Raw genomic sequence first — 232,000 nt, forward strand, 5'->3', positions numbered from 1 at the left:
GCGCAATACCACTTCAGTTGCGCCACTTATGTGACAGACAAGAAGAGTATGTGACAGACAAGAATAGTCAATTCTAATGTCTAACACTTAATGTGGAGAAATAGATGTCCTGTATGGGTTGATTGTGCGTTGATCTGTTGGTAATGCCTCGGGGTTTCGGTGGGCATGTAAACAAATGCATAATGCTGCGCTATACTTTGTGGCCTCACCCAGTTGCATAGCGACACTTATTGTTTAGGTGTCTTTTAATAAGCAGGTAGTCATATCATTAGCTAGAACTAGCTGGATCTGATCGATATGGACATAAACGTGAGTGAAGTCTAATCTGACGGGAGAGAGAGATCAGCTGCTGCTGACGAGTCGACACGCAGCTCTGCATGATCACATGCAGCGGTGAGCGGACAAAACACACACTTCAGGTTAGAATATCACACGTAGCTATTTTAATTACCTCTCAAACTACCTAAACTAGTTATAGATATGTTTAGTTTTACTGTCGGGTCACTCATTACTGGATCTGCGAGCTGCATGATACTGGCATAATAGATTGCCCGATCGGGCAACCAGCAGGTGAGGCTTCATTGCCTGAGCTAAATACTAGATGGCCCCGGGCAGTCGTTAATGTCGAGCCCTGTAGGCCTAGACAACAAATATTTCCAAGTCACTCCTTTATAATTATTGGGATAAATAGGTTTGAAATCATTTCAATATATACTATAGGACAGTAATCCAAAAATATCGTTTAAAACTGGAGAGATAAAAAAATATGCATAAATAAATGTTAACTAGGTAAAATAAGATATGAATGAACAACAAAATTAAATAGGCCTAAGTTACATTTATTTGTTATTGGCTATGGTAGGTTATTGGTTATGTTCACATACTTATTTGATTATTAAAATGTAAACCGATCTTTTTCATATGGGTATTTTTAAATTTGTACCCCCAAGATCTAGGCTGCCTTTACACAGGAACGTTTGCGTTTACGCACCGTATGCGTTTTCCAAAAAGTATTCCGTTCACACGCATTCAATTCATTTAACGTGTCCGTTCACACGAGACCGCTGGAAACGCTGTAGTACATATGCCAGGCCTGTAAGTGGCGCTGCTGCTGCCACAAAATACACCAAAAGCAGAAGAAGACCCCGCCCCTGGAGCATTGTTGCCATGGTTGCCCTTCTGTTTATTCTCCGCGGTGGACGGCGTGTGGAGTCCACCGGTGTTTTTCATCTGCTGGTGGACTAACCAGTCCACCAGCAGATGAAAAACACCCACCTCTCCGCCTCTTCCAAGGGACAAGGCGACCATGCGGCAGAGTTTCCGATAACATTTTTTTCCGCTGGTCAACATGTCCGTTAAAGTTTAAATCTGAGCAGGAGACGTGGGGAGAGGGAGGCGGGGCTATTTCATCGTTAACAGAAAATGATCGTATAGAGGCGATTACACGGACCCGTTTGACCCCCCAGAGCGTTCCGTTTGCAGATCTATCCACCTTGGAACCCGTTATCGTTTGCGGGGTCTGTTTCTATCGTTTTGTTACGGCCTTGTGTAAATGAAAGGGCTATACGCAAGATAAACTATGCAGATACAACCCGTTTCGTTCCTGTGTAAATGGGGTCCTAGTCTCTAGTAATTGTGTCCTCAAAGTGCACCAGATTGAAGCAATTTACTTTAAAATGTTCAAAAAATTCTTCCCGGGGGGGCATACCCCTGGACCCTCCTAGAGGATGTGATGTCCACCCCCCAAATCAAACATGTGCATACAATACTGAATACATTTGAAGCCTTTTTGATGTATATAAACTATGTCAATACGTTTCTGTTTTTGTAGTGTATTTGTCTTTTGTAGAGATTTTTCATTTATTCTTTATATATTCTATTGTGTATTCCTTGGATACTCTATTGATCTTTATCTTTTCTACTGTACGATTCTCTGGCTGGGGGGTGGGCGCCAGCTAAAATCTCGCCTAGGGAATCAAATTGGCTAGAACCGGCCCTGAATCTGCATAATGAGTGTTTTAACTTTTGATACTTTAAGTATATTTAGATGCCAAAACGTGTTGTTCTTTTACTTGAGTAACATTTTGCAATACACAGGACTTTGACTTGTAGAAGTATTCTTACACTTTGGTATTTCTACTTTTACTTAGGAACAAAATCTGCGTACTTCTTCCACCTCTGCCTGCATGCAAGATTTTCTTGTTCCTTCTAACATTAGTAGACCAATCGCTGATGGATTCATGCTAATGAATCAATTATTTGTATCCAGTATTATAATGTTTTGATTTTAATAAGTACTGTAACTTGGAGTACTTTTGAGTATATGTTGTTGCCTATACTTTAGTTCTTTACATTTTGAATTCAGGGTTCCAACTTGTAACAGTGTTTCTAAATTGTAATTGTACAACTTTTACAAAATAAATAATTATGAATACTTATTTCACCACGGTTAAACATGTTTTTAAATGTTTTTTTCATCCATGGTAGCACTGTACCAGAAGAGTCTTGTTGCTGTCTGGAGGATGACCACATAGGAAGCAGACATTCAGTGTGGGCTAGAAAACTTGGAAGAGCTTTTATTCAAGATGAATGTCTTGCAAGGTATGTAGCAAGATGACATCTATATACATTTACTGCAATAGCATTGTGTTTTTTGAAAAGTTGGTATTCATTTAGTGTACAAGAAAATGTCCCTCATAGTCAAAAAATGTATGGTAGTAGAATACATTTAATTAAAATATGACATACTATTAAAATATCTGCAATATGTCCAAAATATTCAAATGTAAATGAGCTGCAGTTATAAGATGAATCAAAAATACATTAGCCACTAAAGCGTCTTTGGGTTCAAGAAAAGCGCTATAGAAATAAAATATATTATATTATTATTAAACATGCTGCTTGGCAAATCACTTTTATCTAAAGAAAGAAAAGAAAAGAAATGGTCATTATGTCAAAGATATTGCCTAATGCCTATCACAAGTAACCAGAGTACTTTGAGAAACTAAGGGTCTAAGTGTCAGATATCTGGTATTTTAGTCTGATAAATATTATATAATTAATACATTGGTTAAAAAATAGTGTGATTCATTTGTATATAATTTCATTCTCTTTTCTAACTAAATACAGGAAAAGAAAACATACAAGGCAAAGAAGAACAGTAGGTGAATTCACTGCAGATGGAAAACAAGGACAACTGCTGTCTGAAGAACAAAACAAAAAGATGGATACCAACAAAGTATGGCAGTGGCGCATTATGTGTGTCGACAAATATTCAAGACATCCAGAACCTTTCCATTGCAGCAATAGGATTGGATTGGATTTTAATGTAGCATCCAACAACCATCAAAAACTGGATATAGGTTTAGTGACAAATGGGGTCATACTTGAGGTCTGTGACTTTGCTAAAACAGTAAACAAGAGTAAAAGGCATTTTTTCACAAACATTTTAGAGAACAATTTCGATCTTGATTTGGAAAATGATCAACAGCGGATTGATTTTACATCTCGAATTATGCACAAAGTTAAAAACTTGATTAGGAAACCTCCTAAAGATAAACATGAAGTTTTCACTCTCTTTGACACACCATGTAATCCAGAATGCTCGAGCAGCAATGAACCGAACATGGCATCCACAAAGCACAAGACTGAAAGTATCCTGGTGGAGACGGATAACACTGATGATTGGGAACATGAAGAGGAATTACAGTGTTCACACGCAACATCCAAAGATTGCATTAAGGCAGAAAGTCTCTTGGAAGAGATGGATAGGGCACAAAGTGATGACAGTGACTATGAAGATGAATTCAAGTTTTCAGAAGCACAGTCAGCAGAGAAACAAAAAGATGATGATTTTTCCAAGTTGTTTCCCTTTTGTGAGAAAATTGGTCTGAACCTTGATTTTGGGTCAAAACAAAGTCTAGAGCCAGGTTTGTTGACAAAGGGCATAATGTTAGAGTTAATTCACTTCACCAGAATTCTCACTGCATCCTACAGCCCTATTGTTCTGGATGTTTTGGAGCACAATTTTGAACTTGATCTAAAAAGTCAACAAGAAAAAAATCGAGCTTGGTTCAAGATATCGCACTTGCTGAAGAAAAGAACGAGATTTCTCAACATTGGTACCAAAATAAGCCCAGAGTTTAAAACTGAGCCGTTTTCATTCCAGACAAATCCCTTCAAAAGACACAGAGAAACAGCTCTGTCTGATATGGAAGCTCCGCAATATCAGTTTAAGGAAGTGACAAAAAGAAGGCAGTCTGATTTAAAAAGTAAACAGGCAATCAAAAGGCGCAAAAGAGACATGGAAACAAACACACTCTCTCATCACACTCATTTGTATAGCAGTAGAACAGCAGAGGGAGATCATTGTCACACTTGTCCTGTAGGAAAGTCTGATTCAGACTCAGACTCTGGCAACAAATGTGACATGGAACAAGAAGTAATGGGAACAGAGGGAAACTGTTCTTATCCCCTGGGATCATCTCAACTAATCTTGGGCAAAGCCACAGATTCAGGAAACGTTTGCAAACAGAATCAGTCACAAAACCCCAAAAGTTCTCTGGGCTACGACATTCCTAGAAAACCAGAATCAAACTGTCTTCATGTGCCTTTCCTCAACACCAATTACATTGTATCCACTTTACCAACCGATAACTTAAATGTGATTCCACCACTTGCGAGTCAACATAATGAAGGAGGGCATTGTGGAGTTGAGGAGAAATGTCAGACTCCAATAAATGTTCCAAACAAGTCAGACGTGGAACAAGAAGAAATGGAAACAGAGCACGACATGTGGAAGTTGCGTGCTAACCGTGTAAGAAAAATCCTCTCAACATTCGTGTTTAGTCCATACTACAACACAAGGAAATTTGCCCTTGAATTCAATGTTGGATTTAGTGCAAAGAAGAACATCAGTGTTGACAACTTGCGTGACAAGCATCTGCTCGAAGTTGCTAAATTTTCCATAGCAATTAATTCATCCAAGCAGGATTTCATCATGGAGATTCTTGAGCACAACTTTGACTTCGGCCTGCAAAGTGAATACCAGCAAAATGTATTCACATTGGAAATTATGAATCGAGTGAGAGAGCTGGAAAATTGTGAAGATGCAATTAAATTCTCAAATGAGGTTTTTGAGCTTCCTGGTCGTCCTGGTATGGGCAATGTAAAACCTCAACTCTGCAACATAATGAAAATAGAAGAGTGTGAGTTTTCTCCGCTGCTCCCACCTCATTCTCAAGCTAACACTTCAGAACATATTTCACAGAAAAGTTTAGAACTTTATCCCTTCTGCCAGGAAATAGGTCTGAAACTAAATGTGTACAATCCACAGCAAAATAAAAAACTGGATATTGACAAACTCACCAATGGATCAATGACTGAGGTGACAAACTTTGCAGAAAAGTTGTGTGGAAAATTTGCCCAGATATGTCTTGACATCCTCAAACACAACTTTTGCTTTGATTTCCAAAGTGGAGATTCTGACCTGGCCGGAGATATTCTTGCACGGATTCCTTTTATAGTGGATAAGCAGAATCTATCAAATTGTGCAATTCATATAACTGGAAAGGACACCACAAAAGACTCTACAACAATGGTAAAACTTGATTGCCAGAGGAACCCACATTTAGATGCATGTGGTGATGGATCTTCTCAGTCTGTGGAAATAGTCCGACCGGTAGGCAGATCTACTGACTTTGTACAGCAAGATGAGCTACATTTAAAGTTGTGGAAATGTCGAGCTAATCACATTAAGCAAATCCTCTCAGTACCCCATGAAGAACATTGCCCACTTTATTCTTTTTCTCGATGTCAGAAACTAGGCATTGATTTCAATGTAGGATCTGGAATAAAACAAAATCTTGATCCCAAATTGTTGACCAATGCTATCATGGCTGAAATAAACTCCTTTGCTGCAGCAATGCTATCAGCTCAAAAGCACTTCATCACAGAGATACTGGAGTATAATTTGAATCTTGATTTTAAAAATGAACTGTATCGCAGTGCCTTTACACAGCAACTATGGACTACACAAATGAATATCAAGAGATTTTCCAAACCTTGGTTGGTGAATAATCTTTTTGAACTGCCTTCAAGTCTGCCTGACTTGATGTGCCTACCAAATCCTTCAAAATATTGCCCCAAATGCTTTCAAGAAAGAACTCCTAAGCTTTGTCAGAATGACTTTGACCCTAGTCATATACATCGTCCTCCTACTCATACCATGGCGGGTGCTGTCTCTGATGATGCAAACTACACAGGACAAAAGACTGTAAGTGATCGATCTTCTACCTTCTATGGAAGAGAGGAAACGATAATGGACAGCTACCGTTGTTGCCAAAAAAACGGTTTTATGCTGTTTGCAGACGAACACCAACCAAAATCTAAAAAGGATCGACCTGTATTGACATGTGGGATTATGAATGAAGTTGCCAGATTCACCAAAAAACTGTGTGGGACTAAACTTAGCATCATTAAAGATGTCCTTGAACACAACTTCAACATTGGCATGCAGGGGAAAATTTTTTCTCCAACGATGTATTTTCACAGAGCGACACCAGACTGGTTCAATGAAGTTTATGTTATTCGTCAGTATGCCCGCAAACAGGAAACTACTCACAAGAAAAGAAAGCTTGCACTGCAAACAAAGAAAACAAGAGCAAAAAACTACACTTGTCCTCTAGAAGAGTCTGATCTAGACTCAGTCGAAATGACAGATTCAGAAAACCTAGGCATTCAGAATCACTTGAAAAAAACAAATGGTTGTTTTCTAAGCTCAGACATCCCAGGACAATTAGAATCAAGTTGTCTGGGTAATCCCATGCCTTCCCTCACCTCTGATGACATCTCATCCAGTTTACCAAATGTAAACTCAAACGTAAACAAACCCTTTGCTAATGAAGGAGAGCGTTGCGGAGTTGATCAGCTGACACAAACTTCAAAAAATGAACCAAAAAAAGGTGATATGAAACTAGAAGAAATGGAAACAGAGAACTCAAACCTTAACCCACCCTTTGCTAATCAACCAATGGAAAGAGGGTGTTTTGGAGTTGAAGCGCAAACACAAACTTCAAGAAATACACCAAACAAATGTGACGTCAAACAAGAAGAAATGGAAACAGAGAACAACTTGTGGAAGTTGCGTGCTAACCGTGCAAGAAAAATCCTCTCAACATTCGAGTTTGGTCCATTCTACAACTCAAAGAAATTAGGTCTTGAATTCCATGTTGGATTTGGTGCAAAGCTAAAAATTAGGGTTGACAATTTGCAAGACAATCATCTGCTTGAAATTGCAACATTTGCCTTAGCAATGAATTCTTCCAAGCAGGATTTCATCATGGAGATTCTTGAACACAACTTTAATTTCGGCTTGCAGAGTGAATACCAGCGAAACATATTCACATTGGAAATTATGAATCGAGTGAGAATGCTGGAAAACTCTAAAGATGCGATCAAATTCTCAAATGAGATTTGTGTACTTCCTATTCTCCCTGGTATGGGCGATGTAAAACCTCAACTCAGCAACATATTGAAAATGGAAGAGTGTGATGTTGCTCCCGGGTTCCCAACTCATTCACAAGCTAAAACTTCAGAACATTTTTCACAGAAGGATGTAGATCTCTATCCCTTCTGCCAGGAAATAGGTCTGAAGCTAAATGTTAACAATCGTCAACCAAATAAACTGGACATCAACAAACTGACAAATGGATCAGTGGCTGAAGTGACAAACTTTGCAGAAAAGTTGTGTGGGACTTTTGAGCAGATTTGTCTTGACATTCTTACACACAACTTTGATTTTCATTTGCAAAGTGGATATCCTGACCTTGCCAGAAGCATTGTTGCCCGAATTCATGCTACAGTGGAGCAAAGGAATCTAAAACGCTATGTGAAACCCTTCAAGAGACGACAGGACCTAGGAAAAGAACATCTATGGGGGAAACTGAAATTAAAGAACAACCTTAATACAGATGGATGTAGTGCTGGTTCGTCCCATACTGCCATCACAAACCAAGAAGTAGGCAGTTCTGCGGTTGAACAGAAAAATGAACTAGATTTAAAGCTGTGGAAAGTGCGGGAAAATCGTATACAGCAAATTCTCTCAACACCTCATACTGAACATTGTCCATTATATTCTTACTCTAGATGCAGGACATTAGGCATTGATTTCAATGTAGGATCTGGAGAAAAACTAAATCTCGACCCAAAATCGCTGACCAATGGCATCATGGTTGAATTGAATACGTTTGCCACAGCACTGATATCAGACCAAAAGCACTTCGTCACAGAGATATTGGAGTATAATTTTCCTCTTGATTTAAAAAATGAACTGTATCGCGAGGCCTATAAAAAGCAACTATTGACAAAAATAAAGACCCAAGTAATTGGGATGAAAATGGACTCTGTGAATAAGCCTTTTGAACTGCCTGACTTGATATGCCTACAAAATCCTACAAAATATTGCCCCAAATGCTTTCAAGAAAGAAGTCATAAGACTTGTCAGGTTGACTCTGACCCTAGTCACATGCATCATCCACCTACACATACCATGGCGGACGCTGTCTCTGGGGATGCAAACTGCACAGCACCAAAGCCTGAAAAGGTTCAGTCCTCTTCCTTCTCTGCAATAGAGGAGATGATAGTGGAATACTTTCCTGCTTGCAAGAACACAGGTTTGAACCTGTTTGTTGACAAAGACCAAGCAAGAGATAAACTTGACACCAATGTACTGACTCGCGAAATTATGTTGGAAGTGGTTGGTTTTGCCAGATCATTGTGTGGAACAAAGGGTGACATCATTGGTGATATCCTTGAACACAACTTTAACATTGACTTGCAGGGGACAAGTCCTGCAAGTTTGTTCTACTCTTTAGCCCCAAAGAAAGTTGGGCCTGACTGGTTTAATGAGGGCTTTAAAATTCCATTTCAGTCTTCTCAGAGACAACTTCCAACTCGTAAATCGACTCGCCGAGATCGGATTCAGGATGCTGGATGGAGGGAGGTTATTGAAAAAAGAAAGCTGGCACTGCAAACAAAGGAGGAAAAAGACACGGTGACAAGTGATAATCCTTACAAGATACAATACAAGAGTAAAAAAACAAATGCAATGTGGTGCAGTAAGGTGATCAGTTATCCCAATTGCACGGAGATAGGTTTGGATTTGGATGTAACAAACTGCGGAGAGAAAGAAAAACTGCACTTGAGGCTATTGACCCACACTGTAGTGTGGGAGATAAATAAATATAAAAAAGAAAAAAAAGGACGCTATTTGCCAAGCACTTGGTATGACATCCTTGACTATAACTTTGATATTAGCTCCCAACATAAAAGAAGCTGGGAGTTTTCAATAGCTGTAACGACCAAAGTCCAATCCATGCTCAGAGGTTATGACAGATTCAGTAAGGTACAAGCAAACAAGATCTTCGAATTGCCATTTCTATTTGCTTCCGATGCTTCACCAAGTCATCTAGAGAAGAGCCAAAATAAGCAATGTCGGCCCTTTGGTCATTTTGTGCGCCAAATGAAGTACCATTCAGGTGTTAGTTGTGTCCATTTTCTCGAAGGCTACAAAACGAAACAAAAATATTGGATCCTTCGTGATGGCACAAAGGTACAAAGAGATCCTAGGAAGATTGTCCAAAACAATGGGAACCAAGTGGGTGATGGTTGTGGCAGTCCTCTCCAAGGAAACTTGCAAATCAAAGAGGAGGATTGGCATCCATGTTATGGAAATATAAAACCAGAACCGGACACAGAGGAAAAATATTGTCCTCTTCATGATGATGTCAAAACGGAGTCAAACCCTGAGGACGTTGCACATTTTGTCCCAGGTGAACCTACAGGAGCCTTTGGATATACGTTAATGACTGCATTGCCAGATTCTGAAATACAGAAAACAGAACCAGAAAATGAGAATGTCCAGTATTACATCCTGGGTGCACCACAAGGGATCCGTTACACATCCGAACACAGCTTGTAACTTAAATACAGAATGGGACTTTGAAAATGTTGAGTATTCAGTCCCAGTGGAAACAGAAGAATCCCAGGAATACTCCATGGTTATAATAGGTCATGGCAATGAGAGCACATTAATCAAAGAAGAGGAAGATAATGTGCCTGTTGACTTATACCATTATGGTGGTCAATGAAAGTGCAGCAGGCATCTACCAGGGTTAACATAAGTGGTATGTGTGTTTTGCATTACAAATGCCATTAGCTGCCTTATTGTAATGCAAATGTATTAATTGTTGGTGTAGAATGAACTTGATGATCTTGCAGTAATGTGTTGCTGTAATGTATACTTTAAATATCTCAATGTAAATACAAAGACTCAAAGTGTCCACAAATATTGATGTATGATTAATGTGTTTAAATGCATAGGGCTATTACATATTATATGTTGAAGCATGAACAATTGTTCTTTATTTTTATTTTATTTTTCTGCCAGTGGCCCACTTTTGGTAATTTCCAAATGTGTAAAAATGTGAACTTGGATATCCTGACGCTTAACTTTACTTGGCGGAAAGAAGATTATTGTGCTTTATTCTTAAACATTCTAGTCTTGTTTTCCTTCATTTGGGCATTTTGTTCATATGTCCATATTTTTTGTTTCTATTTTTATGTTTTCTCTATTTTTCAAAAAGATTTGATTAGTGACATTTTCAAGATTTTGTATAATTACTTTTTTAGTGGTGGTGTGCATTGGTGAAGATGAGTGTTAGTACTGAATAAATCTGCTAATACAACAACAATATAGAAAGTAAAAAATACCTGTATCGTGATGGATTAGTTTGTTTTTCATTTTGATTTCACCACACATGTTTGATATAAAGAATGTTCATGCATCCTGTCTACTTCTTTGTTCTTTTCAAATACAATGAACATGTACTATAGGTTTATGACTTATTTGCTTAGTGTCCATTTCTCTGATCTTTCATATTTGAGCATCACTGCTTTTAATAGTATTTAACACACAATGTCTAATTTTAGATAATATCATATCCTGAACTCAAGTAATACAAGTGTTAGGTTGAATGAGGTTCTGACAGTTAACTTGTTGATGTAAAACATAAAATAGGCTGAAGCTGGTGCCCTACACCAGCAGCATTCTTTTAGTTTCCTTTAGGGGCAGTGTAAGGGAAACTTCTGTGTAGCAATGCAGTGGGATTCACCGACTCAGGAAAGAGACACGGGAAGAGCAGGAGCTTTGATGTCAAACACTGATGGTTTATTTGGAGCTTCAGCCGGAGAATTCCCAGACCCATGTATTTAGCTAGTTCCGAGAGCATCATCAACATGCTGCATAACAAGATAAAATCATAACACCTCTATCAGTTGACGTCAACAGGCAGGAACATAGAATCATAACACCTCTATCAGCTGACGCCAACAGGCAGGAACAGGGAGACAGAACACTGAGAGCATAGCAGCCAAGGTTATGAGGTGTGTGTGCTCAGTCAGAACAGTTTGAACTGATAAACTGGGTCTAAGTTATGGGCCTTGGAAAATAGTTTCTCTCTTTTTATCAATTTTGATAATCTAAAAACCTTAGTCTAATAATATTTTTGTTCAATACTTAAATCAATGGGAATTTTCAGATTTGAGTGTGGACTTACACAACATCAATAACAATCACATTAAGAACAACATAATAAGATTGAAACATTCAATCACAATGATTGATACAGCCAATCATAATAGAAAAATCATCTCTCATCAGTGTTTGGATCATCTTTTGTCAAAAGCATAATAATGAACACACATAAAACACAGGTGCACAATAGCAAAAATATTTGTTTTGAACTAATATCTTTTATCATTTAACCATTAGTTAATCTCATTTATCAAACTATAAAATCAAAACCAGCTTGCAGCTTAAAGATTTACTTCAAGGCAATCACTAGTCAAAAGCATTTAAAACTTAGGATCCTAAGAGATCCAGCTAAGGTATACAATTCACAGTTGTGATTTTATCAATCTGTAATCTGCAAAAGTGCAGTGTCCTCAATTTTAGGATTACTTTTACGTTTACTTAAATACGCTTTAGTCAAGAGTAAGGCACTTAGTCAAATCAATACATTAATTTTAGTCAAGTACATTGTTCAAAATCTGAAAAGGAAAAGTTAGGCAAATATTCAAAGACTTTTGTAAAAACCTGGAAAGGAAGGATTAAACATTCTTAAAACTTGAATTATTACATTTGTAAATGCTACCACTGATCTGTACCAAATTAAGTCTATCAATTATTCCTATTAGCCATACTTACCTGAGCATCTACTTATGGTACTTGGAAAGGATTCTTCTGTGTTTATCTAATGTTGAATATAGAATATCAATTTCTTTAAATTATACTTCTCTAATTTGAGGATCAAATATGCTACATAATTGTTGAAATTAATCCAGTACTTGAAACATCATTTTAGGTCTGTCTGTGCATGGATAATACATTAAAGAGTAGTGTTGTTAAGCCTGATTGCTGGACGATTAAGGATATTAACATTATCTGTGATAATAGTAGAAATATCTTATTATTCAATACTTTATAATCTGAAAATATTAATTAATTAATTTTGTTTAGTGCGAAAGTGTAATCTGATCCGGCAAAGATATATTAATCACCACTATTCAACACATGTCTGGTCATTGGAAATATAAAAACAGTCATTAATTGTACATCTGTAAACATCCAAGATATAAAATCAATTCAAAGTTCATCTTTGTACGAGAGCTGGAAGAACATGTCCTTCAGTCTTTCTGACTCGTTCTCCTCCTCTCTTTATGACAACGAGTCTCTGGTGTGTAAAGGCATCCTGATACTGTAGATTAGCACTGAGCTGCTGATTGGCTCAAACTCTTGTTCATCAGAGCGCCATATTTCAACCCCCCAATTGCTCTGCTTTTGTGTGGCTCATTCAGTGAGCACTGTAGTTGATCCCCCAGTGAAACGGAGGCTCATCTGCCTGCATTCCTTCTGCTATCTGCTTGAGAGCAGTGCAACTGCGTATTCCATGTGGCGCATCCAGGTCTCCCCCCGTGATGGGAGAGGTTAGGAAGACATCAAACTCCTCCAAGAAACAAGGAACCTTGTATGAAGCCTCTGAAGCCCTCGCTCGTCCTGCAGGGTTGTCTGCTTGAGCCCACTGAGCAGAAAGTTGAAGATTAGAATCCTCTCATCTCGAACGACTTCGTGCCTCCTTGCCCGTGGCTGGGGGTGCCCTCTGCAGCCGGAGAGTGTGACCCTCTCTGTCTGACCCTTGGCCTTCAGAGCTGTCCTAGTTATTGGGTTAACACCTGATAGGGATGTTTTCCTGAGTGCAGACAACTCAAAGTAATGGATTAGCACATTACCATTTAATTACAAAAATAGGATAGGCCCCTCAGAATTATTTGGGAGACTTCCTGACACATGCATATGCATAAATGTATGGTTTGTGTTAGTCATTTAACATGCAAGAATCATATACTCATCAGTCCAAAGCAGAGACATGTTATTTTAAGTTAAAGGCGAGCTAGTCCCTGTGGATATAACCCCTTCTCAATGATTCTAAATGTTATATTAATTCACCATTTGATAAAATATTAGTTTATCAGAAATATATATTTTTTTCTCTTCCATAAAATAGGTTTGAGAAATAAATTACCCAATATAAAATCAATTACTCAATATAATTGACTCTTTCCTCCCTTTTCTTACATATGAAATAATAACTTAGGAGTCTATTGTATAGTCATGGTGTAGTTTATAATCTATTACTCGAGAACACTCAGTATCACCTGTGTGCAGCTTACAAAAAAACAATTGTGAGAAACATATATTATGCAGGAAATGTATACATTTGTTGAAAAACAAAGCATATCTGATTTGGGAGGAAAATCTTCATCCCCCTTAACATCTGAGTCACTACTGATGGCATAGCATGAATGATAGTGGGTGTCTGAGGGTGTCACTACTGAGAAATGTCAAACAAATTCAAAACCTTACATTTGAAAACAGGTTTGCATTCCTCCACTTAAAGTGACGTTATCATTGGAAACAATAAAAGCTAATTGTTTTGACGTAGAATTTATACATTGAATCGTTAGAGCAGAACAGAATGGTTGTATTGTAGCCTGAGTTTCGTGCAGCCTCTAGTTTCACCAGGTGGAAACATGGTCCATATAATGTGAATACATGTAGAACTAAGAGGCCCCTGACATTAGGCCTATTTTAAAAATAGTAGGGGCTTTTAACAGCTTGTCAACTTACAGGCATCCTCTGCATAGCAGTATGAATAGCCTTAAAAAAACAACCCACTCTGCGGTAACGAGAGTCATGTATCTGAACCAAATGCCCTAAGTGAAGCCGTTAGTCTCATCTGACTGACCCAAGGGTTGGTGCTGGTGTAACAGGGAGGCTTCCAGGTGTTCAAAGCAGATGTCAAGCTTTCAGTTCATGGCTCGGTGGGGGGGAGCAGACCCATGTGAGACAGTATCAACGGCTGTAATGTTCAGTTTGAGGAGCGTCATTCTCTCTGGGAGCAAGAAATGGTGTCCATTCTCGGACCAGACCATTAATGTCATTTCATGTAGAGCAGCCATAGCATCTCTGTGACTGCACTCAGCCGGACTGTAGCAGGGTAGAACTGCGTGACTCTTAGTGAAGCCATCCAAGGCCATAGACAAAATGGAACCACGTACCAACAAAAGGGACACAAGGTCATCAATGTCTCTCTTTACCTGTGGCCTAATTGCACAACAAATTAGTGGGAAAAAATGTGGAACACTAATCCATCATCATGTGAAATGTTGAGTTAATCTAAATAATTACTTATGGGTTGAAATCAAATTAACATTAACATTAGAACTAAAGTCAGTCAAAATTGGACTTGCACGGATCAGAATCTAATCAATACACCATTTTCCCAGCTCTGTAATGAAAAGGATAACAAGATTAGGTACATTACAGGAGTGTTAAAACACCCAAACATGCACGTATCTTATTCTAGTAGAGATTAGAGGACAAGGTCTAATGTTGTGAACAAAATTATCAAGTCAAAGTTATTTTGTTTATTCTATGTTATGTACCACATTTAATTTAATAATTAATCTTGAATTACTAATAACTTTAAAGAAGGCAACAATTTACAATTTGGATAAGGTGAATACTTATCCAAAGTGTGTGTGTGTGTGTGTGTGTGTGTGTGTGTGTGTGTGTGTGTGTGTGTGTGTGTGTGTGTGTGTGTGTGTGTGTGTGTGTGTGTGTGTGTGTGTGTGTGTGTGTGTGTGTGTGTGTGTGTGTGTGTGTGTGTGTGTGTGTGTGTGTGTGTGTGTGTGCCCAAGGTTTAAAACATTTGGGACAGCAGTGAGAATGTTATGAGAACCAATATGTTGCTTAGACTAAACTCGAAGGAAGCTAGACTGGAACATTTTAAATAAATCAAAACACTTGCACATTAATTAAATACATTTGACATTTAGCTCGAGCTGGGTTCAATACTTTTCTTTATGGTATTTAAAATTGGGCTCGAGTAGAACCCCTGGATTTGGCTTGCAACACAAAAGTGATACTGATCTCTGTAGGACTTGGAAGTGTCATGATTCAAAGTGTGGGCCTGTGAAAGAGAGGCCCTTGGAAAACAGCATCTATTTTTTAACTGTAATTACTTATTTTAAAGAGATTGCAACATTATACTTTTTAAAGAATTGCTAAATTAATTTAACACATTTATTATGCACACAATAAAAACTTCAACAAATATATTGATCCTGGCTTAACCAGCGACCTTTATTCTGTTGTTCATAAGCTCGGTTTCAGAAAACTTGTCAGTAGTTTAACAACTATTTTAATTTTAGTAATGTCTATGGAGACCAATTGGTTGATACGAGAAATAATTTAAAGCAGTTTAATAAAGAATGTTAAACTATTTTTAAAACTGTAATTGAACTTCAACTTATATTAATTATCTGATTCCAGTGGCCAGTTGGAATAGATAATCAACAAAGTTTCCATTGTGCAGCAACAGCGCAAAAGGTTTCAACAACAATTAGTATTATGTATGAGTCTAGTTCTGTCTTATCTGCTTTGTTTCGGAATGTGTTCAATACATTACGTTTTTATTCATTATTACCATACAATACATAGATTTAAGAATAAATTAAACAAATAATACAACATTGACCTAAAAAAAACAGATTTTGCAACCCTGATCTCCTCAGGCAGGTCTTTACGACCAGCAGTGATGCCTCTGAGGGTCTCGGGGCGCAGGACGGGGCATAGGGTTTATACAAGGTCACACACATAACATACCAGCAATACCATTTAAGAATGGATTCTTAAAGCAATATAATCTTCTTTTCTTTTTACACCTACAGCGCACACCCTGAACAGTGGGCTTCTTGTTTACATTTTCCTCTGCACACTCAGATGCAGGACATAAAAACACTCTTTTGCTATTTATTTTCATTTTGCAGCACATTTATACTACCAGAATTTTGCTTTACATCTTTATATTATTTATTTTTCTCAAGTCATTTACTTTTGGTGAGATGACTAAAGTTTAGTTCATTTTACCCTGGCTATGGACTGATTCATTATTAGTTGTTACAAAACATACACAAGACGGCGGGACAAACCAATATAGACCCCCCATACAAACATTCAGACAAACAAAACATGAACTCGTAATAAACACCAGCGTGACAGCAAAGTTCATCCAGCTCAATTTAGTCCGAATTAAGAGGTTTCAGAGGGGGTGGGGAATTATCTCTGGTGGGGCGCCTTGACTCACGCGTCCACCCTTGTATACAAGTCCTAGATAGGTGCCTGAAAGCCGTCCAAGAGCGATAACTAGCTTATCCTCTTGCGACACCACTACTCTTTTCTAGTGGCGCTGTGCCCCCCCCGATCAGGAGCGCACAGACTTTTCCTCTACCCTTTCTCTCCAACAACAGCCCAGTTTACTGTAGTCCGACACGACCAGCCTATACACTTGCTATCGAGTTCATCACAACGATGAAACACAGTTTTGTTCTACACTTGCTTGCCACTACCCACCCGTGATCAATTAGCCTATAATTCAACCCAGTCTCACGGCATTTCGTGTTCACCAACACGATTTTTAATCTATTGATTCGTGTTCACCAACACGATTTCCCCCTTTTTTTCATGTTGCACAGCACGATTTTAAAAGCAATGTATTTCTACTGGTGATTTTCACCTTTTTTTCGTGTTGCACAGCACGATTTTAAAAGCAATGTATTTCTACTGGTAATGACGCTCATGGAAGCACGGCATTCGTTTGTGTCGGCTGCCCTTAAAGGCAATGTGAGCGTCCATTCTCATTGGATAACGGAGAATTGTACACCCGGAAGTAAGTATTCCCCTTACTGTCGATTGATTTTACAGTGATATCTGCACTACTCATCGACTAAAAAACACCAGATTATCCTTGTTAATTACACAACATTGATTGGTTTAAATTGTGTGCAATGCTTTTGTATTTTTCCCCTTCGATTCGGAGAAACAAATATTTTTTCGGAGTAAAGGATGGCAGAAGACACTACACTACCCAGAATCCCCAGCTATCGTTTGGACTACACCATGTGCTCTGTTTGACAAACCCCGTTTTTTTTCACCATTCATTCCAATGGCTGGCGTCTATGTCACGTGATCTTCATATTTCTCCCTGCAGAAAAAGAAAACATGGCCGAACTTCGTTTTATTCTCGGTGGAAAATGCCTATTTTAAAGTTAGTTTGGCCATTAAAATGCGTTTTGATGTAATTTGATGCGAGAAATATGAGTTGTTATTTCAGATTATGTGTGCAGTGGATGTACATGATCTTTAGTTTGCTAGTTATTACGAAGATTACTTCAGGAAATTGCGTCCATAGAACGTTTTCATTGTTACCAAGGTGGTTGCTAGGGACGCTGCTATCGATATTATTTCTGTTATGTTGTGTAACTGTTTAATGGTGTTATCTTTATTGCTACCCCCTTCCCCGTTAATGTATAGTGTTGGTCCACAGCGCAAACATATTAGTTTAACAAAATCCGCATCTAAAGATAGCCTACGTTATTTCCCCCTGTGCAATTCCAGTCTCACATCTCACAGCACATCGTCATTAACAAATACCGGAAACAGACCGAAAACATTTTTAAAAAATTTAAAAAATACTTTATTCCGAGTGTGCTTGCTTTTCTCTTTGAAAGTCATCACATAACGGCATTGTAATACACGGTTCGGCTGCATTAAATATTACATATCTGCCGTAGTTCTGTATTTATAGAGCCCTGATGAGAAGACTTCTAGACAAACATGAGGAACTGAAAACGTGACATGGATCATAAATATATCAGCCATTAAACAACATCTTACATTTATTTTTCACACAATACGTCTCCTTGCAGTATCAACACTAATTCGGCTGACTTTTATATTTGATCCAATTGGTAGATAGGCTGTATTTACACCATAAAGGTGCACATCTGATATAAAGGGACACCTAGTGGTTAAAGCATGTTATTGAATTTCATTATTTTTATTATTAGATATTAATAGGATGGATCCCTATAAAGTATATTCATTACTCGTTATTCTCTACTAATAGTTCATTAAAGACTGTATATAATGACTATTTTGCACATCCTTTTCAAGATTTCAAGATTTTCTAAGGTTTATTGACATATCATATAGGCCTACACAACTATAGTGTAGTTATGCATTGAATGAAAAACTTGGGTCGCAGGTTCCTCAATAGTGCATTACAAGACATCTATCAATATTTGTGCATACCTCCAGCAATATTAACTATGTTGAAGCACTTATTTTAACTGATATTATACATCATGTATTATACTCTTATAAGATGTATGAAGATATTTCATCTCCGGCCTTGTAAGGTATTGAACAATCAATAAATAAAGAACACAGAATTGTTCAATATAAAACACAGAATTTGTATGATTATACTAAATGATTTACAAATAAACACCACTGCATATTTACAATTGTTACACATGCTGATGTAACGCAAATGTTCCAACTTGGGATCAATAAAGTATATCTTATCTTAAGCTGATCGATGGCTACTGCCATATTTGCAAAATGTGCCTCTGAACCTTGACAAGTGCATGTTTCAGGCTTATCAATTAATGTAATGTTATCAATTAACAACAGGGGTCACAAACATAAAACCAGCTGTTAAATAAAGCTCTTCTGACCTTAGCTGGCATGTGTGTATATATATTAATGCTGCCCATTATGGGCACAAGCAATTTTCACCCATTTATTAATTATATGTTTTAAATGTGAGTGTTTCCTATCCCCTAAACCTCCAGGGATGTACACAGTTTAATACTGGCAACTTCTTATTATGGGAAATACGAAAACGTCTTTTAAAACTATACAATTACCAGTAGAGACGTGCCATAGATAGAGAACATGTTGCGAAACAGAATAGCCAGCATGTGTAGTTCTGGGGACGGGGTGGGGGAGGGGGGACGCGGTGGACCCGTTCAAATCCAGTTTTGGACACTCTGCCGTGGTTCCATCCCATTTCAAGTGCTGTTCGAGGCTCGGCGTAACCCTCGGAGCACACTCTCCAATCACAGAGCTTGAGGACTATCACGGGGTTTGTCAAACAGAGCACATGGTGTAGTCCAAACGATAGCTGGGGATTCTGGGTAGTGTAGTGTCTTCTGCTATCCTTTACTCCGAAAAAATATTTGTTTCTCCGAATCGAAGGGGAAAAATACAAAAGCATTGCACACAATTTAAACCAATCAATGTTGTGTAATTAAGTAAGGGGAATACTTACTTCCGGGTGTACAATTCTCCGTTATCCAATGAGAATGGACGCTCACATTGCCTTTAAGGGCAGCCAACACAAACGAATGCCGTGCTTCCATGAGCGTCATTACCAGTAGAAATACATTGCTTTTAAAATCGTGCTGTGCAACACGAAAAAAGGGGAAAATCGTGTTGGTGAACACGAATCAATAGATTAAAAATCGTGTTGGTGAACACGAAATGCCATGAGACTGGGTTGTATAATTTTATATATGCACCCCGGACCGCCACCAGCTCCTCTAGCAATGTGTAGGGAACTGTGGCGCATCGGATGATGCACGCACCTCGCGCTGCCACGTCTTACCATGCACGTAGAAAACGTTCACAAACAACGAGTGCTTTTAGACCATCTCGTTTTCATCTCGAGACGGCGGTGGTGTGAGTTAAAGCTGTAGACAAAAAGCTGTGACTTTCTCCCTCTCAGCTGCACTTCTCCAGCCCCACAAACACGGGGAGGTTTTACACACACACCCGCGGCTGCAGCTGGAGCCGTGTTTTACAGAGAGGCGATAGCAGTAATATCTCCGGCTGCTTATTTTCAACTGCTGTGTTGGCCGCTGAAACCCCCAGAATTCGGCGATTTGTCCAATACAAATTTTACATTGCTTTCATACAGAAGCTCCACTTTACTGATGCCTTTCTTTAAGGTTTCTCTAAACATGAGCTGTGCATGCTTGTATGGCACTTTCGTCCCGAGCAGCTACACAGAGGAAATCAGCCAGGACTGAGTCCCCAGACACTGATCCCCTGGGTTTATTATCCCCAAATGTTCATTAACCAAAAACGAAACACAGCCGCTCAGTTTCAAAGGTAATTTTAGGATACCGTCAATCACAGATTCTGGTAAGGCAATGGCCAAATGTAGATTTGAAATTACACTTACCAGTTCTGAAGATTTGTTGGTATCCTGCCGACAACGCCAATTTGTAATGGAAACTTCTGTGTAGCAGCAATGCAGTGGGAGTCACCGACTCAGGAAAGAGACACGGGAAGAGCAGGAGCTTTGATGTCAAACACTGATGGTTTATTTGGAGCTTCGGCCGGAGAATTCACATCACAAATCACAGCAGCCACGATCTGACTGCACGGTAGAGTTGCCACGTCAATTCTGAAGAACTCTACCCCAGACCCATGTATTTAGCTAGTTCCGAGAGCATCATCAACATGCTGCATAACAAGATAAAATCATAACACCTCTATCAGCTGACGCCAACAGGCAGGAACAGGGAGACAGAACACTGAGAGCACAGCAGCCAAGGTTACGAGGTGCGTGTGCTCAGTCAGGACAGTTTGAACTGATAAACTGGGTCTAAGTTATGGGCCTTGGAAAATATTCCCCAACAGGCAGCAAAGGCCTTCCACACTCTACACAGCTTATAAACCAGAACGATACCAACTACAGATATCTGCATCTCATTCCATTGGATTCACTCATCACATAGGCCAAATGGGGAAAAAACGAAATGATGGAAAGGGTTAGTTTACAACATATTGTACAACTTTAGCCAAAGCCATTTTAAAACACTTTGCATATCAGTAATACGTGTGAATAAAGCACATACAATGTTCAACAGTAATTTTTCTTTGACGAAGACTGACCATTGAAATGATCTTCAAACAGCCGGAACACTGAGGTCAAGGGGTTGTGCCTTCAAAGTTAAAGTCGTTAATTGTTACTTGGAACTGACAAATGATTAGATGAGATGATTGTGGCAGTAGTTGGTCAGAAATAACAGCAGTCATATCAGTATGACCCGCTGTGCCGATGTAATTATCTTCTGTGGTTCAAGAACAATGTATACCTCGTTTAAAAGGATTTTTCAATATATAATCTAGTAATGATAATGTATAATATATACACTCATTTGCAAGCATTCAATCAAACATGCTTAAATAAACTACAGATGACATATATTTGTCTTAAGTCTGTCCAGGAGAGGTAGAGCTTTTAGATCTTGTACCGTACACAACCATCTAAAATGGTCAAGATAAAGATGAATATAGTAATGGAATAAATGGAGAGAGATGGATTACCAATTATTAAACAATTAGTGTTAATCACCTATTTTGGTTTTTAAAAAATAACATTTACTACAATAACGTTTATTTATAGAAAAATGTAGATGGTTATACTTTGGTAAAGTATGTAATTTAATCCCAGGTGTATTTTTTCAAGTTAAAGATGAAAGAAAGTAAAATCCTAATTTCACCGGTTTCATCTTTTAGGGTTTTTTGTTGTTTAAATGTTCCTGTATTTAAAATATTGTATTGGTTTTAACATAAATAACATACAATGCCATAAACATCCAATATGCAGAGGGGAAATATCATATTGAATAGGGATGCAGAGGTGGAAGAAGTACTCAGATCTTGTACTTTAGTTAAAGTAGAAGTACCAGAGTAAAAGTTCTGCATTCAAAATGTTACTCAAGTAAAAATATTGGCATCAAAATATTAAAGTACCAACAGTAAAAGTACTTATTATGCAAATTGGTCCATTTCCGAATCATATTATATCAATCAATGTTTATTTATACAGTTACATTTGTCTCAGTGGACTTCACAGTTTGTACAGAATATCAACGACACCCTCTGTCCTTAGACCCTCACATCGTACAAGGAAAAACTTCCGGAGAAAACCCACAGTTTAAAGGGAAAAATGGGAGAAACCTCAGGGAGAGCAACAGAGGAGGGATCCCTGCAGAGCACGAGTCAGTTTAATAGACCAACAAACAAAACAGTGTCCAGTGTGAGCTACATGTTATCCTCTCCTGGTTCCTGCTGATTTACCTGTTGCGGTAGAATATCTGCGGTGATCCGGCATCCAGGCTGGTAAATCTGGCTGCAGGAGAGGGAGGAACTAATCCAGCAGCCGGGGCGGGGTGGACTTGAAATGGGTGTCTCAAGATTCAATCAATCCACACAGCGTTATGTTTCAGACTTCCAGATGTGATTTTCACAATAAAACCCCTTGTCGCTCCTCATATGGCAGTCTTCAGGTTTTGATAAACGCACATAACAAACAATAAAAAACGTATACGCAGAGGTGGGAAGTCACTAAGTACATTTACTCAAGTACTGTACTTAAGTGCAATTGTACTTTACTTGAATATTTCCAGTTTATGCTACTTTGTTCTACTCCAGTAGAATTCAGAGGAAAATCATGTACTTTTCCTCCCATACATTTATTTTGAACCTTTAGTTACTATTTAGACTTAGATTAATTATGGGAAATATAATCAGCACTTAAACAAGACTTTAGTTTCACCTGAAGTACATTCACAAACTACCCTGCAGACAGTGTACAAAGTGATTAAAACTTTTGATTACACTTGAATGCATCAATAATTATCATCGAAACATAATCAAGGCTGGATTATTGTAACTCCTTATTATCAGGGTGTACCAAGAAGTCAGTCAAGTCGCTTCAGCTGATTCAAAATGCTGCAGCTCGTGTACTAACCAGAGTTAGGAAAAGGGACCACATTACTCCTGTTCTGGCTCCCTTACACTGGCTCCCTATAGAACACAGGATATAATTTAAAATTCTTCTTCTCGCCTACAAAGCCCTTAATGGGCAGGCGCCATCTTACCTTAAAGAACTCATTATACCCTACTGTCCTACTAGGGCATTGCGTTCCAAGAATGCAGGGTTGTTGGTTGTTCCTAGAGTCTCTAAAAGTACAATGGGAGCCAGAGCCTTTTCTTATCAAGCTCCACATTTGTGGAATCAGCTTCCAGTTTGTGTTCGGGCGGCAGACACCCTATCCGTTTTTAAGAGTGCGCTTAAGACCTTCCTTTTTGATAAAGCTTATAGTTAGGGCTGATTAGATTCAGCCCCTAGTTTTGCTGATATAGGCTTAGTTTGTCGGGGGACATCTTACTTCTTCCTTCTCTCTGTCTATACCTGTGTACTCTCATGTTCCGATTAACCCAGCTTCCCCAAATGTCTTTCTTTTTGGTGTCTATATACGCTGGGATCCGGAGTCATGGATGATCCTGCACTCCTGTGTCCTGCATCGCGAGCCCTGGATCTTGAGTCGTGGCTGTGGTCCTGGATCATAGGTCCTGGATGGATATCCTCGTGGATTCATCTTCCTATTATACACACATGCATTTCCAAACATTTGGACTACCTATGTTGCAAATTTATTATCTTTTCAATTTACACACGGCATCTATTGCACGTCTGTCCGTCCACAGAGAAATCTCCTCAGGTGGGCTGGTGACAACAGTGGATGCAGACTGCAGTCAATACACTCATAGGAAATGATTTATTGTGTGGCGTGTGCAGTGCAGATACATTGTGGGCAAGCTCCTCTCATTTTTATTAAAACAAATGTGTCCAATAATACATGTTTTTATTCTAATCAGTTCCTTATAAGTCAAACATTCATATATCACCAATACAAACACAATATTTGTATTCTTGTTGAGAACAATGTTTGTATTCTTATGAATATTACATACCATTTATATGTCTGGCAGTGGCTAAGTCGGTAGGGGCTTGGACTGTGAGCCGTAGGGTCGCCAGTTCAAGTCCCCGACTTGAATGGAGTGTGGTCTGCTACTTGGAGAGGTCCCAGTTCACCTCCTGCCCTGCCGTGGTGCCCTTGAGCAAGGCACCGGACATCCCCCTTCCCTCCCATTGCTCCCCGGGCACTGTACAATAGCTTCTCACTGCTCCCAGTACTAGACTCCTCCTGGTAGTAGGATGGGTTAAAAGCAGAGAACAAATGTCGCTGTGTGCTCTGCATGTGTGACAATTAAAGAGGGTTTCATCCCTCTGATTCTATTCTATTATCTATTCTATGTTCCTGAGATAAATATGACCTATTAATAAGACAAATATTAATGTTATATTAGTAGAAATGCAATACAAATCTGTATATTCCTGATAAAAGCTATTTATATGAATCCTACAATAAGTATTTATATTCCTAATGGGAGCCTAATTTAGTGGGGATTTTCCAGCAAGCCAATCGACAGACATGTTAAAAACACATGTCTGTTGAACAGAGATTATCAAGTGAGAAAAAATAAAGCACTTATTTTTACCAAAATCTAGGACCTGAGAGCCTACAGTGATAGATGCTGCTATCCTCTCAGACCACCGTCATTTTTTACCTCCTCTGTACCCCTAAAGTGTCTGTCTTGTCTACTACTCCCTGGTGGTATCTCTGCTCTTCCCTCTTTTCTGCTCATCCTCTCCTCTTTAAAAGCCCTGAAGGCCAAGGTCTATGATGTACTTGGCCCGAAGAATCTACGAAACAAATTATCTAAGGATATACTAACTATGGATGGCATTAATTTGGCCTCCAGTGAGACTGTAAGGAATCTTGGTGTTATATTTGATCAGGATTTATCCTTTAACGCCCACATAAAATCAATTTCAAGGACCGCCTACTTCCATCTACGTAACATTGCAAAAATCAGGCATATCTTGCCTCAAAACGATGCAGAGAAACTAGTCCATGCATTTGCTACTTCAAGGCTGGATTATTGTAACTCTTTATTATCAGGGTGTACCAAGAAATCAGTCAAGTCGCTTCAGCTGATTCAAAATGCTGCAGCTCGTGTACTAACCAGAGTTAGGAAAAGGGACCACATTACTCCTGTTCTGGCTCCCTTACACTGGCTCCCTATAGAACACAGGATAGAATTTAAAATTCTTCTTCTCGCCTACAAAGCCCTTAATGGGCAGGTGCCATCTTACCTTAAAGAACTCATTATACCCTACTGTCCTACTAGGGCATTGCGTTCCAAGAATGCAGGGTTGTTGGTTGTTCCTAGATTCTCTAAAAGTACAATGGGAGCCAGAGCCTTTTCTTATCAAGCTCCACATTTGTGGAATCAGCTTCCAGTTTGTGTTCGGGCGGCAGACACCCTATCCGTTTTTAAAAGTGCGCTTAAGACCTTCCTTTTTGATAAAGCTTATAGTTAGGTCTGATTAGATTCAGCCCCTAGTTTTGCTGATATAGGCTTAGTTTGTCGGGGGACATCTTACTTCTTCCTTCTCTCTGTCTATACCTGTGTACTCTCATGTTCCGATTAACCCAGCTTCCCCAAATGTCTTTCTTTTTGGTGTCTATATACGCCGGGATCCGGAGTCATGGATGATCCTGCGGTCCTGTGTCCTCCAGCCCTGGATCTTGAATCGTGGCTGTGGTCCTGGATCATAGGTCCTGGATGGATATTTGGTTTTGGCGCAGTGGTTAGAGCGTTGGTCATCAGATCAAGGGGCGTTGGTGAACTCCAGTTCAAATCCCGCCTCGGCCGCCACTGCGTCAGGCCATTGTGTCCTTGGGCAAGACACTTTACCCGATTTGCTCCTGTGGGTAATGTCCGCAGTAATGACTCTTACATGTCTAATATGTGTAATATGTACTTGTAAAGCGCTTTGAGCACCTGTAAAAGCGCTCTAATAAAAAATGTAATGCATTATTATTATTATTATATCCTCGTGGATTCATCTTCCTATTATACACACATGCATTTCCAAACATTTGGACTACCTATGTTGCAAATGTATTATCTTTTCAATTTACACACGGCATCTATTGCACGTCTGTCCGTCCTGGGAGAGGGATCCCTCCTCTGTTGCTCTCCCTGAGGTTTCTCCCATTTTTCCCTTTAAAACTGTGGGTTTTCTTCTGAAGTTTTTCCTTGTACGATGTGAGGGTCTAAGGACAGAGGGTGTCGTATTGTCATACTGATATTCCGTACACACTGTGAAGTCCACTGAGACAAATGTAACATTTGTGATATTGGGCTATATAAATAAACATTGATTGATTGATTGATGTATGATGCTAACATGAGTCTCACATGCCATTCTATTAACATGCAAACCCCCTTATATGTTTACTTAACCACACATGCAAACCGCTTTCTGAACACGTACCTCCAGGCTGAGGAAGCCCACTTCGTGTGCCGCCGTGACTCGAGGATTTCCCCAGGAGGTTGCGCAGCGTCCTGACTGAGGACACGGTGACTGAGCCGGAGCAGCGAGCCAGAATCAGCACCACGTCGCTCCACCAGCTCACATCCTCCAGCGGGTAGTACTGCTCCTTATCTAGGACAGGAAACATAAGTTTTACAAATGTGCACCAGGGAAATGTGGTCAAACTTGTATTTGACATTGTTTTGTGCACTTTTGAGATTCTATTTTGTGTTCTACATTAACATTTTAGAATTGGCTTCCTTCGCTGAGACATATTTACACATGTGGGCATATTCATCACTTGTCATCCATGAGATGAAGACTCGCACAGATTATTGCATACACAAGCTGTCACTGCTGTCATTACAACTGGCCCAAAACTGTCAAAAAAAGGGACCGTAAATCTGCCTAAAGAGGCGTACAAAGCACAGACACACACTCACAAGCTTGGACACTTTGAAGAAGGAAAATATTTTCTGGCTTTGGATGTGTGTCTAAATAACTGTATAATTCAGAGAATAGTGCATGTCAAAGATCATTCAATTGTATCCACAGTGTGTCAGCAACAAAGTCGGCTTTCTTTAGCCCTTCAGGCCAAAGTACCTTTTATTTTCTTCCTTCTCTCCAGCGATGTCTTCCACTCTCGTCAAATCCTGGCTGCGGGAAGGACCGAAGGATGGTGGGACCAAAGAGGAAGAGAGGAAAATAAAAAGAAGAAGAAGGAGGAGGAGGTGGGGTGAAATTAATCTTCTAACCCTGTTTACACGTGAAGCACGCACACGCAACAGCTCTGCAGGCTCAGACCAGGCGATAAAGAGGAACACACATACATCGGCAATACATTGTGCAAATATAAGTTATGTCTAAGCCACCTCACTTAATATCTAATGGGCGTGCACACAATCCCTCTCTACCCACTCAGACTTGGGCCAGAGAGAGATTACATTAATACATTTAGTACACTTTTAGTGTCACTAGTACGGTCAGACGAAAAAAAGCTTACAAGTTGGGACTTTGGTGCTACTAGTGCCGCTCCTTGCGTCACTAGTAGCACCAAAGATAGTAGCCCATGATATAAGCCTTTTTATGTACAGTATACTAATACTAAGGTTTTCTTCAGACAGATGTTCGATCACTTGTCACATCCCTTGGCACATCTGCAGACACATGAGTATATAACCTCTGATAAGGAAAAGATCACAGTGTTTAAATGCACATCTGGAAACATTTATGAGTATTTATAATGCCATCTGTGCATCACGGAATTTAAAACTGTCACTGTTGTATAGCTACTGCTTGAGCCTTAACAAGGTATATATTTATTATTATTCAGTATTCAGCTGTTGAAATCATTTTTTCATATTATTTTTCAGCTTCTCATCTCGCCTTTCCCTTACTTCTATCCTATTCTCTCTGTTGCTGACCCAGTTTTTACGCAGGGATCATTAAAGTTTCATCTCATCTATCAGCTGGCAAACACTTGACAATAGCTGCCAAAATCTATTAAGCTGCCAAACCAAGCTTCACCGGCCAAACTAAATCTGGTTAGTGCAAACCGGGAGAGCGCTGTGAAAACAGTGAGGTCGCGGGTGTGAGTAATTAACCCGAAACTTTGAATGCTACGTGGATTGGAGGGCCAAGGGAATTTTAGACGGCTATAGTTGATTCCTGCAGGTATTGCATTAAAGTGATTGGCTCATTTATTCTTGAGTAAGCCAATTGGCACTATTCCATAATGTAACATCTTATGCCTGGGCAATAATGTCTGCATAAGATCCTTGTATTTCTTCTTCCTTTTCCGATGTTACAAACTGATATTCAGAGTACATATTTCATTATGTGTTGCTGTTAGTTTTAATTGCACAAGCAACTTTTTTTATAGAAAAAATAAAGCTTCAGTAAAAAGTTAACTGCAATGGAGTAAAATCCCGCTAAGTTGTAGCACGGCGATCAATATACTACATATTTACGAGCATTTTTAAGATTTATCATCATCTGCAACGGGTTTAAGGAATGAGTGTTGATTCAAAGGATTTATAAGGATATCTGCAGATGCTTGAACGTAAATGTATGAACAACACTCTTGATGAAACACTGTTGTAATAGATGTGGGCTCCAAATGAGGAGGCCACAATAGAAAATAATATATATATTTTTTTTTTAAAGGGGCTCATTTTCAGATGTCATATTAGCATGTTGTGCTTCTACTGTCACATGTTTTCATGCTTTAATGTTAAAAAAGCGTTTTATTTTTTTCGCAAGATGCAGCACCTCTTTTCACCCTTTGTTTGAAACCAGAGCCATGTCTGCTCGGATTGGTTAGTTGGCCGGCTCTGTTGTGATTGGTCAACCGCTTAGGGATGTCCTGCCCCTTAGCCTATCATGTACAATGTATTGGAGCGCTAGCCAGTAGAAGCCCAAGTGATACATAGCGATGTCACCATGAAGTAAACAAAGAAGTCCAATCGAGGCGTTACAGGAAGGGGGAAGGGGAAGGGGAAAGGGGGGAAGGAAGGGGGAGGGGGGAAGGAAGGGGGGGGGGGGGTGTGTTGAGCTGCGTAACAGAAGAATCTACAGAAATTAGATGGTAATAAAGAAGTATTTTTGGTGTTTTAATCTAAAATAATCTGGAAAAGTGAAATTCATTTATTTTTCTTTAGTTAGGATAATGTAACGAAGAAGGTGATTTGAGAACTCTGTTATTTTAAGGTGTATGAGTGAAGCAGTTTTGTCTCTCACCTGACCAGGTAACTCTTGAGCCCGCCCCCGTACGTGATAACGAGCAGCTCGGCCGACCAATGGGCGCTGTCTGTGTACTCCAGGAAGATCAGGCCTGCCACTGCACAACTGAAATCTCCGGGAAAACTCACCGACTGACAAGGAGATTAAAAAAAAGGAGAGTCAACAACAGTGTGAAAGTTACCGATGTAAATTATAGAGAAAATCAAAAAAGTAAAGAAATGTGTCTTTACTTACTAATTATCTATCAGTTTGTGCCCTCACACATTTTTTACAAGGACACACAACAAAGATGTGTCACATCAACGGCAATTGTTAAAGAACATAAAAAAGGCAGGGGAAAAATAAGATTAAGAAAGAAAATGATGCGACAGGGAAGGCAGGAGCTCATGGGGGGAGTGTCAGCGCTCATCATCTCTGACAGGGTGGATAGAGGAGCAGAAAAAATGATGGATAGAAATGGAGGAACGATAATATTCAGCACACAGAGGACATTCAAGTAAGAGGGGATGGCAGAGCTACTCACAGACAGACATGTGAGAATAAGACAAATGCTCGAGGAGGATAGGAGAGGAGGATCTAGGGAAGAAGAATTAAAGAGAGAAGTTGATGAAGATGGAGAATAAAAGATTGGGACAGTATGAGCAAAGAAGAAGAAAGAGATGAGAAGAAGCATCAGACACATGAAAGAAAAAAGCAGGTGTGACAGACAAAGAGGACACAGAGAGACATTTTCTTTTAAGAAAGGTGACAGGCAGCTCAAAGTGCCCAGTGAAAGTGTGCTTCAGTGAGAACAGAACACGGCCCGACCGCTCTCTGGAGCCCAGACTATAGATGTGTGAGAGCGCATAACTATGTCACTGTAGAGTTAAATATGATGGTAGGATATCAAGCTGCATTTAACCAATTTATAATCTGATTATGCATTTTTTGAAAGAACCAGAACCAGGTCAGTCATTGTTTTTCCAAAGAACAAATAAGTGGTAAATCTGGACTGAAACTAATGTTATTTTTTCAATTATGGATTAATGGGACAATTATTTTCTAGATACATTTAGATTTAGATGAAATTATATAGTAGTACATGAGTATTTGCCTGCTGCATTTCATTTGCTGACAATAAAGTTTTATCTCACAAAATAAATGGATTCGTTGTTCTATAACAATTCTATAAATTGTCTGAAATTAGTGAAAAATCTCCATTCCAATTTCTCATGTTTTTTCCGTTCATAACCCAAAGATATTCAGTTTAATATGATATAAAGCATGAATAAGCATTCAATATGTTGGGGGCATTTTCCAATAAAACATTACTTAAATGATTATAAAAATGGTCAGAATTATAACAATCATCATTATCAACAGCAATTACCTTTTTGTTAATTGATTAATCTAGTCATCCCAGCTCTTAGCTCTAATAAACATTATATTTAATCATCTGAGAAGAATACGATAATACTGACAAGAAATCAAGGTAATGCTGAGTTTCCATATGCTCCACCTGCCTGGTCAATTAGAATGAGCATCAATAGAGAACCGCAGTGACGCATCCTAAAACCCGGAAGTAAGTTAGCATTTTTAGCACTTCCGGTTCCTTCGTCAAAAAGCAATGCATTTTCTCCATAGGGTTTTGGAAAATAGCTCGAAATAAGGTCTGTGGTTGACACAAATTTAAGAGATAAATCACGTTTTGTTCTACGACATTAAATACATCAGCAGTGACCCCACTGGTGATTTTTGAAGAGTTTACGTGTCTGAAAAACGATGGTTGTTACCAGTGGTGTAGTGGGCGTTGGACGCGGGGGTACGCCGTACCCCCACTTATTTGGAGCATGATCTTTTTTTTAATAGTCTAATGAATATAAAATCATTGCCAGTCTTATCAGTTGCAAGTGTGTATTTGTTGTAATAATGACAAAAACATAATACATTTCACAGTAATGGCCTATAATAAAAAATAAAAACGATTTCCTTCAAAAATGATGATTCGTCATCACGCTGGTGACCCCGCAGCGAGCTGGGGGTGTGGCAGCTCTTTCCCTCAAGAACGCTAACGAAAAAGCTCTATAATGGAAGGTAAACGTTTTTTTACTTGACTTTTCTAAAAAGAATATAATTCACAAGAAGAAAGAAGCTAGCAGCATCGAAGCTACAAGTGAAGCTGCTACTAGTACTACATCATCAGAAGAGCCGCCTAAAGACATGGATAATGCTAGCTAACGTGCACGTTAGCTGCGCTAGCAACTTTCCCCTGGCTAGCTCAAGCTCACCTTTCCCAGAGGTATGGACGGAGGACATGTGGCAGAGGAAACAAGAGGCTACCCGTGAATAGACTGCAAAGCTGGGAAACTGGGCTGCTGTTCATCCATTTCGGATTGACCAGTCTTCAAAACGCAAGGTGTGTGTGTGTGTGTGTGTGTGTGTGTGTGTGTGTGTGTGTGTGTGTGTGTGTGTGTGTGTGTGTGGTGTGTGTGTGTGTGTGTGTGTGTGTGTGTGTGTGTGTGTGTGTGTGTGTGTGTGTGTGTGTGTGTGTGTGTGTGTGTGTGTGTGTGTGTGTGTGTGTGTGTGTGTGTGTGTGTGTGTGTGTGTGTGTGTGTGTGGCTAGGCCTAATCAGAATAATTTCAAATCCAGATTCAATGTTGTTGGCATAAGTAGGCTATATTTTTCGTTTACTGCCCGTTTTGTGAGTGCACTGCGCGCGTGCGCACTTGTGTGGCATTGTTTGGGATGACCTAATTAAAATAGCGTCCCCCCAGTAAAAAAATCCCCACTACACCACTGGTTTGTTACCCGAAATTGTCGAGGCCGTTGTACGTCATTACGCCGAACACGTAAACACTCCCGCTACATTTGTTTTCCCCCGTGTTCTGCTTGAAAGCAAGTACCTGCCTATCTTTAGTATCTGTAGTATCTTTAGTATATCTATATCTGCAGTGTTCGAATTACCCATTTGCTTTCGGGGGAGCCCTATTTTTGTGTGCACATCCTGCTACTAAATATGTCACACGCACGCTCTGTTGACTGGCGGAGCAGCGCGGATGCGATCAATTGCTATAAAAACACTCTGCTACTACTATAGACGGTATTACTGCCAAGGCACAATAACATTTCAGAGAGAATAAATAACAACATGAGGCTACTGTTTCAAAACCAATTGATAGCCATTAGCCAACATTTATTCAATTGCAACAAACAAAACAAAGTAACGACATCAGCTGCTGTTGGGGACACATGGCAGCGTTTTTTCAGTGTAAAGGCTATATAACATAGGCACGGCGGCCTCAGAATTTAAATTAGTTGAACTTTTTTTCAGCTGAAGGGGAAGGAATTGGGGCTTCTTTAGGACCCGCCTGGAATAGGCCTACAGTATTGTCCCTATCGCTTCTTCCCTGTCACTCCCCTGTGGGTGGATTGCTATGGAGGGAAAACGGACGAGAAGTTACAAACGTGTGTGTGTGTGTGTGTGTGTGTGTGTGTGTGGTGTGTGTGTGTGTGTGTGTGTGTGTGTGTGTGTGTGTGTGTGTGTGTGTGTGTGTGTGTGTGTTGTGTGTGTGTGTGTGTGTGTGTGTGTGTGTGTGTGTGTGTGTGTGTGTGTGTGTGTGTGTGTGTGTGTGGTGTGATGTGTGTGTGTGTGTGTGTGTGTGTGTGTGTGTGTGTGTGTGTGTGTGTGTGTGTGTGTGTGTGTGTGGTGTGTGTGTGTGTGTGTGTGTGTGTGTGTGTGTGTGTGTGTGTGTGTGTGTGTGTGTGTGCTGTGTGTGTGTGTGTGTGTGTGTGTGTGTGTGTGTGTGTGTGTGTGTGTGTGTGTGTGTGTGTGTGTGTGTGTGTGTGTGTGTGTGTGTGTGTTTGCTGCTGCTGCTGAAAGAGCAACGCCTATAGATTGATTAGACTATACGCAAGTCAATCAGTCTGATAAAAACCTAATAAATCCCACAACCAAAAATGATATCAACAGTAGGACTGGGGCCAGTCCAAACAAACAAAAAGCTCAAACAGTAAAATATACTCTCTTACCTTACTGTAAAAGCGACCACAGGGACCTGGGCGGCTTCTTCTTCGCTTTCGGTCCCGGAACCCAGGATGTGGAGGGTTTGTGGCCAGCTTTGATCCAAGACCGTACAAATGGCTGAGGGTCGAATTGCTCCAGGGGGGGGCCATTGATGTCTACGAAGAGAAGTGAGAAGAGGCTCTTCTCCCGCAACTTGTTGCGTTTGTCGGTGTCGGTCGAATTGACGGCAGAAAATCCCCTCTCACACTCAGCTGATGTAGGCAAAAAGGTCTTGCTCGCTGTCTGCAGTTTTTGCAGGGCTTTCCCTGGAGATTTATTCTCTAATTTGTAGTCCCGAAACTCCTCAATGGCCTCTCGGGCCAGTTCCCCCAGTACTTTTACCAGTGCGCGTACTTCATTCTCCCCATAGAGGATCAGGGCGCTCCGTTGTTCGGGCCAAAAGCGCTTGTCCAGTGGTTCAGGCAGTCGCTTCTTCAAACTGTCTATTATAGACTGGTAAAACTGCAGACGGTTTATCTTGGGCCTGCTCTCTGAGAGCTCAACATCCTTGAACATGCCAGTAGCAATGCCTTCTTCCACTTTTTGTGTGGACTTTCCGCCACTGGTTTTCATAGCTGTCAACACATCGATGGTCTGCTGAATGTAGCAACTTGCATCTACCAAAGATGTTTCTCTGCGTTGCAGTTTTAGCGACAGGCTTTTAAGTTCTCGAAGAACATCCTTCATTGTTGCCAAATCAGCCAGAAATCCAGTGCTCGTGAGGAGTTTGTGCAGTCCCCTGAATTTCTGTCTCTCTGTGTAACTGCGAGATGATGTGTTGTCTGTTGCTGTTTTGAATTGGCGTGCCAGTGCGGGATAATCTTTCCAGACAGCTTTCACAGTCTGAAAACTACTAGCCACCCAACGAATAGTGAAGATTTGGCCTATTTTCAATATTTGCACGTTTAATTCTGCTGCTGCTTCTTGGAGCAAACGGGCATTTTTTGTTGACTGGTGATAGAGAGCATATAGTTTTGCAACAAAAAACTCAAATTGATTACACCCAGCTACTTCTTTAAGGCAATCCTTGACAGCCAATTCTAGTCGGTGGGATAGACAGTGAATAGACTGCACTTTGGGGAAATCCTGTTTGAGTTTTGTCACAAGTCCCCCAACTCTGCCTGTGAGTACTGCTGCTCTATGAGGGGCCGTGTAGGCCAAAATTCAAACTCACCTCACACACACACTACTGAAAACATCTGGCCTTGCACACACACTACTGAAATACTGTCACATTCACTACTGAACACCTCACACACACACTACTGAACACATCTGGCCTTGCACACACACTACTGAAATACTGTCACATTCACTACTGAACACCTCACACACACACTACTGAAAATATCTGGCCTTGCACACACACTACTGAAATACTGTCACATTCACTACTGAACACCTCACACACACACTACTGAACACATCTGGCCTTGCACACACACTATTGAAATCCTCTCACATTCACTACTGAACACCTCACACACACTACTGAAAATTAAGCCTCACACACACACTACTGAAAACATCTGGCCTTGCACACACACTACTGAAATCCTCTCGCATTCACTACTGAACACCTCACACACACACTACTGAAAATTAAGCCTCACACACACACTACTAAAATCCTCTCACATTCACTACTGAACACCTCACACACACAATACTGAAAAATAACCTCACACACACACTCCTGAAAAACATTTTACTGAAAGGTTCTCAGTAGGGAATGTGCATGTGTTTCACCTATGTGTGTATGAGGGGATTCTTGCTGTAACGGAAGTCATTCTTGCTGTAACGGAAGTCATTCTAATGTAACGGAAGTCATCTGCTAGTGGTCTCTTTGCTAGCCCCGTTAGCTTCATTAGCTCCAGGCTGCTACTCGGACGTGTTTGTTGTGTTGATGCCTGGTGGAGTATTCGTCATTGAAATATCGCACTTATCTTAAGGCTCTGCGGTTCAAACAGACCGTCCATGAATGCAGTTTATTCGGTAAGTGAAATTCAAGCACTTTATTTCTTACTTGTCTTTTTATTCAGCTAACAAGCGAGACGAAGCTACATCTGTGCTAACGATGCTATCCGTAGCATACAAGTTAAAACATAATGGAGAAGTGTAAAACATTAAGAAGGATTATACTGTAGAACATAAGGCTTCTCGGTGAGGTTGGTAAAATAAGGTCATGCTTGTACATTAGTTAGTTTGCTAGTTAGGTAAAATAAAATAAAAGTTTTAAATGTTTCAATAAAAACACCAGGTCCAGTAAACATGATGTTTTACCAAATCAGGTGCATTACAATATCTCAGTTAACAAAAGGATAAAACTCCTTGATGCATTGTTATTGTTAATTTAAAATAGCTATGCTCGACGATGCAGACAGCTAGCGTCACATTAGTGTTGAAGAGCAGAGTATGAGATTAACCTCACTATAAGATCTGTGTATCTGAAAAATATGAATCTCACATTTCCAGTTGGTTCCAGAAATAACGTTGACGTAGATATTGCAATATGGTTTGTTGAGCTGGAGTTGATTGTTGAAGCTTACTGGTTAACGTTCATCATATTAAACGAACGAACCCAAACGTTGTTGTTTTTATTAATATTATTACCAATACTTACTTAGCATTTTATTATCATTACACTGGAGAAACCGACTTATTGTGGCAGCAGAACGTGAACATGTAACTTAATACCTGCATTTGAGGACGAAAAATAGCTCAGTCAATGTTTTAGGGACAAGGAAATGATTTGTTTAAATATTAGATATGACGTTATGTGTGCTTCTGTGACAATGAAGCTTATTCATTGCATTACATTTGTTGAAGTTGTTTGTCTTTTACCCTTACGTGTGTGTTACAAATGAATGTGAATATGGCATAGTACAAATATTTAAATTGACTGTCTCATGAAAAACGATTCTAAAATAAAAAGGACCCCAAAGTGAGTCAGCAAAACTTTCAATAATAATCTAAGGTATTGAGTTTTGGGATGTTACTTGCATAGAAATCTATAAATGCCTTAAGGTTTCTAAAACATACAATATGTGGTCAATTCAACAGTGGACCCAGCAAAGATTCACATTTTTGCATGATTTTTGTTATTGATTTGTTGCTGTTACTTAATTTTAATAAATTCAAGTCAAGCTTAGTTACATGTGATGGTAGCTATATGCTCTTACCTGTGTGCCTCCTCCGCAACCAGACTGTATTCAAACTCTTAAGTACCAGTTCTATCTACTTTAAACAATTAAAAAGACAAAATCAACTACATTTATTGATATACCAATCTTTATTTTTGGGGCCTCTTCTTCTTTTAAATTAAACTTTCAGACGTGAGATATTGAAATACAGTAAAAGTTTGGTCTATTTAAAAAAGAATGAGCCATTCCTTACAGTTAACTTCATATTTCTTATTGTCTAAAGCATTTATGACACACATTTCCCCCTCATATTCACAGTGTGGATCAATTGAGACAGCGTGCAGAGACTTTGGGAGAAACCTCAGCATGACGGATGTCCTGTCTGTGGGTTTGGCTGGAGAGGACTGAGGTGGAGAGGTCTTTCTCTGGGAGGAGGCCCAGGCCTGATGAAGAAACCCCCTAACTGCATCTGTGAGCACATACTGGGCTCAGCTGTCACAAACAAATGATGGTCCTGTTTGACTTTGTGTTCACAATAAAAGTGTAGTTTCTTAGTGAATGTCCTGTATTGGTCTTTAATCTGAAATCAGCTTTTCATTTTCTTCTTGCCCCTCTGAGAAAACGGTGAGGCAGTTGTGTCCTTCAGGTATGTCCTTTCCTAACAGAAATGACAAGAAACATATGACATTATTGCAGAGCAAGTGTGTTATTTATGAAAGGTTTGTTTATTTAACGGCTGTAGAAATAATGTATTTTTTTAATTTTAATGTGTTTTTTTAATTCATCACTTTGTACTACAAAGATAATCAGATTATGAATGAACAGTCTGCAGTTAATCAACATTAAAATATCTTATTAAATAATATTCAACTGCTCGGTTGTCTCACTGCAAGAACCACTTTTACCATGTCTTTTACAGACAATATGTAGAGACAAATGGTAGCAATTCTCACAATGTAAAATAATAATTGCCTTAAATACATTGAAATGTGAAAGCTGATTATAGTTGTTACTTTATTTAAACCAGAACGTTTCTCGATTCTTTGTACAGTATGAAAGGAGTCTTTGTACCTTTGAGTCCATGCTGAAGTTCACTGATGTTAGGAATAGGTCTGTCTCTCGTGGTCAGCATCCTCTGGTCTGTCTGCATCACCTGGAAACTTTAAACAAACAGATGTATATGTAAAGTAACAATGTGTTGGTCACAGACTTGTTTTTACATGCAAATGTCATGTGATCATCTTTTTGTTATCCTTAAAAAAAAGTGCTGGATATCAAAGCCCACACACACGTAAGGGTAACAGACAAACATCTTCAACAAATGTAATGCAATGAATAAGCTTCATTGTCACAGAAGCACACATAACGTCATATCTAATATTTAAACAAATCATTTCCTTGTCCCTAAAACATTGACTGAGCTATTTTTCGTCCTCAAATGCAGGCATTAAGTTACATGTTCACGTTCTGCTGCCACAATAAATCGGTTTCTCCAGTGTTATGATAATAAAATGCTAAGTAAGTATTGGTAATAATATTATTAAAAACAACAACGTTTGGGTTCGTTCGTTTAATATGATGAACGTTAACCAGTAAGCTTCAACAATCAACTCCAGCTCAACAAACCATATTGCAATATCTACGTCAACGTTATTTCTGGAACCAACTGGAAATGTGAGATTCATATTTTTCAGATACACAGATTTTATAGTGAGGTTAATCTCATACCGTACTCTGCTCTTCAACACTAATGTGACGCTAGCTGTCTGCATCGTCGAGCATAGCTATTTTAAATTAACAATAACAATGCATACAGTTACCTAACTAGCAAACTAACTAATGTACAAGCATGACCTTATTTTACCAACCTCACCGAGAAGCCTTATGTTTTACAGTATAATCCTTCTTAATGTTTTACACTTCTCCATTATGTTTTAACTTGTATGCTACGGATAGCATCGCTAGCACAGATGTAGCTTCGTCTCGCTTGTTAGCTGAATAAAAAGACAAGTAAGAAATAAAGTGCTTGAATTTCACTTACCGAATAAACTGCATTCATGTACGGTCTGTTTGAACTGCAGAGCCATAAGATAAGTGCGATATTTCAATGAAGAATACTCCACCAGGCATCAACACAACAAACACGTCCGAGTAGCAGCCTGGAACTAATGAAGCTAACGGGGCTAGCAAAGAGACCACTAGCAGATGACTTCCGTTACATTAGAATGACTTCCGTTACATTAGAATGACTTCCGTTACAGCAAGAATCCCCTCACACACACATAGGTGAAACACATGCACATTCCCTACTGAGAACCTTTCAGTAAAATGTTTTTCAGGAGTGTGTGTGTGAGGTTAATTTTCAGTAGTGTGTGTGTGAGGTGTTCAGTAATGAATGTGAGAGGATTTCAATAGTGTGTGTATGACGTTAATTTTCAGTAGCGTGTGTGTGAGTTGTTCAGTAGTGAATGTGAGAGTATTTCAGTAGTATGTGTGCAAGGCCAGATGTTTTCAGTAGTGTGTGTGTGAGGATTTCAGTAGTATGTGTGCAAGGCCAGATATTTTCAGTAGTGTGTGTGTGAGGTGTTCAGTAGTGAATGTGAGAGGATTTCAGTAGTGTGTGTGCAAGGCCAGATGTTTTCAGTAGTGTGTGTGTGTGAGGTGTTCAGTAGTGAATGTGAGAGGATTTGAGTAGTGTGTGTGCAAGGCCAGATGTTTTCAGTAGTGTGTGTGTGAGGTGTTCAGTAGTGAATGTGAGAGTATTTCAGTAGTGTGTGTGCAAGGCGAGATGTTTTAAGTAGTGTGTGTGCGAGGTGAGTTTGAATTTTGGCCTACACGGCCCTTCATACTGCTCCATCCGTTGCTATTGAGATGAGATTTTTCCCCAAGAACTCGTCATCCAATCCAGCTTGTTTTAAGCTTTTCCTCAAACTGCTGTACAGCGAGTTAGCATCCGTACCTTCTGAAAGCTCAACAATATTCAAAAAAACATTGTCCACTTCCCCTTTTATGTCACATCGCACGTAAATAATCATGTAGGCCCGCCCATGAACTGTGCTCTCATCTATTGTGATACTAATTAGTGAGCCCATGTCTTTTATGTTGGAAACGAATTTAGCTCTCATTTCCTCTGCGATATGCCTGATTATTTCAGCACAGGCATGGTCCGATTTGTGCACAGTCCCTACCGTAGCACCATTGAGTTGTTGTAGGAACATTACAGCAGGTAGCTTTCTGTATGACATTTCTTCTTTGGCAATCATATACGCAGATCTGAACGATGTATATGTCTCCTGCATTAGATCAGCATTGATTGCTAATACCTTGTTTGGCAGGACATCTTTCTTTCTCATCTCCGAAATTGCGATTGCCTTTTCATGTGCCTGGCTCTTATCGTGCTTATAAATCTTTTTTCGCAGGTTATTTTGTTGATCACAGCTGACCTGTCCCTGAATCCATTCTGGTGAAAGGTGCACTCCGGTGGATTTCTTTCCGAGCGGCAAGGAGATCAATATTGTTTTTGCGTCTTTGCAAATCTCACATCCAAATTTTAAATTTTTTATGAAAAGCCATGGATACTTTTCTTTCCACTCACTACATCTTTTCAGTGTCCAGTTAAAAGGCAGGCCATCATGGGCATCGTCAGCATCAGGTTCGCTAGTGCAGGTCGAACCGGCGGCTGTGGCCGTTGTTGAAGCCTCTTCTGAAGCCTCTTCTGGCTCCGCATCGGCAGGCCTTTCCCTCTGAATGGAGCTGTCAAAATCGACCCTACAGCCGCTAACAGCTGGCGAACTAAAAGTTGTCCGGTTGACATCTTCATTTTTCGACTCCTTTGCTTCTTTAGTCGTGAAACCAAAAGCTGCGAGGCTTGGCTGTTTTCGTTTCGCCATTTTCTTTATTATTTAGTAAACAACATCAATATGAACATTTCAAATCCCGCGCCACCGTAACCATAGCAACGTAAGTAGCGTAAACAATGCAGCACCGCCACGTACAGAGCAACACACAGAAATATTCACAAATGTAAAACGAATATTCAGAAACTGTAATGAACAATGCCTATAATTTATTTCAAGAACTTTTATTTACAGAAACTCACCATTTCTAATCTGTGTGACACAAATATGCACGATTTTTTTGGGCTCCCCCTATTTATCTCAAAGTCGGCCTTCGGGGGAGCTCCCTCCCTCTTCGGGGGAGCCAAGCTCCCCCTGGCTCCCCCCCATTTCGAACACTGTATATCTGACCATTAGAATCTGTATTTTTGAAATTGTCGTTTGTAACACCGTAGTTTTACAAATTATAGAACAATTAATTACCAGTGTTTTCCAATCTTACTCGGCAGTTCTTTTCGTTGGCTAACGTTAGCTAAAGCTAGCGCTGCTTTGCTCCGGGTTGCAGCCACAGGTCTTTGCATGAAACTTGCTCGTTCTATCGTTTCCCGGCCAAAGGAGAGTCTGGATTCGTGCTATGAGGTAAACTACGACGCTGAAGTTGGCTTCCGATTCAGATCATCCGATTATGCAGTTAAGGGGAAAGTTAAGGGACATTTAATTTACAGCGCTGAGCGAACAATCCTCCGTGTTTGAACCTCTTAAATCGCTGCATAGCCGATTTATTTGGATTGGATTATCCCAGAAAGTCTAAAGATTCTTTATAACCCAGTTTGAGATTTGTGAAACCTTTATTCTATTTGTGAAAATTAAAAAAAGGGAGATTTCAGTGCTTTTTTCGCATCTTCACCACATTAGACCAGGTCCTGATCTAAAACCACTAGACCTACACTCATCAAATCCTGACTGGATTATCCCAGAGGGTCTAAAGACTATTTATAACACAGTTTCAGATTTGTGAAACCTTTATTCTATTTGTGAAAATACAAAAAGTGAGATTTCAGTGCTTTTTTTTTACATGTAGACCACATTAGACCATGTCCTGATCTAAAACCACTAGACCTACACTCATCAAATCTGGACTGGATTATCCCAGAGGGTCTAAACATTCTTTATAACACAGTTTGAGATTTGTGAAACCTTTATTCTATTTGTGAAAATACAAACAAGGGAGATTTCAGTGCTTTTTCCGCATCCTGACCACATTAGACCAGGTCCTGATCTAAAACCGCTAGACCTAGACTCATCAAATCTGGACTGGATTATCCCAGAGAGGCTAAAGATTCTTTATAACACAGTTTCAGATTTGTGAAACCTTAATTCTATTTGTGAAAATACAAAAAATGAGATTTCAGTGCTTTTTTTTTAACATGTAGACTACATTAGACCAGGTCCTCATCTAAAACCACTAGACCTACACTCATCAAATCTGGACTGGATTATCCCAGAGGGTCTAAACATTCTTTATAACACAGTTTGAGATTTGTGAAACCTTTATTCTATTTGTGAAAATACAAAAAGTGAGATTTCAGTGCTTTTTTTACATGTAGACTACATTAGACCAGGTCCTGATCTGAAACCACTAGACCTACACTCATCAAATCTGGACTGGATTATCCCAGAGAGGCTAAAGATTCTTTATAACACAGTTTCAGATTTGTGAAACCTTTATTCTATTTGTGAAAATACAAAAAGTGAGATTTCAGTGCTTTTTTTTTTTTACATGTAGACCACATTAGACCAGGTCCTGATCTAAAACCGCTAGACCTAGACTCATCAAATCTGGACTGGATTATCCCAGAGAGGCTAAAGATTCTTTATAACACAGTTTCAGATTTGTGAAATCTTTATTCTATTTGTGAAAATACAAAAAGTGAGATTTCAGTGCTTTTTTTTTTTTACATGTAGACCACATTAGACCAGGTCCTGATCTAAAACCACTAGACCTACACTCATCAAATCTGGACTGGATTATCCCAGAGGGTCTAAACATTCTTTATAACACAGTTTGAGATTTGTGAAACCTTTATTCTATTTGTGAAAATACAAAAAGTGAGATTTCAGTGCTTTTTTTACATGTAGACTACATTAGACCATGTCCTGATCTGAAACCACTAGACCTACACTCATCAAATCTGGACTGGATTATCCCAGAGGGTCTAAAGATTCTTTATAACACAGTTTCAGATTTGTGAAACCTTTATTCTATTTGTGAAAATACAAAAAGTGAGATTTCAGTGCTTTTTTTACATGTAGACTACATTAGACCATGTCCTGATCTGAAACCACTAGACCTACACTCATCAAATCTGGACTGGATTATCCCAGAGGGTCTAAAGATTCTTTATAACACAGTTTCAGATTTGTGAAACCTTTATTCTATTTGTGAAAATTACTGCTGTAGCGACGCGTCGACTTCAAAATATCGTCGACGACATATTTCCGCGTCGACGCGTCGACACCATAGACTGTATGACGCCACACACACGTGGGTCACCCAAAGCAACAAGCAGTTCGCAATCGCACTTCTAACACAATGGAAACTGAAACGGCTACCAACTCCTCCTCACAGGATTGCGCACGAAGCCCTCAAACGAAAACATCTCGCCCTAGGTCTTCAAAAGCATGGGAATATTTTAAAGTTAGTCCAAAACGCAAAGATATTTATATATTTATATCTCACTGAGACTGCTGCTTGACCGGAAGCAGCAGCTAGCTGTGGTGGCAACCATTAGCAGCTAGCATTTGCTCTCCGATTTAAAATGGAATTATGGATTATAAATTCAATAATTTGTTTATACATAGACGTTAAAAACCTATGGATTAACCGATTCAGCCGCGTTTTTTCTCATTTGAATGCCATTGAACACGTATTTTGATCAGATTGACAGCTACGGCGGTGAGACGATCTCCCTAGAAGCTCTGTGAAGGTACGTGTTGTGATGACTGTATTTGCTTCCCCTGTCGCGAGTCCGGATCACTCAGTGATGATACTATGTACCTACATAATCTGTGGAGTCTCAGCTTTAATCGGATATCTTGTATGTGCAGCTACGATAAGTAATAAGGGTACTTTTATCTTGAGATCTATGCCAATGTCCGTTAGCATTTTTCGCTCAGGGGTCATTTAGATGCTTCTTATGAGACTTGTGTTTTGTTTTGGTAAACATGGTTTGTATCGTCAGTTAGCTGAGATTATTTCCGTTAATCTGGTATAACACATTAATAGGTTCTTAAATATTAAGATCCCCTGAGACACAGTATCGTGAAAAAAAAATGTTTTACATTACGTTTTTTTTACATTACGTTTTTTATGAATTGAACAACAGAAAAATAATCGTTCGATTAGTCGACTAATCGATCAAATAATCGCCCGATTAATCGTTTTCAAAATAATCGTTTCCCCCCAGCACTAGTGAAAATACAAACAAGGGAGATTTCAGTGCTCTTTTTTTTTTACATGTAGACCACATTAGACCAGGTCCTGATCTAAAACCGCTAGACCTAGACTCATCAAATCTGGACTGGATTATCCCAGAGAGGCTAAAGATTCTTTATAACACAGTTTCAGATTTGTGAAATCTTTATTCTATTTGTGAAAATACAAAAAGTGAGATTTCAGTGCTTTTTTTTTTTTACATGTAGACTACATTAGACCAGGTCCTGATCTGAAACCACTAGACCTACACTCATCAAATCTGGACTGGATTATCCCAGAGGGTCTAAACATTCTTTATAACACAGTTTCAGATTTGTGAAACCTTAATTCTATTTGTGAAAATACAAACAAGGGAGATTTCAGTGCTTTTTTCGCATCCTGACCACATTAGACCAGGTCCTGATCTAAAACCACTAGACCTAGACTCATCAAATCTGGACTGGATTATCCCAGAGAGTCTAAAGATTCTTTATAACACAGTTTCAGATTTGTGAAATCTTTATTCTATTTGTGAAAATACAAACAAGCGAGATTTCAGTGCTTTTTTTTTTTACATGTAGACCACATTAGACCAGGTCCTGATCTAAAACCACTAGACCTAGACTCATCAAATCTGGACTGGATTATCCCAGAGAGGCTAAAGATTCTTTATAACACAGTTTCAGATTTGTGAAACCTTAATTCTATTTGTGAAAATACAAAAAGTGAGATTTCAGTGCTTTTTTTTACCATGTAGACTACATTAGACCAGGTCCTGATCTAAAACCACTAGACCTACACTCATCAAATCTGGACTGGATTATCCCAGAGAGTCTAAACATTCTTTATAACACAGTTTGAGATTTGTGAAACCTTTATTCTATTTGTGAAAATACAAAAAGTGAGATTTCAGTGCTTTTTTTTTACATGTAGACTACATTAGACCAGGTCCTGATCTGAAACCACTAGACCTACACTCATCAAATCTGGACTGGATTATCCCAGAGGGTCTAAAGATTCTTTATAACACAGTTTCAGATTTGTGAAACCTTGATTCTATTTGTAAAAATTACTGCTGTAGCGACGCGTCGACTTCAAAATATTGTCGACGACATATTTCCGCGTCGACGCGTCGCCACCATAGACTGTATGACGCCACACACACGTGGGTCACCCAAAGCAACAAGCAGTTCGCAATCGCACTTCTAACACAATGGAAACTGAAACGGCTACCAACTCCTCCTCACAGGATTGCGCACGAAGCCCTCAAACGAAAACATCTCGCCCCAGGTCTTCAAAAGCATGGGAATATTTTAAAGTTAGTCCAAAATGCAAAGATATTTATATATTTATATCTCACTGAGACTGCTGCTTGACCGGAAGCAGCAGCTAGCTGTGGTGGCAACCATTAGCAGCTAGCATTTGCTCTCCGATTTAAAATGGAATTATGGATTATAAATTCAATAATTTTTTTATACATAGACGTTAAAAACCTATGGATTAACCGATTCAGCTGCGTTTTTTCTCATTTGAATGCCATTGAACACGTATTTTGATCAGATTGACAGCTACGGCGGTGAGACGATCTCCCTAGAAGCTCTGTGAAGGTACGTGTTGTGATGACTGTATTTGCTTCCCCTGTCGCGAGTCCGGATCACTCAGTGATGATACTATGTACCTACATAATCTGTGGAGTCTCAGCTTTAATCGGATATCTTGTATGTGCAGCTACGATAAGTAATAAGGGTACTTTTATCTTGAGATCTATGCCAATGTCCGTTAGCATTTTTCGCTCAGGGGTCATTTAGATGCTTCTTATGAGACTTGTGTTTTGTTTTGGTAAACATGGTTTGTATCGTCAGTTAGCTGAGATTATTTCCGTTAATCTGGTATAACACATTAATAGGTTCTTAAATATTAAGATCCCCTGAGACACAGTATCGTGAAAAAAAAATGTTTTACATTACGTTTTTTTTACATTACGTTTTTTATGAATTGAACAACAGAAAAATAATCGTTCGATTAGTCGACTAATCGATCAAATAATCGCCCGATTAATCGTTTTCAAAATAATCGTTTCCCCCCAGCACTAGTGAAAATACAAACAAGGGAGATTTCAGTGCTCTTTTTTTTTACATGTAGACCACATTAGACCAGGTCCTGATCTAAAACCGCTAGACCTAGACTCATCAAATCTGGACTGGATTATCCCAGAGAGGCTAAAGATTCTTTATAACACAGTTTCAGATTTGTGAAATCTTTATTCTATTTGTGAAAATACAAAAAGTGAGATTTCAGTGCTTTTTTTTTTTACATGTAGACTACATTAGACCAGGTCCTGATCTGAAACCACTAGACCTACACTCATCAAATCTGGACTGGATTATCCCAGAGGGTCTAAACATTCTTTATAACACAGTTTGAGATTTGTGAAACCTTAATTCTATTTGTGAAAATACAAACAAGGGAGATTTCAGTGCTTTTTTCGCATCCTGACCACATTAGACCAGGTCCTGATCTAAAACCACTAGACCTACACTCATCAAATCTGGACTGGATTATCCCAGAGAGTCTAAACATTCTTTATAACACAGTTTCAGATTTGTGAAACCTTTATTCTATTTGTGAAAATACAAAAAGTGAGATTTCAGTGCTTTTTTTTTTACATGTAGACCACATTAGACCAGGTCCTGATCTAAAACCACTAGACCTACACTCATCAAATCTGGACTGGATTATCCCAGAGGGTCTAAAGATTCTTTATAACACAGTTTCAGATTTGTGAAACCTTTATTCTATTTGTGAAAATACAAACAAGGGAGATTTCAGTGCTTTTTTTACATGTAGACCACATTAGACCAGGTCCTGATCTGAAACCACTAGACCTACACTCATCAAATCTGGACTGGATTATCCCAGAGAGGCTAAAGATTCTTTATAACACAGTTTCAGATTTGTGAAACCTTAATTCTATTTGTGAAAATACAAACAAGGGAGATTTCAGTGCTTTTTTCGCATCCTGACCACATTAGACCAGGTCCTGATCTAAAACTACTAGACCTACACTCATCAAATCTGGACTGGATTATCCCAGAGAGTCTAAAGATTCTTTATAACACAGTTTCAGATTTGTGAAATCTTTATTCTATTTGTGAAAATACAAACACAGGTAGAAGGCTGAGGTTGCTGCAGCAGGCCAGGATCAGAAAGTGAACCTCCCAGCTGGGCAAGCCTTTATGCCTTCTTGAGGCTCCGCCTCTAGATGGGCGGGCACAAAAAGGACGACACTCCCAGTACCTGCCAGAGGACAGCAAGGCAGGGAGCACAGACAGGCAGAAGGGGGGAGGGGTCGTCACAACATGTTATTTTGTTTTATTGTTCTGTCTTTTTATTTATTTAAGTATTCCAGTAATGTATGTTGCATGTTTTAATTTGATTGTATTTACTTGTTTAAATGAAATTTGTTTTAGGTTCACTTATAAAATCTGTCCAGGGACAACTACGGTGGCCCTGAGAGGCCAGGGTGCTGCAAATAAAAGAACGCTGCAAATTAAAAAACCGCTGCAAATAAAAAGAAACAGAAACGCCGTGCAAATAAAAACGCCGCGATGCAAATAAAAAAGCCACAACGGAAGTGAATTACCGGGGACTATTATTGCTGATGCACATGCGGTTTTTTATGCGAGAGAAGAAGAAGTCTGGGGGATCTCCAGGAAACATCTCTTGGGTAAGTTTATAATGTTAAAGTTACACAGGATGTAGATAATATCTGTCGCTGCCGTATTTATGACTTTAAATGACGTTATTTTGTGTGTGGGAGCAGATTATGTGTGTAGTGTATAATGTTAGTAGAACATAGCTTTGATCAAAACTGCAGAAAGCTATTTTGAAGTTGTTTACTTGTCTATGAAAACTGATTCTGATTCTGCTCGATTTATCCGTGCAGCTTGAACCGTTTTAAATCTAGACTACCACACACACACACACACACACACACACACACACACACACACACACAGTATTATTGCATGTTTAACTGCCTGAGGCTTGTCTTGCCCTTGTCAGTGGGGAATGTCGTGATTAAGACACACTTGCAATCCATGTTGGGATATTCCTTGTATTAAGCCAGCGTTGAAAGTAGTACTGATTAGTCTTTCCAAATGTGTTCGTGTTATTTACGTGTTATTCAGAGCTTGTGCCCGTACTAAACGGACCGATTGTTTGGCTCCCATAATTGCTGCTTGCAATGTTGTCCGGGGGGCGTACCCGATCGGAGCGCGTAGATTCGTTAAAAATAAAGGTTTAGAAAAATTAATCCCAAAAAATTCTAAATGAAGGATGCACATCATCGTGCAATCCGCAAGCCATATACGAAAGTTTAGATCGATCTGACAAACAGTCAGAGAGATATGCGAGACACAGACACACACAGACATTTCTTGCTTTATAGATAGATAGATAGATAGATAGATGTTCATGCAATTGAAGCGCAAAGCAACCTAATGATACTTTATTTATTTTGTTGCAGGTCATAATGTATTGTCCTTTTTGTGGACAGCAGCAGGCTTCTAAATCAGCCTTTTGCTGTTCATGTGGCAAGGACATCAAATTCCTGTGTGATGTTGATAAAACAGGCACAAGTGGAGGTAATTTTTTTTAATTTTTTTTTTTTATTAGGCTTAGGTCCTAATTTTCTGTCAGAGGATCTGGTCAGCTACATCTCAGGGCAGAGCAGTTTCAAGGCATCTGTCGGAGACATTACAGATGAGGAGATAGGGAAAGTCCTACAAGAGGTATGAGAAGGGTGTGAAATTCTAGAATAGGTAAAGAGATAGTTTTGTCCACTTAAACCATTCTTTCAAGATATACTTCTGGCATTACCATTTTTTATAATTACGTGTCATATTTGAAATGTGTGGGACTCTGTTATCTCTTCTTTTAGATTCAGAATTCACCCTCAGTGGAGATCCTTCAGGACTTGATGATACGGAACAGTGCCATGTTGCAGACTGCTGGGTGCTTCAGACATGTCAGGTCATGTGAAGAAAAAAAATGATTGTAGAGGATTACCTGAAGTGGTACATAATCCACAGGAACAACACTGCAATCGAAAGGTAGGTTTTTGTATTTCATTGTTATTGCTAAAATAATTATGAAAAACGTGTTGCTGTTGTCCCATTTTCTTGCTTACTTACTGATGCACATGTATCTTTGCATGCATCTTTTAATTGTATTTTAGATTCAAGGCTGGACTTGAAAGTTTGCCGTTTCTGACAGCTCTGCAGCAGCATCCGACGGTTCTGACCCCTGCTCTCTGTCATGCCGATATGAAGCTGTCTGCTGCAGAGATGGAAAATCTGTTCCAGCCTGAATTTAGTCAACAGGGAAGCAACAGAAGGGCTCAGGAAGAGAAAGCTATGAGTTACTGGGCAGACTATCTTCTCGATTGTGAAGGTTAGTCAATTTGCTCTTGTCTGATTTTTATACACACAGATTATAAAAAGTTCCGGTGTTGATGTAGATAGTATTTACTGTCAATTGATTCCAATGTTCTCTACTTTTTAGAAAATGACAGCTCAGTGACCTTGGAGGAGGTGTTAATGTTCGCTACAGGTGTGCCATGTGTGCCTCCTGCTGGTATGAGTCCTCTGCCACGCCTTCAATTCCTATGTTCTACAACGTCAACATTCCCAATGGCAAATACCTGTGCCAACATTTTAAAGCTTCCTCTTTTGGACACTTATGGTGCCTTCAAAGCCAACATGAACTTTGGCATTAATAATTCCCCCGGCTTTGGGTGCCTTTAAACAATTAAATAACTTGTGGTAAAAGTTAATGTTGCCACACACAGTCCGTTGTTTTAATGTTGCGGTCTGTCCGACCAAAATGTTGTGACGTAGGAGAGATGAGTATTTTTCATGGCAGATTTGTCCTATTTCATATCTAACATGTGAACAACACCACACATTTGTATTGTATTGTATTCTCGTTAGGTAGGTAAGGTAGACCGTGGTTAAATCAAGAGTTCAGAACATGTGTTAAGATGTTTTACAAATATTTACATAAACAGTAAATAAAGACTGCAAAAGGCACCTTGTCGTGCAAATGTGCCAATTTTGTTTTGGCCATTTTATCATGTTTTTACATGGACTTTGTGAAAGAGTAAAGCTGAATGACTCTTCATTAAATGGTTTAAAAGTGTTTCATTTTAACGTAAGGACTTGTTTTCTACGTATAGCATATGTTACACACTCGCTACAAAGATGACACGGCTGTAGCTGGTTCACAAGATTTTATTCTCAGATCCACTGTGAAAACAGAAATAACAGTAGCATATGTGACTGATGCAATGAATGAATGTTATTGTTGATTCATCAATTTGTTATGGGCTGTGTCTGAAATCACTCACTACTCACTATATAGAATTCCCTATAGTGTGAATGAGAGTGATTTCGGACACGCCTTGGTCTTTAAAATGTCAGAAAGTTAAGCCTCACAGAGAACAAATTAATCCAGCAAATATTCACATTTTAGAGGCTGGAACCTGCTTATATTCAAAACAAAATTAAAATCAATTACCAAAATATTAGGTGTATAATTTTCTGACGATCGACCATTCAACTGATAACACGGATGTAACACTAAACATGTTTTACAAAATACATGAATATGCTGTATGTTTATTTAAACAAAGAAAGGTTTCAGTCTAATGACTTATGCAAAGATACAAGCTGAATATTTCACTGGACTTATCTACTCAGAATTGCAGCATTCTAAATAATATTCAACCTACATTGGAAACTTGTACACACAAAAAAGGTTCTGGGGGGCTGGTGGGGCAATGTATTCTACACTCCAGACATGTTTTTCATGGAAATGTAATTCTGAACAGCAGCTGTCCAGTTCACTGGTGGAGCCAACCCACTCCGTCTTTGCAAGTCCACAAAATGCATCTCCAGATTCTCATCACCACACAAATTGTACTGGGATGATGCTTGCATGATGCCATCAAAGTGGTGTAGGGCTTCCCAGGACACTGGAAATCCACACTCCCTTCCGCCAAACCTAAGACCAGTCATAAATTGAAACATAATGAGTCAAGTGATTACAAATGGATCATTTAACCCCCCCAAACATGCTAGATAAGCATTATAACTAAAACTCCATTGAGTCAGTTCTTCGTTAATTAAATCCTAAACAAAGAGCTTTGACTTGAGAAGTTAATCTCAGGTTGACAGCAGCTCTTTCAGTCAAATATGGTCATTCTACTCACTTTCTAACACAAGGTACTTTTTGGAATTGAGTAAGATAAATCGACAGAATAGCTTTGGACATTTTCTGATTTATCAGAATCCATTTTTAGTCGTTTAAGACTTGAAATCATTTTTGAAATAATGAGTTTTCAGACTAAATGAATCACGTTATTTATCAAGTGACAAACTTGTCATATTGGGCTGATACACCAAATTATATGAAGTCAGATATATTTTAAAGTAATATTACCAAACAATTTCAATACAAACCTGTGAGGCAGGTGGTACATGGCATCAGGTTTACCTGATGGACACTGAGACAGGCGAACAGGTCGGATGGTGTGGTTGTTCCACAGCTGTCTGTACTCATCGAGGTCTTTTTGTAAGATGCCCAAAAACACATATCGCAGCAGACACTTGTGCTCATGGCTCCCATTGAAGAGGTGCCTCTCTCTAAGGTCACTGAAGAGCTCGATCCAGAACTGAGTCCTAATGGTGGAATTCAAAACTTTTGTATTTCATGAAAAAAAGACAACAAATATTTCTAGAAATGTTGTACATTTCTTGGTGCGCTCCTACATTATTTCATTTGGGAGCACATAAACTCCCTTGGGAAAATGTTAGTGTACAGCTCTAATGTAATTTCACAATTTTTTCAATTGTTTTCATCCAGATAGATTTAAAGTATTTGGGCACCTCTGTACTATATACACACACACATACATTCTTGGACCTGACCTTAAAAGGCTATACCTTTGCTTTCTGAAGAAAGACCACCAACTCTCGATGCGCTGGTTTGCAGTTGAGGTACCATACATGTGACTGAGGGCTCCTGCAAAATCATGTGTGTTGAGATCGTAATGTGCAGTTAATGGCTGCCATAGTGCCGTTTTCAGTTCCACAGTCAGTGCGAAGGCGGGCTGGAAGTAGTCCAAACTCCGATACACACTGCAGGTAATACTGCGCAATGATGCCCGGATCGTTGTTAGTGCTGCCACTCCTGAGCCACATAACTTTCCTTGAAAAGCCGTCGATGCAGCCACTGATGGCAATACCAAAGGGTTTAAGTTTATCATATCCATCAGCGTGCCACACTTGGTTTGGTCCTGCTGTGACGTATCCCCTTCGGACAAACCTTCGCCTGGAACGAAGTTGAACACCAGATGGATCCAGTCTGGAAATCGTCTGTCTAACATCCTCCCTTTTTACTGTCAGGTGATACTTTTGTTGCAATGTCTGCCACATAGCTCTGTAACCCAACAGCCGACCCGAGCCTCTCAGTTCATGTGCAACAGTTTGGTGTACTGTGCCAATGGGAGTGTAGTCTGTCCTTCTTGTTAAGCCAGCGTTCTGTAGCCTCCTCTTTAAGGTCCTCAGACTAAGAACAATGTTGTGTCTTTTTTCTAGAAAATCAAGTATCACTTCATAAGCGTGTCCCTCTGTGAAGTACTTGTGGATGAGGCCTGCCTCGATTCCTTCATCATTCGATTCTGTGACTGAAGGGAAAAGACAACAGTGTCATTAGGAATGAAACTTAATAAGAAAAAAATGAAAATGTATCAGTAATGAGGAAAATACCTGAACTGTTTGATGCATAAGTGTATGTTTTCAGTATGTTCAATGCGTGAACAATTCCAGACATGGAGCAAAAAATAAGAGAAATAAACAGGCAAAGGACAAAATATTGGGATACTTACATAATTGGTAAGGATAAAAATACATATCAATCTAGAGGTAGCGAACAAAAAGGTACCCTTTTAATGCCTGTATTTGTGCATAAACGCATCAGAAGGCTCAACCCTCACATGAAGGAGCACATAATTGGTCAACTTTGGTATTTCACCTGATTTTTTTAGTTGTTGGCATTTTTTTTTATCAGTAGTTCTAAATCATGTTGAAATTGCCATGACTGACAATAATATGTGTATAGCATATATTAAAATGGCAACAAATCATATACAAATAAGATATTATCACTGTACTGGTGAAATTCTTGACTTTTAAGGAGGAGCTTACCATCTTCGAGAAAGGGAGCCAAACATTCAATGTTGCTAATGTTACCTGCAAACAGCTGACACTAATTTAACAGCAGATATCAGCTGCAATCACTTAATATCTGAACCATGCATCCATCTACAATGTCAAAATACATAAAAAAAAAAAAAAGAAGAAAGATTTAAAGCCAGTAAACTTCCCAAAGGAAGCACGTCTTGGACAGGATAGAGACCCTTCTCTATCTCTAAGCAGGATAAGAGACCATCATTTATCTCTAGACAGGCACATTTAGATGACATGTTGATAGAGTCAAGATTGACTACAGGATGTTAGTGAAGATCTAATATGTATTCAATATAGGGCTGGGCAACGATTAAAAGTTTTAATCGCGTTTCCTGCGATTAACGCGCTAATAACGCGTTAACTTGCCCAGCCCTAATTCAGTAAAAGTTGTTCCTTCAGAGCATGTTGAGGAGAGGACCCGAGCTCGTCTGTTGAATAAAGGCATATTCAACTTACTTTGTGTGTCTTAGCATCATCTTTAAGTCCCGGTCGGCTCAGATCCGTTTGTTTAGAAAACAGCTAACGTTAGCAGATAAAAGTAGCTATGTTCTACTAACATTATACACTACACACATAATCTGCTCCCACACACAAAATAACGTAATTTAAAGTCATAAATACGGCAGCGACAGATATTATCTACATCCTGTGTAACTTTAACATTATAAACTTACCCAAGAGATGTTTCCTGGAGATCCCCCAGACTTCTTCTTCTCTCACATAAAAAAACCGCATGTGCATCAGCAATAATAGTCCCCGGTAATTCACTTCCGTTGTGGCTTTTTTATTTGCATCGCGGCGTTTTTATTTCTTTTTATTTGCAGCGTTTTTTAAATTTGCAGCACCCTGGCCTCTCAGGGCCACCGTAGCCAACAGATGAAAAATAGCCTCTTGGCTAACTCTGGCATATTGACAGGAATGTTAATTAATGTGCACTGTCCCTATTAAACAAATGAATACATAAATAAAAATAAGTGTATGCTCCTCATTTAGGTGATAATTCTTTATCTACAAAGTGTTTGTATCTTAAATACTGTTTCATAGCAAACAAAAAAATGAAAGAGATGTTAAAGGAATTCAGGTTCATGAGATAAAGAAAAAGGCTAACCTTCAGTCTTTCATCCACTTTGAACAGCTTCTGCTGCTTTGTCCTAAAGCAAAATATGAATAGCAATTATTTTTACCAAAGTGTTATTTTCTAATCTTGTAATGTTTTTCACATTCCAAGCAATCCTAGTACTCAAGATGACATACTGTAATTAGGCAAAGCTTGTTGCTTAAAGTAAACTTGAACAATGCTAGTTATAGACTATATTTAATTTCCTGTTGAAATGTTTTGCCTGCAACTGTAAATAAATTAAGTTTATATAAGTATACTACTACTTATCTGTTGAATTGTTATTTGCAACACAAAATTATAATACATTTGAGAAGTAAAGACTTTATTCTTCCTTAATTAGCTGTCCATACTTACCAGATTTGATGAGTCTAGGTCTAGTGGTTTTAGATCAGGACCTGGTCTAATGTGGTCTACATGTAAAAAAAGCACTGAAATCTCACTTTTTGTATTTTCACAAATAGAATAAAGGTTTCACAAATCTCAAACTGTGTTATAAAGAATCTTTAGACCCTCTGGGAAAATCCAGTCCAAATAAATCGGCTATGCAGCGATTTAAGAGGTTCAAACACGGAGGATTGTTCGCTCATCGCTGTAAATTAAATGTCCCTTAACTTTCCCCTTAACTGCCGAATCGGATGCTCTGAATCGGAAGCCAACTTCAGCGTCGTAGGTAAGCTGATGTTACATTTTTGTCCATGTCACGGTGAAATTTAAATGATGGGTAGTGACTGTATCGCCGTTTTAGAGATGGCGCTGCTGAAAAGACTGCAACATAAGTAAAGATAATGAATAAATCCTATTAAAACCTGTGTCGCTTATATGATATGATATGATAAGTCTAATTAGTACAAGCAGCATAACGTTTCACCATGTAACTAAAGATTGTAGTCAGGGAAATCAGTTTGACATATTGAACTAATAACAAATCACCTCTGGCTGGCAGAGAACTCTCTGCTCCATAGCTTCTCTTGGATGTAAAATCACATGTACATTTTACATTTATATTCAATTTAATATTCCATCCCTCACATACTTTTGTATATATAATAACTTATATTTTGTTTTTCTTGTTATGCTGCTGCAACACAAACATTTCCCAAATTGGGATCAATACAGTAATATCTTAATTAATTAAGAAATATAACTATTATAATTAGTGTAGCAGCTGACACCTATTTTCAATATGGATTAATCTACCATTTATTTCTTTAGTTCAATTTTGATCTATAAAAATAGTGAAAATGTTCACAAGACTTATCAAAGTGCAAGATTATATCTAGATGTTTTGTTTTAGCCTATGTACTGTATGTCTTAAAGCTCTTATATGTGACGGTGTGACTTCCATGAAACTAATATTTTATATCTTCCCAACAGACGAGCTGACAGGAAACCTAACACTCTAACAACAACAACATTGCAAAGGCGAGTAAATGTAAATTCAAAACAATTCACAATTTCTTAATTTCTTCTTCTTTCTTGCAGTGAGGTGAAGTTGACCTTGCACTTGGTGCCAGTAAGGATGCTCCTCACGCAGGCTGAATGTTTCTCCTTCCTTACTGACACAGAAGCCCTTGATTTGCAATGCTTCACTAATTGTCATTTCCCTGGCTCCGTAGGGACACTTTACCTCCAGCACAGCGGAAGACCCTACCAGACCATCTGGAGATGCCCCCAACACTCCTGATTGGGAGAGCCACAAACCTGACTCATGGACCTGCATCTGGGTTGCAGTGGTGAATGCCCTGACGCCCTCACATTCATTCATAGTCCCCCACTGTACAGACAAAACACCATCAAGGGCTTGTTGTTGCCCTAGCACCCTGGCAATAAGGGAAGCAGTCACACGCTTTGACCTCAGGACAGCTCCAAAGTTGCTGGCAGTCAACCTTCCTTTCCTGAACAAATGCCAGTTTGGGTTGGTTTGCTGACCAGTGGTAGCCACCTGAATTGCCCTCTGTAGCTCCTCAGACAATGCCATGCTTGCCACAATTGCCTCAGGTCCCTGATGCCCAACAGATTTGATAATTTCAGGAACAGTAAGTGTTTCCAAGCTGTAGTGTTCCTCTTCTGGCTCGGGGGAGAGAAGCCAAGAAATTCCTGAAAACCTGCCCCCGAGTCTGTCCCTCAGCCAGTCACGATCTTCGGAGGTGGGCTCTCTTGTCAGCGGGTTCAATTAGTTATTGGTTGGAGGAAATAGCTCCTCCACTGAATGCGTATGTTTAGCTGCCTTTGGCTTCTTCCACTGATAGGGGGTGTCAGTGCAGCTGAAATTGTAGATGGCGAATGCAGCCGCATGACTGCATTTCCATTCTCCACGTGGGCATTCACATTTTGTGGAGAGAATTCCCTCTTCTCCTGTAGATACCTGTGGTGGTGGGATTGTTTTATTATTTAAAATATGTTTACATTTGTAATGCCTTCCCCATTATCCCTTTAATTGTTTATAGCCTATAATGTTTATTTCATGGATATGTCTGTGTTTTCTGGTGTGTAATATTTGTAATAAAGATTTCATGTGACACTCTACACCAGGGGTGCCCAACCAGTCGATCGCGAGGAGATTCCCAGTCGATCGCGAGATGTGTCTAAAAATAGAACAACAACATTCTGTTTTATCGTTAATGTCCTGTAACATAATGTTCCTGTGATAGAATAATGCACTTGAACGCATCAAAGCTTTGTGATTGGCCGGCGTGACCCCATGTGTCGGGGCGTGGCTCGTGGGCAGTGGGCACTATTTCGCTGACGTTGTTGTTCGACCGTGTCAACAGGAGTGACAGTCCACACACACACACACACAAGACCGCAATTATGGCAGAAGCAAAAAAGCCCGAGTGGGAGGATGATTATTTTTGTATCTATTCCAATTCAAAGTCCATCTGTCTCATCTGCAATGCGAGCATGGCTTTATCGAAGAAAGGTAATTTAGGAGCGACATTTCAAAACAGTGCACAAACGCTACGAGACGGAATTCCCTCCTAATTCTGCCCTACGCTCCCAAAAGGGGAGGGGCCTGAAAGGACAGCTAAATGCACGGCAGTCCATTTTCACCAGGCCCAACAACAAGAGCAAGGCTGCTACCAGAGCATCTTATCGTGTCAGTCACGTTCTTGAGAAACACATGAAGTCTTTCAAAGACGGCAAAGTTGTGAAAGAAGCATTCCTGGAGGCTGCTGACGCGCTTTTTGGGGACAGTAAAAATAACAGTAGCATTTCAACAGGTTTTTGATATAATAAATACTCAAGTTAGATACCGTTATTAATCAGCTGTAAGTTTTAGTTTGTTAGAACTTATTATTATAATTATTGTACAAAATGGTATAAGAATGCAAACATTAAGATCTGTTCTGTTTAAATTGATTATAGTCTATTATTAATTCAGGTTAAGAAGCTAGTGTTGCTTGCATCCTATTTTAAAGGCATTTATTTTTATATTCTACTAAAATGCAACAAAAAAATTGTTTGATTCTATTAATTTTGTCTTTTTTATTGCACTTTGGCAGCAGATTCCTGTGTAGCTTCAGATCTGAGTTGTCTTATTAGTAAGCCGAATGTATACTTTTGTAGCAACACTATTTTTATATAATGGCAAAGAAAGGGTTCAGATTATTTTCTTTTTTCCCTGTGTCATATGTGGCAACACTGTTCAATGTTTCTTGAAAACATTACCCACTGTAGTGACGTGTGAATAAACTCCAACTCTGTATCAACAACACTGTTGTGTAACTTCAGTTAAATACTTGTATGTGTGTAGATTAGAAAGAGGTAAGATAAAGGATCTGCAGTATTTTATGAAGTATTAATCGTACAAAGGTCAGTTTTATACAAGTAGAAGTGTGTATTTACCTGGTAGTAGGCTGTCAGTAATGGCTACGCCTCTCTATTTGGACTGGTAGATCTCGGCAGACTGGCAACTTTAAAAGTAGCTCTCGGGTCAAAAAAGGTTGGGCACCCCTGCTCTACACTCTTCTTGTCATCTTAGTAAAACGATATCAGACTGGTAATTGACACAGCCATGACTTCTAGTTAAATTCAGTGTGGCTCAATGAAAAGCTTTGTTAAAATATGCAAGCGCGCAAAAGTCAAAGTCAGCTTTATTGTAAAAAATTCTACATGTGTTATACATCCAGAAATATCGAAATATCGTTTCCCACAGTGTGACATGTATACATAAAACAAAACAAAAAGGGCCTAGATAAACGTGGTACACATTAAACAAAACAAAAAAGGGCCTAGATAACCGGGGTATACAGTTTAAAATGTTAAAGTATTCAAAGTGCAGTTTCAGTGCAAGTCAGTTGAAACGATCTTAAATTGGCGTGACGTTGAAGTTGTGCGACCCTGCTGCTGTACTGGCTTGTAGTTCGTTTATAGCATAACGTTAGCATTTTGCTTCTGGCGACTAGATTTATGATTCAAAAATGATAAAAGTAGGGTTGACTAGTGCTGGGGGGAAACGATTATTTTGAAAACGATTAATCGGGCGATTATTTGATCGATTAGTCGACTAATCGAACGATTATTTTTCTGTTGTTCAATTCATAAAAAACGTAATGTAAAAAAAAGTAATGTAAAAAAAATTTTTTTCACGATACTGTGTCTCAGGGGATCTTAATATTTAAGAACCTATTAATGTGTTATACCAGATTAACGGAAATAATCTCAGCTAATTGACGATACAAACCATGTTTACCAACACAAAACAAAACACAAGTCTCATAAGAAGCAAACTAAAATGCTATCTAAATGACCCCTGAGCGAAAAATGCTAACGGACATTGGCACAGAACTCAAGATAACCCTTATTACTTATCGTAGCTGCACATACAAGATATCCGATTAAAGCTGAGACTCCACAGATTATGTAGGTACATAGTATCATCACTGAGTGATCCGGACTCGCGACAGGGGAAGCAAATACAGTCATCACAACACGTACCTTCACAGAGCTTCTAGGGAGATCGTCTCACCGCCGTAGCTGTCAATCTGATCAAAATACGTGTTCAATGGCATTAAAATGAGAAAAAACGCGGCTGAATCGATTAATCCATAGGTTTTTAACGTCTATGTATAAAAAAATTATTGAATTTATAATCCATAATTCCATTTTTATGTAAACATCGGAGAGCAAATGCTAGCTGCTAATGGTTGCCACCACAGCTAGCTGCTGCTTCCGGTCAAGCAGCAGTCTCAGTGAGATATAAATATATAAATATCTTTGCGTTTTGGACTAACTTTAAAATATTCCCATGCTTTTGAAGACCTAGGGCGAGATGTTTTCGTTTGAGGGCTTCGTGCGCAATCCTGTGAGGTTTCAGTCTCCATTGTGTTAGAAGTGCGATTGCGAACTGCTTGTTGCTTTGGGTGACCCACGTGTGTGTGGCGACCATATATACAGTCTATGGTGGCGACGCGTCGACGCGGAAATATGTCATCGACGATATTTTGAAGTCGACGCGTCGCTACAGCACTAGGGTTGACATGTGGATATTATCCGGCTAAACAAAACGTGATCCTTCTCTTAAATGTGTGTCAACCACAGACCTTATTTCGAGCTATTTTCCAAAATCCTATGGAGAAATTGCATTGTGTTTTTGACGAAGGAACCGGAAGAAGTTTACTTCCGGGTTTTAGGACGCGTCACTGCGGTCCTCTATGCATGCAAAATAAAAGTAAAAGGCATTTCAGAAACAGGGCCAGCTTGAAAGGGGACTCTGGGGGTTTGATGACATCAAAGAGGAGGGACAGGCACGGTTACCGGAGGGATGACGAAGAGTTCGCTGCCTATGAGGTCGAAGAGGCGCACGGTGCCAGTGCTGTCGGCGTAGCCCAGCAGGGTGCAGTCGTGGCTCCATGCCGCCTTTCACCACTGGGGGTTTGGGTCCTTCGGCACTGTGGCAGGAGAAAGAAGAAAAAAGACTTGAAAGCTCAAACAAACGGAGAAAGGGTGAAGAGAGATTCAGGGAGCCAGGGATTTGTTATTAAACTATACTCTCTGTGAATAATCCCTGGTGTTTTGAGGAGTGCCAATGATGGATACAGATGGGAGAAGAAGGATGAAGCTAATGCCATACATCAACACCGTGGGTCTCAGGACCTATCCAATTCATGTGTGAAGGATAGTTAGACTAATACATCTCAATAAATGTCTCTCAAAGACGCACAGTTTCCCAGGCGCGCTATCAGGACAGAAAGAGGGAATCTTTTTTCCTGAAACGTTCAGAATCTCTTTACACAGAGGGGACACAGTAATGAATAAAAGACATGAAAAAGTGGATTTTACACAATAGGTGACCTTTAAGACACAATGAGTAGGATTTTCAGTATAAAATCATGGCCCACTATGACTTTTGAGTAAACCAACGGAAAAAAAAAAAAATCCTACTCCTTGTCCCTTTTAAATATAAAAAATCCCAATACTAAAAAAGAAATGACTTCCTAACATCAAAGTGTATTTACTTTCAGAAAGTTTGGGCCTCCCCATGTTTCACGTAATTAATACCAACGCAGCAGGCCATTTTAATTAAATAGCTAATCAAACAATAAAGGAGATTTATTTTATCAGCTGCTTCTAATGAGTGGCAGTGTATGGGATGAGAGTGATTATCTGTGTCCCTCTTACACAATCCAATTAGCCACCGTGGTTGATATTTCGCTTTGAAACAAACTCCAAGTAGTGTTCGAACACAGGCTTTGGACACTGTTAATGAAGAATACAAGTTAAAAACGTGTTGTGAGCTCAAATTAAACGGCGGAGAGGGACTTACCCTGGCACTTCCCAATGATCGAGCCAAAGTCATCTCTCACAGACCTGAGGAGCAAACACACCAGTGAAAAAGCAGCGACATGACAAGGATACACACACCCAAGGGTGCAACTGTACACACTTTTAGCCTTAGATGACCTCATATAACGTGGGTTATAATTGCCACTTATGGCCTCCGAGCTGTAGTAGCTCAATGGATCGAGCAGACAGGGTCTTGAGAGTAGGCAGTGTTTAGACAGACTCTTAAACAAAGCTCAATGGATAAGGCCTTGAGCCGACAAAACACCCACTCACACCGACAAATGCCATAAAGCAAGTCTATCACACACTCTGTGATTTAACAACAGGGGTGTGTACAAAGGAGTACGGAGAAACCCAGTACATCAATCTGAGGCATAAGAGGAGATTGGTCTCGATTACATCGGGTCAACTGAGTCAGAGTGAACAACAGATACTTTCTTTATTTTTACGTATTGATATGTGAAAATGACTTTCAATTACGCAGAGGGTCAAGAGGAAGGCAGCCCTTTGAGACAAATCAGTCGCAGAGAGAGCAAGACATGTTTGTATACCTGCTTTATTGCTATTGATTTTCATTTCAATTTTGCTCCATTTAAAGCACTACATTGTGTCAATGGAGCACAGTGCTGAGCAGGCACATTTTTCCCTTGTAAGGGGGAAAATTGGATTTGTGTCGGAAAATAATTACAACGGCTCAAAATGAGCACAAACACGCTCATGTGCATGTATGCTTTGGTCGATGATGGAAACATTTAGGCAGCACTTGGGTTTTCAATTTGCTTTCATTTATTTTATGTAGCCCGAAGTGCCACACATGTTTTGCTAGGATTGCTAAATTGACTCAAATGTTTTCTACTATGACTGATTGAGTTGTCTTTGATTGTATTGATGCTTTAATAAAGCATCAATACAATCAAAGACAACTCAATCAGTCATAGAAAAACGAGCTGCAGTCTAAGCTTGTATCTGAAGAATAAAGTTTATTCTTCAGATACAAGCTTAGACTGCAGCTCGTTTTTTTTAAAGGGAGATGTGATTAGCCATCTTGTTAATTAAAACTCTCTATCACTCGCACACACAAAGACAGGGAGCTTCAAACAGCGGGAGAGAGTTCAATAATTACCTAATCTCCACACACTGGTCCTGAACCACCGCCAACAGTTTGCCATTACTGTGGAGAGAACAAGAGGATGGTCAGGAATGATCAAGAGAGAGAGAAAGAAAAGAGAGCAGTGGCTGAGAGGAGGTCAATATAACCAACATTTTAAAAAGTGGAGGTGAAATGAATCCATGGTGATTAATAAGAGTGTGTGTCTGGAGGACCAGGGAGATAAAGACTGTAATAAGAGCCAATGGTGGATGGCTTGAAGAGAGGATCTGGGATCGATTGCCAATTAAAAAAACGGCCTTTCTGTTAGGTGTGTTTGCTGCAGTGAGTAGAATGAAATGATTGGTCAAGGGGATAAGCAAAAGGGAGAGGAAACCAAAAGGGAGAGGAAACCAAACGAGAGGGAGGCTTAGAACAGCAAGTCAGCAAGAAAATTGTCTGCTTTCAGGTGTGTGTGTGTGTGTGTGTTTTTATAGCACCTTTGCAAGCACCTGCTTATGGGCGAGGCGCACAAGACCCAGAGGTAGACAGGAGCTGGAGGGGCTGATGTTTACAGGAACAGACAAACAAATCAAGGATTTACATGTTAATGAATTAGAACAAGAAACAGCTAAACAGTTATAACTTAACTTAGAAGTATTTTTAATGAGGGGTAAAAGTTCCCAGTAAACTTTCACAAGGCTGATGTGAGCAACTTTTACTGAGGGACTGATCTCCAGGGAAAAGAGAAGCAACGGGTGCAACGGCTGGATGACATCATTCTTAATCACTGTGTCTAGAGTGCTGGGTTGAAAAGTCAGTGAATCTGATGTAAAACATTGATCACTACATTAAAGTGTGAGCGGGAGATATATTAGCATAGATGAGACCATTTTTTATTAAAATTAATTATGATTTAAATGTGTTTAAGTCAAAATAAAGAAGATATCACTTAAAGGTGGTGTAGGTAATTTTGGAGAAACCCGCTCGAGTGGGTAGGTCATCCAGTTATTTTAGCCAAGCCGGCTAAAATGATTGGTCGTGCTTTTTACAGTACTACGGCTTCCACAGATGACATTTTTGTATGGATTATTTGTCAAAGCACTTAAGATATTCATTGCTATCGGGATGTTAAGAGCATTCCATGGAATATAACAAAAAGTGTATCTCGAGCCGGTTTCTCAAACTTACCTACCCCACCTTTTAACTTGAACACATTCAGTAACATTACAAATACAATACCCAAAATGTAGACAAATTAAATTACACTCACTTGAATGAAATAAATGTAATTAAATAATGTATATTTTTTTTTATTTCATTGAAATTAAATAAACTTTAGAAATGTTGTTCCTAAATTAAATAAAAATACGCAATACAATCATCATCATAAAAGTACTAGCCATGAAATCAGCTTTATTTATTTATTGAATTGAGGGGTTATTTAATGTAAACATTATGAACTGTGCATTTTTGTTTTGAGTTTTATCAGTCCTGTAAACTGCCTTTCTTAGTGTGCAAGTAGTGGAAAATGTTGCCACCGCTGGTGTTATTGGATTGATTTGATTTGCTGTGCAGTTTAGGATTTGGTGAAATTAATTCTTCCAATCTTGTTTTGCAACAAAATATGCATTTGAACGTTCATCATCATTGCATGTTTGTACTGTACTACGACACATGGAAGGAATTCAGCCCACTCTGCTGGGTCATTTGTACTGTAATCAAATCCCTGATTTCTCATCCACAAAAAGAGAAGGGAAGCTAAGAGACAAGCATGACTAGAGGAGGTCTTAAATATTTAATGAGTTTATTGATGGTGCAAGCTAACCACCTGCTGATGAGATAAGCAGGCCTTGGTGATACAGCACTACAGAATCCACTGCAGGCCAGATAGATAAAGCCATCTGTTAAAGAGGTTTCAACAGATACTGTGCGATAAGAGCAAGGTAAAAAATGATGCATCTTGAATAAAGGATTGTGTCGACTTTTGTGAAGTAGTTTTCAGGAGGTACAGATAAACCAGTAGGGTTCCAGTTGTGTTGGATTATTTATAAATTATTTAATTCCAGGTTAAAGTAAAAAGCACAGGCCTATTTTGGTCAAATAATAGAACTAGTAAAATGGCTCTAGGTGAATTGGTAACAGGTAACACAAATCCTATTTTCCTTTTTAAGTAGTTCAGTGTTAGTGCGGCTATTATGGTCATTTTTAAATAACCATAAAAATATAAAAGACTGCCACCATGATAGGAAACATTCGGAGCAAAGCTATATTATTATAATTGTATTGTTATTCTGAAGACCCATATTTGTGTAGCTTTTTTGAAGTACCAAACCAAAAAAAGATGTCATGGTCAGTGCTTAAAAAATGCACACCCTTTTTTGCATTCATAAAGATAGCTGATTACAAGCTGTCTACAGACATTACAAGTAATACCTGTGTTTTAAATGTAATGTAGTCAAACACAGCCACATAACTCAGTTCTAAAAGTCACACTATTCATAAGCACCATGAATCACAGTTGTATGTGGCATGTCAGCCATTACATTGTGGAAATAATTATAAAATAAGTCATGTAAACCTGCTAGCATAATATTGATAAACATACCTGTACCACAAGTAGTGCAAGACTAAACGCAGGGCCGCCCCTGGCCAACTTGGGGCCCCAATCGACATTGTGAGATGAGGCCCACCCCCTCCCGACAGGAGTAAAACATTTTTTTTGGGAAACAAAGTAGGCTACTTTGCAAATATAATTCCTGTTTATTATTATTATCAACACAGTTACTTTTTTATACAGTGAGGTAAATGGTAAATGTGCTTGTATGTCGTTCAGTATGCGTTTACAGGTGAATACGTCTGCATTTCCTGCCAAATACTAGCCTCAAAAAGATTACAATATAATTAATGCAAATAAACTACTTCTACTAATAATAATCATAATCAATTCAATAATATAAATACTATATTATTGTATTGTAATATTGTTGTAATAGTCAAGACAAAACATGCTTATGACATGCTCAAAAACTGATATTTCTTAAATCTGTATTCAAATGTAGTTCCCTCTGTCAGCAATGTATCAACAACTACACATGCATTTCTATCAGTATTTCTCTGTGTTGAGGTTGACATGATGATGACTGTTAGGAGTTAAGGGGAGAGGCTGAGTATCACCATGAAATGTGCAAATTGACATAAAAATGAATAAAAGGGGGAAAAATGCTCCATGTTTTTTAGGCTGTAAACTTTAACTGTTATGTAAGCCAACTAGACAGACAGTTTATCACTCTTCCTCCTGTACATTAGCAGATAAAAGGCATAACATACTTAAATGAATGTTAAATAAAAAATGCTGGAAAAAACTGCATCTCCATTAGCCTATATGCTATGCAGAGACTGCCTTCTTCATGTCGTGAATTGCAGCTGATTTTTTAATATGGCAATTGGCAATTTGACTTATACAACATTCGCAAGTTGTACATTTGACTCATACAATAACCCACCTTCGAGTGATGCTCTAGTTTCTTCATGTTTTGTTTTTTCCCCCTCTTGCTTGCGCTGGACTGAAACTGTCTTTTCACCGACATCTCTTCATCTGCACTAGTGGCCGTATCAAAGCCGTGATTGGTCAGATGTTGATTAATTGCAACGGTGTCGGGTTACAGACGTGCTCCCCTTGTCACCTCTCACTCTTGCGGGGGTGTGTGGAGAACTGCACACAGCAGCTGAGGCCCTCTGGGCGGGGCCCCCTGCAGCCTGCGTGATTGGCCTGTAGGGAGGGGCGGCCCTGACTAAACGGAATGGCCCTGTAAGAAATATATCACAGTTAGTAAGCATCACAATAGGCGCATTCACACCGCAGTACTTTTCCCACAAAGGTTCATGAGAACTTAGTTCATGAGAACTCTTTAGTTCTCATGAGAACTCTTTAGTTCTCATGAACTAAGTACAGATCGCGTTCACACCGGAATAAGTCCCTGGGGGTGGATCATGGATGTATAATAAGAACTGGATACAGCGTGGGAGGCGGGGCCTCATTAATTCCTATGAGAGTTGCTCAATGGCGCATGATGACAAAATGGCCCAACTTTTGAGAGAGCGAAACGTCACAGATTACCTGGCATGCCTGAGAAGTACCCGTATGTGCACTCATAGAGCATGAGCAACTTTAACCACGCCGCCCAAAAGGCTCGTTCACATTAAGCACATGCATTTGCGTACACGTAACAGCTCATGACAGCATGGTACTGGATTTATATTAACGAGGCGGCAGTTAGCAGCTAGCGGCTAGCTAGTAAATTATGCTAAATTACACATCAATCGTTATGTACTTTTATATTACGCTGACATCAGGATCTAGTGATATCCAAGCAACAGAGCTTCATTTAGCATGATACTTGTGTGGGTTGTACATGAAACCACTTGGTAATATATAAAAATGTATATGTTGAAGCCTGTTATGATCAATTGTGAGTTAAAACTTTATCTAAAAAGTAAAGCTGATGATGGATTACTGTGGTGGAGTTAAAATAACAATAGCCTATTTCTTTTTGAAATGTGATGGAGTAAAAGGATAGTAACTGTGATTATTCATGTTAAGTAGTCCACAAGTAACTAAAACAATTGCAAGTGCAATAAGAAGCTACAGGAACGTTAATCTACGTCGGTAATATTAACTTTATTTAATACAACATTTACGGTACAAGATTTACATCATACAGCCCATGTAGTATAATATTTTACAAATGATGAATTACAGCAAACATGTGCAATATATCCATTATTACAGCTCCGTGGGATGGCAGTAAGGCGATATGGTCCGTTGTTATTGTGCATCCATGGATAAAGAGAAACTCATGTAGTGCTGAACACGTGACATGAACGTGCAGGGCGGCGCGGTCCCGTGGGTTAGATGCCGTTCATAATGCCGAGGGAAATACCTCTCAGAATAACGTTATTAGCACATTTTTACAACTTGAGGAACGAATGTTTTTAATAAGGGCTATACAAGTGTTCATACTGGGTAGTTTATTTAGTTTAAAAAAAATTATCCAACGAGTTACAGACCACTCTTTCCCAATGTAAGTCAATGGGAAAAAGTGTTTCCGGGCCCAGCAACCAAAAGGAAGTGTAGTACCGCCGTTTGACCAGCACGAATATTTTCATCTGAGTCCGGCGCACTTCCTGGGGGCTTGGGTGGATTAGGCAAATGAAGCCGCTGACGTCACTTCTTCTTCTTCTGCTTTGGGTTTACTGGCAGGCCGCAAACCACTTCACGGCGTATACTGCCGCCCAAAGTCCCCGGCCGGAAGTCCCCGGAGTTGGGGACTGGCTTCAGTAGAAACTGCTGGGACTCCCAGCAGCTTCTACTGAAGCCTTCCGAGTAAATCGCCAAAACGCCGACACCTCCTCATCTCCACCACTCCCATGTTTTATTTTGTGTTGCCATAAGTTAGTCTCTCTGCGTTTCTGCGCTGGGCTAATGCTAATAATGCTAATGCGAGGATAATAAAATGGCGGCTTCACAACACTTTTTGGGAGTTTTACGGGGCGTGGTTTTCAATCCGCCCAGCCAATCAGAAATATAGCTCTTTTCTCACAAGAGAGCCGCTCGAAAGGGACTTTCGTGGGGGTAAAAAGGTTCTCATGAACTAATTTTAGTACCGGCTCTTTTTGGTGTGAACGCGACAAAAGAGTTCTCATGAACTAAGTTCTCATGAACCTTTGTGGGAAAAGTACTGCGGTGTGAATGCGCCTAATGGTAACCCTGTGGTCAGGGTCGGCGTCATGGGGGGTCATTCGCGGGCCATGCCCCCCCAAATGAGTCACTGTGCCCCTCCAACGACCCTTATTGCCAATTTGCCATTTTAAAAAAAAAATCATATAAGTTAAAACGTTTCCACCAAAAGTTTTTTGTGTGAAATACATCAGAAATAAAGAATACACATTTGTATTCTTTATTTATTCTTTATATGAAACACAGCCTGAGGTGTGCTCACTGCTGCTCTCTGATTGGTGTGTTGCTTGACCAATGACCCCGACTTTTGTTTTGTTATCATTACGTAGCTGTGTGTTTAGATGAAAGCCCAGTGGCGATCTGTCCATCTGTTATACTGATTATACAGTAAAGCCATCGAAAATAATATGATATACAGTACAGTACAAGTACATGGGTCTCTGTGTTTCATTCAAGCTCGGCTCTCTGTGTGTGGCACGAGCGCATTTTGTCAGTGCGCGAGCGGTAACGTGGAATATTGTTGTTAGCATCTGGTTAGCTAGCTATGCTAACGGATATAAAGAGCTGTTTCTACACCAAGGTGGAGGAGAGTCCTCTCCTGTCAGACTGAGAGGATCTTATAACGTTAGCTCAGTGGGGTAAGGACTCTCAGTGTTTAGATAGTTCACTTTAGTGTAAGTTATCTCAGTGGGTCTCAAACGGTTTGGTCACCATTTATGTAAACAAGTATTTGCGAGGAATAGGCTACCTTTATATGATCATTATAGTTATTAAAGAATAAGAGAATAAATGAAAAACGGGTATGAAATACTATAGGACAATAACACAAGAATACCATTTAAAAGGGGAGTGATTAGTAAAATATCCATAAAGAAAAAGTAAATCTGTTTACAGTTGTGTTTCATATGGATGTTGAGAGATGTATCCATAGATCTCTTCATTTTGCTCTCAAAGTGCACCAGATTGATGCTTTTAACTTCAATATTTTAAAAATAATCTTCCCGGGGGAGCATGCCCCCAGACCCTCCTAGAGGAGGTTAGGTCCACCCCCCACCTAAAACATGTTCACATGGATAGGATACTAAATACATTTGCACACTTTTCATATGGTGGCCTATGTCCATATGTTTCTGTTTTGGTGATCGTGCCACAACCGTGCATGTATGCACAGGTCATAGGTGCGCTATACAATAGCACTACACCCCTGCAATGTGTGTGAAAGACAATAGACTTTACAGCATGTTTTTTTTAATTGAAGTTGTGTTGGTGTTTGTGTGTTGGTTGTTGACGGCAGTGTGTGCCCCCCCTTGGTAAATGATTTCCCCCCCATTTGATTTGTTCTAGAGCCGACCCTGCCTGTGGTAATGACATATTTGATGGACCATCTGTCTCTTGTCACATTCTATATTAAAGATTAGGCACTGTAGACAAGGACATATAGGACATACAAATCAGTCTTTTTACCCCAATAATGCATAGGATGTCATGAAAGACACTAATATAGCACTTTCCAGGTCTGATGATCATGATTCTGTCACCTCCTACAGTAAGATTAGGGAAAATGTGTTTCCCTGGTTATAAAGCTAGGAAGGAAACTTATGTTTCCTATTTTACTTATTTAGATCTAGCATATTGATAGGCTACAATTCGAGTGAACAGACTGATTTTGTGATGAAGTAAAGCGCCCCGTTTCGCTGTGCAGAGTATCACAATTAGGCAACAAAAAAAGAAATGCTTACCTGTCACTGCTTTGGCAATAACTGATATGTTGTGCTCCTCGCAACTGTAAATTGACATGAAAGTGACATGTGAGCTCAGCAGTAGCATCGGGGTCATCATTTTGATTCGATAATTTTAATTAACGTGTGACAGCGCCAAAGTTAGGCTAGCATCCACATACTTGCGAGGCTATGGCTCGCTTAGTGGCGCGGAATATCAATGTTACCGAATGAATGGAACTTAACTGCTGATTGCAAAAATAATCATGATGAAAAATGAAAGCTACACTATAGGTCAATGTGCAAGGAGAATGTGAGGATTTGGCTAGCAATGTGTTGTGCTACGTGGCTTTGAGCGGCTGAACCAGGGGCGGACTGGGACTACAATTCAGCCCTGGAAACTGACCCAGTCCGGCCACATGAAATGTCAAATGTTAGAAATCCGCTGTTTATTATATAAAGTTTTACGTCCGATTCACTCCTTTTTTCCTCTACACAGCTCCAGTTTGGGCATTGGCCTGTCATCAGATTTCATTTTTAGTTGCTGCTGTAGCGGAAGTTTAGTAAAATGATGTTTGATGAACTACTCCAAATCTCCACCCTCCATAATTGCACTTGCTTCAGTTGCTTGCTACTTTTTAAGGGTGGTGATGACAGTTCCAGTATGAACCATAGACTGTATATATAAATGGACGTAGTGTCCGTGACGTCACCCATAGGATTCTGCAGAGTTGCCGTGAAGCCCTTAGTAGGCGGAGTCGGCCACTAACGACTCGACTGTGACGTCAGAGTCTAATCCCGCCTGCTCCAAATAAGGGCAAAGAGGCGGGACCTGCTGCCTCCGAACTGGAAGTAAACAGAGCTAGCTCAGGCTAAGAAGCTAAGCTAACATGAAATACATGCATACCAAGTTACTGCTAACAGTGTAGTTCCCCTATATAAACGTTACATTCATAATCAAATGAGACAATCTGCAAGAGAATTAGCTATATTTTGTTATTCTTAATGCTTGTCATTCACACGTTGATAAAAGACGGACTCCACCGCCCGGACCTAACGGAGCCGCAGTGGGCTAGCTCCGGGACGCCGGCTGGAGCTAGCCCCCTGCGGCTCCGGTGGCCACCACTGGGATAATTGGGTCCCCTATTAACATTTGCTCCCGTTTAGCATTATGGGCGTCATAGCCATAGACTATAACATTCTTACCCAAGGCTGAATCATAAACTAAAATGTATATGTATGCATAAAGGGTTACGTCCTTAGCTGGCTAATAAGTAACAAGCTAAGCTACCAAGCACACAAACACCTGCGAACGGGGTTAACATGTATAATATTATCATTTTAGACTTCTTGGAAGTTCCGTTAGTACATTCAAGCGCACAGCACGACATTTTAATTGTCTGGTATTTGTAACAATATTCCCTAAAAGGCACAATCACCACGAACACGACTAAAGCTAAAGGGTCAAGTACAGTAGGCTACTATGACTAACGTTGTAGCCTCTATGGTTGTAGCCTAGCAGAGTGGACAAGTTGCTGTTAGCTGACAGTGAGGCATGTACGTGTCCATCAACGTGACCACGCCCTAATTTATGCAAACACTTTAAGACCTAATATAAATAAAAGGGTCGTGTTAGAAAACAATTCACTCACAGATTCATAATCATGAAGGTGGAATCTAACTATATCGATAATAATATTTATTGCATCCATGGGTAGAAACATGTCTTTTTCTGCTGTAAAGTTGGGCATTTTAACATGGGGGTCTATGGAAATTGCTCCTTTCTGCAGCCAGTCCCTAGCGGCCCATGTATGAACTGCAGTGTGTGGCACTTCCGTATTGGCTTCCCGGCTGTTCCCCAGAGTTTGCCGCTTGGTATGAACTGAAGTTGATGTGATTTGATTGGATTGTGAGGCATGACGTGAGCCTCATCTGATTGGTCAATCCCTTGATTTTTTTCACCAAGGGAAGCCAATTTCGGCTGGCCTCCTCTCGCAACAGAGTGCAATCTACTGTTTCACCATAACATCTAGAGGAGCGCTGTTTCACTCTTTGTAAAATACTCAATGAGAATGGAGGAGAGATGGGCCGGCAGAATAATTACCGAAACTAAACTAAGTGTTTTTATTTATTTATTAAAATGATAACTACAATCCAAAAAAACAGGGGAAGCCTGGATTCCCTTGGCCTCCAGGAGAAAACGCCACTGAGTTCAAGGGATAATTCTCACCCACCTCTTGCTCGTGCCCTGCACTTGTAGCCTATGTGCCAGTTGAGCTGGTTCTTCCAACAGCTCAACTCTGTCCCTCATCATGAACGCAGGAGGCTGGCTGTATATCTGAACTCGCGCCCTCATCATTCTCTTCATCATCTTGCACTTGTTCTAAGCTGCTGCTGATAGTGCTTGTAGCAGCGCTGCTGCCAAAAAGGTCTGTCAATTTGCGACATTTATATGCTTCAACTGCGAGTGACTTCACCTTTTTTTCTCTTGCCTTCTCGGCCCCACCTTTTTCTTTTTCTTTTCTTTGATTTGTATCCATGTTTTTTCATTCTCCCTGTCTGCCGCGGCGTCTAATCCCTTCTCTTCGTGTGGCCGGTCTTTTTTCTTCTTCGTGTGTGATTATTTGACAGATAAGAACCACACAACTGCATTAGCGGCCGCTGTCGCCCTCTGTCGGCCGGCAGCGCAACTTAAATGATGACGTTATACAATTATTTTTAAAGGGCCGGCCGGCCGTCAACGGCCCTTGACGACCGGCCGCTCTGTGGTTCTCCAGATTCTACAGATGGCCAGTCCGCCCCTGGGCTGAACCCATGCAACTTATTGACTCGGAGGGTGATCTTTACAGATAAATGTTCAACAAAATAACCACGTACCTAACTAAAAACACGGGAATAAAGAAGTCTGACCAACCTGAGTGTCTGTCTCTGCCGGCCATTCGTTAATAACAAGTAAATCGTACACAAATGTTTTCATCTTCGCCTTCTATCAGGCTTTCCTCAGCCATGAACAGCCTGTCAAAAAAAGTCTACGGGGAGCAGCACTGGACAATATTTATCAGGGAACCGCTTTTGGAAAATGTAGTTTACGGCCCAAGTTAAGTAATCTCATGGCTTGATAATAACTTAAATGCTATGATGTTTAAACATATACATATATGCTGTCGTAGCCCTCCTTTTATATTTAGCAATGATATATTTAACGTATTTAACGAACTAATTCACCAACCGGAACCAATTATACAAGGCTTATTTGCAGGACCACTAAGGGAGTTGCACCGAGCCGAACACGTTAACATCCGTATAAGTTACATTCGTAGCAGCAATAATGGCAGCGTTTTCGGGTAAGAATGTCTATCAATCTAATCGTGTTCATGTTGCATGAATTCAATATTACTTTAATTTTAAAAACCACGTGAGTGAAGTGAAACCTTAAATATGTATTTTGTTCAACAGAAATGGGTGTTATGGCTGAAATAGCGCAGGCTGTGGAAGAGTTAGACTGGCTGTAAGTCATTCAGGCTTATTTGGCATAATAATTGTCTGTTTTCTGATATCTGTGCATATTATTTTGACGTGTTGGACATTGCTATGAGCTTAACAGTTAACACTAAACTGATGTATTTCAATCATTGCATTTCAGACTACCTACTGATATCCAGGCGGAGTCTATTCCACTTATTCTTGGTGGAGGAGATGTGCTTATGGTAGGCCTCCTTTATTTCTTATTCCAAATGTGAACATTGCAAGTTTCCGTCTCATTTTCCTCTTTTATTCCCTTTTTAGGCAGCAGAAACTGGTAGTGGTAAAACAGGGGTAAGTACTTGACAGCCACTCAGATTATAATACAATTAACATATAAAGTTTGCATTTAAACATCAGACCAAATTGGAAACATTACAAAATGTATGTGTAATCATTTCTAATCCACAGGCCTTCAGTATGCCAGTGATCCAGATTGTGTATGAGACCCTGAAGGATGAGCAGGAGGGCAAGACTGGCAGAGCTTCCATCAAGACTGGAGGAACTAGTGAGACCCCCTAATATGAATTATGTTTTTGTTTGCACTCTGTATGTCTAACCTGCCAGCTAAAAACTGTTCAAAACATTACACAGCACTTTCTAGACTTAAAGCTCTCAAAAGACCAGTTTCATATTGACGATCCATTATATTACAAAGTATGAAAGTGGTGTTCTGTGCCGTATCTAACCTGCTTGTTTCTTTGTTTTGACTCAGTTTTCAACAACTGGCAGATGAATCCTTATGACCGCAGCCCAGCCTTTGGTAAGCAGAGACAAAATAGCATGTAATATCACATTCACTTAAGGACATTCTAACCTAAAGCTCTGCTCTTTTTGCTTTTTACTCGTACAGCAATTGGTCCAGATGGACTGTGCTGCCAGAGCAGGGAGTTCAAAGAGTGGCATGGCTGTCGCTCAACAAAAGGGGTTACCAAAGGTACAACATTCGCATTTCACAGGGGAACTAACCATTTCTTCGATTGTCTTACAACAATGAACAAGCATTTATTTATTTGCAACTGTTGCCGGTTCTTATGTATGTCTTTATTTGTCCAGGGAAGTACTACTATGAGGTGACCTGCCATGACCAGGGTCTATGTCGCATTGGGTGGTCCACCAGTCAGGCAGCCTTGGACTTGGGTATGCCCCCTTAATGCTGTACATACAAGATACTCAGTATATAATAAACTGTCTGACTAGAAAACATATTTAATCTTGTAATCTTTCTTTCTTTCCAGGAACTGATAAGTATGGTTTTGGCTTTGGTGGGACTGGAAAGAAATCCAACAACAAGCAGTTTGACAGCTATGGAGAGGTAGCTATTACTTATAGAATATTTAGATATGTAAACAGTTCTGAGATCCTTTTTCAAACTTGTTTTCATTTTCTTATTTTGTCCCTTTGCAGGAGTTTACCATGCATGATACCATTGGATGCTACTTGGATGTAGACAAGGGCCAAATGTCCTTCTCTAAAAATGGTGCGGTCCTAGTAGTTATCATTCATATTATTATCATTAACTAATTGGGGCACTATAGCAATGTTTCTTGTCTTCTTCTCTTCAGGTAATGACCTGGGTGTGGCTTTTGAGATCCCTCAACAATTGAAGAGTCAGCCCTTCTTTGCCTCCTGCGTTCTAAAGGTATCACATCAAAGTAATGCTGGATTAAAAAAACTTAACAGGTGCCAGGTTTACACCATACAAATGGCTCTCTTTCTTATCTGTGCTCAAGAATGCAGAACTGAAGTTCAACTTTGGAGGAGAAGACTTTAAAAATGCCCCCAAGAGTGGGTTTGTTGCCATGGACCAGGCGTCAGAGGGCCACGCAGTCAAATCTACTCAGACAGGTGTGTGGATACCACCTTATTTCATATGCAAAAAGAACCGATGCCGAATGTATCTGAGATGACTATCATACACCTTAACCAGAGACAATTTAGATACAACAATAGTAGGGCTGTACCCGAATATCCGAATATTCGTTCGTTGGAGTACTATTCGGGTTTCAATTTCGTTATTCGTTTTGTTTGTTTTTTCCAAGTTTTTTTTTTCAAATTGAATGTATTGAAATCTCCAATATCAACGTAAGAGCTTGTTCGGGGGGTGCTAACACTTAACCATAAACGTTATCGTTTACTTTCTCCGTCTTTATATGTAGATATTACTTTTCTCCGTTAATCTCCGTCACGTTGTTTCCAAAGCAACAACTTCCTGTCAACAGCGCTACCTCTCCTTCAAAATAAAAGTCCATAAATAAATAGGAAGCCAAGCCAAATTACACTTAAGACATATACAACTGCAAAGAAAGTAACAAACACAATGCGATATCCTTTTCCCACAAATGGAGTTGTATACATTAACAAATAACTATAAAACAACAATACTGTAGAATAACAAAATGAATGCCGTGAATACACCAAAATACACGTGTTGAAGCGGTTCGCTGCTGATTACTACCGAATATCCGGAGCCCGAAAAATGGTACTCGGGACAGCCCTAAACAATAGTTAGTTTCACAATAAAAGCCTTCTTTCGTTAGACATTTTTAAATCATATTACCAGAGCGGTCATTTTACCATTGCTAATGTGACTGATATATTCCTGCATTGACTAGCCCTCTTTTCTCTGTTTGTGCAGGCAGTGCCAAAGTGAGTCAGGTGAAAGCAGCATCCAATTCACCCAAAGCCCTGATCATCGAGCCATCTAAAGAGTTGGCCGAACAAACCCTCAACAATGTCATTCAATGTGCGAAATACGTGGATAACCCCAAACTCAGGTATGACTTTAGTGAGGTATTAACAACACTGGATTTGACAAACATCGGAAAACCATTTCCTGTGTAGTACTTATTCTGAGCCATATCTAAAAATATATATTCTGCACATTTAACCGTTATACTTTTTATATTTCCCTGCATTATCTTTTATAGATGACATTTTTGTTTTATACCAGCAGATGGAGCCAGTGATCAATTTTAAATGTTGATATCAGTAATGCAGTAATGTTTTGATGTGGCTTACAGGAACCTGTTGGTGATTGGTGGTGTGCCTGCCAAGGACCAGATGGCTGCTCTGGAACATGGGGTATGTGACATGTACCGTCTCCAAACAAACTGAGTTTACACTTTAAGTAGTTTTAACTAACAGATCTTTTTTGCCTTGTTTGCCTCTTCTGTTTCTGATTTTTGTGTCAAATTTTAATAAGGTTGACATTGTCGTGGGAACACCCGGAAGACTGGATGACCTCATATCCACCGGGAAGCTCAGTCTGTCCCAAGTCCGCTTTCTCGTCCTGGATGAGTGTGTATGTACAACACATCTTGAGTATTTCCCTTTTTAAAATCAGAAGCATTCATTTTTGCATCCAACAAAGTACAGTTAATGTTTAATCAGTGTTCCCTGTATCCCTCAGGATGGCCTTCTGTCCGCAGGCTATACAGACTTTATCAACAGGATTCATAACCAAATCCCTCAGGTCACTTCTGATGGCAAGAGACTGCAGGTAACACTTCAGATAAATCACATATGTGACAAAAAATCAGTTGTATGCTTCTTTTTTTTTTCAGACCATTTTAAACAGTAAAGTAAGCACAAAACAACACACTGGATGACTGTCAAAGCAATTTTGGGGTATTTTCTGAAAACTTTTTATATCATATGTGAGGTGCAGATTAATTAAAAGAATATGTTAACGATGCTTGTTTGTGCTCACCAGCTAGCAAAACAAGGAAACATTTGATAGCCGTAAGCAGGGGGAAGCCCAAGTGAACTATCTCAGTTGATATCTTTTCTTCCAGGTGATTGTCTGTTCAGCCACGCTGCATTCGTTCGACGTGAAGAAGCTGTCTGAGCGTATCATGCACTTTCCCACATGGGTGGATCTGAAGGGGGAGGACTCTGTGCCTGAGAGTGTGCACCATGTGGTTGTGCCTGTCAATCCCAAGAACGACCGCCTCTGGGAGCGCCTGGGCAAGAACCACGTCCGGGTGAGTCCCTCATGTTGGCCTAAAGAAACACTTCATACTGATATGGTTTGAGTTATAATGCTGGAAATTGTTTATCTCGGTTTAGATTATGTTAACAGTTTTTTTCTTGTTTTGAATAGACTGATGAGGTCCATGCCAAAGATAACACCAGACCAGGAGCAAACTCTGCGGGTAAGGGCTGATCTGTTAAGACCATTTAAAATCGAACTCTCTTGTTTTATTTGTTAAATATAATCTAAGACGAGCAATGTGCTTTACATAAACAACAACAGGGATGGTATAGCGTTTTTTCCTTCAGGGAAAATTCATGGTGAAGAACAAATGAGTGTTTGTCTGTGTTTTTAGAAATGTGGTCAGAAGCCATCAAGATGCTAAAGGGTGAGTACACAGTGAGGGCCATCAAAGAGCACAAGATGGACCAGGCCATAATCTTCTGTCGCACCAAGATCGACTGCGACAACATGGAACAGTTCTTCATTCAGCAAGGAGGAGGTATGAGTACTACTGAGAATTTCAGCCATCACTAGACATACACACACACATATAAAGTAATAAGGAATTAATTGATGTTTGACTAATTTTCTATGAAAACAAATCTGAATAAACACTCAGTTTTGGTGTCTTTTCTTTAGGTCCGGACAGTAAAAGCCACCAGTTGTCCTGCGTTTGTCTCCATGGTGATCGTAAGCCCAATGAGCGTAAGACTAACTTGGAGCGTTTCAAGGTAAAACAACAAGAACTTAATGATACCTTTTTTTTATGGATGACAACCAGTCTATTTATGTTGTAAGATCTTCTTGTGTTCACAGAAAAAAGAAGTGAGGCTGTTGATCTGCACAGATGTAGCTGCCAGAGGAATTGATGTCCACGGAGTTCCGTATGGTGAATATTTCAGATCTTCAAAATAAAACGGACCAACGGTCATCACAAAATCATAAATGTTTTTATATAAGACCGCTCTCTTCATCTTTCTCCAGTGATTAATGTCACCCTGCCAGATGAGAAGCAGAACTACGTCCATCGTATCGGCAGAGTCGGAAGAGCCGAGAAGTAAGCGCTGATAACCTGAGACTAACTGAGTTTGTGTATTTTGGCTGAAGAGGAGATACAATTATTATTTTCCTCTGTCACCATATTAGTTTTGTTTGTAAATTCACACAATATACCTTTTTTCAATGTTTGCTTTGCTTTTAACTTGCAGAATGGGACTGGCCATTTCTTTGGTTGCTATGGAAAAGGAGAAGGTAGCAGAGATACAGAAATATGCTAATTCATTTTAATTACAGATAACTTTTAAAAGAAGTTCAAATTAAATGTTTTCTTCATATGTGCAGGTGTGGTACCACGTTTGTGCGAACAGAGGCAGAGGCTGCTACAACACGCGACTGAAGGAGGACGGAGGTTGCACCATCTGGTACAAAGAGAAAGAGGTGAACAAAGATGCAGAAACAAACTAAATCAAGCTAGGAAAATCTGTAATTTGATATACAACCGATTCAGCAGGGGCTGAATCGGAAAAGGGCTTTTTAGTGATTTGATAGGAAGCAGATGCAAACATTCAATGTAAAACGCCTGTAGCGGCAATAACTCCCTATGAGTTAGCTGCTGAGAGGCTAAAAAGTGCTCTTTGCTGTGACGCATTCCATGTAAGAGTCCGTAGTCATTTGTAGTCCATGGTGTTTAATAAAACGAAAACAAACAATATACAACTCCAGACCTGACGGTCAACAGAAAGTATCGGAGCGCCATTCACCCTTTTCCTACATCAAATCCTCCAAACCGTCATCCAACAACAGGTGACCTAAATACCAATAAACCACACCCACGTGACCATTGCCGGAAGTGATAAACAATAAGAATTAAACGCGATGCAAACAGAAATACAAGATAATAATACAAATAATAAGTAAGTCAAAAACAAGCATTTTGGCTCCTACAATGCCTATGAGCAGAAAGGTTTTGCTATAATTTGGAAGCAATGAAAGCTTGACCCACTAACTAACACTAACCATTGTGGATTCTCTATTCTACTTGTCTTTTATTCCCTTTCCTCTTTCCACAGCTCCTGTCAGATATTGAGGAGCATCTGAAGTGCACCATCACACAGTGCGAGCCAGACATCAAAGTACCTTTGGATGACTTTGATGGAAAGGTCACCTATGGTCAGCGTAAGGCTTTGGGAGGTATGTTTTAAACTGCTTACTAATTGGTAGTTTTTTTGTATCAGAATCATTGCATAGATTTTCTGGTAACTTTGCTAAAGATACATCCACTGCAGTTGTGTTGAGCATGACTAACAAACCTGTTGCCCTTGCCTAGGTGGTAACTACAAGGGTCACGTGGATGCTCTGGCACCAACGGTCCTGGAACTGGCTAACCTTGAGAGGGAAGCCCAATCTTCCTTCCTCCACCTGGGATACATGCCAAACCAGCTTTTCAGAGCCTTCTGAACACGCCCCAACTAGCACTAAAACTGTACAGATTAAAGAAATGCTCCAACAGGAAACAGAACCTTAATGATACAACGCAGTAGTGTGCAGTTATTTAAGTTGTTTTCCCACCCAGAATTATGAACATAACATAATAAAATTAAAAAAATTCTACTATTTCACTCTGTATGCCAAACTTGTCTCTGGCATCTGATACATACACTAATCACAAAATAATTTGTTGGATTATGTTTTATTTTCTGATTGATGTGGTTGAATGAAATATTTAAGTTTCTTTATAGAGTAATTGGCTAAGAAGTCAATGTATTGAAGTGTCGGGTGTATTTTTTTTTTTTTTTAAATAAACTAATAGCCTGCTCAGTTTGAGTTCAAAAGCAGGCAAGTATCTCCAACAATTATGAATGTCTCCTGTTTATTTGATTGAGTCTGTTAATAATTTCTGATAAATTCATGAGAATAAATAATCTTCACAGAGCAATGTTTATTTTCTGTCTGTTACTGGATTGTTTTACAGCTTTGAGTCAGGCCTCCTCCACAAAGATTGAACAGGCATTTTTAAAACAAAGCACCGTTTCTTGGCTCACCAATCTGCAGCCATATTAGGAAGTAAGAATAAAGAGAGATGTAGAGTTAGACCATACTACTTCTACAATATGAGGTTCTGACCTTTACTGGTAGAACATTTGAGTATCTGGACCTCTTTGAATTATTATTGAATACCCTTGAATTATTGTTTAAAGAATTTAAGGTTGTGACATTTAAAAGGGCAGTAGTATTACCACCGGAAATGAGTTACTTAAACTTACATATAAATGTCATGATTTAAAGCATATACAAGTACTGCAAGATCAAACAATGTGTGGGGAAATAACGAATGATTACATTGATTCTTAATATGTAATCATTTAATTGTGCACATTGACAAATCCCGTTTTGATCGCCTATGGTGACACTTTTATTTTGAAATGTCCGCTCAAATCTTTGTTCTTCGCTTCCTGTGAAAGCTGTGCATCGACTGTTCTGCATTTAAGAGATTTTTTGGCTGGATTTCATATAAGAAGACATCTTTTGGGACAACTTACGTGATGTTAACAAGGAAGGATAAAGTCTCAGAGAGTGTTCATCCTACCTTTGGTACGTGTACAACCATTTGTTTCGCTGTTATTCGATCATGGCGGTTCGGTTGTGATTAACGTCGTCACAATGAAAGCATGGCGGCTGGAATTTGGTTGAGATGTTATCGTGTATGAGATCATAAACAATGAAAGTCGAAAATGTGAGTTGCGTGTTCTTCGTCAACCGTCAAAGGTTGGCATTGTGATGACAAAAAGCTTCATAGCTATCACCATTACAGTAAACCTATGCTGTGGTGGTAAGAAACTCAGTTCTAAAGTACTGAATGTAAGTACTTTACTCCAGTACAATTCAGAGGTAAATAGTGTACTTTTGCTCCACAGCATTTGTGTAATCCCTTCATTACATTTGCAGATGTAGATTAATGATAGCCTACAAACTTAAATAGGACTTTAGTTGCACCAGGATTAAATTAAATTGCTGGCCACTGGCCAACAGTAAATTAAAGGTGGGGTAGGTAATTTTGGAGAAACCAGCTCGAGTGGGCTAGAATTAGTGCAACCTTAACCAGCTTGATAAACGCATCATTAATTATAATCAAAACGATTAGGAGTGTGATGTTGGCCGATTGGCCAAACGGCATAATGAGTGTTTTTACTTTTGATACTTTAAGTTTATTTAGATGCCAAAATGTGTTATTCTTTTACTTGAGTAACATTTTGCAATACACAGGACTTTGACTTGTAGAAGTATTCTTACACTTTGGTATTTCTACTTTTACTTAGGAACAAGATCTGAGTACTTCTTCCACCTCTGCCTACTTGCAAGATTGTTTTGTTGTTCCTTCTAACATTAGTAGACCGATCGCTGATGGATTCATGCTAATGAATCAATTATTTGTATCCAGTATTATAATGTTTTGATTTTAATAAGTACTGTAACTTGGAGTACGTTTGAGTATATGTTGTTGCCTATACTTTAGTTCTTTACATTTTGAATTTAGGGTTTCAACTTGTAACAGTGTTTCTAAATTGTAATTGTACAACTTTTACAAAATAAATAATTATGAATACTTAATTTCACCACTGTTAAACATGTTTTTAAATGGTTTTTTCATCCATGGAAGCACTGTACCAGAAGAGTCTCGTTGCTGTCTGGAGGATGACCACATAGGAAGCAGTCATTCAGTGTGGGCTAGAAAACTTGGAAGAGCTTTTATTCAAGATGAATGTCTTACAAGGTATGTAGCAAGATGACATCTATATACATTTACTGCAAGTAGAATTGTGTTTTTTGAAAATGTGGTATTAATTTAGTGTACAAGAAAATGCCCCTCATAGTCAAAATGTATGGTATTAGAAAGAAATAAAATAAAATAAATGGTCATTATCTCAAAGATATTGCCTAATGCCTATCACAAGTAACCAGAGTACTTTGAGAAACTAAGGGTCTAAGTGTCAGATATCTGGTATTTTAGTCTGATAAATATTATATAATTAATACTTTGGTTAAAAAATAGTGTGATTCATTTTTATATAATTTCATTCTTTTTTCTAACTAAATACAGGAAAAGAAAACATACAAGGCAAAGAAGAACAGTAGGTGAATTCACTGCAGATGGAAAACAAGGACAACTGCTGTCTGAAGAACAAAACAAAAAGATGGATACCAACAAAGTATGGCAGTGGCGCATTATGTGTGTCGACAAATATTCGAGACATCCAGAACCTTTCCATTGCAGCAATAGGATTGGATTGGATTTTAATGTAGCATCCAACAACCATCAAAAACTGGATATAGGTTTAGTGACAAATGGGGTCATACTTGAGGTCTGTGACTTTGCTAAAACAGTAAACAAGAGTAAAAGGCATTTTTTCACAAACATTTTTGAGAACAATTTCAATCTTGATTTGGAAAATGATCAACAGCGGATTGATTTTACATCTCGAATTATGCACAAAGTTAAAAACTTGATTAGGAAACCTCCTAAAGATAAACATGAAGTTTTCACTCTCTTTGACACACCATGTAATCCAGAATGCTCGAGCAGCAATGAACCGAACATGGCATCCACAAAGCATAAGACTGAAAGTATCCTGGTGGAGATGGATAACACTGATGATTGGGAACATGAAGAGGAATTACAGTGTTCACACGCAACATCCAAAGATTGCATTAAGGCAGAAAGTCTCTTGGAAGAGATGGATAGGGCACAAAGTGATGACAGTGACTATGAAGATGAATTCAAGTTTTCAGAAGCACAGTCAGCAGAGAAACAAAAAGATGATGATTTTTCCAAGTTGTTTCCCTTTTGTGAGAAAATTGGTCTGAACCTTGATTTTGGGTCAAAACAAAGTCTAGAGCCAGGTTTGTTGACAAAGGGCATAATGTTAGAGTTAATTCACTTCACCAGAATTCTCACTGCATCCTACAGCCCTATTGTTCTGGATGTTTTGGAGCACAATTTTGAACTTGATCTAAAAAGCCAACAAGAAAAAAGTCGAGCTTTGTTCAAGATATCGCACTTGCTGAAGAAAAGAACGAGATTTCTCAACATTGGTACCAAAATAAGCCCAGAGTTTAAAACTGAGCTGTTTTCATTCCAGACAAATCCCTTCAAAAGACACAGAGAAACAGCTCTGTCTGATATGGAAGCTCCGCAATATCAGTTTAAGGAAGTGACAAAAAGAAGGCAGTCTGATTTAAAAAGTAAACAGGCAATCAAAAGGCGCAAAAGAGACATGGAAACAAACACACTCTCTTATCACACTCATTTGTATAGCACTAGAACAGCAGAGGGAGATCATTGTCACACTTGTCCTGTAGGAAAGTCTGATTCAGACTCAGACTCTGGCAAAAAATGTGACATGGAGCAAGAAGTAATGGGAACAGAGGGAAACTGTTCTTATCCCCTGGGATCATCTCAACTAATCTTGGGCAAAGCCACAGATTCAGGAAACTTTTGCAAACAGAATCAGTCACAAAACCCCAAAAGTTCTCTGGGCTACGACATTCCTAGAAAACCAGAATCAAACTGTCTTCATGTGCCTTTCCTTACCACCAATTACATTGTATCCACTTTACCAACTGATAACTTAAATGTGATTCCACCTCTTGCGACTTACAGTCAACATAATGAAGGAGGGCATTGTGGAGTTGAGGAGAAATGTCAGACTCCAATAAATTTTCCAAACAAGTCAGACGTGGAACAAGAAGCACCTCTCCACACCACAGATGACATTTCATCCAGTTTACCAACTGTAAACTCAAATGCAAATCAAACGAATGAGGGAGGATGTTGTGAAGTTAACGCGCAAACACAAACTTCCAAAAATACACTAAACATAGGTGACTTGAAACAAGAAGAAATGGAAACGGAGAACTCAAATGCAAACCCACCATTTGCAAATCAACCAATTGAAGGATGGCATTGTGAAGTTGAAGAGCAAATACAAACGTCAAGAAATATACTAAACAATGGTGACATGAAACAAGAGGAAATGGAAACAGAGAACAACATGTGGAAGTTGCGTGCTAACCGTGCAAGAAAAATCCTCTCAACATTCGAGTTTGGTCCATTCCACAACTCAATGAAATGCCTTGAATTCAATGTTGGATTTAGTGCTAAGAAGAACATCAGTATTGACAACTTGCGTGACAGTCATCTGCTCGAAGTTGCTAAATTTGCCATAGCAATGAATTCATCCAAGCAGGATTTCATCATGGAGATTCTTGAGCACAACTTTGACTTCGGCCTACAAAGTGAATACCAGCAAAATGTATTCACATTGGAAATTATGAATCGAGTGAGAGAGCTGGAAAATTGTGAAGATGCAATTAAATTCTCAAATGAGGTTTTTGAACTTCCTGTTCGTCCTGGTATGGGCAATGTAAAACATCAACTCAGCAACATAATGAAAATAGAGTGCAAGTTTTCTCCACTGCTCCCACCTCATTCTCAAGCTAACACTTCAGAACATATTTCACAGAAAAGTTTGGATCTTTATCCTTTCTGCCAGGAAATAGGTCTGAAGCTAAATGTTAACAATCATCGACCAAAAAAACTGGACATCAAAAAACTCTCCAATGGATCCATTACTGAAGTGACACATTTTGCAGAAAAGTTGTGCGGAACATTTGAGCAGACATGTCTTGACATCCTCAGACACAACTTTTCCTTTGATTTTCAAAGTGAAGATCCTGACCATATTCTTGCACGGATTCCTTTTCTAGTGGAGAAGCAGAATCTATCAAATTGTGTAATCCTTGGAACGGGCACAAGAAAAGACTCGTCAATGATGGTCAAACTGGATTGCCAGAGCAACCAAAAGGTAGATGCATGTAAAGCTGATTCTCTTCAGACTGTGAAAATAGACCAACAGGTAGGCAGATCTACTGATTTCGGACAGCAAGATGAGCTGAATTTAAAGCTGTGGAAATGTCGGTCTAATCAGATTGAGCAAGTCCTCTCAGTACCTCATGAAGAACATTGCCCACTTTATTCTTTCTCTAGATGCAAGAAATTAGGAATTGATTTCAATGTAGGATCTGGATTCAAACAAAATCTTGATCTAGAATTGTTGACCAATGGCATCATGGTTGAATTAAACACATTTGCTGCAACACTATCAGCACAAAAGCACTTCATCACAGAGATACTGGAGTATAATTGTGATCTTGATTTAAGGAATGAGCTGCATCGCAGGGCCTTCACCCATCAAGTATGGAGAAAAATTAACGTATCACATTTGAAGAAGATGGATTCTAGCGATTATCGGAAAAAAAAGCTTTTTGAACTGCCTGACTTGATGTGCTTAGAAAATCCTACAAAATATTGCCCCAAATGCCTCCAAGAAAGAAGTCATAAGCTTTTTCAGGATGACTCTGACCGTAGTCACATGCATCATCTTCATCCACTAACAATGGAGGACATAATCTCTGGTGATGCAAACTGCACCGAACAAAGGACTGCAAGGGATCAGTCCACTACCCTCTCAGGAAGAGAGGAAACGATAATGGCCAAATACCCTTCTTGCAAGGAAATTGGTTTTATCCTGTTTGTGGACAAAGACAAACCAACAAATAAATTTGACACAAATTTATTGACAAACGAGATTATTCATGAAGTAGTCAGATTCACCAAAAAATTGTGTGGGACTAAAAATTGCATCATCAAAGATGTCCTTGAACACAACTTCAACATGGGCATGCAGGGGAGACATTTTTCTCCTACGATTCCAAATCAAATACTGACGCCAGACTGGTTCAATAAAGTTTATGTTATTCATCAGAATGCCAGCAAACGGGAAACTACTGTCAAAAAAAGAACGTTTCCACTGCAAACAGAGAAAGAAAGAGCAGACGACTACACTTGTCCTCTAGTAGAGTCTGATCTAGACTCAGACAAATTCACAGATTCAGGGAACTGTGGCATTCAGGATAACTTGAACAATCCAAATAATTCTCTAAGCTTAGACATTCCAGAACAATTAAAATCAAGATGTCTTGTTATTCTTGCACCTCTCCACACCACAGATGACATTTCATCCAGTTTACCAACTGTAAACTCAAATGCAAATAAAACGAATGAGGGAGGATGTTGTGAAGTTAACGCGCAAACACAAACTTCCAAAAATACACTAAACATAGGTGACATGAAACGAGAGGAAATGGAAACAGAGCACGACATGTGGAAGTTGCGTGCTAACCGTGTAAGAACAATCCTCTCAACATTCGTGTTTAGTCCATTCTACAACTCAGTGAAATGTGGCCTTGAATTCAATGTTGGATTTAGTGCAAAGAAGAACATCAGTGTTGACAACTTGCGTGACAATCATCTGCTCGAAGTTGCTAAATTTGCCATAGCAATGAATTCTTCCAAGCAGGATTTCATCATGGAGATTCTTGAGCACAACTTTGACTTCGGCCTACAAAGTGAATACCAGCAAAATATATTCACATTGGAAATTATGAATCGAGTGAGAGAGCTGGAAAATTGTGAAGATGCAATTAAATTCTCAAATGAGGTTTTTGAGCTTCCTGGTCGTCCTGGTATGGGCAATGTAAAACCTCAACTCAGCAACATAATGAAAATAGAAGAGCGCACGTTTTCTCCGCTGCTCCCACCTCATTCTCAAGCTAACACTTCAGAACATATTTCACAGAAAAGTTTAGAACTTTATCCCTTCTGCCAGGAAATAGGTCTGAAGCTAAATGTGTACAATCCACAGCAAAATAAAAAACTGGATATTGACAAACTCACCAATGGATCAATGACTGAGGTGACAAACTTTGCAGAAAAGTTGTGTGGAAAATTTGCCCAGATATGTCTTGACATCCTCAGACACAACTTTTGCTTTGATTTCCAAAGTGGAGATTCTGACCTGGCCGGAGATATTCTTGCACGGATTCCTTTTATAGTGGAGAAGCAGAATCTATCAAATTGTGCAATTCATATAACTGGAAAGGACACCACAAAAGACTCAACAATGGTAAAACTTGATTGCCAGAGGAACCCACATTTAGATGCATGTGGTGATGGATCTTCTCAGTCTGTGGAAATAGTCCGACCGGTAGGCAGATCTACTGACTTTGTACAGCAAGATGAGCTACATTTAAAGTTGTGGAAATGTCGAGCTAATCACATTAAGCAAATCCTCTCAGTACCCCATGAAGAACATTGCCCACTTTATTCTTTTTCTCGATGTCAGAAACTAGGCATTGATTTCAATGTAGGATCTGGAATAAAACAAAATCTTGATCCCAAATTGTTGACCAATGGTATCATGGCTGAAATAAACACCTTTGCTGCAGCAATGCTATCAGCTCAAAAGCACTTCATCACAGAGATACTGGAGTATAATTTGAATCTTGATTTTAAAAATGAGCTATATCGCAGTGCCTTTACACAGCAACTATGGAAAAAAGTAACACCAATGAATGTCAAGAGATCCAAACGTCGGTTGATGAATACTCTTTTTGAACTGCCTGACTTGATGTGCCTACCAAATCCTTCAAAATATTGCCCCAAATGCTTTCAAGAAAGAAGTCATAAGCTTTGTCAGAATGACTTTGACCCTAGTCATATACATCATCCTCGTACTCATACCACGGCGGGCGCTGTCTCTGATGATGCAAACTACACAGGACAAAAGACTGTAAGGGATCGGTCTTCTACCTTCTTAGGAAGAGAGGAAACGATAATGGACAGCTACCGTTGTTGCCAAAAAAAACGGTTTTATGCTGTTTGCAGACGAACACCAACCAAATTCTAAAAAGGATCGACCTGTATTGACATATGGGATTATGAATGAAGTTGCCAGTTTCACCAAAAAACTGTGTGGGACTAAAGTTATCATCATTAAAGATGTCCTTGAACACAACTTCAACATTGGCATGCAGGGGAGAATTTTTTTTCCTACGATGTATTTTCACAGAGCGACACCAGACTGGTTCAATGAAGTTTATGTTTTTCGTCAGTATGCCCGCAAACAGGAAACTACTCACAAGAAAAGAAAGCTTGCACTGCAAACAAAGAAAACAAGAGCAAAAAACTACACTTGTCCTCTAGAAGAGTCTGATCTAGACTCAGTCGAAATGACAGATTCAGAAAACCTAGGCATTCAGAATCACTTAAAAAAAACAAATGGTTGTTTTCTAAGCTCAGACATCCCAGGACAATTAGAATCAAGTTGTCTGGGTCATCCCGTGCCTTCCCTCACCTCCAATGACATCTCATCCAGTTTACCAAATGTAAACTCAAACGTAAACAAACCCTTTGCTCATCAACCAAATGAAGGAGGGTGTTGCGGAGTTGATCAGCTGACACAAACTTCAAGAAATGAACCAAAAAAAGGTGATATGAAACTAGAAGAAATGGAAACGGAGAACTCAAACCTTAACCCACCCTTTGCTAATCAACCAATGGAAAGAGGGTGTTTTGGAGTTGAAGTGCAAACACAAACTTCAAGAAATACACCAAACAAATGTGACGTCAAACAAGAAGAAATGGAAACAGAGAACAACTTGTGGAAGTTGCGTGCTAACCGTGCAAGAAAAATCCTCTCAACATTCGAGTTTGGTCCATTCAACAACTCAAAGAAATCAGGTCTTGAATTCCATGTTGGATTTGGTGCAAAGCAAAATATTAGGGTTGACAATTTGCGAGACACTCATCTGCTTGAAGTTGCAACATTTGCCTTGGCAATGAATTCTTCCAAGCAGGATTTCATCATGGAGATTCTTGAACACAACTTTAATTTCGGCTTGCAGAGTGAATACCAGCGAAACATAGTCACATTGGAAATTATGAATCGAGTGAGAATGCTGGAAAACTCTAAAGATGCGAGCAAATTCTCAAATGAGATTTTTGTACTTCCTATTCTCCCTGGTATGGGCAATGTAAAACCTCAACTCAGCAACATATTGAAAATGGAAGAGTGTGATGTTGCTCCCGGGTTCCCAACTCATTCACAAGCTAAAACTTCAGAATATTTTTCACAGAAGGATGTAGATCTCTATCCCTTCTGCCAGGAAATAGGTCTGAAGTTAAATGTTAACAATCGTCAACCAAATAAACTGGACATCAACAAACTGACAAATGGATCAGTGGCTGAAGTGACAAACTTTGCAGAAAAGTTGTGTGGGACTTTTGAGCCGATTTGTCTTGACATTCTTACACACAACTTTGATTTTCATTTGCAAAGTGGAGATCCTGACCTTGCCAGAAGCATTGTTGCCCGAATTCATGATACAGTGGAGCAAAGGAATCTAACATGCTATGTGAATCCCTTCAAGGGACCAAAGAAACTAGGAAAAGAACATCTATGGGGGAAATTGAAATTAAAGAACAACCTTAATACAGATGGATGTAGTGCTGGTTCGTCCCATACTGCCATCACATACCAAGAAGTAGGCAGTTCTGCGGTTGAACAGAAAAATGAACTAGATTTAAAGCTGTGGAAAGTGCGGGAAAATCGTATACAGCAAATTCTCTCAACACCTCATACTGAACATTGTCCGTTATATTCTTACTCTAGATGCAGGACATTAGGCATTGATTTCAATGTAGGATCTGGAGAAAAACTAAACCTTGACCCAAAATCACTGACCAATGGCATCATGGTTGAATTGAATACGTTTGCCACAGCACTGATATCAGACCAAAAGCACTTCGTCACAGAGATATTGGAGTATAATTTTCCTCTTGATTTAAAAAATGAACTGTATCGCGAGGCCTTTAAAGAGCAAATATGGACAAACATAAGGGCCCAAGTAATTGGGATGAAAATGTACTCTGTGAATAAGCCTTTTGAACTGCCTGACTTGATATGCCTAAAAAATCCTACAAAATATTGCCCCAAATGCTTTCAAGAAAGAAGTCATAAGACTTGTCAGGTTGACTCTGACCCTAGTCACATGCATCATCCACCTACACATACCATGGCGGACGCTGTCTCTGGGGATGCAAACTGCACAGCACCAAAGCCTGAAAAGGTTCAGTCCTCTTCCTTCTCTGCAATAGAGGAGATGATAGTGGAATACTTTCCTGCTTGCAAGAACACAGGTTTGAACCTGTTTGTTGACAAAGACCAAGCAAGAGATAAACTTGACACCAATGTACTGACTCGCAAAATTATGTTGGAAGTGGTTGGTTTTGCCAGATCATTGTGTGGAACAAAGGGTGACATCATTGGTGATATCCTTGAACACAACTTTAACATTGACTTGCAGGGGACAAGTCCTGCAAGTTTGTTCTACTCTTTAGCCCCAAAGAAAGTTGGGCCTGACTGGTTTAATGAGGTCTTTGAAATTCCATTTCAGTCTTCTCAGAGACAACTTCCAACTTGCAAATCGACTCGGCGAGATCGGATTCAGGATGCTGGATGGAGGGAGGTTCGTGAAAAAAGAAAGCTGGCACTGCAAACAAAGAAGGAAAAAGACACAATGACAAGTGATAATCCTTATAAGATACAATACAATAGAAAAAAACAAAAAACGATGCGTTGCAGTCAGGTGATCTGCTATCCCAATTGCACGGAGATAGGTTTGGATTTGGATGTAACAAAATCCGGAGAGAAAGAAAAACTGCACTTGAGGCTATTGACCCAAGCTGTAGTGTCGGAGATAAATAAATATACACAAACAAATAGAGGACACTATTTGCCAAGCACTTGGTATGACATCCTTGACTATAACTTTGATATTAGCTCCCAACACAGAAGAAGCTGGGAGTTTTCAATAGCTGTAACGACCAAAGTCCAAGCCATGCTCAGAGGTTATGACAGATACAGTAAGGTAAACAAGATCTTCAAATTGCCATTTTTATTTGCTTCACAAAGTCATCTAGAGAAGAGCCAAAATAAGCAATGTCGGCTCTTTGGTCGTTGTGTGCGCCAAGTGAAATACCATTCAGGTGTTAGTTGTGTCCATTTTCTCGAAGGCTACAAAACAAAAGATTGGATCCTTCGTGATGGCACAAAGGTACAAAGCGATCCTAGGAAGATTGTCCAAAACAATGGGAACCAAGTGGGTGATGGTTGTGGCAGTCCTCTCCAAGGAAACTTGCAAATCAAAGAGGAGGATTGGCATCCATGTTATGGAAATATAAAACCAGAACCGGACTCAGAGGAAAAATATTGTCCTCTTCATGATGATGTCAAAACGGAGTCAAACCCTGAGGACGTTGTGCATTTTGTCCCAGGTGAACCTACAGGAGCCTTTGGATATACGTTAATGACTGCATTGCCAGATTCTGAAAGACAGAAAACAGAACCAGAAAATGAGAATGTCCAGTATTACATCCTGGGTGCACCACAAGGGTCCGTTACACATCCGAACACAGCTTTTAACTTAAATACAGAATGGGAGTTTGAAAATGTTGAGTATTCAGTCCCAGTGGAAACAGAAGAATCCCAGGAATACTCCATGGTTATAATAGGTCATGGCAATGAGAGCACATTAATCAAAGAAGAGGAAGATAATGTGCCTGTTGACTTATACCATTATGGTGGTCAATGAAAGTGAACCAAGTATCTATCAGGGTTAACATAAGTGGTATGTGTGTTTTTCATTACAAATGCCATTAGCTGCCTTATTGTAATTCAAATGTTTTAATTGTTGGTGTAGAATGAACTTGATGATCTTGCAGTAATGTGTTGCTGTAATGTATACTTTAAATATCGCAATGTAAATACAAAGACTCAAAGTGTCCACAAATATTGATGTATGATTAAAGTGTTTAAATGCGGCTATTACATATTATATGTTGAAGCATGAACAATTGTTCTTTATTTTTATTTATTTTTCTGCCAGTGGCCCACTTTTGGTAATTTCCAAATGTGTAAAAATGTGAACTTGGATATCCTGACGCTTAACTTTACTTGGCGGAAAGAATATTATTGTGCTTTATTCTTAAACATTCTAGTCTTGTTTTCCTTCATTTGGGCATTTTGTTCATATGTCCATATTTCTTGTTTCTATTTTTATGTTTTCTCTATTTTTCAAAAATATTTGATTAGTGACATTTTCAAGATTTTGTATAATTACTTTTTTAGTGGTGGTGTACATTGGTGAAGATGAGTGTTAGTACTGAATAAATCTGCTAATACAACGACAATATAGAAAGTAAAAAATACCTGTATCTTTATGGATTAGTTTGTTTTTCATTTTGATTTCACCACACATGTTTGATATAAAGAATGTTCATGTATCCCATCTACTTCTTTGTTCTTTTCAAATCCAATGAACATGTACTATATAGGATAGGTTTATGACTTATTTGCTTAGTGTCAATTTATCTGATCTTTCATATTTGAGCATCACTGCTTTTAAGAGTATTTAACACACAATGACTTATTTTACGTTAATACACGTTTTAGGTTGAGTGAGGTTCTGACAGTTAACTTGTTGATGCAAAACATAAAATAGGCTGAAGCTGGTGCCCTACACCAGCAGCATTCTTTTAGTTTCCTTTAGGGGCAGCAAAGGCCTTCCACACTCTACACAGCTTATAAACCAGAACGATGCTACTAACTACAGATATCTGCATCTCATTCCATTGGATTCACTCATCACATAGGCCAAATGGGGAAAAAAGGAAATGATGGAAAGGGTCTGTTTACAACATATTGTACAACTTTAGCCAAAGCCATTTTAAAACACTTTGCATATCAGTAATACGTGTGAATAAAGCACAAACAATGTTTAACAGTCATTTTTCTTTGATGAAGACTGACCATTGAAATGATCTTCAAACAGCCGGAACACTGAGGTCAAGGGGTTGTGCCTTCAAAGTCGTTAATTGTTACTTGGTACTGACAAATGATTAGATGAGATGATTGTGACAGTAGTTGGTCAGAAATAACAGCAGTCATATCAGTATGACCCGCTGTGCTGAAACTGTTTGAATCTGGCGTATGTTTATGTAACCGATGTAATTATCTTCTGTGATTCAAGAACAATGTATACCTCGTTTAAAAGGATTTTTCAATATATAATCTAGCAATGATAATGTATAATATATACACTCATTTGCAAGCATTCAATCAAACATGCTTAAATAAACTACAGATGACATATTTATTTTTTTAAGTCTGTCCAGGAGAGGTAGAGCTTTTAGATCTTGTCCCGTACACAACCATCTAAAATGGTCAAGATAAAGATGAATATATTAATGGCATAAATGGAGAGAGATGGATTACCAATTATTAAACAATTAGTGTTTATCACCTTTTTTGGTTTTAAAAAAATAACTTTTACTCCAATAACGTTTACTTGAAAAATGTAGATAGTTATACTTTGGTAAAGTATGTAATTGAATCCCAGGTGTATTTTTTCAACTTAAAGATGAAAGAAAGTAAAAACCTAATCTCACCGGTTTCATCTCTTAGGGTTTTTTGTTGTTGTTTAAATGTTCCTGTATTTAAAATATTGTATTAGTTTTAACATAAAGAACATACAATGCCATAAACAGCCAATATGCAGAGGGAAACATATAACATTGAATAGTGATGCAGAGGTGGAAGAAGTACTCAGATCTTGTACTTTAGTTAAAGTAGAAGTAGGAGTGTAGGAATACTCTGTTACAAGTAAAAGTTCTGCATTCAAAATGTTACTCAAGTAAAAATATTGGCATAAAAATATTAAAGTACCAAAAGTAAAAGTACTTATTATGCAAATTGTCCATTTCCGAATCATATTATATCATATGTTTCTATTATAATTATTGATGCATTCAAGTGTAATCAAAGCTGGCAAAGGGGCAGCTAGTTTTAATCACTTTGTACACTGCAGGGTAGTTTGTGAATTTACTTCAGGTGAAACTAAAGTCTTGTTTAAGTGCTGATTATATTTCACATAATTAATCTAAATCTAAATAGTAACTAAAGGTTCAAAATAAATGTATGGGAGGAAAATTACATGATTTCCCTCTGAATTCTACTGGAGTAGAACAAAGTAGCATCAACTGGAAATATTTATGTAAAGTACAAGTATTTCAAAAGTGTACTTAAGTACAGTACTTGAGTAAATGTACTTAGTGACTTCCCACCTCTGCGTATACGTTTTTTATTGTTTGTTGTTACATGCGTTTATCAAAACATGAAGACTGCCATATGAGGAGCGACAAGGGGTTTTATTGTGAAAATCACATCCGGAAGTCTGAAACATAACACTGTGTGGATCTGGTGTGGATTGAATCTTGAGACACCCATTTCAAGTCCACCCCGCCCCGGCTGCTGGATCAGTTCCTCCCTCTCCTGCAGCCAGATTTACCAGCCTGGATGCCGGATCACCGCAGATATTCTACCGCAACAGGTAAATCACCAGGAACCAGGAGAGGATAACATGTAGCTCACACTGGACACTATCGCTGTTGACCTTGCTTTCCCCTCACCTTTTCTGGGAAGGTAAGTTGGATGTCCTGCTTTATTAAACACAAAATGTAAAAGGCGAGGCAGTGTAACGTATTGACAATGTGGTTTAAAAATGTAGCCAAAATTAGAATTTTAAAGATTGCACACACTGAAATAATCCTGACACATTTAACTAAACCCTGAGTGATAGCCTTTTGTTTGCATCTTGAAGAAAACACCATATGGGGGAAAAAAAGACGTGTATATATATTTCTCTTAATATGCTCAAATGCATTTCTACAGTTTAACAATATTCAATGATAATTAAACATTAAAGGGCAAAAAGGGCTATCTACTGCAAATTGCCTCTTGTCAATATTATACATTGCCAGTGACACTATCAAGTGAGTATGTGATGTGATGAATGCTTTTTTTTTTAGTCCAGGATATTACTGAATCTCCCCATAGAGGAGACTTTAAAGCATTTAAAATGTAAAGGACTTATCAGATGTTTGCATTGTTTAACATAATTTCAGTTTTCTATTGGTCCATAATGTGATTTGGGCAAGTTTAGCTTATCCATGCTCATTCACTGCAGTATATAGACTAATTATAGAGATTGCTTTGTGTGTCCTGCTGCTCTCAGTGAAAACAGAAAGAGGAGGTTTGTCTTTGCTGAAGTGGGCAAAGTCCATTTAAACTGCAGTTCCCGATGACATCTGGCCTTATCCCAGCAGGGACTCTCGCACATCCACCTGCCATGAAACAAAGCATTGCATAACACACACACGCACACACAGACACACACACATACAGATGTAAACACGAACAACCATTATTCACTGTTGTGTTGAAAGTGGCTTGACGACTTTATGGGCCCAGTCTCATGTGACAGCCAAAGTGTTAATTATGCATTATACGTCCAAATCCAGATAGACATGTTGTGCCATAGGTACATAGGTAAGAAGCTGAGGCAGGCCATGCCAGTGAGTGTGTGTTTGAAGTGTTAAGGAAGTAAAGAAGCTTTGGTGAATCATTGCTCCAGCTGACCCATAAATGTATCAAAGGGGATAAATATAATTCTTCTGGTGGAAGCGTCCCCGATTTTCACCTGCAGCACAGCTGAGGAAGGTGTGTGTGTGGCTGTCTGTGTGTTTCTGTGCTCTTGTGAGGCATAAAATACAAACACACACACACAGGCTTCTTTCTTCATCAGGCTCAGCTAAGCTTCCTGGGCTGTGTCTGCTAGAACAGGGTCCCCCTCTGTTTGAGGAGTGTGTGTCAGACACACTTGTGCACACACAGGCTGAAGCATTGATACGCACATCCGAGCGGGCCAGTGTGGCGCACACAGGTGTCAATCAGCATGCAGCGCTGAGTCAAAGGTTCTTTGATTCAATTTCTCCCTCAGTGCAGTTTGTCAGCAAACCGCTGGCCCTTCAAGTGACTCATAATGTTCCCCTAATCACAAACTTTCAAAGTGCTACATGTGATATTCGAAACATGAATGTACCATCAATTATAGAGGAAGAAAGATATCTGGGCTTTTGGTACTGCATCGCAAAGGAAGTACTATTTTCAGCCTCATTTAGAATTCACATTATAACAACAATCAACAAGCGATGAGTTTAAACTGTCAATGTTTAACCATTGAATAGAATGTTGACAAAAATAATCCTAACCCCATGTTGTTTTTTCATTCATTTTGAGATAGTACTCTTGCCATCACATGCATGACCAGATTACCCTGTTGGGGGGCTCGAGGGCAGACATTTGGTGTGGACCCCTATTGGCAGCCCACCCACAATGCATTGTCACCTTCAAGTTCTCAGTCGCACACAGCAGAGTACCCACGGTACTCCTGTTACTGCGTAGGCAAGGCTGCAGCAATTCTCAGATCATTAAACTTCAGTCTGGGTTCTTGTCATTTGTTATTATTAACCAATCCTTCAAATGCATGGAACTTTATTCATGAATTCAGGTTAAAAGGTCCATAAAAAGTCACTGGACCTTGAATCAGGACTATGTTTTTGTAAATAAAATGATGGTTGAGATTATTCCACCATAAATAATTCCAAGAAACTGTTCCTGTGTCAATAGAGTTATGGAAATGTTCACAGGCTAAGTAACATAAGTCCAAATACATGAACACATGGATGTGTTTGTTTTTCCAGTTATGAACAAATAGGATGCTTTCGTGCATATTTGTTCAAAAAGGTTTGTTCCGATGTTTGCCAGGAACGGCATGTTTTGAAGCAACTAATATGTGAGCAATTGATTTTTAAGGTAGGCCTAAATCAAATAAAAAATGCATTCAGAATTGCTCAAGTCTTTTGAAACACTGGGGGTATTTAGGAGCAAATTGAAACATTTTACTGTGCGCTTCTGAGGAAGGTGTTATCGGTGCTGGTAGTAGTGGGTGGCTCTTCGCCTCGTGTTTATTCTGTGATGTTTTATCCAGGATGTGTCCTGTTTGAACAGGGTAGCTTCTCTAATGTAGCCAAAGGCAGATACTGTCTTTGTATTTTAAACCTGCATGCACCTCAGGGTACAAAAGTGTTTGTGTGTGAGGGCGGATTAGAGTCTGCTAAATACCTTCATACGTTGTGTGTTTACATAAGGGAGTGTAAGGCGCACACATAATTATTTACAGAAAGGTACAACCACAGCTCAGGGACCTATTAGAATCATTTTATAAAGTTTGACTAATAATGAATATTCTTGGTCGCTTTAATATATTACAAACAATGAGTTACTACTATAACAAAGTTACTACTATAACAAAGCTTCATTTGGGCTCTTTGGAGGTATTTCTTCAGGGGTTATAGTATCAATCAATGTCTATTTATATAGCCCAATATCACAAATGTTACATTTGTCTCAGAGGTCTTCACAGTTTGTACAGAATATCAGTATGACAATACGACACCCTCTGTCCTTAGACCCTCACATCGTACAAGGGAAAACTTCGTAGGCGGAAATGTCTCAGGATGATGAAAGTATTGTGTAAAGCTGGTTGCACCAGCTCTAATATTCAAGCTTAGACTCTTTGCAACCTTAATGTTCAATCATAATATATCTTTATGCATCATTTAATTGAAAAAGTGATTAGGCTACTTATTTTAAGATATACTTTTTTGATACAAATGTAAACAAAGTAACTACCAGGTCTGACTGTTGCACAGTCAGCTCTCAGTGAGCTCACAGTGAGCTCTCTGACAAAGCTAACATTAGCTTCCTGTCGTTAGTTTTTTACAAATTACCCATTAAGAGTGAAAGAGATCATAAAGGATATCTTTGGACTAATATGACCTGACACTTAATCAAATTTGTTGATTAAAAATGTATTTAAAGTTCACAAAATATCACATCTCTGAAATTGCATGTTCTAGTGATATTAGCTTTGGTTAGCCACACAACATCTATTAATGCTAGCTAGTATTTACTCTGAACTATGGTTGGATAGAGTGTCTGAAATGCCAATTTACAATGCAGTGATAAATAAACATGACTTCTCACACAGAGAACTGTTATTATGATTGAAAACATGTTCACCATAACAACAGTGTGTGTTAGCTTGCACGCATGCACTAGCCTATCTATACAAGCGTATGCACAGACACACGACACTGTGAGCAGTTCATTGCTCTTAAGTAATTGGCAGTGTTGGCATGTACAGAGAATGATTTATACTACAACAACCAGTCTCCCGCTCTAGGAATTCACACGAAAAGAGTGAAACCAATGATGGAGGAGTATTGTAACCAGAGCAGAAGGAGAGAAAAGGGAAAATGGGCGGGAGTCATATAAGAGCGGATGCGAGTGAGGGATAAATAAAAAATAGGGGAGCTGAAATGGAAAAGATAAAGTGGAGAGTGAGGTGAGGTAAAAAAAGAAATACAATGATTTGGAGAAAGCAGCGGAGAGGAGATTGCTTCGAACTGACGGGAATCACAGCTTAGGAGAAACCATGCTTGTTAGCTAGATGGATGGAAGCAGAGGAAATAAAAGGGCAGGTCTGACTGGAGGTGCTAATAGAATCTGAAGAACAGGATTGAAAGAGTTGCTACATTGATGGAATAAGAAACGGCAGCATCAGGAAACTCAGCTTGGGGTTAAAACAGAGGGAAACTACCTCTATAAAGTAGTGAGCATTTTCCATTTAAAGCTGTAGGAAACAGGAATGATCAAAAACATGGGGAGTTTATTGCCATAGCAATTCCGACTACAAGGCAAAGAAAGAGGAAATATTGCACTAAAATCAGAATGGACAGGACTCAAAAGACTACATGGAACTCAGAGGAGGCGTTTTATTTGTCAGGGTTGCTGTTGTGAAAAAATAAAACAAAGCCCATACACACAGAGCTCGTTTTCCAATTTAGGAGGTTTACCTGCATGGCCTCATCTGTCCTCTCTACCTCCAGGGACTCTGCCAGAGATCCCTCAGAGAAATCTCCTCAGGTGGGCTGGTGACAACAGTGGATGCAGACTGCAGTCAATACACTCATAGGAAATGATTTATTGTGTGGCGTGTGCAGTGCAGATACATTGTGGGCAAGCTCTTCTCATTTTTATTAAAACAAATGTGTCCAATAATAAATGTTTTTATTCTAATCAGTTCCTTATAAGTCAAACATTCATATATCACCAATACAAATACAATATTTGTATTCTTGTTGAGAACAATGTTTGTATTCTTATGAATATTACATACCATTTATATGTCTGGCAGTGGCTAAGTCGGTAGGGGCTTGGACTGTGAGCCGTAGGGTCGCCGGTTCAAGTCCCCGACTTGAATGTGGTCTGCTACTTGGAGAGGTCCCAGTTCACCTCCTGCCCTGCCGTGGTGCCCTTGAGCAAGGCACCGGACATCCCCCTTCCCCCCTCACTCCCATTGCTCCCCGGGCGATGTACAATAGCTGCCCACTGCTCCCAGTACTAGACTCCTGGTACTAGGATGGGTTAAAAGCAGAGAACAAATGTCGCTGTGTGCTCTGCATGTGTGACAATTAAAGAGTGTTTCATCCCTCTGATTCTATTCTATTATCTATTCTATGTTCCTGAGATAAATATGACCTATTAATAAGGCAAATATTAATGTTATATTATTAGAAATGCAAGACAAATCTGTATATTCCTGATAAAAGCTATTTATATGAATCCTACAATAAGTATTTCTATTCCTAATGGGAGCCTAATTTAATGGGGATTTTCCAGCAAGCCAATCGACAGACATGTTAAAACACATGTCTGTTGAACAGAGATTATCAAGTGAGAAAAAATAAAGCACTTATTTTTACCAAAATCTATGACCTGAGAGCCTACAGTGATAGATGCTGCTATCCTCTCATACCACCGTAATTTTTTACCTCCTCTGTACCCCTAAAGTGTCTGTCTTGTCTACTACTCCCTGGTGGCATTGTCCGCATCTCTGCTCTTGCCTCTTTTCTGCTCATCCTCTCCTCTTTATGTCATTTTCTCCCCCTCCTCTCTCTTTATTTCCCCTCCTCTGTCCCTCCCTCGCTCTGTCATCCCTCTCTGTTAGCTGATCAGTGTGCCTGCCTTCCTTGCATTGTTAACATCAGGGATGAGATTCTTTCTTTTTCTTTGTCTTTTGCACGCATTTCTAATAATTGTTTTCGTCTTTCTCACTCACACACGCATGGTCGCGTTCCTCACTCCAACCCGCTACTCCGTGACACACACACACACACACACACACATACAATCACACTCACATCGGTCTCCCTCTCTCTTTCTCTGCAGATGTCTGAGAGCTAGCCAGCTGAGAAGAGGACTCACCTCTCTGCCTGCGCTCTCCACCTGCAGCCATGGATGGTAAGGACACTTTATCTTGTGTTCGTGGGAGCAAAATGTGTACTCTCGGGACAGTGGTCAGGGTAGAAATTATGAAGTTGAAGGGAATAGTTAAGGAAAGAATGGATGGAGCTCTCCTATAAGCAGCTTTGTGTCGTGCTCATTCTTTAAACTTTCATCATTCCTTCTTTCAGTCTGTACTGAAGTTGTGTCAGCTGAAGATTTCGTCAATGGCATATTGATCTGACTCCGGACTCAAGGGTTCCAATTAAAATGAATTATTAGATAAAAAACATGTTTTGTTAATTGTGTGCAAATCGTAAGGATTCTTTTGGATGTTTTTGCGTAGGGAACTGGCTCTGTTTCTGTTGTACTCGGTCTCGAACATGATGTATCTCTTTTGTCATTGGTGTGGACAGTATTGCTCCATAGTGTGTGTATATATGTGTGTGTGTGTGTGTGTGTGTGTATGTGTGTTAATCCTCTTGTTTCACAGCCTTTGATCATAGAACAGTAGTTGCTGCTCCTTAAGGGCTTCTATGGGAAATGCCTCGGAGAAAGTGTGCGTGTGTTTGTGTGTGTCGGATGCATTTCGTCCACATGACTAATTCGGCATTTTAACAAAGTGCCAACCCCCCACAAGTACACTCTCTGCTTCAAGCCCATCCAGTAGATAAACAACGCAATTTAGAAACACAACATCATTATATGTGATGAGTTTCTCCACGGAAACATACTGTATGTGAGGCTGAACTATTTGCTCTATTGCACATCATGAACACGGGGAATCTGAAATGAGGCAATTGTACAATCGTTAGTGTGTTAATTTCCCAAACAGGTGGACGGTGTGCAACAGTCGACAGATATTCTGCGACGTGCAGAGACTGTCGATGCACCATACCTATCTGAAACATCGACTTCCTCCCCAGGTGAAGCGTTTGATGTGTAAATAAATAGTTATGAGAGCAGTGATGAGGTTTCCCCCAGAAGGCCCGGCGCTGGGTGTCAGGAGGTTTTGCTCCAGCGTCTCCTGCAGCACCTTGACAACAACACAGGCCAACAAAGGGAAGTTAAACCACACAAGGTGGACACTCTTTGTTTTTGTTGTACAGTCGGTTTGAATTCTGCACAGGCGTTGTTGCTTTGGAAGCTGTTCCATGACAGTATACTGCAGTTTTTTTTCTATGTTTAGACTGTGTGTTATACTGTCTCAATATTTGCTAAAGGGCTCTTGTATATTCACTGGGTTTGTCTTCTGAGCAGGAAGCCTGACAACTACAGTTATGTACAGCAGGGGTTCCCAAAGTGTGGGAAGGTGAGCCTCCCCTCAGAGAACATAATCACAGCCGCGCCCCCCCTCCCAATTATTATTGCTATTATTATTATTATTATTATTATTATTATTATTGTTGTTGTTGCTATAATGCAGGGGTATTCAATTGCATTTCAAAGAGGTCCAGTAAGAGAAAATGTCATAAAATGCTCCTGTTTTCGCTACCTTTCTCTTTTTTGATTGGCTGAGCGTCACCTCCTTAAAACATAAACAATAGCTTTTTTAAACCTCTTTATGTTTTAAACATGTTGAGGTTAAGGATGGCAGCTTCCTCATACGTTGCACTCGGAGAGAAATAGTTGAGATGGGGATGTCTTTAGCAGCAGGGAGGAGTAACGTTTCACCAATGTTGTGAGGTTTACCTGCCTTAGCTATCCGTAACGCCACTCGGTATGATGCTTCGGTTGCCTTTTTTAGTGTTACAGTCCAGGGGAATCATTTATAAAGGGATATACGCTATAAAAAATGGCGTACGCCAGTTTCTACGCAATGTTTGCGATTTATAAAATACTAACTTGACGGAAAAATGTGCGGTCCTCCACGCAAACTCTAACCCATGCTACGCACTAAGCACAAACACGGGAGAGACGAGAAACTGCGACACCGTTGGCAGAAGGAAGAATGGAGAGAAATATGTGGAAATAATACCATAAATAAAATGTTACCTCTCATTTATCAGATATGAAAATTTCATTTTCAAACATTGATTAAAGCCAATCTTAAAATGATTAAACAAAACGCCTGTTTGAGACTCCTCAGTGCACACAAAAACATAACTTGGAGAAATAAATAAATACGGATATGTTATTGAAAACCACCTCGAATATGTTGTGTTCATGTTATGAAATGTTTTCTCATAAATGATGCGGTAAGCAGGAGGACAGAATTACGTCTAAACTGACGCCGTTTTTCATTTCTATAGGTGTAGATACGAGCATGGTTTTATATACTATCATGTTTAATCGTGTTTGCCAATACTTGATAAGTCGCTCGTAAAACACAGGAGGTATGGAAACTAAGAAAACCATATGTGGTAAATTGTACAGCTAATATAACACAACACATTAGTTGTATTTCCTTTAACTGGTGGATAGAGTTGCTGCGGGGAGGGGGGGTTGAGACGCACAGGCTGCAGTGGAGACGCTGCGCACAGCTGATCGACAGCTGGAACACAAACCACCAAATACAAAAACATAATTCAGATCCAGTCGTCATGACTGCACACCGGGGGGGATTCCCCGTTCACTTCTTACAGTTTCTCATCAAGGGGGTGTTTCCTGTCCCCGGTACAAACACACTGCCTGAGGAAGGCTCTGTGTATTTTTTTTTGTCATTAACCTTTTTCGGACCACTTATTTATTTATTTTGGTGACGATCCGACCTCTATGCTGCTACTCTGGTTCAAACTGCATCCACCAAACAATATGATTTATCTCGACCTCCCCAAAATAACCAAAATCTTGCACGGTGTGAGATGTCTTTTTTAGCTGTTCTGTCATCATTTCCTGCGATCTTCTTCATAAAGTCAGTCAGAATGAATGAATGAATGGGCGTTTCTTTGACTATTTATAGGCAAATATGGGCGTTACGTGAAGCCCGCAAAAGCTGCACAGCATTTCGAGTCGATTGTGATTTATAAAGGGAAACCGGCGTAGGAAGTGCTGTACGCACTTTCCTCGCCGGTACGCAATGTTTGGTGAATCGGAAAATGTCGGAACATTTCTGTACCTATTTTTTAGATTTCTACTACGTAAGCAACCTTCCCACGTGAATCCTACGCACGGCGTTATAAATGAGGCCCCAGGTCGCAGCCTTGACAGTGTGGATTTACTGCAAAGCCCTGGATGAGCCACATTTTAATAGAAACACAGGGGGAAATAACAAGAGGAGATAAGACTGCTGGGTCACAGCTCAGATCTTTGAGAGGATTAAACAAATGATGTATAATATTTTTGAAAAGAGAGCTTTAGGGCATATGGGGGGCCTTGAGCAGAGCCGGGCTAGCACTGCTAGCTTAGCTTCATGCTAGCTTAGTTTGTATGCTAAGCTCTGCTATAGACTATGTTATCTCGCTCCAGCTTCAAATGTTCTAGTGGTTTCAACCCTCTCACATAAAAGGGCTTTTACAAAAATGTAAATAAATGAAACAAGGAGAAGAAGAAATCATTTTTTCATGTATTGTAAATAAAAGTTATTTTAAAAAACAGATAAAAAAACCATTAGTCTCAAAAACGAATCAACATTTGTTATACATTTTTAATTACTTGGCATATTTTCTCTGGTCTCACATTGTATATCTGTTTTTCCAGCACAAATGTCAAACCACAGAAGACCCCTATTGATTCTATGTCTCTGTAAGAGGCTTTGCCCCATTAATTCACAGAGGATTCAGTCCTCAATGATAAACCGTACACAAACAGAGTTTACTCAGGCCTGTGAATGTGTCCATGCTAGTGACATGTCCCGTGGCGCTGTGCTAAATATCAGCTCCACATTTCCCCCCTTACAAAAGCTTCTAAATGAGGTCTTTCAAAGCCAATGAGACAATGTGGATGTGGTATACTCACTTTTCGGTGCGATATTAATTACTTTTTCCTTTTCATGGTGCTGACAATGCCAAAACTAGGTCAGGCACTGCAAGTCTGGCGTTGTCAGAGGAAAAATCATATACCTGACCAGGTAGTATGATCAGATATCGAAGCCAGCTAAAGGCAGTTAGCCAGAGTGTTTGCTAACAAACAGTGATTGCTCAGTGAGCTAACATCGGCTAACATTTGAATCTTCCTTTCTTTAACTATATAGTTTAACATTTCATCTGCTAGCTGCATATAAAGGACTGCTGAGTCTGTGTCATTCCTCAGGGATGTGTGTACTGCGGTCAACAAGAGTGTTTGGGTTAGAGCAGGGGAGGAAGTTCCATCATGGGCAGGGTGGTATTTCCTGAGGCTGGCGAATAAATTACACCCTAGATACCAGGTCTATAAAGAAATGCACCCATATAATAGCACAAATAATTTCACCGAATAACAATATCACTGCCACTATATTACAACTATAGTTTATGTACTGAGCTCTACAACTTCATTCAACTAATTTCTACTGTCTGAATTTGTGTCTGCCATAGTACTCTCCCCTGATGTTGATGTTGATGATATTGTTGTTCAGTCCAAGAGTTTAAACTTTAGAGGCAACTTCCTGTGTCAGATAGTCTGTGTCCCTAACGTCTTAGCAGTCAATCTTCTCAAACAAATTAGTAACATAACAATGTACCAACATCTATAGAGTCTATTTAAACATTTGTTGTGTTTATAAGCTTTTTTTGGGGGGGGGGAAACCAGTTAAAAATGTATTTAAGTGACAGTGTTGAAGGTTGGATGATATAAAGCAAATGGCCAGCTCTACCAACTGAGCTACACGACAGCTAATGTTTATGGGAAGATTTTCCATAGTTTTTCCTCATTTGTATTAAATGTTTTTTTACATGGACCCTTTGAGATCTATACAATTGATTCCATCCTTTTGTAGACTGCACACACACATTTAATGTGATGGTGCTTCTCATCAGAGACTCTAATTAGATTATTTGCGACAAGTCCTGATACATTATTTCACTCGAACAACATGTCCAGTTTTCTTTTTATCATTCTGAGGTTAAATTCAGCTACTTTTTGCCAGTGTTTTTTTATTTATTTGATCAAACAAATTGTACTGTTATTAATTGGTAGATCATACATTTGCATACCAATTTGACCTTAAAACTAATAATAAGATCACAATAAAAGAAGGCAAATTGTTATAAGGAAACATTTTCAACATGGTGTCTTTATTTTTGCACCAGACAGACTGTGCAAACATTTTGTTTGAGGACTGTATCGCTGTGATCGCTTTAGTTACAGACATCTGCCGAGCAGAGATGATGAATTGTTTAGGAACTTAGCTACTGAAGTGCTCGTAGACAAAGTATATTATTTTCTTTCATTCAGTTGTTTTCAATCTAATACTATCTACTTTACCGCTGTTTCTTCTGTCTTAATGTAACGGCCCGTCCACACAGCGGCGTGCGTTGAAGCTTCCAACGCTTCTGCCCATTCACTTTGAATGGGGTGACGTCACTTTTAGCCGAACTGCATCGTGGGAAGCGACGCGGAGCGTTGCTGGCGTGGCTCGCTGCAAAAGTTGAGCAATGTTCAACTTTTGACGCCTCGGAAGAAGCGTCAGCCAATCGAATCATATGCCAGTACAAGCTTTAGCCAATCAAACCACTGCTTGTGTGTCAGGGGCGGGAGATTCATGTGATTGGTTGTTGGTCGAGTGTCAGACACGCCCGCCGGCAAGCGTCAACGCACGCCGCTGTGTGGACGGGCCGTAATTAACAGTCTTTCATCACTCAGCTATTGTAGTTTTAATTGATAATTTTTTTTACATCAATCCCCTTCTCTTTCTACGATGTAGTCATTCATTATCTCACCGTGTCCTTATCTATATCTGTCCTTCCATTACTGTCATGTGTAGAGATCCATCTTTGCACAATGTCCACATAGTCAATCCTTTAATTAAAAATGGATTCAGAGCTCTCAAGGTATGGGAATAAAAAATGCAGGGGAAGGCTGTAAGTATACCCTGCTCGTGTTATGATTTGATTAATTTCACTGATTCCCTTTATGATAAATTGATTATCAGCTTCGATGATAATCTTTCATCCACCTCAATTAAAGACGTCTTGTGGAATCGAGCAAGAATTGAGTCTCACACTCCTCACACAGCACATTTAACTTAATATTTAATTCATGGACAACCCTGAAGTTACCTTGAGATATGCAAGAGTGGAGCGGAGTGAAAATAAGCTGACCGGACATTTTTCTACATTAATCATTGTCGGGAGTTTGTTAAGAGTGTTTTCATCTGAGGGGGAAATCTCATACGGGGTGGAAATTATGCAGATTGGTGAAGTTGAAAAGAACGATGTATACTGAAATTGGTTTTAGCATTTCTGCTTTTCACACTATTTGTGTGTGTTTAAGAGTGGAGCCCAGCCCACACATTATGTTTTTAAATTAGCTTTTTCTGTCTATTTTTCTTCCTAAGATATGATCCATTCATATTTATGACTTTAGGGCTCTACAAAAGTAGCAGTTTATCTCATAAAGCAGGATCTCTTTGTACTCATGTTCCTTTGACATAGCAGTGCCCGGGACAGCTTGTAAAGGATTTCATGCTGTTGTGGTTTATATCATCCTTTTGTGAGTTGACTTTGATATTCATGGTCTCCAGAAGATTAATCTTTTCACTTTGGTGATCCCTTGACTTTCTTTTAAAATATATCATCATATAACCTTTTTCACCCTAATATCCCTGATGTATGAAAGTGCAGTGACAGACAGGAAACATGAGGGGAGAGAAAGGTATAAAATGAAAAAAAGGTACCTGGCCATTTTTTGCGTCTTAATTGATGCAGTGGATCCCTGTGGATCAACTTCAAAAGTCTTGCTTCATTATTATTGCAAAGATATTTCAAAATACAGGCTTGTCTTGTTGTTTTTATCCAGGCGGAGCCAGTGTGTGGGCCATTACTCCCGAGGAGAGGGGGAAACATGACAAACAGTTTGACTCCCTCGCCCCGGTCCTTGGCTATGTCTCAGGTAGGCTGTTGTCATAACAAACAATCAGAAGTGTCATCCGTGGTTCAATTATTGAAATGCCTGTCTTTTTGAATTACGGTCTAATTATGGTCTATCTTCAGGAGAACAAGCTAGGAAATTCTTCCTCCAGTCTGGCCTGCCTGCTCCTGTCCTGGCTGAAATCTGGTAAGCAACAACCAGCCACATTGTTTCTCAGAGTGAGTTTGGTCCCATCTGGCCTGCTTCTTACTTCCTGTTGAGCACTCACTTCCTTCACAGCCTACCCAGAAAACTGTGTGTGTAATGTATTTAGAACAGAGTCTGTGTGTGTGGTTTGGTGTTGGTGTGAATAACGCCACTGGATTTCAATCCTACCAGGGCCTTGTGTAACCCTGTCCTTTCTACTGTCAATAAAGGAAGAAAAAAACTAAATATGCACACTTTGCTACAACTAGATCATATTAAACAGCTTTATTTTTCCTCCCTCTGCTTTAGGAACCTAGCCGACATGGAGAGCGATGGGAAGATGGACAGACAGGAGTTCTCCATCGCTATGAAGCTGATCAAACTCAAACTCCAGGGGCGAAACTTACCATCTGTCCTGCCGATCACAATGAAGCAAACGCCCGTCTGCAATGCTGCTCCAACTATCCGCTCATCAGCAGGTTTTGGTAAGGATTTTTCAGAATACATTACTGAAGAACCACAATCTAACTTAACCAAAACATTACATTTTAACTCTTACTCCCACAACCTAACCTCTTAAAAGTGCTGTTTCACGTAGGGGAATTATATTTGAATGGTAAAACTTTCAAATGGGAGGCTTATTTATTTTAAAAAGAAAAAACGACCCTGGTTTTACTAAATGGTGGTTGCTTTCAGAGTATAATAGGCAGTTTAAGTCATTGATTGACACAAATAATACTTGCACCAGCTAGGGTTTTCCTTTATGAAATAAAAGCTACCCATTTCGAAATTTTACTTTAATTGAGTCTGTCTTCTGAAACAGTGTTCCTGATCTGTTCATGTTCACATGTGTGTTTCCCCCTTATAGGAATGGGTTCTATGCCAAACCTGTCAATTGGTCTGTCCTCCATGTCAGCCATGCCCCGCCTAACACCCATCCCGGCTAACCCCTCCATGCCCTCCCTGCTGCCAACGCCAATGACTCTGCCCCTCATCAACTGCCTAGGGAACTGTGGACTCCCCAACGGCAATATCAACCTCCTCAGCCCACCGCTAGTTCCCAACAATGCAGGTTGGTTCTGAAGTGGAACCATTCTGATTAGCTCACGAGAAAAAATAAGATAGATATTGATTAGTGGATTAGCACCAATTTATTAAATCTTATCCCAGGATCAAGAATGTGAATGTAGAGTGTGGATGTTGGATTATGTTCCAGAGAAACGGGGATATTTCTCGAACGAAGAGGAGAAGACAGACGGATAAAAGAACTGCAGCATAGATAAGAAGCTTGTGCTATCGATTTTACCTTCTGCACATACAATGAAAGCTATTACCATGGCATTACAGCTGGGGACATAGATACAGGTAGTGTGTAAAATGAGAAAAATGCTTATACTTGTTCTTTTTGGGAATTATCTCCAGTTGTATATCTATTCAGAACTTGCCAAGGACATTGGATGCACCAGCTTCTTTTAAGTACTAATTAGTCTAATTATAACTGTACTGTTTACAAAATGGAGATTGCGCATCACTAAATTAAAATGGGAAATCACACAATCTAGTTCTACAAAAATGTTTTTTGCTAAATATTTAAAACAAGCACCTACCAGGCTCTACATCATGTCTAACTGAACCGACTGACAAAGCTACGTAAATTGAAACATATGAGCAGCTTTGAATTACGAGTACAGTAACACAAAAGCATGGAGCACCTTCTAGTAGAAACCTGACAAAAGAACCTGAAAATGTGTTTAAATTAAATGTCATGTAAAATAACACAATACATCTCAAATTACAGAATAATATGCTAATAGTATCTAATCAAATCTCAATCTAATTAAATTAAAACACAAACTTCACATATTATTTGCTTTAGAGTAAATACTGCTATACCAACTCTGAAGCACACTCATCTCCATACATTCATTTGTAATTGAAAAAAAGATCCACCTATTTTCAATAAAATGTAACATACCACTGGTTTAAACAAATTCCTTATGTTTGACCTCTTAGGATGCTGCAGTTACTTCCTGTTTGCATTGGAAAGCATCTTCTTAAGACATATCTTAGGCTTGAATGGTTAATCATTTAGTAAATCACTAGTTTAAAACCATCCAGTAGACTAGTAAAAGCTGAGGAATGATTTATGAAAGCTGCTGCAACCCCATCCTGGTGTGTAATGTTTGGAGTATCAGGTCATTTATAGATTCAGGTCTTGTGCGTAAATGCTGCAGTGTTAATGTGGTGTGGATATCACATGCAACATGAAAGCGCTGAACCCTACCTACCTACTCCCTGAGGTCTTGTATCAGACTTGAATGCAATATGGAAGCATCTGTGTATAATATAGCCTACAGTATGTGTATGTACGCAGAAACAGCTGCTTCAGCACCGGTGGCAGGTGTACATATATAATGTATACATACTCAATAAGTCCGTTTTTGAGGATTCTATCTCACCCTATACTCTTCGTCTCTCACTTCCCCATATCTCCTTTGGCTGCTGTCTTTATCTCACTCTGTTAATGGTTGGCTATGAAATGTGCATGAGTGTGAACTTTCTCAATTATTTGGCATTTCCTCAATCTTTATCCCCGGGGTGAAAGTATATCAGGGCCACAGCTTTCCAGAATAACAGCCACCGGTTTGTTTTTACCCAGATGTCAATAACCTTGGTGCTGGAGCAATGTGTGCTGCCACTGTAAAGTATGAGGAGATAAGATTACATGTACACACGTTCAAGGGCAACTGCACTCTGTGTACTTCTACAGTATGTCAAAGCACATGCATGTATGTGTTTTCATGCTTTTACAAAAGCACTGTTTTTCTCATATTACCGTGAGTTTGTCAAACATAATATTTTAAACTAACTGCCTCTAACTATGCTTGCAGCGCTCCCTCTCTCTGGCTTCTCCTCTCCCATGGCGTTCTCTCCATCCACTGGCATGTCAAAGGCCAACTCTCTTCTTGATCTCGGATCCAGCAGGTGAGAAATAAATCCATACTGCAAATACAACCATCTAATCTCCCCCAAATTTGCATGTCTAGAGAATTTTGGACAATTTTAATGATGTTTGTCTGCCCATCCAAGTCCTCCTGAAACATACATTTAGAATAAAAGCCTCAATTTCTAAGTATATAAAATGTGAGGATTTCTAGTAGGCACCATTTTTGGAGCAGGGATTATGGGATATGCCTGTTTAAATACTGCTCTGAGTCACTACCAGCCCTTTAGCCCAGTGCTCACAAAGAGGCATAGTTTCGTTCAGGGGAGGGTTGAGGATCAGAATGCAGGCAGAGATGAAACACGTTGATAACACAGGGAGCAGGAAGGGCATTTTCAAATCAGATGTTCTAGCTGGCTACAATAGGAAGTGGGCTGGTTTAGAAGCACACACATCAGAGTCAAATGGCATTCTTTCAAGGCGAGGTCACCATTACTGTGACGTTTTAATCTGGTTTTTAGTAGCCGTACTAGGACATCCTCATTGCTGTTTTAAATACCGATTGGATTTGGGCAATGATCTATGTTCATTAGAGGTTAACGTCTATTGATATTAGTAATCCTCTGACTTCTAGCACCACCATAAGGTTCACATTTTAAGTTTTGAGGGAATATTTGAGCAATTACTATATGGATTGCCCTGACATTCATGCCCCATTTAGCTCATAACACCACTGTACAGTACTTCGCCTACAGTATGTAAAGCACTATAGAGCAGCTAGTTTAGCTGAAGAATAGTAATCTCATAAAATGTAAGACAGATTGTATTTCAGATGAGGTCTGCAAAACAAATACAACAAACTTGTAGATAGTGGACTAATGTATAGAGACGTGCACTGTTGTTTGCGTGACCAGTTGGGGTTTGTCACATGAAATGCTAATTATCACACATGGTATTAGCCTTGAATGCTAGCTTGTGTCTCAAGGGAAAGTGGTAATATGATATGGCGACTGGAGGCGTTTTGCAGTCCTACAACAATGACAGAAAAACGTTATTTGTGTTTTTGCACAAAGCACTTGATCTCTGCCTGGAATGGAAACCAACAGCTGGAAGGTTTTGGGCAGTTTCAGCAACAGCTAGATTCCCTTCAAAAAACACAATATGTGGTATCTAATATCCTTCTTATTGTGCAGTTTGGGGAATGGATAGGATTAGTATCTGGTTTCATTTTGAATATATTGTTTTAGATGTCCTCGTGTTTGTCCTGTCCCCGGGTGTAGATGGTAAAACTGGCATAAATAAGGGCATCAGGAGTGTGAAGAAGTAAAATACAGGTTGACCCACATCCACCCATATACTGTAAATCCAACCTTCAAGTTCTAAATTCAATAATGCTTGACACTTTGCTGTTTTTTCCATACCCATAACAAGTTATAAGGGACACACACTAAAATACAAAACAAAAAAGCCCTTGGGCAGAGGGAGGATCCCACATTGCATCTCCCATTGTCTCCCTGAAACCTCTTCTATTTCAGAGGAGGGTAGCGAGTTTCCACCCGGCTATAATGACAGAAAATAAGCACATTCTTTTCAAATGAACATCAACGACCCAGCCTTTGCTATTCTTGCAGAGGCATTGTTTGTAATAAAAACAGAGCGGCTGATTAGCATAGCCTGAGAGCACGTTTCAGAGAGTCATTGTCTACGAGGCCGTTCGCTTCCTCTACCGCTAATTAAGAGATAACGCCGGGGAGTCCCGATGCAATTAGTGGTTTTAAGTCGAGGCTTGAAAACAAGGGGAGAAATAAGGAAACGCTGACCACGTATTATTATTCTGTAAGTTCCCTTTAGGTGATCTCTTGGCGTGACTCTCTTTTTCTTTTATTCCGCAGTTCAAATTCTTCCTCCACCACTTCGTTGGCCAGCAACTCTCCGAAGACGGGTGCAAGTGACTGGGGCGTTCCGCAGGGCGCGAGACTCAAGTACCGCCAGCAGTTCAACACGCTGGACAAGCTCATGAGTGGATACTTATCTGGTAGGTCCCATACGCACACAGATACTGTACGTGCACACTAAATAAACACAAGTTGAGTGCAGGGCTGCTCATGAGAGGCCCTCTCAAAGTTTGACAGAGCATAGGCTGGGTCAGCATCACTTCAGACACATGTACCCTTGTTGTTGATCTTAGCCCCACTTGACAGAATGTGGTGGTAAGAGGTAGCAAACATTTTCAAATCAGCTGGCAGGAATTCAATCTGTTATTAATTCTGATAATGCTTTACCTTGCAGGCCCTCAGGTTAGAAACGCGCTGATTGCATCCAACCTCACCCAGACTCAACTCGCCACCATCTGGTGAGTATAGGTTGCCCTTTTGAGTTCATAATTGTGTTATCACAATACATATATCATTGTATAGTTTATAACATAGTGATATATTCGTTTTTTATTTAATATGGAAAGTATTCCAATGGCCTACAGTACAAAAAGGCAATTAGAACTATTAATTAATGCCAATATTATTTAACAAAAATACATTGTTGGTTTATATGTAAGGAAAAGGTCATTTAAATTATGTTGGAAATTAAAAAATCATTGGAGATTATCTTAAATGTTACTCCTGATTCACTTCCCATTATTTTTTGTATTATAAACATCGATCCAAATAACTTATTGGAGCATTTTAGTGTCTTTTAGCAAATTGTTTCAATTTACTCTCTATGATATCATAATCAACATACTCTAAACAGACCTTACACTTCTTACCCAGCAAAATAAAAAAGCAAACCAGGGCAGCAGGATAAGAGGAAGATGTTACTTGCGATAAATTATGAGATATAAAACTGTAAATTCTTTAAAAAGTCATTTAAAGTGCAGTTCTCTTCTCTTTGAACTAATTAACAAAAAGTGCGATATCTCAGTTTTTTGCGATGTGTTTATTACACAAGTTGTCATCCCGATGAGAATAAAAAAAACGATATTTTGTACAGCATCAGTGAGTCTAGGACCAGATGGTAAGAGACAGGTCTGTGCAGGATGTGTAAATAAATCTGTTTGCGATCTCACTCCAAATAACAACTTCACAAGGTGATAATTTGTGAATGTTAACAGCTTGTCTTGCTGCTTCCAAAAAAAAAAATCCTGCTGTCAAATCATGATATTATAACCCACAAGTTTTCATTTGTATTGCTTTATTTGAGTTACTATATTCCTTACTTCCGCAGGACTTTGGCAGATGTGGATAAAGACGGACAGCTCCAAGCTGATGAGTTCATTCTGGCCATGCACCTGGTGGAAATGGCTAAAACTGGCCGACCTTTACCCCTCACCCTGCCTCAAGACTTGGTACCTCCCTCTGTCAGGTAACATACACTGTATTTATACACTTTTCAATTGAATTTATATTTAAAATTGCAATAACAGAGGTATCCATTTGTTGGATTTCAGAGGAGGATTCCAGCCCATTGAGCTTGTTAATGGAACAGGGCCTCACATAACTCCCTGTTTAATCGACACGCTGGAGATACTACCTTCACAAAAGAACATAAACAATGGTATGGCATTTCCTGCACACAAAATGCTTTCTTATAACGTAAGGCCTCTTCCTCTGTAACATTCCTGTATGTTCTCTTCCGCTCAGTGTCCTACGAGGACAGGCTGAAGGAGAACTTTGCAAGAGGCAGCGCCGAGCTGGAGAAACGTCGCCTGGCTCTGGAAGAGGAGCAGAGGAAGGAGCGAGAGAGGAGGGATAGGGAGGAGAGGGAGGCGTATGAGAGGAGGGAGAGGGAGGCGAGGGAGCAGGAGAACCGCAGGAGGCTGGAGGAGGAGAGGCGGAGAGAGATGGAGAGGCAGAGGGAGGAGGAGAGGCTGAGAGAGCTGGAGAGGATGGAGGTGAGTGATAGAAGCATCATGTGAGACGCTGAACCCCTAGTTTGTCAGGTGACCATGTGTGTTCATGCTTTAAGGCGGCAAAGCAGGAGATGGAGCGCCAATGCAGGGAGGAGTGGGAGCGTGGGAAGAGAGAGGAACTGGGCATGAGGAAAGAGGGAGAGCAGGAAGAGATCTCCAGACTGAGGGCCAAAAAGAAGGGTCTGGAGTTGGAGCTGGAGGCTGTGGTGAGACTGAAATAACAATCAGAAATGTGCCATCACAATCTGGCAAAAGACAACAGGGACACTGATATCAATTACCCCTGGTCTCGCAGGGCAACAAGCACAAGCAGATCTCAGACTGTCTCCGTGACGCCAAGAGCAAGAGGCGGATCCTGAAGGCAGAGGTGGACCTCGTCAATCAGAAGAGAGACGCACGCATCATAGAGATCAACACGCTGCAGCTTCAGTTCGAGGTTAAAGACTTTCCACTTCCCTTCCGTGTCAAACATTTAAATAATTGCATTTAGTTCATCCTCTGCTTGTGTGTGCCTCTGTGACTTGTAGGACTGGCAGAAGAAGCTCTCCATCCTGATCCCAGAACAGCAGAGGCTGACAGAGAAGCTGCGGAGCCTCAACCTCAACAAAATCTCCTGTGGGTGACTAACGCCTGGTGGCACAACAAGAACGCATCGCCGGAATTCTCTCACTTTCTTCTGACATCTTTGATCTTTGCCTTGCAGCCGTGACTCTGACCTCTGTGAGCGGGAGTGTGAACGAGAAAGGAGTGAAATGCCGCAGGCTGAAGGACCAGCTTGACACTCTGGAGAGGGAGACAACCGACAAACTGGCCGAGATGGAGCAGTACAACAAGGAGCTTAAGGTCAGTGGGTACAGACAAATTCAGGAAATGAAGGGTGGTGACGACCTTTTTAGCCCCAATCAAAGGAGATTAAACTATTTGAACTTATACACAACCCAAATTAGCCCCGGAAGAGCCAGGTCAGAGTGGTTTCAGACCCAAAATGGTGGAAGTTGTGTACTGATGAATGACGACATGACTTATTGATTAGCTATTTGAGGTTTTACTTGATAGCCAGGCTAACTGTTTAACTGTTTTTCATCTTAATGCAGGCAAAGATTATCAACTGGTGTATAGTAGTCCTTTTCTCATCTTGAAGCCCTAACTTTTTGGGGGGACATGTATTAACTTATATTTCGGCATAAAAGTGGATATTTAATGGATGATACGACAAAGAAAAAATAAGCACCACTGCATGATTTATGGCACCAATATGCAGCAGCTGGATTTGTTTCTACCCTTCAGATATGGTTTATTGGAATAAAGCAGAAAAAGGCAGTTTCACACTGAAAACACTGCTGTGAAATCTTGTTCGGCTGCTCAGGGTAACTTTAGAGTTTCACCCCTCAGGCAAAGTTATTGCCCACATCCATACTCAGGTGTACACAAATTCGATACTTGCTGTGATGATTGATGTCATGCTCCCTCCCAGTATATCAATTGTCAATGTAATACTCACTATTTCTCTTTTGGTCTGTTTAACTGTTTTCCTTTCCTCCCTGCTCTTTAAAGCTTTTAACGCCTTGATTTTTCTTCTCCGTCTCTTTTTTCCGCTGCTTCCTCTACCTGGATGTCTTTCTTATGAATTCACTTCTCCGTTTTTCTTTATCACACTTATTATACCTTTTGATCATCTCCGTCTCTACTCCACTGCTTTGCCTCCCTCCATCATCGCACTGTGTTTCGCTCATAGCTGGGGGATATGGATGACTGTGTCCTGCGAGGCCTTCTGTCTCTGCTGGCCTGCCTCAGCCAGCTCTTCCTTCTCATCAAGGTTATCTTTCTTCCTCTCTGTCTCCCTCTCCCCGCCCCCCACTTTGTAATCTTTATCACCCCCCCTTATTTATTATTTTGTCATCTCACCTCTTGTTTTCCCCTATACAGTCTATGGTTTTCCCCCAGTCCACAATCTTCAATCCTCCTCTCCTTTTGTATTCTACGACTCATTATTAAATGGAGCTGGTCTTCCATTCTTTTGTTTGTGTTTTTCTCCATGGAATTTGTTCCAGCCTGTGTTTCCTCTGTAAACAGGTTGCACCCTGAGGGTAAACAGCACACACAGAATGCTTAACCTGCACAATTGCTGTATTAGCAATGGGAGAAAATGAATCTGCTTGTATAATATACACACAACTGCATGTGTCTGTCAGTGTTGGTGTGTTTTTCAGTATTGCATGTTTGTACTAGTGCACCAAGCAGGTATGATGTTAAATGACCTCATATGTAGCCTACATACTAGAGATATGTTTTGCAGCACCTGGACTTCTTTCTATAGATGTTGACACACACATGTAAAAGACAGCACTGCACATCCACTACCTTGGCTGCTTTGTGTTTGTAGCAGCAGAATGAAAGCTTGCATACAGCTGTTTTGTGCTTTGGCGAATCATAACACTGTTTCTGCAGTGTTAGACTGAACGATGCTTGATTTGATGCCTCTCTTATAGGGCTGCTCAATTAATCGTATTTTAATCGCGATTACGATTATGGCTTGCAACGATTACGAAAACAACGTAATCGAAATAAAACGATTATTATTATTTTTATTATTATTATTACTTTTTATTTATTTTTATTTTATTTTTTTCAGTTGAATTATACTTAAAGTTCAGGGTAATCAACTGTTCAAAACATACTGTTCACATTTTTTTTCTCCAATAAATGGATGTTTTCAAAGTCAATGAATAATCGCATTTACTAATCGCAATTACAATTATTGACCCAAATCATCGAGATTATGATTTTTGCCATAATCGAGCAGCCCTACTCTCTTATGCATTGTACATTCTGTTGCTGCATCAGGAGCTGAGGGAGAAGCAGGTGAGGCAGCAGGCTGTCCTCGACGACCTGCACAGAGTCAAAGAGGAGAAAGTGAGGGAGCTTCAGAGGCGCAAGGAGGAGGAGATGGAGAGGAAGAGGAGGGAGGAAGAAGAGGCAGCCAGGTGAGTGTGGCTGCAAATTACTCATACTTGATGTTTTACTCTCTAGATAATTTAAGTGACCTTCATTTTTAACACATTTTCTGTGACAAAGTTGCTTTTCTCTTTCCACAGAAAAGCAAAGCTAGATCAAGAGAGAAGAGAGCAGGAGCAGATCAAGAAGGAGGAAGAGGAGGCGCGTCAAAGGAGGCTCCTGGAGGAGCAGAGGGCCCGGCAGAGGGAGGAGGAGGAGAGGGAGGCACAAGCTCGCCTCAGAGCAGCTCAGGAGAAAGCTCAGGAAGAGGAGAGAAGAAGGAGAGAAGAGGAGGAAAAGAAGAAGAGGGAGCAGGAGGAGGAGGAAAATAAGAAGAGGGAGCAGGAGGAGGCGGAAAGGAAGAAGAGGGAGCAGGAGGAGGCGGAAAGGAAGAAGAGGGAGCAGGTGGAGGCAGAAAGGAAGAAGAGGGAGCAGGTGGAGGCGGAAAGGAAACGGCAAGAGGAGGAGAAGGAGAGGATAAGGAGGAAAGAGGAGCAGGAAAGAGGAGAACAGCAGCCGGTGTTGGTGGCTCAGCCATCCTCAAAGCTGACCCCGTATAGAGCTCTGTACTCGTTTGTGGCCCGAAACGCAGATGAGCTGAGTATAGATGCAGACGGCACTATAGAGGTACTAGACACACACACACACACACACACACACCACACACACACACACACACACACACACACACACACACACACACACACACACACACACATGGGCATGTATATATTTCAGTATTTAATATTTGCCGCATTCCTCAAAATTCCTGAAGTCCCATTTTTGTGTATATATATATATATATATATATATAACTCCAGGGATTGATTTACCAGCTGAAACAAAGCCCCAAAAAAGAAATTGTTCAGTAATTTTTGTCAGGGATAGACTTTACATATGATAATTAAATGTAAGTAAAAGAAAGTAACAAATATCACGCAAAAAAACAACAATTTAACCGAACATTTACACATTGTTTACTTTTATGTAAAAGAGTAACTGCTTTTATAATTGCTAGCCTAAGCTAGTTAGCTAATATGACTATGATTGTATTTCTAGCAGTTAGCTTACTAGAATCTGTGTTTTACTAAAATATGTCATTACTATCCGCTTGGCACAAGATGCAGGACAGAAACCAACACGGTCAAGTGAAAAAAAGAGAGTTGTCTGATCTGCCAAAAAATGTAAATGACAGTAAAGCAGGTGTCCGATGGATCTCTAAAAATACTAAATGTGTATGATCGCTGTGCTAGGAAACAACATCATCTATGTCTTGCAATTGTTGATATAAGGTGTGTTTTCCATGATGCAGGTGGATGAGCAGACTGTCGGTGAGCCTGGCTGGTTGTGTGGGAGATTCAATGGAAAAAGGGGCTGGTTTCCCCAGAGTTACGCAGAGAAGTGCCACACTCCCTCTACCTCCACCACGGAGACTCCAGCTTCTTTACCTGGAAAAATGTCGTGTCCACCGCCAATACCACATAACACAGGGTAACTGAAATATCCCAAAGAAAAAGTATTTGTTTCATTCTGTCTCCCTACACCTGTGGTTCTCAAAGTGGGGGGCACGCCACCCCTGGTGGGCGCAGAGGCATGCCAGGGGGAGCGCGAGAGACCAGGAGGAAAAATGGTTATACAATTTTTTTTTTTAAAGATATCAAAAAATCATAATTTCAAAAATTATTGATTCGAAAATAATATGATGCAGTACAATACTATTACGTCTGGGTCTCTGTGTTTCATTAAAGCTCGGCTCTGTGTGTGTGTGTGGAACGAGCCATTTTGTGTGCGCGAGAGAGAGAGAGAGCGCATCGGTACCGGAGATCGTTGTTGTTAGCTTCTGGTGCTAGCAAGCTAGAGTTTTTTCAACAACAAAGTGGAGGAGAGTCCTCTCCTGTCAGACTGAGAGACTCAGTGAACTAAAGGACTCTCTCAGTGTTATCTCAGTGGGTCTCAAACGTTTTGGTCACCATTAATGTAAACAATTATTTCCGAGGCACACGTTTATATGATCATTATTGTTTTAAAAAAACAAGAGAATAAATGAAAAACAGCTATGAAATACTATATGACAGTAAAACAAGAATAAAGTTTAAAAGGGGAGTGATTTGTAAAATATCCATAAAGAAAAAGTAAATCTGTTAACAGTTCTGTTTCATATGGGTGTTGAGAGAGGTATCCATAGATCTCTTCATTTTGCTCTCAAAGTGCACCAGATTGATGCTTTTAACTTCAAGATTGAAAAAAATATCTTCCCGGGGGAGCTTGCCCCCGGACCCCCATATGTGAGGTCCGCACACCACCTATAAAAATAGCACTTTAACCCTGCTTACACCTATATGCCGTGAGCTGATTATCGAGCCTTCATTGTGACAGTTGCCTGAACACTGTGTATATGCGTGGGGAGTGTTGCAGTAGAACATTGCGACAGCGACCGGTACATTAATGGGAAACCCTAAATGTTTGAGCACCCTCTATGAAACGTCAAGCTACCCCACAGCACCCCCAAAATAAATCTCTGGCGCCGCCACTGAGCCTGACTATTTGTGTTGGGGGGCCCCGACTTTTTTTTTTCTCCAATGGGGGGGCCTGACAGAAAAAGTTTGAGAACCACTGACCTACACTAAAAATATTACAATTTTGTTCTGTATTAGTTGAGTTTTGATTCTTGTTTGCTTCTTCTCTAAGTGTTTGTCCCTCCATTTTTACCCAGAGATCTAGATGGGAAGGTAGCGGGTGACAGCACTGTTTCTGCCCAAGCAGACACTTCACAGGTAAAGTTTGATATATATTTTTACTCTAGGCTCCTAGAATAGCAATAGCAATATAACCCAAAGGCAAAAAAGACAAACTCCAGAAATATCTATAAAGCGTGTTATTTTCAACCTTACCTTGACTTTAAAATAACATTGCATGAAACATATTTGGATCCGCTATGTTTCCTGTTAGTGTCATGTTCCCTTCCTTCATAGTTATTTGAGCTATAAACAGGCTTTGGAAGGCAACTAACTAGGTCTGGCTTGTGTACATACACTGCTGCTGACACACACACACACACACATCCTTCTACAGTACAACAGCAGGATGTTTATTTATAGTTTTCCCTATTGAGAGTTCTTCTATTTCTTGGCCATTTTGTGGGTCACACAAGCATTTACAGATCTCCGTCTCCCAATAGATGACATTAGTGTTAGTAGGTCTCATGGTCAGGGTGATGAAGTGTGATGTGATCTGAGATATTTTAAGTATCTCTATATCTAGACGAATGGCCTTGAGGATGATTTTCATGGTTTCCTTGATCAATCATTTACTCCATGGTGCTTGATGTAAAACTTTGCTTCTCTACTTTTCAGTCCTTCTTCCCTCTGTTGGCTCGAGCTGTTTCCTCCTGGTCCGCCACATCGGAAACTCACCTCAACCTCTCCTCCGGGGCGGGTGACGTCATAACCCCAATGCTGAGCTTCTCCCAGGGTGACATCATCAGCGTGCAGCAGCAGAGGGAAGACTGGTGGTTGGGGCAGCTCAATGGGACACAGGGATGGTTCCCCAAGTGCTATGTCACTTTGGAGATGGGTGGCAATACAGAGTATGAAGACACACACAAACACACCTTATATTGTCTACTTTTTCTCAGAGTACATTGACTGTGTTTTTCCCCTTCTAGTGTGGATCCATTTGACACATGTGATTCTGTTCAACTAGAGGGTAGGTATAGTTTATCTGTGGCACATAACTGTATTTCATATTCATATTGTAAGATATTTGGCTCTGACTTGCACTCCTGTATTTTATGGTAACCAGAGTTTGTGGCCTTGTACACGTATGAGAGCCCAGAGGCTGGGGACCTGACGTTTGTTGAGGGAGATGTTGTCATGGTGACAGAGAGAGAGGGAGAGTGGTGGCGTGGATGCATCGGGGATCATACGGGAGTGTTTCCATCCAACTATGTCCGACCTGTAGAACCAGAGGTGAGACGAGCCATTTAAAGTAAAAAAGCATCATATAATCTTTACAAAGGATGTATTGAATTGCATTATTTATTCATTTAGCATCTGCTGTCTATTGTCTTTTTATTTTTTACTTTTAAAATGTTTTTGATAAGGGCCTTTGAGCTATGAATTATAAATAAAGTTTTAATTAAAGGATTATACAATAATATATATTTAATCATCTTCATTTTTTGTTAAAGTTACATAGTTTTCTTTTGTTTTTTAATGCAATTATTTGAGTTATTTGTTAATAAAATACAACTTGTTTTATTTCAGGGAACAAAAGCTGGAGCTTCGATCAAAAAGCCTGGTGAGTCAGTGATTCACACACACACACACACACACACACACACACACACACACACACACACACACACACACACACACACACAACACACACACACACACACACACACACACCACACACACCACACACACACACAAACACTCCACACAAATAAAGAATGGCCTTCTTATTACTCTGTTATGCTCTTGACATTTACCTGATCTAAATTCATCCTCAGCTGTATCTGTTTGGCCAACAGAGATCGCCCAGGCAGTCTCCACCACTGTCGCCCCAACAACGCATCAGCTGCGTCTGTCTCCAGGGCAGCTGATCGTGGTGCTGGCCAAGAACTCCACTGGCTGGTGGCTCGGGGAACTGCAGGTCAGTGATTACAGCTGTAGGGGCCCATTTCGATTTAATGTCGTTTTTATGAATGTAGTTTATATGCAAAGCTTTAAAATGCCAGTAACTCTGATTCATTCGTACTTAAATGCTGATGTGCAGTTCAAGATCAATTATTATTGCAGCAATGATTTGGCTATTCCTTCAATGTGGGATGTATTTGAATATCCACACTGACAGTCTTTTCTTTCTCTGTTTGAAGAACTATAAATATTTAATTGTATGAAAATCATTTTTTTTTAAATGGCATGCTTTATGACCAAAGTATCATTCTCATTTTTTTTGAAAATGTAAAAGAGAAATTACAAATAAATAACACAATGTAGGTAAATGTACCACTACAACAAAGCTTATTCTGTGGATGCTGTTGTATCTGCTGACTTGTCAGATCAATGGAGGTTTTGTGAGAGGTGGACAGGAGGTAACAGGAGTAATAACAGGGTTGTCTTCAGGTCATACATCTATAGGAGTGAGCGATCAATCCTCACTCCACTTTTGTGCTGAGGCTGCCACTATGGCTCTGGTTAAGCTCGCAGTTTGACATAGTAATGAGAAAAGCTGGGACAAAGCAGCAACGTTCAGACAAAATTGGAATTAAAGATGATTACCACAGCTTTGTGAAATTGCATTTGGCCCTCGGTAAAGCAAATTAGGATATTAGTCTATTAAACTTTTGACAGCAATCATTTAGTCATTCAGACTTGAGGCTGCGCTTTGGTCTAATTTATGAAGCCATATCAATTCTCAGAACTCTGCACGACCAAATAAATTCATCAATTCAAGTCTGGATAAATAATCCAGAGGGGAAGCAGCAGGAGATTGATTTACTCTCTCTTTTCCCTCCAGGCTCGAGGGAAGAAACGGCAGAGAGGCTGGTTCCATTCCTCTCACGTCAAGCTCCTCGGGCCCTCCAGCAGCAAGTCCTCTCCCTCCCCTCTGCCAGGTGATGGCACACACACTTAAAACACAATTATTGATTGGTTTCTGTCTTACATATTCAAGCAGGTTAGCAGACACATAGACAATTATTGTCTCTTATTTTTGACATATTCTCCTAAAATATACCAAGATTTTATAAATGACTAACTCAGAATTGCATAATGTAGTATCTGTCATTTTACCAGTGCACAGCATTGTTGTTAACTTTAAAAATATGCAAACACTGTTATATTTTGTATTAAAAGTATTCCAGGAAACCTTAAAGTGTCAGTAGTGTCACATCATTGTAGGGGCTCTGCAAAAGCAGCATGATTTATCCTCTGGGGAGCATAAATGTAAAAATAATTCTCAGGGTTATCCATCTAACAGCAGTCGAGATATTTCAAACAGAACCATCTAACTAACCAAGTTGCTTAAACTCACATCCTTATAAAACCAGATTTATGTCTTTGCACCCGCAGTGTGCCAAGTTATTGCAATGTACGACTACACTGCTGCCAATCAGGATGAGCTGAGCTTCTCCAAGGGTCAGCTGATCAGCGTCCTGGACAAGACCAACCCTGACTGGTGGAAAGGAGACGTCAATGGGGTCACAGGCCTGCTGCCCACCAATTATGTCCAGATGACAACAGAATCAGACCCCAGCCAGCAATGTGAGTACATCTAAAGTCACTTTCCTCAGATGGACCATATTTCTCTGTCATACATGTGAGAGAAAATCAATAGTTTACACATCTAGTTGGAAGTATTGTGAAAAAAACAAGACTGTAGGCGAAACAGATATCTATCAGCTGTAGAACAAACTTTTCTTTGCTGCTGTCAATCTGATTGGTTGACTTGGCTCACTGCAGGTACAGTAGATCCCCCATCCATGTCAGAGCATGGAGAGACTGACGGTAAGATAAAATAGTTGGTTTCTGTCACTGAGGGATCACTGGTGAATTTAAACCCACTCAGGCTCAATTCCCCACATAGTGTGATACTTAATTTAAAAAGAAAAAAAAGTTAAATCACTGTTAATTTGGCTTTTTGATTGTCCCTGGAATGGCTGTACAAAGAATTTAAAATCATTGAAAGAAATTTTGGGAAATAAGTTTATGCACCTGCTTGCCAGGTCTGTTAAGTAAGGCTAAAGCTAGCAAGCGATTAGCTTAGCATAAATATAAATATAGCAGTAAGAAAATGCTAGCTTGGCTGTGTCGGAAAGCAAAACAATCATGATAATATGCCTACCAAGACTTTTTTTAGCTCACTAAATAACACTCAGTAGGCCTATCTTATTTTCTTAACAAAAAACAGAAATATGACAAAGCTTGCTTGATAAGCTAACATTTTCCCACACACTATACAGTAGGTCAAGCTAGGCTAACAGTCTGCCATAGTTTTATATTTAGCATACAGACTCGAGAGTGGCATCAATCTTCTCTGCTTACTCTAGGGAACAAAGTGAATAGACATATTTCCCAAAATGTCTGTTCAAAAATGTCTGGATCACAGAACAAAAGGGAACAACCACTGATACATTTCAAATTAAAAGCAATTTATTTCGTCCTTATCAGTTAAATTATTTTGGAAGCTTATTTTTCACTGGGAAATTGATATGCACAATGTGTATATAGTTCACTGATCATGCTCTTTGGTAAGGGTAGGATTCTTCTAAGTCTTATTCACAGATCTGATTATTTAAAAAAGCAGGAGGTACGTGTCTCAATTACTTAGTATTCATAGCCTGCGTGTTGTCTGTTCTCTGTTAACAAGTGTGAACACACTGGACATTTAATTAGGATGCACTTGTCAAAGCTGCAGACACAAAACAAAATGACATTTTAATGCTAATGAACATGAATTCGTACACACCCCGGCTCACACAAGGCCTGCATTTAATCACAGGGAAAAAGAAGGAAGAAATTACCATCATGCCCCAACTGATGTGATTAGTACCAACATTTACATTTCCAGAAATACATTATTAATACACCTGCATGTAAGAGTGTAGCATTAATATTAAAACTATATTAATGTCTCTCCGTCTCTCCTTCATCTCACTCACCTCCCCCTCCCGCCCCTCCACTTCATCTTTTTTTCCTCTGTAGGACAGTAATGCTGGCTTTCCTCTCTGCTCCTCTTCCTCCTCCTCTTCCTCTTCCTTCTTCCCCTTCTGTCTGAGCCTATCCGATTTGCCCTGTCGCTACAGGAGGCCCAGCCGCCAGCAAGAACAGCCCACCTCTGCGCTTTCCACCTTTTTAGGACTGTAGTGTTCTGTGCTACTGGTTATTGATCCCTTTTATAATTGATTTAGCTTCCTTTACCTTCTCTTTTTTCTGTCCTTTTCTCTTAAGCATTTATTATTCACCTTTATCCCCCTCGCTCTCTCCTCCTGTGTTTCCCTTGTGTTTCTTTAACTAACTAACTAACCTGGGAGCGAGGCAGAGGCAGCTAAACATGTTTTTAGAGGCTTCGTACCTCTCATAAAAGGCATGAAATGTGCAGTTTTGCTAAAGATACATTTAAATATGGATTGAAATTGTTTGCTTACAAAGTATAATGAAACAAATATATAAATGGATTAGACTTAAATCGTTGACATTTCTATATTAAGGTTATGTATGTAAGCATTTTGCAGGGTTACTTATTCTTGCACTAACAACATGAAACCTTGCCAAAACGGACCAATGTAAAGACTCACTTTTGCTTAAATCACCAATAACCTTGATTGCTGCTTGCTGATGCTTTACTCAAACAAATGAATTGTGATTTTATTATCCACTTATTATGCACTTCTCCATCTATTAATGCTTCCAAGTGATTAAGGTTGAGGTCATCCTATAATGAACTGTGATATCACCAGCAAAAAGAACAAACAAGCAGATATTAGCATACTAGCTGTTAAGAGTAGATTCAGAGATTATAACACTACTCTGCTGACATTTACCTCCACATTTTGCTAAGTTTGAACTTCAACTGAGTCTTCCACCGCTCTTTCCCTACAGGATTAGCTTCTTTACTCATTCACACCTATGCAATCATTTGGAGTGAGCACTCCACCATGAAAGGTGCTTAATTTTTCTTTAATTCATTGCCTTGGTAGCAGAGTTCTTAGCGTTAGCATCGCCTGCTATGTTCCCTTAGTTCATGTACTGCAACTACAACGTGCCTCACACTTGTCTGTGCATTAAATGTAAATAGAAATATATAACTGACAATAAAGGGAGATTTGAACATGCATAGTGTGTCGTGTTTTTCCTCGGACACTGTATCTGTGATTGACAGGAAAGTGTTTGTGTGCATGCACATGCTTGTGTGTTTGTGCATGTTTGCATGTGCGCTGTAGGGTGTGCTGACCTGATGTCGTTGGACACCATGACCCCTCAGGAGAGGAAGAGGCAGGGTTACATCCATGAGCTCATCCAGACTGAGGAGACCTACGTGGAAGACCTGGAGCTGGTTCTTGAAGTACGGACGAACATACACATACAGGCACTGGAATTTCCTATAGTGTTTCATTTTAATTAATGTCCATTTGCAAACATCTGTCACTCAGGTCTTCTACAAACCCATGTCTGAGTCAGGCCGACTAACTGAAGCTGAGATGGGAATAATCTTTGTTAACTGGAAGGAGCTCATTATGTCTAACACCAAGCTACTCAAGTAGGTACCACACACTGCCTTTAGAAGCATTCTGGGACATTTCGTTAATATACCCATGCTACCCTGTAATTTTGTATGTGCTAAAAGGAGGAAATGCACAAAGAAAAAATATATTTAAAGGGACAGTTCACCTTAAATTAAAAATAAAATATTTGTTTCCCCTTATCTATATTGCTATTCATCAATGTAGATGTTATGGTGTAGGTTGGTGCTATCAGCCGTAGAGATGTCTGCCTTTATCTTCATGTTTAGAAATCCACAACATTGTCTCTTCCCAGAAATCATGACCCAGTTACGCAGTTTTATGTAGGAGCTATTTTCTTTCCCATATCGCTGTAGGTTGAATTGTCCCTTTAAGGAAAAATCCACTGGAAAACAGATTTGGATCTTTTAATAAAGATGTAACAAAAATCATGCTTTATATCATCATCATCCGTGTTTCCCAGGGTGCTGCGTGTCCGTAAAAAGATGGAAGGAGACAACATGCCGGTCCAGCTGATCGGGGACCTGTTGGCCTCGGAGCTCGCACACATGCAGGCCTACATCAGCTTCTGCTCCTGCCAGCTCAACGCAGCCGCCCTGCTGCAGAGCAAAACCCAAGACCAGCAGGACTTTAAAGACTTCCTCAAGGTAAAGGTGGCAGATAATGGATGGTCATATTAAAAGACAAAAACCAAAGGGACAAAACTGACAGGGTTCTGAGAAGAAAAGAAAATAGGTTCTCTCTCTTACTGTTTGCTTCCTCTTGAGCAGAAGATAGCCACTAACTACCGCTGCAAAGGAATGCCACTGTCCAGCTTCCTCCTCAAGCCCATGCAGAGGATCACACGCTACCCCCTGCTCATAAAGAACGTATGTAGAAAAATGCTTTCTTTATGACTTTATATGCACTGGATCCACCACATTTTTATGATATTTATTGCATGTCTCTCCGTGCCTCTTCCTATGGGTCAGATCTTGGAGCACACCCCTGATAATCATGCGGACCGCGGCCCTCTGAGAGAAGCTCTGGAGGGGGCGGAGGAGCTGTGCTCTCAGGTCAACGAGGGGGTGCGGGAGAAGGAGAACTCTGACAGGTTGGAGTGGATTCAGAGCCACGTGCAGAGTGAGGGGACTATAGAGGTAAACACACGCAGATAAGATATTTTTATAATATTCACTTGGAAGAATATTATAATAAAATATTTGGAAGTCTATTATACATTTTTCTCTTTTTTTATGACTTAAAGGTCCCATGTCATGCTTTTCCGGTTATTACCCGTCCCCTTGTGTGTTATGTAGCTTTTTCTGCATGTAAACGGTCTGCAAAGTCACAAACCCTCAAAGTACACCCTGTAGCGAGTAAAACTCTAACACAGAAAAGACCTGTCTATGTTGCCCAGAACGCCTCGTTGGACATTTTTCTTTTTCCATTTTTGTTCTACCTGAGTATGGTGACGTAACCATACCCAGGTCCAAATGGACCAATCCGTGGAGCTCCTCACACACACACTCACTCAGCCTTGTCTTTTCTCAGCCGTGCTACTCCGCGGAGTTTGGCCGGCACACACACTCACTCAGCCTTATCTTTTCTCAGGCTGTGAGTGTGTGGCGAACTGTGTGGCGAACAGCCTGGCTGTGAGTGTATGTGTGTGCTCCGCGGTGTCTCGCTGTATCGCAGACCCCACGCAGCAACCAGGAAACAACACCAGTAATCCAGCTCACACTGTCCACTCCTCGATCCTCAAAGGGCGGGGCAGCGAGCCCCGCAACGTCCCGCCAACACGGCACCCAGACCCCACGCAGCATTCTCATCCGTTTGTCATTACTGGTGTCATTTTCTGGTTGCTAACAAATGCTATTGTAAAACATAAACACTGATGTTCCGCTGTAACTGTGGTGATCTCATCAGAACAGAGTGGCCGAGCTGACCAATCAGAGCACACTGGGCTCATAGGGAGGGGGGGGGCAGGAGCTCCAACAAGGCGTTTAGGACAGAGAGTGAATACACATACTATACAGAGATGCTGTATGAGAAACCAATGTGATTTTGGAACATTGAGCAATGTAAATCTATTCTAGTAGACCTCAACAATGGGATTATGATCAGTAGAAATGGCCATGTCATGGGACCTTTAAGAACAGGGTAATTTTTTAATTACCCGTCTAAGTTCATATTTCCTTTCATCTAGGAATTCTTTGGCAAGAGATTTATTTGTGTGTCTGGATAATGTTATTGTTTTTGTTGTTGTAATACTCATTTTGGACACAGAGGGCCCCATGTTGTAATTAGGACTACAAACTTGTTTTTCTTCAGGGTGAATTCATATGTTTCCATGCACTCTAAACACAAAGTTCATGTATTTCTATGAGTCAAATATATTTCTAGACACAAAAACACATGAGGGTATTGCTGCATAACTTATGAATACAAAATGAACCTTGTGGTAGGGTGCTCATAGAAATGAAACAAATTAATAAATAAAAAGTCCTATTTTTAAAACAAGTGGTAGCGGATGAAAGAAACATTACAATATTATTCCACAAAAATAAACATGTTCCTGAGGCATATATTCATGAGAAAAAAACGGTTTACATCACACTTATAATAATAATCACACTTTCCTTCCGTAGAAGTCTAAAAATATCAATATTGTTGCTATGAAGTGCAGTAATAAACACCTCCCTCAATGCATGTTGTATACAGTAGCACTGTAATAGCTCCTTCTCGATACTTCTATCATAACCTTTTTTTGCGGTTTCCCTTCTCCTCTACATCAGAATTGATGAGTCTGTTACCAGAACAAATGAACACATACAGTAACAGTAGCAGAGACCGGGAGCATTTTTCACTGCAGCCCTCACTGTACTTGATAGTTTCCTTCATCTCTCCTCAGTCCTGCCTTTTCTCTTCCAGCACTTGGTCTTCAACTCGCTGACGAACTGCCTCGGGCCTCGCAAGCTGCTGCACAGTGGCCGACTTTACAAAACTAAAAGCAGCAGGGAGTTGTGGGCTTTCCTCTTCAATGATTTCTTCCTCCTCACACATAGCGCCAAACCCTTCTCTTCCTCAGGACCAGACAGGCTATTCAGTCTCAAGACCAACATACAGCTGAAGATGTACAAAACAGTAAGAGAGAGGCCAGGCAGTATTCACACACAGAATGATATCAAATACTACTTTGATTATATATGAATCAGTGCCTAGGTGCAGTCTTCCTATGATTGACCTTCTGTTCTTCTCCAGCCTCTGTTTCTAAATGAGGTTTTGGTGAAAATGCCAGCGGACCCCTCGAGCGATGAGCCACTCTTCCACGTCTCACACATCGATCGTGTCTATACGCTCAAAACTGAGACCCTGAACGAGAGGTATGCATGATGTGCATGCATACCTCTCGTTCAGGTACATCTTCCAACATTTATATCCATAAGATAATCAAACTGTGTAAAAGATGGATGTATTTATTGTGTCGGTAGAACAACGTGGGTCCAGAAAATCAAAGCAGCTTCTGAACATTTCATAGAGACGGAGAAGAAGAAGAGAGAGAAAGCTTACCAAGGTAAACACATTCACATGTTCTTACTTACCTTGGAAACCCCTGAAACACCCTCCTCTTATTACCTCATGATTTGGTCAAACTTGTCACCCCATTAATAGCAATTTAATTGAATTAAATTAGCAATTTTCAAATAGTTGGTTAATTTATGATGTTGTTTTGTGATGTAGGCTAAACTGAAGAAGCAATTGTATGCACAGATAAGATTGAATGAGAAATATCAAAGTTCCATGTAGTGTAATGTTTGCAAAAGCTGAAATATACATTTGTTAAAAAATGTAACCCCTCTGTCCTTACGATTCCTTCAGCAAAACAAAAACATAATCCTGCTCCCTGAATATTAAAATGTAAAATTTGAATTAACACTAAATGTTGTAGGCCCATATTTAATGTGTTTGTTTCAGCTCGTTCCCTGAAAAGCAGCGGTATCGGCCGCCTGCTGGTAACTGTCGCTGAAGCCCAGGAGCTCAAAGCCTGTAAACCCAATGGTGAGGAATACCAGCGAATTGTTAAATACAGTATTCATAAGCATAAGTAATTTTGAGTTAAATTGAAACACATTACGTTTCCCCCAGGTAAGAGCAACCCGTACTGTGAGCTGACGATGGGGGCTCAGTGCTACACCTCCCGGCCCGCCAGCGACACCCTGAACCCAAAGTGGAACTTCAACTGCCAGTTCTTCATCAAAGACCTCTACCAGGACATCCTGTGTATCACCGTGTTCGAGAAGGACCAGTTCTCACCTGATGGTCAGTGGATACGATACCACACACACACACACACACACACACACACACACACACACACACACACACACACACACACACACACACACACACACACACACACACACACACACACACACACACACACACACACACACACACACACACACACACACACACACACACACACACACAGAGGTTCTAAGGCCTTGACTTTCTGACTACTACGGAAGAAAAAGAAAAAACAGTTATTAATTTAAGAGGTGTAACTAAATGACTGTTCTGTTTCCTAGATTTCCTTGGTCGTACTGAGGTTCCCGTGGCGACTATAAAGAAAGAGATGGAGAGCAAAGGTGCCGCAAACCGACGCCTTCTACTGCATGAAGTCCCAACTGGAGAAGTCTGGGTCAAACTGGACCTGCAGCTTTACGAACCGACCAAATGAGGACAAAACACACACACTGCAGCCACTCACTTTAAAAAGTGCCTATTTGTAGCAGCACCAGGGTTGCCTTGAAAAACTCTTGATTTTACGTCACTGCCACGGTGGTGCCACCCACACCCTTTATCTGAAAGGGAAGTAGACCTGGCCAGATATGGAAAATTACAAACTAATAACGGGGTAATGTATTTTGGATAAACTGTTTAGGTAACCAGCAAACCAGCTTGTGAATGTAATTGGCCACAGTTAAATTTGCTAAATGGTTTTATAACACATTAATAATAAATATGTAAATGTTGCACACTACTGTACAATGTCTGTAATGTAAAAAGTTGATCCTAAGCATGCCATTTGATCCTGAAAATGGCATTATTAAAATGTACAGACGCCACTTAGCTCTCGGTTTTTTTATGGTGAATTTTTCACTACTTTTCACTTCTACTCTCAACACTTTCCTGGTGTCCATTTAATCCCACACATCCCCCTCCCAGGTTTAGTGCCTGGGGTAACATTTGAGGTAGTTAGAAGGGAAGGTAAAGATGAATCGTTAATATGGGTTTTATTTTGATGTTAGCAAGGACTGGTGTTGTTGTAAACTGGCTGGTCGTTGCGGACATCCACGTTTGGAGACCAAGCAACCGTTCCTATGGCACCTTCCATCCGGTGTGGCGGTGGAACTGATCCGGTACGGTATGTTGACGAACCTGCATGAGAGACATTTGCACGAAACAATGTGCACACATTAATTTAACAGATGCAACCCTGAAAGGAATTGGGTTGTATGAAGTACCTATACGTTCCTCATACAAACCCACTTCACAACATCCCAAATATCCCTTTATGAGGCATTATGCTGCAGCTGTATTACATAATCATTGTGCATCCTATAGGGCAGGGGTGTCAAACTCAAGGCCTGCAGACTTCATTTTATGTGGCCCGTAAGAGCTTGCAAAGAATATAATACGTTGCAATTATTTGCCCTAGACTTCTGCCAACAGACGTAGTTGATTATGAAGTTAACACCCTATCCGATAATAATTCAGGCAATAATGTAATATAATTCATTATATTATATATATGTGTATTTATATAGTCTTAAAGTTACAACCGGCTCTTTGAGCTCAACCATAATGTTAATGTGGCCCGCGATGAAATTGAGTTTGACACCCCTGCTATAGGGTAATTGAAAATATGGTTTAACATCTCATCATACTGTATACCTGTTAGACTTCCTTCCTTCAGCTTCATTCACCACTGGAGTGTTTCTGGCTGCAGTGACTGGATGATGTGAAAAGGCCTGTAGCAGGATGTTGCTCTGAGGTAGCTTCTCTACTTGGCTCCTTGTGTATCTAAATCCTAAAGCAAAAGGAAAAGTGGCCGCAATAAGCTACTGTTCAAAGTGAGGCTGTAGCAACAAAAGTGTATGATGTTAAGAAAGGGTGCTTTCGACTACTTATGAATACGGCTCTCATCTACAACAGGGACAATGTGTTATTTCCTCTTTTAAAAGTTATATAGTCTCACTTTCCCCAAATTGTGGACATAATTCCACTGTGGATATCTCAGCTCAAACTCAAAGCAAAGCAACCGTATAAGCCTTCAATTTCCTTTTGGTTCAAAGAAGAAAAATACCTGCTTCACAAGAAGAGGCTGTTCTCTTCTCCTTCAGTCTTTCATGTAACTGAAGGCACAATGGCTCCTTTAAGTCTGCCGTACCGAGCTGGGGATAGATCAGAGAATACTTCATCAGTAGCATTTGCAGTTCTTCAGTGTGTCAAAAGTTGCTTTTTAATATATATTTAGCAAAACATTTCAATCACAAAATATCACCTTCACGTTGAGGTAGCGTGGCTTTTTGATGTGGAGAAGAAACGGATCGTATTCCTTTACGTCATAATGTTCTAGAAACACAAAGCCCTGAAGATGAAAGATATTAGTTTTGTGTGTTTTTGTAGTGAAAGCACAAACACTAAAGGAGCACATGTGTGTGAAGTCTTATGCATCATTTAAAGGTCACTTATAATGTATAAAATCTTTTATACATGTGTCCCCTCTGCGTAAAAGAGATTCTGAAAGTTTCAGGAAAAAAGATTTGTTCTCTTTTTGTTCTGGTATAAAAACCTGTCTGAAAATGAGCTGATCAGATTTTGGCCACTTTATAATGTCATGTATTTTTGTCTTGTGTAACCACCAATAACCAACCAAGGTAACACCCCCCTCCTCCTAGAGCACCATTGTGTTCTTTTTAACCAAATATCTCTCAGAGGGGCGTGGGGAGGGGCTCCTTATTTTCATCTAAAGTAACAGACAGAGAATCAGCACTTTGGAAACAGGGCTGAAACAGAGGGGATTATGGGATGCTGCAATGCATGATCTGTTTGGTATTTCGAGCCAAACACTTCAGAGACATGTTTTGTATATCTGAGACCGATAATATATTGATGAAAAAGAGTATAATAGGGGACCTTTAAAAACCCTAAATGACAACAAGACCAAAGCTCTTTCCAGAGGTGAGCATCACCTTGGAGTTGCAGTGATGGAGGAAGTGACTGTAGAGGCTCTGGCGGCCTTTGCACACCGCGGGGCCACAGCTGGACACGTGTTCCTCCACCCTCCTCTGCAGGGGAAACCACACACGCTCAGTCCAGCGCTTGTGAAGCAGCTCCCTCCTCCTCAGCTCTGTGAAGTCCTGTCTGATCAGAAACTTCTCCAACTCCTAAATGAAGACATGTTTAAACCAAGGTGGGAGGTACAGGTACATCATTAAAGATTCAAGGTCCTTTTTTGTAACACAATGATGATTACAAGTTGTAAAAGCTGCATGTTTTGAAAACAGAAACTGTACATTAAGACAAAAAATGTTGCTCCAGCATCTTACCTTCACAAAACCATGTTCTGTATCCAGTAATGGTTGGGTTATTTCCTTCACCTGTTGGTTTTCTGCCTCCATATTTCTCTAAAAAGTAAAGCATGCATTGGAAAATTCACCCTCTCTTTGTGCAGGTTTGAGTTTGGATGTGTGCAATACCTGCAGTCGTCTGAGGGAGGTGTGAGAGAGCCATCCCTGTTGGCCCCCCAGCTTTGACCCAGAGGGTGAGGCCTCCTCGCTTTCCTCTGCTCTCACACATTCACCGGGGCTCCTCATACTCATGCTTGGCTGCATGGGGGTCTTTCGGCTCTCTGTTGTGCCCTTAACATCCACCATGCGCTCCTGAAACACCATAGGGTCAATTCTGTAACTGTCCTTAATAAACACAACATGCTGTTTGCAGAGTATCCTTGGATTTTGTTTTAAATGGCAAATACCAGCATTTATACAGTAGGAACAAATAATATATTATTATTATTATTATTATTATTATGTCAAATAACAGCATAGCATACTGGAATTATAATAAAATGCTGATAAACTAATTGCAGCATGCTTCATGTGGACAATAATAATAATATTTATTGGCTTCTCAACATATAAAATATCCACATTTATTAGTTATTTAGTATTATTGAACAACAAATAACCCCCTCACCAACAAAACAGCTACTAGTGAAAAACTACGATTTTTTAAAATATAAGTATGGACATAAAGATATACTATTACATCAAAAATATATAAATACAGTCTCACATCACCTTGTTCAAGCCAGGTGAACAAAGGAATAATTAATCAAATAAATATACATCGCTCTTGAACTACAGGGAAACATATTGGCGTATCAGAAAGGATATACTCAGAAATCCCGGCCTGAGTTCACAGACAGACCAGACACACTCCTGTAGGTGAACAGAGGCGACACAAAAGGCTCTGACAGATCACGTCACCACCTGGAAACCTGAGCTGCAGCTCACTGTTACGTGAACACCACGCTGGGACACATGTCTGTGCACTATGAGGATTTTTTTGGTATCAGCTGAAACATCAATGGCAGCTTCCCTCCTGCTGTGCTTTCTGTTGTCTGTCTGGAACAACCATGCTCGGCTAGTTTGTTCAGCTGCATGTCACCTGACCCCTCCACAGGCCCTTTTTTCTATTATCCTGAGTCAAGAGAGGATAACAGTGGCTACAGCAACTATCTGTCAATAACCTGAAACCTTTCCATTCATCTTTCCAAGGACACTGAGATTCCAGCATTGTACATTCAGATATGAACAGATGGAAGGAGAACATGGAAAAGTATTGTACCTCATGCTGACCAGGGTGCACTACCGTATCTAGGTACCCTTCCTGACATTTAAAACCAGTGATACATTATGAGTTGGCATGAACGTTTTTTACCTCTGATTTCAGCAGGCCGACAGGAAAATGTGTGTGGAAGGTGATCACACCACTGGGGGTGTTCTTCTTCTTTGTGCTCATCCCTAAATCATGAGAAAAGTTAAGCCATCGGTGACAACCTGCTTTTAGGTCTGACCAGAGGTGGAACAAGTGCTCAGATGTTACTGAAGTTAAAGTAATACAACCATGCACAGTGTAGAAATACTCTGTTACAAGAACAAATCCTGCACTTAAAATAAATGTTATTTCAGTAAGTATTGGCAGCAAAATGTAGCCTACTACTCAATCTGTTATCTATTATTAGTCATCTATTAACGTGTTCAACATTTGGCAGCTGGTGAAGGTGGAGAGAACCTGAATTACTTTGTTTAAACTGCCCTCCATAATAATCAATCATAATACGTTAGTTAAATTGTATCAAAGATGACTAGAAGTAAAAAGTAGCATAACATGGAAATACTCAAGTAAAGTACATGTATATTAAAAATGTACTTAGGTATTTGAGTAAATATACTTAATTGTTACTTTCGAGCTCTGGAGGACCTGAGTCAGTGTGCTACATGCTCAAAATATTATTCAAGCAGTAACATTGAATATGAATGACATGGTAATGGTATAAGTGTTCTTACCTGTGTTGCAGTGAGGACGTTTTGGTCAGACGTTCGTGAGAAAAAATGGCAGAATTAGTGAATTAAGAAAACACTGGTGTCCCACTGACAATATTGTAATACAACATCATTAAAAAAAAAGTTCATAGGGTCGCTAAGAAACGTAAGTCGCGACCTCCCTCAGCGCCCCTGAAAACACTGAAAAGTGGGCACTAGAGTAGACAGCAGACTCTACACATAAAACACACGTTGTAACATTTTAAAAAGTGTACCGACTGCTAACCTTTGCTGTCCCCTGAGACTGGCTCCAGCAGAGGCGGTGACTCGCGGAGAGGAAGAGGAGAGGAAAGGAGTGGAAGAGGAGAGGGCTCCTTCAGGTGTCCTGCCGTCTTAAGGTGTTTACGTTGCCATGACACCGTCTCAAGCGAGCAAAGACGCACGCGGCGTTCAGCGCGAGACAAGCTTCGGATATACGACACCATAACTTCCTTAGTTTAATATGAACAACATGTTCTGTGTGAAAAAGAATTACATATTTCGGCAAACAGAAATATTGTCTGTGTCAGTGTGCATACGTCTTGAAATTGTGAATTTATTTAGGCTACGTCTTATTCATTTATGTTATTTTTAATTAATATTACTACTTTTGCTCTATTATTATTATTATCATTCATTAGTATGTTTTAATTATATTTTGAAATTATTGTTTAATACAAATTTCCATTTTTATTTGAAAAGGTATTGCAATACATTTTTCTCAATATGGCTAAGAAAATACAAAAATGTTACATTTAAAAATGTTCTTAAAAAGTGAAAAGAAACATGCCATGCAACGTCATGCCATTTCCAATACACCCCACTACTTTATAACTCCAATAATCATTGTTGATGTTTTTCTTCATTAAAATAGTCACAGATAGCTATATTAGGCAAGGTGATGTCTCCTGGCACTTACATGTGTCTAGACAAACTTGGAGGCAGACTGTTTATCCATCCTGGGTAAACCAATGATATGGGACATAGGCCGAGGGAAATTAATATACTTTTTTAGGTTTACTCTGTTGTTAATGTTTAAAGACATTCCTAATTGCAAACATGGTAGTAAAGGAGTGTCATTTTCTGTGCGACACTACAGTATAAGGTGCAGTATATTGTTTTAACTTGTTCCTAATGCGCTCGTGGACAGGTGCACCTTCAACATGTTGCGCACAGCCTGCAAGGCTCCTGCGGAGAATGCGATTAATGTTTGGGTATTAGCTGCGTAAAGGCAGGGCAGGGCTTGGCCAGATCATAACTTGGGGATTGTAGCTGCTCTCTTTCCTTTCGTTGACGAGTTGACAGGGGGGAGACCACATGGATTGGTGGACTTCGTTGGCAGCGATCACTGCCCTGCTGTGGATATTATGCTTTATAGACGGTAAGGGAAAATGTAGGTTAGGGGATATTTGGAAGCTCTTCAGGAAGCACCTATCTAGTACTTTATGGCGAAAACAGCTGTCATACATTCACAGTATCAGAAATAAGACTAGTTTTAAGCTACAAATATGTAACATTGCAGTTTTGCTAAGAATCCATCATAAAACGCGATTAAGGGTTTGCACACTGGGTTATGTTAGTGATGTTTCCCATTTTAGCATGATCAGAATAAACAGGACGTGTAGCAAAGCAAGACATAGCCTACTTCAAATGTAAATCAGGCCATGTTGCGTAGAGTAGGCTTAATCTAAGAAAGAAGGCCTTGTTAAATGAGTCTAAAACCTTGGTTTGCTTAAATTAAAAAGAATGTTTTGAGAGATATAAAATAATGTCATTTAGCAATTTTCACTGAAAGCTCTGCTGTTTTCATGACAATTTGTTCCAAGACATAAATATTGACAAAAGTGAAACTGCAACATACGGAATTATGTTAAAATCTCTATTCTAGATTAAACTATTTTATTTAAGAGTGGTCCCGTGTTGAGGGGCTCGTGGTGAAGCCCCGTGCCACCCACTTCGCGTGCTCAGGTGTTAGCCATGGCTGATGATCACTTTAATCCAGGGGCAGACGCTGTTTGTAATGGTTGCTGACATTAGCCAGGGTGTTAAATTAGACTCCAACTAACCCCGTTACCCTCTTATCTCCAGGCAACGCCGTGCTCGAGCTGCGGCTGCTGTTCCACGCGCTCACCAAAGCAGCATGTCACCTGTACCTGGCCCTCCTCCCGCTGCGCCGCGCCGCCACGCACTTCGCCGACTGCGCAAGATATATGGTGAACCACATCCAGCGGCCCACCCCCTCTCCCCTTGACGTTGGCCTGCTCCACCACGGCCAGCCGCTGGGCAGGAAGGGCACGCTGCACTTCCTGGAGGGATTGTGCGTGGTGTGCGAGACGATCCCTAACCTGATGGGCGCGGGGCTGAGCGTGGGCTCCGCTTTCTGCCACATGCTGCAGGGGGGGTTCTACGTGCTGGCGGCCACGCTGCATACCATCCAGGTCAACCTGTTCTCCCAAATGAACGGCGAGAAGGATAGATGGGACAAAGAACGGCACCGAGCCAAAGAGGGCGAGAAAAAGCTAAATTCAAGAGTGTTGGAGTACATCTCGGTGTTTTGTCAAGACCCCGTCAGCGCTTTACGCATCAAAGTTGACGTACCACCTGTGTATAGATAATCCATGTAAAACAGCATAATGGGGAATTTGCTAATACAATGCCTTTAACTGCTGAGGGGTTACAAGTACAGGCAGTGACAGGAGGTTGAACTTTGACCTCTGGTTATTGCTCGCTGTTGTTGGGGGTTTGTACAAACCGAAAATATATTAAAAGGAGAAGATCAAGAATGTATGGTGCATTTTGTTACATCTGTTTTACACTTATTGACATAAATAAAAACTAAATGTCTCAAACTAATCTGTGATGGGATATGGTTTTTAGATAATTTGTTCTTTAATGGTACGTTATTCATTATACAATCAAGTGTCATAAATCATACTCTGTCCTATGTCAACTAGCAGTATAAATCAGTCAAGTTATTTTAAAGTGCTCTATTCATTTTTTCCTCAATAATACATGGCAGCCTTTTCAATTAGCAATAGACAAAAACATAATAATACAATGCAACTGATTGAAATCAGTTTGAGTTCAGCATATTAAATCACAGGCATCACCTTTCTTCATCGAATAACACTGACAATGGCCATTTATCAAAATCTGCCATACAGTCAACTTTGGGTCACCCTATCAATGTAAGGAATTAAAACAAGGAAACAGAGATACTGAAGATTGGATCTGTTCCAATGGAGGCTAGAGTTTTGCTTCAGGTGTGGTGTGGAGCATCTGGGGGGGGATTTTCCCAGCTACAGTGAGAGAAGAAAGAGAAAGAAAATACATAATTTCCTCGGTTGGAGGGATAAACAAAACCAAGAACAAACACCAAATCTCATACATTGAAAGGACAGTCAGGACAAGATTTAAATACACAACTTTATCCCAAATTCCATCAAATACAAACTTGTATTTTCAAGTTAACTGACTTACAAAGTACGTCATCGATTCTTCTGACAGCTGCTTTATTGACTGTGTATTCATTCTGCTCAGACCTGCGGTGAGAAAACAAAAAGGGGAACTCTTAACTCTGGCATCAGAAATTCAGACGGCTTCTCAGGCACCTCAGAAAATGAGCTTAAAACCAAACAGATTTGCAGGAGCTAATCTCGTTACTCACGCCCTCGACTTTGTCACAGTGTCCAGTCTCTGCAGGGCCGACAACACGTTCTTGTGTGTGTCGGACGACAGTGCTTCGTAGGTGTGAAGTTCACCTGAAACTCAGAGAAAATGATAGAGAATTATTTGATGGACACAGCTGGAGATTGTTTGTAAAAGGTCAGAGGTCACTTTCTGTTTCACCTGAAAGGATGAGCTCTGTAGCCAGGTTTCGCACAGCAGTTAGGAACTGTTTCTCAGCGTACACGTGAGCTTCGTTTTCACAGAGGTACCTGAATATCACCTGGAAATGAAAGCACACCTGATCAATTAAAAAGACATACACCACATACTTTTAGACCAACATTGAATTTGAGTTAATGCCTAGATTAGTAACTTTTAACCAGTGCCCACTCTACTTTAGCAAAGATTGACAAGGTTGTACCAGTGAGACTTTCACTTCAAGGATCATCAAAGAAAACAACTAGTCATTTTTAGAAACATATTTAGTTTCCTTCAAATACAATCTCCAGTGTAAAGATGGGTGTAGTAACAATATACATTTAACACAAAATAAGCATTACATTTACTACTTTAATTGAATTAAAATATAATTTAATGAAACATTTACATTACACCAGAATGAAAGAGCAGGTTAAAAATACTTTCTGCAAATTGTATTTTAAAGATCTGTCATCAACTACTTCTACTTCTAATTAGTAAACAATGTATTTTTTATGTGAAATAAAGCACTCCTATTTTTTTCCCACACTACAAAGAGGACCATTGTATTATCTGACTTAGTTATGTTGTGTTAATCATTTATTTTTGTTACCTAAAGTATTCAACAACAACAAAACTGGAATCAGAATAAAAACAAGATCACCTGCTTAATGTTAACTACGAGTGACTAAAACCTCAGATTCCCAGAACATAAACAGAGGCCATGACCTCACTGTCCTCAGAGGCAGATACAGCCCTGTCTGTCTGGAGGCAAGAGTCAAAGCACCTGGTAGGAGTCGATGAAGGGTTGTAGCAGTGCCTGCAGGAAGGACAACACCTCCAGCCCGGCGTCTGACACCGTCACTTCCTGTTCACTGACGTGGACTGCTCCACATTTTTTCAGGAGGAAGCACGCCTCCTCAAAGTCCTGATCAATGGAGGGATAGAATCAACACGCAGAAACACACAATATCAATACAAAAAAAAAAAATCCTATATTTTTGTCTTTTACACTGAAAACGTTCTGGATTAGTTTTTTTTTAAAGTGTATAAACTCATATAAACTGTTAACAATTAGCTAACAATACTTGAAGCTCTCGAACAGCTACTAAATCACTTCCATTGCTAGCCAAAACACACTCCTCTACCTGACCTGGGACTCTGCTCTGACTTAAGCCTGATGATGTTTGGCAGAAGCAGAGCTGTGATCATGTTTTCACTCCTCATTATATCACCACTGTTTGACAGGACAGTAATCCTCTCTGGGATCTTTGTCCTGAGATGCCCGAAGGAATCTGAAAAGGACATTTACCTGAGACGAATTTCCAGGGATGAAGATGAACTCGTTTGAGAAGACGTCCTGCAGGAAGCAGAAGAAGGCGAGGAGCTCGTCTGTGAACGGAATGATGGCTCAGGATGAAGCGAGATGAAAATACATTAGAGATCTTGAATTATATCTCGTTCAACCATCACCTTTTTGTGTGGTCTTTGTGATGTGTAAGGCCGTTACGAGCAAGGCGGGACGAACAAATATGTGGAGAGACATATTCCTGTAGGAAGCCAGCATCAGCACCGCCGCCGCCGTGCTGATCATTTCCTCCTCTGGGCTGATTGGGCGATTTCTCACAGGCTCTTTCTCCTGAACCAGGAAGACACGCCCGGCTTTACGGTTAACTACAGAGCCATGAAGGGCGACCGTGGATGACATCACATCCGTATCAGGGGCTTGTCCTTTAAAAACAAAACGTGTCGTGAATAGTTTGTATTGTATTTATGTGTTTACTCGCCTGCATTTGCACACACAAACAACAACTATAAAGTGAGAGAGTTCAGTAGGGTCCTCTTAGGGTAAGTTACTTAAGGTGCAATAATCCACTGAACATCTCCTAAGTGAATGTGAACACGAGTGCCACCTCACATTCATCTAATCTGTCTGATCTACAGCAGGGTCTGAGGAGTCTTCAGTGTCCCGAGGTGAGACTCCCACAAATACAACTCTGTTTGAATGTCTGTATCACTTTGTCTAGGTGAATTGTAGAGCAGCATACAAATGCCACCTACTGGTTGTTCAAGGGAGCTGGAATTAAACCTCCTTAAAAAGGCCCGCTGAATGTAGAGGACTTAATTCCATCATTTTTAGCATGATGCAGCTGCACCTGAACTTCAATATTTACAGAAGATATAAAACAATATTGTGCTGATGCATGGTTAACAAGTAACAAGTAAACAAACAAAAAAAGTTAAATAACTAAATAAGAACGATATCTATTTTGATGAACTAAACTGGAATCATTTCTACTGGAACCCCTATTGCCTACTTTTAAAATAACATAATAAAATAAAACAAATAAAATGTCCCTCTTTTCTTGGTTCTTATTTTATTTGTTCATATTTTTTTATATTATTCATTTGTGTATGTGACCATATATTTTCTTAAAATGAAAAAGAAATTAAATCAAAATCAAATTTAAAAAGAAGAAGCCTAAATGTGTTCAATTTGTTGCTTTTTTTAAGCTACAATGTATTCCTACAGGGAAAAGAGACATGAATTTATGTCAAATCAGAACAACATTTCTGAAAACTAAACTTAAACCAGCAAACACAAAATGATCTAAAACTAAATGCAAGTATAATAAAAAACTATTATAACCTTGCCCACTCGGCCAGTTCAGGCGAGCCCCAAAGTCCAGCGCCAGCTTCCTGAGCCAGAGGGTTTTGTCTGTGAGCTCCTGCCAGGGCAGACCCTCCTCTGTTAGGACTATGGTGGGAGCCTGGAGCAGCAGGCAGGCCATCAGAGCCCAGGGGCCCATCACAGAGCCCTCCTCCTGGACCCTGACCATCAGATTAGCCAGCCAGCTCACACAGGCCTGAACCTCTGCACTGGGCTTCTGAGGAAGGTCCCTGTGGATAGAGGAAAAGGGACAAGGGGAGTTAGGGGGGTGGAAGTATTTTCTTTTTTTTCAATTTTCAGGGCTTTTATACCATGTGTTTATTGAACAATTATTATTCTTATTGCTTTATTCAGGCTGCATTAAATGTTGTTTTGACTCAATTTGATTTAGTTTAGACTGAACACTATATAAGGACTTTTTTCTACCTTGGTACGAGGTTGTACTGGCAGCGGTTTATCTTGCCTTCACACAAATGTCGAACTGACATTGGACGGCCAAAGTTCACATGCATGCTGCCGTAATCTTCCTGGAGCACTTTGCTAGCTTTCAGCAGAGCCTGCAGGGAAAAGGCAAGGCTGGGATTGAATCACGAGCAAGAAATAATCAGCTTTATCCATGCATTAACTCTTCTGACCTGCTTTAATGAGTTAGTGAGACAAACTCATATTGTTTGCAAATACAATGAATGCATATCTTTCTGTATTGTACATAATTAACACACGTAATTACATGTTGGTATGGAGGCAGAGAGAGGCAGGAGTAATGGTGCAGCAAGGGTATTCTGAACCTAATTAACTTTCATTATAAACAGTTTGGATTGCAGTGCATGCTGGGAGGTGCTGAGGCGTCTTGGAATCAGATGATTATGAAATGTTTGGTGAAGCGAGTAAATGACCAGGGCGTACCATGGTGCTTTCTTTGAGTTTGGGGATACCCAGTAACTCATGTGCGAGCAGCGACTCCTCCAGCACTCGGTCGTAGCTGATGCTAATGGGGATCAGTGTGATGTCATACACCTCGCCTTTAAAGAAGGGCTCCATCACCATGTGCATCATGCCTGCAGACAGAGTAAAGTTGTGTCAAAACTGCAATGCATGAACACAACATTTGTTCTCCCTTGTTAGTCACTACAATTGAACTGTGGAAACCTATAGCCATCTGGATGGGAACAATACAGACTTTTGACCAACCACAGCACAGGTAGCTAAATATGTACTTGTATGTAAACATGTAGTGACTTAAAAATAATTGACAATTAAATATGAAACAAATAACTCAAATTGTTGACACTGAGGATGCCAACAGACAATTTCACTTTTCTACGACCGTGTATTAGGGTCATTGTTGTACAAAAAGATGGACCCCACTGTAAAAGTATTAAACTAATATGTACATAATACACTGAAGTTGAAATGTGACAACAACAAAAAAAAAGTTTTAAAAAAGAAAAGAAAAGTACTGACGGCCCACACACACTATGATTACCTAGCTTTGGCATCACAGACTTTAGTGTGCGACTCCGCAGTCCTTCCACATAAAACTCCAAAGGAGCAATTCCTGTCTAAAGAAAAAAACATTTCAGAGTTTGAATTCTTTTTAACAGATGATCAAATACAGAAGCTGATAAATATGGATTTAGAAGGACTTCCTGAGCTGAAGTCATTTCCAAAAGGAGTACCACAGTTTGAGCGTGGCTGATGAAACAGATTATTATGTTACCTTTACAATGGTTCTGACATATTCTGACAGCACTGCCCAGTACAGTTTGTCAGAGCCAATCGCACGTCGGATGAAGAACGCTCCCGAGCGACGCAGTAGCTCTCCGACCAACTTCATCCCTGAAAGAGCTTCAGAGGGGAGAGAAATTGTGAAATAAAAAGAGGGAGATAGAGAAATGAGCATCAACTACGGATCCGTAATGTAATTCTTTACTATATATTATTCTGTTGTTTTAATTTAAATAGATACTTGCGAATTCCTGCAGCAATAAATGGCATTGGGATGTCGTAGGTGAACATGATGTAGGAGATAATAAGGAAGTCCATATAGCTCCTGTGATTGGGCATTAGGATCACTGGATGCTCCTGAATGGATTGTTGAAGCTGCAAGGTGACAAAAGGGAAATGTTAAACCAACATTTTAACAGAGGCTTAAAATGATTGTATTTTGAGGGAAATAAAGGCAAGAAAACTAAATACAGGAGATGTGCCTTTAAGTTTACATTTATTACCCACATAATTAAATACCTTTCTGTTGTTCTGAACTCAGTATTCAGTATTAATTAACAACCTTACCATGTTGAGTCCTTCCATGTTAACAAAGATGCCGCTGTAGAGTCTTTTTAACACCTTGGTCATTGTGAAGCCCATCAGCCTGATACACTTCAGCTGCAAGTTTTGAGACATTTCCTCCAAAATCTCACAAGCCTCCTCTCTCACCTCCTCTACCGATGACCCCGTCTCTGCGGCTATCTGAATGGGAATGCAGAAAATAGACAATTTTGATGAAGAAATGCTTGAAAACGTCTTTGTTATGTTTTTAAATGACACTATCCCACCTCCTTGGCCATGTAGCGCAGATACTGGGACTCCAGCACAGCTTTGTTGAGGTCAGCGTTGGAGCAGGACTCGGCTCCTTTGTAAGGGTGCGGGCTGAAGGTCCGCAGTGCATGGCCCAGATCACTGCTGCGCCTCCGCTCCTCCAATATATCCACGAACTCCTCCTCATTTTCAAGCCCTGCTCCACATGAGTCCCTGTACTGGAGGAGGAAACGCAAACTCATGTTGAAGGCATTACAGTTATTTAAATATTTGACACCTTTAATAGAATAGAAAGAGTAGCAACATGGATGATGCTATAGCGTGTGACTGAGTAGTGAAAACATAAACATATGTGGATGTGCTGGTATAAACAAAGTGGATCCGGGTATTAAGTGTTGCCTTGCAAGATTTGTATTATATTAAATAGTCAAGTCTTAAGTTATCTGCCAAAAACACATACTACTAATTGTTCAACCTCTGAATTAACACAAATAATACAAAGGAAAGTTTTACAGGTTGTTAAAACAACAGGAAAAGCAGGGCCAACTAAAAAGAACACACATGATTGTATTTTAGGACACACAGAGACACTTCATTGTATTCTAGGGGGAATAACAGTAGGAAACATCTCTTGTAGAGCTGTAAAACATACCCGACATATGTAAAACAAAGAGGGGGGTTGATGTTATTGTAACTATTGTGTTTTTTCTTTTGAAAACCCATATTTTATAGACATTATTTATATTAAAAAAACGTTTTCTTTGCGTTTAAAACATGTATTTTCAACAAATAGGAGTCCAGGCCTAGTTATGTAGACACACTCAAACTCCTTATCTATGAACTGTGAACTATGAACATAGGACCCGAGTCGTTAATATCAGTTGGTAGCGACCTATTAAGCAACATTACAGACACTGTTTTTAAGTAGGCCAAAGTTTCAGCAGTTTATAGCCTCAGCTTCATTTTACAAGTATATTCACAGCTACATAATGGCCTCAGCTTAAAGTACTTTCAGCAAACATTTGTATTTGTTTCCTTCATTCGTGTAGCTAGCATTTGGATACACTTTCTAATGTTAACTTTCTAAGCGCACAAGCGATTTCTGTGAACCGAAAGCGGTCTCAAAGGATGCTGAAGAGTGTACAAAAACATTTAACAACATTTCGGCAGGTGCTGACGGCTGTCTTACCGTGTTACTCATTCTTCACAGGGACAAACCGAAACCCTTGCAGGTGCCTGTCCTCAACGACTTGTTTTGTTTCGCCCCCTTCCTTCGCCTCACCCTGCATGGAGCCCAGCAGCACCCCCGCGGGGCCAGGCCAATGGTGTCGCCGGGTTTTGGAAACTCCTCCCGTCTATTGTAATGTACAGCCCTTTGCTCTTGAATGACCCCCACACACACTATGGACAGAACCAATTTAGCTGTGCTGCTGGTATACATTTTTTGTGATTTCCTACCTATTAAGGGTTTAAAAAAAACATCTTGCAATTTAGACCTTTTTTATTTTATTTTATTTTTAAATGTTACAGTATGTCCACTGTAGAGGACGACGGGGCCATATTGAAAAGACAGCCAAAATTAACAGACTATCTAACGTTTTATGGTTATAGAGTGATATTAATACAATAATACATTCACCTTTATTTAAAACATAAATAAGTAATTGATCTGAACACTGCTGTTTATTTGATCAATAAAAAACTAGTTTGGTTTTTGGTGAATCTTTCCAGATCTTCAAAGACTTTGTAGTCAATGTACTGGGAAAGTACCTCATTGACTCCAGTCGGCACGGGCTGTAGGGTCATCTTGACTAGTTGTATGGATGTGGTCTCCATTTGACCTTGCTCATAGAAACAAAGCTTGCATTCCTGAGGCAATTCTCATTTTTCGTGGCTCCACTTAAAATAAAAAAATAAGACATACGTGCTACTCTTGGCCCACAGAGGGCCAGCTCGTCCCTATCTGTCTCTCTGTCTGTGTCTGTGCGCTCATGGAGCCTTCTGCATCTCCCCCCCCCCCCCTTCTTCTTGACCCTCTTCTATCCCAGGTGTGAAAGCCTCATCTCTCTCATCATCTGAGAGCTCAACATCTGAATCTCCCTTAACTATCTGGTACAGAAAATGTCTGCTTCAGTTCCGTCTCCTGCAACAATATTGAGTCATAAAGTCCATGAAGATGGTCCTGACGTCCACTAGAATGGACATTTATAAAAGAGCTATTTGAAAACTTGAATTCTTTAATTTTTTTTTAAAACATGTTAATAAACAAGAACAGATATGATTTTCATGGTAAAAATTACAATTATTCAACAATATTTGACTTCTCCTCCTGCTTCTATAAAATGTTGTTTTGGTATGCCAGCCATTTTGGATGAAAAGAAAGAAACTTCCCAGCATGCAATTTTAACCAATGAATGACACATCACTGGAAAGACCAGGATGTCCTCTGTAGTACATCAGGGATTGATAGAGTAGCTACAAAGAGTAAAAGGAGATGCATGTTAACAAAATGTCCACTACAGTGAATAGAGCGCTATATATATATATATTCTATCTGTAATCTTAACTCAACCCTGTCTCCTAAAAATTACGTTCCCACAGAACTAAACTGCATTCTCAATTACGTTTAGCTAGAAACGTATTTTCTCCCACGTTACGTTCGTTATGAACGTATCTCAAATACGTTTATTTTCTACATATCTTCTAGAAACATATTTTCTCCCACGTTACGTTTGTTATGAACGTATCTTAAATACGTTTATTTCTACATATCTTTGCCATTTATTGTCTTGCTTATAATAATGATAATAGTCATTTATAAATATCATTTTGGAGCACACATTTGAAATCAGTAGGCGAGGCTGTAATTTCGCCAGCTGTTACTCTCATGAGCGAGGCAGAAAATAATAGTTTTAACATGCCAAAAAGCTGCTGTGTCGTTTATTGCACCTCAAACATTAAAACAAATCCAGAGTTACGTGTTTCTGTACTTCCTCTAAGAAGAAAGGACAGTAACAGAAGATCTTTGTGACGCCAGATGTGGTGTTGTTAATGCAATATTTTATCAGAAAAAAAATTCAGTTTAGGATGGCCGAAGACACTACACTACCCATAATCCCCAGCTATCGTTTGGGACTACAGTCCCGTTGACAAACCCCGTGATTAATCTTCAAGCTCTGGGATTTGATGTTGGAGTGGCAGTGCGCCAAGGTTACGCCGAGCGTCAAGCTCTTTGAAATGGAACGAAACCACGGCTGACTATTCAAAACTGGACTCGAACGCCCCCCCAGAACTACACATGCTGGCTATTGTGTTTTGCAACATGTTCTCTATGGCACGTCTCTACTGGGAATTGTAGTTTTAAAAGACGTTTTCGTTTTTCCCAAAATTAGAAGTTGACAGTATTAAACTGTGTACAGCCCTTGAGGTTTAGGCGACAGGAAACACATTGGTGTGTACACATTTAAAACATGTAATTACTAAATGGGTGAAAATCGCTTGTATCCATAATGGGCAGCATTAATATATACCCACATGACAGCTCATTGTTACTTTGTAATTCTACTCCACTACAATTCAGAGGTTAACCTGGTATTTTTAGTCCACTACAGTTATTTTAGTTACTTTGCAGATTCTGATTAATGATGTTAAATATAAACAACCCTTAAAACAGACTTTAGTTACACCTGAGTAAAATTCAAGGAAAGGTGATTGTCAATTGCCAACAATCAGGAGAGATATTTGATAGTTGGTGCTTGAGAAGACTAAACATTTATCTGCAGATCCTTATAAAGTATATTCATTACTCGTTATTCTCTACTAATAGTTAATTAAAAACTGTATATAATTGCTATTTTGCACATCCCTTTCAAGATTTCAAGATTTTCTAAGGTTTATTGACACATCATACAACTATGGTGTAGTTATGCAATGAATGAAAAACTTGGGTCACAGGTTCCTCAACAGTGCATTACAAGACATCTATCAATATGTGTGTATACCTCCACCATTAAACTGTCATATTCTGCACATTTCTTATACTATCTACATACATAAGAGTATAATTCATATGTATAATATCAGTTAAAATAAGTGCTTCAACATAGTTAACATTGCAGGAAAGCAATATTTTAGACGTTAAGTACTTTGTCAAGCTTAATAGTTATCTGTAGATAGATACCCCGAAAGCTTTTTTCTTATTTGAAAGAAGACCTTAACCTAAAGTATTCTTTAATGTTTAAATATAGGTTAATTAGTTTGTCTGTTTTGCACATCCTCCTATTAATATCTTTGTACATCGTGCACTAAACAGTTTTATTGTAGAGATCACTTACAGTATCTTCTTGATTTTTTTATATTCTATATTTATATCATTGACCTTCTACTTTCCCCCTATGAAAGTATGTACTCTTAATATTTTGTTCATCAAATAACATTATTCAACAAAAATAACATTATTCAACAAAAATAATTCAATAACGTGCTTTAACCACTAGGCGGTGCACACAAGGTACACACAGCATACTAATAATAACTTTGTATTATTAGCAGACCCGGCGCCAGAACAAATCTAAACGGAGGGCATATGATTTTCATGGGAGGGCACACAAAACCGTCACGTGCTGCGGGCCTGCGGCACAATATCAAACAGCAAGGCCAACAGCATTGCGTAAAGACGCACACTTATCGCAAACATACACAAATAAAGGGCAACATAGCAACCACTTTGAAACATTGTGTGCGTGGCAGCACAGACACTGGTAAATCACGAGCAGGGCACACTGGTTACGGATGGCAGCTTCCTCATCGCTGCACTCGGAGAGAAATAGTAGAGACGGAGACGATGAGCTGTTTAGCACGCCTTGGGCATGGTTTATTCTCCTATGCACTGCACTCGGACATGCTGTGGAGTGAATCGAGTCACCTCTGAGAGGGAGTTGGTTGACAGTTAAAAAAGCTATAATATCAACGACAGCTGACACGTAATAACGGCTCCGTGCCAGCTGATCTGCACCAAAGTTCTAATTTCCTTATTTGTTTCCTCGCGTATATGTCTCTCTCTCCACAAACGCTCACATGAAATGTGTTCTTTTGATGCGGCATGTCTTAGCAGTCCTTTATCCAACACATCCTCACTCCCAGGTGAGGCCCAGGCCTATGTTGACGTTATGTCAAGTCCCCTGTGTCGGCTTTTGCCAACGCAAGGGGGGGGGGCCTTAGCGTCCATTTTCAACGCAAGGGGGGGGGGGGGGCCTTAGGTCCTTTTTCAGCTTTCCGGGATGTCCATATGCTTCTATGGACGCTCATGGAAGCACGGCATTCGTTTGTGTCGGCTGCCCTTAAAGGCAATGTGAGCGTCCATTCTCATTGGATAACGGAGAATTGTACACCCGGAAGTAAGTATTCCCCTTACTGTCGATTGATTTTACAGTGATATCTGCACTACTCATCGACCTAAAAAACACCAGATTATCCTTGTTAATTACACAACATTGATTGGTTTTTAAATTGTGTGCAATGCTTTTGTATTTTTCCCCTTCGATTCGGAGAAAACAAATATTTTTTCGGAGTAAAGGATAGCAGAAGACACTACACTACCCAGAATCCCCAGCTATCGTTTGGACTACACCATGTGCTCTGTTTGACAAACCCTGTGATAGTCCTCAAGCTCTGTGATTGGAGAGTGTGCTCCGAGGGTTAAGCCGAGCCTCGAACAGCCCTTGAAATGGGATGGAACCACGGCAGACTGTCCAAAACTGGATTTGAACGGGTCCACCGCGTCCCCCCCCCCCCCCCCCCCCTCCCCCACCTCGTCCCCAGAACTACACATGCTGGCTATTCTGTTTCGCAACATGTTCTCTATCTATGGCACGTCTCTACTGGGAGTTGTAGTTTTAAAAGACGTTTTGTGTAGGGATGTGTACATCCCTGGAGGTTTAGGGGATAGGAAACACTCACATTTAAAACATATAATTAATAAATGGGTGAAAATTGCTTGTGCCCATAATGGGCAGCATTAATATATATACACACATGCCAGCTAAGGTCAGAAGAGCTTTATTTAACAGCTGGTCTTATGTTTGTGACCCCTGTTGTTAATTGATAACATTACATTAATTGATAAGCCTGAAACATGCACTTGTCAAGGTTCAGAGGCACATTTTGCAAATATGGCAGTAGCCATCGATCAGCTTAAGATAAGATATACTTTATTGATCCCAAGTTGGAACATTTGCGTTACATCAGCATGTGTAACAGTTAAATATGCAGTGGTGTTTATTTGTAAATCATTTAGTATAATCACACAAATTCTGTGTTTTATATTCAACAATTCTGTGTTCTTTATTTATTGATTGTTCAATACCTGACAAGGCCGGAGATGAAATATCTACATAGATCTTATAAGAGTATAATACATTATGTATAATATCAGTTAAAATAATTGCTTCAACATAGTTAACATTGCTGGAGGTATGCACAAATATTGATAGATGTCTTGTAATGCACTATTGAGGAACCTGCGACCCAAGTTTTTCATTCAATGCATAACTACACCATAGTTGTGTAGGCCTATATGATATGTCAATAAACCTTAGAAAATCTTGAAATCTTGAAAGGGATGTGCAAAATAGTCATTATATACAGTCTTTAATGAACTATTAGTAGAGAATAACGAGTAATTAATATACTTTATAGGGATCCTATTCATATCTAATAATAAAAATAATGAAATTCAATAACATGCTTTAACCACTAGGTGTCCCTTTATATCAGCTGTGCACCTTTATGGTGTAAATACAGCCTATCTACCAATTGGATCAAATATAAAAGTCAGCCGAATTAGTGTTGGTACTGCAAGGAGACGTATTGTGTGAAAAGAAATGTAAGATGTTGTTTAATGGCTGATATATTTATGATCCAAGTCACGTATTCAGTTTTTTCGGCAGTTCTCCTGTTTGTCTATAAGTCTTCTCATCAGGGCTCTATAAATAATGAACCACGGCAGATGTGTTTTTGTAAAATGTTTTCGGATATCATATCGCATTAACATCATATCCCAACATGCATTGCGAGTATAAACATCCAATCAACGAGCTTCAAACTGAGGATCTTGGGTAATCTGTTCAGTGGGTTTGTGGTGTGTATCATAGATATATATAAACACAAATGTATTACACACAATGCACTGTTTTTTGACAACAAAAATTCGTAACTAATGCACCATAATACATTCTGACGAAAAATAAAATTATGAATACAAATAAAATAAAATAAGCTTCCCGTGAGTTATTACAAGCTATAAAGTAGATTTAAAAAACGTTTTATATAATAAAAGCTCACTGCAGGACGTTGTAGAAATGCGTGTGTGCACCACGACAAAAGAGCCTCATTAACTTTACATTAGGGTTGTTTGCGTGGTGCAGACACGTAAATGTAACAAAGTTCGTGAGTCCACCACGCAATGCGGTGTTAAGGAGTCGTGGTGGAGTCACGCATTCTGGTGAGATCAGGTTGTTTGTAGAAGTTGTGCTTTGAGTAGTTCTGTTTGTGTCCCTCACAGTTAGCAGGCATTGTGACCTAGTGGACCAGACCTGCCCATCTGAGGAGGGGAAACCCACCATGTAATAGTGTAAAGTATGTTCACCCTTTTTACCCGTTGACAGCTGCTGAGCATTGACATTTTAACATATATATTTGTGAAATAAAGCTGCTTTCTATTTGTTCATGATTATGAATGCCTCTGTTATTGTCCTTGTGAAGGGAAGCCCCAACATCTGCAAAACAACTTTGGATTTAGATTGAGGGTCCACAGGTTCCTCCATCCCCTCAACTGGAGTTGCTGTTGTCAGCTATTTAAAGGGGACCCCAGCCACAGTTACCACATATGCATCAGAGAGGGTGTTTTCCCTGTTGGCCTAATATATGATTGGTCAACTGAACTTGGCAACACTAAACACAACCACACCTTAACATAAGCAAAAATAGACTATCTGCTCACCTGGAGATGTCGCACTAAACCTTCTCTACATTGTTGACAAGGAGTAAATGATATTAAATCAAATGTTGGCATTGCTAAACATTGCCAGACAAAACAAATGTTCTTTACAATCTCCAGAAGATGTTGGTCGGGAGGGATAATGGTCTGTTTTTAAAACGCTTTCTAGCACGTGAAGACCAAGCTGCCCATCACACTAAAGCTTTGTAAACATAGAATTGAGACACCACATTACCACAAATCATTCCCAGCTTGTGCAAAATGAAGATGAACATTAGGCAAAAAATACCATAAGCTTGTGTGGATATATCGTATAAAACATAATGTATTCATTTCAGGGGAGACTTGTTGCTTTGTGTCTCATGTTTCTTTTCATTCACAACTGATCGTCGCACTGACTTGCTCCTCTGCTGCCCTCCAGTGGCCACAAGGCACAACAGGTACTTTTACATTACAGCATGTAGCTCCAAATCACACAAGTATTTCCTTCTGAAAATGCACTTTACTAAAGCTCTAAACATGGCACTTGAGAAATGATGTGCCTCGTGTAAAAAAACTCTGCAATCCAGACTGACTCTTTTGATTTTTTTAATGTCACACCAGCAAAGCCTTGTACCCAGATGCTAAATGACTACTAAGCTACATTTGAAACATTCAGCACTTTTCTATAACTTAGAGGCTGTACTGTCTGCTGTTCAGCAACAGTTAAGGAGACTGGCTTCAAAGGGGAGATGTACCGTCAAAGTGTATGAATAATGCATTGTTTCCTTGTTAATAAAGTGAACCATTATGTTGCATATATCACAAACACAACAAGGACTTTCATTCACAGTAAGTGTACATCTGTGTCTTGTGGCCAAAGGCAGTTAACAGAGTAACAGCTGAACAGTGGCCTGGTTCAATAAGATGTCATATCTCAGTTGCCAAACACAAGCTATGCGAGATGCACAAACTGAGTGATAAGAATAATAATAGAAATCATTCCATGTGTGATCAAAACCGTAGTTGGTGTGGACAGTCTTCATTTCCATCATTGTTGGGCTCTCCTGAACTCTAAGAGACAAAGATAATGAACCCTAACTTGCTCCTGATTAGCTGGCGATCAGTGTGAGTGTGAATCTTCTTCTCCCTTAGCAGGTGCATGCACTATATGAATGTGTGTATCCTGCTGTTCAGCTTGATTTATGTCAAAGTCATTTGAGGGGTCACGAGAGTGGAAAAGTGCTATATCCTCCTGGGACCCGAGGAAAAAAAGTGTCTTCCAATTTCCTTTTTTGTGTGATTTCCTACCTATTTAGGGTTAAAAAAACATCTTGCAATTTAGACTTTTATTTTATTTTATTTTTAAATGTTACAGTATGTCCACTGTAGAGGATGACGGGATCATATCGAAAAGACAGCCAAAATTAACAGACTATGTAACGTTTTATGGTTATAGAGTGATATTAATACAATAATACATTCACCTTTATTTAAAACATAAATAAGTAATTGATCTGAACACTGCTGTTTATTTGGTCAATACAAAACTAGTTTGGTTTTTGGTGAATCTTTCCAGATCTTCAAAGACTTTGTAGTCAATGTACTGGGAAAAGTACCTAATTGACTCCAGTCGGCACGGGCTGTAGGGTCATCTTGACTAGTTTTATGGATGTGGTCTCCATTTGATCTTGCTCATAGAAACAAAGCTTGCATTCCTGAGGCAATTCTCATTTTTCGTGGCTCCACTTAAAATAAAAACAATAAGACATACGTGCTACTCTTGGCCCACAGAGGACCATGTCTTTCCAGCTCGTCCCTATATGTCTCTCTGTCTGTGTCTGTGCGCTCATGGAGCCTCCTGCATCTTCCCCCCCCCCTTCTTCTTGACCCTCTTCTATCCCAGGTGTGAAATCCTCATCTCTCTCATCATTTCGAGCTCAACATCTGAATCTCCCTTAACTATCTGGTACAGAACATTTCTGCTTCAGTTCGGTCTCCTGCAACAATATTGAGTCATAAAGTCCATGAAGATGGTCCTGACGTCCACTAGAATGGACATTTATAAAAGAGCTATTTGAAAACTTGAATTCTTTAATTGCTTTTAGAACTAATTATAAAGTTCCTTACATGTTAATAAACAACATATATGATTTTCATGGTAAAAATTACAATTATTCAACAATATTTGACTTCTCCTCCTGCTTCTATAAAATGTTGTTTTGCCAGCCATTTTGGATGAAAAGAAAGGCACTTCCCAGCATGCAATTTTAACCAATGACATATCACTGGAAAGACCAGGATGTCCTCTGTACAGTACATCAGGGATTGATAGAGTAGCTCAAAAGAGTAAAAGGAGATGCATGTTTACTACAGTGAATAGAGTGCTATATATATATATATATATATATATATATATATATATATATATATATATATTACTATACTCTGTCATCTTAACTATATCTGATAACTCAAGCCCTCCTTTCGTTAAAACAGAGGATGAATGTCTTGTTTATCAGCAAATAGTTCTGTTGAGTACATTTTAGGTTTGTACGTTTACGTCCATGTGAAAGAGAAACATGATAAGTGTCCCTGTCCATTAAACACCTGTTGTTCCCATAACCTGAATATTAGTGATGGTACTTTTCCCAATAAATCATGTCGCCAAGACTAGGCTCATCACTTTGAAGCATTCCTAAATAAAATCTGTGCAAAAGTTTTGAATAAAATAACACAAACAATAACCAAAGCAGGACTATACGGTCAACAGAAAAGAGCAGGTTCAGCCCGTTGGTCATCCACACACCAGGTGCCCTAAATACCTGACCACATCCATGTGATCATTGAATGATATACAACTGTGTGTGGTTCAAACAAATAAGTAGAATACCAGGAATAATAAGCAAAGGCAACAATCTGTGGATCAAAATGTAATAATAATGCATCATCATTATTTACTAAATGTATTTATGATATTTTTAAAAAGGTGTAGAAATAATTCCTTTGATTAACCCCTGGAGCGACCAGTGTGAATATGTAACATTCATGAAAATAAAGGTTAGACAAAAGGACTTCTGTTCACACACATATACAAGCAGGGTCGGCTCTAGAACAAATCGAATGGGGGGGCAATCATTTACCAAGGGGGGGCACACACTGCCGTCAACAACCAACACACAAACACCAACGCAACTTCAATTTAAAAAAACATGCTGTAAAGTCTATTGTCTTTCACACACATTGCAGGGGTGTATGTGCTATTTCCTAGCGCACCTATGACTTGTGCAGACATGCACGGTTGTGGCACAACCACCAAAACAGAAACATATGGACATAGGCCACCATATGAAAAGTGTGCAAATGTATTTTGTATCCTATCCATGTGAACATGTTTTAGGTGGGGGGTGGACCTAACCTCCTCTAGGAGGGTCTGGGGGCATGCTCCCCCGGGAAGATTATTTTTAAAATATTGAAGTTAAATGCATCAATCTGGTGCACTTTGAGAGCAAAATGAAGAGATCTATGGATAGCCTACATCTCTCAGCATCCATATGAAACAGAACTGTACAGATTTACTTTTTCTTTATGGATATTTTACTAATCACTCCCCTTTTAAACTGTATTCTTGTGTTACTGTCCTATAGTATTTCATACCCGTTTTTCATTTATTCTCTTATTTTTTTAATAACTAGGCTATAGGCTAATGATCATATACATGTGTTCCTCGCAAATACTTGTTTACATAAATGGTGACCAAACCGTTTGAGACCCACTGAGATAACTTACACTAAAGTGAACTATCTAAACACTGAGAGAGTCCTTACCTCACTGAGCTGACGTTATAAGATCCTCTCAGTCTGACAGGAGAGGACTCTCCTCCACCTTGGTGTAGAAACAGCTCTTTATATCTGTTAGCATAGCCAGCTAACCAGATGCTAACAACAACATTCCACGTTACCGCTCGCGCACTCACAAAATGCGATCGTGCCACACACACAGAGAGCCGAGCTTGAATGAAACACAGAGACCCAGAAGTAGGCTACTTGTACTGTACTGTATATCATATTATTTTCGATGGCTTTACTGTATAATCAGTGTAACAGATGAACAGATTGCCACCGGCTTTCATCTAAAACACACAGCCACGTAATGATAACAAAACAAAAGTCGGGGGTCATTGGTCAAGCAACACACCAATCAGAGAGCAGCAGTGAGCACACCTCAGGCTGTGTTTTATATTTGTATTCTTTATTTCTGATGTATTTCACACAAAAAACCTTTAGTGGAAACGTTTTCACTTATATGATTAAAAAAAAAAAAACGGCAAAGTGGCAAGGCTTGCCCACCCTGCGTTGGGGGGGGAACAGTGACTCATTTGGGGGGGCATGGCCCTCGAATGACCCCCCATGACGCCGACCCTGTATACAAGTGTACATCTGTGTCTTTATTGTTGTCATGTTAACAAAACAGGTGAACACGTAACATCTCAGCTGCTAAGGACAAGTTGTGCGAGATGCACAAACTGAGGGAAAAGTATCTGAACAAGGCCCATCATTCCACTTCCCCCTCCAGTTGTTGAGTACACAGTCTTCACCTCGTCCGCTGTTGTTTGGTTGTCCTCTATACCAAAATAAATACTTGGCTGCACACCCATCAGACCACATCCATCTTCGGCGATGTCATAGAGTCCGATCCATGTCAATCCCTCAGCAGGGTCAGAGCTTTTGATCAGGAATTTGACAAAATCCTCTTCCTTTGTACTGTGGATAGACACCAGGTTGCCTCCCTGGGACACACAGTAGAGCTCTGCATCAGCCCAGGTGCTCTCTGTGTTGAAGTACTTGTAGCAGCGGCCGTTGAAGGAGAACCAGAAGGAGGGACAGGTGTCTTGTTGTAGCTCCATTTGAGGGTCATCTGAAGAAGACACAGCACCCAGAGCCAGGCCCAACAGGAAGAGGAAAACCAGCATGATGATGATATCACTGTCTCTGTCTGTTAAAGTTGCACTGAACCGTTGGATATAGGGGGATGGAGATTGTGAAGCTTCTAGAGATGGGCGAGTCATGATTAATCCGGATCATTAACCCGGATCCTAGTAATGAGCCGGTCGTGACGAGTCTCCCTCTCGATTAACCCGAGTCCTTTGAGTCCTACACCTGATGTGACGTAACAATTAAAACTATAAATTGCGTCACTCTTTACTCTCTTTATAACGTGTACAATCACATTACAACGTTGTTGTATCCAGAGATCCAGCAGACTCGTCGCCATGCACGAATCAACAGCAAATTCAGCCCCTCCTCCGGCTCCCGCGAGAGTCCCGTGAGCCGTGAGTCGTTGGACTCGCGGGAGCCGTGAGTGAGCCGTGAGCCGTGAGTGAGCCGTGAGCCGTGAGCCGTGAGTGAGCCGTGAGTCCGCAAATCTCTGAGTCTGCTGCGACTCGTCGAGGGAGCCGTGGGACTCGCGGGAGCCGTGGGACTCGCGGGAGCCGTGCGAGCCGGAGGAGGGGCTGAGTCTGCTGTAGATTCGTGCATGGGGACGAGTCTGCTGGATCTCTGGATCTGCTGCCTGCTATATGTTACGGCTCTGAGTCCTCGTAGGCTACTGGTCTCTCTCGATCATTGACCTGGATTCACGGATCCCGCGATTTTTCCGGCTCTAAATTAAGTTTCAGTGTAGACTTCTAACAAAATGGTCATGTTGTGCAACAGTCTCCTGTAATAATATCTGCATTTCCAATAAGGATCTTACTTGGAAACTCGTTTATTTTGAACATGGCACACAAAAAGAAACAAATGATAGAAAATTGCAAAACAGTTAGAATATATAAAATGTAATTATACAATTATTATTATTATTATTATTATTATTATTATTATTATTATTATTATTATTATTATTATTATTAAATGAAAACACAATTGTGCAAAATTAGCTTAAGTACAGGAACATATTAAAATAACTATATACATATAATGCAAAACACTTATTTTTAAAAATGCACACACACACACATGTTTTATTAAAGCAAAAGACACTGTGTAGCGGAGGTTAATGTAACGTTAGTTTAATATGCTGGTTAAATGCAACAACTTTTCGGTTTCACCGGTAGGATTTCTACGGTCTTGGTCATGCTGACTCATATGACTCAAATGACTCAAATGACTCGTATGATCCGGATCTCTTCAATGATTGACTCAGAAGACTCCGAGTCCATAAAATGATCCGGATTTGCCATCTCTAGAAGCTTCAAGTGACAGGCTGCTTCTTTATATATGTGTGAGAGTGTGACGTCATTGTCACGTGACGTGATGACATGACCGGTGCCCTGTCAAATGTAAGTTATAAAAGTTTTGTTCAGAATTATTCAGAAAACCGTTCTCCTCTTGGCTGCACGCGCACCGTTATCTCCCTCAAGGTAGGACTCGCGGGTTTAAGGTGGTTTTATGGTATTTTCAATGAACCTATGGAAGTGTCTCAGTTCAGTTTGGATTTGATCAGGGCGAGGGCAAGATACGTTTTCCAATCATGGAGGGAAACTCTTCAGACATTCAAAGCACGAGACCAGGTCTGTTACAAGCAATGTGTTTTTAATATGGTGTTTTACTCAAAGTTGTAATCGTTTGTAAGCAACTTGTACGTGTTTTGCAGAGTGTAGAAGTGCTCATAACCAGCCGAGCAACCCGGGAAACTGGCAATGGACATTTGTTCACTTTTTCTTCTAGCTTTTATTATTATGTATAACTGTTTTTGTGTTTAATCCATAGAGCTGAGTATGAGCGTTTCCCCTCCTGGATTGAGCCAGGAGGATCTATTACTCTGTCAAAGAAAGCCTGGTTTTTAACCTTCTTTTAATGTTATTTTGAATTGGTGTTTGAGCTGGCAACTATTATGTTGCGTTTGTTTTTTAAAAAGACTACTGTCCTATAGTGCTTTTTTAAAGTTTTATTTTCTGTCAATTGTTTTCTTGTGTAGGCAATATAATTGACTAAAGTTCCTCTCCTCTCCCTCTGGGGGGAACCTTGTCTGCTTTCAGTGTAGGGACTGCACGGTGTGACACTTTAAAAGGGTGAGTAAACTAACTCTCACTCTAATCATTTTGTAGAAGTTGTGCTTTGAGCAGTTCTGTTTGTGTCCCTCACAGTTACAGGCATTGTGACCTATAGTGGACCAGACCTGCCCATCTGAGGAGGGGAAACCCACCATGTACCGTTGGCAGAACAGTCGATCCTACGCTGTCATTGGAGGCAGTCGCAATTTCTACAGGCTCGCACTACCTGTTAGCATCTAGCTCTCCTGCTTACAAACTTTTAGCCATCCCTGCTTATACAAGTAGTAGTTTTAGTTGTCTGTGATCTGCCGAGGCCTACTCCCACCTGTCGAGTACGGCTGTACTGAGGTGTTTTTCCTCCGGAGACGTCGCGAAGAGACGGTGCGGCTCCACCTGTTGCTGCATGCGATCTGCGATTTACGGAGGCCTGCTCGTCGCGAAGAGACGGAGCGGCTCCACCTGTTGCTGCCTGCGATTCTGCGATCTGCGATCTACGGAGGCCTGCTCCCACCTGTAGAATACGGCTGTACTGGAGAGGTGTTTACCCCGGAGTCGTCGCGGAGAGACGGAGTGGATCCACGCTTCGGGCTTGGCCTGCTTCCACCGGGCGTGTGCTGCTGTACGGAGGATAATTTTACCACCGCTGGGGCCTGCTTTCCACCTGTCCTGGTTCTGCTGTTGCAGAGGCCTGCTTTCACCCCGGGGATACCACGGAGGGACCGGAGGGCTTCCACGCTGCTGTTTTCGCCTGTCCTTTGCTGCTGTGCTGATTTTGCTCCAGGAACATCGCGGATACTGTGTGCTGGTCTGTGAAAATGGCCCATATCGGGATTCTGCTGTGCCTGTTAACTATTTTGGACTATGAGAAGATCTCTAGTCATTCTGAGAAGTCTACTGGATTCAGGTCTGTTCTGCCACCCGCAGTGGGCATCCCCTGCAAAGGTTCGGATGTGTTGCTCAAACAATTACCGGTTGCCTTGTCACAGACAATCTGCTCGACAAAATATGTTTGTCTTTTTTGTTTTCCTGCGATGATGGTTCTTCAGGACTGCTTCTTAAGCTCTAATCACACTCTCGCAGACTTTTCCGGTGTTTCTAAATTAGATGATAATGTATGTGTGTCGTTTAAGAGGAAAAGATGCCTGGTTTTTGTTGTTGTTATTACTGTCAGGAAATGTACAACCTAACCCTGGTCCGCCCAGTAGTAGTAGTCAGATCGCTACTCCTGCTGATTTTAAAGCTAGGTCTCAGCTGTCAAAGACTCCTTGTCTTCACTAGCAAATCTTTTATAACAACTAGACTACAAGGAAATAGTGCTACTTGGAGATTTTAACTGGGACTGGTTAACTGCAGTGTCAGAGGATTTAAAAAACCTTTTTATCTCTTTAAATGTTACTCAGATTGTGGACAGTCCGACTCGCCCTAACATTAAGTCCCCTAATAAATCCTCCCTAATTGATCTCATTTGAACTAATGTTCCCCATAAATATTCATCTGTGGGAGTATTTGCAAATGATCTGAGTGATCACTGTGTTGTAGCCACAATTAGGGACACTAAGGTCCAAAAGGTTAAACCTCGCATTATCATTAAGAGAGACAAAAAACATTTTGTGGAGCAGGGTTTTGTGCATGATCTGTTTGATTTTGATTGGGGTAAAATCGATCTGTGTGCTGATGTAGAAACTGCATGGTCTTATTTTTAACTTGGTTTTATGGAGATCATTGATAGACATGCACCCCTGCGTAAATATAGAGTAAAGGGACGAGACAATCCTTGGTTTTCTTCTAATCTGTCCAGTCTCCTTCATGAGAGAAACAAGGCCTGGGCAAAGGCTAGGAAATCAGGCTCAGAGGTAGAATGGCTGCATTTTAGGCAGCTAAGAAATAGCTTCACTTCACATATCAAAAGTGCTAAATCAAAGTACTATCTGTCAGTAACCACAAAGAATCTGAATAATCCTGAACATTTTTGGAAAGCCATTAAATCGTTATCCACCGGCGATATCCGTAATGAGCTACCTCTGTGCATTACCACAGCATCTGGCACTATATCGGACAGGGCTACTATGCTAAATTGCTTTAATGAGCATTTTGTGTCCTGTGGTTCTCTATTTGATTCTGTCACTAACTCTGCTTCTGTGAACACTACAGTATGTGACTCTGAAAAACGTGTGTTGGAAAACCTTTTTAGTTTTACCCCTTTTACTGTTGATGTTGTTCGTGAAGCTTTAACCAAGTTAGATCCTAAGAAACCGGCCGGCCCGGACAACGTAGAACCTTTCTTTTTAAAGATAGCTGCAGATTTTATTGCTCCACCTCTCACTACTCTTTTTAACCTCTCCCTCAGCTCAAACACAATTCCAAAATTGTGGAAGTCAGCGTATGTCCTGCCTTTGCTAAAAGGAGGGGAGGCCACCTTATTAAATAACTATAGGCCAATCTCTAAATTGTCAGTTCTGGCTAAGGTTCTTGAACGCTTAGTGAGTGAACAGGTAAAGGTGTTTTTATGTACAAATGACATCCTGTCTAAACATCAGTCAGGCTTCAGAAAGCAACACAGCACCATCACTGCCACAATGGAAGTGGTGAATGATGTGGCGAGTATTTTAGATAATAAGCAGAGTTGTGCAGCTCTATTTATTGACCTTTCCAAAGCGTTTGACACCGTCGACCATCACATTTTAAAGCAGAGGCTAGCCAGTATAGGCATGTCATTATAATTAAAATACAAAAACAGCAGGTATACACAAAGGTGTTTTGAGTTGATGATGTGAATGGCCCCACTTCACTTGAATAGTTTTGATAAATGGAAAGACTAAATGCTATTTTATGTGTTGAGGAAATGACCCTATCTTACTATGATGCTTCAAAGATATGATGAACTTGATGGATTGCTTCAGATATTTCAACCAAACAGTAAGTAAAGGAGTAAGGGAAATGCAACATAAAATGAATCCTACTTAGCAGTACTAGGTTGACTCAACTGAGCTTCTGAATGCAGGATATTTGTATACGGTATTTTCACTCTGGTATAACTTTTACTCAAGCAAAGTATCTGAATACTTCTCCCACCGCTCTACTCATGTGAATGAATAGTTGTCCTGCAGAAAGTTTGACACACACACTCGCTGCTGTACCAAGGCTTTTTTATTGAGTTAAATTACATTTAACAGTGAACTGGTCAAGAGAAAGTACGGAGGGGGTACATGAACAAATTATTGATCATTTTGTTCACAGTCAAGGTAAATATAATACGTTTTCAGGCTTTTCTTTTTAACTCTTTCACAGAAAGAAATAATAAAGCATTATATACACAAACTCACTTACTCAATATGGCAATACTGTGGAGGTGTTCACTGATACACAAGGCAGGTCAACATGATTACAGCTCCTGCTCATGTACTGTATGACCTCAGGTAATCTGTGGTATTATGTAAGAATTAAGGATCACTTTTCAATTGTTTGAGGGTTTCCAGACTTGGGTTTTGTATTAAAAACAATGGGTTATGGATTATATCAGTATGCAGGGAGGCGTGTGGCGCAGTGGATAGAGCGTGGTGTTCGGATCAGGGGGTCACAGGTTCAAACCCCACTGCAGTCAGCATGTTGTTGTGTCCCTGGGCAAGACACTTCACCCCAAATTGCTCCTGTGTGGATTGTCCACAGTATTGAGTATGTAAGTCGCTTTGGATAAAAGCGTCTAACAAGTAACATGTAATGTAATGATAAATAAGATATACTTAATGGCATGTATGGAACAACATATACATGAGGTGACAGTATCATAGACTTGTTTTGTTATCTGTGACTGGATACATTTATGGGTGAAGGTCACCATAAATGTGATCACTGTGATTTCAATAGAAAAATAAAAATGATTCCTCTCACAGATACTCTTGATTTTCTTTTTTTGAGAAAAAGACAATTGTTATTTTGGCCATTAAAAGGGTTGTGCTTTTTGTTTTCCTGTCTGGTCACTTTGCTTCAACAATAAATATTCATTTTTAAACCATATTCATAACATGACCTCTGTCAGGATAAGTCAAGTTACAGTTACATTCATTCATACTTTCATTGTGCTCTGTTATACTTCTTAAGGCTGGACACTACAGGCAAAACCTTTCCTGGTCGGTTTAGAGTTTGGGCTATTTAGCTTACATTACCTTTTGCTATGACATTTTTGGAAAGAAAATCCTAAATACACATTTTAATGTTTATCTTCATTTTGTCTATTTTCATCTGCAAATGTCTTCTAAATCCACAAAATTCCACCATTGGATAATGCCTCATTTGCATATTTAAACTTTTCAGAAAACTCGTAATACTGAAAACTTGGATGGGATGTTTCATTATGATATCATTCATTTAAACGTTTTTCCTGTAGTGTCTCCCTTCACATACACCTAATACTGACTTGACTGATTTCTTTCAAACAAAATAATAGATCACATTATATGTTGCATTTAAGTAAGTATCAGCATGCATGTATATATATATATATATATATATATATATATATATATATATATATATCTCTCTGCATTTCCATGCTGAGGATATGTAACAGTCTCAATCTTCAGAGTAAGAAAATAAATTCTGCATCTACTATTTGGCACAAGTTGAAATAACTCACTCTCTGCTGTGGCAACAGAGTGGCTTTGTTCTGTTTGATGCACAGATGCCATAAATACATTATGTCACTCTCCACATACATACCTCATATAAAAGGTCTATAGCTTCTGAAAGAATATCAACACTCACTCGAAAATGATATATGTACTAAGCTGCCTGAATAAATTACTATCATTTCTCATATACATCTAGTCAGAAAGCTACGGAGGCCATCTTTCTCATAAAAGTGCGCTTACATCCATCTTGTGCGTTATAAGAGTTTTCACAGCAGATTTAACAAGTGGCCCCTGCTGTGCCCTCAAAGTGCTCGATCTTCTACAAAAAAATAAAATCACACACATGTCAGTGCTCAGCAGGCCACGGGCGGTCAGCTGCTGGGGAGCGGGCTCTGTGGAGGCGTAGTGCCCTGAGGCTCCACCCGGGGGAGCTGCTGCCTCCAGTAGGTGAAGTGGCTGTAGGTGTCCGAGCAGGGGAAGTCTGAGGAGGAGGATCGCATCTTCAGGGGGAACACGTGGTCCACCACCTCACCCAGACGCACATACCTGAAGAGAGGAAGACACATAGTGAGATATTTTTCTGGAGTCATTTTGATGTTAGAATATATCGTGAAAATGGGACTTACGATGAGATGTTGGTCTTGGCATGCTCCTGCACTAGCTCGCCTTTTGGGTTAACGGTGAAAATCCTGTTCAGTGGCACCCCGACTTCTTTATAGGAATATACATCCTGCGAAAAAAAAGTACAATTAGATGTATATCTATAATAAACCCTGCAAAAATATAAAACCTCAGGGATAACCTTTAAATTACTTATGAGTTGTAGTTTATATAAAGTGTGTGTACCGTTGGTCTGTTGCCAAACGCTGCATAGAAAGGCTGGGTGTTGGGGAAGAAGAGGTTCTTGATATCGTTGAGACACTCCACCTTGAATTTCTCGGGTTTCTTCTCAATCACCTCCCTGTCACACACAATCACAAATCACAGTTCAACAACCCTCGAGTGTTCTTTACCTTCTTACAAATGGTGACATGACTATAGATTGATTGTGTCTTTATGTATGTGAGACCTGTGCAGAGCTGAGAAGAGGCTGCTGGGGCTGAGGAGGACAGGGCCAATAGGAAGCATGGTGCCTCTCTCGTTGACCCAGTGGAGGTAACCTCTGGTCATGTCAGCCATGCCGATAGCTCGAGCGGAACAGTACAGGAACTTGTAGCCATTTCTGACAGAGTGAGAGAGGAAACAGAGAGAATAAGCATGTGTATTAATAATGATCACTTGTTTTCCTTTTGAGAGCTTGGTTTTGGCATTTCTGGTATAAAACATGTACGTAACTTTAAACTATATGTGCGTTTTATTCTTTGCTTTGATCCAAGGAAATCAAGGAAATCAAGATCTGACATTATGACAGTAACGTAATTCTTACTGGCTGACTTTGTGGTAGAGCTGTGCAATGCCCTGGTGGGTCCAGTCCTTCCCCAGTGTGGGCAGGATGTGACCCAGTGTGTCCGACCTGGAGACAAACACAATAAGACACAAGACTTGTGTAAAAGGCTTTTGCTTATTATTTAAAAAAAATGTACATCCAAAATAAATCATGTCAGAAGTCCTATGCACAGATATTGCTTGGAACAGGCAGTTTCTCATCCGTATCAGACTGGACTTCTGTATCGTCCTCATGTAAAATAACTCTTTAAAAGTAATTAACAGGTTGAATCATGTTCCCTATATTTGATAAATGCCATAAAATATGAACTCACTTTGGCTATAGTGGACCAAGAGGTGATTTTAATCATATTTTATCTGTTTTTTTCTTTGTTCATCGATACATAACTGTGTTTCTGTAAAATTGGACATATTTGGACTTTCAGATGATATGTTTATATCCAAACTAATCTGAACTGTGTTGTGGAGGTAGCTGTAAAAGTGTTTCTATATGTATGTATTCATACACTATGCTTATGTATCACTGACCTGGTAATAGTTCCATCTATGTCAGAGATAATGATCTTGTCGTCCCAGTTCCAGAGGTAGATGGTTCCCTGACAGCGACACGTCCCCTGGTACTGAGTGGTCACGCTGAACACAACATCGTTAGGACCGTCCTGCAGCTGGAGGGACAGCTGTGTGTGTGTGTGTGTGTGTGTGTGTGTGTGTGTGTGTGTGTGTGTGTGTGTGTGTGTGTGTGTGTGTGTATATGTGTGTGTGTGTGTGTATGTGTGTGAGGGAGAGAGAAAAACTAGATATAATACATGGAGGTAACAATTAATAACAAAACAAAAATGTCAATGTCTGCACTCACCAGCTGCTCTGATGTGAGTCGGAGTGTTTTCTTATAAGACACACCTCCTGGTGTAAGGCCGGGCTCTGATTGGCCGGGCGCAGAGCTCTGTAAGGCTGTCCTGTGGTCTTCATCACTGGAGGAAGAGTCTTCTTTGTGTCTGGCGTTAGACAGGTGGACAGTGTGTCAAAGGATGTTCAATCTTTCCCTGATTTAGAGGATTTATACTTTGTCTTGTATCGTTTGCTGGACTCTCACCTGCTAGACATTTTCCCGTCCTGCTCATCATAACCGCAGGCCCCCACGTTCAGAGAATCCTGTACGAGGAGAACAAGGGTTAATGTTCTTTTAAAATCGATACAAATATTGTTGGAAAAAACTTTAACTTAATCATAAAGGAAATTAGAAGAAATTACAGATTTGGCGCTGCTGTTTCTGCCTCGCCAGGAGAACCACCACCTCCCTCCTTTCTTTGGCATCTTCTCCTTCATAATGTTCTCCACTGCAACCTGGAGAGGAGCACACACAGCCCCAAAACAACCACAACACAACATCGTAAAAAAAAACACGCTTGAAAATAAAACGTAAGCCAAAGCAGACCAGTAAATCAAAAACAGTAACACAGAAGCAGCAATGTGTCTGCGGTTGGAATGGGGGAAATGAAGCTAATTTAAAACCATGCGACCAAGAGAGCTGTTTCTGACGTACAGAGCTGTAGCCAAGCACACCAGTCAGACAACAGAGAAGAAACTCTAAGGCGGAGTGGATATAACTTAGGCAAGAAGACTAATGCATGGATGCAACAAGGGGAGGGGAAGGAGGGGAACACAGAAGAGACAAAGTTTAAGGAAATGCATTGGATGTTAATCACACAACATAAAGACGTAGATAACATAGGGTTTATGTTGTTAGGTTTATAAATCCCACATTAGGTACTATGCAATGTTATGATCGTAACATTAGTAGTATAGTTGCATAGGCATACACATATGCAGCATGCAGTAACCGTTTCAGTCAAAAGGGGGAGTGGTATTCATGTACACACAACCAGTCATAAAGTACTGTGCCCTGTATCAAATTCCTACCTTTGGCAGCGGTTTCTGAAAGGCCTGCAAAGCCAGCATAAGTGGAGCCGCAGAGCTCCAATTATAGTATCTGAAGGAGAAAACAGAATATATTTTTATCAATTTCATTACCGCAGCAAAAAACGTTGGCAGCCAGACGTCTTTGCAAAAAACGTCTTTGCTGTAACACCTGGCAGTTAAATCCCTACGTTCTTTTACTATATTTAGACACACGTTTCGTCACTGAAGCAGGGGGAAGTCTTACTTGGAGACAATTTTCACGACCAAGTTGGGGTCGTCGATGATGGAGGGGTTTTCCGAAAACTGCTGGTAAGAGATTATTTTCTCGTGGAACTGCTCTGTAATCACACACAATTACATGTTCAGTTTTCCACAGCTTATTTAAAAAAAATGTGTGACACCTGCTGTGTCGGAATCCTACCATTAGTGATCTCCCTGTTGTCATTGAGTCCTCCACACAGAGAGATGGTGATAGTCGGCATGTCCGCCAAAGGGTCGCAGTAGCTGTCCACTCCGCTGTCCCCCCCTGAGCTGAGGGACTGTGGGGACATGCTGCTGCCGTGGGGGCCAGGGTCTGAGTCGCTGCGCACCGCCACAACACCGTCACTACAGCGGAGAAAATAAGTATTGATAAGCTCCGCTGTACCAATGTCTTTGATTGAGTTTAAGTTATGGCTGTGTGTTTGCGTGCTTCTACGTACCTCTTAGGGAAATAAAGGGCCGCCACTTCAGGCTCGAGGTCTGTGATGTCATCCAGGTAAATCCCATCAGACCCAAGATGGCGGCTTCTCTTGTCTGCAACAGAGGTACGAATCAATTAAAATAACTTTGTACTTGCTTGGGTTCATACAATGAACAATGAAACAATTTTTCTTTTTTTGGGGGGGGGGGGGGGGCTTATTTTAACTCAGTCACGAGTACAATTATTCTTCACTTTTAGCAGCAAAATGTCTTGCCATTTCCAGAGTGTGTAAAAGTCTGTAGAGTGGGGAAGCTTTCTCTTCATAATATGCAGCAAAGTTCATGATTAGCTTCATCAACAAGAAAAATAGGCAGTATGGTTGATTTAATTTAGGAGAGCATGTCCTCAAAATGTGTCATTTTGACCCTCAAAAACAATACATTCTTGTTTTTTTACAGCCATTTAGATTCCAGTTTATTTTTCGCTGTAGCTCAGTTATTGAGTGAACCAGAAAATGTTATCTAAAAACAGTAGATTTGTGTGTGATTTTAACACCAATAACTAAATGACCTTGAGCTGTGCAGAACAAAAAACAGAACTGCTGTTGACAGCCTAAAGCTCAGGATGAATGGAATATTTGACTGTGCTGTTGCCCTTCAGGCTGTCACCTTTTCTCTTGGATGGAGAGTCGGTTTTTCCCGGTGGTAGAGGCATCGTCTCCTCCATTTCAGACATCTGAGCTGCTACACCTCCGGCTGTCATGGCCTCCATCCCAACTGTGTCCCCATTAGTCTCCTGTGGCATCATCAGGGTGAGTGCTGATATTTCAGCGCAGGGTCCACTCTGTTCCGTCTCATGAGTTATCACGCGGAAGTGTGTGCTTTCAGAGACTGGGATGGTTACCGGGCAAACTGACGGAGGGTTGGTTTTCTCTTGCAGGAAAGACGGCTAGAAAAGCAGGATAGAGGATGACACTAAATGACTACAAATAAAAACAGAGTTGTTCTTTCTGTGCATGAACAGTTTACATTCACAGTTACCTTGGCAGCCTGCGGGAGCTCTCCCCACGCCCAGTGCATGGCTGGATCCTGATTGGCTGCGTCTGACGGCTTGGTCAATAGCTCAGAGTCGCTCTTGGGAGAAGTGGGACGAGAGTTTCCAGGACTGTGAGAAGAAAAGAGGATACACCATGAGTTACAGAGCTGTTTCTTCTGAATAATCACATGTAGGTGTCATCATGAGTGAACGAAGCACCTCTGAATGGGGCTCCAGTCTCCATCTGAGCGAGTGTAGATGCCAGACTGTTTGAAAGAGCTGCCGGGGGCGACTGTTGTCTCATCTCTTAAAACGTCCCGAGAAGTCCTGAACACACAAATATATACTGTAAATATATCACTGAATAACACAAATGTGCTTTTTTTATTTAATAATGTAGTGTGTCTTCTACTTTGTCACAGTAACAGTATGTCATTTTGCTTTCACTTTAAACCCATTTTCAGACCCTCGGAGATCAAGCCTGGACTTAAAACACACCTCTTGTAGCTACAACGCTTTATGAATATAATATTAGTTTTTCTTTGACTTCACCAAAATAGGGAATTACTTATGGGGCTTTGGTTATTAAAGGCAGCTTGTTTCCTTCAATGACAAAGTATGCTAGCAATGTGTTGACACTTCACAAACAACCTCTTCTTTTATAGCTGTACTCAGTGTTAAGCTCAGTGATACTTGAAGGTAGTATTCAGTACAGATGAGCAGGGATTGTAATGTAAGGTATCCCCAACAGGCATGCAGAGATGGAAATAAATCTGTCTTGTAGCTATTTACAACCTCTGCTGTATTCATTTATGATACATGGAGAGGGGGGGGCATAGCTCTTATAGCTGCATGTTGGCATACTGTATGGGCATGCAACATTCCTTAACAACAACACACACAGTAAGGATAGTTTCTCATTTCAAATGCAAAGCTCTTTTGTTTTTCCACGGCCGAAGAAGTGGTTCCCTTATGTTCTTGAGTGTCTTATCGTGTGTGTGTGTGTGTGTGTGTGTGTGTGTGTGTGTGTGTGTGTGTGTGTGTTTCCACTACAGTCGCTGGGGTCTGTTTATTCTTTCCTGCCAGACTCTGATTCTCTTACAGCTGCTCTCAAAGCTAATTTAAGTGATGTATTAAAGGGGCCCTATTATGATCTTTGGAGTGTTCCCTTTCCTGTAGTGTGTGTACTGTGTCATAGGCTTTTGTGCATGTAAACGTTTCACAAAGGCTTAAATCCCTGTGTTCCCCCCAGAGGGAGTTTCTCCCCCACACATTCCCCCCCTGCCTAAAACACCTCCATATGACTCCTTTGTTTACTTCGGTAATATAGTGACATCACTATGTTACACTCTCCTATTGGCTAGAGCTCCAACACATAGTGCGTGATAGGCGAAGGGGCGGGACATCTTTAAGCTGTTTATGAACCTGAAAATGAGCTTAATATGCCCCCTTTAATTCCTTTTTTCCTCCCATTCCCTTTTTCCCCTTTACCTCTCTGCACATTTTCTCACCTGTTGCTCCCTATCATCGTCATTTCATCCGAGCTGATGTCTATGGTGAACATGTCTTCGTCCTCGGAGTAGTCACCACTGTCCTCCTTCCTCACACTGTCCGCCCGGACCTTCCTCCTTCTCTTCCTCCTCTTCTTCATCATCCCATTGCCAGTCTCCCCAGCGGCCCCCGTGGAGCCCAGTGTCTGTATGGGGGGCCCGGAGCCCTTCCCCAGCAGGGAGGAGCTCATCAGGAGGGCCCCGTCCGACAAGATGGGAGAGGTGGCCAGGTAGGAGGGAACCACTTCCTGCGAGAAGTCACATTATGGCCAAAAAAGGTATCATTTTATATCTTTGAGACTACAATAGGATTGGTACTAGATTTAAAACACCAAACAGCAACACGATTGACAGAGTATTATCATTAAAAATCTGTTTGTCACATCCACGCCAAACTAAAAGTGAAAAGTAAATATTATCTTCTTATTTAAACAATGAAACACAAAATCCCACATCCAAAATATCTTCTCTTGCATTCACCCTGACCCTTCTGTAAGCAGGTTAAAGCTAGATTTTGGAATTTTGGAACAACTCCCACTAAAACATGACTCTACTCTTAGTGTTTTGCTTTGTTTTGGTTGGAGGTGAAGTGTGCAAACAATGTCAAACTGTTTGCAACCACTTCTGCTGTGAGGGAGACTCCTAACCAGCGAAACACTAAACAGCCAATCCAAAAGGCAAGGCAAGGCAAGGCAGGTTTATTTATATAGCACTTTTCAACACAAGGCAATTCAAAGTGCTTTACAAAAAATGAAAGAGATTAAGAAAATGGCAGTCATTAAAAAGAAAAGCTAATAAAATAAACATTAAAAGAAAAAATACATGGATAAAAGTTACAGTGCTGTCAATTAAACATTAAAAGAAAAAAGTACATGGATAAAAGTTACAGTGCAGTCTAAGATATGAATAGTTCAATTAAAAGCAGCGACAAAAAGAAAAGTCTTCAGCCTGGATTTAAAAGTAGTCAGAGTTGTAGCGGACCTGCAGGTTTCTGGGAGTTTGTTCCAGATATTTGGAGCATAATAACTGAACGCTGCTTTACCATGTTTAGTTCTGACTCTGGGGACAGAAAGCTGACCAGTCCCTGAAGACCTGAGAGATCTGGATGGTTCATAATTTAGCAGGAGGTCAGAAATGTATTTTGAAAAAAACAGACTCATTTCTGTGAAAGGAGGCCAGTTTTGAAAAAAACCTCCTTCTAGGAAAAGAAAAGGCTTTCCAGGAGGGTCTCCTGGAGTTAGCGTGGGGGAATGTAGACATGTGTGTAGACATGTGTGTAGAGTCTGTAGACATGTGTGTAGACATGTGGAAAGAGAGGGAGGAAAAAGTGAAGTGTAACCACATCATTTGTGGTCTGAAACTACAAGTTTTTACTTTTCATGTGCCAAGAACTCCCTCCCCCCCCTTTCTCTCCCAGGCCTGGGAATCTGACACTAGGGCTGAACGATTAATCGATTTTAAATCGAAATCGCGATTTTAAATGATGCGATTATCAAATCGCAAAGCCTGCGATTTTATTTTACTTTTTTTGTTTTTTACATTATATATATATATTTTTGTTCTTGTGTGTCAGTTATCCACACCAATCAGAAGTACTGTGCTCCACATGTACCAGCCATTGTTAACCACTCAGAAGTGGCCCATCATGGGCCACTTCTGATTGATAGAGAAGGTGATAGACAGATTGATCCAATCACCTGCCAAGTATTTTTGAAGGTGCCTGCCCTTTCCAAATGGCTCCTAGATGGTTTGGTGAAACAAACCATCTGAGTCAGGTTAGTAATGCTCCATCACATGTTTTACATCTATTACAAGGTGAATCTTAAACTGAAGCTTGACTTTAAAGCAACCCAACGGAAGTTTCATGTAAGTTTAGTTCTTTCACTCGTAGCTCGGGCTGCGGGGGTGCTAGAGACGGGAGCACGTTGATGCGACCTTCCAAGCCGGAGATATGTCCGCATTTTACAATAAACTTCCGTTGGGTCGCTTAAAAACAAATATCGCAAATTGAATCGCAATCGCAATATTTGTCAGAAAAATCGCAAATTTGATTTTTTTCCCAAAATCGTGCAGCCCTATCTGACACCCCTCTGGGCTTCTCTTGCTGGTGCCGGCCCCCCAGCCTCAGTAGTCCACCGACTCTTTGTATCTACACACATCCTCACGTGTATACAATTGTGTAGAAATATTTTGATAACGACAGCACACGTGACTTGGCTGTCTTGGTGATGGAAAAACTCTGCTTTCCAAGAACTGAGGAAAAACAGCTGTTGAGTTTCCATGAATTCCAAGCTGAGTTTTGAATGGCTCCCATGGGCCACATAGAAGTAAAACAAGTATAACCATGTTTAGAAAGAGGAAGGTATTTCTTACTACATGTTTTCAACTTTTCACCCTTTAACTATTTCTCTAACAACTCCATACGCAAATAAACATGTTCTACTTGAAAGCATATTTATTTGTCAGGAAACTGGAGTCCTGGTTGATCCTCAGTCATTATGACATAGAGGTTGATTTAGGTCAGAAAGCCTGCACTCAGGACTCATTTGCCCGCTGATGAACACAGGAATGCTGTTCAGCCAAAAAGGATAGGAAGAATTCCTGGCTGCTTTTCCAACCTATGCACACAACGCCAGCTTATTCAAACTACTCCAGTATGAGAAAACGGATAGTTTGGATAACGCTTCTCGGTTGTAAACATGGGTGTGTCTGGGCTTCAGGGGGTCGAGAGACTGATGTTTCTTTTTCAAATTGAGGTCCGCTAATTAACAAATGTTACATTTGAACCAAGCACATTTTTAGAAAGCTGTTACTGCAGTTGTGTCATGCTAACCTGATCATTTTCTGTTTCTTGCACAAAGAATGCTTCTCCATTGTCCCCAAGCTTCATGTGTAGATTCACTGGCTCTCCATTGATCTCCATGTCCACCTGGCGGTAAAGAATGATCGTTAGAAATAGCCGTTTCATTTCTATAACACATTATAAACACAGGCAATTCAGTGTGCTTCACATACATAACAACAAAGAGGACATCCATACAAAAAATAGCATTAAAATCAGTATCATAACTCATATAAAAATAAACCTAGATACTTAAAATTGAAAAGAATCATTAAAATAACAATCAATCACAGGCACATAAGAGATCTAAAAATGGCTATATTTTGTGCACATCTCATCTTCTGGCAGTTTATTTCTGTTGCATGCAGAATAACAGCTGACTTCAATCCAAGAGCATCTCAAAGGTTACAGCTCTCTAAATGCGACATCAAAGGGGGCTCCTCTCACCACTTTCTCCAGGGACCGGAGGACTCCCATCTTCCCGAAGCGGACATGGAAAGGTGAGCACTGCAGGGATCCATCGGGCTGCCTCACTACGATGACGTCGATGCAGCCGGACAGGGTGGCCGGGTTCAGGCCTCGGTACAGCTCTTTGACCTGGACGAACACCTGGCCTGCCAGCTGGCCCACGTAGTTCATCGTCTGACGGGTCTGGTGGAGGGAACATTGAAAGAAGGGACGAAATGAATGACGTTAAAACTGCAAACTACATCCAAACTTAAAGGCCTGCATTTGCTACTTGAAGGAATAGGTCACCACCAAAAATGATCATATTTCTAGCAATTACTGACCTTGTGTTACTTTGAATTTGGGAAGAAAACTTGGATTTTATAGCATGGCTCGATGGTGAACGAAAACTAAAAAGATAGGTAATAGGGTGCTCCTTTTAAAAACAGTACAACTATATCAAAACCTCTATTTACCAACTCTCACATAATTGGGCAGAATCAACCAAGTCTCATTTATCCATTCATTTGTATCCATCACTTTACAATTTAGAACACTTCCACACTGGAAGTATTACACACATTTTCTCGTTCTTTCGATTCTTCATTCACCGTGAAGGCAGTGACACAACAAGTTTTCTTCAAGGTAACAGTGGTTGAGAAATGGATATACTAATGTTCATTTTGGGGGTGAAGTATAGCTTTGATAGTTGGATCACTATGCCCCACGAAGCTTCCTCGAACTCAGTCAACTGTTATTGGAGGAGGTGTTTATGACCCGGCCATTCTTCAGTCCGTCAATCAAACCACTGCTGACGTACGTACGACTCTTCCTCTGAGGGCATGGGCACTGTCTAAGGAAAGAGGACATGGAGGCTGGTTCCTGTTCAGTACTCTTGTCATTTAGTTTCTCCCAGGATGCATTTGGCCTACACTCTGTAGAAAAACCCTCCTCTCCCCTTTTCTGGAAATCCTATCCGACTGTTTTTCATTCTGCAGCCCCCGACGACAGAGGCCAAAGGACAAACCAAGTTAGACCAGTCGAATACTCGTGTTGCGAATGTGATGTCATAACTGTCCCGGTTGTGATTTGGCTGAGCTGAGGCGTACAGGAAATACTGAGAACACGTAGGCTTCCTGAGACACGAGTGAATGTCAACAATGTGAATGTCCACTTAAGGTAAAGGATGCCTTTACACAAGAACTACACTGAACACAATTGTCTGAGTGTGTCATAGTTTAAACAGTTCAATAGAAAAGGTAAGCAGTGATCACATCTGTGTGAAGTTCAGTCCTCAAAGATCTCCAAACGTATTATCTGTATGTTATTGAGGGAATCCCACATAAACAAACAGATGTATTCCACATGTTATAACAGTTTTGGATATTCTACATTTCTGGAACTATCTTATCCGATCAAACCACAACACACTATCCTGTTGAAGCAGCAAATTCTCCGAGTCGTTTCTGAGAAATATATTTCAAAAATCCAGGTTTTCACAGGCTTTAAAGCATGTACACACGCGTCCCCTTAGTTGTATTGTTTTGTCCTCTAGCTCATTACGTAATCAAGACTGACAAGCCGCTTTCTGTTCTTACGTTACTGGAACAAGCAAAACAAATGCTTTCAAGGTGAACATGTTTCTGTAACTGTGTTTGTCTCTATCCTTTTCTTAATAAATCAGTGACTACACTAGTTGTGAGTCTAAATCAAACTGCTAAGTGCATCAGGTGAAGTAAAGAAGGTAAGGAAATGAACTAAAACCATCTAAAGAGTATTTAAGCTCATAATTAATTATTACATTAATCATGAGATAAATCCCGTTTGCATAGCTTTGGAGACTCCTTGGGGTTTGCAATAAGAGAAGGGGGTCTGCCCTTGACTTAGTTGGCACTGGGCCCCCAAAATGTTGCAGCAACAGAGAACAATAATGCCACCATATCCCCCCTTCCCTCTGAGTATGTGAACACGAGAACAGACTCCTTGCAGAAAAACAGGAGAGCTATTTTTAGAGCAGCTGATGAGCCATAATAACAATGTCTGAGTCTTGAAATTCCGCTTATAGATGACCTTACAGTAACTCTCTTTACATATTCATGTCTGCTTTCACTGAGACATTTAGTTACAGAACAAGCTGATTTTCAAAGCACAAGACTTTTTGTGTGAACACTGCCACATCCAAAAATACTTTTTCTTGTTTTACAGAACACTGACAGAACTGCATGGTTTCAAAGAAAGTGTTCGTAACTGAGCCCTTGGGAAATCCTATTTTAAAAAAAGACAGTGTTTTATGTTTAACTGTGGTGTTGTTATTGGTTTAACGGTTTTACAATCTGCTGTTTCCTTGCAGGCTGGTTTCTGGTTGGGACACTCTTGTTTTACAGCGATTGTCTTTCATTTTTACTCATACTAGTACACTCATAATCCGTCACAATATGATGTGCACCCCTCGTAATCATTTAAGAAAATAAAAGCCTCAACCTTTAGCAGATTTAGGTGATGAGTGGAGTTTAATTCAAAAGATGCATACAGACAACATTGCCTCACACCGATCTGCTACAGTTTTCCCAACTCATCCACACATTTAAAGGGACTTCCAATCTAAATCCAATAGATGTAGGTAAAAAGCTGACTCACAATATCCTGACAGTGCAAATCGATCATGTTAGAAATAAATGACAAGTGACGAGAAGCCTAAATAAAATGAGTAAACAGCAGTAGTAACAGATATAGTATAACACAAATGAAAATGACACATACAGGCAGGTGCATTCAAATACATTATAAAGCAGTCTCCTACCTTCTATAGCTGATATGCTGACAGCCTTTACCAGCACATTGAGCCTGCCGTTCCCACAGCGGTGAATGACAGTTCAACAACACATCACAGGAGCCTCCTTTCCTGGTAGAGGTGATGTCTGAGTGTTTTATAAGCCCTCGACTTGCTGTCACCGATTTACAGCCAGAAAAAACGGACTATTAAGTAAACGCGATACTAATTTCTGCCTCTGACCGCCTCTGTTTCTCTCGCTCTCCCAGCAGAAAGGCTCGACAGAGGATGACATCATGCACATCAAACCAGCCGGCTGACCAATCAGCGTCGAGCCGTTGAGTTGCCAAACTCATCGTTTCAGCTGCCACAGTGGCAACACGATTACATCTACTTGTTTACATTTCTCCGGGCAGTTAGATGGTTGCGTCAAATGTATTATTTCTATTCAGAATTTTTTTTTTTTTTAAAACCATAGGTGAAAACAAAAGCCACACATTGTGCTTCATTTACTCCACAATAAACTTGTCATAGTGTATTCAAAAGTGTGTGAAATAGGGCAAAAATCTGTCTAAAACAAAATTGACCTATGGTTTATGTTATTCATGTGAAAAATGTATACAAAATGTTACATGATAAATAAGATCAACATTACCACGCTACAATGTCTCAGTTTAAAGAGCTCTGGAGGAAGCAGCAGCTACTGTGTGTTATGACGGCGGGAAAACGTGGATCTACGTCATCGTTTGAAGTCTCCCAGTCTGCTGCAGTGAGGTGATATTTCGGACCAATCACAGGCCTGCTTCATAGCACATGCCATGTGTAGCCTGAGACCCTGTAGTGAAACCGTGTGTCAGGAGGATGTGGTTAACTGGTGGAGTCATTTTGAAGAACTCAACACCAGCTAAATCTGTTCTTGTATTAATAAAAGCGAGGCATTTCTATTTCAAATGCACAGACGCATACTTAAATAGGCTAAGAAGCACACATAGGACCTATTTAATAGGTAATAACCTGATAACACTGAGCTAATGCACTCAAATATATAAAACATTGAAATAAATGTTATTGGCATTAAAAGTTACATTATTGCCAGTTACTTTCTATGTATCTACATGTGTGTAAGTTGGAACACAGCCAACATTTTTGACAGACATTTTCAGAGTTTCTTCATGGAAGACCTCACTACAGCAGCTCATCTACAACAAGCGCTGCTTCAGTGTGTGTGTGTGTGTGTGTGTGTGTGTGTGTGTGTGTGTGTGTGTGTGTGTGTGTGTGTGTGTGTGTGTGTGTGTATTGTGTGTAATTGTTTTTTTTTCCAGAGTCTATGATGCAGACTTTCTGGGCTGAACCAGAGAGAAAAGAATGTGTGTCTTTGTGAGGGTTTTTCCACCACAGTCGACTAACGCTGAGCTCTGTTGTTATCTTGTGGGGCTGTTGTGTGTACTTTTGAAATGTTCACAATGTTATGTTCACACTGAAATTAAGGGGAACATTTTAAAAGATGAAAACCAAATCAAAAATACCAACTCATACATTTAACTACTTGAAAATGTTTTGAGTAGCAAATAGTGCATGTTACAATGTCAGAGTGGTGGTTCTTAGCACTGCTTCAGCTGTGTGTGTGTGTGTGTGTGTGTGTGTGTGTGTGTGTGGTGTGTGTGTGTGTGTGTGTGTGTGTGTGTGTGTGTGTGTGTGTGTGTGTGTGTGTGTGTGTTTGTGTTTCTATTTGTGTGTATGTTGCCTGCAGGTTCAGCATGTTCAGTTTCACCACCAGTTTATTGCCTGAGAACTTTGTTTAGTGACCTGCTGAACTTACACCGACTTGCAGCCTTAGCTGACAAGTCTGAAAATTAGATATTTGTTTTCCTGGTTCATAACAATCCTGCCAAATTTAAATGATAAAAGAAATGGCCAAGTCTGCAAAATTATGTTTCTAAACTGTGAAATAAATATTGTAAGATCTACCATCTCACTGCTGCGCTCTGCTTGCAGAATGTCAATGCAAGTGCACACAAAAAACACTGTTAACTTCAATTGGGATACCATTAGGTCATAATTGTGCTCTTTAAGTCACATAATGTGTTTCGATCAAATATGTAAAATTACTTTACGTGAACTATAAATATTTTCCTGAATGTATAGATTGGTGCCTCCTTTTACTGTATAATAAGTTACGTCAAATGTACTATCATGTGGTTTACACTTTTGTCCTTTAACCACGTTTAATGTAAGGGATTTCCAGTGAAATATATAAAATGTGTGTTCTTTAATCTCTCATTCAGACTGGCCTTTTCCTTCATTTCTAAGGAAGCACTTCTCCCTTTTGCAGCTACAAGTTAATTCATCACAGTACTGCATTCATAATTGACAGTGTACCAAACAACTTCCTAATGTGCGACCCTGAAGGTTTCACATAACAAAATAACAACATGGACCTCATTTATTTTTTAAATGTAACATTCAATTACAAATAAGATCCAGTAATAGTCTTGTAATAACTGTACGCATGATACATACTGTATTACAACTGTAGCACTGGTAAGCCCATTCTGACACTCTTAAGTCTGCAGACATCCGTCATTCTGTGAGAGTTACTGAGTTTGCTAAAGGATATATGAGCCTTACAGCTGCCCTAAGACCATCTTCTAAGAATGAGCTGCCCTGCCAGGAAGAGCTGAGCACAGCCGATGTACTCTGGACACGAAACAGCATATGATAGCAATTTCATGTATGGTCGGTGCAGTGACCCCTATCAGGCTACCACAAACAAGTTGACATAAGACTCTGGCACTAAACCATCAGCAACAGTCATCAACAGAGGAACAACTAAAAACATCGGCAACACAGAGCCCTCAAATATATTGAGTGTTTATTTTTAATGCATTCACACAGACATATAAGTGGCCTAATTTGGTATGCTACCTGTTGGTTGACCTTATGTCGCCTTGCAACAAAAAAAAACACCCTTTCTTGTTGGGGGAGTGTCTTCACACAAGTTTAAATTAAGGATTTATGAGTCGGAGGCTATGAGCTGACTGCTTGCTATGCACCATGACACCGCAGCAGGGCAACCATTTGTTTTCTCTACATTGTTATACTTTAAAAATAGTTAAGGGATTTTTGAAGAATATTCTTTAGAATATGGGGGAGAAAAAATCAAGCCAACACCTCACACATTTAAAAAAAAAAAAGCCAGGGATCATAGCCACTTCCAGGTTAAATGTTTGCAACTTTATGCAATGCAATGGAATAACACTGACAATCATTTTTAAATGAATGATTCACCACAACGTTGAATAACTCCTCACAATGTTCCTTAAAAAACGAGTCATGTCCGTTGACTCAGCAGGGGCAGGGCACTTTAACACATTCGTTGCATAATCTTTTTGCACACTTGCTTGATATCGAGCTCTCTGATTGGATCAGGCTATTGTGGTCTGAGAGTCATGAGACCGGACAGAAACATTAGCTGGAACTTAGTAAGTGAGATTATGAGTGTAGAACATACTCTTTGGCAAAACATTGTTGCTGTTATAAATGACAGAAAACAAAGCAATAGATGTTATATTTATGAAAGATTTGTCTAAAATTAATACAATACTCTCTAACTACCACAGATATCTCCTAATTTTTACCCCACCTAGTACATTTCAAGGTATAATTTTGTTGAAACATGTTGGTCTCATGCAACGTGGAATCCCTTCTTAACAAATAACTAAATCTCATAAATCCACAGAGGTGAGAAGATTCCCTGATCCATCAGGCTGTCCTGCGACTCCTGCCAGCTCGCTTCATCCCTGTACCTTCGTGTTCCCCCATTCACCCCCTTTTTGCTTCTCCCCAAGTTGAGTCAGAGCAGATCGCCTTACAGGGGGGATTACTGAGAGACATATCTCGGGTCTCACTGTCTCTGCTGTCCTAAGAACCAGCTACATGACTCTACACATTAAAATGCTACATGAGTCTAATTATTTTATTAGGGTTCAGATTTAATTAAAAAGTAGTTTTAAATGATGAAACGTATGCCTTTATTCCTCCTCTGTGGTGATATAAACACACAAGTGCTTGAATACACTTCTCTCCATTCATTTTGTAAACTACAGGCATATAAAAGCACAATCACAAACCTTTTGACTTTAACATCCATTCATTGTTCTTAATAACATCTATTTTACCCATAATTCATGCTGTTTTATCCACATATGCAGATTATTTAAAAACTACTTTACCCAGCTCCATGTGTTGTCAGTGCTAAAGTTCTCCGCAGTTTCATCAAACTCTTCTTCATCCTCTGCTGATATCATGATTCCATTGTGTTTTCAATCCCAGTTGCAGTTTTCTGTTTTTTGGTATCTCTAAACAGACGTTTATGTATAAAATTCCACAAGTCTTGGACTCGTGTCTTCACACTGTGAGCATGTCAAGTGTCTGACTGTCATGTGCAAGTGGACAGCGTCTTAATAATTGTACCTGGGCCCCCTGGTCAGAAATCTGAGCCTGTCACAGAGTGGTCATCGTCCATCAGACCATCTGACTTCTCAAGGACTTGAGGAGGGGGGACACCTGTTAGGATTGTTTCTCAGAATGGTCGTCTAAGTTGACTTTAAGGTGAATTACTTTGTGCATTTCTCATTAGTTAACACTGACTGTGACACCTGTTGTTGCTGTTGACCCCATGTAGAGCACAGGAAGGCCGTCACTGACATTCAGAACATATCAGCACCTGTCACATGGGCTTCTGAAGTCCAAGTCTCCCTGGTACCCGGGGACTCTTCCAGTGACTGCTGTCAGGGATATGACGCCGTTGCCACTGATGTGTTTGAACTGGTGACCTTTGGTTTAAATGTGATAGCTAGCCACCATGGCATCAAACTCTGACGTGAAGCCTTTTCAATGTGAGTCTACACTGCCATCAAGTGGTCACAAAAGGGAAATGCATGTAGAATGGGAATTTAGGGCCTGAAGTTGCCTTCACTTGCTATATTTAAATTCCGATTTAAAAAGGCCCTACTAAAGTTCTTAAACTTCATGTTTTGTGGTAGAAAAATCCAACTAAATATAACCAGAGACTAATTGAATCCTCTGAGTCACATATAGGCTACTACAAAAAAGGCCTATTTTGATCAACTTACAAATAAAATGCATCTTAGCCTTAATAATACAAAGTTTGGGTTTACAAAGTGTTTTACTAGCCTATCCAATACATTAAATCAAAATACATTGTTGTTGTTGTTTTTGTGATGCTCTTCAATTGTTTTGCATAGTGATGAAATGCATATTTGTATTATTTGTATAATTATTATTATTATGACATTGTAATTGTTTGGCTGTGCCGTTGTGCACAATGCCAACATAATTTTTCTACAGCACTTGAAGGCAACACAATACCTTCTGCTGCTTGTCCTCCTCTTGTCGCATATTGATCCAGCTAGCTGATCGTTAGCTTTTTTTGTCAGGATGATGTCTGTGGTGTTTAAATGTTTGTCAGTTGTTTCTGGCTAATGGTATCTGGCATTTGGGGGCTTTAATGTACCGTGCAGCTAATCTAACAACCATCGGCAAAGCGGGAACCGGCTGGTAGGTGGTCTTTGAAATCACTGAGACGTAACATATTGTTCACGTCCACTCAACTCTCGTGAATGAGCCAGCTAGAGAGCTAACGCTAGCAATGCTAACTAGCTAGCATCAAATATCATCTGCTATATAGCCTTTGTTGTTTATCTTCTGACGACAGTATATACCAAAATACCACCATTTAAAAATGGGAATATAAGCTCTTTGCTGTGGTTGTGTAGTTATCTTAAGTGATGGATAGAAGTTTGTTGTAACGTAAGTTGACTTAGCTTGCAAACATGAGCTTAAACAGCTAACAACAAGCAACACAGCTAACTAAAGAGGAGTAATGTTGGTGGTAGTTGCAGAGCATTTTGTAAGCGGCATCACAGGCAGTTAAATCAGAGCTGACTATTTATTAGCGTAAGTATTACGCCGCAAACTCATCCTGTGTTGCATCCAACTTTGAAAAGGGATCGATTTTGTGTGTCAAATTTGAAGAATTAGCCATCTTGCTAACGTGTTTTTCATAGTTGCTCATGTCAAACAGCTAAGCTAAGTAACGTTAATCTTCTTGACAATGATGGTCCCATACTTATCTGTCGCCTCCTCCTTCAATGACAATCTGCAAATCATTCCTACATACACACACTCATACCCTTTTACCATAGACTATATGTATAGTTTTGTAATGCCTGCTGTCAAAATATGTATCTCAACAGTATTATTGGCTGTCCTGCAGACTCTGCTGACTCTTCAATAAAACTCAATCTTAAATGCTTTTTAGTGTCCAAGCATGGGACAAGATGTGTTAACCAGTATCTCCTTGTATGCCTCAACTTTAGGCACTTTAGCCGGACGATGGACGAGCTGGTCCATGACCTGGTGTCAGCCCTGGAGGAGAGCTCTGAGCAGGCTGCCCGTGGGGGTTTTGGGGATGGAGGAGACCATGCTCTGGCTGTGGGCTGTCTGCTGAAGAGGCAGGCTCGGAAGCGTAGAGGCAGGAAGCGACGCTCGGACAACCCGCACCCGCCGTGGGAGGCAGGCCACCTCAGTGAGGGCTCAGAGTCCAGCGTCGAAGAACAGAAGGTGAGTGGATGGAGGGCAGTGATTTACACATATAGATCTTTAGGCTAAAAACTCTCCCTGTAAAAGGTGCTCGAGCAAAACACTTCAGATGTCCATAAATGTTGTTTCGTTGCTCACCCTGTGTTTCTCAAGTGCAAACAATGGGAAAAGTAGCCAAAACTATTATCATTGTTAAAGCAACCATGAGGGAAGTGACTGGTATAAAGCCCAAAAAGTGCATGAATCATACAAGTTAGATCATCTATCAAATATGCTGATCTACTTGAGATGTTACACTCGAGATTTTTTTAAATGGATTGTTGATTTGAATTCAAATCACTGTAATATCAGAGATCTAGTAGCACACATTTTTCATACTATTCTCACATTTTTCTCCCTTTTTTCAAATAGATATCCCACCCACCAAAGCAGAGAAACCTTAATCTGATCTGATCCTTTAGAAACCGTAAACTGCTCGTCTCCACATAAAGTTGGAATTGCCCAATTAGTACAGATTACCTGCAGTTTAAGTATTCTTTACTGTATTGAACCATAACACATAATCACTTCAAGGTTTCCCTCTGTTTTAATCTGTCTTTTATGCTCACTCGTATAGTTTTGAGGGTATTAACAATCCAAATGTGTTCCCAATTTAGCATCAGTCACCTTCTGATATGAACCACATTGACGTGTTTTGCAGGACTACCGAGCCAGTACAGGGGGGGTCTCGGCTGCCAACAGCCATGCCCGTGACAACAGCGATTCGGATGAACAACTTGGCCCCAAACGGCGCACCCTCATCGCAGCAGAAACAGGACGAAGCAAGCGACCGATTTGGCCGGACGACCTGGGTGTCCTGGGGTCCGCAGAGGGAACTCGCAGCCTCAGGCGGAGACGAAAGGTCAAACGTATGGCGGTAGACCCCCCTGCAGAACCAGAACCCCCTTCCTGCACCATGCTAGGGCCCCCGCCTGTCCCCAAAGCCCGTGTCGGTGCCAGGCCGCATAGAATGGGTGCTAATGAGGGCAGGGGGCCCATGGAGTTGTATGGAGGTGGAATGATGGGGCCTGGGGGAGGCAAGAACAGGGTGAAGAAGAGGAAAATGGCCCCCCACAGACTGGGGATGGAGGCTGCAGATGAAGGGGTGGTGGTGGAGAGTGAGGACCCCATCTCTTCTCCAATAGAAGTGTCCAAGGACAAGATGGAGTTGGAGGAGCAGAAGGGCTCAGATGAGGACATGAGTGATAGGTGGTTAGTGTATACACTTTTGTTTTCATTCATTCCCAAGAAGTTTCCACTCCTCCGTCTCTGCTGCTGTATTCTGTGTTTATAGGTATGTGTGTGTAGTAGAGATGTTAAGATTCACCGATTCGCATCGGTGCACCGGCATAAACGTTCAAGATGCGAGTGCACCGGTTGAAAGAGTGCACATCGGCTACAGTTTGGGTTGAACCGGGTTGAACTCGCGATGCATCGATGGCGTAGCGTCTTTGCATCGGTAAAAAACCGATTCATTCATATAAAATCCCCTCATCTTGTCAACGCTCAGCAGAGACGATCTTTGATATTTGCTTCGCCACTACGGAGGCCGAGAGTCTCAGTTATCAACACACACGGAAGTCGAGGAGAAAGAGAAACACAGCGCACCGAAAAATACCTACAAATCAAACGTTTGGTAACACTTCGGATTGTTCAAGAAAGACGGTGTAATAGTCCTTTATGCTAGGCTATATAGTTGACCGCAGGTCATGGAGAGTAATAAGGTATCCGTAGACCTTTGTATGAGGTATCTTTATTACTTAACAGGTCTACAGCCATGATACATAGATCCGTCCTAGATGCGGGCTTGCATACACACAGTATCACTCCGCAGCCGCACCCCATCAGTAACGTCCTGATGGTATATGTGCACGGCACAGACGGTCAACTTGAAAAATCGCTCGCAAATTGTTAACGATGCCGAGCCGATTTAAAGTACACAAGTAGTACGAGGAACTTAGCGACGCACATAAAGAGGCGACATGGGGTCTGCGGCTGAAAAGAGAAACCTCAAAGTTAGACATATGAGTTAAATCACTCAGTGAGGTGTTCTGTCAGAGAGAGTGGTGTTTAGTTTACAGCAGCCTGTGACGGCCAATAATAATTTAAATGTATTCCTCACTGTAAGCAGTTATGAAATACCTGTTTGTGAAAGGTTATTTGTATTATTTATTGTTCATATAGAACCCACCGCTTTCTGCTCAGTGGTGAGTTAGCCTATGAATGAGTGTTAAGCACATCAGGCTGGCAGCTGTATGGGCATTGCTCTATGGTAGCTGTTATTTGCACATTGTTAATCATGAGCAATGCATCTTTACATTGTTTAACTGTGAGGTGTTATACAATTGTACTCTGGAGAGCTTTTAAAGGTAAAAAAATAAACGGCATGATGGGATGTGCAGTACCAAATATGTAAAGCACTTTTTTGTTAATGTATGATTTGCTGCATATAAGGAATAAAACAAAAATCCTCTGTCGTACCAAATTGAAGTATCATTATTTTTGCATCGTGTTGAATCGCATCGTATCGCACCGAATCGCATAATGTTGAATCAAATCGTATCGAACTGTATCGCAACAGGGGTGAATCGTATCGTATCGCATCGCCTGGTGTTTCAAATGTATCGTTAATGTATCGTATCGTGGCAACGTATCGAGATGCGCATCGCATCGGCCTCAGTGATGGAGATGCACATCCCTAGTGTGTAGGCCAACGGCTGATGAGAACCGTGTTGTGTACGGTGTAGGGCTTGCTAACGGCCACACTTTTTATTTGGACGGAAATTAATTTCCTTCGCTGAATATCAAAAGCAGTCAATTCTGAAAAACTGACATAGAATATTCGGTCAGTTTTTTTAACATCTTGTTTCCTTACCAACCGGATAGTTCCTGATTTTAAATGTTGCCAACTTAAGATTTCTCGGTTGATGCACTTGTACTGCTCATTCTCTTAAAAGAACATAAAACCGTAGCTTCTCTTAATTCATTGAGGAAAATTGACTGTAGAAAACCATATTTTAATGTATCAAAAAAGGGATATTTTGGTATCTATTGTAAACTGAGGTAGCTTACTGGCACTTTAATCCAAAACCTTTACTCAATTCCCCACACTGTGTGTAAGCTAACTTGTGTTTCTTGAATCGACAATTCTTTATGGTGAAATGTATGGTATTCTATTTCCCTAAATCTCCATCTTCCTCTCTCTCCTTTTCAGTGAGACCAGTAGTGTCAGTAACAGCAGTGACGGAGGCCTCTACACCAACGATGAGGGGAGGCAAGGTACAAACTCCAATATGTTAATATTATTGGTCAACCAAAGAAACCTCCTTTTTTCTTTTTTATAAAAACCATGGTCACATGTTGGTCTCTCTTCCAGCTGATGACGAGCAGAGCGACTGGTTCTTTGAGGGTGAGCCGGGCTCCGGTTCAGCACCCGGGGGGGCGTGCGGGATAGCGGGGGTGGTCCCCTGGTGGGAGAGGGAGACGGCTTCAGAGGAGCTGGACTTAACTGACCCCGTCTTCAACAGCATCCTCAGCGGGTCCTTCCCCCTCATGGGGCCTGGAGGACAGAGAGGTAACCCGTTTTTAAGACAAACTATAATGAACTGTCTTTTAATATGTAGATAACAGGAGTGATTTGGTTGGATTAGGTACAGTTACATACATTGTATTGTTGCAGTCTCATTCATGACCAGTAGGAGGCAAACACAAATCAATGTTTAGCAGTTTGCCAATAAAGTGTTGTTGTATAGTCAGGGTGTCCACGGGGTCTTAAAAAGTATTAAAAGTTGATAAATCAATTTAGCGAAAATTAAGGCTATTAAAAAGTATGAAACGGCATTTTCCAAGGTATTACATTTTGTAGCTTGTTTTCAATAAGTATATAAATGGTCCAAAGAGGTTGTATTCTACAGTCGGCCTGAATGTAATCATTGCGTAGGTGTGTAGTGTGACTCTGTGTAGTTTATTTATGGCATCCCGTTGGGTTTGACGTCATCTGAACAGGACATGGCACGCTCACTGCTTGATAGCGCGCGAAGGCCCGTTTACGCCGGTTGCTAAACAACATCGTTATGGGGAAATGCAAGTTTGCGTCCAAATGGTTGGAAGATAAGGAGGAAGGACAATCAATACTGTATATAGTCAATGTGAGGTAAAGTGTGTCGCTAATGGTTAAAACTCGAAGTGGCGATGAGGTCTTAAAATGTATGGAAAGGGTCTTAAAAAAGGTCTTAAAAGGTATTACATTTGACTCCAGGATTCCTGCATATACCCTGATAGGGGATTTTACTTCCTATATCTACTATCGTAAGCAAAAAAAGACATTTGTTTTACATCCTAGTGTCCATTCTCTGTATTAAAAATTGTACTGATGTATGGCTGCTTAATTGATTGACATTTGATTTCAAATTGAATTATGGCAAAATATGCCATAAGTTTTCATTCTGATAGAAGTGTCATGGAGCTGCAGAAAACTCCTATCCTACAAATGGTATTCAATAGATTTACACATCCTGTAAATGTTTCAAAAATGATCATATATCGCTATGTCCGATATCACAATTCATATCGTAATTGCAATACCAGTTAAAATAACCTATAATAATCTGTCAAATGTTCAAAACGGCATTGTTTCACTGAAATAGCTTCAATATCAGAGAGTCACATTCTTAACGGAAATCTACTGACACAAAGTACTTAATTGAATTACTACTTGCGGTTAATGTTAAAATAACTGCAAGTAATAATTATTTCCAACTCCTGCAGCCCTTTAAAATATAAATATAGGTATCCTAAAGGACTGCGATTTACTTTATTGTGAACAATATCAAACTGATTTATCATTTCAAATAATTAACATGCTGAGTTTTGTTGCTGACGACTTGCTCTGCCTTCTTCAGGGTTCCATGCCAGGCTGAGCCGTCTCCATAGTAACCAGCATATACCCCAGGCAGGCAGCTCCGGACAGAGCTTCAACGACCGGCTGGGCAGACAGAGCCAGGACCCCCACGAGTGAGTCCTCATCTTCTATACTTTACATATATGCTTTAAAGTTTGTATTCTTGTACTTGTTTTTCATTGGTTTTCTTTTGAAACTACTCTAAGGATTGTAGCACTTGGAGTTGCATTTTAAATTATGATTTAAAAAAAAGAAGTTAAGGCTGAGAAAGATAGCAGAATTCAGATTTGGTTGGCCTTGACACAAATTTGGTTTCCAGACAAAAACTAAATATCTTCGATTAGTATTAATACAATAGAAAGCAAACAGCAAAGGTTGTCCCAAGATAACGTTTTTAAAGGTTCTTAAGTTTCTTTAAAAGTTTCTGTGATGGACGAGGGCCAGCAGTTCACTTACGACAAGATAATTAATAGCAGTTTGGTTTCGGTCTGTGGAAGGCAGCCTTGATGGCTCTCAATTACATTATTATTAAATCTCCAACAGGCCTTGGTTCAGCTCGGGCTCCAGGAGAGAGCACGGACAGGTGAGTTTCTTTTCCCCCCAAAGTTAACATTTTGATCTGTAGCACTGTCCTTGGTGGTTGCTGTTAAATGCACTACTTAGTTTTATTGCAAGGATTACCTGCTTGAGCATTCACTTTAATACCCCCCCCCCCTCCCTTTCCTTACTGCCACTCCAGTTGCATTGGGACTCTCGGTCAGACAGAGGGCATCGGAGAAGCTGTTCGGTGAAAACAGCCAGCAGGTGAGAACAACACTTGAGAAAAACGTCAGTGATTTATGAGCGAAACGCAGAACTAATTTCCTTTTTAGTACCTGCCTTTTGTTTCTGCTGCAGTCTCATCGACATAACTCCCCATTGGTTTTCACAACGGGTATTTTTTTTTTCAAATGAGGAAGAATAATTTCCACTGTGTTACTTGAGCTCAACTAATGCCCACATATTTTTGTCTCGCTTGGCTGGTTTTGCAGACAGACCAGCGGGCACCTGGGCTCTCTGTGTACAGGGGATGTCAAGCGGAGGCGAAAAGCAGCCCCCCTCGGTTCCACCGCCCCCCCAGGTATTGGACCTAGCTACACCTAACGCACCATCTGGCACTTTTTTTTCCTTTTTTTTTTTTACCACGTTTTCTTTTTCGTATTTTTGGCTCTCGCCTGTTTCTCCTCCCCCTCTTGGTTGAGCGCAGTATGTCCACCAGCCTGCTTTCCTCGTTGCCTTCTGTCTCGCACATACACTGATGTAAACACGAGGGACGGGGATGAAAAATGAGGGATTCACTACGCATCTTTAAAAAGAGAGAAGGGAGTCCCTCAGCCTTCGTGTTGCTCCCTCTCCCCCTCTCTCATTATTAAACGGCGCTTTTGCTCCTAACCCCCTTTCCTCCTAAGCTTTGTTGGACAAGAGTCAGCTGGCTAGTCATGCTGTCAGAGCAGAGATACTGGATTAGCTCTTAGCCTGTAACACTTGTGCATCAGGCCCACTCCCCCTCCCCCCAAACCACTCTCTTTACCTCTGGGCCAGTTGGAGGAGGAAGGGAGAGATAGCAAAAATGTAACCCCCATTATAATATATAGAGTCTGATCCATGTATTATTATTTAAGCATCATTTGGCTCGTGACACCTTGTAGTTCCATGTATTATATATTTATTTGTATGGTCCAAAGCACTTTGTACACGCTCCAGACCCGGATGTAGGTCTGCGGAACAGCAGGTTGCTAAACTCGCAGCAGGCGGGCAACGGCGATGTCCTGCCAAATTCACTTCCTGACAATTTGGCGCTCAACCATCGTCTGAGTAAATGAGCGTGCGGCTTTGACCTGCGCTCCACATAAATCAAGACGGGATTAAACGGGCTAACAGATCGACCTCTGTCACTGGAGCGTGGACTTCCAGGAAGTGCCGGGGACAAAACCCACTAGTCTGTTTGGAAACAGACATGCGTGCGCTTTTATTTAGAGGCAGTACCAGACGGCAGACAGAATCTCCATTAATCAATTAACATGTCCATTAAGGCTGCACGGCACAACGCTACAGCATCCACTTTGCGATGTGCGCATTCGTCGTGCATGTGAAGAGAAGCAAATTAATCCACACGTCATACTCATTTGCTGTTCCATACATAAAGGAAAAGTGGTACGGTTCTATTTTGCAAGGACTAATCTACAAGATGAGTTTTAAATGTTCTTGAATACAGAGTTTATTATTATACAGGAACATTCAATCTGCAACAACAGAACAGGCCCCAACGTCAGTATGAATATCTTTTGGTTATTGAATTTACCAAAAAAAAGACTTTCTGGTTAAGAGTCCTGTAGTTTTTCATATACTGGAAAGAAATTGGTTATATATCAGTGTCTTTTCTCTCATTTCTTATAACAAGTTACCAGAGCCAATGTCTACAAAACTGACCCATTTAGAATAACAAAAACAGTCAAAGGAACTCTATTTTAGATATGTACACCTTGTCGATAAACGATATGTCGATAACTCCCTATTTTCTAACCTGTAACTTCTCCTTTCAGTAGTGGTGGGGGAGAACGCACCCCCCCTCCCTGACACTAACATGGGGAGCCGCATGATGCAGAGCATGGGCTGGAGCCCGGGGATGGGCCTGGGTCCGGAGGGCAGGGGCATGACCGAACCCGTCCGGGCCACGCAGAGACCCAAAGGAACGGGCCTAGGCTTCAACTGAAAACCCGAGGATTCTGGATCCTGAACCTGAAGGATGCTGGGAGAAGACACTGAGAGAAACAGAGAGCGAGGGAGAGGAAATGCTGCTCAGGGCGACGAACGATAAAAAAACAGTCCAGAATAACCCAGACATGTGAGTCATAAGTAGGAAAGGAATCAGTCTTGTCCTAGCAACAGTCGAGACAAACTTTCCCATATTGGGGAAACAGCGAGACGTCTGGCACATCCACACAGATAGAGAGAAGACACGTGGAAGTGATTGAAACGGAGCAGGAGAAAAGACTTCATGCAACGGGACCTTTCACAAAACTCCATGTTGGAGATATCTTATGACATTGATGTCTCATTAGCGTGTCATACTGAACCAATGATGACAGTGTGGTTTGTTTTCATTCAGTGGTATCAATTCAATAACGATAAATGGTTTGTTTAAGTAACAAAATACACTAGGTTAAGTTGTGCCAATGCTAGCTTGACTGTACTGCAGACTGCTGGATTTAGCCTCCCATAGCCATGCTCAATGACTTTACACACACTGTATGACAAATATATGATTCTCTAGTTACAGCAATTCCAGCATCTCCAAACAGTTTTGGAAATTCCCCCCGAAAAAAATCTAAGACATTGCCTGTGTTTTTAAAGTGCATTCATAACTTTCACAGGTGTTTTCACTTTGCCTGATTAGGTCTAATTAGAGATAAGTGAAAACACCTGTTGGACTGTGCAGGACCTTTTTAAATGACATTTCTTTTAAAACTTTATTTTAGACCCTTTGTCATTGACCTAACTGTGATATTGTTTCCTGTGTTCATTTAGCTTGCCTGCGACCATAGATTGTCCAATACCAATTTGGAAATTATTGTCAGTGCAAGTATAGAGATTAAGGTCTAGAAAAATAAATGAAATTATGAATTAAAAAATGAGAAAGAAGTTGTTCTGTATCAATATTTGTTTGTTTTGTGCACCGGGTGGATGTTCTTGAGATGTCAGTGACAGAAACAAATATCTCAGAAACTCAAAGCCAATATAATGACACGTTGTTTTGCGAGTTCAGGACATCCAATAATTACATTTGGCCGGATATCTGTTTTTTAATATTTACAAATCACAAGGATAAACACCTTTTTTAGAAATAACGAGAAATTTTCAAAAATTCTGTTTCCAGTTGTTATGCTAAGCTAAGCTAAAAGGTTTGACCCTTGCCTAATGTTGAATGGACATACTGATATCAAACTTTTTGGAAGAGAGCAAACAAGCACATTTTGAAACGTTGAACCCTTCCTTTTCAATTTATTCATTCAACAATTGAGCTGAAAGATACATATTGGAGACAAATTAGCTTGTCGGTGCTCTGCGATGGACAAAATATGAAATGCAGACTCATTCTAAAATAGCGTCATACATGAATATTCAGCATTTCTGTACTGTACTGTTTCTTGCTATCCAACATTTACACCTATACTGATATCACAAAAATAACCTTTATCTGCCAGTACATTGTTTTGTAAAGGGGACATATCATGCTTATGTTTTAGTTTCATAATTTAGTGGGAATGCTGACACAGCATTCCAACTATCTGTTATGCTACGCACAAAATTATTTATTATTCCGCCGGGTTATTTTGCGCCACTTCTCCCGCATTGAACATCGCAGAAACTTCGTTCAAACATCTAAACGTTCAGCTCGGTCGGGAATCGATGGCTATTGTTTCTCTGCATTTGACCCATCCTGTGTTAGGAGCAGTGTGCTGCCATTTTGAACGGCGCCCGGGGAGCAGTGTAGGGAACGGTGTCTTGCTCAGGGACACCTCGGTAGCACTTGGTCTTGCCGGGACTTGAACTGGTGATCTTCCAGTTGCCAAGCCAAGTCCCTATCGACTTCGCCACCACCGCCCCAAATGCCTTTTGAGGGCATGAAGTGACAAAAACTTTCAACATGTCTCCATTAAACTCCATTGTAAATTCAGCCTCACCTTTTCCCACCACAGCAGCCGCACACCTTTAGTTAATCTGCCAAAAAGGCCACATTATTGACACGAAAGTACACAAAAAGTACACTTCAGATGCTCAAGTTCCTTGACATGCTTCACGCTTTGAAATTTCACCGATATCTGTTACGGTTCTTCAAGAAAACGTTCACATGTAAGAGGTTTATCTCTCATTCAGAACAATGAAAGTGCTCTCCTCTCACTGATCACCATGGAAACCTTTGATCTCTGGACACCTCGTTAGCTCAAATATAAACACCTGTGTCATGGAACACGATGATGTCATAACTCCAACTGACATGCTCAGAGCAGCAGACTTCAGATAATGGTTAATGGTCCTGCCCTCAACAGCTCTACGTCAATGATGGGGTTTCATCATATGCCGTTTCCATGGAAACGCATCCCTATCCATAAAAGACGATGTCGCTATAACTCCTATGAAAATGTTCAAAAAGTGCTCAAACTTCACATGTGTGCTAACAGTCCAGCCGTGAAGACATCTACGGGACAGTTTTGAGATTTCTTCAAATGTCGTTGCCATGACAACACAATGCTCGCCATGAAACACGGTTTTCTCTTAACTTCAGTGAAAATGCTCCAAATGGCCCAAAACGTCACAGGTTTGGTAACGATGCAGCCATCAACGCATCTAAGCGTATTATAGGATGTCATCAAATGCTGTTGGCATGGCGACAGATCATTCACCATCAAGTTAGTTCAAAGGTTTGCAGTTCAAATATTCTGCTGCTTTTCCAAGCCTTTTTACTTTCTTTTCTTCTCTCATCACACATTCAAGCCCCCAGTGTTCATGTATCATTTCAATCTAAATTCTTCACTTTCTTCTTACACATTACATTTCAGCATAGCAGTTTAGTGTCAGCTTTTCAATACAAAGCATTCCCACTAGCAATTTCTTCAGGAATTGCATTCTCTAGTTGTATTTGGGTTTCTACTAGAACACTTTTTTCTTCTGCATGCTGTCTGTTTGAATATAGCTGTATTTACCCTCGGTGTGAAACGCTCTGTTTTAGAGCCTGTCTCTTTAAGCTGATTGGCTCGCCAGAAAAACCTGCACACCTTTACATAAAGTATGTAGTTCCAAAGCCAGAGGTGAAGATGGATGTGTGACAGTATGTAACATCAGAGGTGGAGCCAAACCTGAACGGCTTAAATCCCATGTTTTATGATTTAGGATCCCACAAAAAACTGACTGGGCTGTCTTATTTTATAGTTTGCTGGTTGGTTATCACTCCAGATACACAAATGCTCAAGCACTGAAAAGTACATTTTTCATAGTATATCCCCTTTAAAAACGAATTGTACAGCTGCATCAGGGACTGTTTTTATTGTTTGAAATTAGTTTTGTAATGGGTAATTGTCTAATCCATAGGTGCCCATAAGAACATATGCCCTCTAAATATTCCCAACTGCTATCAACACATGCATCACATTCACATGCTGACTCAACATCGCTGAAATATGATGCTCTCTCCGTCTCCCTCCCTCTCTTCCTCTCTCCCTCTCTCCCTCTCTCCCATCTTTGCAAGGCTGCAATAGAAATCCCTCCTCTGTATCTATGGGAATACAGGAGTGCTGTGTGTCCTCTACCCTCCCCTCTACTCACCACCTCCCCTCTGCATATAAGGGAACGCTGGCTGCCCCCCCCCCACGCCACCCCTTTCCTCTTAGACACACTTTCTGTCTGACACACTCTCTCAGGACGCCCCTGTGAGCCGGCTAGGTAAAACTTGGCACTGGATGAGAGTGAGAGGAGAGAAAGAGAGGGAACGTGTGTTTATGTATGTATGTATGTGTGTGTGCTGCTGCATCGCTGAGCTACAGAGACCGGAGGCGAGGGGAGCGTTTGTCCTTGAGACTGACTGACTGACTGCAGCTGTAGAGCGGAGGACCAGCCGGTGGATGAAACTGACAGTAAGTGCAGTAAGATGAGCGGATGGTGAAGAAGTGAATGAATGCTTCTTTTAATTACAGCTAATGTGGTTTTCTTACTGTCTGCTTAGTAACAGTCCAGTGGGGTGTTTGAATGGAAACAGAAGTGTGTGTGTGTGTGTGTGTGTGTGTGTGTGTGTGTGTGTCCGACCAGGTGAAGGTCTACTGTGTTCCCAGGTGAACTAATCTCTCAGGCTTCTTATTGGCTCCCATCAATACTTGCTGTTCAGTCTCTGTACGACTTTGTAATCAGTTCAGTTGCAGTTTGTCTACATCAGTGTTTGTGTGTCGTCAAGAAAGATGTCAGTAAACACAACATTACTGTACAGCTCCTCTTCCTCGCCACTTCTGTTGACCGATCGATATTAGTTCTGCATCTATAATTGGAAGTCATCATTTATAGAGACCCTCCAAAACGAGTAATTATCATGTGTAATCTTGCAGAAAATTACATTTTGACTGCTGTTCCTTCGCCATTGCCAGGAACCAGTGGACTGTGTTGAGCAGGGCTGAAGGATGACCAGAGGGTGGGCTTTACTGAGAAGAGGACCCCGAAAGCCTGGAGAAGGGTGGTTTCGGGTGAAGGCAGGGGTGTGGGGCGGGGGTATCATGAGGCAATTATGGGCTTGGCGTTACATTTTTGCCTGGAGTGTAAGGATATCCCAGCAGTGCCCTCATGGGTGCATCTGTATGATCAGATGATGGAGGACAGAGATGGTGGAGGATTAGAAGCAAGAAGGGAAGGATGTGATGGAATCAGAGGAAGATTATTGGTGGTGTCGTGGGGTGAGACTGGCTCACCTGTGGAGCTGCGGACAGAATGTGTTAGAGAGGCTGGCTCTAGATACAAAGGGAGATAGAAAGCCAGCAGGCGAAAAAACATAAAGCTGTGGTAGTCTTTTTTTTACCTTCATGACAGGGAAGTTCTTTTAGTCTCCATGTATGTCTGTGTTGATTTGTTTAGTGTATACATGCTGACAGGGAGCCGGAGGGCTAAATTTGACACCTGTGGAGATAAAAGTGATATGATGAGATAGACGGCTGGTTTGTGTGAGTGTGGTTACGTGAAAGTGCGTATAATAGTCCCGGACATCATCAGTAGGTGTGTGATGCTGACTCCGAGGATTTTATGTGTGTGTTGGGCCCGCACCGGTGGCTCCTCACCTGAGACGGTTCTGGGAACCAGGTGTGTGTTTTTATAAATGGGGAATAACTAAAAAAGAATATGAATGAACCACCTCTGTAAAAGTTAAATGTCCATTGTTTTCCCCCTTTTTAAGTAAAATACAATGTAAAATACTCCAATATAAATAAAGGCATATAGACCTTTTTTTAAAATTACATTTTTACTTAGGAAAATACCGTGTATTTAATCAAATGAACCATGGCTAGCAGCTTTAGCTGTGTTGATGACACCTGAATAAATCAGAGCCATCGTTAGTGATAGTATCACCTGTGCTTTTCCTACTATGACGAGTCGAGGGATAAATGCCTATAAACTGGACACAGGAAGGACAACTGTTAAACCAATAGAGATTGTTAAGATAATGAAGCTGCAGTAATCCACATTACTAGGTATACAATTAGTCAATCTAGATTTTAAATTAAACAGAGCTCTGTGTACACTGAAAAACTAATCTCAGGTTAGTAAATGAAAGTTTGTTTATAACTAAATTAAAGGGATAGTGGAAATGGAACCTCAAATAGTTTCGTTTTAACTTATATACAAGCATAATTACGTACCAAAACAATCACACCTGATTAAAAAAAATATAATAATTGCCTTACGCATGTTAGAAGCACTTTATTGCAGCTTCCCCGAAGTTTTTTAGAAACGAAATGTTCGACTCAGCCAAACCGGAAGTGACGAAAACTTAGGAAGACGATACGATAACAAACCATGGCGTCTATGCAGAATGAACGTGGAAGGGCAAATATACCAGACAAAGAAGAAGGATTGTACGAGGTATCCAGTGATGATAGCGAGTCAGAAACATCCTCTCGGCTTTCCTACGAAAATGTCGTTTTAGGAACTGAATCTGAATCCGGTTCAGTAAGCGACGATGGTGACAATATTGAGCCAGACGATGGACCATTACGTCCTTATTTGTTCGAGCCCGAGCCCGAGGTGATGGTTCACGGCATGGGCAATGGCGAGGATGACCAGGAGCAGGCGCCAGATGATGCACCCCTACGCACAAATAATCTTGACTGGTAGGTCCCTAAGCATAGCTCACGCATCTTAAGATCACCTGTAGCCTTTACAAATATTAATCATTGTTAACCAGTTAAGCCCGAAGGTCCCCCCAGTGGACCCCTCCCACAGTTTTGTTTCTCTCACATGTCTCAGGGCTTCTTAACATTTATGAAACTATTAATGTTTCATACCCTTTTAAAGGTAAGAAACTCCGCTAACTGACAATAAGAACAATTGTTAGCTAGAAAAAACACAAGATTAATACCAAGCCTTTGAATTAGCATTGAGCGAAACAATGCTAACTAATGCTAACGCTTTTTTACACACAACACACGGTAGAAATGCCCTTATTACTATCTTAACTGCACAAACAAGATATACGATTTAAAGCTGAGACTCCACAGATTCCACACATGTAATGTCATCATCACTGTAAGACCTCGAATTCCTGGAGCTATCAGCCAGAAAAGAGAAAGTAAACAACATCCGGTTCCAAAAATATTACAATAATTACGTCTTACCTTTTTTGATTTGTGATCAAAAGTTGTGTTCAACGGAATAAAACGCATCTCAAGGTTAATCCAATGTCGTTGTGTCACATAGAATTTTTCTGTCGCACTACAGCCATACAAAACACATCTATTCACCATAATAAAGGTCGGCTATTCACATGCAAATGCTATTGAATGTCCGCCATTGTTTGTGCCCGTCTTCCTATGCTCTCGTCATCACCCGAAGATTCCCGACGATTCCCGAAGTATTTCTTTCATTGAGAGGGCGCAGTAAAATTGAAAATAAAATGAAACTAGGCGCATGAAATTAAAAAAAATTGTTTATTATGCTTATTTTTAATAAAAATACATAAGTTAAACCCAAAATTCGCGGATTTCCACTATCCCTTTAAGAGTACCAATACAGAGATGGTTACTTTCCTAAATCAATTAATACATGTGTGTTTGACACATTGTTAAGGCAATATAGTCCAAAAATAGAACAGAAAAAAAGAACAGAACAGAACATTAAGGAAAAAAAGACTACCAGTTAGGGTGTCAGTTATAACAGATCAACTGGAGTGAAAGGACAAACTTGAATATTTTGTACACATCTCTTAAAGGCAGCCATTTTAGAAGTTAAACTTCGTCAAGTGAACATTTTAAGTTAATGCTGACAGTATTAAAAAGCTGGAGTTTAATTTAATTGAATGGCAACATAATTAAATCTAGGTTTAAAGTGTTTAAAGCGTCTTTAAACTAAATATTTCAGATTTAGGCTAGTTCTACGGATTGGCGCACCATCATTTCAAATTAAACCACAGTTTTAATTGCTTTTTATTGCTTATAAAATAATTTGACCTTATCACCCTTGTGGTTAGTTGTGTATAGCATAGACTGTATATAGCTGCTGCAAATGTAAAATAAATATGTCCACTAGGAGGCAGTCCAGCCAAGTTATTATAAGGGTATGTAAACCACCTTTAAGATCCTGAGATTCTTCAATATTTTTCTGTGCATTTGGTGTCAAATACAATGATCCCAAATTAGCCCCAATGAAATCCTGTATGACCGAATGCCTTCCTGTGCATATATGTTTCCTAGCGCTGACTCACTTCCTCCCCAGTGGGACTGTAGGATGGCCTGATAAGTGAAAAGCATTTAAAGACCATTGACCCTGTGAGGATAGCGGCAGCAGGTCCCAGTAGCTCTAAGTGACATTTCTATGGTTACGTAGCTTTAAGCATCTCCCTTTAGGCTTACTAAGGTTTCTGTTGTGTGTGTGTGTGTGTGTGTGTGTGTGTGTGTGTGTGTGTGTGTGTGTGTGTGTGTGTGTGTGTGTGTGTGTGTGTGTGTGTGTGTGTGTGTGTGTGTGTGTGTGTGTGTGTGTGTGTGTGTGTGTGTGTGTGTGTGTGTGTGGTGTGTGTGTGTGTGTGTGTGTGTGTGTGTGTGTGTGTGTGTGTGTGTGTGTGTGTGTGTGTGTGTGTGTGTGTGTGTGTGTGTGTGTGTGTGTGTGTGTGTGTGTGTGTGTGTGTGTGTGTGTGTGTGTGTGTGTGTGTGTGTGTGTGTGTGTGTGTGTGTGTGTGTGTGTGTGTGTGTGTGTGTGTGTGACCTCTGATCCCTTTACAGTGCGCTCCAGATCAATAAAATGAAACTGATCCTTTTCCAATCTGTCTCTCAATACATCATTTAATGTATCACTTCCCTCCCATTCATCTATTTAAAGATACCATGCATAAAGAACACAGCTATTCCATTTCTATATCATATTTCTCTCTATCTTGTTTCCCCATCTTAGTTTCAGCTCCACTTTCTTCCTTTTCTTTACTTTTACTTCCCCCACCACTCCTTTTGTAAACCATTGAAGTGTCTGCGAGGTACTGTGTCACTGCGGCGAGACAGTGGTGTTTGCCCAAAGTGTCAATAGTCTTTCCCTCTGTCTCAGTAATTGATGGATGACTGTGAGTCAGGCATAAACTAAGCAGATTACACTCACTAGAGCTGAGGAGTGATGCTAATGTGTGTGTGTGTGCGTGCGTGCGTGTGCGTGTGTGTGAGTTGGGGGTTGGAGTTGCAGAGTGACTGTCCAGTTTTGGAAGTCAATCCGACAGCCATCCCCAGGGGCAGATTTTTGGTGGGTGTGAGTTTAGGCATGAGTAGAAAGTGATGAACACACACACACACACACACACACACACACACACTCACACACACACAAACAAAGGGTGTCTGCTTCACTGGTACTTTTCCTTTTCTTCAGGGAAAAGGAATCATGTGGTCAATAGCTGGCAGCTGGGCGCTCTGTTACAGGCAGCGTCCCTTCGGATCAGCTATTGAACTCCTGTCTTCGGTTTAAACTCAGCAGTGTAAAAAAAAAGAGTATATTTTGATGCAGCCATGCGTGTTCAATTTCATTTGCTGCATTGAGCTCGTTTCCGTTTCTTGTTATTTCAGGATTTTGCTTTGGTTCATGTCAATGTCCTCTTTGCTCAGTTTACCTGTCATTTGTGCTCTGTGGTTTTTGTTCAGATGTTTTTTATAAGCCATTTAGGTTTTCTATTCCATCTGAATTGTTTAAACAGTCCTTTTATATTTTTTAACTACATTTGTTTTTGACATCCAGCAGAAGGTTTACATTTGTTACAGAAACTCTAAAACTCCTCCTTACTGATTTTGATATTTAAAAATAAAACTAAATATTCACTCAAATATAAAATGATAAAGAAATAAATTCCTTTTTATTTTTGACAACCATAAATCGATTTTAGGATGGATCCAGTTCCAAAATAAACTGATCTCTGGTAAATCTTTACCATGTGCACCATGCTGGTTTAGCGTGTTAGCATGCTAGCATTAGCTAATTAGCAGTAAACACAAAGTAGCCACAGCTGAGGCTATTTAGACAAAAAACAGACTACTTCACAAATGACATGTCTGAAATGAATATGCTGTTTTTTTTAAGGTAACAACACCAATGTCATTACATTTTTTCCTGGACCACGATGGTGGTGGTCAGACACTGTCATCCCTGGAGCCATGTTGCTAGCATAGCTAAACAATTGATTATTTAACTTCATAATCATTATTTGCAGTCCTTATTTGAATTTATTTTGAACTTCTTTGATGATAATTATTCAATCAACAGATTAACTTTAGTGAGTGCAACTTTTGTTCTGTTGTAACATTTATTTTTTATTATTAACATCAACCTTTGACATAGAGCCATTTGAAGTGAAACAAAAAGCTTTTGTACAGTGGTACACAGTAACTAGTAGATTATCAGAAAAAATAAACTACTCGGGTGCGTTCGGGTCAAGTGGCTTGCTCGACGCCACTCTGGCTTGGTTTAAGTGTGCCTTATTGTTGTGGTACGTCTCGAGACCACTCGACCGGTGCCAAGGATAACATCAAGCATTGATAAAATTAGCAATCTCAAGTTTTGATTTCAACCTGAATATATGAAAAGCCCCTCCGCTTTTTGGAGCAAATAAGAGTCCATTGACGGCAGCTGCCAAGCTAAAAGCCACTGAGAGATAAGAACCACTTCACTTGAACGTCAACATTAATTTCCTAAATGGTTTATAAAAGATAATTTCTCAGTGTAGACTAGATAGTGTTTTATGTGATACATTAACTTTAAGAGATTTTATATGATAGTAGCTAAGTGTCTGGCTTTTTGTATTTTGTGGTTGAGATAAATGTATGTAGGCCTACCATTAGAAATCACACTCTCTTTATCTTTTAGGGGTATTTTATTAATGCTCCTTCCTTTATGTTTGCGTGTGTTGCGATCGTGTGTTTGTTTAGACAAGTTAAATGCCTGTGTATGTGGCTGCTGTATTTCTGTTGCCGATCTGTTTCATGTGGTGCGTAATAAGATAAGGACCACTCCATGCAGTCTGCTGTCTGGCCTTTATCTGAGCAGCAGATTAGCGCAGGTGATTTAATTCCTGTGGAGGTTGGTTAGGCAGGGGTCAGGTTGGAGCACAAGCCCAACGTCATGTAGGGAGAGGGGAAAAGACAGGCCGAAACCAAAAAAAAGAGCAGAAATTATAAATTGTATGTGTCCCAAACTCCCTTTGACATCTGTGCGTTTTTGATGCTATTAGTTAACACTATATTCATTGGGGAGTATTGTTCCATCATCCTAAAGACACGGGATGTGTTTTTGAATGAAGAAGTCAAATAATTGAACTTTAAATAGTTTGTGGATCATTTGTGGGATTTACTGGTTTTGAATAGTGAAAACTGTTCCTATGCTTGTACATTGATGAAGAATACTTCATTGCTGTATCATCTTATCGTTATATATTAGTTCAGATACGTTTTATGCACTCCACTTTTTACTGCATAATGTATTCAATGCTCCATGGCAAGCACCCACAGCTACCTCAGGACCTCAGGGTTTACCACCATGATTTGAATTTGACCCATGTCTTCTTCAACAAGGCTGGGGCAGTGTGTATCTGTGCAAACTGCAAAACGTTCTGCATTACAAGGGATTTTTGTTGACATGGGTTTACCTGTGCATCTGCTGTAAGTGGATTAGGGGCGTAGTGACAACACTGCATCTAACCCCAAGCTATTTACTGCAACTTCATTCTTATGGGAGAACTGAGAATATACGTTAGTGGTGATTAACTTAATTACTGTTTTATTATTGTTAGTATTCAAAGTGTTTTCTTATGCTTGCAGGGTTCTTGTCGATCCATCTTGGATCAAATTGTTGAAGTTAAATCAGCACTTCATATGAATTCGGAGAACTTCGTTTTGAAACTTCATAGGATACTGTAACTGACATTTGCAGATTGGATTGCACCTGCTAACCTTTTGCAATGCCAAGTGTTACTTACGCACAGTAAAAGTGTGTGGTGGCAGCAAAATGCAAAACGTATCACGTTAGGCACATAGCCATTGCTGATTAGATCAGATAGATCAAGTACTGCACCAGCAGTAAGTCAGCTAAGGTTACAAACTGTGACCATATGTTCATTCATATCTGTGTGGGAAGAATCTTATTTAATTTAAGCAGTGACTTTGACACTAAAATAGGTGATTTTCCAGGTAATTCTCCAGTTTATATCCAGCATTATGGGATTATATATGTATCTGAGTGTTGTATTAGAGATGTTTTTATTTATCTGAATAGTGGGTCAGATAAAGTGGGTATCAGCTGAATCTTTATCAGTTCATTTGATGCTTGTTTGATCCAACCAAAGAGGCAAGTTTACTAATAAAGCACTTTTCAGCAACAAGGCAATTTAAAGCACTTTACATTAAACATTAAAACCAACAAGAAAAAGAAACACATTCTTAAAGGACAATTGAATACTGTTAAACGTTGTCATTAAAATAACAAATTAAATGCAAAAATCATAATTATTTAAGTGAATTAAAGTCAGAGAAGAAGAGCCAATGTTTTAGAAGTTTGTTTTAGATATGTTGCACATATTAAAATGTAATCAGAAACCCAATGATATTTCCTTTAAATAATAAAAAATCAGAGAAAGAAATAGCAGCCTGTTTTCACATTTAAGAAGCAGCAAACAGATGTTTTACCCTTAATGAATTCCTATAATTGACATTATTAAGTAGATATATATATATTCAAGGTGTCTACCTATTCATTTGATCTAATTTAACAGTTAAAAACATATTTCTAGTAGTGTTTCTTTTATCACAATTCAGTTTATGGAATAACATTCACTGAGGTTTAATGAATTGTTCAATAAAAATAGTAACACAAACACTGCAAAGATCCTTTAACTCTTAACGTATTTGGGGATTTTCACATCCACATATAAAGTTCTTGGCATAGACTGTATATATAAGGGTTCTTTCTAAGAATTCAAACCTAAAACATCCTCTGTTGTCATCTCCACCTGCCCCAGTGAGAGGATGGCTCTCATTGGCTCAGAGGACAGCCAATCAGCTGCCACCCTAGCTTGCTGGGGGAAGGCCATTCAAATGTGTGTGGCTGAGGATTCATGAGGGCCAGCTTCAGCCTGGAGACCCTTGTCACACACAGCCAGCTAGTCACAACAGCCAGGACTTCAAAGGCAGCCAGAGTGTGTGTGAGTGTGAGTGACAGGAAGACACACACGAGTGAGGACAATGAGAGCAGCTGAGGTGTGATACCACAGAAGAGAGGGCAGTAGATGGAGGCAAAGTTTTGAGACATAGCAAAGAGAAAGTGACAAACGGTGCACTGAGACATACAGCTTATAGAACACGGGACGAGATACAGAGAGGAGAGCAGGGAAACAGATATTCACTTTTCTCCCTACAGAGCATGGTTGCAGAGTGCACATGGATTTAGTCGACCTCTACCTCCCAGAGTGTTTCACCTACCACTCTGACACAGAGTAAGTACCTCCACCCTGCACAGCGAGCATAAAGTGTGTCTTAAAAGGAACAATGTGTATTAGCAAACTGAACTAGAATTGTAGAGATAAGGTATGAATGTTGGGACATTGTGTTTTTGTGTGTGGGTGTTTGATATTCAAAAGTGTCTTTTTGCTTGTGTATCTCATTTATATATCTTATATATATATGACTCTACTGTGTGTGCTGCCCAGGTATCACGAGCTGTGTGCCTTTGATTTTCAAGTTGATTTCGATGCTTTAGTCAGTTTCCTTCGTCTGTGTATTTTAAGTATGAATTACTCAGCACACAGTGTTGAATTGTGAGAATTAGGGTCCATCACACTCAAGAAAATCCAGTCTAATGGAGAAGGGATAATACGAGAGGTAAACGTATGGTATTTTACTACAGCATTTTCAATTTTCCTCCACTTTAGGGAACAACCGTTGACTTGCTTTTTTACAATATTTGTTATTACAAAATTACAATTTACTATGTCAGTGTTTCTTTTTGAGGCCATGAACATTTAAAATCATTCTAACGTTTATATCTTCCTTTGAATTAACATGGTGTATACGTTTGCCATTCATTACCAGTTTAAGGCCTACATTTATTTCATCAGACAGCTATTTTCTTAAGTGTTGTCTGTAGAATAGTAATAAACGCTCATCATTTCGAAATTCTTAAGAATTCCTTGTTTCGTGGTGATAATGGTCCAATCCCCAATATTTAGTATGTGGACATTCAGAGAGTTTGGCATTTTGGTCAAAAAATTTCCCAAACTATTTGTAAGATCCGAAACTTGCTGAATTGATTTTCTTGAGTAAGCTTAAGCGTCTTTGTGCTTTGGGAAGGTTTCAATGAGTATTTCCTGGCTGGTGTGGAGGTTTGTTTGCATGCTAACAGTTGTCATTGTTCAGCCTGTTTGTTTATAGTGAGAGGAGGTGGTGAAGACCAGTTTGAGACACCCCGGGACATCCAAGGCTAGTAAAAGTCTTCAGAAAACCGCAGAAAGCCTGTAAAGAAATGTGCGAAGCAGCTGCCTGATTACCCGGGACAGCTTTTTGATTGCCTTACATTTCTGTAATCATAAAAAATCATGTTCATTATCATCACCGCTGCGATTTTATCAGCTGTGTCATAATCACTCTGGCTCTGAGAAAACATCCAGCACTGAGGGTTCCCTATAGCAGAGAAAGATGAGCTTTGCAGACAGACGGCGAGGCTGACAAATGGACGTACAGGCCGGCTGATTGCTGGTGACAGAAAACCAGATGAAGAATGGTAAAAAAAAAGGCAGCGATGGCCACAGATGACCCCCTGTATGGCACGCTATCCATGTTTCCAGAGCCTGCGGGTGCCAGTCTGCAGCCACAGACACCTCATCTCGCTGCTAACAGCTTCACCAAAGCCTGACTAAGGCTCTTACGGCTGGCTTGGGGTGCCACTGATCCCTGCTCATCTCCTACTGGCTCATTAGGACGAAAAAAAAGACACTACTGAGACCCCACTGACCTAAATAAATACTCCTCAGGGTTGTTGTTAGGGCTAAAGGTCAGTCAGTATTTGTGTTTCTTGTTGAAGCGTCACATTTTCGCTTCCCGAAGGCCTGTTTCGCCTTCATTTTCTTGACATCTCTTGGTCACTTCCCTTCCTTTTTTTCCTGTGTTTCCCTTCCCTCCCTGTTTTCTTCTCTCTCCCTCCTCTCCTTCATCCGCTGGGTCATTGTCTGCATTATGACTCTGCTCATTTGAAAGTGAGTGTTGCCGTCTCTCTTTTCTTTCAACACCCCCAGGTTAATGAGCCACAGGCACAACCCCTTTCTTTCTGTCCCTTCCCGGCTTTTTTTCACACTCCCTCTATCTGTCTGACTCTCTTGTAATTTCCTCCCGCCTCTCTTCTTCTTCTTCTTCTCCCTTTCTGTCTCCTTGTCGTTTCACACTGAATTATTCGTCTTTGTTGCCAAGATGCAATTAGAGTTGTTTTGGATACCGGGACACAAAGGGGTAGAAAGGTACAATAACTTTGAATACCCACTGACACACACACACACACACACACACACACACACACACACACACACACACACACATCCTCTCTGATTTATCGCCGCTGTAGAAGCAGCTACCAAACATCTACTGATGGGCTTTTATTAGGAGCGGTAGTTTAGTAATCTGTCAAAGTGAATATTACATCACATCTGATTGCCCAACTCTAATGCCATTTCATTATAAAAGTAAAACAACAGCACGTCCCACCCTCCTCCTTCTCCTCCTTCTCCCTGAGATGCATTATAATGGGGGAGCACAAAGTATATCTCACTCTGCATCTGTCAGAGACTTGACACAGCAATATGGACGCCTGTGATTGATAGCCAATAAGTAAACCAGTGAGTCACTTTAAAAGCAAACTGAAATCTCGTCACTGTACTGTTTTTATAGTCGTCATTGTCAAAGTGGATTGGGTGAGAGATGTCAACGGGGGAGGGGGGCTGTTCAAATGTCTTGTTTATTTCTTATTGAGTTTACTTACTAACCTTAAGAAAAGAGTTTGGTAGTGTTGGGAAAGTTTCAATTCGGGTAGTGAATGCATTGAATCTCAGTTCTGAGATTTTCGACAAAACAAAATGTGTAAAGTTGCACTGATGGATATTTTTGCATCAACAATGGATCAAATAACTTGGTGTAGTGTGGAAACCCCACTGTGAATTATTACCTCCACCTTTTGGTTAAACAACTTTAAGATTTTGATTTACTCTGACTGTTCTTATTGAGGATGATTTAAGTGACACTACAACGTACATCACTGCGCCAATCACAGCAAATCAAAATAGAAGCTATAGTTGCTACGTGTCTGCTGAGTAAGAATGTATATGTTTTCCAAAATGTACGCCATAAAAACCTTATTTAGGGGATAGATTATGCACTGCCCAACACTGGTGAAAACACAAATGTTAATTTGATCACCCATTTCAGACAGCAGATGCCAAGATTACATTGCATTGACTGTATGTTATATTGCCACATTTGCTTATTTTTTACTGTAGAAACACCTACTGTTAGGTCCTTTGGTGTTTTAACTTGTTGTCAGTGTGTCTCTTGTGGGTTTGTAGACGTAGAGGGGTCAATAGCGCGTGCCCATGGTTTACCCTGGAGGTGGTTAATCGCAGCCAGTCTTTTTGCCTAGCAAATGACTTGCGGCCGAGCGAACACTGATTTACATGGCAGGAAACAGACTGAGATGGTCTTCCACCTAATCAGGCCCAGATTAGAGTGAGAGGGATGTACAGCTGTGTGTGTGTGTGTGTGTGTGTGTGTGTGTGTGTGTGTGTGTGTGTGTGTGTGTGTGTGTGTGTGTGTGTGTGTGTGTGTGTGTGTGTGTGTGTGTGTGTGTGTGTGTGTGTGTGTGTGTGTGTGTGTGTGTGTGTGTGTGTGTGTGTGTGTGTGTGTGTGTGTGTGTGTGTGTGTGTGTGTGTGTGTGTGTGTGTGTGTGTGTGTGTGTGTGTGTGTGTGTGTGTGTGTGTGTGTGTGTGTGTGTGTGTGTGTGTGTGTGTGGTTTTCTCTGCATGTGGAATTGTGTGAGACGGCATTGGTCTTTTTAAAAGTTGGCCTGGCGACAAACAGTTGCATACCAGTAACGTGTCAGGGTGTTTATGAAGACACTTGCTTTAAAATGTGACTGTGTGTATGTGTGAGTGTGTGCATAGAGCTTTAACATGTTCCTGATCACATGAATCTGAAGTGTGTGTAGAGAAGTGGGAGCCCGTCTATGATTTTTATTTTTACATGCACACACGAACGCCTGACGCCACAATGTGTGTGTGTGTGTGTTCAGCGTGTGTGTGGGAGCGCAGATCACATGCCTGTGAGCCTATTGTACACCTCAGCTGGTTTCAGATGCTTTTTTCTCCTCATCGTGGTGACAGAGAGTCTGTTGTGGTCACATCTCGATCCAATAATAAAGCCATGATACATACTTTAACATGCAGGCATAGTTCTTCTAAAAATAGTCTTTTTTTTTTACAATGCTAGGTCTCTAAAGGCATGTATATTTTTGTCATTAGAAAAATAATCAGATATATGTGAATTGAAAAAGCACAGTATGATGTATTTTAATTAGTATTAATTTGGGGGTTGCCTGTCAATGCTCAACACCCCATAACATGGACTTACACTAAGGACTTCTAGTTATATAATTTCAAAGCATGTGTTCATTTCTCGTTCAATGGATTATTTTTAATGTTGACCTTTAGAGTGATTAGTAACTGAGAGACATATGAGAGAGAAAGATAAAATAAGAAAGCAAAGAAGTTGGCCGCATTTGGATGGTTATAATGATGACGCGGATGATTTCTGGTTTGGCTATTTCCCTATGTTTGCTTAAGCAACCTCCCTCTTTGAAAACAAAGCAGTGTAATGGACAGCAGCTTTGCATGTGTGGGGAATCACAAACGGCTGGCTTAGATAGGGCTGAGATGGATGAACGCATGAAGGGGCGTGGAGATGGAGAGGTAGAGATTTTAAAAGCATCTGGGAAAAAAAAGGTGTAATTGAAATAAATATCTTAAGCTTTTTAGTTTGTTTGGGGTTTCAAAATACATCAATCCATAGATTAATAGTGATAGTTTTTTATCCATAGATTAATAGTGATAGTTTTTTATCCATAGATTAATAGTGATAGTTTTTTGAAAAGTGATGATTTTTTTATTGATGCCTGACTTTATAATAGCCAGTTATTCATATTTATAACAATACAAAGGTGAATCATGATATAAGGGTAACTCGAGAGAGAACTGGAAGGGTACTCAGAGAGCGCAACCAGCTAGGCTAAATGCTAACAAATATAAAGATTGGTGGATGTGTAAGCCCCGTGAATCAGATCTTTTCTAAAATGTTATGGGTTCTTCCTTGACTTATGCTTTACCCTTTCACCAAATTTCATGAACACCATGGTCAGTAGTTTTTCCGTAATCCTACCGAAAAACAAACTGAGACATACCTTCTCTGGTGATATGATCATTTATACCATCATTTAACAATTCTCCAATTGTTCCTTCTCTGCCCTCCTCTTTCCAGCCATTTTGGCAGGATGTCAGTGAGGGGCTTGGACCCCACCTGTCCCCCCACTATAAAGCGTGAGCCCTCCAGCCCCAGCCCCAGCTCTCAGGGCGACGTCAGCCCGCCCCAGCCCAGTCCTGGAAGCACTTCCTCGGACACAAACTCCAGCTACGGAGCCCTGATCAAAGGCCACAACCTCATCAGTGGGCTGGACTCACCAAGCCTCTATGGTCACACAGCAGGGTTGGCCAACAATGGAGGAGCAAACAGGTTGGTGTCTGCATTAAACTGTCCTTTCTCGTTTGAATAGAGGTACTATGAATATCACACACTTGACCCCTTCACTTCCTCTCCACCTCTATCCAGGAGGTTTGTTCAAGAGGAAACCCAAGTGAAGTGTGAATTCATGCTGGGCTCGGTGGCCAAGCGTGTGTGTCTGGTGTGCGGTGACGTTGCCTCGGGCTACCACTATGGTGTGGCCTCCTGTGAAGCCTGCAAGGCCTTTTTCAAGAGGACCATCCAGGGTAAGAGAGAGACAATACAACAAATACATTATTTTAAGATGCATGTTTTTAACGCTTGTTTTATAAATGAGTCTATTTCCCATTGGCTAAAAATATACTACCAACAACTACTTGTTTGTCTTTTCTACTCTTCCAACAATCACTCTGATTGAGAGTTTGAAAGAAAGACTGAATAATAACAGGTATCTAAAAACAAAGTAACCACCGTAGTATTTTTGCACTTTTTACCAACCTTGCTTTCTGGCATGTCCATGACGTCGAAAGGGACAACAGAAAGAAAGAAGAAGGAAAAAACAGAAAGCCATACTTGTCTCCTGGCAAGGTGAAGTGTATTGGCTATTTTTAGCAGGTTTCGCTGTGTTTAATACACCCGCATATACGTGCTAATTTGAGTGGAAAAAGGATATTAGTTGCAGAGTTTATTGTGTATTGCTTATAATGTCTTCCTGCATCATGATAAACTTGTTTTACTAGCAACATGGTACAGATGCACTCATTTGTTTTTGGATAAACAAACCTCATCAGTTAGCTCACAGCTTCCGCCCCCTGCCTTTAACTGCAGAGAGGCTTTAAATAAAGACCTGTTTGCAAACAGCCAATGTGTGGTTAAACTTCCAGTGCATCATGTATATAGTCAACATGTTTGAGTTTAGGCTTTGCAGCTTGAGATAACATATGGGGTTGAATGTGCGCGCATCCGCCTCACTCCTGAAAGCCATTAGTGGCAGCGGCATGCAGTGTGGGTTTATTAAAAGGAGTGTCCTATGATCTGCAGGCTCGCAGCCCAGGTCGAGGACTCGGCAGACTGCGATGTGTTTATGCCTAGAAGTGGGCTACTGTAAATTAGTTCATAGGGCAAACCGGATGAACGGCTGTCGGATCAACTGGTGATGTCTGGCTCATCAGATACTTCCTGTTTCTGATCGAGGATGGCAGCTGAGAGCGCCTGCAACTGGCTAAAAGCCATCAGGCTTAACCCACACTTTTGGCTGCCATGTCTGTTACTCTTAATTAGTTGTTGAAACCATGTGTTTTTGTATGTCATTGAGATTGAAAGTCAACATTTTGAACGATGTGCTTTTAAAAGTGTTTTAGAAACCACAAAACTTCATGTTTTTCTCAGTAATTTGAAGATGCACTAGTTTCCCACCCAGCCTGTGAAACAGTTGTATGTCCTCTTCAGCTTGGCAGGAATTTGTTCAAGTCTGACAGTTTGACTGACTCCCCTAACGTTATAAAAGTACAACAATAAATAGCTGCAGGACTCCTTTAAAATCTCCGGCGGTGACACATTTTCAGCTTTTGAAAAGAGGATTGTGAATCTCATTATGAGAATATTGTCAGAACTTAATCAACAACTATGATTAATTATTACTCCAATGCAATTTCACAAAAAGTATATATTTTGTATTTATCTATCTCTCTTCTTCTCCTCCAGGTAACATTGAATACAGCTGCCCAGCGTCCAATGAATGTGAAATCACCAAGAGAAGAAGGAAATCCTGCCAGGCCTGTCGATTCGTGAAATGTCTGTCTGTGGGCATGTTGAGAGAAGGTCAGCTTTACACAAAAAATCACTTTCACACAACAAAACATTGTTTGAGTTGCTTTTTTTGGGAGTGAGCTGGTAGTCTTGGCAGAAGTTCAAACATCATCCTTTGGAAAGCTAAGACAGAGAAATCGCACCTAAAGATTGAAGGCTAACACTGCTATTTCTATGATGTGAATTCCTGAAAACAATACCCCATAATACCAGCTGAGATTCTCTTAATGTCTCACCTGACAAACCAGCGACGCCATGTACTGTAGTTCTGAAGACTGCAGTGAAACCTAAACCGTCTGACAGTTAAACTTCAGGCCCTTAGTGCCAGCTGTGATGTGTGTAGGACTGTGTATGTGTAGTAAACACAGGACTGAACAATGCATAGCCGTGTCTCTGAGAGGGCTGCTAACTGTTCAATTGTGTCAGTCTTTGCTTCACCAGTGCTCGTCCAAAATAGCTCCTGGAAATCTGCCAGTATGTGTGCAACACTGCTGCAGCTAAGATAATGGAGAGAGTTGTTGCTAGGACTCCTGTGACAAAACTTTGGAAAATTGCAATTGTAGGGACTTCTAAAAGAAAGAGACAAATCAAGATACTTTTTTTTGAAGTAGGGGTAGTAAAGAGTGTATGAATAGTAACCTAACTAACCCAGCCTATGACTTTGTGCTTTCTAATTTGAAAACTTAAATAAAGTTGTATAGACATAAAATAAATCAAACTTCAACAGGCTCTCACAATTCCACATCTTTAGTACAGATACTTTTTATGGTGCAAAACTTCCTTACATATTCCTTAACATATATTAAAAGTATGTAAATATGCAACCAGTCTCACGGCATTTAGTGTAATAGTCACAAAATTAATTTAATCTATTGATTCGTGTTCGCCAACACGATTTTCCCCTCTTTTTTTTTCGTGTTACACAGAACGATTTTAAAAGCAATGTATTTCTATTGGTAGTATGTTTCGTGCCTGCACCACGTATTTTTGTCCGGTCGGGTCTTGGAAGACCGAAATCTGTGGGGTTCATAAAAACATTTTCTTACTCAATATCAAATCACGATTATTGTTTTTATTTTAAATCGTATAATGTCTGACTTTTTTTGCCGTCCGCGAGGAAAATAAATGGGGCTCAGAGCTTCAGAATACTGAAATCTGTATTTTTTAAATCTTTTTTTCCTTCTAATTTGTTATTATTTACATTGCTTTTAAAATCGTTCTGTGTGACACGAAAAAAATGGGGAAATCGTGTTGGTGAACACGAATCAATAGATTAATTTTGTGACTATAACACGAAATGCCGTGAGACTGGGTTGAAATATGGTGGTGACAGACGTACTACACAGAGAATCTGTGACAGTGGTCAGGTGCTCCTTTAGTCTTACAGTGCGCCAGTCTGATGACATAGCGTCCAGATTTAGAAGTGACTCAAAAAGGAAAACATTAGCGACCTCCTACTGTAACGGATAGGCTACTGCTGCATGCAGTGTCGGGCCAATAGATGATAAAAAGAGTGGAGAGCAGATAAAACATACGTGTTTGTCTCTTTGTCCATGGTGGGTACAGTTCTAGGGTAGAAGAATAGTAACTAAAGCATTTAAGTGTACACCATTTAATTAATTGAAGAGTTATTGAAGAGGGGGAAAAATGCTTAGGCCTACTAACCGGATGCTAACAATCTCTTAGCAGCTTGTTAGCTCGTTTGCTAACGTGACAATACGTTTACATAATTTATTAAAATGTATAAACTCTTCTCCCCAATTCTTCTTTTGTGAAGAAATGTATATAAGCTACATGTTAGCCACACAAATCTTGAAGTTAAAATGAAGTCAAATGTATCATTAGCCAATACGTTGCTGTTGTTTACATTTTGTATGAGCTAGCACATATGGTAGTGCGTAAGCCATTCCATAGCAGTATTATTAGAAGTGTAATGCTATCATAACTTATAGAAATGTTGTCTAAAACTGTGAAAATAAGATCCAAGGTATTATTGACTTGAATGATTCTTTAATCCCAACTCATCTTAAAACACATAACAGCATCTGTGTATTGCTGCTGTGTGTCTCTGTATAATTTATAGATACACAGATTCATGGCATCTTTACACGCGTATCAGTTTGTGTATATGAGTTTGTTTATCACATGTCAGCCTGCACTCACATTTAAAGGCACACCTCTATGTTTGTGAGTGAGTGTGTGTCTGCCATTTTTCTAAATTAGCTGCTTTTAATAGGGCAAGGGCATCAACAGCATCCCATTCTGCCTCTCAACCCCCTTCTCCTCTTGCCACCCCCTTTTGCTTTCCCTTCCCCCTCGTAAATTCCTCCAGATGCCTTGTGGGATTCCTGGACCTCCGTGAAATGCGAACTGCCCCTCGTAACTCCGATCGTAAGCGCCCTCATAACGCGCTTCATCGTGTCTCGTAATGCCCCTCTTCCCCGAGAGGCCGCAGTAAAGGCTGAGACAGAGGAGCTGTGAGGTTTAATGGGGAGAGTCAGGGCCGTATTAAATACACGGCTAAAAGACATATAGACCAAGGGCAGGATTTGATTAAGCCCTGTTTAGTGTTCAATACTACAGTTGCTGTCACTTCTAAGGGCAGTTAAACATGTATTTTGGCAAAATGTGTGGAATATTTTTAAAATACAGTTCATCATACAGATGTAATTGCTCCTATAAGATATTGCAAGTGGTGCTGTAATACCTCTAAGGTACCTTCTTTGTTTTTCCTGAACCGTGTCGTCCCACTTCCTGCTGCCGGAATTTATTTGGTCCAAGGTGTGTTAATCATCCCATGTTAATCTGTATTCTGAGAAACGCAGAACAGTGGGTTTATGCTGGCTTTTTGCCACCAACTTTCTAAATACTTTTCATTTGAGAAGCAGTGTGCAGGGAATTTAACGTGACAGTGGTTTTATGTACATTTGTCACAATAAAGCGTGGGATTGTTTATACTGAACACATGCTGGTAGTGGCATTAGTGATGGAGTCTGATAGATCTGTCTGGATAAGCGGCTTTGTGTCAGTGTTCCTCATCCTGCTGCTCTGTGACAGTTTTCAAAACCTGTAAAGATTCCCATGTGAAGTTCCAGACACTCTCAAAAGAGGGCTGAGTGATGAGAGCAGGGAAAAATAGATCAATGTCTGAGTACTCTGTGTTTATTGAACTCTAGTGGGCTGTACAGAAGAACAGGGAGGAGGTGAATGTGTGCCTGTTATCCACCAAAGCTATTCTAGGCCTTTTGGTTGTCAGCACATTCCACAGTGAAGAGTTACACTTAACTCTGATGTTGGGTTTGAATAACTGTCAGATCTGAGCACAAACATGAACACAAACGTACCCGTATAAAACAAACTTTTCTGACATATCGAATGACCAACGTTGTTTGATTCAATCCATTGTTCGCCGACAGTTGGTATTAGATCAGATGCACAAGTAAGCGCCCTCATCCCTTATCTCATACCTCAGAGTGGCACTTGCCAAGGGACCAGGGTAGTCCACATTTACTATTTGCCCTGGATTACATCATCGGAGGAGGAGGATCAGGGGGGAATGAGTTTACACACCAATCCCTTCTTTAATTCCCCACACATCTTGAGTATGATTTCTTCAATACCACCTACTTACATTTGACACATTATTAGAATAAAAGCTATCTATAATCCATACCTTATAACACTGTTGAACCATAATTTGTGAAGGGAAGTATGTGATATACATTTTTTACAATTGAGCCACAATCAGAGGAGCTGAAAGACAAATCCCTTACTTGAAATATACAAAATGTATTGAGATTAGAAAATATATACATTACTGTAAAAAACACTTTTAAGGAGGTGTGTTTGTGGAGATTTTGCAAGCATCCATTTTGTCACCTTTACTGAAACATATAACAAATATGTCGTGGTGGAAGAGCATGTTAGTTTACAGCAAAGGTCATGAATAAATTTCTCAAACCTTTGCTTCGTTATGAGAGGCCCTTGCTTTCCATCATACCTCAGTTCACGGTACATTAAATAATAAACCTGAAATTCTATAAAAATTGTTGTTAATGTAATGGCTTAACTATAAAATGACACAAAATGGCTTTTCAAACCAATGATGCAAAAATATGAGAACATTGTTCAACCCAACGGCAAATTTCACCTGCCTGATTTAAAGGTTATTTAATGTGGATGTTAATGCATGCTCTCCATAAATATCTGCATAAGTAAGAATAAGTCCAGGAGGAAGCAGGCTCAAAGGGATGAAGTGTCACAGTGAGGTGTCAAGTGGGCAAATAATACCCTCAGAGTGCCATTATAGATCTATCCAGGGTCAATATGGCCTCTGTGTGGACTAGTAACCCAACACCATTACTGAAGGCTCCCTGAGTCACGTTCACTCACTGGACACATTTTCTTTAGAGATACACCTGGTGAATGTTATTCTCAGTTACCCCCCGTGCACACACACTCGGTCACACACTCTTAAATCCCCATCTCTGTGGTGACAAGTCTACCATAATGCTCGTTAAGGTAAGCAGTTGTCATCAGCGGCTCTGAAGTTGTCTGGTGTCGTGTTACAGGATGCGTGCTGCTGTGCCAGCATAAGACATGTTGTGTCCATGTCTCCTTGAGATCTTTGGGACATGGGAGTGGATGATTGGTCGATGGTTGACCGTGTACAATAGCTTTTGATAACTGATTACATGAATGAACGGTAACGCTCCTTTTAGCAACGATAACGAAATACAAAAAAAATGCAATGCAAATATTTTCAAATTCGGCACAAACCACATCTTTTTGGCCATTATTCAAGAATGGATATGCTAATTAGAACAATTTCACAAAATAATTCTAAATGGGTGAAGAGGAGACATTTTCAACAGACAAAGATGTAAACACACAACCTGACTTGTTGGCGCACTGAGTCAGTAATTCTACCTAATCATTAAATTTAAAAAACGAATATATATATTTTTCAATAGTGTTTGAAATATTGAGTACATATCTATTCAGTCCATATGAGTGACTTTAATTAGTGATTTAAAGACAGCCAGTTGTGAATATTGTAATTTGTGTATATATTGAATTGCCTCATGAATGTCCTGTTGTTTGTGTTTCTGAAGGTGTTCGTCTGGACCGGGTTCGAGGCGGCAGACAGAAATACAAAAGAAGAATAGATGCGGAGAACAGCCCGTATCTGCACCCACAGAATGCCTTACCTCAGAAAAGAACATGTAAGTGTAAGAAACAAAAGCTTGCATTAACTGTATTCATTATATTACCCATTAAGAAAGTGACTGTAGAACATAATTGTTGAGTCAATGTTGATGGATTGCTTGATTGTAGATATTAGAGCCTCTGGTTTTATCCGTAATGTGTGTGCAAGTACACATTTCTGTGATGTGATGTTGTCTGTTGCAACACTAAATCATTTTTATAGCTTGTATTTGCTAATGAGTTGGCATCAATCAATGCCAACTTTAGTTTTATAAAGTGAGACGTGAGACTTTTTAATTGGCTGAAATGAACATTGTTACCATGCTTTACATTCTGTCAGGAAATCTGGACCTTTTTCTCAACTTGTAACAACTACTAATTATTCAAATGTTCATTTACATCGGTTCATATTTTGGTCTACAAAATGTCAAAAAAAAGGGGGAAATGTCCATCCTGAGGCAATTGCTTTATATTAGCTCATTTAACTGAGTAAAGCAGAACATTATCCACATTTGAGAGGCTAAAAATTACATTTTCTACAATTTTTGTTTCAAAGATTACTCAGTTATAAAAGTAGATATGTTTTCTGTCAATAGTTATCAATAAGTGGCCTAAATGTTGCAGCTCTAGAGTAAAGTAACACAATCTTAATTTGAAAACTCATAGTTTTTACTGGAAAGAGGCAAAACAAAAGTGAATTGAAAAAACAATGTCTGTGTAATCAATATATTGCATTTAATGATAAGTTGGTTATGATCACACAAATGTAACGTATGTTTCCATCTTTCTCAGTCACTGTTGGCGGTGTGGTGGAGAACAAGGTGGTGTCTCTGCTGCTGGTGGCTGAGCCAGAGGGAATCTTCGCCATGCCGGACCCCACGGTGCCCGAGAGCGACATCAAGGCTCTGACCACGCTGTGCGACCTGGCCGACAGAGAGCTGGTGGTGAACATCGGCTGGGCCAAACACATCCCAGGTACCATCAGTCAGGCCGGCAGTTGTTCGCTCACACACTCCACCGCAGACATTAGCTCACATTAAGTCTGTAATCAGATCAGAGGAGGAGATTGTTTTGACTTGTGGTTGCCAAGATGCCCAGAGGACAGAGGGCATGTTGGTGCGGCTGTGTGTTATCTGTCACTTATCCCCTGTGTGTGTGTGTGTGTGTGTGTGTGTGTGTGTGTGTGTGTGTGTGTGTGTGTGTGTGTGTGTGTGTGTGTGTGTGTGTGTGTGTGTGTGTGTGTGTTGTGTGTGTGTGTGTGTGTGTGTGTGTGTGTGTGTGTGTGTGTGTGTGTGTGTGTGTGTGTGTGTGTGTGTGTGTGTGTGTGTGTGTGTGTGTGTGTGTGTGTGTGTGTGTGTGTGTGTGTGTGTGGTGTGTGTGTGTGTGTGTGTGTGTGTGTGTGTGTGTGTGTGTGTGTGTGTGTGTGTGTGTGTGTGTGTGTGTGTGTGTGTGTGTGTGTGTGTGTGTGTGTGTGTCAGCCAGCCATGCCCTTGCTTACCAATGTGCATTCCTAATAAATCAACGTGATGACCAGTGGCTACCTGGAAGTTTTAATTCCTTTCCCCGGGCAGCGGACGCCTATGAATTACGGAAATCCTCCTGACACTTGGACCACACTTAGCTTCTCCTCTGACACAGGAACCGCAGTAGGAACGTTTATTTACCCCCTTTGGATGAGATGATGGAAAGAAGAGGGGAAGTGCATTCTGACAGCTTAGTGGGATTAAAACTGTGGTATGCAGCCATGCTGGTGGTTGTAATCGTATGCGGTGGCAACAGAGGTTTGCAGGTCTGCTTTTGAGACTTGGCTTTGAAAACCGTTACACACACACAAATGAAAAACAGCACCCGGATTTATTCAGAGGCACTTTTCACGGGAGTTGTGTTCTGGGCCACCCTGGGGTGTGAGCTGCTCTCAAATGACAAACTAATGTATGTTTCCATTGACGATTTAACATAGCAGAAGTTGGTGTCTTATTACTATTTAACCATTAGTGCACACCAAGACATACAACAATAATACATTTTATACATTATTTCTTTAGCAGATACCAGTTTTTATATCTCTCATTTTACTATCTCCCACTTTCTCTTCTGTGTATTTTTTCCTCTAATCTACAATTTTCCTTAACTGAAGCCCTGACTGCTTTATCAGATGTGGTTATACACACCCAAAACATCACCAGGGTAACACCTGGGTTTTTTGTTGATGTCCTACCTTTGATATGCTTACAAAACAAACAAAGCAGGTGTGTGTGTGTGTGTGTGTGTGTGTGTGTGTGTGTGTGTGTGTGTGTGTGTGTGTGTGTGTGTGTGTGTGTGTGTGTGTGTGTGTGTGTGTGTGTGTGTGTGTGTGTGTGTGTGTGTGTGTGTGTGTGTGTGTGTCTGTGCGTGCGTGCGTGCGTGTGTGCGTGTTCTTGTATCTCTGCTATATTTGTCCCTGCAAAAAGTGGACATGAAGCAACCATTTGAGCATGTGTTGGTGTTTGGTGTCTCTCATCAGCATTTCCATTGTTTTGTTAGAAGATAAAGACGAGCATCAACCCCCCCAAAACCTCCTTCTCACCCCCCCCCCCCCCCCCCCAGGCTGTGTTGTCTGCCTCTTGTCTCCCATTGTCGGCTCTTTATTGTCAGCGCACGAGACAGACTGAGTCCAACTGATGGGTGTATTTGCAGCCCTCTGCCAGTGGAGGGTATTGCTGGGGGACCGCCCGCACACACAGCAGATTCCCACCTGAGGGGACAGAGAGACAGAAAGCCATGTATTCATCCAAACTGTCAAGCTAATTCTACTCCGAAATGTCACAAACAATGAAGCAAAAGGTGCATTTATGTCAGCCGAGATATGGCACATAAAACAACCCAGTCTCACGGCATTTCGTGTTATAGTCACGAAATGTATCTATTGATTCGTGTTCATCAACACGATTTCCCCAATTTTTTCGTGTCACACAGAACGATTTTAAAAGCAATGTAAATAATAACAAATTGGAAGGAAATAAAAAAAAATACAGATTTCAGTATTCTGACGCAGAACGATTAGAAGCAATGTATTTCTATTGGCAGTATGTTTCGTGTCTGCACAAATAATAACAAATTATAAGGAACAAAAGATTTAAAAAATACAGATTTCAGTACTCTGAAGCTCCCATTTATTTTCCTCACAGACGGCACAAAAAGTCTGACATTATACAATTTAAAATAAAAACAATAATCGTGGCTTGATATTGAGTAAGAAAATGTTTTTATGAACCACACCCACACAGCTTCTGGTCTTCCAAGACCCGACCGGACAAAAATACGTGGTGCAGGCACGAAACATAGGCTACTACCATGCTACTACCAATAGAAATACAATCGTGTTGGGGAACACGAATCAATAGATTACATTTATTTTGTGACTATAACACGAAATGCCGTGAGACTGGGTTGCATAAAAAGGCTTCTTTATTTAGAAAAGAGCAAAGGGTTGTTAAAGACCTGATCAATAGGAGGCTGGCAGTTACTGTTAACTAGTGTCATGTAATTACAGAGAGCTAGATGAGACGAGATACCACTCTAATGCCTGTACAATAAATGTGAAACCGGAGCCGTCAGAAGGTTAGCCTAGCTTAGCATAAATACTGGAAACAGGGGCAACAGCTTCTAAAAAGAAAATGTGCTGTTCTATGTTTGTTTTTATTTATTTAAAGTATGTCTTTGAGTTAGAGTTAGAGGCAAATTATTTGATACTTACCGTTAGAACTATGTTAGCTGTTACAAGGATGTATGCTAAGCTAGGCTAAATGGCTGACGGTAGCTCAACCTAAAAGGAATCTTTCCTTTTTAAATTTAATAGACAGAGAGAAAAACAGAAGGAGAGGGGTAGAGAGGCACATACGACGTTGAGAAAGTGAAAAATTATGTTAAAGAACATTTTGCGTAACTAGAGATGAGAGCACGAGAAAGAAGACCAAAGGAAAAGAAGGGACAAAAGCATAATTTGAGGAACAGGTTTATGAGGTAAAAGACAGCTGGACAAAGAAAGAAAAGTAGCTCAAAGAGACACCACACAGAGATATATTTTCTTAAAAAAAGACTGCCCCCTCCTAGCAGCGTAATGGCCATGTCACATCAGCTCTGGATGAGTGGCAGGCCACACGGGCCCCATCGCTGGGAGAACCAGGGTCCTGGGCAAAGAGGCCCGGCCATCTGAGTTCTTTGCCCAGGGGGAGGTGAGTGTGATGGGGCTACTGTCCTGGCTGCTCCCCCTCCTCTGTGTCCGCTCTTATCAGCGATATTGACGGTGATGTGCTCTGAAGTCTGAGGGCCAGACTGGCATATGAGCTGGCTAAAGACCAACTGCCCTCTTTGCTTTTGGCCTTTTTGAGTCCATGCTTCAAGTTGGCTGTCAAACGTGTACGTGAAAGACGACTGCGGTGTGGCTGGGAGTGTGTTTCTGTTGAAATGATACAACCAACACTAGCTAGAGAAATATCCACAAATGTCATCTCCTTATTGGACTCAATGTCCTTTGCCTCGTCCCTTTAAAACACGCTCTTTTCTTTTTACTGAAGGTTAAACTTGTATTTGTCATTAAAATATATCAATATATTGTCTAAGATTTGATCACACACACACACACACACACACACACACACACACACACACACACACACACACACACACACACACACACACACACACACACACACACACACACACACTCACACAGGTCTCCGTCCCTGATCGATGGTCCGGTGCCAGAATACTGATCCCTATCGACCAATGAAATTGTGCACAGACAGCGTTTCCAATCAATCAGGGAGCGATAGTGGGGAAACGGGCGCCACTCACGTCCCCGTGGTGATTGTAAAGAGCAGTGGATCCTGATAACAATCACCGATGGTGTCAAAAACACAAACGCCCCCCCCTCCTCCCCCTGCTCTGTAAAATCATCTGTTTAATTACAGTAAACGTGCGTGTGAGTGTGTGTATGCAGGTTTATGCGGGGGACGTGAGCAGGTTTAATCATGCTCCTGTGGGGTGTAATTGTCAATCAAGTTGGGTATGTCCCACAGAGTGTAATTAAATGTACCCCCTATTCACTCCCTCTGTCCTTTGTTATGCCCTTTGCAATATGGTCTTCTAATGCAGCAGTCGGTATGATCATTCATATTATTTTACCGAATACAATCTATTATTTAAGCTACAAACAGTCAGACATAAATAGTTTAGGTAGATGCAGCAGGTTGAGGGAATTTGGATACAACACAATAAATAGTTTAGCCAACATCTCTTAAGGATTACACCAGGGATCAAATCATTTCCATTATTAAATTGGGCGACTTGCGAGAGATAGAATAATTTGTGCAGCAGAGGCTCAAATATCCTGACCTATAGTCCCTGTTATCTTGAAAAATATATTCTACAATAACCATAAGCAACTTATCCACATTTTCAATAGACCATAAATGATTATGTAATTGAAAAAGCCTTTTAATAGTAGGATTTGGTCCTAATATGCGTAGTCCCATGCCCAACAACAAACGTTATTGGTAAATAACTTTATTAGTAAACTGACCTTATTTATAATATGCGTCCCTATGCGGAGTGTCCCTTTTTAAAATCTCCCTTTCTCTTGTCTCTCCAGGCTTCCCCTCCCTGTCTCTGGCCGACCAGATGAGTCTGCTGCAGAGTGGCTGGATGGAGATTCTGATCCTTCGAGTGGTGTTTCGCTCGCTGGCCTTGGAGGACAAGCTGGTGTACGCCGAGGACTACATCATGGACGAGGAGCAGTCGAAGCTCGCGGGGCTGCTCGACCTCAACAACGCCATCCTGCAGCTGGTGAAGAAGTATAAAGCCATGGGGCTGGAGAAGGAGGAGTTTGTGGTCCTCAAAGCTATCGCACTCGCTAACTCAGGTAAGGTTACTAGGTTAAGTTTGTCAATACAGAAATTAGGCCCATGTTTAGCCATTATAGAATTTTGCTTCCATGGAAGGTTGGTTGGGCCTTCACATTTTGTGGACTATTGGATTGATTGTCATGAACCTATGTAAAGACATTCATGGTCCAAAGAGGATGAATCCTAGGAATCCAAAAGCTTGTTTTTACTTTGAAAATAAAAAGTAGATAACATTTAAATCCTTGACATACCTTAATTCCTGACTTCCCTCTTTTCCTTACAGACTCCATTCAGATTGAGGACTTGGAAGCCGTTCAGAGACTCCAGGACGTCCTTCACGGGGCCCTTCAGGACTACGAGGCCACCCACCGCCTGGAGGACCCTCGTCGGGCCGGGAAGCTAATCATGACCCTCCCCCTCCTCCGTCAGACGGCCGCTCGCGCTGTCCAGCACTTCTGCAGCATCAAACAGGACGGCCGTGTGCCCATGCACAAACTGTTCCTCGAACTGCTGGAGGCCAAGGCCTGACCCCAACTCAGACTGCCCCAAGCTGCTTCCTGACCCCCCGCAGTGGGTAACAGGAAGTGAAATATAACGGGTAATGGTGGGGTTTGACACCATGTATTTGTCCATTTCAGCTTTGACTTAAAGTTTTAATTCTGCAATCGGCAGGAAGTATGTTTTATAGGCAGGCAGACGAGACATTTTAGAGCAACATCCTTCCAACTCCCAATGAAAGTTTGAATGAATTGGTTTAATTGTCTCGATAACCAGGACATTTTCATTGTTGCTGTTTGCGCTGACCTGCTACGAAAAAGTCTAAAAGCGGACAGACAGCATTAGAGCAGAAGAAAGCGCATTCTAGAGATATTTATATTAACATGCCAAACGTAGAGCTTCTTTTGTCAAAAGACCCATGATACTTGAAGATCCTGATGGATTATTGCATCCATCTTGAAGCCTGTTAATCTGCATTCTAGTGCATTTAGAGAGCCTTTTGATGATTTGATTTTGTTTTGTCCTTTTGAAGAGTCAAGGTCAATGTGCCCTAAGAGGTAAGTCTTGCCAAAGAGTAAAGACTCGTACTATTAATACCAGCATTGGTCCACAATAATATAATGTGGCCTGTAAGACATTCACATAAACATGTATCCCTGCTGTGTTGTGTATCGCAAATTATCTAAACACTACATTCATATATAAACAATTAAAGGGAAGCTATAAAGTGGTCGGCATCTCTTATAACAATAAGTGGCGTCCTTATTTTAGTAGAAATGTTCAGGGAAAGAGTACTTAATGATACGTAATACAATTGTTTGACAGCAAAGTGTTATTTATTTAAAAGTGGCTCTGTTGGTTTGCTGTTTATTTTTATTTCCTAATGTGGCATTAACAAAGAGTAGATTAAAGACATTACAGTGGATAATACTTTTTTAAAAAGATTTTTAAATGATATCATTGTAAAATAATTTTTTACTAGCTTCTCTGCTACAGCACTGATGTACCATATCATTTATTCGAGGCAACATGATTATAATTAGAGAACGTACTTGAAGATCATAATGTCGTAGAGTTGATGTAAACACGTAGATTAAAATGTAACTATGTAAAATGGCTGCCACACTGTATAATCTGGATTAGGGAGGCATTTGATGTCCTTTCTACGGTAGAAGTCTATGTGTAGGATGAAATTTGTGCACTACTTTAGCCATAAAGTCTGGGGAAACTGGTGATGGCGCTCTGTAAATCTGTTAGTGTTTTGTGTGAAGAGTAGTTATATCTAAAACTTGTCTTTTTTTCCGCACATGATAAATGAAGGGAATAAACTGGGTACGCAGTACAATGAATAAAGGTCTTGCTCCTTAAGGTACTGTGGCACTATAACGTGCATATTTTTGTGACAAGATGACGGCAGCAGTATGCTGGATTAAATGTATGTACTGTACGTTTCGCTGTATATACGTCATGTTTTATGCCAACAGAGATGTTTAAAAATGCAAATAATCTTGGTTTGGATGAGCTGTGCCGTGCTATTTCATTCTCAGGTGGATTCTTGGGCAATAAACATGATCCCCTTAATGCAAAGCTCATGTCCTAAGTGTTGTCTTATTCAATAAAGAGAAGAAAGGCTCATTTATTAAGAGCTGGTAAGTGGGTGCAGTCTATTCTCACAGTCTGACAATGGACAGTCATTTCCAAGTCAGAACCGTAATGGCACATTTAGGCCATCATAGCCCAGTTGGATGGAGATTTATAATTAACAGCTATAATGTAATGAAGTCTAACAGTGGCTCCGAGGGGTACCGGTCATCTCAGGCCTGTTCAGTCTGATGAAGCAGAGGCAGTCCACTCATCGCTTCATCATACAATTATACAACCTCCCTCTCAGCATTTATTTAGAGTTATAGGTCAAAAGTAAGTCTTGGCAGTGGCACGCTTTGCTTCAAATCCCCTTGTTTAGCCTTTATAATCAGTAGACTTACACTTAATAAATATAATTAGTAAGCAGATACAAGGATATTTTTTTGCTTAAAAGTCCCATATTGTAAAAGGTGAGCAGGAGTAGGTTTTTATATAAATGGATCAGAACAAAAAGAGAGAGAATCTATTTTACTGAAACTTTCAGAATCTCTTAACACAGAGGGGACACATATTAATGTAAACAAAGTGGATTCTGCATGATAGGTCAATCAATGTTGATTTATATAGCCCAATATCACAAATGTTACATTTGTCTCAGTGGACTTCACAGTTTGTACAGAATATCAGTATGACAATATGACACCCTCTGTCCTTAGACCCTCACATCGTACAAGGAAAAACTTCCAGAGAAAACCCACAGTTTAAAGGGAAAAATGGGAGAAACCTCAGGGAGAGCAACAGAGGAGGGATCCCTCTCCCAGGACGGACAGACGTGCAATAGATGCCGTGTTTAAATCGAAGAGATAATACATTTTACAGCATAGGTAGACCAAATGTTTGGAAATGCATGTGTCTGTAATAAGAAGATGAATCCACGAAGATGTCAGCAATCCTGTGGGAGCCATCAGGGAAGTAGTATGATGAGAGTCAGGCAGGACCGCAGAGACAGGTTCAGCCATGACTCGAAGTCCAGGACTCAAATCCAGAACTCAGGATAGAGGATCAAGGACACAGGATCTAGGACTCAGGACTAAGGATCCAGGACTCAGGATCCAGGACTCCAGATCCAGGACTCAGGATGCAGGATCCAGGACACATGATTCAGGATCCAGGACACAGGACCGCAGCAACAAGATCAGCCACGACTCAGGATCCCGGCGTATATATAGACACCAAAAAAGAAATTTGGGGGAAGTTGGGTTATTCGGATCATAAGAGTACACAGGTACAGACAGACAAAAGGAAGAAGTAAGGTGTCCCCCGACAGTCTAAGCCTATAGCAGCTAAACTAACGTGTCTACGTACATGGACTCCCTTAGGATAGGTTGAGGGAAAGGGTAGCAAGTAAGAAGTAAGGAACAGAGGTGGAGAGGCACAACGTGTCTACGTACATGCACTCCCTTAGGATAGGTTTTTGGCTTAGCCAAAACTAAGCTTCTAGATTGAGGGTGAACCATATATAAAGGGGTGAACACATGGTTTATTCAGACAGTATGAGAAAAAAAGATGTTTTTTAAACAAAAAAAGCATTTCAACATGTTTTATGAGAAAACCTAATTCAATTATCAACCCAAAAAAAAAAGCTTGATATATCCCCTTTAATGTTCATGTTGTTACATACATGTTTTTAGTGTCCATTAATATGATAAATGATACATTTATGATGATTTTTATAAAATGACATACAAAGACAAATACAAAGGAACAAACTGCTATGGTTTATACACAGTGACAAATCAATGGCAGGTTTAGAACCGTTTGAATAAATATCTATTAAACAAACTAAGAAATATAGAGCTTGAAGGTTTATTCTGCACCTCAGAAAAATAAAATCTTAACTCAAGGTCCCCTTACTAGATTTCTTCCATTGTTTTCAGCAGTATCTTGCTTGTTTATATGCTGCTTGCTGCTAGATACAGCAGATGTTTCAAATCAAGTGTTTCAAATTTCTCTTACAACCAGGTTTTACAGCAATCATTTTGAAAATGTAATTGTAAATTATTGAGATGATGAGCAGCACTCTGCTTTTGTTAGACCGGGGATTAAAGAAGAAGATATTTTGTGGGATTACATGCTTTTTGATTGAGTTTGCAGTCGATAAAGGAAATATCAACTGGAGAGAGGTGCAGCCTTTAGGGGCAATCAGTCACGATTGGTTCTGTAACATGAAGCCTGTGATCTTATTTGTACGTTTAAGAAGAGGAGAGGAGACAATGAAGAATAAAGATGGATGATTGAATAGAAAGATAAACACAAATCCAAAAGGAACCCATTCGTCCTTCATCTGTCAGCAGAAAACAATGTCTTTATTTTCCTGTGGTTAAAACTCACAGAGATGTTTGAGCCGTCAGTAAGTGAGTTAGTGATCTTGAGTGATATATTCCTGCATGTCCCTCTTCTTAAATGAGTTAGTGTGTGTCTAGTGGCCGTGTCGCCCAGACACCTCGGTGATGGATGAGGCCCTGAGGATATGGGCTGTAAAAAAAGGCTGATTCTGGCACTCAAGGGTGAGATCATTTCCTCAATAAAAAAGCATTGTCCCGAATCATCATGGCAAGGTATGAATGCTGATTAGAGTATTAGACTGAGGGCAGCTTTTCTGTACAAATAAATCAAATCAGCAGTTAGTTAATGTGGGGGCCTCCGCTCATACCGAGTGCTGATGTCTGGACCTGGGGACCGATGGCTCAAAGATGACATTTTTTTTTATATAATCACTTTGGAAACATTATGATGCAACAATATTCTCAAATGTGTTCTAAAGCAATGCTGGGTTTCACATACAATGCTTTTATAATGGGCTACATTGTTTTAGGTCTAAGACAGGGGTGTCCAACATGTTTTCCATACACAGAAAAACATACGAAGGGCTGGGCCCCTCACTAGAAAAAGTCGAGACAACTTGAAAGGATATGGCGTTCCACTAAACTTGAAGAATCTCGTTTAATTTGGCATATCACTCTCAATGAATATAAGAAAGCACTGCGTAAAGCGAGAGCAGCCTACTACTCTTCATTAATAGATGAGAATAAGAATAATGCAAGATTTCTTTTCAGCACTGTAGCCAGGCTGACAGAGAGCCATAGCTCGATTGAGCCTTCTATTCACATACTGTAGCACTCAGTAGTAATGATTTTATGTGCTTTTTTAACAATACAATTGTTACTCTTAGAAACAAAATTAATGACCTCTTGCCTTTGACCAGTATAGTGTTATCAACAGCTCCCGGAAACGTAAGTTCTAATATTACACTAGATAGTAAACTAGAATGTTTTTCAGCCATAAACCTTGAACAATTAAATTCAATGATTCTCTCTTCTAAACCATCAATGTGTATGTTAGACCCAATTCCAACTAAGCTGTTGAAGGAAGTTTTTCCATTAATTAGCACTTATTTATTAAATATTATGAATATGTCTTTATTATCAGGCTATGTTCCACAATCATTCAAAGTAGCAGTGATAAAACCGCTTCTTAAAAAGCACAACCTCAATCCAGAGGTTTTAGCCAATTATAGACCTATTTCTAATCTTCCTTTCCTCTCAAAAATTCTTGAGAAAGCAGTCGCAAAACAGCTGTGTGATTACTTAAAAAACAATGATTTATTTGAAGATTTTCAGTCTGGCTTTAGAACACATCATAGCACGGAGACAGCTCTGGTTAAAGTCACAAATGACATTCTAATGGCGCGTTTCCACTGCAGGCCTCGCTCGGTTTGGTTAGGCCTTATTAGGCCCGGCTCACTTTAATGCTGCGCTTCCATTACAGTTTAGGAACTGGGGAAGTTACTATAGTAACGCAGTGTAGGCGGAGCCGTGACGTCATCTTCAATGAGAGCCCCAGAAAAACAACACAGCCGTTAGCTCTTAGCACTCAGAGCTCACAGCTCCTCATATCTGTTCAGAAACTTGACAATAGTTAAACAAGTACAAACCACAGACTGCCTGTGTCATGGCGAATAGCCTACAGTCGCTGGTTTATTTATGTCTGTATAGGCCGTTGTTGTGAGTGTGGAAGGTCGGAGCATATATAACATTAGCTTAGCCAAGCTACATTTAGAAAACACGCATTTTAAAAGGGTTTTTCGCCTGTCTTCTATCTGCAGACTTGTCAAAGCATTAATTAATGGTTTTTACTAACCGGTATCAGTATGTTGTTACTTCGGCATCATTTTTAAACGTGTATTACAATTAAATCACGGTCAAATATGTTCATCTTGTTGTAGTTGTAGCCCCCTTGCCAGCGATTCTCTCTAGTTTAGCATACTCAGCCCGACTCAGCCTGGTTGTTCCTGGCCCTAGCACCACGATTTAGTCGGGCCAGAAAAAAGGTGAAAAAGTAGCCCCGGGCCAAAACTAGGCCAAGTGGAAACGCAACCAAATTCGGGCCCCGCATGGCTCGGCACGCTTAAAGCGAGCTACCCGGTGCAGTGGAAACGCGCCATAATAGCCTCTGACAAGGGACTTGTCTCTATTCTTGTTTTGCTCGATCTCAGTGCTGCATTTGATACTATCGATCATGATATCTTATTGCAAAGACTAGAGCACTTAGTTGGCATACAGGGAACTGCTTTAGGCTGGTTTAGGTCCTATCTATCTGAACGCTCTCAGTTTGTACGTGTCAATGATGAATCTTCCACGCAAACCAAAGTAAGCCATGGAGTGCCACAGGGCTCAGTGCTCGGACCTATTTTGTTCACATTATATATGCTTCCGTTAGGCAATATTATAAGGAATCATTCTGTAAATGTTCATTGTTATGCGGATGATACTCAACTATATTTATCAATCAAGCCTGATGAAATTAATCATCTAAATAAAATTCAAGACTGCCTCAAGGACTTAAAAACGTGCATGACCTTAAACTTTTTGATGTTAAACACGACCAAAACTGAAGTTATTGTACTTGGCCCGAAGAATCTACGAAACAAATTATCTAAAGATATACTAACTATGGATGGTATTCATTTGGCCTCCAGTGAGACTGTAAGGAATCTTGGTGTTATATTTGATCAGGATTTATCCTTTAACGCCCACATAAAATCAATTTCAAGGACCGCCTACTTCCATCTACGTAACATTGCAAAAATAAGGCAATATATGCATTTGTTACTTCAAGGCTGGATTATTGTAACTCTTTATTATCAGGGTGTACCAAGAAGTCAGTCAAGTCGCTTCAGCTGATTCAAAATGCTGCAGCTCGTGTACTAACCAGAGTTAGGAAAAGGGACCACATTACTCCTGTTCTGGCTGCCTTACACTGGCTCCCTATAGAAAACAGGATAGAATTTAAAATTCTTCTTCTCGCCTACAAAGCCCTTAATGGGAAGGCTCCATCTTACCTTAAAGAACTCATTATACCCTACTGTCCTACTAGGGCATTACGTTCCAAGAATGCAGGGTTGTTGGTTGTTCCTAGAGTCTCTAAAAGTACAATGGGAGCCAGAGCCTTTTCTTATCAAGCTCCACATTTGTGGAATCAGCTTCCAGTTTGTGTTCGGGCGGCAGACACCCTATCCGTTTTTAAGAGTGCGCTTAAGACCTTCCTTTTTGATAAAGCTTATAGTTAGGGCTGATTAGATTCAGCCCCTAGTTTTGCTGATATAGGCTTAGTTTGTCGGGGGACATCTTACTTCTTCCTTCTATCTGTCTATACCTGTGTACTCTCATGTTCCGATTAACCTAGCTTCCCCAAATGTCTTTCTTTTTGGTGTCTATATACGCTGGGATCCGGAGTCATGGATGATCCTGCGGTCCTGTGTCCTGCATCGCGAGCCCTGGATCTTGAGTCGTGACTGTGGTCCTGGATGGATATCCTCGTGGATTCATCTTCCTATTATACACACATGCATTTCCAAACATTTGGATTACCTATGTTGCAAATGTATTATCTTTTCAATTTACACACGGCATCTATTGCACGTCTGTCTGTCCTGGGAGAGGGATCCCTCCTCTGTTGCTCTCCCTGAGGTTTCCTCCATTTTTCCCTTTAAAACTGTGGGTTTTTTCTCCGGAAGTTTTTCCTTGTACGATGTGAGGGTCTAAGGACAGAGGGTGTCGTATTGTCATACTGATATTCTGTACAAACTGTGAAGTCCACTGAGACAAATGTAACATTTGTGATATTGGGCTATATAAATAAACATTGATTGATTGATTGATTGATAGAGGTATTATGTCTCATAAGTTAAGTTATAAGTTAGCAAAATCAATCAAATGTAGGTAAATTATTCTTCATACTTGAATCTGTTTTAAGAAACAGCCTACATCACAGCTTTCCTGTTACGGTGAGTGAAGCAGGCAGGACCCAAATGCAGAAAAAACTGAAAATAACTTTATTTCAAGGATATGGCACACGGAAAATCAGAACACTCCCCGGTGAACACAGTCACAGACAAACGACGAACCAACACTGAACACAGGAAGAGACAAGACTCAATACAGGGAGGGGTAATCACAAAACGAGAAACAGCCGGGCAGGGGAGGAGAAACACAAGGGCCACAGGTGAACACAATCAGACAACTAGACACACCAGGGAAACTAACGACAGGAGGAAAAACACAGGCAA

General features: G+C 40.2%; 11 protein-coding genes, 1 long non-coding RNA gene and 1 pseudogene across 42 annotated transcripts; 8 read left to right on the forward strand and 5 right to left on the reverse strand.

Annotated features, from left to right (window-relative positions):
• The first annotated feature begins 1,396 nt into the window (after positions 1-1,396).
• LOC117538538 lies at positions 1,397-10,844 on the forward strand. Its single transcript, XM_034204344.1, has 2 exons — positions 1,397-2,601; positions 3,130-10,844. The coding sequence occupies exons 1-2, from the start codon at positions 2,456-2,458 to the stop codon at positions 9,977-9,979; spliced, it is 6,996 nt and encodes a 2,331-aa protein (XP_034060235.1). The 5' UTR covers positions 1,397-2,455; the 3' UTR covers positions 9,980-10,844.
• Positions 10,845-26,679: 15,835 nt separating this feature from the next.
• LOC117538529 lies at positions 26,680-30,650 on the forward strand. The gene is made up of 2 exons (XR_004567874.1): positions 26,680-27,502; positions 29,519-30,650. It is a non-coding gene; the product is annotated as an uncharacterized LOC117538529 (long non-coding RNA).
• LOC117538527 (neuroblastoma-amplified sequence-like) lies at positions 29,523-72,800 on the reverse strand. 11 transcript variants are annotated; one of them, XR_004567873.1, is made up of 9 exons: positions 72,687-72,800; positions 69,794-69,837; positions 65,821-66,123; positions 62,815-62,878; positions 62,351-62,398; positions 61,208-61,251; positions 60,199-60,332; positions 51,568-52,759; positions 50,286-51,075 (listed from the first exon to the last, which is right to left on the reverse strand). XR_004567873.1 is itself a non-coding variant. In XM_034204299.1 (8 exons), exons 6-8 carry the CDS (start codon positions 52,457-52,459, stop codon positions 50,915-50,917), a joined length of 789 nt encoding a protein of 262 aa, XP_034060190.1. In that variant the 5' UTR covers positions 52,460-52,759; positions 60,199-60,332; positions 61,208-61,251; positions 62,351-62,398; positions 62,815-62,878; positions 65,821-65,847; the 3' UTR covers positions 50,286-50,914. The 11 variants fall into 11 exon arrangements, 9 of the variants coding, with proteins under 9 accessions (XP_034060194.1, XP_034060190.1, XP_034060186.1 ...); XR_004567872.1 differs by having other exon boundaries at positions 50,286-52,759; XM_034204299.1 differs by lacking the exons at positions 69,794-69,837; positions 72,687-72,800 and having other exon boundaries at positions 51,568-51,752; positions 52,017-52,759; positions 65,821-65,847.
• LOC117538528 (G2/M phase-specific E3 ubiquitin-protein ligase-like) lies at positions 47,500-50,102 on the forward strand. Its single transcript, XM_034204304.1, has 4 exons — positions 47,500-47,737; positions 48,953-49,124; positions 49,250-49,464; positions 49,576-50,102. Exons 2-4 carry the CDS (start codon positions 49,063-49,065, stop codon positions 49,815-49,817), a joined length of 519 nt encoding a protein of 172 aa, XP_034060195.1. The 5' UTR covers positions 47,500-47,737; positions 48,953-49,062; the 3' UTR covers positions 49,818-50,102.
• A 217-nt stretch (positions 72,801-73,017) lies between the features above and the next one.
• On the forward strand, positions 73,018-80,205 carry LOC117538526 (ATP-dependent RNA helicase DDX1). 2 transcript variants are annotated; one of them, XM_034204293.1, is made up of 26 exons: positions 73,018-73,116; positions 73,229-73,280; positions 73,416-73,479; positions 73,559-73,588; positions 73,706-73,802; positions 74,010-74,057; positions 74,148-74,231; positions 74,351-74,434; positions 74,533-74,609; positions 74,702-74,774; positions 74,860-74,936; positions 75,028-75,142; positions 75,933-76,071; positions 76,318-76,378; positions 76,500-76,598; positions 76,707-76,796; positions 77,092-77,280; positions 77,400-77,451; positions 77,626-77,772; positions 77,913-78,004; positions 78,090-78,162; positions 78,258-78,330; positions 78,482-78,524; positions 78,615-78,710; positions 79,343-79,463; positions 79,600-80,205. In XM_034204293.1, the coding sequence occupies exons 1-26, from the start codon at positions 73,101-73,103 to the stop codon at positions 79,728-79,730; spliced, it is 2,223 nt and encodes a 740-aa protein (XP_034060184.1). In that variant the 5' UTR covers positions 73,018-73,100; the 3' UTR covers positions 79,731-80,205. The 2 variants fall into 2 exon arrangements, 1 of the variants encoding a protein (XP_034060184.1); XR_004567871.1 differs by lacking the exons at positions 78,482-78,524; positions 78,615-78,710.
• Positions 80,206-80,724: 519 nt separating this feature from the next.
• Positions 80,725-92,514, forward strand: LOC117538530. 2 transcript variants are annotated; one of them, XM_034204307.1, is made up of 3 exons: positions 80,725-80,864; positions 81,931-82,044; positions 82,372-92,514. In XM_034204307.1, the coding sequence occupies exon 3, from the start codon at positions 88,044-88,046 to the stop codon at positions 91,821-91,823; it is 3,780 nt and encodes a 1,259-aa protein (XP_034060198.1). In that variant the 5' UTR covers positions 80,725-80,864; positions 81,931-82,044; positions 82,372-88,043; the 3' UTR covers positions 91,824-92,514. The 2 variants fall into 2 exon arrangements, with proteins under 2 accessions (XP_034060198.1, XP_034060197.1); XM_034204306.1 differs by lacking the exon at positions 80,725-80,864 and adding an exon at positions 80,984-81,006.
• Positions 92,515-94,496: 1,982 nt separating this feature from the next.
• LOC117538535 (intersectin-2-like) lies at positions 94,497-131,814 on the forward strand. Of its 10 annotated transcripts, none has more exons than XM_034204329.1 (40): positions 94,497-94,619; positions 100,424-100,495; positions 107,354-107,446; positions 107,548-107,611; positions 107,921-108,096; positions 108,480-108,683; positions 110,503-110,596; positions 112,448-112,590; positions 112,845-112,908; positions 113,778-113,915; positions 114,001-114,107; positions 114,194-114,444; positions 114,519-114,668; positions 114,758-114,898; positions 114,990-115,077; positions 115,166-115,305; positions 116,198-116,278; positions 117,307-117,446; positions 117,558-118,083; positions 118,769-118,947; positions 120,170-120,230; positions 120,810-121,042; positions 121,121-121,161; positions 121,258-121,424; positions 121,722-121,755; positions 121,970-122,112; positions 122,980-123,076; positions 123,534-123,725; positions 123,924-123,968; positions 126,404-126,525; positions 126,614-126,720; positions 127,167-127,350; positions 127,474-127,572; positions 127,675-127,842; positions 129,617-129,829; positions 129,947-130,068; positions 130,177-130,259; positions 130,661-130,744; positions 130,832-131,005; positions 131,275-131,814. In XM_034204329.1, the coding sequence occupies exons 2-40, from the start codon at positions 100,489-100,491 to the stop codon at positions 131,424-131,426; spliced, it is 5,307 nt and encodes a 1,768-aa protein (XP_034060220.1). In that variant the 5' UTR covers positions 94,497-94,619; positions 100,424-100,488; the 3' UTR covers positions 131,427-131,814. The 10 variants fall into 10 exon arrangements, with proteins under 10 accessions (XP_034060220.1, XP_034060219.1, XP_034060221.1 ...); XM_034204328.1 differs by having other exon boundaries at positions 94,528-94,711; XM_034204330.1 differs by having other exon boundaries at positions 94,528-94,711; positions 121,991-122,112.
• Positions 131,815-131,973: 159 nt separating this feature from the next.
• Positions 131,974-136,373, reverse strand: fam228a (family with sequence similarity 228 member A). Its single transcript, XM_034204339.1, has 9 exons — positions 136,327-136,373; positions 135,698-135,780; positions 134,452-134,634; positions 134,302-134,379; positions 133,945-134,139; positions 133,254-133,340; positions 133,056-133,143; positions 132,644-132,779; positions 131,974-132,127 (listed from the first exon to the last, which is right to left on the reverse strand). Exons 2-9 carry the CDS (start codon positions 135,776-135,778, stop codon positions 131,983-131,985), a joined length of 993 nt encoding a protein of 330 aa, XP_034060230.1. The 5' UTR covers positions 135,779-135,780; positions 136,327-136,373; the 3' UTR covers positions 131,974-131,982.
• A 2,835-nt stretch (positions 136,374-139,208) lies between these two features.
• Positions 139,209-146,738, reverse strand: si:ch73-21k16.5 (dihydroxyacetone phosphate acyltransferase). Of its 2 annotated transcripts, none has more exons than XM_034204386.1 (16): positions 146,610-146,738; positions 145,438-145,638; positions 145,175-145,351; positions 144,853-144,982; positions 144,600-144,727; positions 144,366-144,441; positions 143,786-143,937; positions 143,306-143,436; positions 142,859-143,109; positions 141,682-141,939; positions 141,521-141,600; positions 140,996-141,136; positions 140,191-140,290; positions 140,009-140,102; positions 139,822-139,883; positions 139,209-139,640 (listed from the first exon to the last, which is right to left on the reverse strand). In XM_034204386.1, the coding sequence occupies exons 1-16, from the start codon at positions 146,619-146,621 to the stop codon at positions 139,588-139,590; spliced, it is 2,046 nt and encodes a 681-aa protein (XP_034060277.1). In that variant the 5' UTR covers positions 146,622-146,738; the 3' UTR covers positions 139,209-139,587. The 2 variants fall into 2 exon arrangements, with proteins under 2 accessions (XP_034060277.1, XP_034060279.1); XM_034204388.1 differs by having other exon boundaries at positions 145,438-145,633; positions 146,610-146,717.
• Positions 146,739-157,891: 11,153 nt separating this feature from the next.
• Positions 157,892-158,412, reverse strand: LOC117538575 (annotated as a pseudogene).
• A 6,573-nt stretch (positions 158,413-164,985) lies between these two features.
• On the reverse strand, positions 164,986-178,018 carry si:ch73-21k16.1 (phosphatidate phosphatase LPIN1). Its single transcript, XM_034204416.1, has 20 exons — positions 177,800-178,018; positions 175,000-175,203; positions 174,544-174,639; positions 171,672-171,958; positions 170,380-170,487; positions 170,166-170,289; positions 169,794-170,073; positions 169,145-169,238; positions 168,865-169,049; positions 168,688-168,781; positions 168,444-168,513; positions 167,775-167,867; positions 167,617-167,675; positions 167,380-167,518; positions 167,052-167,200; positions 166,504-166,590; positions 166,147-166,299; positions 165,924-166,038; positions 165,704-165,807; positions 164,986-165,623 (listed from the first exon to the last, which is right to left on the reverse strand). Exons 2-20 carry the CDS (start codon positions 175,189-175,191, stop codon positions 165,449-165,451), a joined length of 2,604 nt encoding a protein of 867 aa, XP_034060307.1. The 5' UTR covers positions 175,192-175,203; positions 177,800-178,018; the 3' UTR covers positions 164,986-165,448.
• A 5,136-nt stretch (positions 178,019-183,154) lies between these two features.
• Positions 183,155-193,013, forward strand: gpatch2 (G patch domain containing 2). Of its 5 annotated transcripts, none has more exons than XM_034204417.1 (10): positions 183,155-183,349; positions 184,171-184,414; positions 185,094-185,644; positions 187,647-187,711; positions 187,809-188,006; positions 189,334-189,445; positions 189,876-189,915; positions 190,072-190,136; positions 190,364-190,452; positions 191,915-193,013. In XM_034204417.1, exons 1-10 carry the CDS (start codon positions 183,300-183,302, stop codon positions 192,082-192,084), a joined length of 1,584 nt encoding a protein of 527 aa, XP_034060308.1. In that variant the 5' UTR covers positions 183,155-183,299; the 3' UTR covers positions 192,085-193,013. The 5 variants fall into 5 exon arrangements, with proteins under 5 accessions (XP_034060308.1, XP_034060310.1, XP_034060312.1 ...); XM_034204419.1 differs by having other exon boundaries at positions 191,918-193,013; XM_034204420.1 differs by lacking the exon at positions 183,155-183,349 and adding an exon at positions 183,385-183,748.
• A 2,792-nt stretch (positions 193,014-195,805) lies between these two features.
• Positions 195,806-225,380, forward strand: LOC117538566 (estrogen-related receptor gamma-like). Of its 5 annotated transcripts, none has more exons than XM_034204405.1 (8): positions 195,806-196,003; positions 210,149-210,400; positions 210,497-210,654; positions 212,093-212,209; positions 217,312-217,428; positions 218,198-218,380; positions 223,038-223,307; positions 223,574-225,380. In XM_034204405.1, exons 2-8 carry the CDS (start codon positions 210,162-210,164, stop codon positions 223,816-223,818), a joined length of 1,329 nt encoding a protein of 442 aa, XP_034060296.1. In that variant the 5' UTR covers positions 195,806-196,003; positions 210,149-210,161; the 3' UTR covers positions 223,819-225,380. The 5 variants fall into 5 exon arrangements, with proteins under 5 accessions (XP_034060296.1, XP_034060292.1, XP_034060293.1 ...); XM_034204401.1 differs by lacking the exon at positions 195,806-196,003 and adding an exon at positions 198,151-198,235; XM_034204402.1 differs by lacking the exon at positions 195,806-196,003 and adding an exon at positions 198,151-198,235 and having other exon boundaries at positions 217,312-217,422.
• The last annotated feature ends 6,620 nt before the right edge of the window (positions 225,381-232,000 follow it).

Source organism: Gymnodraco acuticeps, unplaced genomic scaffold (assembly GCF_902827175.1).
Source record: "Gymnodraco acuticeps unplaced genomic scaffold, fGymAcu1.1, whole genome shotgun sequence".
In the NCBI taxonomy this organism is placed as follows: domain Eukaryota; kingdom Metazoa; phylum Chordata; class Actinopteri; order Perciformes; family Bathydraconidae; genus Gymnodraco; species Gymnodraco acuticeps.

Coding starts and splice junctions, on each gene's coding strand:
- LOC117538535 (XM_034204329.1), top strand. Junction 121,425..121,721: donor TCCGACCTGTAGAACCAGAG/GTGAGACGAGCC, acceptor GTTTTATTTCAG/GGAACAAAAGCTGGAGCTTC. Junction 123,726..123,923: donor ATCAGACCCCAGCCAGCAAT/GTGAGTACATCT, acceptor GGCTCACTGCAG/GTACAGTAGATCCCCCATCC.
- LOC117538566 (XM_034204401.1), top strand. CDS start 198,153: ATGGTTCACGGCATGGGCAATGGCGAGGATGACCAGGAGCAGGCGCCA. Junction 198,236..210,148: donor CGCACAAATAATCTTGACTG/GTAGGTCCCTAA, acceptor TCCTCTTTCCAG/CCATTTTGGCAGGATGTCAG. Junction 218,381..223,037: donor CTGGGCCAAACACATCCCAG/GTACCATCAGTC, acceptor TTGTCTCTCCAG/GCTTCCCCTCCCTGTCTCTG.
- fam228a (XM_034204339.1), bottom strand. CDS start 135,778: ATGAGCACAAAGAAGAAGAACACCCCCAGTGGTGTGATCACCTTCCAC. Junction 133,341..133,944: donor TCCATCACTGCAACTCCAAG/GTGATGCTCACC, acceptor TTTCATCTTCAG/GGCTTTGTGTTTCTAGAACA. Junction 132,780..133,055: donor AGCCTCTTCTTGTGAAGCAG/GTATTTTTCTTC, acceptor CTTTTGCTTTAG/GATTTAGATACACAAGGAGC.
- gpatch2 (XM_034204417.1), top strand. CDS start 183,300: ATGTACCGTGCAGCTAATCTAACAACCATCGGCAAAGCGGGAACCGGC. Junction 189,446..189,875: donor CAGAGCCAGGACCCCCACGA/GTGAGTCCTCAT, acceptor AATCTCCAACAG/GCCTTGGTTCAGCTCGGGCT. Junction 190,453..191,914: donor CGGTTCCACCGCCCCCCCAG/GTATTGGACCTA, acceptor TTCTCCTTTCAG/TAGTGGTGGGGGAGAACGCA.
- LOC117538530 (XM_034204306.1), top strand. CDS start 82,466: ATGGATACCAACAAAGTATGGCAGTGGCGCATTATGTGTGTCGACAAA.
- LOC117538538 (XM_034204344.1), top strand. CDS start 2,456: ATGTTTTTAAATGTTTTTTTCATCCATGGTAGCACTGTACCAGAAGAG. Junction 2,602..3,129: donor CAAGATGAATGTCTTGCAAG/GTATGTAGCAAG, acceptor AACTAAATACAG/GAAAAGAAAACATACAAGGC.
- LOC117538526 (XM_034204293.1), top strand. Junction 74,610..74,701: donor AGTTTGACAGCTATGGAGAG/GTAGCTATTACT, acceptor GTCCCTTTGCAG/GAGTTTACCATGCATGATAC. Junction 76,599..76,706: donor TTCTCGTCCTGGATGAGTGT/GTATGTACAACA, acceptor TGTATCCCTCAG/GATGGCCTTCTGTCCGCAGG.
- LOC117538528 (XM_034204304.1), top strand. CDS start 49,063: ATGATTGTAGAGGATTACCTGAAGTGGTACATAATCCACAGGAACAAC. Junction 49,125..49,249: donor AACAACACTGCAATCGAAAG/GTAGGTTTTTGT, acceptor ATTGTATTTTAG/ATTCAAGGCTGGACTTGAAA. Junction 49,465..49,575: donor CTATCTTCTCGATTGTGAAG/GTTAGTCAATTT, acceptor TCTACTTTTTAG/AAAATGACAGCTCAGTGACC.
- LOC117538527 (XM_034204295.1), bottom strand. CDS start 52,459: ATGTTAGACAGACGATTTCCAGACTGGATCCATCTGGTGTTCAACTTC. Junction 51,753..52,016: donor TCTTTCTTCAGAAAGCAAAG/GTATAGCCTTTT, acceptor TTCCACCATTAG/GACTCAGTTCTGGATCGAGC. Junction 51,076..51,533: donor ATGTACCACCTGCCTCACAG/GTTTGTATTGAA, acceptor GACTGGTCTTAG/GTTTGGCGGAAGGGAGTGTG.
- si:ch73-21k16.1 (XM_034204416.1), bottom strand. CDS start 175,191: ATGAACTACGTGGGCCAGCTGGCAGGCCAGGTGTTCGTCCAGGTCAAA. Junction 167,201..167,379: donor GACTCACATCAGAGCAGCTG/GTGAGTGCAGAC, acceptor ACACACACACAG/CTGTCCCTCCAGCTGCAGGA. Junction 165,624..165,703: donor GCCAAGACCAACATCTCATC/GTAAGTCCCATT, acceptor TCCTCTCTTCAG/GTATGTGCGTCTGGGTGAGG.
- si:ch73-21k16.5 (XM_034204386.1), bottom strand. Junction 143,938..144,365: donor GTCTGTGATGCCAAAGCTAG/GTAATCATAGTG, acceptor CTCTGTCTGCAG/GCATGATGCACATGGTGATG. Junction 140,103..140,190: donor TACAGAGCTCATCCTTTCAG/GTGAAACAGAAA, acceptor TCTGAGTTTCAG/GTGAACTTCACACCTACGAA.